This window comes from Macaca fascicularis, chromosome 1 (genome assembly GCF_037993035.2).
Source record: "Macaca fascicularis isolate 582-1 chromosome 1, T2T-MFA8v1.1".
In the NCBI taxonomy this organism is placed as follows: domain Eukaryota; kingdom Metazoa; phylum Chordata; class Mammalia; order Primates; family Cercopithecidae; genus Macaca; species Macaca fascicularis.
The window spans coordinates 150,378,623-150,666,980 of record NC_088375.1 but is presented as its reverse complement, the minus strand read 5'-3'; the positions used below and the strand labels follow the sequence as shown (position 1 = coordinate 150,666,980).

Here is a 288,358-nt window from a genome sequence, read left to right as displayed (position 1 = left end):
AATCTTAATGACAAGAATAAGGAGTTAAAGATAAATATATTTATTTCAATATAAAATTGAAATTTCAGGCCGGGCGCGGTGGCTCAAGCCTGTAATCCCAGCACTTTGGGAGGCCGAGACGGGTGGATCACGAGGTCAGATCGAGACCATCCTGGCTAACATGGTGAAACCCCGTCTCTACTAAAAAATACAAAAAACTAGCCGGGCGAGGTGGCGGGCGCCTGTAGTCCCAGCTACTCCGGAGGCTGAGGCAGGAGACTGGCGGAAACCCGGGAGGCGGAGCTTGCAGTGAGCTGAGATCTGGCCACTGCACTCCAGACCGGGCTACAGAGCAAGACTCCGTCTCAAAAAAAAAAAAAAAAAAAAAATTGAAATTTCAATAAATATAATTTAAATAAATAAATAAATATATATTGATTTGCTTTAATTTCAATGTAAAATTGAAATAAATTCCATGTTCTCAGAATGAGAACATTCTTACTTATCAAAGTGGGAAATAAGAAAAATATACACAAAAATGTAATTTTCTCTTGAATACAGAAATGTCTTCTGAACATAGTAGGTACTCCATAAGTATTTCCTAAATGAGATTAATAGTTTTAAATAATAGTTGCAAAAAACTATTCAATTTTATTTACAGTTATTTTCTCAAACATAGATATTACTAGCAATGTGTCAAGAACGCCATTTGATGATATTTAATGTCAGTATTTTGTGGTTACATTACTTTTCTCAAGTTTACTTTTGAATGCAGGTACACTAGAATAGGCTACTCATAATGGACAACGGTAAGTTTCTCAGTTTACTCTCTCAATTACATTGATTCAAATCAGTGTTACATTATTAAACTTAAAATGTTATTTACAACTAATATCTCATATATCACAAAATTAAATATCACTTTTGTATATATAAATCATCACTTTAAGAAGAACTCACTGACTTTAGTATTATTAAATTACAAAACTGAAAATAAATCACTCAAGTCAAACTCAAAGCAATTTATTAATCTACTTCTTTGAAGGTGGCCTATAATGTTTGTCTCTCTAGACCATCGCTAAAGGGGAACACTCTGGAAAACAACTAGAAAGTATAGCAAAATCTTAAATTATACAAAGTGTTTACGCTCTTGATTTGGTCATTCCACTTAGGAATCAATCCTGATAAAATTGTCTAAAATGTTGAAGCATATTTGTGAAGAAGAATGTATGTCAAGCCATTATTAATAATACCTGTAACTGAAAACAACCTAAATGTATCCAATAATTACATAAATTATGACATAGCCAAACAATGGATAATTAAATGGTCATTAAAATTGAAAATGAAGAGCTTTCACTGATATGGGAAGATGTAATTATTTGAACAAGGATAAGAATGATCCATAATAAATGAAATGATATGTATTTTACTATGAATGAATGAATGATAAAGTTGAAGATTTGCTCTAATTTACTAAGCCTAAACAAATATGCCTAAATTGGGATATTATATTCACTGTCTACCTGCTTCACATGTCACAATTTGTTTTTTGAAAATTCAGGATATTGTAAAGCAATGATGAAAAGAATCAATTATGAATCATACACCATGATAAATTTTATTATACATTTTGTGTATATTTTAGTACTTAGAATATTTGCTAAACTACCTCTGAGGTTAATACTTCTAGAGTATATCAACTAACTGATTCCAGATTCCAGGAATTCAAGCCAAGACTGAGATCATTATGTGAAAATAGCTAGCAGTGAAGTTACAGTACAGGTTATATTTGTATGAGGTGCTATTCACACCCAAATGAGAGAAAATTAGGAACATACAGTACATACTGAATTCATTTAAAATATTTTCCCTTTAGAGATGAACGGAAAGAAAGCCCACAGACAAAATCCTAGAATATTTTTTTCCTAATCAGTGTGGAAGCAGTTGGTTTTTCAAGTTCTGATTTCAATTTGGACATGTCAGGTTTGAGATATCACCAGCATGTCCAAGCAGAAAGTCCAAGAAGTACTTGAAAATCAAAAGATAATTGCTAATTGAGGAAATAAGATGTAGTTTTTCTTCTGTCTACCTTTTAATTGAGGGTGTTATCCAAGAGGTCTGTCTTAGTTTGAGGTCCCCAGAAATAAACCTTGATATGAGTATTCAAATAAAAGTAGTTTATTTTGGGAAGTGCTGGAAATACTGGTAGGGAAGCAGGGAAGCAAAACAGAGTAGGAAAAGCAGCCAATAAAGGGTGTATGATAATGACAGCTTCATGGTGGGTGGCAAGAGCTTAATCCCCTAGGAAAGTCAGGAAACCAGTGTAAAACACACAGCTTCAGAGTTAACCCAACCAGGGTCAACCAGCAGTTGAAGGCTGCTGTGGGTGTCAGGGTGAGTATTAACTTCAAGGCAAATTCCTGCTCTTCTGGAAGGGGGAAGGGAGTGCAGGGAGGAAGCCTGGAAAAGCAAAGACCTGCAGACTCAAGGCTCCCAGAAAAGCCTTCAAGCAAAGAAATGCAGATACTGACATACCATTGGAAATACAGCAAAATGAAGTAATATACAAGGGATATGGACAGGACATTGAAGGCATCTACTCAACACTTATCCCTAAATCATATTATTTGTGCCCAAGACTTCAACTATCATTTACCTGATGATGGACCCATTGAGATGTGGCCTTTAAATTCAACCAACACACCCTGCCACACTCCAACTATTATATAAACACATATTAAGTATTAGCACTGATTCTCAGCAAGGCCTGGGATCTAGTTTCTATGTGGAGGATTTAGGAATTACAACCCGTTTGGTGGATGTAATTAAATGCCTTGATATGGCACAGCAAGTACACTATAGTTGATTATATTGTTCACTTGTTGTACTTGCATAGTAGGTATTCCATATTTACTTAGTTTTTTTGGAGTGATTTTGATAGAGTTGTTGGTGAATGCTCCATACATGGTTCGGATCTCCAGGATGCTGCTCAGTTTCCTATTGCTGGAATCTTTCACTCACTGTTAACTCTACTGCACTTGCTGGAGTTTGCTAGGCTCTTGGTTCTGTACTCTATCATTGATCATTTTTGAACCCAGTAGTTTTGCAGGCCATTCAGACTTACCTTCTAGTTCTTGGCACATAATTCTTGGTTCTCCTTGCTTCTAACGTTTTGATGCCTCTGTTATCCCTAGAAATAAACTCCCCCACTTCAGTCTGCCTGTCCTGTAAAAACAGTCCTAGCCATCTTAATAATAGAATGTCAGATAAAGAAGAATATTGGGAAGAAGGGATTTAGATCATCTCTCTCCAGTTCCTAACTATTTTCAGAGCCTAGGGTCAAATATTTTTCATATTGATTTATTTAAATACTTAATTTTTAAGAGCGGTTTTAAATTCACAGAAAAATTAAGAGGAAGGTACAGAGATTTCCTCTGTACCCTTCCCTGTCACACACACATATACCCTCCCCCATTATCAACATCCACCACTAGAGTGATACATTTTTAACAACTGACAAACCTACACTGATATATCATAATTACTGATATAGTTTACACAGGGTTTACATTAGGGTTCACTCAGTGTTGTACATTCTGTGGGTTTGGACCAATGTATCCATCATTATAATATAACAAAAGATTATTTTCAGTGCCTTAAAAATTCTTTGTGCTCTGTCTGTTCACCCCTCCCAATTCCCTCCCAACCCCTGGCTACCACTGATCTTTTTCCTATCTCCACAGTTTTGTCTTTTCTAGAATGTCATACGGTTGGAATCATACAATATGTAGCCTTATCAGATTGCTTTCTTTCACATAGTAATATGCATTTAAGGTTCCATGTCTTTCTATGACTTAATAGCTCATTTCTTTTCAGTGCTGGATAATATTCCGTTGTCTGGATATATCCATTCATCTGCTGACGTACATCTTGGTTGCTTCCACGTTTTGGCAATTATGAAGAAAGCTGCTATAAACATCCATATGCAGGTTTGGGGTAGACATAAGTTTTCGACTCCTCTGGGTAAATACCAAGGAATGTGATAGCTCGATCACATGGTACAAACTGCTAAACTGTCTTCCAAAGTATCTGTGCCATTTTGCATTCCTGCCAGCACTGAATGAGAGCTCTTCTTTCTCCATATCCTCATCAGTACTTGGTGCTGTGAGTGTTTTGGATTTTGGCCATTCTAAGAGGTACATAGTGGCATCTCATTCTTGTTTTAACTTTCATTTCCCTAATGACATAGATGTGGAGCTCTTTTTATATGCTTATTGCCATTTCTATATATCTTCTTTAGTGAGATGTCTGTTAAGGTCTTTGGCCCATTGTTTGAGTTGTTTGTTTTCTTACTGTTGAGTTTTAAGAGTTCTTTGTACATTCTGGATAATAGTCCTTTGTCAGATGTGTCTTTTGCAAATATTTTCTCCCAGTATATGGCTTGTCTTCTCATTCTCTTGACATTGTTTTTCACAGAATGTAAGCTTTTAATTTTAATGAAGTCCAGCTTATAAATTATTTCTTTCATGGATCATGCTTTGGTGTTATAGTTAAAAAGTTATTGCCATACCCACAATCATCTAAGTTTTCTCCTACATTATTTTCCAGGAGTTTTATCCTTTTGCATTGTACATTTAGCTCTATGGTCTGTTTTGAGTTAATTTTTGTGAAGTATGTAAAGTCTGTGTATAAATTCATCTTTTTGCATGTGATGTCTAGTTGTTCCAGCATGATTTGTTGAAAAGATATGTTTACTCCATTGTATTGCCTTTGCATCACTGTCAAAGATCAGTTCACTATATTTATGTAGTTCTATTTCCAAGCTCTCTGTTTTGTCCTGTTGATCTATTTGTCTATTCTTTTGCCAATACCATACTGTTTTGATTGTTGTAGTTTATAGTAAGTCTTAAAGTTGGGTAGTGTCAGTCCTCCAACTTTGTTCTTCTCCTTCAATATTGTGTTGGCTCTTCTGGATCTCTTGCCTTTCCATAAAAATTTTAGAATCAGTTTGTCAATATCCACAAAATAAATTGCTGAAATTTTGGAAATGCAATGAATCCATAGATCAAGTTGAGAATAATGGAGATCTTGACAACGTTGAGCCTTCCTATAATTGAACTTGGAATATATCTCCATTTATTTAGTTCTTCTTTGATTTTGTTCATCAGAGTTTTTGTAGTTTTCCTCATATAGATCTTGTACATATTCTGCATGACTTCGTTTATATGAGGTTAAAAAGCAGGCAAGACTAAATCTAAAGTTACAGAAGTTCGAATAAAGGTTACCTCTGGACAGGATAAGGGGTAATGATTTGGGAAGAGTCATGAGGAAGCCTCCTGGAAATGTTCTCTATCTTGACCTGGGTTATGCTTATACAAGCGTGTGCCTACGTAAAAATGCATTAGGCTGGATCCTGAAGATTTTTGCAGTTCACTCTACATGTTTTACCTCAAATTTTTGTACTAACCCATTTACATTTAAGAGCGCAGGCATCCTACAAATGTTTTAATAACTGAATAGGTCACAAAAGAAAAAACACAAAAGAAAAAGTAAATCAACAGGCATTTCACCTAAACAAAGCTGATGTAGCAATTTATAAATCCATATCATGGACATGGGAAAAATGTTATTTGAATGTATACTAAGTATTAGAAACACATATATCTATGAAAAAAAATGAATGCTTTTTCATTGCCATTATAGAAGCTGTCATTGAAAACTAGGAAGCAAACCAAAGACTACAACAAAATTAGTAAATTCTTATTTAAGTACAAAGAAAATGAATAGGTTATATATTAAAATAAATCATTCTTTTAAATGTTCTTTTTAAAGTCATTATTATGAAAAAATCATTGGAAAATAATCACAATAAATAAATTTTCTAAGACCAAAATCCAAAAGAATAATTAACAAAAAGTATACCAGCAGACTACTAAAAGTATCTACTTAATACAATGAAAAATATGGATCTTGTTAATAAACATATAAGTTATTGTCTTCATGCCATTAAGCCTAACAGATTTGGGTGTCAAGTGAATTATAATATGGCAGATGCTATTTGTTGGTTAATGTTCACTTTTTGGTACTATATAGAAAACATATTAGACATTATCTACTACATCAATATATCTCTGCTAAAATTAGTACTGTTACATGTTTTTATCTTTGTCAAATAGACCTATTTATCTTTGAAGTATTTATCTTTGTCAAATTGACCTATTATATCTACCCATAACTCATTATCTAAGGTTTAAATTTTCAATCTAAAAATTTTTTTAAGTTTTTCAGTCTCTATTCTGGAAGCCAATTCCATAATTCACTGAAATAATTACATATGTAACTTAGCTCCTGATGATAAAAAAATAACCATTTTCCTCTCTAATGAGCAGCGCTCTCTCTTTTTATCTCAGCCATATGCTAATTCATTACTTGACAGAATAACAAGGTACACATTTTCTACATGATATGAAAAGTACTCTGCACAGTGCCTATTACATAGTGAGCATTATAAAAATGCTAGCTATACATGAGTTGATATTTATTCAAGGGGACAAGACATGTATCAAATATCTACCATGTTACATACATTGCACTATAGGCTTTACAACCAGGCATTTCAATACAGACTGCACAAAAGGAGCTTTAAGAAATACTGATACCTGGCTCCCAGCCCCAGACTTTCTAAGCTAATGGGTCTGGATTTGTTAAAGCTCCTCAAGTGATTTAAATTTGCAGTCAAGTTTGAAACCCACTGTTTAAACAGATGTGTTATTTCATTTAGTCCTCACAGGTTGCTTTATTAGTTCCATTTTACAGATGAGAAAACTGAGACTCAAAGGGGTTCGGTAACTTGTCAAAGACTTAGGCAGGTCTGTTGGATTCTCAAAACCTCTGTAAACAGATGTGTTATTTCATTTAGTCCTCACAGATTGCTTTATTAGTTCCATTTTACATATGAGAAAACTGAGACTCAAAGGGGTTCAGTAACTTGTCAAAGACTCAGGTCTGTTTGATTTTCAAAACCTTTGTGCCATAGCATGTCGCTTTTTGAACAGCAAATATGCCAGTCATCAGTCTGTTTCCAACCATCTTGAAACCCTGCTGAGGAAGAGCCAAATAGTTACTCTGCAAATCTGCATATTTCAAAGGGGACTCCCATATATTATAATGTTCTTTTTACTACAGATGTAGTAAAAATGTAGTATTCAATGTACTTTCTACTACAGATTTTTGTTTGTTTCCGTTTCATTTTTAAATACAGACCATAACCTATAGAAGATCATGAAATCAATTTGGTGAGTCACAATAAGCATTTTATTTGAAATAACAATATAATACATGAATATATTACAGTGCCAGACTGCACAGCATGTAGTAAGAAATGTATTAACTCTAAGTACTGTCCTAAAATTTTGTCTGTGTGTGTGTGTGTGTGTGTGTGTGTGTGTGTGTGTGTGTGTCTGTGTGTGTGTATGCGTACTATGCCAAGAAGTAAACTGTATTTCTTACCATGGATTGCAACCAAAATAAGTCTGAAAGATATTCGAACTAGAGATAAAAATCACAAGATAAAAAGACAATCCAGAAATGTCATTCATTTTCTAACTTACATATACTTACCTGTGTTTTTATCTTATCTTGGAATGTCTTCCTTCTGTAGCCATCATCAACCCAGCCTAGCTGTCCCCTCCCCTCCTTCTCTACAAGGTAGAATTAACTGTCCTTCAGTGTATTACCAATCTTATAAACTCATTAGATCATATATTTTAAAGTGTTTGCTTCAAATTTTTTATTGGAAAGGGTAGTGTCTCTCATTCTGAGCAATACAAACAAAACACAGAGTTTGATACAAAATGGAGTTTAGTTTTTTTCACTAGGTACAGCAGCTCTTCAGTATTCATGAAATGTTTGTGATACGAAATATAAATTATTAATAATGAACTGCATCTTTCCTCTTTTTAAATAATTGCAAATTCCCACTAGAGTTACTTTAAGAGCTGGGTGATCCATGCCTAGTCCCAACAATATTCTTCTCTGCAAAGATGACATCAAAGAAGAAGGACGACAAACTTTGAAAGTAGCTTTACTGGATTAGCCGATGTTGTTTTATACCAGCCTATTCTCTTACCCATTTCAATACTAAACAGACCATCCCATTTCCTGATTCCCTACTTGCTTTTAATTCCACAGACATTATTGAACACTGAAATAAAATACAGTAAATCAGTTGTGGCTTGCTTCCATTTCATGAATGGTAATGGAAAAAAAATTTTACAAAAATGTTAATCAAAAGGAAACAACCACTGATTCTCTCTTAACACTGACATAACTCCATCAAACTCTTTTTATTACCTATGTTCATCTATATAAAGTCATTTTTTGTGTCTTTCCCATTTCTTAACTTTATTGAAACACTGGGACTTTTGATTATTCAAAAAATATTTATTTAAAAATAAACAGTATATATACATATGTATATAGCTTTAATACCTTATATTGCTGATGAGGCAAAAGTTCTGTATTATCAGTGATCTGAATAATTAAGACATTTGATATCATCGACTGCATCTAGTAAATACTAGTTAGTATGTAAACAATACATAAATTTAAATAACACAGAACTAAAATTTACTTAGCATTAGAAGAAAGTAATTTCAAATTAGAGTAGGATAGAAATGAGAACTAAACTTTGGAGAATTCCAGAAAGCATATACACTGCTCCATAAAAATCTACTTTAGGAATCCAGGTGAAACAATTCTGCCAGTCTTTCTGGAAAGCTAACCTTCAAAATTTCTAGTTACAAGTTTATGCAATCTTAAAACGTGGAGGGAAAAAAAAATCACATACCATTTTTTTTGTTTCAAATTTTGGGCCTAAATCAAATGACTTTATGATGTTTTACTTTATGCAGCCTGACTTAACACTATGGGTCCAGTTATTAAGAGTCAAAAGCCAGCCATGAGTTGACTGGCAGACAACATCTCTAATTCATCTCAGGAAGAGATGGCCTGCAGCATCCACAATTCTGATGATGTCCAAAGTAGGTAAAGAATTGGTCATATTCCAAGTATTTCCCCTTGGAACACAAACAGAAGGGCTAGAGGTGGAAAAAACTCGTAGCATGCTACTATTTAAATTTTAATTTAAATTTAGCTCTTTTTGGCCAGAAAAAGGGGTGTAGTGGGGGTAGTATAAAAGCAATAATTTGAAAAGTCATATTGTGACTGCAAGATCAGACAATGTAGGTATGGTTTTAGAATAAACCAGCATTTTCCTTATTTGTTTAATGTTATTAACAAGAGTTATGTGACTATTTCATCTAAATATTTAGTTTGTACTTTAGTATAATTCTCTCTGGGTAGCCTGTAACAAAACAATGAATTTCCTATTTTCCTCATTTTAGTCCATTAGGTTTTTTTAATAAGAATTTCTTTTAATTTTTAATTTTGGTGGGTACAAAGTAGATATACATATTTATGGGATAAAAATTAGGTTTTATGTATCATCTATCTCACCTACCAAATGTAAAACTAAACATCATAGAGTTAAAATAATAATTCATCCATTATGGAACCTGAGGCAGCTGCTTAAGTAGACCATCAGGATAAAACTGATGCAGACACCAGTCAGAAAGGGAGATTGAGTTACAAATGTGCCCCAGGGAATATATGAACTGATGAAGCTTTTCTTTCTCAGCTTCCCATCCTTTTTAGCTAGCTCATCACAAACAGACGAGAAATCACTAATTAGAGGAAACATCCTAACCAAGGGACCCTTAAGCAGAACCCTATCCAAAGCTCCAATGAGACAGATAAATTATAGCCTCTTTAAAAAAGAAAGCATTATTCATTTTAATCATCCTCTAGAATGGCATACTAGAGATTTTACATATTGAAAAGAACGATCTTTGTCAAACATCATAGTCATCTAGTTTTCCTCTGAGAAACTACAAATCTGAACCACAAAAGGATGATTTAAAATAGGTGGCAAAAATTATTAATATGTTAGTATCTTTATAACTGATTTTTATAACTCATTTATTAAAAATTAGTTTAAATCAGAATTATATCAGAAGCTTTTCAATAAAGGAAGAGGTACTTTGGCACATGGAAAAGGAGAAGTAAATGAGAATGACAGCAGAGCATATAGTTAAAACCCTGAAATTCTAGTCTAGCAATGACTAAAATGGAAATGTCTAACATAAAAGACATTTGACTGTTATTATCAAATTAGTCGCTTACAATTTCAAAATGCTTATGGAGCCTACGATAAATAAACTTGACTGAACTGATTCTTAATTCATTAATTCAACACATACTAAAAGTACCTAACGGCCTAAAAGGCTTATGACCATGACTCCTCCCATTGAATTAGTTTGGACAGGAAGGATCTAGGCCCTTCTCTTGTGAGCTCTCACAAGCAGAGAGGAGACCATGCTTAGCTTCAGCAGCCCACAAATGTAATCACCCAACATTACATAACCAGTTCACAAAGACCATGGAATTACAGTAACGAAAGTTTAATTAACAGGAGGCCAGCCACACAGAAGACAGAGCTATCACTCAAATCAGTCTCTCCGAAGCCTCAGAGATAGGGTTTTTCAAGAATAGTTTAGTGGGCAAGGGGCTAGAGAATGGGGAATGTTGATAGGCTGGGGATGAAATCATAGGGGTGTGGAAAATGTTCCTTGTGTGCTGAGTCTGCTTCCGGGTGGAGGCCACAGGACCAGTTGAATCAGGAGTCGAGGGTCCAGGTCACCCAACAGTCAGAAATGCAGAAGTCTGAAACACATCTCAAAAGGCCAATCTTAGGTTCTACAATATGGATTTTAGAGAAATAATTGGGTACGTCACAAATCTTATATCCAGATCAATGGCTGGTTGTTGTTTAACTACACCTACATTATAGCACAATGCAGGCCCCTCTCATAATCCTAACCTTGTGGTATTCATTAGTTTTAAAAAGGCAGTTTAATTTGGGAAAGAACTATTATCATCCTTGCTTTAAGGTTAAACTATAAACTAAATTCCATCCAAAATTAGCTTGGCCTACACCTAGGAATGACCAAAGACAGCTTGGAAGTTAGAAGCAAAACGGAGTCAACTGTGTCAGAGTTCTCTTACTGTCATAATTTTGCAAAGGGGCTTCACAAACACCACAGTGAATCTAAGTACTCTTGGGGTAATCCTGAGAAGGCTTTTAATGGTGTGAAAAATGTATGGGGCTTGCAGGACTTGCTTATGGCAAATTTTCAAGGGATTACCAATGAAAACAAAATCAACTCTAATAAAGACTCAAAAGATTTTTAAAAATCAAATACACATCATGTTCTTCTGATAGCTGACTTTAAAAGACCACTAAGGAATCAAGCCAATCTTCTGGAATGCTTCTGCAATTACTACAAATTAACACTTCTGTTCAACGAAAACATATATGCAGAGGCGAGGGCTTAATTTATCTTTTAATGAGTGAGAATTTACCAAATCCCAACAATTTTGTCTTCTCGTTCCCTTGACAGACTTCACTGATGGTTAAAAGAATATTCTAGAAGAAAAATTTTGGTCTGAAGAAAAAAAAAAATTACACTTCCCTCCAGTAAAAGTGGAGGTGGTAGTCTTGCCTATTATATTTGTGCATAAGACTGCTGGCTGAGATAGGCATTTGGAGCCACATTGAATGTGGCTAGAGCACAGAGGCACAATCATAGCTCACTTCCACCTTGAACTCCTGGGCTCAAGGGATCCTCCCACTTCAACCTCCCAAATAGCTGGGACTACAGGCGCACACCACCACCCCTGGCTAATTTTTAATTTTTTTTCTGTAGAACAGGATCTTGCCATCTTGGCCAGGCTCGTCCCTTTCAAGTGCTGAAAGAAAATAACTGTTAATCCCATTTCCTGTATCTGGCCAAACTATCATTCAGGAAAGAGGAGTGAAAAAAGACATTCTGGACAAAGGAAAACTAAGAAAATTTGATACTAACAGATGTCCCATGAAAGAATGGCTTCAGAAAACTCTCTTAACACAAAGAAAATGATAACAAAAGAAATCTGAGATCTTCAGAAAGGAAAGATAATAATAGAAACGGGAAAAATACAAGTACACATAACAGATTATCACTAACATGCAATTCGTTCATAATATTTTATGGAAAAAGCAACCTTCTGTTCTGGTACTCAAAGTATGTATAGGAAATACTTTAAACAATTATAATTAAAAAGAAGAGAGGGTAAAAGGACTGAAATGGAAGTAAAGTCTTCTATACTTAATTCAAAGTTGAAAAATGTAAGAAGTAGGCTATGATAAACAACATATGCATAAAGCAATACTAAGGGCAACCACTAAGAAAAATAGTAATAATACCTAGGCCAACCACTAAGAAAACTATACAAAGCTATATGTTTTAAAAACTTATAAATACATCAAAATGCCACTCTAAAAAATATTCAAGTAATCCACAGAAAGGCAAGAAAAAGAAATAGAGAAATGAGAAAGAAAGGAAATAAAAAACAAGAGGAAAAAAGCAGACTTGATATATCAATAATTACTTCACACATAAATGTTACAGACACATCAACTAGAAGAGAGATTGGCACTGTAAATTTTAAAATGCAACCCAACTATATGACATCTATAAAAACTTCTTTTCACACATAATGACATGTGTAGACTGAAGGTAAAAATAAGGAAAAAGATGTATCATGCAAGTATTTATTTTTAAAAAGCAGAAGTGGCTATATCAATACCAGATAAAATAAATTTCAAAGCAAAAAAAAATCACTAGAGCCAAGGAGGGCTACTGCAAAATTATAAAAAGCTCAATCCACCAAGAAGATATAACAATAATAAATGTATATTTATTATACAAGAGGGCTTCAAAATACACAAGGCAAAAACTAATAGATCTGAAAAGTTTAAAAATCAACAAAGGTAGCTGGAGATTTCAATACCCCATTCTCAGAAATTAACAGAATTACTAAATTAAAAATCAGCAAGGATACAGGAAAACTGAGCAATACCATCAACTGTAGGCTATGATTGACATTAGACATTCTACTCAACAATTTCTCAAGTGCCCACAGAGCACTCACCAAGATGCACCATCTCACGGTTCATAAAACATGTCTTAGCATATTTAAAAGAATTTAAACCATACAAAGTATGTTATCTGGCTAAATTGAATTAAACTAGAAACCAATAACAGAAACAGCAGCAAAATCTTCAAATGCCTGGAATTAAACAATACATTTCTAAATAGTCCATGAATCATATTTTTTTGAAACCACATAGAACTGAGTAAAAGTAAAAAGAAAACATAACAGAATCTGTCAAATGCAGCTAAAGCCCAGCTGAGAGGGAAATTTGACACCTAAATGCTTATATTAGAAAAGAGAAACACTCTCAAGTTAATAATCTAAGTTCCTATTTCAAGTAATCACATGAGGAAGAAAAAAAATCCATAGTAGACAGAAAAAATATATATAAATATAAGAAATAAATGAAATTGAAAACAGGAAAACAATAGGGGAAATAAATGAAACCAAAAAAACGAGTCTTCAGTAGCATTTCTATACACCAATATTGTTCTAGCTCATAGCCAAATCAGCAACACAATCCCATTTACGACAGCCACACACACAAATAAAATGAAATATGTACAAATATATCTAGCAAACGAACTGAAAGATCGCTAGAGGGAGAACTGTAAAACACTGCTGAAAGAAATCAGAGATAACACAAAAATGGAAAAATATTCCATGCCCATGGGTTGAAAGAATCAGAATCATTTAAATGGCCACACTGCCCAAAGCAACTTATAGATTCAATGCTATTCCTATCAAAATACCAATGTCATTTTTCACAGAAGTAGAAAAAACTATTTGAAAATTCATATAGAACCAAAAAAGAGCCCTGATAGCCCAAACAAACAATCCTAAGCAAAAAGGACAAAGCTGGAGGCATCACATTACCAGACTTCAAACTATACAAGGCTACAGTAAACAAAACAGCATGGTAATGGTAGAAAAACAAATCCTTAGACCAATGGAACAGAATAGATAACATAGAAATAAAGCCGCATAGCGACACCTCTCTGATCTTTGACAAAGTCGACAAAAATAAGCAATAAGGGGCCAGGCATGGTGACTCACACCTGTAATCCCAGCACTTTGGGAGGCCAAGGCCGGTGGATCACCTGAGGTCAGGAGTTCAAGACCAGTCTGGGCAACATGGTGAAACCCCATCTCTACTAAAAATACAAAACGTAACTGGGCATGGTGGCGCACACTGTAATCCCAGCTACTTGAGAGGTTGAGGCATGAGAATCGCTTGAACCCAGGAGGCGGAGGCTGCAGTGAGCCAAGACTGCGCCACTGCACTGCAGCCTGGTGACAGAGCGAGACCCTGTCTCAAAAAAATAAAATAAATAAGCAATAAGAAAAAGACTCCCTATTCAATAAATGACACTGGGATAACTGGCTAGCCACGTGTAGAAGCAAGAAACTGGACAACTACCGCTCACCACAAGCAAAAATTAACTCAAGATGGATTAAAGATTCAAATGCAACCCCTCAAACTACAAAAATCCTAGAAGAAAACCTAGGAAATACACTTCCTAGCAAACACTGGCTTTGACAAAGAAGTTATGGCTAAGCACCCAAATGCAACTGCAACAATAACAAAAATTGCCAAGTGGGAGCTCATCAAACTAAAGAGCTTTTGTACAGCAAAAGAAACTATCAACAGAGTAAACAGACAACCTACAGAATGGGAGAAAATATTTGCAAACCATGTATCTGATAAAGCTATACTATCCAGAATCTGAAAGGAACTTAAATAGCTGAAAAATCAAAAAACAAATAACTTTGTTAAAAAATGGGCAAAAGGCTGCGTGCAGTGGCCCACACCTGTAATCTCAGCAATTTGTAAGGCCGAGGCAGGAGGATAGCTTGAGTCCAGAGTTTGAGACCAGCCAGGGCAATACAGTGAGACTTCATCTCTACAAAACATAAACAAAATTAGCTGAGTGTGGTGGTGTGAACCTTTAGTCCTAGCTACTCAGAAGGCTGAGATGGGAGGACTGCTTCAGCCCAGGAGTCAAGGCTGCAATGAGCCAAGATTGTGCCACTACACTCCACCCTGGGTGATAGAGTGAGACCCTGTCCCCCCCCAAAAAATGGGCAAAAGACATGAACAGACACTTCTCAAAAGAAGATTGACAAGTGGCCAACAAACATGAAAAAATGCTCAACATCACTAATCATCAGAGAAATGCAAATCAAAACCACAATGAGATACCATTTCGCATCAGTCAGAATGGCAACTAACAAAAAGTCAAAAACCAACAGATGCCAGCAAGGTTGCAGAGAAAAGAGAACCCTTATACACTGCTGGTGGGAAGGTAAATTAGTTCAGCCACTGTGGAAGGCAGTTTGGAGATTTCTCAAATAACTTAAAACAGAACTACCATTTGACCCAGCAATCCCATTACCGGATATATATCCAAAAGAAAACAAGTTGTTCTACCAAAAAGATACATGCACTTATAGAGCATGTTCATTGCAGCGCTATTCACAATAGCAAAGACATGAAATCAACATAGGTGCCCATCAATGGTGGATTGCATAAAGAAAATGTGGTACATATACACCATGGAATGCTATGCAGCCATAAAAAGTATGAGATTATATCTTTTGCAGCAACATGGATGCAGCTGGAGGCCATTATCCTAAGCAAATTAATGCAGGAACAGGAAACCAAATACTACATGTTCTCACTTACAAGTGGCAGCTAAACATTGGGTACTCAGGAACATAAAGATGGCAACAATAGACACTGGGGACTACTTGAGAGAGGAGAGAGGGAGGGAGACGTGGGCTGAAAAACTACCGACTGGGTACTATCCTCACTACATGGGTTATGGGACTATCCATATCCCAAACCTCAGCATCATGTAATATACCCAGGTTAACAAACCTGCATATGTACCCCTTGTATTTAAAATAAAATAAAATAAAATAATAAAGTCTTCTAAAAGAATATATAAAATTGATAAACATCTAGCAAAACGGACAAGGATTTTGTACTAGTCAGGGTTCTCCAGAGGAAGAGAACTAGTAGGATATATGACTACATATATAAGGGAGTTTATTGGGGAGAATTGGCTCACAGGATTACAAGGCAAAGTCCCACAAAAGGCCGCCTGCAAGCTGGGGAAGACAGAAGCTGGTAGTGGCTCAGTCTGAGTCTGAAAGCCTCAAACCAGGGAAGCCAACAGTGTAGCCTTCAGTCTGTGGCCAAAGGCCTAAGAACCCCTGGCAATTCTCTGGTGCAAGTCTCAGAATCCAAAGGCCAAAGAATCTGCAGTTTGAGGTCCAAGGGCAGGAGAAGCAGAAGGAAGCATCCAAGGCTGGAGAAAGAAGGCAGCCAGAAGGCTCAGCAAGCAAAGCTTATCCCAGCTTCTTCCGCCTGCTTTGTTCTAGCTACACTGGCATAATGAGGGTGGGTCTTCCTCTACCAGTCCACTGACTCAAATGTCAGTCTCCTCTGGCAGCACCCTCACAGACACACCTAGAAATAATACTTTACCAGTTATCTAGGCATCCTTCAATCCAATCAAGTTGATACCTAATATTAACAATCACAGATTTTTTAGAAGATAAGACTCAAGACACCAATATCAAAAATGAAACAAAGACGAGGGAGGATTGCTTGAGCCCAGGAGTTCGAGACCAACCTGGGCAACACAGCGAGACCTGTCTCTTAAAAAAAAAAAAAAAAAAAAAAAAAAAAAAAAAAAAAAGACTATCTCAACAGAATCTAAAGACAATAAAAGGATAATAAGGGAAAATTATGAATAACTTTACTGTTATGAATTCAATAACTTAGAGGAAACTAATCAATTCCTTAAAAAAATACAAACTACCCAATCTCAGGCAAGATAAAACAGATCACCTAAATAGTTCTATAACTACTAAAGAAATAATTCTGATTTTGTCATTAAATATCATGAAAAAGAAATGTCCAGACAAAGGTGGTTTATTGTGGGATTTTGCCAAACACTCAATGAAGAATTAACACCAACTTTAAACAAACTCTTTCAGAAAATAGAAGAAGAAACACTTTCCAACTCATTTTATGAGACCAATATACTCTGACAACCAAAGCCAAAGAAGCGCCAAGAAAAGAAACTGCAGACCAATAAATCTCATTCACTTAGATGCAAAAATCCTTAAAATTTTGCAAACTGAATCTAACAATATTTGTGGATATACTGTGTGTGTACCTAATATGTGTGTATGTATAATATATGTATAAGTATGTGCTGTCATGACAAAGTGAGATTTGTTTCATGTATGCAAGGCTGATTCAACATTCAAAAGTAAATCAATGTAATTACCATATCAATGAGCTAAGAAAGAAAAATCATACATCCATATCAATTGATACTAAAAAAAATTTGATGTAATTCAACATTCATTCAGGACAAAATGTCTCAGTATACTAAGGACAGAGAGAAACTTTCTTGATCCCATAAAGAACATGTACAAAAAACTGACACAATTAGCATTACATTTAATAGTGAAAGACTGATTTCCTTCTATGATTAAGAAGAAGGCAGCCGTGCACAGTGGCTCACGCCTGTAATCCCAGATCTTTGGGAGGCTGAGGCGGGTGGATCACCTGAAGTCAGGAGTTCAAGACCAGCCTGACCAATATGGTGAAATCCCCTCTCTATTAAAAATACAAAATTAGCCAAGAGTGGCGGCATGCACCTGTGTCCCAGCTACTCAAGAGGCTGAGAGAGCAGAATTGCTTGAATCCAAGAGGCGGAGGTTTCAGTGAGCCGAGATTGTGCCACTGCACTCTAGCCTACGCAACAGAGCAAGACTCCATCTCAAAAAAAAAAAAAAAGAGAGAGCGAAGCAGCAGCAGCCAAGGATGTCCACTCTCACCACTTTTATTTAACATAGTACAGGAAGTTCCAGCCATTACAATAAAGCAAGAAAAATGAAGACATACAGATTGCAAAGAAATCAAACTGTCTCTATTTTCTGATGACATGATTGTCTACATTTTAAAAAAAATCCTCAAAAGGTCTATAATTCTCAGAACCAAAAAATGAAGAACACAAGATCAACACATAAAAATCAACTGCATTTCTACATCTTGACAATGAAGAAATGGAAATGAAAATTTTAAATTCAATATCATTTACAGTTGCTCCAAAGAAAATTTAAAACGTAGGCATAAATCTAAGAAAACGTGCAAGATTTATATAATTAAAATTATAATTGTGCAGGAAGGTTTACATGAAAAAAAAGAAAGAAAAAACAAAAAAAAATTTAAAAATTATAAAATGCTGATGAAAGAAATCAACGATGACCTAAATACTTGGGGACATGCCATGTTCATGGATAGAAAGAAGCAACACAGTGATGATGGCAATTCTCCTTAAATCAATGTATAGGTTTAACACAATTTCTATTACTTTTTTTTAAGTGGCTCTTCCACAGGGACAAATTCCATTGAAATCAATTTTAATTTGTAAAATAATTATGGCATGTATCATCACTACACAGTCTCAAGGATAATACTGTGGACTTCAAATAAGGAGGAAGGGAATTAGTAAACAGCAATTTGAAACAATTCTAAAAATTTTTTTTTAAACTGCTAATAACAACAAATGCTACATAGGCAACAAAAGCAAAAATAAACAAATGGGACTACATCAACCTTAAAACTTTTTCTGCACCAAGGGACACAATCAACAGAGTGAAAAGGCAATGTACAAAATGAGAAAATGTTTGCAAAACATTATCTGACAAGGAGTTGATACCTATAATATATAAAGAACTACAACTCAACAACAAAAAATCAAATAACCCTATTTATTTATTTATTCTATAATTTCAATTTCTATTTTAGATTCAGGGGGTGCATGTGCAGGTTTCTCACCTGAGTATATTGCAGGATGCTGAGGTTTGGGGTATAATTGATTCCATCGCACAGGTAGTGAGCATAGTACCCAATGAGTAGTTTTTCAGCCCACATTCTTCCCCCTCCTACCGCCCTATAGTAATCCCCAGAGTCTATTGTTGCCATCTTTATGTCCATGAGTACCCAGTGTTTAGCTGCCACTTATAAGTGAGAACATGCAGTATTTGGTTTCCTGTTCCTGTGTTAATTTGCTTAGGATAATGGCCTCCAGCTGCATCCATGTTGCTGCAAAAGATATAATCTCATACTTTTTATGGCTGCATAGCATTCCATGGTGTATATGTACCACATTTTCTTTATGCAATCCACCGCTGATGGCACCTCAGTTGATTTCATGTCTTTGCTACTGTGAATAGTGCTGCAATGAACATACTATATAAGTGCATGTATCTTTTTGGTAGAACAGCTTATTTTCTTTTGGATATATATCCAGTAATGGGATTGCTGGGTCAAATGGTAGTTCTGTTTTAAGTTATTTGAGAAATCTCCAAACTGCCTTCCACAGTGGCTGAACTAATTTACCTTCCCACCAGTAGTGTATAAGGGTTCTCTTTTCTCTGCAACCTTGCTGGCATCTGTTGGTTTTTGACTTTTTGTTAGTTGCCATTCTGACTGATGCGAGATGGTATCTCATTGTGGTTTTGATTTGCATTTCTCTGGTGATTAGTGATGTTAAGCACTTTTTCATATTTGTTAGCCAGTTGCCCATCTTCTTTTGAGAAGTGTCTGTTTGTGTTTTTTGCCCACTTTTTTTGTTGTTGTTGTTGTTGAGATGGAGTCTCACTCTGTCTCCAGGCTGGAGTGCAGTGGCACGATCTCAGCTCACTGCAACTTCTGTCTCCCAGATTGATTCAAGCAATCCTCCTGCCTCAGCCTCCCGAGTAGCTGGAACTAGCGGTGTGCGCCCACCACGCCCAGCTAATTTTTGTATTTTTAGTAGAGACAGGGTTTCACCATATTGGCCAGAATGTCTCAATCTCCTGACCTCGTGATCCACCTGGTTCAGCCCTCCAAAGTGCTGGGATTACAGGCATGAGTCACTGCACCTGGCCTTTTGCCCACTTTTTAATGGTGTTACTTGCTTTTGTTTGTTCAACTGTTTATGTTCTTTAGATTCTGGATATTATAGCTTTGTCAGATACATAGTTTGCAGACATTTTCTCCCATTCTGTAGGTTGTCTGTCTACTCTGTTGATAGTTTATTTTGCTGTACAGAAGCTCTTTACTTTGATTAGGTCCCATTTATAAATTTTTTTGCTGTAATTGCTTTTGGGGACTTAGCCATAAATTCTTTATCAAGGCAGTGTTGGGAAGGGTATTTCCTAGGTTTTCTTATAGGATTTTTATAGTGTGAAGCCTTATATTTAAATCCTTAAAAGAGCTAGTTTTTGTACCCAGTGAGGGGTAGGTGTCCAGTTTCATTTTTCTGCATATGGCTAGCCAGTTATCCCAGTATCTTTTATTGAATAGGGAAACAGGAAGTCTTTTCCGTATTAGTTTTGTCAACTTTGTCAAAGATGAGATGGCAGTCACCGTGTGGCTTTATTTCTGGATTCTCTATTCTGTTTCACTGGTCTATGTGTCTGTTTTTGTACCAGTACTATGGCTATTTTGTTTACTACAGTCTTACAGTTTGAAGTCAGGTATTGTGATGCCTCCAGCTTTGCTCTTTTTGCTTAGGATTGCTTTAACTATGCAGGGTCTTTTTTGGTTCCCTATGAATTTTCAAATAGTTTTGTGGTTTTTTGTTTGTTTTCAGTTCTGTGAAAAATGACTTTGGTTATTGATTATTCTAATCCATGAGCATGGAATTTTTTTGTCATTTTTTTGGTATGCAGTCTCTGATTTCTTTCAGCGGTGTCTTGTAGTTGTCCTTGCAGAGATCTTTCACCTCCTTGATTAGATGTATTCTTAGGCTTTGGTTGTTGCTGTTATTATTGTTGTTGGAGATTTTTTTGTGGCTACTGTAAATGGGACTGCATTCTTGATTTGGCTCTTAGATTGAATGTTATTGGTGTACAGAAATGTTACTGGTTTTTGTGCATTGGTCTTTTATCCTGAAACTGTATAAAAGTTGTTTATCCGTTCCAGGGGCCTTTTGGCAGAGTCTTTGGGGTTTTCTAGGTATTGGATCGTATCAATGAGGAGAGATGATTTGATTTCTTATTTGGATGCCTTTTCTTTCTTTCTCTTGCCTGATTGCTCTGGCTAGGACTTCCAATAACCCTATTTAAAAATGGGCTAATGCCCTGAACAGAAAGAGGATATACAAATGACCAACAAGCAAATGAAAAGATGCCCAATGTTACTAATCATAAGAGAAATACAAATCAAATCTGTAATGAATATCACATTGCACCCATTAAGACAGCTACAATCAAAATATCACAAAATAAGTGGCAAGGTTGAAGAGAAATTGCAATACCTGAGCACTGCTGGTGTGATAGTAAAATGGTGCAACTCCTATAGAAAACAATATGGAGGTTCCTCAAAAATTAAAAATAGAACTACCATATGCTCCAGCAATTTCATTTCAGGGTATAATCTGAAAAAAATTAGCAGCACAGTCTTGAAAAGGTATTTGCATACCCATGTTCGTAGAAGCAGTGTTCACAACAGCCAACAGGTGGAAGCAACAAAACTGTCCATGGATAATGAATGGATAAATGTGGTATATACTTATAATGGAATAGTATTCAGCTTTAAAAAGTAAGGAAATTCTGACATATCCTACAACATGGATGAATCTGGAGGACAATTTTATATTAAGTGAAATAAGCCAGTTACAAAAGACAAGTATGTATGATTCCACTGTATGAGGTATCTGAAGTGGTCAAATTCAGAGAAACATAAAGTAGAATGGGGTTACCAGGGGCAGAGGGTGAGGCTAGGGAGAAGTGGGTAAATACGGAGTTGTTTAATGAGTATAGAGTTTGAGGCTTGCAAAATGAAAAAGTTCTGAAGGTCTGTTTCACAACAATGTGAACTGTATACTACTGCACTGTACATTTTAAAATGGTTAAGATATTTTTATCACAGTAAAAAAATTATATAGCCAGGCATGGTGGTTCACACCTGTAATCCCTGCATTTTGGAATGCTAAGGCTGGTGGATCACTTGAGCTCAGGAGTTTGAGACCAGCTTGGGCGATATGGCAAAACGCTGTGTTTATGAAAAAATACAAAAATTAGCTGGGCATGGTGGTATACCTGTAGTCCCAGCTACTCACGGGGCTGAGGTGGGAGGATCGCTTGAGCCCAGGAATTTAAGACTGCAGTGAACCATTATCACACCACTGCACTCCAGTCTAGGTGACAGAGGGAGACCTTGTCTCAAAAAAAGAAAAAATATATATATTAAAAATAATGGTGCAAAATATTTACTGGAAGAAAAATTTGCCTTTGTGGAATGCCTACAATCATCCAAATAATTACATAAATACTAAGATTTTCACACTCTTGAACTATATTATCAGGTAATTTTACTTGGAGATCCAAATCACTCTATTTACAGATATTGCTGAGTGTATTTGCTTAATTTTATTCCCAGTAGAAGCTACACTTGAGGACCTTCACACATCCTATGTTTATATTATTCTAAGTCCTTGTAGGTTCTAAAAACAAAATTCACAGATACACTCTTAAGCACAATACGGAAGTATATGCCCCACTAGAATGAAAAATCATATTCACTTTTAATCCTAAGTCAAGGATGAAAATAGGTCTTGATGCATATTATATACTCAAGATAAATGTTTAAAAAAGAAAATGCTTCTTATTCTGAAATGTCAACCCCGTAACATATGTAGCAGTAAATGTTCTTTCTGCCAAAAATGCTCATTTGGCACTGATTTTTGACAAGTGAAAATGTTTTTTGCACATATATATATAGTTCACTTAATTTTGAGAAGCACTGATCCCTCCCTTTCAAATTTTCCTTACTATTTGTCTATATCCCTATCATTATTGTGGCAAGTTTCAGAAACAACTTGTTTCTATTTTCCAGAAAAATAATGGGTTGAAATGTATATGTACTAAGGGGGAAGCTGATGTAAACTGGAAATAGGCATCACAGATTAGTTTTTTAAAAATTCGGTTAACGTGAGAAGATACTTTTTCCTCAAATACTCTAAAAGAAAAAAAAACAAAGGGACTAATAAACCAGTAAATGTTGTCGTCTTATTTACATATGACAGCAAATACTAGCATCTACTGTCAAAATTAGTATCTAAAATAGGCAGCTATAGACCAATTTCAAATCTCATTATGATTCTGCATGCTAACTCTGTCTTGCTTTTTCTCTCTAGCTCCATTTTTCACATTGTAAAAATGGTGGAAATATTATCTGCTAATCTTTAAAATTCTAGATTTAAAAGATGCTAAAAAAAATTATCATCTTGGATGTGATCAAACCTAAAGATAAATGAAAATGTCCCCATCTGGTTTCATAAATATTAAAACTGGTTATAGAAAGTATTCAGGTTCTTTTTTTTTTGGAAATATTTAGTTTCTAGTTTTTTCTCCATAAAACAACTAGCATGTATTTGTTAGTTAACTGCAGACTGACTGATCTGACTGATTCTAAATATAGACTAAGATGTGTGCTAAAATTACTGTCCTGATTTTCAGCAATCACTATGAATATCACACATGGTCATAGATTTTATTTGTTAAGTACCTTGAAAAAAATAGATTTTTAAATAATAGTAGTGACAAAATACACATAATTTTCCCATCGAATGCAATCATTCAAATTAAACCCAAAGATGCTAACTTTTTCTACCAACATTTTACATTATGACACAGTGTTAGGACCACATCAATTAAAGCAGATTTTACACAATAAAGTTTAAGAGGAGTCATTTCACTTACAAAACAAAAATAGTCCTACCCTGGAGGTATATCTAAGCATCCTGAAAATTCCAATCCAACAAATAGCATTGAAATGATCTTGAAGCTGCTGCCTAGATTACTGCTGAGCCATCTTCCAAATCTAAAAATGCTCAATTTACTTTAAAAAGCCAAATTCACTACATATACACTAATGGAAGAGGGAGGAAAATGTTTATAAAAACAGCTACTGCCATTATATTGAATTAGACATGGTGCCAGCTCACACTCTGCAAAATAGGGGGTAAGAGAGATGAAAATGTTCTAAATAATCCTTTGTCAAATATACTGTTCCATTACACATAACTAAGCAGAAAGACAAAAATAACACAGAAGTTAGAAAGCTCAGGTGCTACAGCACAATTTAGAAAAAGCAAAGGTTGTGAGGTGGGGGGGGAGAGGGATAGCATTAGGAGATATACCTAATGTAAATGACGAGTAACAAACCTGCACGTATAATTAAAAAAAAAAGAAAGAAAAAGCAAACAATGTGAATGGTTCCATATGCCCAGTAGACCAACAATCTCACCAATTTCAAAAGAAAGGATCAGAGACCTTTGGATCAGCCACAGAGAAGACCCAGTGAATGCTGGACTACTTAACTCTAAACCTTAAAAGAAAACATAAACCAACTAGTTGCTTGCAAGTAAAAAGTGAAAGTAAAAAGGGGATATTTTACTTGTCACTCACCTTCCCAGAGCCAAAACAATTCCAATACCTTGGCTCTGTCAACTACCATGTGTACTATGGGCAGAAGTGTGTTAACAGATAATGTCAAATGGAAAATAACAGAAATAAAGATTAGCGGAGAATAGTCAAGCTTTTTTAACTTTTCTACTTTAACTTAACTCCTGGAAAAATGTTTGCTAAGCTCACTTCAACTTTCACAGATAATGCCTGAGAGAAATGGAGACGGATTTACCACCTTCTAAGAGCTTACAAACTTTTTAAAAATAGGTTTCAACTAAACACAGGACAAATTCTGCCTAAAATACTCTGCCTATGTTAATGTCCAGCTTCTATCAGAAGTCCTCTTTCAGGACTTGAAAAGTGGGGTGGGAATCCTCTTTTTGGTTTATAATGTGATGCTTTTGTTTTCATTGTTTCAAGTCTCTCAAGACAGACAGGATAGCATAAGAACCTGCCTCTCGGTTCCCTAGTTGTGCCCTCAGGCACATGCATCTGCCTTGGTTCTGCTTCCACTGGCTCTCATAGACACTTAATGGCCTGCCTACCTCAATGGATTCCCAGCCTTGTGACCTCAATGGATTCCCAGCCTTGAAAGAGAGTAGAGGCAGGACAGTGAGGAAGCTCACGTGAGAACCTAGAGGAGCAAGTCAGGAGCCCAAAGTACCTGTCCAACACTGGGCCCCAGCCCTTCTCATTGCAAGAAAGTAGGGCCCTGTATCCCTAAAATGGATAGAGGAAACTGAAGCGCAGTCCCTCTCCCTCCATGAGGGGAATCTCCTCTGGTGGAAGGATACTGGGAACAAGGGGAGGAGAAGCATCTGAATGATGAAAAGAGATGTTGGGAACTTTATGCATCTGACAATCACTGTGCTCAAAGGTCATCTCTGGCAAATGTACAGGGGAGGCAGGAGAGGTCTTTAATGTCTGTCAAGTGTCCCTCCCTCATACCTTATACCTTGTACCCAGGACTTCTGCTCAGACCTAAGCAGAGTTCCCAAATTCCTGCTCTCACCTTTGTGAATTCCCCAAATTGGAGTGCAAAAGTGAGCTCACAGCTGTGCCTTGCAATATCAGGACCCGAAGCTGGAGACTGGGAATCTGATACAGGAGGATGGAAGAAGCTGAAATTTGAAGGAGATAGATATGTGTGTTGTGGGTGAGGGAATGCAGAGGTTTATAGCTGAAGTCCACAAATACAACACTGGGACCAGAAAGTAGTCTATCACATTATCACATATTCTCCTTCTCTGACTATAAACTCTTACTCACTCCCACCAAGCCTGTTCTCCAACTTAGTATCTTCTCTCCTCAGTAACACCAACTGCCTGCCTTTCTCCCAGTCCCCATGATTTAATCAGTCTTTAGTCTAATCAAAAGAAGTTGCTTGAAAGAGTATAACCTGAGGAGCCACAGACAAGATTGGGTGTTATTAATTATTAATATGCAAATATTCTATAATTGACATATAAGTGTTCCAAAGTGAACATGGGGAATTGATATAGTTTGGATATGGGTCCCCATCCAAATCTCATGTTGAATTTTATTCCCCAGTGTTGGAGGTGGGGCCTGGTGGGAACTATTTGAATCCTGGGGACATATCCATCATGAATGGCTTAGCGCATCCCTTTGGTGATAAGTGAGCACTCACTCTGAGTTCTCACAAGATCTGGTTATTTAAGGTGTGTGGCACCACCCCCTCACTCTCTCTCTTGTTCCTGCTTTCTGTTATGTGACGTGCCTGCTCCCCATTCCCCTTCAACATGGGTGGAAGCTTTCTAAGGCCTCCCCAGAAGCAGATGCTGCTATGCTTCCAGTACAGCCTGCAGAACTGTGAGCCAAATAAACCTCTTTTCTTATAAATTACCTAGTTTCAGCTATTTATTTATAGCAATGCAAGAATGGCCTAATATAAGAACTCAGTAGTTTCAAAACTTGCTTTAAAAAGTGCAACTTCAAGACCTCATAGCCTTTAACCCAGAAATTTTATTTCTGAGACTCGGTGCTAAGGAACTAATATTCAAAACACAACAAAGAGCATATGCACAAAGATGTTCATCATAGTGCTATTATTATCATCAATAATTGTTTATTATGATGTCATCAATAGTGACAATAAGGAACGATTAGGGAATAATACATCTACCAAATGGAAAATTATGTAGGCATTTTTAAGTCTGCTTTTAGGCACTTTAAACCTAGTATTAAGCCCAACTGTAATTAAATGAAAACTAAAGTTATAGAATTTTAAATTTTAAAATAATATAAAAGTAATACAGATACCATAATTAAAACTACACATGAAAAAAGTGGAAAGAAACATGTCAAAAATGAATAGTGAGTGTCTTTAGTTGGTGGGATTATGAGGGTGTTTTTTTCCTTTTTATATTCTTATAGTTTTCAAATTGTTCATAATTCTCTAATGGGGGTCAGAGCTAAAAGGCAAGTTCCTTTGGAAGAGGAAAAATTGTACTTGCACAGAAAACTTTTTCTGAGTTTAGTTGACAATCCTTTTAGTACCCAGGAAACAGACCATTTCCTGGAAGTGGACTCGGGGCAAAGGATATGGAGAATGTAAGAAAGAGAAATGATTAACAGATCAGAAACAGATCTCACTGTCTGACATTCAAGTTTCTTCATGACCTTTCACCATGTATCCAAACAGTAGATGAGCACTTCTTAGCTGAACCTTTATTTGGCATTCTCTTTGCCTATCAGAATCCTCCCAATCTCTGAGACTGATTTAACTCACTTCAACGCATGAAGACTTTCCTGATCCTCTGATCATCCAAAGCTCTACTATTTCTCCTTTCTCTTAAGGTATTGTTACAGCAGTTAGGTCTGCAACATCTTTTTCTGGTATTAAGCCAATTCTAAGTTATTTGTTAATTACTCATACGTAAGTAAAAATTTCCCCTGCCAGACTTTAAGTTCCTTGAAGTGTGGAATTTAGATGGTTTGCAGACTGTAGTCATTGGACAAACAGAGAGAGGAGAGAGAGCAGTTCTAAAGCCAAGTTGGTATTATATTCATACCCTCAGTGATGTCATCTAAGTAAAATGTGCTGCCTCTGTTTTAAAATGTTGCTGCTGACCATCCATCACCAGGACATGCACTTTCCTTTTTTTTTTTTTTTTTAATAGCAGTGGTATTGTATTGTATTTTTGCTTATTCATTCGTACCAGTTCTGCTGTCCCCCTTAGGATTAAACAGACTGGACTGCAAGATTTTCAGGATACAGATTATAGCCATGTAAAGAGCAAAATGAAATGACCTTTTAGGAATCAAACTCAAGACTCTTCACAAGACCCCACTTCTAATACTCTTGTTTGAACAACAAATATAAATTTATGCCTCCATTTTATGTCCTTATTTAGGCAGTGGACTTTATCAATATCCCTATTAACTTGAAAAAGAATTCTCCAATGTAAATGGTTCAATACTTTAGAAATGACAAAGATGACTCTGTTCCTGCCTACCATCAATACTATGTGAGTATTTAGAGATAATGAGCATCTGTACTATAGCAACCTGCCTCCTGAGACATAAACAACAGATGCATTTCTTAAGAGAAACCCATAAGTCACTAATGAAAGCAAGTCAAAGAACCCATCAACAGGCAAAGAAAGACCTAGCATCCATTATTTTTACAGAAGAAGCACAGAAGGTCAATATAATTGTTGACTCTGAAGGGCAGGGTGACAACAAACTAATTCAGTTTCCCACTATATAAGAACTACATTTTACTACAACACTCATATTTCTGAACTAAGAATCAAGGCTTGTCCAAATTCCATGGTTTATTGAGTGGTCTTGAACCTTCTCTGAATTTTGTTCCTTAGTCTGTAAAATGAAGTTATCACCTGTTATGCAAAATCACAGAGTTATAATGAATCAAATAACATTATCTTAGTATGGGTTCACCTGTCACCCTATTGTGGGGTGCAGTTTAGTGGCATACCTCATGAACTAATTGACTATTATAACTGTAAATGTCTCCCTAACATTTAAGAAAGAAAAAGATTTCCATAGTTCTTACTTTTTTTAATCGACATCTCCAACACTTGAGCATCCACCACATATCACTGCCAAAAATTTGCTGAACATCTCCTGTTATGACCTCACTCTCCTATGTAGTGTTGTTCACATATTTTTTGCCATATGCTTTCTAAGAAACTAGATTTTTTCACATGATTCAAACATCTTTCTTTCATATTGAAGGAGCAATAATTGCATATGCAGAAAGTTTACAGGTTGCTGTTGCTGTTGAGAGTACTCCTCAATTAATTCTATGTTTAATATCTAATAGAGCGCATATATATGTATATATGTATATAATAGAGCATACACACACACACACACACACGGACACATTTCATTAATACAGTGGAAAGTCCATGGACTATAGAGTCAGGAAAACCTGTATTCGAATTCCTGTTGTGACCTTGAGAATGCAATTTAACTTCCCTGCTCCTCAGTTTACACATTTGGTTCTGGATTATGATGACTTAATAAAATATGATATATAAAAGTAAGTGCCTAGGTTATGAAGGTACTATTTCCTACCTCTCATAAATCTTTTCTTTCTATGGCAGGTTCAATCAAACCCATCCAGAATACAAGACAACTTTCATAGGGTATCTTTCACATCAGTTGAGGGAACGCTGCGATGTGATAAAAGAGGATGATGGCATGAGTCAGGCATCCAATAGAGCAAGACATGTAAAAAGTGAGAGACATCTACAAGGGCCCTAGACTTCACTCGCATGTTTGAAAAGGGCATTAATCTGACACACTTTCAAGAATGCCCCGCGTACTCGCGGAGGCTTATACCAAAATGTGGGAAAACGACGGAATTACAGAATAAACCAGCAGGGAGCCTCCTCGTTCACCCAACCCGACCCCGCCCGCCCGAGTCTCCCATCTGGAGCCTAAAAACTGAGCTGAGATCACGGCAACTGACCCCGTCCCCTCCGCCCTCTCCCTCCCCCATTCTGCTCAAACCTCTCAGCGCACGAATGGTGCTGAATCATTTGCACGAACGCAGCAGCTCCCGGCTCCGCGGCTCCCAGCGGGGACGGTGTCCCCAGAGCAGTGACAGTCCGGGGATGGGGGCACAGAAAGAGGGGCGCGGTGGAGCCTTTGGGGGCGTGGGGACATGGAAGGTGGTCGGGAGAGGATGGCGGCAGCAGGTACTCACCAGGGTGAGGAAAGCCCAGCCCGGGTCCTCGCGTCCCCGCTGCGGGGGGTCCCCCAGCTGTTCCCGCGTCTCGCGGCTTCCACGCAGGCGGCCGCCCGGACTCGGCAGCCTGCGCTGGTGGTCCGGTGCTCTCCTCCGCCCGCCCACCGCCAGTGGCAGCCACGGCTCGGGACTCCGGTGCTCGACACGGAGCGCCTGGAACAGCTGTCGCTGCCCAAGCGGGTGGCGGCTACCAACGGGCCAGACCATTCGCCTGCTGCGGCCGGGGGTGCACGACGTTCCGAGAGGCGCGGGCGCCTGGGGCCGGCGATGGTTGGGAGGAACCGAGGACTCGGGGAATCCTCTGCCCCCTCGGAGTCAGGAGGTCTTGTATACAGGAGTAATCAACGAAGGGGCCACTGCCTCTTCTGGGAGTTTACTGAAGACACTGTTCGAGCTTTCCCGCGCCACACACCCCCCCTCCCCGTTTGCCTTGGTCCCGCTCGGGGCTCCTTTAGAACGCGGCAAACAGAGGACTTAGCAACGCGAGCGCCTGGGCGGCGCCCCTCCTCAGAGATGCGAGAGGCGTTGGCCTCAGCGCCTCCTCCCACCTCTCGCTACCTCCCGGCCCCGAGGCGCCCAATCCTCCTGCCTGTCTGACCGCAGACATCTTCCCACAAAACGTGGAGCTTCTTGAACCTTTGAAGAGAGTCTTCAGCTCTTTTATCTAAGCATCTTTGTGAAGCAAAGAATAAACGGGTATCTGAGGCCAGCTCGAAAGTTAGGAAATGAAATCAGGTGGGGCCCCATCCCGCAGGTGCTGAGGGACAGCTCGGACCTAGAGTTCCTGCTAAGCAAGTGGTGAACCACGGCAGTTGTAAAAATTGTAGATTTAGAAAGCCATTTCGAGATAAAGATTTACAAAAGATTATTGCAGAAATTAAAGAATATTTGAGGTTCACTGTTCACCATTTTAGAGTTGAGTGTCTTGAAAACGGGAAGGCAATCATGTCTTCTCATAAAATGAATTGTATAGAACTGGAAGGAGTCCCAACACATGAATTCCTTAGACTTTTGTGGTCCCTGCTTCTGTCACACCGGGCTCACACAGGTTCATTTCAGACCATGGTGAAGATCAGGACAAGTGTACAGTTTTCCCTGTAGAAAAAAAGAAAAGATAGAACAGAATTGGCAACTACCTATAAAATGTGATTAAACGTAGAAAAAAAAAAAAGGACCCTCCCAGTGCATCCCAAATAAAATTTCATAATTTAAAGTTTTGTCCTTTATTGAGTAAATCAACATAAATTCAGCACTTTCTATAGACCATGGTACTGAGAATAGTCTCATTTTCATTTCTTCATTTATTCTTCTAAAAAATCCTGTGAGATTGGTAACCTGCAATAGACCTCCATAAAACCTTGCCAGCAATAGGAACTGATCTGCCCAGTGAGGGCATATTCTCATAAAGGACACTGGTGAGAAACTGGGCTCCGGGTTTGTCGTGCTGGGTTAAAGTCTCACGATCATAAGCTGCAGAGCAGACATTGCCACCTGGAGTTTTTGACTTGTTCCTTTCTCCTAGAATGCCTCTGGGAACGGTATACATTAAACCATGTCACATCTGATTGCAACTTGAATGTGAGTCTGTTTATCCTTCCTTTGTGAGAAGGGGTTTTAGAGTGGAGAGGGGGCAGTTAGGTGTCTAGGGTAGGCACCACCCTGAGGCAAAAAGAGTGATCAGAAAGAAGAAGCTGGACTTCACACAGAACTAACCGAACATCAGTATCACAATACACTGTCAGGGTCACATGAGGGTGAAGAGGAATTCTCCACTGCCTTCTTGTTAATCATCTTTACATCATCATTTTCACTATATTACACTTTGCTTTACACTACGCATACACTATTACCGTGTTACATGTTATCACTCTTCCATTCCCGGAAGGGTCAAGAATTTTTCAATGAACCTATTATCATGGATCCTCATATACCTTATCAAAAAAAATGTTTAAGTAACAGAGGTATTAGTAACACTTAACATCACCTCAAGAAAGCTTTTTGAGAAATCAGGAATAAAATTAAATTGTTTCCATATGATATGACATTGTTATTATGTTAATGGTTGTTGTAAAGGTTCACACATCAGCACCAGCACAACAGAAATCCCCAAAGCTCCATGTTGCCAGGGAGCTGGAGCATTGGATCCCCAGTGACCAGACTGGCCTCAGGCTCAGAAATGTGTGATTCGTCTCTCCATGTGCAGTTGTTTCTCTTTCAAAGGCAACAACAGGAACAGAACACAGGTGGATGAGGTGTCTTCTGAATTAGTGCTTTATGTCAGATGTCAGATGTCAGATGATAGGGATATAGAAAGGGATTTAGAACCTTATGATTTGTGGTCCTGATGGGCCTGTGACATCTGCAGCAATCTATTTGTTTAAGTTGACATTCTTAGAACATACGTTTCTGAATGAAGAGAGGGGAATTTTTGTGCTGGCAGCCTTGGGAAATTGTCAAAAGAAGTGGAAGGAATAGTGTGACGCCTGCATTCCCTGCTTTCCTCAAAGTCCTCACATGGTTTTGAGCCTGCTGTGGAAAGAACTTAGGGTCAGAAGCTAAATAATCATCTTCCCCACAAATGACTTTGTGAAATTTAAGTTATAAGAAGTACTACTTTAGGCCTGGTGACAAAGGATAGCGCAGAGCTGGCAAGACAGTCATTCTCTCACCCAACCTGCAATAGACCTCCATACAGCCTTGCCAGCAATAGGAACTGATCTGCCCAGTGAGGCCACACTGGTGGCCAATACAGGGTCAAGGTAACTTAAGTAGGAGCCCAAAGCAGTAAAGCAGGAGTGTTATTACTCCTGAGCACCTGAAAGACACTGCTGAGGATTTCTTGCCCCAAATGATGGAGCCTAGGGAGGCAGTGCAGGGTCAAGGGAATGATTATTAAACTTAAGATGATTGTTAAACCTTATTTAGGCACCGATATTAACATAAACTCATTTGTATTCACAAACTAGTGTGATCTGGGAACATTCCAATATTACTTTGTAAATGATACTAATAAGAAGAGAGCTAGAGAGAAAGATAATACTTAATGCCTTTGATAAAACCTCACTGGAGCCACATAATGTTAAATCTTGATGCAAGATATTCAATTACCTGCTATGTGTTGGTCTCTTACTAAAGCATGTGGTGACATTAACCTCTCAACTTACTCTTGCTGAAGAGAGTGTTTAATCGTGTTGTTTATGTTTGCATTTAGCTAACACTTATTAAACCATTAGTGTTTGAGTGAGTAACTAGTATTATGTGAAGTAAGTCGTATCATCACTCCCATTTTATAAATGAAGAAACTGAGAATTACAAGGGTGTATTAATTTGTGAAAGGTAGCACATCTGGAAAGAGACAAAGCTGGATTTCAAACTCTAACCAACACATGACATGAATATCAGCATACTTTTATTGTCTCCTGCTATGGAGAACAACATGTACATTGCATGTGTCTCTGCAGTAGAAAATCTATTTTTCACTTATTTTTAAAAACCTGTTTTCAACTCTCATTTCTAAGAGGAAATGAGTCATTTCCCACAGAAGATTTAAATGACAGTCTTCCCAATGGAAACACTGGATACCCTTTTCTAGGTTTCTGTGCTCAGAAAAGAGACCCTGAATTTAAGAGTAAGTGAACCCTGTAGCATAAACTTGACCAGTGGTGCCTAAAATTCTTGCTACAAAATTATGATTGCAGGAACTGTTGCATGAGACTCTGGAAACTAGATCCTTAAGAAGTTCTGTAGGTCGTTCTAACATACAGCCAAGCTTGACCAGACCATACTGGACAAAAATAATATGGGGCCTACAAAAAAAAAATTCAGCCTTCTAGACTTAACCCCTTACTCCCATCTTTTATTGAGAAGGAAATGAGAGGCTGGTATTTAAAACCTACTTTATGTAATTTTACATTTATCATATAAAATGCATTTATTAAAGGGCTTAGAATTTTTTCTCAGTGTTGTTTTGATCATTCTCAACAAATCTTCAAAGAGCCCCAAATTTAAAATGATACTCATTCAAAATTACTTTTATGTATAGATATTAGACTTTAGGCCCTTTTTAATTATTATATGGCATTTTATATAAGACAAAAAGCAGTATTGCGTTAGACTTTTTTATTAATTTTTGGAGAATGTACATAACAGCAAGTAATTTCATCCAAGAAGATAAGCTTTTCTAGTTTATATTTTTTCATTTCCCAGTCATATTTTTATAATTTTGCTTATATATGTTCTGTAACTTTCCTACCAAATTTATACCAAATTTTGTACAGCACTTGTATTCTGAATGAAATGTTCTTTCCATTTCCTTTTCTAGGGGCTTTTACCAGAACAGAGAGATGACTCTTTCTGTAATGTATTTTGTATTCATGCAGTGCACCAAATTATCTTATTACTTGTTTTTTCATGAGTCCTTTGGATTTTCTAAGAAAACAGGCATATCAGCAATATCAAGAACTTTGTTTCTGGCTGGGCACAATGGCTTATGCCTTAATCCCAACACTTAGGAAGGCCGACGTGAAAGGGACACTTGACCCCAAGGAATTTGAGACCAGCCTGGGGGACATAAGGAGATCTGTCTCTACAAAAAATAAAAAATTAGCTGGGCATGGTGACACCTGCTTACAGTCCCAGCTACTCAGCAGGCCAATGTGGGAAGATCCCTTAGTCCAGGAGTTCAAGGATGCAGTCAGCCTTGATCACACCACTGTGCTCCACCCCGAGCAACAGAGTGAGACTGGTTATAAAATATATAAAAATACATATATATATATTATAATTTATACCAGTTATTTTATTTATATTTCTTAGAATCACTAATGTAAGTGACTGTGGTGATGCCTGATTCCAGATTTTAAGTGAAAGATTTAAGTTTTGTGATTTAGGATGATGTTAGCTATTGGGCTTTCCTTTATTATATAAGAATTTTTTTCTGATTCTATTTTGCTTAGAGTCACTTGACTTTTATCTGATGCCTTTTCACAACTTGTTGATAATGGTTGGGCTTTTTTCCCTTTAATTTTTAATGTAATCAATATGTAACCAGATTTCCTGATATTGAACCGCCTTTTCATTCCTCTAATAAAGCCTATTTTTTCACGCCATGTTATTCTTGTGATTCATTCCTCTGTTGTATTCTCTGTTATTTAAACATTTGGTGGCTATATTCAGAACTGAAATTAGCCTGTACTTTTAATTGTTGTTTTACTCCTTCTTAGGCTTTGGTACTCAAGTTATTCTGGCTTCATGAAGTTAACTGGAGAACTTTACATTTTTTTTTCTAAGACTTACAATAGTTTAAATAATATTGGAATTATCTGTTCTTTAATAGTTAGATTAAAAATTCAGCTGTGAATTCATCTGCCTGCGGCCTTCTTCAATAGCAGATCATTAATCACTTCTCCAGGCTCTTCTGTAATAATTGGTCTATTCAAGTTTTTCACTTCTGTGTCAGTTGTGATCATGTATATTTTCCTAGGAATGTATTCACTTCTTCTAGGTTTTATTTTTCTAATGTGTTGCTAGAATCATCTTTAGTATTTACTTAGAATTCTTTTACTCTCTTTCCTACTTTCACACAATTGATCATGTCTAATTTTGATCTTATCTTTTCCTTAGCAGGTTCACATGATGTTTATTTTATTGGTCTTTTTAAAGAAGCAATCTTTGAATTTACCATTCTTTTCTACCATTTTATCTATCTTAATAATTTCATTATTGATACCCTCTTCAGAGTTTCTTTTGTTTTGTTTTTGCTATTGTTGTTGTTCTTGCATGGACTCATTACTTACTTAATGCCTTTGTACTCACCTTTCTGCTTCCATAATTAAAGGCAACACATTTTCCTCTGAGTTCAGTTTTTGCTGTACCCCACTGTTTTTAGAGTGTTTGATTTGTCAATGTTTCTTTACATTTACATATTCTTTAATTTCCTCTATCATACAAGATTTGTCTTATTATGTGCTTCTTTATTTCCAATCTATTTTATTGGACTGTGGTGAGAGGACATAACCTGTAAGCTTTCTACTTCTTTGAATTTGGTTTTCCTTTCAGATAAGCACATGATTTGTTTTGTAAAAGTTTTAGGGAAATATGAAATATATTTATATATGTGTCTGTGTGTGGGAGGTGGTGGGTGAGTGGGTGGAGGTGTGTTTATATACTTGTGTGTGTGTGTCTGTGTGTATTCAAGGAATAAATGTTCTATATTAATATGTGCTCATGCCTGTAATCCCAACACTTTGAGATGCCAAGGCAGGAGCAAACCTTGAAGCCAGGAGTTCAAAACCAACCTAAGCAACAAAGTGAGACTCTGTTTCTACAAAAAAATTGGGACACCTGTAGTCCCATTTACTTGGGAGACTGAGGTGGAAGGATCCCTTGAGCCCAGAAGTTCGAAGTTACACTGAACGACGATCGCACCACTGCACTCAGTCTGGGTGACAGAGTGAGACCCTATCTCAAAAAAAAAGTGCCATAGTCTGAAAGTTTATGTACCCCAAAAATTCATATGTTGAAACCTAATTATCAATGTGATTTTGTTAGGAGGTAGGGCCATTGGAAGATGATTAGGTCATGAGGGCAGAGCCCTCATGAATGAAATTAATTCCTTATAAAAGAGGCCCCAGCCAGCTGCCCTGCCCTGCCCATCATGTGAGGACACCAGGGAGAAAGCATCATATATGAACCAGAAAGCAAGCCTTCTGCTGGCACCTTGACCTTGAACTTTCCAGCCCCAGAAAGTGGTATTTTGTTATAGCAGCCTGAATGGACTATGACAACGTTTAACATGTCAAGTTTAGTAATTGTATTACTCACTTACTCTATGTTGTCTCCATAGCTTTTCTTTTTTTGAAACGGAGTCTCGCTCTGTCGCCCAGGCTGGAGTGCAGTGGCCGGATCTCAGCTCACCGCAAGCTCCGCCTCCCGGGTCTATGCCATTCTCCTGCCTCAGCCTCCCAAGTAGCTGGGAATACAGGCGCCCGCTACCACGCCCGGCTAGTTTTTTTTTTTGTATTTTTTAGTGGAGACGGGGTTTCACCGTGTTAGCCAGGATGGTCTCGATCTACTGACCTTGTGATCCACCCGTCTCAGCCTCCCAAAGTGCTGGGATTACAGGCTTGAGCCACTGCGCCCGGCCAGCTTTTCTTTTTTTGTCAAAATTATTTCATTCCTGGGAGAGACACCCTGAAAAATCCAGAACAATTATTTTTATCATGCTCTTTAATTTCCTTTTTTAAATTTAAATAAAATGTCCCCTTGCCATCCTAAAAGTTTGGCTTATTTAGTTTTTTAATTTTGTTTGCTAAAAACAGAACATATAATCCATTTGATAATATCTTTCCTTATATTACTTAGAGCTTTAACCTTCTATTCTGCATTGTTTGCTATTAAAATTGCCTCTGTTCATATTTTTCTGTGCTTCTCCATTGTTTGGTTTGGTTCTTCTTTTATCTTCAGCCTCTTTTATTACTGTATTTTAGGTATGCATTTTTCAAAAAACATGAATCTACTTTTTTAAATAAAAGCCTTTTTTAAAGCCTTTTTTTAATAAGAGAGTATCACATTTTGTGAAATGCCTGATATGTGTAACTTTATTCTTCCCATCTTACTTTGTACTTATCTTGTTTTTCCTTTTACATTTTTTATGGTTGCCAGTCTGATCAAGTTTCATTAATTCCCCTTTCTACTCATTTATCTGCAAGCTTGCTAGGATTTTTTTGTTTCATAAATTGTTATCTTCCCTTCCCTTGCTCTTATAATAAGATAGTATTACCAGACCATCATATGAAAGAAAGATATTATTTTCCTAATAGTTGTATTAGTCCGTTTTTATACTGCTATGCAGTTTTCATACTGCTATAGAGAACTGCCTAAGACTGGGTAATTTATAAAGGAAAGAGTTTTAACTAATGCACAGTTCAGCATGGCTGGGGAGGCCTCAGGAAACTTACAATCATTGCAGGGGGGGATGTCAAAACGTCCTTCTTCGCGTGGCAGCAGCAAAGAAAAGTACCAAGGGAAGGTTGGAGGAAAGCCCCTAATAAAACCGTCAGATCTGGTGAGAAGTCAACCCCTATTATGAGAGCAGCAGGGAGGTAACCACCCTGATATTTCACTTACCTCCCACCAGTTCCCTCCCAATGACTCATGGGGATTATGGGAACTACAAGATGAGATTTGGGTGGGGACACAAAGCCAAACCATATCACGGGTTCTATATTTCCCCTCTTTCCTCCATTTGAAAAGACAAGTCTTGTAGAATATTTTCACTTTCTTCCTTTTTCAACATTCTTTCTCTCCTATCCTTCAGCTCTACTTCTCTCTTCATCATTGTCCATCTCTAAAGATTTCTATTCTGGTCTATTTACTGTTAGTTTAGGCCTTTTTTAATGGATTTTGCTGTGATGAGATACTAAGTAATAAGTTGTTTCTTGTGTATCTATGAATATTTTTATTTTATGTTGAGAGGTGAATGATATCCTGTCCAGGTACTGAATCCTTTGGTTAGGGTCCAATTCTTAAACTATGGATACTAGTTAATTTTTGTTTCTAGCTTCCATTATTACAAATGTGAAATCTGACGCAAGTCTAATACTTTTTCATTGTAGATAATTTGTTCTTATTGCTTGAAACTTGTGAGTTTTTCCCTATATCATTAACATTCAAGAATTCTACCACAAGGGCCAGGTGTGGTAGCTAACACCTGTACACCAACACTTTGGGAGGCCTAGGTGGGAGGATCATTTGAGGCCAGGAGTTCAAGACCAGCCTGGGCAACATAGTGAGACCCTATCTCTAAGCGGGGAGAGAGAGAGAGAGAGAGAGAGAGAAGAATTTTACCACACTTAGGTCTTAAACTAGGAAATTTTCTTCTGGTTATTTTAAATTATTGCCTTTTGAAATTTAAAACATGCTGTCATTTCTTTTTGAGGTTCATGCTCTTTTGCCTTATGCTTTGAAGTATTTATCAGACCTTGATCTTTCAGACCTTTAGTTGAGATTTCTATAGAGACTATCCTGTCCTTAGTTCTTTCTGTGAATTTTTTATTTGGGAAGCCATGTTTTCAGTTTCAGAAAGAATTATTTATGCTACTCTTTAACAGTAATTCAAGTTGTCACTATCCCCTTTAACTCTAACAGTTCTTTGTTTGCTCTGATTACTGCTCTTCTCTGAGCCATTGGATAGGTTATTTTTCTATATCAGTTCATTGGAGCTCAGATGCTTAATGACAGGAATCTCACAGACAGTGAAAGATAAAGCCCTCTCCACCTACAGTTGAAAGCAGAGAAGCCACCAGACCCTGCTCCAGGTCTTGAAGGAAACTTTCCTACTCTCAAGTCTCCTGATACTTTCGGAGCCTGAGAAACAGGAAGATCTAGTCTTCCCGCACAGTTCTTTCTTGGCCTTGTGAAGAAGGTATGGAGATCTGAGCCAACATTGTCTTCTATCCAAAGATCTACAGATCTCTAACCACCCAGCATTCCCTAGGCTCCAGTGCTCTTTGTCCTCACTAAGTCCCTGATATTGCTCTTTGCCGATCCTTTGGGAGACAAAGCATTGGACCAGGTTCCATCTGCTAGAATCCCAACAGATCCTGAGACCTCACTTCTACCCAGTTGCACATGGAAGCCAGCTGCCACTAGACTTCTGAGAGACAGACACCTTAGAGCTGAGGATGAAGGGAGCTGCGTTTGTGTCAACATATGACCCAATCTTCCTTAGGCCTAACTGTGTTTTTCTATAACTCAAATTAACTTTTGTTTGAATCTCCCCTCCACCAGGCCATGAAGATTTAGTCCCAGTCAATTCAAAACCTTCCCATATTTACCCAGAATGGTGGTTCTATGGTTCTTACATGATGGATGCTGAGATGTGGAGGCAGAAGTAAAAAAAATCTAATCTGCATGATCTATTTTGCTACCTACATAGAGCCAGGCTGTCTGTATTAGTTATTATTGCATGTTGCATGTTCTAACACCTATTTTCATCTTATAAAAACGATACATAAAGAACAAGGAAGCTAGCATTTACAGAGCTCTAGGTAGTCCATGCTTTGAAGATAAGTTAGGGCTTGTCTGGAAGACTAATGTCTGCCAAGAATATATCTGAATAAGGGTCTGAGGAGTTTCCCGGTTAAAAAAAAAAAAAAAAAAACAGAACTCATTCTAAGGGATAAAAGGGCAGGCACACAAATTTGTTTCAATAACCATGACTTTGTGCCAGAAGGAAGGGATGATTTGAATAGAGTTGGATATCTATTGCTCACAATGTCCTCCATCCCAGCTCCCAGGTTTAAGTCCTTGGAAGATGTTAGTCCAGCAACACTAAAGAGCCCATTTTATTGGAAACTCAGTAAGACACGGAAAGCACAAAACACCTGGGAACTCCATGACAAAGATGGGTGAGTCTTTTTGTTTAATTTTTGGGTTGTTGCTGTTTATTTGTTCTAATTTCAGTTGTTCCCATTTCTGTGAGCAGTAACTTATCATTGACATTAGGAGCACCAGCAAACTAGGGGAGAAGTGGCACAGGAGGCAGCAGCAGACTCTGATTTCCTGGAATCTCAAGCAGAGGGGAGACTCATGATCCTCCATGGTGAACGAGCATCCTGAGTTGAGCAACTCCCCATCAGCCCCATTCCTCTCCCTGAAATAACTAGAGAACATGCTAAGTGGAACTCAAGATATCTCAGAAGATACAGAAAGAACCAAGGTTAACAACTGGTAGTTACTGTGTCTCCATTTACCCCCAACAGCTGAAGTTTGAGGAAACATAATTTTATAATCAAAATCCAACCATGAAGGAAACTTGGTCCCATAAGAAATCAATAATTGGACCAAGGATTAAACTAATTCATCTAGCTCATAACCCATAATGTGATTTATGGAAGGAAAGACTCAAATTACAAACAAAGCACATGAAAAAGGCAAACCCTTAAATATTTGTTCTACTGATTATGGCTTTATGATATTTATGGTACATTGTGAGGACTACACACTCGTTAGTCCCTCAGGCAAAGAGTGATCTCTGATCTTCTGCATGGCTCCCATACTCAGCTGATATGATCTGAAGAAGGAACATGGCTCTTCTTATCCACTGCAATCTTCACTTCTTCAGTCTTTCAGGGATGTGGCTTAAGGCTTTCTGTTTGTTACTCCCAGCAATGGATACCATCTTTTTATAACTGTAATTTGCAAGTCTGATTATTTTAAGAGTGAGACTAAAATTTCTGGTTGATAATTATAGTAAGTCAATGTGTGTTAATAACAGGACTCAGTGCATCAAATTTTTCTTCATTAAAAAAATGTAAGCAATTAAACCTAAATCACCCACAGAAGCTACAGGCTTGGTAGATTATTATAGTAAAATAGCTAAGAATGATAGTTATTTTTTACTGAGCTTTCAGTAAGCACAATACTCTGTACAAAATACTTCATTTAATTCTCATTAGAAGGTCATGTTACATCCAACTTATAGATAAGGAAAGTGAAATTTTCAATTTATCAAACCACTTCCTCAGGTTACAAAGCAAAGTGAGATTCAAAACTCAATTTGTCTAAATCCATTTCTTTCTGATTTCTGGCTTATCTTCCTCATTAAGGAAGAGAAACCAGTATAGTTCATCACATTTGGGGACTCAAGTATCCCAGACATACAATATTTCATCCTCAGGCCAATTCCTTAGGAAAATCATTCCATTTGCCAAGAGAATAATACAACATTAAACTTGCTAGCATTTTGGTTCACTCTCAGATTCCAAGATAATTTTATTAGAAGCACAAGGAATGAAATCCTGACTCACAATAAATAATCCCATCAAATGTAGTTCTGTACTACCTTTGACCTTACTCTTTTGCCTTAAGTCACTGCCAAGACTAATATAGATCTCATAATATTCTCAGGCATAGAAAACAATCATTGAAATTCATCTAATTATAAGAAGAAAAAGAAGTAATTTTACAATATACAGAGCATTTGTTTTCCAAAATCTAAGCTATCTCTTTTCCTTAAAGTATCATATAATAATCCACATGATGATTTTGCATTTTCAGTGTGTGAAATAGTTACCCTAGTATTATTCGCTACCTTCCCTTATTACTCACTGCCAAAACAAAAGATAAGCATTTTACACATTCATTATTACCTAAATATTCAAGAATAAAACCAAGAAATAAAGCACAAAAAAATAGTAATTTAATTAATATATGTTCTTTATTTGGTGTGTGTTTGTCTGTAATTCCAACAATAACATTGCCTTTCATATAACAAATACCAAATAAATATTTGTTGAGTGAATGAATGAATGAATGAATGAATGAATGGATGAAATCTGGATTACAACTAATTGAAATCTGTAGGCCTACTGCAAAATTATTTTGTCTGACCTACCCAGAATCCATTCACATTACTCCAGTGATATAACAACTATCTTGGTATGTTACCTATTCTCCATTGTGTCTTCCTGAAACCAATGGATAAGCGTGAGGACTAAGCTGGTTATCAGAAATACTCCCAAGACTTTAAATCTGGAGTACCTGGGAGAGCTGGAGTTCATTCCTTTTAGTCGAGGTACCCTAACAAGATAGTTAAAATAATCCTTGTTGACTAGACCGTTGAAAGTATCCTGGTTCTTGTGTAATTTTTAACGTTTTTCTGTTTATTGTTTGTTTCTTTTTTTTTTTTCTTTTTTTTTTTTTTTTTTTTTTTGTGACGGAGTCTCGCTCTGTCGCCCAGGCTGGAGTGCAGTGGCGCGATCTCGACTCACCGCAAACTCTGCCTCCCGGGTTCACGCCATTCTCCTGCCTCAGCCTCCTGAGTAGCTGGGAGTACAGGCGCCCGCCACTACACGCAGCTAATTTTTTTTATTTTTGGTAGAGACGGGGTTTCACCGTGTTAGCCAGGATGGTCTCAATCTCCTGACCTCGTGATCCGCCCGCCTCAGCCTCCCATAGGGCTGGGATTACAGGCATGAGCCACCGCACCCGATCGTTTCTTTCTTTTAAGAGCCAGGGTCTCACTGTATTGCCCAGACTGGAGTGCAGTGGCACGATCACAGTTCACTGTAACCTCAAACCCCTAGGCTCAAGTGATCCTCCCACCTCAGCTTCCCAAGTAGCTAAGACTATAGGCACATGCCACCACATCCAGCTAATTGTTTTTTAATGTTTTCACAGAGATGGGATCTTGCTATGTTGACCAGGCTGTTCTCAAACTCCTGGTCTCAAGGAATCCTCCCATCTCAGCCTCTTATAATGCAGAGATTACAAGTGTGAGCCACAGCCGCTGGCCTGAACCTCTTTCTTTCACTTACCTGTGGGTTTGGTTAGTGCTCCAATATCAATATAAGGGTCTTTTTAGCTTAAGTTATCCAGAACTGATTTCTATTACTTAAAACTGAAGAATGAAAAATTTCAGTTTCCTTTTAAGATATTTGATACAAAGTTAGTGTGGTAAGGATTATCACACTAAGTCTAAAAACACGGAAAAAGCTGATTAATCTATAAAAGCATAACCTGCCCCAAGCACTTCAGAAAACTACAATCACTAGGCAACTGAATTGAGTAACCTGAATTCCAAAGCAAGACAGATTCCTTCAAAAAGAGACGGAGCACATGAACCTTTAGACCTCTGGCAAAGTATGGGAAAAACTGGTGGTCATCATATAAGTGGGTAATCAAAAATGATCTAAAATAAATGTAAAATAAAATTAAGCCATATATAGGACAGCATGTGAGTTTGGGATAATTGAGCATCTCAGAAACAAAGAGACTTCACTCGCACTTGGACTTTTTTTCACAGCCCACCGCAGGGCGCTCACAAAAAGAATGAGGTCTGAAAGGCTCACCTCACTGGCTCAGGTGTGAAGGAAGTGATTGGTGACTGTTAGGGGATGGGCACAAGACCTGACTTGCTTTTGGTTCCTTTTCTTCTATGAAGCAAACACCTTAAATAACTGGGAAAGGAGCAGCAAACCTTCTTTCCTGCAACCAAAGGCCCATTTCACAGGGAAAGAGTAGAACCAAAATGCATCTCCCTCTTGGGGAGAGGCAAGAAACCATCTTAGGCCCTGTGTCTTGTACCCCTACTAATGAGAAGTCTGCTGGCAGTGGAGGAGAGGCAGGATACTCCCGCACAAAACCAATCCCAGAACAAGACAGTTTCACTGCCACTTGGAGGCAATGCAAGAATAGTGAGAAAGTGCCACCCTGAAGGTCAGCTGCACAAGGCCTGACTAAGAATGAAGCTGGAACAGGACAACAGGGAGCTCCTCCCTGGAACAGCATTATACCATTGAAGAAGGGGAAGCAAGAGTATAGAGAGTAATTCTCTCTGCAGCGCAGGTGTGCAAAAATGACTGAAAGCTGAGGGAGGAGCAAAAACAATGAAAGAAAATACTTTTTTCTATCCCAAGGAGTACAAGGTAGTAGTAGCACAACTACTTAAGGAATTTGAAGACTGTGGTGCACTGAAAGCAACAAATGAAAGACAATACCCAAATCCAACTCAACACCTAACTAGATTGACCCAACTCCACACTAATGGCCTGACAGGAGAAGAGGCATGAACATATCCAGAAGTTAATACTGTTTACCTTCCTCAGTAAGGTCGGGAGTTCAAGACCAGCCTCACCAACATGGAGAAACCGCGTCTCTACTAAAAATACAAAATTAGTCGGGTGTGGTGGCGCATGCCTGTAATCCCAGCTACTCAGGAGACTGAGGCAGGAGAATCGCTTGAACCCAGGAGGTGGAGGTTGCGGTGAGCCTGGATTGCACCATTGCATTCCAGCCTGGGCAACAAGAGCGAAACTCCATCTCAAAAATAAAACAAACAAACAAAACAACAACAATAACAACAAACCATTTATAAAACCCAAAAATTTAAGCTGCCTGTAATCTCATCTCACAAGAGATGAGCTAGGGGCAAAAGCTCTCTCTATTCCTTTACCTGAAAAAAAAATCATTAATCTCCCCATTAATGACTTCAGTAAAATGATGTCAGAGGAGCAATTCAATAATATCTCAACCTGCATTAATTGGAGATATATATATATATATAGGAGGGGTAAAAATAAATTGGCTTCTTAGGATTCTCAGAAAATGAATACTAGAAAATACAGTAGAATTGGAGCAAGATCTGAATCATCTCCAAGATGAATTAAAGGAGACCCATCTGCTATCCCTAGACTAGACACACCTGGTTGTAGAGTGGTCGTATAGTCCTGACAGACTGGCAGCTGTCAATGAGTCTTATTTGACTGGTCATCTTAAAAACCTGGAAATATAGACTTTTAAAAATAATGAGCAATCATAATATTGTTTTACTGTACCAGGTTTTTGAGCTAATATTTTTTTGCCAAACTGAAAATTTAATATGAGAATTATGTCATTTTCTGTTAATAGAGTATTTTTAAATGTATATAGTGGTTAGTTTTTTAAATAATTTGCATTGAGCCAAACATACCATTATACAAACTTTTGAATGTAACAAGTAAGATAAAAAGAGTATAAATAACAAGTTTTGCAGTATTTACACTTGTATAGGAACTACTGCCAAATGGTGTTAAAGAAAATAAATTTGCAGTTATAATGAAACTATAACTTCTGCATACTGATGAGGACTTTAATGTTTTTCAAAGTTTTGTATATTTTCAATACAAATTATGACTGCATCTTTTCATAGAGTAATTTATGAAGTATGACATGCTTTCATGTAATAATCATGTTTTCTAGTTTTGTATTTGATGTTTTGACATATGGGGACTTGCTGACCCTAGAAGGGCAGCCCCTCCCAGGGATAGCTAGTTCTTAGATGGCATGCAGCTCATCTGCCTGCACATCTCTCATGTAGGAACCAAACAATCCTCACCTACCTCCTTTAACAGCGTCTTACACCCAGTACCACTATTCACCTGCCCTAGTCAACCTAGATTCAAGTACCAGACAACTAAGGACAATGCTATGCCCCGGAGACTGTGGAAATAATTTAAACTAGCCAATTCTAAACTTACTAACCAACCATGGTACTTCCCCATATAGCCCTGTGTGGTAAGACAGCTGTTCCTCCTATGTCTAGGGACCTGTGAGTGTAAATTCTTCCTTCATGACCATCATTTCTGTGTCTTTGTGTCTTACAATACCTGATTAAAGTAAATCCTGGCTGCCTGATTTCTGTGTCTATGTGTCTTACCATAACTGATTAAAGTAAATCCTGGGTACCTGATTAAAATACTGTGGATGTCACCTCACAGTAGGAGGTTTTACTAGAACAATACCAAATTTTTTAAATGTCCAGCTCAGAAAAGGCAAAAATCCCCCAAGTCAAGTTTTTCTTACTGTCTGTCTGGCTTCTTACTTTAATGAACAAATGATACAGTTGTCTTTGGTTTGCTGCAGGGAGCACTAATTAGGAGAATAAAGCCTTCCATTTTCACCGTGTACCATAACGGAAGGCCTAAAGATATAAGGTTTAAGTACACAGATGTTTTTCCCTTTTTCTCTGAACAATTTTTTTTTAGACAGAGTCTTGCTCTGTTGCCCAGGCTGCAGTGCAGGGGTAGATCTCGGCTCACTGAAGCCTCAGCCTCCCAGATTCAAGCGATTCTCCTGCCTCAGCTTCCCGAGTAGCTGGGACTACAGGCACCGGCCACCACACCTGGCTTATTTTCGTATTTTCAATAGAGACGGGGTTTCACTGCGTTGGCCACGACGGTTTTGATCTCCTGACCTCGTGATCCACCCGCCTCAGTCTCCCAAAGTACTGGGATTACAGGCATGAGCCACCACACCCGGCCTCTGAACAATTTTTTAATTCATCTTGGAGATGATTCAGATCTTGCTCCAGTTCTACCGTATTTTCTAGTATTTCTTTTCTGACAATTCTAAGAAGCCATTTTATTTTTACCCCTCCTATATATATCTCTCAAATTAATGCAAGTTGAGACGTTATTGAATTGCTCCTCTATCATCATTTTACTGAAGTCATTAATGGGGAGATTAATGATATTTTCCTTCAGGGAAAGGAGTAGAGAGAGCTTTTACCCTTAGCTCATCTCTTGTGAGATGAGATTATAGGCAGCTTAAATTTTTGGGTTTTATAAATGGTTTTTTGTTGTTGTTGTTGTTTTGTTTGTTTGTTTTATTTTTGAGATGGAGTTTCGCTCTTGTCGCCCAGGCTGGAGTGCAATGGTGCAATCCAGGTTCACCGCAACCTCCACCTCCTGGGTTCAAGTGATTCTCCTGCCTCAGTCTCCCGATTAGCTAGGATTACAGGCATGCACCACCACACTCAGCTAATTTTGTATTTTTAGTAGAGACGCGGTTTCTCCATGTTGGTGAGGCTGGTCTTGAACTCCCGACCTCAGGTAATCCACCTGCCTCAGTCTCTGAAAGTGCTGGAATTATAGGTGTGAACCACCACACCCAGCTAATAAGTGGTTTTTTTTTTTTTTTTTTTTTTTTTTTTTTTTTTTTTTTTAATGGTAACAGGACATACAGGCAATTCTTTCTTTCATGTGTTTGCATTCTGGCATCACTCACTGGAGCACTTTGCCCCAAGGTTGTCAGAAAAGATACTCTAAATCCCCTCAAAGGACAGAGGACCAGTCTGGTGTATCCTTCCAGGTCTCTGTCCATATCTTTTCCATTTCAGAGTCACTAAAGACATGCAGTACCTTTCCATAGCTGGGGATTTTCCTGAGTGTTTTTGGGATGCCATTCTGTGAGGAGTCAGAATTATGAAACTGTGCTGTTTTTCAGCGTGGTTTTGATTGAGAGCTTTATAAAGTGATAGGTCATAATTAACATTAATCAATATTAATAATAATGTCAATGTACATATCATTTAGAAGTTTAAAAAGAGGTTGACTGAAATTAGCCAAGGAGTGTGTGCTATTATTTACACTGGGCTCTCCTATGAAAGCAGAATAAAATTTATCACATTCATTTTTATTTTATTAAGTTGGTGCAAAAGTAATTGCAATTTTTGCATTACTTTTAATGGCAAAAACTAAGATTACTTTTGCACCAACCTAATATTTTGCTATTATTTTTATAATAAATTCAAATGTATTAATACTTAAAATTTTAAATTGTATGCATTTAATTAAGTGCATTGAAATAAAATGTATCATTTTTAAGAATCCTCTGCCGCATGGTTGAGGTCTTCTGTGGGGAAGAATCCAATGAATCTATCCAATGAATCTTTGGAACATTAAGAAAATGTATATTACAATTACCTACTTCTTTTTCCAATGAAGAGATTGATTTTGTAGAAATGATAACTGTCATCTGTTTCTAACCAGCTCAGATTCGGGACTTGGAACAGTGGTGGTCTCAACAAGTTTGTCATTTTGAATATTAAGACACTAATTATGGAATGGATCATAGCTCCTCCCTCTGCTGTATGAGTATTATTATCATATGATATCATATTATGCTCTATGAACCAATACTGAAAGACAGAAATTTCAGGTGGCTGAATCAGATTAAGAGTAAGCAAGAATAGGTTGTCGAGGAGGCACAAACATCATGAAGAAACGATGGAAGCATGGCTGCAAACACTCCAGACTTACAAACTGGGATATCTGCCTATCGAGGTGTAGAATCAGCTGGGAGAGTAGGCTGAACTGGTTGACTTGGGGGATTAAACCCTTCTTTTCATCTAATTGTTGCTTGGCCCTTGAGGAGTTGTTTTTGTGATTCCTCTATAAGTTTGTTGTCTTTCACCAGCTTATGTTTCTATCACTATCTGAAATTAAACATATTATATTAGTGTAAAGGTTATATCTTGCCTACAAAATCTGTCAATCAAGTTCACATTCCGCTGGAATGGTAACTGGGTGGCCATGGGCCCAAGTGCATTATACTGGGCTCTTGAACACGTGCTGCAGCACCCCAGGAGACGTCACACTCCTTCCACCTTCCCCTTCCTTTCCTGTTTCCCTTCTCCATCTCCCACCTGGTGGAGGGGGCAGGGTGGCACAGAAGCAAGAGCCTAGGGAAGTTTTATGAAGCCCACACAGATAAACTACAGATTTCTTGCTAGTTTGCAAATTTAAAATTTTCTGCTGCAAATCAGGACTTTACTACCAATTGCAGCATTCCTGGGGACAGCTGGGAGACTGGGATCATTGCCTGACTAGGTCCAGAGACACATAACACCACTTAGTAATAGCAATAATAATGATAGTTGGTATTATTATTGCTCTAGGCACAGAGCTATCTCATTCAGTTCTCCTAACAACCTTATGAGGTAAGTACTATTATCCTCCCCATTTTACAGATTTAAAAAACTGGTTTAGAGGGATGACCCAAAATGACACAGTGTGTGGCAGGGCTCAGATCCAAACCAAGGTCTATGTAGCCTCTAGACTCTACTTCTGCACGAGGAAAATGGTCCTGTATTTCCTAAAAGTCATCCTCAAAATTTACCTCTCCCTCTTTATGCCTACACTCTAGCTTATACCAACTATCCTAAGCGTACACTGCCAGAGCCTTCTGTACTTCTCTCTCAAAACACCCATCACACATATAAATTGCTTTTTTGATATTTGCCTCCCCTCAGCTCTAAGGGAGACAGAACCATGTCTGCCTTGCTCCCCATTCTATTTCTCAGGCCTAGTGGTTAGTAGTCACTTAATAGAAGTTTTTTAAAGTATTTTAAAATTCTCATAAATTCAGAATGTCCACTTTAACATACATGAAAACATTTGATGCTTACACCTTCTGTAACAAATTCTGTATTTTAAAAGGTACACTCTTCATGACTTGAATATGAGAAAACAAGAAATTTGACTCCCTATGCATAAAATCCTTCTTATAACACATACATTTGTAGAGTCACAGAATATGACCATTAAGAAGCTATCCAGCTCAATTCTCTCGTTTTATAGATTAGGACCCAAACAATTATGTAACTAAAACAAAGTCACATAGTTAAGTATAACAGAGCTGGAATCAAAAGCCTGACTTCTAGGTTACTGAACTTTTGAAGTCCACCTGTCGTTTAATTAGTTGACAGCTTTCCATTTCTAGAAATGTAAATTCAACATTTTTGTGGTTGTGGAGGAAAAACTCTGAGCAGTAGAGGTTCAGGAAAATTAACATAGTGTGCACATTTAGAGAACTTAGAAGACTAAAAAAATACCAGAATAATATTGGCTGAGTCGTTAGGTGCATCTAATATATTCAACATCAAAGGATAGTGTAGAAAGGACCAGGTGCTTGCTGGGAGTGTTAGGAATAAATCAACAAAGGAAACATGACTTTCTTTGTAAATAGACAATTTCTTTTTCTGCCAGTTGTTTTGCATTTACCTTCCCTGTTGCTTTAGCAGTGTGACCATCCTTCCATTATGTTATATGCATTGAAGTCTTTCATACACAACCAGGACACATGATGTGGGAGCAGACTCCCTGGTTTGTCTGGCAACTAAATAGGAGCCCCATTGGTACTTGTACCAACACAAACACTCCACTGTCTGTGTTCCAAGGGCAGAGAAAGTCACAACACTCACAGAGAGCGTGCATTTTAAAAAATGTATTTGAGAATCCCCCAGCTTCACTCACAATGTATTCCCTTAAAAAGTGAAAAGTGTCTGAATGTATGAAACTCAAACTAGACATGCATGTTATAGAATTGTAATGGTTTCTGTATCCAGATAATTCAAATTTAATTATAATCACATTTTAGAATCTACCTTTAATGATATATTTTATCATTTTTATATCTTTTAAAATTTTGTTATTTACTCTTGCAGTTATTAAAGTATGCTCCAGGCTAACAGACAAAATGGATTCCCTGTGGCTAACTAATTTGCTAAAAGTTAAAATAGAATCAGGGGGCAATGGCTGGGTCAAGGAGTGGTCACAAACTCTATGTTCTGGGAAACACGTTGAAAAAGTGTCACAGGACCTCTTTTTCTATGATTGAGTCAAACCAGTTCTTGTCACTGCCAGGATAAACTGCCACAGGACCTCTCCTGCCCCCAGCAGTTGAAAGAAACATTTGACAGAGACTCTTGGTTTGGGGCTTGCAAACCGTTCAGTCAGGGCTTGGCTATTTCGATTATACAGAATTGAACAAGTTTGAATCCTTTATCTGTGTAAGTGAACCTGATTGAGAATCCAGACAAGAACTTTCCCTATTTAAACCAGACCCTCCCTTTGTTCTTCAGAAAGTACACTTTCACTTGTACAGGAGGCTGTGCCTCCCCAATCTGAAGATTGTTTTTAATGTATAGGAAATAAAGCTCTCCTTTTTTCCTCTGTAGATATCATAGTCTTTTGTTAACACAGTTGATTGGCATTATACCAGGCATTTTTATTTCATGTATTACGCTGATCTGCTATAACGAAGAGACTCAAAACTTCAGTGCATTAAAAAAAAAAAAAAAAAAAAGGAATTTGTGCTCTCTCATGTAACTGTCTGGAGTGTAAACCAAAAAGCATCTGAGACAGGTCTCAATCAATTTAAAAGGTTATTTTGTCAAGGTTAAGCATGTGTCTGGGAGATAGGTCTGTGCCTTTCTCCAAAAATGATTTTGAGGGATTCAATATTCAAAGGGGAAAGGTGGGCTGGAGGGGAAAGAGGAAGGATATGGAAATCCACATATTGCAAGAGAACAGGAGCAGGTAGGGGAGTAGTCAATCATGTATGGATGCAGTGTTCAGTAAATTGGCACTTTACATAAGATGAACATACAAGGTGAACATAAGATAGCTACCTGTGGAGACGTTTAACCTCTTATTTGTAGCTATCTGATTAGGAACAAAAAGAAAGCGTGACTCAGCTTTTAGCTTAATTTTTTCCTTTTGACATAATGAATTAGAGTCCCAAGTTTTATTTTCCTTTCACATTTCTTCCCCCCTGTTCTTTTAAAAATCTTTTGGAGAAAAAATTTTAGAAGAAAATGAGCCTCTGGTCTTGGGTTTTCTCTGATCTCTTGTGGCCAAGACAGTTTATTTCCAGACAGATAAGTCCCACATTGTTAGTAAAGCTCATTTTTAGCAAATTGTGAAGTCTCACATCCCACAAAGAAAAAAAAACAGGAAAGGAAAACAGAAAGAAAACAAACAACAACAACAAAAAGTCTCGGAAAACAGATATAGGTCATATTACTCTAAAGTCCATACATCAGTAGGTAGGTATGAAAATGACTTACATATATGAATAAGTTACTTTTCTTTTCTTCCGAAGTTTAAGTTGTCTAGCTTCTGTGTTTCAGATCAGGAAAAATAGGGGGAAAGGAAAAGAAAGAAAGAAAAAATTGATAACACTATTTTGGAGACTTGTGGCCGGAAAAATTTTAGGATTCAGTCCAAATTGTACAAAATAATAAAAATTTTAAAAATTGGACAAGGTTAGAATCTAACAACAGGTTGTATTAGTCCATTTTCATGCTACCGATAAAGACATACCCGAGACTGGGAAGAAAAAGAGGTTTAATTGAACTTACAGTTCCACATGGCTGGGGAGGCCTCAGAATCATGGTAGGAGGTGAAAGGCACTTCTTACATGGTGGCAGCAGGAGAAAATGATGAAGATGCAAAAGCGGAAACCCCTGATAAAACCATCAGATCTTGTGAGACTTGTTCACTACCACAAGAACAGTATGGGGGAAACTGCCCCCATTCACATGATTCAAATTATCTCCCACCAGGTCCCTCCCATAACACATGGGAATTATGGGAGTACAATTCAGGATGAAATTTGAGTGGGGACACAGAATCAAACCACATCACAGGTGTACTATGGTTCATTTTGAAACATAAATTTTCTCTCTCCGATTCCCCAATTTTATTAATGACAAAATCATAGTAGGACCAATTCATTTGTAAAATAAATTTTAGTCCTATTATACTTGGTTTATTTGCATAAAATGCAGCAAGAACAATCATTTGCCACATAGTCTCTCTCCCTCTCTTTTCAAACTGGCTTTGCTGGAAACTGTTTCATAAGGAACTTTATATGATATCTTTTTAAAAGCCTCAAGCCCAGCCAAGGATTTATCTGTGTCTGCAGATGCTTGTGAATTGGGTGAATTCCCTTCTTTTTGAGGTCCCAAGAAAACCTGGAACTTCTAGGCCTGTCAGAATGTGACATTCTTTACTTAGCATGAATCAGGACCCTGTAAAGAACAAGGTGTGGGGCCAGTTTTTCTAAAGTGTTTTTTATCAGCTCTACAGGTCAGCCTCATTTTCTCAAGACAGTCTGAAAATGTCATTCCAGCCAAAGCTTGGTAAAATAACCAGTGTCTCCAATTTTGCCCTATTTTATATATATATTCTTATATATAAAAAATATATAAGAATTCTTATTGATTTTATGCAAATAAGTATATTGTCATAAATTACAAGTACTCACAAAACAGTTTCCAAATTTGGGAGGAATTAAATTGAGAGGAAAAATTATATTTCTAATTTTTCTCATAAGAGTAGACTTTACTCAATTGTTAAAAGCTGTAAATAGCTTTAAAAAGAGAAAGTTTTCTTGACTATTGAAAACAAAACAAAAACAATTAGCAAATGTTTTCAACCAAAAAATTATAGAATATTATTTCAACCTTCTGTTAGTTCAGTTCATGAAATTATCTCCTGTTTGGTTCTGTGCTGGATCAACAATCCTGGCAAATACATCAGCTCTCCATGAGAGTCCTGTAAGTGTTTGTCTCTATTCCAATGATGCAATCTCTAAAATTATTGGAAACCTATATTTAAGAGTCCTCAGAATTCTGTAGCTGATTATAAACCACTCTATAAAAGGGTCAAAGTAAAATAACAATTGTGGATGACAAAAGTCTTACAACAGCCATGGCTAAAGACACAATTTACAAGGCAATTTGTTATGTCTATGGCATACAACAATGTTACATAATAATTATAATTACTACTAATATTATCTTAAGACATATCAGAATCACAGGAATCTCACACAATTTTGGAACACATGCTAGTAATACAATTATATAAATGTATTATCTCTCATTTTATGTATCCAGTGTGAATGGAAACATATTTTCCAGTTTGACTTTTCCCTTTTGATTTTTGTACAGCTCAGTAAGTCTTAATAGTCTGGCAATACTTCAGTTGGTCATCAATCCATAATAATAATAGCTAATAACAAAAATAATAGCTACCACTTATTCACTGCTTATAGTTATGTGGGCAATTAGTATTAGGGTGTTGTTAATGGAATTTCTTAAGCGTTCTGTGATTCCCAACTAAAGTATCATATCAGAGCTTATAGGCATAGCCAATCCAAAAATTTAAAATTTTACTACCAACTTTCTATGCAATTTTCTTGTCTATTAACAAAACCACTGTTGATGCTTAATCCCAAAATGTGTCATCATTCGTTCCGAGTGGATGTGCAAAATCTAGACTAATTCTGAGTACTTGGGCTGCTGAACCTGGAGTTGGATGAAGGCTCAAACTCAAAGATATCTAGCAAGGAACTAAAGACAGAGTAAGAGCCAGCCAATGTTGCAAACTGGAACTGGCACTGTGACAAGATGAAAGAAAAGATTTTCAACTTTCTTACAGAAGCATTTTTCAGAATATCCATTTTGAAGAAACACTATAGCTATCCATGCTCTCTTCCTCATATGGCCTATCCATCCCAGAAATACAATACTAACAAATTGCAGTGGATGGCATACTGGCCTATCTTAAATATATCCCCAAGTCTCGTAAGGACCTTAGAGGTCTCTAAAATTTGTCCCTGATGACAGTGTGTAACTTCTCCACCAGTTCTATGATGGGAGTATTATCATCAGCTCAACTTTGCAGATGTGGAAATAGAGACTCAATAAGAAAAAATAACTTGTCTGGGGGCACAAATCTAGGAAGTAGCAACCAGGGCTTAAACTTAAGGCTGCATCTCTAAAACACTAAGCTATACTTGCCCAGCTGCATGAAGCCCAAAATTTGGCAATCATCTGAGTATTCGTCATTCAGTCTTCTTTTCCAATCAGGCACCAAGTCCTGTCCCCTCTCCCTCCTTTTTTTTTTTTTTTTTCTTTTTGAGATGAAGTCTCACTCTATCCCACAGGCTGGAGTGCAGTGGCATGATCTCAGCTCACTGCAACCTCCGCCTCCTGGGTTCAAGCGATTCTCCTGCCTCAGCCTCCTGAGTAGCTGGGATTACAGGTGTGTGCCACCACGCCAGCTAATTTTTTGTATTTTTAGTGGATATGGGGTTTCACCATGTTGGTCAGGCTGGTCTTGAACACCTGACTTCGTGATCTGCCTGCCTCGGTGGATATCTTTTTATCTGTATATCCTTTTTATCTTGATAATAGTTTTCCATTTGTTCTCACTTCTGTATTTCTATTGCTCATAAGTTAATTCAAGAGCTTTTCATTTTTTTCCAAGATTACTCTAATTCTAATAATTACCTAATGTTGCCTTAGATTTGGTCCCACTTCTATTCCATCCTCTATATTACTGTCCAAGTGGTTTTGTTTTAATAACACAAATCTGATCTTGCCTCTTTGATGCTTAAAGCCTTCACTAGCTCTCTATGGCCTCTAAATTAAGTTTAGACTCTTTGTTTGATATAAAAGACCCTTGGAAATTTGCTCTTGCTTAGCTCCTAGTCTTATCAATCTCACCACCACTGTACAGCCCCCATATCAAAAAGGGTCACATCTCCCATCACCAAGCAGCTCTGGTCATGGACTTCCAAATAATTCTCTAGCTCTGTGATTAATTATCCAAAAATTTAAAGTACAAAGTCATTATCAACTATATTTAGGTAACCATGAATATTTGTGTTTCTGTAAGTTTTTTCACAGGCAATGATGAAATATATGGAGATGCCTTTTTTCTGTCACTCTGCAAATATACCCTGCTATGAGTGACTGGGAGTTCTATTTTCTCTTTCTGCAGTGAAGTGAGTAGTGGTTTTTTAGATTGCCCTGACTTTTGGTAGGAAGAAGCATTTCCAAAATAAGCGCTATACAAAAAGTTTTTTCTTGCTCCTTAGAAGTCATTTATTTCACTGTGTGGAATTGTCAAATGTCAAACCATGACTGTGTGACTTGATATAATACATTAAAGGTAATCAAAATAGTTGCTGTCCCTCCCTTTTAGGGCCATCCTTTGTGCCCTATTCATAGCAGGCTTAGCTACATGACTTGTTGTGACCAGAAATAGAGTAGAAGTGGTGAAGCCAACTTTCGACAGAAGTTCTATGAGGCCTCATATGATCTCACAATTTCACAGTTGCAGCAATGGCTACATACAGGCTTTCTTTCCAGCCTGACTCCAAGAGAATGAGATGTGATCCAGAATTTTGCTCAATTTGAAGCTAACATGGAATGATAGTAAGAAATAAACCTTTGTTTCTTTCTTGTTAGGCAAGAAAGATTTTGGAATTGTTTTTAACTCCAGTATATCCAGCAAAAACAGACATGGAATTGGGGCTTTGATATTTCCCTGCACCATATTCCACTATTATTTATTCACACATTCTCGTCTATAATCATTTAAGCATCTTTGGTTGGCTTTCATGTGCACCATAATGAAGTCTAAGCACATATCTTCAAAATTCAAAGGGGGAACATTGACTCTCCGAAGTCTCAGGTTTGAAAGGGACCTTAATGTCATTTGCCCAGTTCCCTATATAGCACTTGCACATTCTACATGATTTTCAAGACGAACTTCTGCTTAAACAACTCTGGTAGTGAGAAACTCACTCCTTTCTCAGGAAAAGTCGTATCATTTGAGGCAGCTTGACTTGTTAGAAAACTCATCCTTAGATTTAGCCCAGAGGCGAGCAGACAAAGGGAGAGGGGAGAGAAGCATATGGCCATTGCTGGATATGGATGAGAATACTTGCATGATGCCACAAAATCACTTCAATGGCTTTTGTTAACATTACATAATCATTTCATAATCTCAACCATTCTTAGGACTTCTCACCTTTTACTTCTCTTTCTAAAGAGGGAAATTTGCTTTTCCCTTAACTTCATATAATCAGTTCTAACTCTATGGCCATATGCTTCTCTCTCCTCTCCCTTTGTCCACTTGCCTCTGGGCTAGTCATTTCTGGAGCATTTGAATATTTGTCATACGTCATGATTTAAATTCTTCATCACCATAATGGTTGCTTTCATCCAAAAGCACTTGCAGTTTGAATCGTCGCTCTTAATGTGTGTATTCAGGATCAATCAGAGTAATAGAAGTATGCTTTAATACCTGGTGGAGAGTATAGACAGCCTATCATTTCCCTTTTTCTGAACTCTGTATTTCTGTTAATTCAAACTAAAACCGTATCAACTTCTTTGACAATTACATCACATTATGGGAGAGGGGGTTTTTTCCTAAAGTAATATTTAAATTTTAGAAAGGGAAATAGAAACAGAAAAGAGTTGTAAATATTAATAAGACTATAATACTGGATATGGATGAGAATATTTGCATGATGCCAAATTTCCTAAAGTAAAATTTAAGTTTTAGAAAGGGAAATAGAAACAGAAAAGAGTTGTAAATATTAATAAGACTATAATACTGGATATGGATGAGAATATTTGCATGATGCCAAATTTCCTAAAGTAAAATTTAAGTTTTAGAAAGGGAAATAGAAACAGAAAAGAATTGTAAATATTAATAAGACTATAATACTGGATATGGATGAGAATATTTGCATGATGCCCTAAAACCACTTCAATGGCTTTTGTTAACATTAAATGACCTTTTCATAATCTCAACCATTCTTAGTACTTCTTACCTTTTACTTCTTTTTCTAAATAACCTTTATCGACATATTCTCCTTAGAGAGGTATACACCTCCTTGCATTCTAACTAAAAAACATCTACTTCCTATGGTATTTCCTAATTTCCCTACATCATTACTTTTTTCTTTTTTGTTTTCCTATAGCACTTTTAGATACATCTATTAAAATCACTTACCACACTGCATCATAGTTATTTACTTATATATCTATAAATATCACCATTAAGGATAGTGTCAAATTTAAAATTTTATTCCCTGCACTTTAAAAAAGATATGGCTAACACTAATTGAGTTCTTACCACATGCCACTCTTCTAATCACTGTACATACACCATCTAGTTTAATGCTGATCACAACCTGTGAACTAGGTACCATTAATGTCCTCATTTTTTCTTTTTATGAGACAGGGTCTCACCCTGTCACCCATGCTGGAGTGCAGTGACATGATCATGGCTCACTGCACCCTCAACCTCCCAGGCTTAATTGATTCTCCCACCCTAGCCTGCCGAGTTGCTGGGAGTACAGGCTCACACCACCACGCCTAGCTAATTTTTGTATTTCTTACAGAGACAGGATTTTTCCATGTTGCCCAGGCTGATCTCAAACTCCTGGGCTCTAGCGATCTGCCCACCTTGGCCTCCCAAAGTGCTAGGATTTACAGGTATGAGACACTGCACCCGGCCCCTGTCCTCATTTTATATATGAGCAAATGAGGCTTACAGGGGTTAATAACTTTCCCAAGGTGGCACAGACAATAAGAGGAAGAGCTGGAATTCAAACCTAGGTCTCTCAGCTTCCAGTTTGTGTACCGCACTCAGTAAAGATTTATGATTTAGGTCAAAATATTGATTTCTTAAAACTCTGAAGTAATGAATATAACAAAAATAGCTTGCTCACTAGCATTATCCACTGAAGGATAACATTCTTCAGTGTTTATTGCTCTCAAACAAGCTAAGGCCCTACCCCCAAGTCCTGCGCATCCCTTGTCAGGGTGCTGGTGGTTCCCATCCCCTGATTTTCCACTATTACTGCTACTGCTGCTGCTGCTGCTGCTGCCGCCAGTCTCTGCTCCACCTCCTGGGGGCCTGGATCAGCTGCTTCTGCCTCCAACACTATCATTGTCCTGTTCCCAATTTTGTTGGTTCCTCCTCTTATAGTATAGGCAAGTCGATCTATTCAAAATATTTCTTTTATTTAAGACTCAGTTCTCATATCTGTGATATTTACCTCAAAGTGAATGAGTGAGTGAGTGTGTGTGTGTGTGTGTGCATGTGTGTGTGTGTGTGTGTGTTTAGACAGTGCAGGGAGGATGGGGAGTGTTGGGGATGGGAAAGAAAGGAGGAGTAAGGGCACATAAATTAAAATAAGTAGGACTACCAGTGACTTCCTTATTACTCAGTTTCTGGAGGAAGGTAAAAAGGCTAGACGAGCACCTACCCCTGTTCCCCTAATAGTTTGTTACGGTAACTTCAAAAAAAAATGTGTTTTTAAAATCTATGCTAATGAATTAAATTTTTATTTTATGTCTTTCCACAGAAATATGCCATGTTCTGATAGCAGCTCACAAAATATTAAGTGGAATAAAATAGAACTTACCATTTATTGTTTATTGGGTTAATAGCTTTATATACACTGAAAGGTAGGAAAAGATGGAGAGGAATATTTTGAATGACTTAAATGGTTAGCATAGAAAAGAAGTGGCCATAGCCAAGCAAATTTATTTAGGAACTCCCCAAGGCAAAGGGATTAACCCAAGAGACAATAGAGAAACTGGCAGGGATTAGAACTGTTTCAGAATGAATGTTTGTGTCTCCCGCCAAATTAATATGTTGAAACCCCAATCCTTAGTGTTGTTGTGGGGCCTCTAAGGAAGTAAGTAAGATTAAATGAGGCCACACAGGTAGGGCCCAGATCCGGTAGGATTAGTGTCCATATAAGAGACACCAGAGGTCTTATGTGCTCTCGATAGATAGATAGATAGATAGATAGATAGATAGATAGATAGATATCCTATCTGTGTGCACATACTGGAGGAAAGACCATGTGAGGACATAGTGAGAAAGTGACAAGGGAAACCTTCATGCAAGCCAAGAAGAGAACACTTACTAGAAACCAAATTGGTAGATATCCAAGTTCAAGGCTCTGGCTTGAACTTTTATCTCGGACTTTTAGACTCCAGAAATGTGAGAAAATAAATTGCTGTTGCTTCAGCGATGCAGTCTATGGTATTTTGTTATGGCAGCCCAGCCGACTAATACAAGGACCTAGAGAGTGTCAAGAAGTAGCAGCAAGGACCAAATATGTGCATCCTAAGGCAAGCAATCAGTAACACAAAACTACAGCATCACTGAAAAACTCCAGGGTCAGTAGAGACCACTGGAAAAAAAACAGAAACCTAAAATTTTGGAATAAGACTCCTTATTCCAAAGGAATAGGGAATCAAAGCAATTTACATACAGGGAGTTGGGGCAAAGCAATTTACATACTGGGAGTAGGGGCTTAGGGAGCCAAGGCAATTTACATATAGGGAGTGGGGGCTTAGGGAACCAAAGCAATTTACATACAGGGAGTGGCTTATGGAACCAAGCCTCTTACTCCAAAGGGATAGGGAACCAAAGCAATTTACATACAGGGAGTGGAGGCTTAAGGAACCAAGTCCCCTTATTCTAAAGGGATAGGGAACCAAGCCTCCTTATTCCAAAGGGATAGGGAACCAAACCAATTTACATACAGGGAGTGGGGGCTTAAGGAACCAAAGCAATTTACGTACAGGGAGTGGGGGCTTAACTTAATTGTAAACATTTATAGACTACTTTTTACATGCCAGAGACTTAATGTATAGCAGTGTGAAATTTATAGTCACAATACAGACAAGCAGTAAAGTCGTCATTATTTCTATGTAAGTGAACTTAACTTGCTCATCATCTCCCCATTTATGCTCTGCAGAGAACAGCACATCCAGTATTATAACACATAGGTTCCCTGCCACGTGAAGTGAGGGCTATTACAGTGGGAAAGGCCAGATGGAAGCCACTAGAACTGTCTCTACTAGGGGAAATAGTAAACCAAAAGCAACACCATATCCCTGGAGGGATTGCAGAGATTAGTGCCATGATCAAGCACTTAAAGGATGCAGGGGTGGTGATTCCTTCCAAATATTCATTCAACTAACTTATTTGGCCTGTGCAGAAGATAACTGGAACATGGAGAATGACAGTGAATTGTTGTAAGGCTAAACAGATGATAATTGCAGTTGCAACTGTTGTATTAAGTTGGTGCAAAAGTAGTTGTGGCTTTTGTCATTAAAAGTAATGGCAGTCAGGAGTGGTGGCTCACACCTGCAATCTCAGCACTTTGGGAGGCTGAGGCGGGCAGATCACCTATGGTCAGGGGTTGGAGACCAGCCTGGCCAACATGGTGAAACCCTGTCTCTACTAAAAATATAAAAATTAGGCTGGGTGCGGTGGCTCAAACCTGTAATCCCAGCACTTTGGGAGGCCGAGGTGGGAGGATCACCTGAGATCAGGAGTTCAAGACTAGACTGGCCAACATGGTGAAACCCTGTCTCTACTAAAAATACAAAAATTAGCCGGGCATGGTGGCGGGCACCTGTAATCCCAGCTACCAGGAGGCTGAGGCAGGAGAGTCATTTGAACCTGGGAGGCAGAGGTTGCAGTGAATAGAGAATGTGCACTCAGCCTGGGTGACACAGCAAGGCTCTGTCTCAAAAATAAAATAAAATAAAATAAAAATTAAAAGTAATGGCAAAAACCACAATTAAAAGTAATGGCAAAAACCACAGTTACTTTTGAACCAACTGAATACCAGGTGTGGTTTTACAGCATGAATGAATTAACACATACCCTGGTACCTGGTATGCAGCTATTCATCTAGCAAATGACTTTTTCTCTATTCTTGTCATTAAGACCCACTAGAAGCAGTTTTCTTTCAGCTGGCAAGGCCAGTAACACACCTTCACTGTCCTACCTCAGGGATTTCTCAACTCTCCAGCCCTATGCATAATTTACATTGCAGGGATGTTGATTGCCCTTCCCTTCCACAAGATATCACATTGGTCCATTATATTGGTGGCATTATGTTGATTGGACTTAGTGAGCAAGAAGTAGCAACTCCTCTAGACTTACTGGTAAGATATTTATTTGCTAGCAAGGAGGGATTAATCTGATAAATATTCAGGGACCTTCTAATTGGGGGGCTCCAGTGGTGTGGGGCATGTCAAGACATCTCTTCTAAGATAAAGAATAAGTTCTTGTATCTAGCTCCTCCTACAACCAAAAAAAGGGGCACAATACCTCGTGGGCCTCTTTGGATTTTAGAGACAGCATTGTGATGGTTAATACTGAGTGTCAACGTGATTGGATTGAAGGATACAAAGTATTGGTCCTGTGTGCGTCTGTGAAGGTGTTCCCAAAGGAAATTAACATTTGAGTCAGTGGGCTGGGAAAGGCAGACCCACCCTTAATCTGGGTGGGCACAATCTAATCAGCTGCCAGCACAGTTAGAATATAAGCAGGCAGAAAAATGTGAAAAGAGAGACTCCCAGCCTACATCTTTCTCCTGTGCTGGATGCTTCCTGCCCTCCAACATTGGACTCAAAGTTCTTCAATTTTGGAACTCGGACTGGCTTTCCTTGCTCCTCAGCCTACAGACAGTCTGTTGTGGGACCTTGTGATCATGTGAGTTAATACTTAATAAATTCCCCTTTATATATATGTCTATTCCATTAGTCTGTCCCGCCAGAGAACCCTGACTAATACAAACATGTTCCTCATTTTGGTGTGTTACTCTGGCCCATTTACCATGTGACCTGAAAAGCTGCTCATTTTGAGTGGATCCCAACACAGAAGATCAAAATAGGTCCAGGTCGCTGTGCAAGCCTCAGGGAAACTTAGGCTATAAGATCCAGCAGATCCAATGGTGCTTAAAGTGTCAGATAGTGATGCAGTTTGGAGCCTTCAGTAGATCACTATAGGCAAATTTCAATGCAGACCCTTAGGATTTTGCAAAAAGTCCTGCCATCCTTCACAAATAACTAATTTACTTTTGAGAAACAGCTCTTGGCCTTTTACTAGGCCTTAGTAGAGATGAAATACTTAACTATGGGTCACCAAATTACTGTGCAACCTGAGCTGCCCACCATGAACAGAGTTATCACCAAGCCATAAAGTTGGGCATACACAGTAGTGCTCCATCATCAAATGGAAGTTGTATATATGTGATGAGGCCCAAGATAGCCTTGAAGGCACAAGTAAGTTATATGAAGAAGTATCCTAAATACCCACGGTCTCCACTCCTGCTACACTGCCTTCTCTCTCCCAACCTGCACTATGACCTCACAGGGAGGTCCTTATGACTACATGACACAGAAAAGGTGCAAACCTGGTTTAGAGATGGTTCTTCAGGATATACAGGCACCACCCCAAAGTGGACAGTGACACTACAGCTCCTTTCTGGTACATACCTGAAGGGCAGTGGTGAAAGGAACCCTTCCTGGTGGGCAGAACATCAAGCAGTGTACCTTGTTTTCACTTTGCTTGGAAGGAGAAATGGCCAGACATGTGATTATATATTGATTCATGGGCTTTTGCCAATGGTTTGGTTGAATAGGCAGAAACTTTGAAGAAACATAACTGGAAAGTTATTGACAAGAAAACTTGTAAAAGAGGTATGTGGGTAGACTTCTCTGAATGGGCAAAAAACCATGCAGATATTTGTATTAGTCTTTTCTCATGCTGCTAATAAAGACATACTTGAGACTGGGTAATTTATAAATGAAAGAGGTTTAACTTACAGTTCCACATGACTGGGAAGGCCTCACAATCATGGCAGAAGACTAATGAGGAGCAAAGTCACGTCTTACATGGCAGCAGACAAGAGAGCATGTGCAGGGGAACTCCCCTTTATAAAACCATCAGATCTTGTGAAACATATTCACTATTACGAGAACAGCATGGGAAAAACCCACCTCCATGATTCAACTACCTCCCACCAGGTCCTTCCCACGGCAGTTGGGGATTATTACAATTCAAGGTGAGATTTCTGTCAGGACACAAAGCCAAACCATATCATTTGGCCCTTTCCAAATCTCATATCCATTTCACGTTTCAAAATACAATCATGCCTTCCCAACAGTCCTTCAGAGTCTTAACTCATTTCAATATTAACTCAAAAGTCCGCAGTCCAAAGTCTCATCTAGACAAGGCAAGTCCTTTCCACCTATGAACCTGTAAAATCCAAAGCAAGTTAGTTACTTCCCAGATACAATGGCAATACAGGCATTGGGTAAATATATCTGTTCCAAATGGGAGAAATTGGCCAAAACAAAGGGACTACTGGTCTCATGCAAGTCTATAATCCAATAGGGCAGTCATTAAACCTTGAAGTTCCAAAATTATCTCTTTTGACGCCATGTCTCACATTCAGGTTATGCTGATACAAGAAGTGGGTTCCCATGGCCTTACGCAGCTCTGCCTCTGCAGCTTTGCAAGGTACACCCCCACTTCTGACTGCTTTCACAGACTGGCATTGAGTGCCTGTGGCTTTTCCTGGTGCACAGTGCAAGCTGTCAATGGATGTACCACTCTGGGGTCTGAAGGACAGTGACCCTCTTCTCACAGCTCCACTAGGCCGTACAACCCTACATTTCCCTTCTGCATTGCCCTAGCAGAGGTTCTCCATGAGGGCCCTGCCCCTGCAGCAAACTTCTGCCTAGATGGACATCCAGGTATTTCCATATATCCTCTGAAATCTAGGCAGAGGTTCCCAAACCTCAATTCTTGACTTCTGTATACCCACAGGCTCAACACCAGGTGGAAACCGCCAAGGGTTGGGGCTTGCACCCTCTGAAGCCACGGCCTGAGCTGTATCTTGCCCGCTTTTGGCCACTGCTGTAGCTAAAGCAGCTGGGATGCAGGGTACCATGTCCTGAGGCTGCATAGAACAGGGCAGCCGTGGGCTGAGCCCAAAAAAAACCACATTTCCTTCCTAGGTCTCTGGGCCTGTGATGGGAGGGGCTGCCATGAAGACCTCTGGCATGCCCTGGAGATATCTTCCACATTGACTTGGAAATTAACATGCAAATGTCTGCAGTTGGCTTGAATTTCTCCTCAGAAAATGAGTTTTTCCTTTTCTATTGCATCGTCAGACTGCAAATTTTTCAAACTTTTATGCTCTACTTCCTCTTGAATGTTTTGCCGCTTAGAAATTTCTTCCACTAGATACCCTAAATCACGTCTCTCAAGTTTAAAGTTCCACAGATCTCTAGGAAGATCCAAACTTTTCCACATTTTTCTGTCATCTTCTGAGCCCTCCAAACTTTTCCAACATCTGCTTGTTACTCAGTTCTAAAGTTGCTCCCACATTTTTGGGTATCTTCACAGTAGCACTCTACTTTACCAGTACCAACTTACTGTATTGGTCTGTTCATGTGCTGCTAATAAAGACATACCCAAGACTGGGTAATTTATAAAAGAAAGAGGTTTAATGGGCTCACAGTTCCACAAGGCTGGGGAGGCCTCACAATCATCGTGGAAGGCAAATGAGGAGCAAAGTCACATCTTACATGGCAGCAGGAAAGAGAACATTTGCAGGGGAACTCCCCTTTATAAAACCACGAGATCTTGTGAAACTTACTATCACAAGAACAGCACAGGAAAAACCTGCTCCCATGATTCAATTACCTCCTACTAGGTTCATCCCATGATGAATGGGGATTACTACAATTCAAGGTGGGATTTCGGTGGGGACTAAAAGCCAGATCATATCAATATTTGTGTCCATGTGAATGCTAATCCAAATGTTACTCAGCAGTGGAGAAGATGACATGTCAGCCTCTTTCTCCAGCCACTACTGTCATTGCCCAATGGACTCATGAACAAAATAGCTATTGTGGCACAGATGGAGGTCATGCATGGACTAGGCAACATGGGCTTCCACCCACAAAGACTACTTGGCTGCAGCTACTGCTGAGTGCCCAATATGCCAGCATCAGGTACCAACACTGAGTCTCTGATATGGCACCATTCTCCCATGGTAGTCAGTCAGCTACCTGGTGGCAAGTTGATTCCACTGGACTCCTTTCATTGCAGAAGAGGCAGTAGTTTGTTCTTACTGAAATAGACATGTACCCTGGATACAGATTTGCCTTTCCTGGATGCAATGCTTCTCTCAAGACTACAATCCATCCATTCATTCATCTGTGGACTTATAGAATGACCTATCAACCATCATGGTATTGCACACAGAATTTCTTCTCATCAAAGAACCCTCTTCACAGCAAAAGCAGTACAATAATGGGTCTGTGCTCGTAGAATTCACTGGTCTTAACCATATTCCCCACCATCCTGAACAGCTGGTTTGACAGAACTGTAAGATGGCCTTTTGAAGACTCAGTTATAGCACCAGCTAGGTGGCAATGACTTGCAGGGATGGATCAAGGTTCTCCAGAAGGTTATATATGCTCTGAGTCAGTGTCCAATATATACTGCTGCTTCTCCTGTAGCCAGGATTTAAGGTCCAGGAATCAAGGAATGGAAATGGAAGTAGCACCACTCTCTATTACTCCTAATAACGCACTAGCAGAATTTTAGCTTTCTGTTCTTGTACTCTTATGCTCTGCTAGCCTGGTGGTCTTAATTTCAAAGGCAGAAATGCCTTTACCAAGAGACAAAACAATGATTCCACTGAGATGGAAGGTTAAGACTGCCACCTGGATATTTTGGACTCCTCATGCCTCTGAATCAGCAAGCAAAGAAGGTATTATCTCTGCTATTTGGGATGATTGATTCTAACTACCAAGGGGAAATTGTACTGCTAATCCACAAAGAAGGTAAGGAAGAGTATGTCTGGGACACAGGAGATATCTTAGAGCATCTCTTAGTCTTATTATGTCCTGTGATTCATTTCAATGGAAAATTACCACAGCCAGTTCAGGCAGAACTATGAATGGTCTGGACCCTTCAGGAATGAAGATTTGGATCATTTCAGGTAAAGAACCACAACTGCCTGAGGTGCTGGCAAAGGGAACACAGAATGAGTAGTGGAAGAAGGTAGTTATATATGCCAAAACTATGACCACATATAATTGTCATGAGTATTCCTCATTTTTGTATGAATATGTGTGTGTATCTTTGTTTTCCTCTACCCCTTATTCCTTTCTTATGTAATATAGATGTATTAACTTACTATCTTAATATTTCGGCATTCTTAATTGTACATCATAGTGTTTAAGTTATGGGATACCAAGGAGAAGAGCAAACACCACTCAAGGATTTTACCTCCTCTTCTGGGGAAGGGGTCAGTACATTTTCAGTTGCACTCAGGGTAGTTGCATCATGCTAGGTGGTATTATGACCTTGTTATTGTCTTCATTTGGAGATAAAGTGATAAAGTATGATCTAAGGAGATGTGTATTGGTGCCAAATTGACAAGTGATGGATTGTGGTGGTTAATTTTAAAGTTAACTTGACTTGGACTCAGGGTGCCCAGGTATGTGGTTAAATATTGTTCTGAGTGTGTCTGTGAGGGGATGTTTCTGGGTGAGATTAGTGTTTAAATCAATAGACTGAGTAAAGCAGATTGCCCTCCCCAATTTGGGTGGACCTCATCTAATCCATTGGAGGTCTAAATAGAACAAAAGGAGGAGTAAAGGAGAATTTGCTCTCACTGTCTGCCTGCTTGAGTTGGAACATTGGTCTTCTGCCTTTAGACTTGGACTTATACCATTAGCTCTCCTAGTTCTCAGGCCTTCAGACTAGAGCTATAACTACAGCACTGACTTTCTGGGGTTCCTAACTTGCAAATAGCAGATCATGGGACTTGGCCTCAATAATCACATGAACCCATTACATACACACACACACACACACACACACACACACACACACACACACACACAGAGTTGGTTTTGTTTCTCTGGAGAACTGTGACTAATACAAAAATTGGGGGTAATTTCTCATTCACTTCAGGATATGGATTGACTCATTTTCATGTTCAAACCCCCTCAGTCTCTCCATCCCTCTCAAGGATTTTCTTCTCACTTTTCTCCCTTCAATAGGGTCTGGACACAGCAGGAAAATCCTGAATCTACCAAATTATAGTTACGTGACCCTAAATTTTCTGTACTTCATTGTCTCTTCTTTAAAATAGAGATAATAATACTACCAACTTTACAGGTTGCTAGGAGAATTAAATGACATAAAGCATTTGAATACTTAGATCAGGTTCTGGCAATATAATAAATGCTCAATATATATTAGCCATCATCGTTATAGTAGAAGAGGGGCTTGCAAACTGTAGGTCATGAGACTTCTCAGCCTCCATAAAGGGAGGAGGCCCAGGGGGCCTCTGGCTTTTAAAAGCAATACTGGTCCTTACTTGCTTCTCCTACTGAGGAGAAGCTTGTTCTTTGGTGTCTGGGAGTAAGTGGGACTGGGTGATTACTCCAGGCATCACCTTGGCTCTCATGGGCTTGCTGATTATTTCAGGCTTAGTTGAATCCTCCATCTGGTTTCCTGTTTCAGGTGTTCTACCTGTGACTTTTATTACAGGGCTTCCTTGCCTCCTCCTATAGTGACTCCTTGGTAAATATACTGACTTTTAATTATCATCTATTTTCTATATTATTTTTCCAGAGGAGCTAATATCACCTTCTTATTCTGCCCTATTCAATATTTATCTTTTATACTATCTATGCTCTAAGTCCTAAAGCCTCTGGTTTTAGTGATCCAAACCAAATCTTTTAGAAATTAAAACAACTTTTCTCTCAAGCCCTGGGCTTTGCAAATCAAAAACTCTTTAGTTTCATACTGTATGCCTGCTAGCTAGGATTTCCAGTACTATGTTGAATAGAAGTGGTGAGATTAGGTATACTTGTCTTGTTCCAGTTCTCAGATGGAATGCTTTCAACTTTTCCCCATTCATTATTATGTTGGCTGTATGTTTATCATAGATGGCTTTTATTACATTGAGGTATGTTCCTCGTATGTTGATTTTGCTGAGTGTTTTAATCGTAAAGGGATGCAGAATTTTTTAAAAATGCTATTTCTGCATCATGTGATTTTGTTTTTAATTCTGTTTATGTGGTGTATCACATTTATTGATTTGTGGATGTTACACCATCCTTGCATCCTGGTATGAAATCCACTTGATCATGACGGATCATCTTTTTGTTACACTGTTGGATTCAGTTAGCTATTATTTTGTTGAGGATTTTTGCATCTGTGTTCATCAGAGATATTGGTCGGTAGTTTTCTTTTTTGTTGTTGCTGTTATGTCCTTTCCTGTTTGATATTAGGGTGATACTGCTTTGTAGACTGATTTAGAGGAGGATTGCCTCTTTCTCTGTCATGTGTAATAGTGTCAATAGGATTGGTAGCAATTCTTCTTTGAATGTCTGGTAGAATTCGGCTGTGATTCCATCTGGTCCTGGACTTCTTTTGTTGGTATTATTTTTATTACCATTTTAATTTCGCTGCTTGTTGTTGGTCTGTTCAGGGTTTCTAATTCTTCCTGATTTAAGTTAGGAGGGTTGTACCTTCCCAGGAATTCATCAGTCTCCTCTGGTTTTCTGGTTCGTGCATGTAAAAGTGTTCATAGTAGCCCTGAATGATCTTTTATATTTCTGTGGTGTTAGTTGTAATATCTCCTGTTTTGTTTCTAATTGAGCTTATTTGGATCTTCTTTTCTGGTTAATCTTGCTAATGGTCTATTGATTTTATTTATCTTTTCAAAGAACTAGCATTTTGTTTCATTTATCTTTTCTATTTTTTATTTTAATTTCATTTAGTTCTGCCCTAATCTTATTTCCTTTCTTCTGCTGGGTCTGGGTTTGGTTTGTTCTTGTTTCTCTAGTTGCTTGAGGTGTGACCTTAGATTGTTCATTTGTGCTCTTTCAGACATTTAAGGCTATCAACTTTCTTCTTAGCACTGCCTTTGCCGTATCCCAGAGGTTTTGATAGGTTGTGTCAATACTATCATTCAGTTGAAAGAATTTTTAAATTTCCCTCTTGATTTCATTGTTAAACCAAAGATCATTCAGGATTAGGTTATTTAATTTCCATGTATTTGCATAGTTTTGAAGGTTCCTTTTGAAGATTCCTATGATTTTTGAAAGAAAATAATAGACAACACAAACAAATGGAAACACATCCCATGCTCATGGATGGGTAGAATTAATATTGTGAAAATGACCATGCTGCCAAAAGCAGTCTACAGACTCAATGCAATTCCCATCAAAACACCACTATCATTTTTCACAGAACTAGAAAAAAACTGTACTAAAATTCATATGGAACCAAAAAAGAGCCTGCATAGCCAAAGTAAGACTAAGCAATCCAATTAAATGTATTTCATTTAATCCCCTGGAATAGAAGTGTATTCCCAGTTTTATTCCATGTGGTCTGAGATAGTACTTACTATAATTTCAATGTTCTTAAATTATGTAGACTTGTTTTGTTGCCTACCATATGGTCTATCCTTGCTTTGTCATATTACCAGAATTGTTTTTCTGGTTCCTTCTCATTTGGGTAGACTATGTCAGAAGGAAGATCTGGAGCTCAAGGCTGCTGTTCAGATTCTTTTGTCCCACACAGTGTTCTCCTGATGTAGCACTCTCCCCCTTTTCCTAGGGATGTGCCTTCCTGAGAGCTGAGCTGTAGTGATTGTTATTTCTTTTCTGGATCTAGCTACCCAGCAGGGCTACCAGGCTACAGGCTGGTACTGAGGGTTGTCTGCACCAGTGATGTGATGTGAACTGTCTTCAGGTCTCTCAGCAATGGATACCAGCCCCTGCTCTGGTGGAGGTGGCAGGGGGTTGAAATGGACTGTGTGAGGTTCCTTAGTTTTGGTTGTTTAATGCACTATTTTTGTGCTGTTTGGCCTCCAGCCAGGACGTGGCACTTTCAAGAGAGCATTACCTGTGGCAGTGTAGGAAGGATTAGGTGGTGGGTGGAGCTCTAGAACTTCCAAGAGAATATGCCGTTTGTCTTCAGCTACCACGGTGAGTAGAAAAGGGCCATCAGGTGGCGGCAGGGTTAGGCATGTCTGAGCTCAGACTCTCCTTGGGCAGGGCTCGCTGTGACTGCTGGTAGGGGGATGGGGATGTGGTTTCCAGGCAATGGAGTTATGTTCCCAGGAGGATTATGGCTCCCTCTACTGTGTCATGCAGGTTATCATAGAAGTGGGGGAAAGGTCTAACCCAGCTCCCACACAACCAGAAAGGCCAGTCTCACTCCCACCGTGCCCCTCAGACAGCACTGAGTCTGTTTCCAGGCAGTGAATGAGAACTTGCCCCAGGCTACCAGCCTCCCAGCTGAGAAAGTAAGCAGGGCTTTCCCACTTCCTTGCCTATGGAGTCTGCACACCAGATTCACACCCTCCCTCAAATTCTGGCCAAGAAACTTCACGTTCAGTTGGAATTGTTACAAAGTTCACCTGGAAGTTTCTTTCTCCCTATGGTCTTTTCCCAGTGCCTCTGGCAGCCCTCCCCAAGGACTCCTGTGAAAAAAGTCAGAAACAGCTTTGCTGGGGACCTAGAGAACCCACAGGGCTTTTCCCGCTGCTTCCTCTACCCTTGTGTTCCGCTAGGCTCTCTAAATTGACTTAGCTCCAGGTAAGGTCAAATCCTTCTACCATGATCTAGACCTTCAGGTTTTCCAGTGAGGGTGTATGTTCGGGAGTGGACAATTCCTCTTTTCTCATATTCACAGCTTGGGCACTCAGAGTATTTGGGCTGTCTTCAGGTCCTGCAGGAGCAATCTGCTTCCTTCAGAGGGTCTGTGGATTTTCTTGGTTTTCCTGGTATATTCCTGCAGTAGTTCTGGAGCGAAAGTTCACGATGTGAGTCTCAACACACTGCTCTGTCTGTCTGAGTTGGAGCTGCATTTTAGTCCTGCCTCCATTTTCCCCTCAGGTTTTTTAGCCTAGGCCCAAATCTATTCCTCGGGAACTTAGATTGCCTCTGAATTCTGTAGGGCATTACTATGTTTTATTTCATTGATGACACCAGGCTGACTGGCATAGTAAGCAAGAATTAGAAATTTGTTAAGTAAATGACTGTCAGGTGTTAGGAAATAAATCCATACAAATTCAGAGAGCTGACATTTTAGTGAAATTTCTAATTTTCCAGTAATCTGGGACACGTTAAGCTATTCCTTGCAAGGTTAAGGACAAGTTGTACATGGCCCCTCTCACTACAAAGAAAGAAGCATAAAAATTTGTAGACCTCTTTGGATTTGGGAGGTAATAGACATTCTCATTTGAATGTACTATTGCAGCCCATTTACTGAGTAAATGTAAAAGTTGCCAGTTTTGAGTAGGGTGCAGATGAAATGGAAACCCTAGAAATGACTAGGTTGCCATGCAAACTGCTCTGCCCCTTAGGTCATGTGACCCAGAAGATATGATGGTGTTCATAGTGCATGTAACAGACAGGGATGCTGTTTGGAGCCTTTGATAGGTGCCTATAAGTGAATGAAAATGCAATAATTAAGATTTTGGAGTATAGCTATGCCACTCTCTGCATATAACTATGCTTCTTCCAAAACACAGCTCTGGTTTGCTGCTAGGTCCTAGTATAAAATGAACATTGATTTTGCATCGGCCATAAAGTAACATTCAACCTGAGTGCCCATCAGGAATTGATTGTTTTCTAATCTATAAGTCATAGCACTTGATGTGCACAATATCATCCCATCATAAAACAGAAATGGTATATATGAGACTGGTCTTGAAAAGGTCCTGAAGATATAAGTAAGTTGCAGGAGCAAGTATCCCAGATAACCATGACTCCTATTCTTGCTACAGTTCCTCCTTCCCTTTATGGGGCATTCCCTATAGCCAGTTAACTTAGGAGGAAAAAAGTTTGATTTATATACGGTACTCCATGCTGCACATGCTGCACATCCAGAAAAATATTCATTTTGCCTGGAATAAGAGATGGTCAGAGGTATAAATGTATAGTAAGTCATGAGCAGTGACTAATGGTTTAGCCAGATGGTCAGAGAATTGGTAAGAACACAATTGGAAAACTGGTGACAAAGAGGTCTAGAGAAAATGTATACAGATATCTGTCTCTAAAAGTGAAGATATTTGTGTCCCAGGTGAATAAGGAACAAACTCAGAAGAAAAAGTTCTTCACAATCAAGTGGACATGATGACCAATTATGTGTCTATCAGTTGCCCTTTCTCCCTAGCTAGCCATCTCATCCTTGCTTAATGCAATAATGACAAAATGTCCAAGGCAGCAAGAATGGAGGTTATGTATTTATTTGGCAACACAAACTTCTAATCACAAAAACTAAGTGCCCAAACTACCAAAAGCAAAGGCTAACACTGAGCCCCCAATATGGTACCATTACTCACAGGAGTCAAAGAGACTCCTGGTTGATAATATTGCCTACTTCCATTATGGAAGATGGAGCCCTTTGTTCTCACAATAATAGACACTTATTCTAAATGCAGACTTGCCTTCCCTCCTTGCAGTGGTTCTGCCAAAGCTACTATCTATGAACTTATAAAATGTCCTATTCATCATGATCATTTTCCACACAGCATTGCATCTCACCAAAGAGCTCATTTTGTAGCAAATGAAGTGAAGTAGATAGAGTACAAGGATTCACTAGTGTTACCATGTACTCCATCACCTGAAGTTATCTGGCCTAATAAAATGATGGATTAGCCTTTTGGAGTTAGCCTTAAAGTTCCAGCTAGATGGCAACATCTTGCCAAGTTGGCGTTATATCCTATAGGATGCAGTGTACATTCTAAACACACAAATGAATGTGACCAATAAGTGCTCTTTTTCCCATTTTCAAGAATTTACAGGTCTGGGAATCAATGGATTGAAATGGAAATGTTTATTGTTAATATTACCTCTAATTTGGGCTAGCATTTGGATAAGTGAGGCACTCACTTGGGGTGCAAAATTTAAGAGAGTATGAGAAAACTTAATAATCAAGACAAATTATATTTTAATGGAATAGTTTTAAAAATCAAAACTAACACAAAAATCATGATGGAAATATACAAAAATTTTAAATAATGGCAGGCTGTTGTATGTTTGCTTATGACTCTGTTATTTTGCAAGGGAAAAAGTCATTTCCAATCAGCCAGTTTCTAGGCCTATGCAGCCATCACATCTCACTCTAGGCATTTATGAGAGTTGACAATGCCATGCAAACAGATTAGGTAAACCAGGGCTACATATATAGTCATGCTTTTTCATTGTATAGCTTTTTTTTTTAACATTTTACATTTGTTTCAAAATATGGATAATATTTTGACAAGTATATATACAGGCGCATATTTTTCCTTTTTCTGCAGGCACTGCCCTTTGTGATCCTTTACAAAAATTTTCACTTCCTGTCTCCATCTCCATTACTTAGGGCTCTGCTACTCTAGAGTTTTTAGTTCCCAAGTGTGGTATATTTCCATCAGGGGACACAGCAGTTGTTCCATTAAACTAGAAATTGAAATTGCTGCATGTCTACTTGGGGCTCCCATGCCTGTGAATCAACAAAGAAAATTGTTAATGTATTCTGAGGTATTGATTCTAACTACCAAGGGGACATATTGTTGCTCCTATACAATGGGGTAAGGAGGAGGATGTGTGAAATTCAGGCGATCACTGGAAGCAACTCATAACACTTTCATGTACTGTGATAAAAGTCACAGGAAATCACTATTGTTATGCTACAACTGGCAAGACCCTCAACATTATGCTAATTAAAAGAAGTCAGATGCAAAATATCATATATTGTATAATTTCATTTATATGAAATGTCCAGAGAAGGCAAATCTACAGAGTCAGGAAGTAAATTAATAGCTGCTTAGCTCTAAAGGTAGGAATGGGGATTGTTTCCAAAGGGACATGAAGGAGTCTTTTTTGGGATGATGGAATCTTTCTATAACTGAATTCCAATGATAGTTAAACAATCCTGCACATTTACTAAAAAGTATTGAATTGTACACTTAAAATGAATGAATGTTATGGCATGTGAATTATATCTCAACAAAGCTATTTTAAATAAGCCAATGGAAAACTACAACAACTTAAAGTAAGCAGGGCTGCTACTGTCCAAACTTTGGACAGCAGGATTTTTTTTAAGCTGCCAATTTTGTGTTCTAAAGTTTGAGTGAACCATCAAAGAAGGAACCAGTTGCAGGGTTTGTAGAGGGCAAATGTGTAACAAAAGAAGATAATTATAGATAGCAGCTACAACTATGTGAGCAGTTGTAGAAATGAATACAATAATACTTATGAATATTTCTTCATTATATTGATGTGAATATCTTTGTGTATATATTAACCAATCTTTCCCCTTTCCCATTTCCCTATTGTCTAACATAAGATATATTAATAACAGCTAGGTGGCTATCTCACAATTTAAGTTATAGGATATCAAAAGTGCATATAATTCACCTAGAAGAGAATAAATATGGTCCAAAATGTGTAAAAGGAATTTGTATCTTTTTAGAGAGAGTAGTTGTATGGTTTGGACTATGTAAGGGATGCTTATACCATGCCAGATGGAAGCTTGATTTTGCAGTTTTCTTTACTTGGCCAGTAAGTATTAAGAAGTATATATGGATGCCAAGTTGAAAGGGGATGAGCAGTGGTGGCTTTTCACTGTTTCAGCTTAGCTAAATTGGATCTGTGATTCATATAATTCTTTTTCCTATGTTGTCCCAGGTTATGGTTAGCCAGAAGAGAAATTTGTGCAAAATTTGGACAGCACAATTTTTTTTAAGTTGACATTTTTGTGTTTTAAAGTTTGGTGTAGGGTGCCAGACACTGTGACAGCTCACACTTGTTACTGATCTTCTAGTTGACCTTGGTGTGGAGTGCCACCAGGGTCCACAGCTTTTCCAGCTCACTCCAGATCTCACTGTCCTGGGCCAGGTATATGTAAAGTTCCATGGCAGTGAGAACTAGATTCTCTAGCAGGTTTGTCACACCATTGAGGTTCCAGTTGTCCTCGTAGGTTACACTTTATTTTCATGGATTCCATCACTACAGTTTGAGTTTGCCCTTGTTCTCTCTCAGTTCTCATCCAGCACTCTTCACCTGCCAGCCTAGCTAACCTACAGCAACTTCAGGCTCAACTCCAGGCACAAGGCCACACAGACTTTTTGACTAGCTCCCATACTTGTGTAAGGTCTAATCCCTATATAAACACTTTTTTCTGTAAAACTCTTAGTGACTTTTATTCTCTGAATGAACATTTGATACAGAAGCTAGGCAACAATGCTGGCAAGAGGTAACCAACATTTTAATCTAGTGTTTATTTTACATCTTACACTGTGCTAAGTATTTTGCATGACTAACCCCATTTTAATCTCTGCAGAAATATCACAAGGTTAGCACTATTTTCCCCCATTTTACTGATGAGGGAAATGAGGATTAGAAAGTTTTGAAAAAGAAATGCAGAGCATCTTATCCAGCATGAGGACCGACCCTGAAAGCAGTGTCTGTATCTTTGTCTCCAGCACTCCAGCTCTGTATCTGTGCTTCACCCATCTGCGCATTTCTCTCTTCATTTTCTCCTGTTAGTAGATTCCAACTACGTCTGAAATTTACAACTAGACGCAGTCCATGATTATGTGTTTTAGGAGGCTTTCTTTGTCATAGAATACTTAACCTAGCTAGCCTTTCAGGTACCATTACTAAGCTTCTTTTGGTCATGGCCCATGTGCTACTCCATTGTAATATGTCTGTAAGATGTAGACAAAAATCTAGTCTTAGCAAAATATATTTTTAAGACTATAGGCCAGGACCAGTGGCTCACGCCTATAATCCTGGCACTTTGGGAGGCTGAGGCGGGAGGATCACCTGAGGTCAGGAGTTCGAGCCCAGCCTGATCAACAAGATCAAATTTTGTATTTTTGTCCCTACTGAAAATATAAAATCAGCTGGATATGGTGGCACATGCCTGTAATCCCAGCTACTCGGGAGGCTGAGGCAGGAGAATCGCTGGAACCCAGGAGGCGGAGGTTGCGGTGAACCAAGATCACATCATTGCACTCCAGCCTGGGCAACAGGAGTGAAACTCCGTCTCAAAAAAAAAAAAAAAAAAAAAGAAGAGTATGTATGAACTAAAATCACATGAACCAAACCTAACTATCTTATGTTTTATGCTGTCACTGATTCTATACTGAGAAAATTATGCATAATAATCATGTCCTTATTTAATCAGGTCCCCCAGGAATATCCCCATGCTTTTCCTAAAGGTGCCCTTCCTAAAAACATAACACATCTCTTTTATTGAATTATAACATTTCAGATATGTTGGCATTTCATACTTTTCCTTGCCTTGATATTTCTAGAGAAAAATGATGAATTTTGAATTTATTCAGATCTTCTTATTTGAAGCTCAGGGATTATTTTTCTATTTTTTCCTATTTGGGCCAAATTTTTATTCTCTAAAAATAAAAATTGAATCTCTTGATATCTTTAGAAGAACAAGACAAACTATATATGTTAGTCACTCACTTGCTCTGTCAGTTTATTTTTCTAAAACTAGAAACAAAAATAGAATTAGAAATCAGAAATTAGACCTAGCATTTCAAAGCAATCACAAAATTTCCCTCCCACCAGATTTTTCTTATAAATATTGAATGTTTTTAATTGAAGGAGACTTTTGACCGTGTTAAGTCCAAGGAATGTAGCAATTTTAGTTCCTTTTAGAAACTTTATTTTTCATGATTATATCAACAATTTTGACGGTATTATGAAAATGCAAGTTGTCATAAATTAGCTAATAAATAATGCAAGTTGTCATAAATTAGCTAATGTGATACTGTAGTGAGAATTTCAAATGCATTTGTCCTGGTTGCCTAGTATCTCTCCAGTCTAACTAAAACCAGAAAAATAAAAACTATTTTGACCTTTTAATTATTTTCAAACCTAGTATCGGCCAGGCGCAGTGGCTTACTCCTGTAATCCCAGTACTTTGGGAGGCTGAGGCGGGCGGACCGCGAGGTCAAGAGATTGAGATCATCCTGGCCAACATGGTAAAACCTCGTCTCTACTAGAAATACAAAAATTAGCTGGGCATGGTGGCGGGCAGCTGTAGTCCCAGCTACTCGGGAGGCTGAGGCCGGAGAATGGCTTGAACTTGGGAGGTGGAGGTTGCAGTGAGCCAAGATCTTGCCACTGCACTCCACCCTGGTGACAGAGTGAGACTCCGTCTCAAACAAACAAAACAAACAAACAAACAAAAAAACCTACTATCATACACACATGCACATATACACACATAAGCAGAGTACAGAAATCAATATTCATTCTTATTTTTAAGCTTCAAAGAAAATGTTTAAAAAGGACACAAGGGCATGGATGCAGGAAAGGCATTATAATTATACTGATTCTTCACTATCAAATTCTCTGGATTCCCTTGCTGATACCATATATGAGGCTTCTCATTTCATCAGAACTGCAATATTAATCAAAAGAAATAGACATATGTAATTAAATCAACTACAAACATTTCCTGGTGTTTCTGATTTGTTTTTCCTAATCAGAAGGCTCACAAAGATAGTACAGTCTCTAAACCAACCTAACATACAAATTACAGTATGAATCATATTCCTAAAGGGGCATTTTCATTCTTACTTCCCTTTTTAGATGCCATAAAATTGTCTGCAAATGTCAGCCCGATTCAAATTAAATTCCTAATAAAGCTTTGTAGGCCCTCTAAAACTTAACTTCCTTCTCTACTCTAGCCCATGTTTGTACTTCAGTCTCCGATAGGTTTTCTTGTGAATCTTCATTCAGGTTTTTTCTCCCAACAACCCTCTTTACTCACCTTATCTAATCGTCTCCGAGGCATTTCAGAGCATCTTTTTTTTTTTTTTTTTTTTTTGACAGGGCCTCACTCTGTGTCCCAGTCTGGAATGCAGTGGCACAATCATGGCTCACTGCAGCCTCAACTTCCTGAGCTCAAGCAGTCCTCCTACCTCAGCCTCCCAAGTAGGTGGGAACACAGGCATGTGCCATGATGCTCGGTTATTTAAAAAATATATTTTTTTTGTAGAGACAGAATCTCCCTGTGTTACCCAGGCTGGTCTCAAGCTTAGAGTCTCGGATGATCCTCCTGCCTTGGCCTACCAACGTTCTGGGATTACAAGTATGAACCACCGTGTCCAACCCAGAGTATCATTCTTCAATCTTCTTCCCTATGGGGCACCAAAGGCCAAATTCCTGTACAGCTGAAATGAAGGCTGTGGACTTTGAAATTTATTTTACAATTAGTGAGAAAAAAAACTAATGAAGTAATGAAGCAAAGGAGTGACATAATATGCTTACACATTTTTTTTTATCTTTAAGGAATCTCATACTATTTTCCACATATTTTCCACAGTGTTATACTAATTTATATTCCCACCAGTAGTGTCAAAGTGTTCCCTTTTCACCACATCCATGCCAATATCTATTTTTTTTTTTTTTACTTTTTAATTATAGCCATTCTTGCAGGAGTAAGGTGGTATCTCATTGTGGTTTTAATTTGCATTTCCCTGATGATTAGTGATGTTGAGCAATTTCTCATATGTTTGTTGGCTGTTTGTATGACTTCTTTTGCAAATTGTCTATTCATGTTCTTTGCCCACTTTTTGATGAGATTATTTATTTTTTTCTTGCTGATTATGACAGGTTATTTCTTGATATAATATCTACCAACATTCTGACAGTATTTATCAAAGCAAAGTGAAGTTTTTGTTTGTTTGTTTGTTTGTTTGTTTTTGAGATGGAGTCTCGCTCTGTCGCCCAGGCTGGAGTGCAGTGGCATTATCTCAGCTCACTGCAACCTCCCCTTCCCGGGCTCAAGTGATTCTCTTGCCTCAGCCTCCTGAGTAGCTGGGATTACAGGTGCACACCACCATGCCCGGCTAATTTTTGCATTTTTAGTAGAGACGGGGTTTCACCATGTTGGTCAGGCTGGTTTCGAACTCCTGACCTTGTGATCCACCTGCCTCAGCCTCCCAAAGTGGCAAAGTGAAGTTTTAACAGAATCACAATACAATTAGTGAGAAACGAGTCAGTAGAATACTATAGGCATGATAATTTAATCTTAATTTTACTGGACAAATAATATATATCAGAGGTTAGGTATAGATAGGTCTTTGGTAAGTTTATGGTCTTCTAAAAAATTCCTGTTTACTGTTTCTTGTTTCTGTTCTATTTGTTGGGTGTCATATTAGTTTGGATCCAGTCCCCCCTGAGGAAATATTAGTCAATGGAAAAGACATGACTTCAGTTGTTAGAACTACTGTTGCCTCCTCTTGAGCAATCAGAAAGCAGGGTGAAAACTCTGTATTACCTAAGGAGTGCACCAGATGGGGATGACAGAAAGAGAGAGAGAAAAGGGAGGAAAGGAGGAACAGAGAGAAGGAAGGAGAGAGAGAAGAGAGAGAGAGAAGAGAGAGAGAGAGATGAATGTATGTGTGTGTGAAATAGATAGAAAGAGAGGGGAACTTTAGTCTGGGGACAGAGTTTGAGAGTGAGATATTAATTTGAAGTGGAGCATGTACTGAGATATATCTTCAAATTTTTTCTAGACAAGTGTTTCAGGGAACTTGTGCCAGGATTTTGGGTATAAGGAACAAAGCCCCTAAAAGGGGCTTTACACTACCTGGCCTGTATACTACAGGCAATTATATCTCTAACCTCTCACCTGAGCTCCAGACCCATATATCTAGTTGTCTCCTTGATATCAATACTTGGACCTTTAATAGCCACCTTCAAACTTAATGTGTCCAAAACCAAACTCTTGATTTCCACTCTTCTCAATTCCCACTAAACTTGCTCCCCCATGCATTTCTACCTAAGAAAATGTCAAATTTCCTTCTTTAAGTTGCTCTAGGTAAAAGACTATGTGTTCTTCTATTCTTCTCTTCCTTTCAGATTGCATAACCAATTCATGAGCAAATCCTACAAACTCTATTTTCATAAGTTATCTCAAACTCCACCCTTTTTCACCACTTCCACTCTTACTTCCCTGTTGTAATATACAATTATATCTTCCTGGATGATTACAAAATCTTCTTGATTGTGTTCCGTGCTTCCATTCTTATCTTCCTACAAAATCTTCTACATCTAGTGGCCAGATATATTTTTTAAAAGTATGCAAAAGATCATGTTTATCTTCTGCTAAATCTTATTTCACTGAGAATAAAATTCAAATTCTTGCCATCCTTCACAAGAGTACATAATCTGCACTGTCTCCACACAAATACCTTTCTGATCTCATTCAAACCCTCCCTTACCTACTCTCTTTCACACTGGTATCATTCATTCATTCATTCATTCATTCACTTAGGAATCATCCTTGACTCTTCTGTTACTTTCATCCTTGACTCTTCTGCTGCTTTCCTATCCCACATATGAACCAACAGGAAAATCCTTTCACTTCTACCATCAAATACAGTCATGCATTGCTTAATGGCAAGATATGTTCTGAGAAGTGTGTGTCTTTAGGTGATTTTTCATTGTGCAAACATCATAGAATATACTTACACAAACCTAGATGGTATAGCCTGCTGCACACCTAGGCTATATGGTATACCCTATTGCTCCTAGGCTCCAAACCCATACAGCAAGTTACTGTACTGAATACTGCACACAGTTATAAATACTAGTTAGTATTTGTGTATTTAAACATATGTAAAGGTAGAAAAGCTACAGTTAAAATATATACAGCATGAAAGATTTAAAAAATGGTACACTCATATAAGGTACTTATGAATAGAGCTTACAGGGCTGTAATTTGCCCTGAGTCAGTCAGTGGGTAAGTGGTAAATGAATATGAAGGCCTAGACATTGTACACTACTGCAGATTTTATAAACTCTGTACACAGGCTGAACTAAATTTATTGAAAATATTTCTCTTTCTTCAGTAATATATTAACATTTTAGCTTACTGTAACTATTTTACATTATAACCTTTTTTCTTTATAAACTTTTATTTTTTTTAACTTTTTGACTCTTCTATAGTAAAGCAGCTTAAAACACAGACACATTGTACAGCTGTACAAAATATTTTCTTTATTTCTTTTTCTATAAGCTTTTTGTATTTTAAATGTTTTTTATTTTATTTTTTTACTTTTTAAACACTTTTGTTAATAATTGATACACAACACACACATTACCCTAGACCTACACAGGGTCAGCCTCATCAAGACGTCACTACGTGATAGGAATTTTTTAGCTCCACTATAATCTTATGGGACCACCATCGTATATACAGTCCATCGTTGACCAAAATATCATCATGCAGCATGTAACTGTATGTTCAAAATTTAATGACTCTGAAAAGCAACATTTAAACATGCACTACATTTCCATATAACTTTTTTACTCAATTCCATTGATTTGCTATTTAATTCTTGTTATTTCACTCTGTTATAACAGTTTTGGTTTGAAAATATATTTTAATATCAGATAACACTAATGCTCTTTCATTACTTTTTTCTCTTTTAGAATTTCCCTGGTTATTCTCTCTTATCTATGCTGAATTAGGATTGGGGTGTGGTAAAGGTGACAAGTAAATCACTGAACTATATGATGGCTGTGGCATTTGAAAGATATGGGAACAAGAGTAATTATAAGGATTATAGAGTTGTTGCAGGTTTTTGCATACCCTTAAAGTGGAAAAAGACAAGCTCAAGTCTTTTAACTACTAACTCCATATTTTTGTGACTCAGCAATAGTGTTATTAAATGATTCTTATCTCCTGTAGGTTGTATGAAAATTAGACTCAGAATCTTTTTATAAGAGTTCCCCATGTTATGACAAAGACAGAATTCCCAACGTTTCTAGGTCTCCAGTGTCAGAGAAAGCCCTAGTAGAAAAAAGAAGGAATCCTTAGACCTGTAGGAAAGACTGAAACTAATATCACTAGAATACCCTGAACAGCAGACCAGATCCCTGCCTCTTATTAGAAGAGAGTAGCCTCCCTTTAGCTAAAAATCTTTGCAAGAGGCTGACATGAGGGACATGCTTCAAAGATATTTGTTGTCTTTAAGGTCTACCTTTTCCACCCCAATTACCTTGAATGGGGAAATGTAGTCCCTCCTTTAGGAGGAAATACAACTGCTCTTCATTATTTGTGGACTCTATTTGCAAATCCACCTACTCACTAGAATTTATTGGTACCCCCAAACTCAATATTCACAGAACTTTTGTGGTCATTCAAGGTTATACATAGAGCTGCAAAAAACTCAAATCTCCATCATGCACATTCCCAGCTGAGGCTGAACAAGACTACACTCTGCCTACTTGTTTCAACCCTCGTACTGTAAACATGTGTTTTTTTCTGGTCAATTTCATGCCATATTTTTCTCAGTTTTCTGCCTTTTGTCGGCGATTTTGCTTATTTAATAAAAAATAAAAAAACTTATTTTTTTGCTTTTTAAAATCGCCCCCAAACAAACTGATGAAATGTTGTCTAATGCTCCTAAGCACAAGAAGGATGTGATGTGCCTTATGGAGAAAAGCATCATATGTGTTAGGTAAACTTCTTTCAGCCATATGATATAGTACCATTGGCTGTGAATTCAATGTTAATGCATCCATAATATATATTAAATAAAGTGTCTTTAAAAAAAGATACATAAAACACTGTTATATGTTGATCAGTTGAGAAAAATGTGACCAGAGGCTCACAGAAACCTAACACTGTTATTTACCTTAAGAGCGATGGTCCTAGGGTATTAATAAATACCCTAAATAATAAATAAATGTATTAATTTAATGACTTTATAGAATATAACTACTGCAAATAATAAGTCAAATGCACCTTCTACTTAAAAGGAATTTTAGGAGCTGACTATGAAGTGCTTGTAGGAACTAGGGAACACTTGTGGAAGTAGATTGGTGGCGGTAGTGGGAAGGGGACCAAGAGGGGAAATTTTATTGATGTAGGAACATCCTCCCATACCTTATGATTTAATACTCCAGCATTTAATACTGTCAAAGCCAGTCCTATTATATTTTTAAGATAACATCTTGAAGCTTAGACATGATGATGTCTACATAAATGAGATGGGAATACTAGAAGCGCTTTGGAATAGTATTAAGTGCTTTGGAATAGTATTAAGGACTCAGAAGGCTCTGCCTGCAGAAATTTTGCTAGATTTTTAAGAGAACCCATCACCTGATTCTATTTCCTGGGAGGGCCAGAGGACATTTTCTTTACTAAGGTAATGAGGAATCTATGAGTGAGGGAACTCAATAGTTTACAGTTGATGGTGGAGATGCTGCTATGGAACTAATTTTACTACTTGTTAGTAGAAGAGTTTCTGAATGCCAGAGGCCAGGTGGTGGCACTTATACATCAGAGACAATGTGGATGTAAATAGTGGATAGCAAGGCCAGAATAACAGTAGGGGTGCTCTAACTCATGGGGACCATTTCTAATGGCTAGTAGATTACTGTGTCCCAAGAAGTGAGGCAGATTGATAATAGCCAACTAAAGTTGTTACTTGACTTGGACTATATCCAACAAATATTGGCAGTTAATAATTAGTGGCTGCAATGCAAAATAGTAGTCCTTCAGCTATTTTATATCTATGTCAGTTCACACACCGAGTCCATTGATTGAAGAGAAGCTAAGCCCCCTTAAGGAAATATCCTGCAACAAAACCACAAGTATGTATAATAAACATTCCCTTGATTGTTCCTCACAGAGTCTGGCCATTTATAAAGGCAACTTTGCAATAAGAAAGAGGTAATACTCAGATTTTTTTTAGAACCCTTAGATATGGGATATGAGTTGATTTCTAGTTCAGGGAACCAGAAATTACAGTATAGTCCTCTTTAGAATGGTGGGCTTATAAAAACTAGGTAATAAATGGAGTTCTGGCCCAAGTCTGGCCTAAATTGTGTTTCATTGGGTCAATGACTTTCCTTGTGGTTAGTTCTCTATTCCTCAAGTATATACTGGGATAGATATACTCAATAGGAGGCAGAAGCCTCACATGGGGTCTCTAATTTGTGCAGTAAAAGCTGTTGTAATAGGAAAGACTAGGCAGAAGCCCTTAAAAATGTCTTTCCTTGCATATCCCATTCAAGATATTAAATCAGAGCAACTATATCCCAGGAGAAATTGCAGAGAATAGTACCACCATCAGAGATTTAAAGGATACAGGGCACAGAGGTAGTACTTTTCATTATATTCCCATTCAGTATAATAAAATACCACAGACTGGGAAATTTATAAATAATAGAAATTTAGTTTTTACAATTCCAGAGGGTGGGAAGTCCAAGGTCAAGGTACTGACAGGTTCTGTGGCTGGGGAAAACCACTCTCTGCTTTTAAATGGCACCTTGTTGCTGTGTCCTCACATGATGAAAGGGGGAAGGGCAAAAAAGGACCTAGCTAGTTCCCTCCAGCCCTGTTATAAGGCACTAGATCTCCTCCTGAAGGCCCTATCTCTTAATACTGTTACACTGGGGATTAAATATCAACATGAATTTTTAAGGAAATACAAATATTCAAACCATAGCAACCCAAAACTATGTGAATTTTTTTTATTCTGACAAAATGCAGTTCATTAGGACCTTAACATTTTGACAGTTTTAGAGATCTAGTGATAGTTTCATCCTTTTTTGGATCACGACTAGGCTGGTAAGGTCTTTGCCTAAATTATTGTGTATCTCATTTTGAAGCTACAGGGGTTGGATTTGTTTATATATTCAATTTTTCTTCTTATTTGTTTTTCTATGTTATCTTTATTAATTCATTATTTTTGCTTTCCAACTTTTTATAATACATTGATAGAAATTGGTTATAGGATGCCAAATTGTTCTCCAAGTGAATCATACAAATTAATCCTCTCTTCCATACAATATAAAAATACCTTTTAACACACACATTAACAAGTCTTAGATAAAGTGTTATTGTTCTTTATATCAATTATGAATCAGATATGTAGAGAATCTTATCTGATTATTATTTTATTTTGCATGCATAAATCTGAATTTCTTTTCAAGTATTTTTTGGCTGTTTTGGGGTTGACTGCTAATTTTCTTTACCATTCTTCATCTTACTTGTAAACAAGATTTCTAGGTGTTATTTATATTTAAATAACATTAAATCTTTGACTAATCTTTTGTAATTTTTTTTGCTGGCTTCTCTTTTTTCCTTTCTTTTGTTTTTCTTTTTGCCACATAGGCATATATATGCTTTTTTATTTTATGGTTTCCAGTTTTGTGTTACACTTTTAGAAAATTTGTCTCTACTCCACCATTATAAAAAAATTTGCTTTTTTTTTTTTTTTTTTACAATACTTCTAGGATTTTACTTATTGCATGTATATCTGTAATACTTTTGGAATTAATTTTGGTACAAGAAATGAAACATTCGTCTAGTTTTTTTCTTACTGGTTAGCTAGTATAATATGTATTTCACAGGACTTATGAATATTAGTAATAAGACTAGTTAAATCTAATAGTCTAATCAACAGGGAGACTATAGCTGCTTTTTTATTCTTTTGGCTGTATGGTGAAGCAGACTTGTTTTGGAAACAAGAAGGCTCTCAGAGATGAACCCTTAATCTCAGAAAAACTGATGATTTACTTAAAAATTAAAGAAAAGAATATCACATTTTTTGAGTTAGCCGATCTATTTTCAGTTTTTCCAGTTGAATTTTTTTCTTTCAATTTTATCACATACTTATTTTCTTATTTATAGGAAGAAAAAACAATTGCTTTATATAGGTTGCCAAATTGTTATCCAAATGTATTATACAAATAGAGGGGAAAGGAGCAATAGTACAGTTCACATTTAGGTACCTACTTTGTGTTATAAAACATGTAAGACTCTATGTTGTCCACAAGGAATAGACACTATTGTTAAGGAGACAGGATTGATAAAACAGGATGATGGAAAGAGCAACATGGGGGAAAATATCTAAGGATATCTAATGAAGGGTGATTTTCTAAGAAAGGGTGTGAGATTCTGCGCTATCATCAATGTAGAAATTTGAAATATGGAAGACAAATGTTTACTGTGTATTATTTAGGATTGTGTTCAGCAGCTGAAAATAACATGAAACCTAACCAACAGAAACTTAAAAGGGAATTATGTATTTCAGAGATTCAACAATGTCATCAAAAACTAGGCTTCTCTATCTTTCTGATCTCCTATGTGGAGAAAGTCTCTTTTGTCCTTGTATCCAGGAAGAAAAAAGGTGGAAAGATAGGTAGGAAGGAGAAGTACCTACATCAATTTAAAAATTGAAAACTTTTAAATAAATCCTTAGCTTACATCTTGCTCAAATTGATCACATGCTCACCCTGAGCTGTAAGAAAGCCATGGAAGAAACACTTTTAAAAAACAATATATACCCAAACAAAATTGTGCTTATGTTGGTAAGGAGGAAGAGAAAAAAATGGACTTTGGGAAGGCAACTGGCAGTGTCTTTAGTCTTGAGCTTTTAAAATTCATTGTTTGCCCTGGTACTGAGTTATTTTTAGAACACAAATCACACATTCCTCTGTACAGTCCTTCAATAGCTCCCTTTCACTGTCAGGATAAAATAAAAACACATTAGGATAGTTTACAAGTCCCCTTTAATCCAGTTTTTTTCTACTTCACCATCTATATCTTTTTCCATTTCCCCATAACGATCCTTCCATATTGGAGTATTTACATTTCCCTGATTGATGTGACCACAGTCACATTTCATTGCCTCTGTATAGGCACGTTCTACTTCACATGTTTGTCCCCATCTCTCAAGCCCTCTGGCCAACTTCCACTTCCACTTCAATGCTCAAGTGTAACAATCCTTTCTCTGAGTAGTTTTTCCCAAAGTCATAGTTAAATACCCTCTCTCTCAGTGATTTCACAAAAACCATTGTGTACTTATAACACTGTGCATTAGAAACACACACTGCATTAGATAGAGTTTGCTTATCTGCCTCTTCTCTTAGACTGAACTGATCATACAAGCTCATCATACAAGGCAGATCATACAAGCTCAGGAAATGTTTGCTAAATGAATGAATGAGGTCAAGTCTATCACATGATGCTTCTAATAACATCTTAAAATATGGAAGCAAATATTGGGAAAATTACAAAGAAAAATCAACAAATCCATCATCCTGTAGTGGGAGATTTTATTACCCTCCATCAGTATTTGCTAGATTAAATATCCAAAAATCGGTAAGCTTGTACACACTTGAACATGATTAACCAAGTTAACTTGATAGACATATATGAAACACAATAAAATAACTGCAGAACACACATTCTTTTCATGCTAACTTGTGACAAGTGTAATATTTGACCATTTAACTGGTCATAGAGCATGTCTAAACAAATTCCAAGAATGAGATAACACAGGAAATGTACTCTGACAACAATGCAACAATAGTAAAAATTAATAACAAAATCTAAAAAATATCTTACAGCTTTAGGTTTTCATTTAGGAATATGATACATTTTGAGCTAACTTTTGTATCTTGCATGAGGCATGGATCAAAGTTCTTTTTAAAAGATGGATATCCACTGTTACAGTAGTTTGTTTAAAAGATTTTCCTTTCTTTACTCAAAATGTACCTTTGAACATTTTGCACCTTTGTCAAGAATCAACTGCAAATATATGTATGGGTCTATTTCTGGCTACGTGTCTGTCTTTACACCAAAAGCATACTATTTTAATTAGCGAAGCTTTAGCATAAGTGTTTAAATCAGGCAGTGTATATGTTATAACTTGCGTTTTCTTTTTCAAAGTTGTGTTAGTTATTCTTTCTAAATCCTTTGCATTTCCAGGCAAATTTTAGAATTAGCTTGTCAATGTTAAAAAGAAAAAAAGGTGATGTAATTTTGCTTGGGAATCCATTGAATCTGTAGATAAATTTTAGGAAGAAGTGACATCATAACAAAATTGAGTCTTCTGATGCATCAACATGGCTTATCACTTTATTAACTTAGCTCTTCCTTAACTTCTATTTTTCTCTTTTTTTTTCTTTTTTCTTTTTTCTTTTTTCTTTCTTTCTTTTTTTTTTTTTTTTTTTTTTTTTTGAGATGGAGTCTTACTCTGTCTCCAGGCTGGAGTGCAATGGCGCGATCTCGGGTCACCACAACCTCCCCCTCCAGGGTTCAAGCAATTCTCCTGCCTCAGCCTCCCGAGTAGCTGGGATTACAGGCATGCACCACCATGCTCAACTAATTTTTGTTTTTTTTAGTAGAGATGGGGTTTCCCATGTTGGCCAGGCTGGCCTCGAACTCCTGACCTCAGGTGATCCACCCGCCTTGGCCTCCCAAAGTTCTGGGATTACAGGCGTGAGCCACCACGCCACTGTGTTAACTTCTCACAGCAATATTTTATAGTTTTACATTTATATGTCTTGAACCTCTTTTGTCACATTTATTCCTAAGTATTTAATATACTTGATGCTACTGTAAGTTGTGCTTTAAAAGTTTTAATGCACAGACTAGAACTTTCAGTAAAATGTTAAATAGAAGTGGTGAAAGCAATCATTCTTATCATGTTTCTGATCTCAGAAAGAAAGAATTTGATGTTTCAACACTTGTTAGCCTAAGGGTTTAGGTAGATGTCATACATTTGGATAAAGAAGTTCCCTTCTATTCCTAGATGAAAGTTGTTTTAAAATCAGAAATGAAATTGGATTTTGTGAAATGATTTTCTGCATCTATTGGGATGGTTATGATTTCAATATTTTACTCTGTTAATATGGTAAATTATAATACACTGATTACTTTTCAAATGTTAAGATAATCTTGCATTTCTGATATAAGCCTCACTTGGCAATGATGTATTATCCCTTTTATATGTTATTGGATTTGATGTGTTACCATTTCATTTAGAATTTTTGCATGTATGCTAGTAATTGATACTGGTTTGTAGATTTCTTTTTTTTTTCTTTTTCTTTTTGCGACAGAGTCTCGCTCTTGTCTCCCAGACTGGAGTCCGATGGTGTGATCTTAGCTCACTGCAACCTCCGCCTCCCGGGTTCAAGCAATTCTCTTGCCTCAGCCTCCCGAGTAGTTTGGATTACAGGCACCTGCCACCATGCCTGGCGATTTTGTGTGTGTGTGTGTGTGTGTGTGTGTGTGTGTGTGTGTGTGTTTTAGTAGAGATGGGGTTTCGCCATGTTGGCCAGGCTCATCTTGAACTCCTGACCTCAGGTGATCCACCCAAAGTGCTGGGATTACAGGCGTGAGCCACCATGCCCAGCCTGTAGATTTCTTTCTTGTAACATCTTTGTCTGGTGTTGGTAACAGAGTAATGCTGGTCCCATAGAGTAAGTTAACATGTATATCCCCATCTTTAATTTTCAGGAAGATTTTGTGTAGAATTGGTAGTTTTTTCTCCTTAAATATTTGGTAGAATTCACTAGTGAAGCCATCTGTACTTGGAGTTTGTGCCCCAGTGCTAAGCAAAAAATGTGTTAGATACGACAGCAAAATCATGATCCAAAAAAGAAAAAAAATTGATAAATTGAATATCATTAAAATTAAGAACTTCTGTTCTTTGACACAGTATTAGTAGAATGAAAGACAAACCACAGATTGAACGAATATATTTGCAAATAACATATCTGATAAAAGAACTGTATTCAGAATAAAGAACTCTCAAAATGCAATAATAAAAATATAGAGAACCCAATACAAGTGGGCAAAATGTTTGAACAGATATTTCACCAAAAAAAGATGCATAGATGGCAAGTAGGCACAGAAAAAGATGCTCAATATTACCCGTCATTAGCTAAGTGTAAATTATTACCATGATAGAATACCATTACACATTTGTTAGAATATCTAAAATTAAAAATTAAAAAGATTGATTATATTAAAAGTACTGGTGAGAGTGTGGAACAATTGGAACCCTCATACTGTTTGGGATGTAAAATGTTAGAATATCTTAGGAAAACAGCTTGGCAATTTCTTTAAAAATTAAACATATATATCTCACATGATCCAGTCATTCTACTCCTAGGATTCACCCAAGTTAAATGAAAGCATAAAATCATACAAAGACTTGCATATGAATATTCACAGTAACTTTACTGTAATAGCCAAAATTGGAAATATTGTAAATATTGATCAACAGGTGAATGTATACACATAGCCATACAATGAAATTCTACTCAACAATAAAAACCAGTGAACTCTTGATACGTGAAACAACATGGATTAATCTAAAAATAATTATGCAGAGTGAAAGAAGCCATACCAAATAAGAATACATACTGCTTGTGCCCATCATTTAAATTCAATGAAATGCAAACTAAACTATAGTGACAGAAAGCAGACACATCATTGACTAGGACTTTGTGGGCAAGGAGGGGCATGAGGAAAAGATTACAAAGGAGCAAGAGGAAACTTTTTAAGGTGATGACTATGTTCGTTATTGTAATTGTACTGATGGTTTTCTGTGTACATAAATTTTAAAAATTATTGCATACTTAAATATGTCAATTATCTTTAATAAAGCTGATAAAATATTAAATACATCAGAAATACTAGAAAGGAAATAAAAACTCTAACCATGTATGATGATTAATTTCAGGTGTCAACTGGACTGAATTGAGGGATGCTTCTGGATCTGTGAGGTTGTTTCCAGAAGAGATTAACCTGTGAGTTAGTGGACTGAGAGAAGAAGACCCACTCTCAATGTGGGCAGGCACCATACAATCAGTTGGGGCCTAGGGATGAGAAAAAACAGGGGAAAAAAAGAGGTGATTGGTGATTCTCTCTGTCTCCCTCCCTGTTCTCTCTTTCTCTCGGTCCCTTTCTCCTCCCCCAACACTCCTTTCCTGGAGATCAACAATCCTTTCCAAGGATACTTGTTCTCCTTCTGCCTTTGGATATGAGACTCCAAGTTTTTCAGCTTTTGGACTCAGCAACTTGCACCAGATGTTTCCAGGGCTCCGGTGCCTGACTGAGAAGCTGTACTGTCAGCTTCCCTGGTTCTGAGGTTCCTGAAGCTGACACTGGATTCTCTTCACCTTGGTGATACCATGAGCCAATTTCCCTTAATAAATCTCCTTCCATATATCAGACTGGTTCTGTTTCTCTTAGAGAACACTGATTAATACACCATGAATGGGGAGAAGATAATTGCCACATATATAGGCTAGAAAAAGTTAGGATTTAGCAAATATGCAGAGCCCCTAGGAATCAATACGAAAAATGTTAACAACTCAATAAAAAAGTGGATAAAAGTAATGGAAAGAAATGTCACATAAGTGGCTCTCAAACATATGAAATGTTATACAAATCTTTTTTCAGCATGCAAATTAAAACCACTTTTCAGATTGGTTACATTGGAAAAAGTAAACAAGAAAGTATATGTGAGGATGTAGAACAGTAGGAATTTATTATTAGCCATTACTGGTGTGTATATAAATTGATACAACTACTTTTGAAAATAGTTTGCTATTACCTAGGAAAATTAAACATGCTCAAACTCTACACACTCTCAGTTTCACTATTAGCTGTGTATCTAAATAAATTATTGAGTGTGTAGGCTTATAAGCAAGAATGCTCATGGAAACATTGTTCAAACAAAAAATATTCTAGAAATAGTCTAAATATCCATTAGCAGTCTAATAGATATGCGATTTATGGTGTAGTCATACAATTGTATATTCATCATATGATAGACATGTAAAAATAAATGAACTACAGTACCACACTCAACATGATTATACCTCAAAAACAATGCTGAGTAAAAGAAGCAAATAACCTAATTCTTACAAATTCTTATAAATTTCAAAAATAGACAAACTGAAGAGTATATTTTTTAGAGCTACATGCTTAGGTAGTAAAACAACAACAATGACAAAAACAACCCAAAAAACAAACCCACAGCAACTATAAATTAAAAGGATGATTAATCAAATCAGGGTATTATTTATCTTTGGATGGAGGAAATGAATCAGGGAGCGTCACATATGGTGCATCTGAGGTATGGTAATGTTCTATTTCTGGCCTGGATATGGGTACAAGAATTTTATTATTAAATTTGTGCATTTATATTTATTTATATCTATGTATTCTTTTTTAGATATTCTCCACTTCACAATTTAAGAATATTTCCTACAAAGAATGGGAGAAAGATAGGAACTAGGGGATAGAGACTAATTAGAAGGTTAATGCAATTACTCACACAAAAGAAATCTGAAGACCCAGAGCTATATATTATCTGGAAGTGGGATGGGGGTCAGCATGGATCACTATTTTGGTTTAAATGAGTTAATATCAGTGCTCTGCATGGTATATGACCCAAAGTAAGACTCAATAGTTGTGAGTTTTCCTCCTTCAACCCCTTTCTCACTGAGTCCCATACTGTAAATATATGGGGAAAATATACCAGATAAATTGTCAATACTAATTCAAGAAGTCTAGTACTATCCTAAGTACTCTTAAGTGATGTCTGACCAACCGTGTGTTGGGACTGTTGATCTAGAGCAGTTGAGACTTTGGATGTAAGAGAATAGTGTAGTGGCTCTTAAACTTAAGTGTGCATAAGGATCACACTTAAACACACAAGAATTAAACACACACATACACAGGAACACACTTTGTTAAAAGGCAGATTTTTAATTGATACATAATAATTGTATATGTTTATGGAGCACATGTGATATTTTAATGCATGTTTACAATGTATAATGATCAATTCAGGGTAATTGGAATAACCATCGCCTCAAAAATCTATCATTTCTTTGTGTTGAAAACATTCCAAATCTTATTTTCTAGCTATTTTGAAAAATATTAAATTATTAATAACTATAATAAAAAGGCAGATTATTTTGAGTCCACATGAATTATTTTGATTTAATAGGCTAGGTTAGAGTTAAGGAAATCTGCATTTTTAAAGTTTGTGGCTTGAAACAACACAAAATTATCTTATAGTTCAGAAGCTTGGAAGCCTAACACAGGTCACACTGGGCTAAAATCAAGATGTGAGAAGGGTTGTGTTCCTTTCTGGAGACTAGAGAATTGGTTTCCCTGCTCTTTCTAGCTCCTAGAGGCTGCCCATATTCCACAATTCTTGGCCCCCTTCCTCCATCTTCAAAGCCAGCAATGGCATTGAGTCCTTCTTACATCTCATCACTCTGACCTTCTCTTTAGCCTCTCTCTTCCACTTTTAAGGACCCTTGTGATTACAGTGGGCCCACAGGGATAGTCCAGGGTATTCTCCCTATTTTCACATGAACTAATTAGAAAAAAATTTAATTTTCCTTTTTCATGCAAGGTACCATATACACAAACTGTAGGAATTAGGACATGGACATCTTTGGGAGAGACATTATTTTGCCTACCACATCAGGTTGACAGAATATTTCTAGTATATTTAATCCAAAATGTCTATGACTTTATAATAAAGTTCACCACATTTTTCAAGGGGGAAACGGATACTCCAAACAGCTCTACTGACAAGAAATATTTGTCTTTACTAACACTGTTAAATCCTCTGTAGTAGTGGACATTGTTGTGTGTGTTTTTTTGTTTATGTTTATGTTTTTTTTTTCCTAAGTGTTCAACTTCTATTCCATCTTCTTTGGTAATGGAAAATTTCTGCTCTACCACTGATGAGTCTCATGGGACTGCTAATCATTTGCCTTGCTCTGGGTAAGAAGCAGAAATGTAAACCAAGGTAGGCCAATTGAACTGTTTCCTTAGAAAGTAAATTGTAGGAAAAGAAACGAAACTGAATAGCCTTTGTTTTTGTTTTCATTTCATTGGCTGCATTAGGGGAAAATGTCAGGCAGCAACTGCTATTTCAACTCTTTGGAGCTGCCTGGTTCCTGAGTGTGCCAAGCCTGGTTCTTTAGTTTTGCATTCCCTCCTATATGCAGCTACATATTCTTCCAATAAATTTGTTTTGCTTACATTAGTTAGAGTCCATTTCTAGTGAGCAATCAATCAAATTAATATTCCTCTTTCTTTCTTGACTTTTATGACTGCGTTTCCTTGTTCTCTCCAAACTTGTCTGACCACTACAGGCTCCTGCTATACCAGACTCCATTTCTTCTCTGTTCTGTAGCTATCTTTTGTTAGCTGCCTTTTTTCTCTGTATTTTCTATTTCATTCACAGTTGCGGCTTTGACTCTCATATTTATACTAAATTCACAACTCATATATCTTTTTAATTTTTTTTTTTATTTCAATAGGTTTGCAGGGAGCAGGTGGTATTTGGTTGCATGAATAAGTTCTTGAGTGGTGATTTCCGAGATTTTGATGCATCCATCACCCAAGCAGTGTACACTGTATGAAATGTGTAGGTTTTTTTTGTTTTGTTTTTTGTTTTTGTTTTTTGTTTTTCGTTTTTTTGACATGGAGCCTCACTCGGTTGCCAGGCTGGAATGCTATGGCGTGATCTCGGCTCACTGCAACCTCCAACTCCCTGGTTCAAGCTATTCTCCTGCCTCAGCCTCCTGAGTAGCTGGGATTACAGGCACATGCCACCATGCCCGGCTAATTTTTGTATTTTTAGTAGAGATGGAGTTTCACTATGTTGGCCAGGATGGTCTTGATCTCCTGACCTTGTGATCCGCCCGCCTTGGCCTCTCAAAGTGCTGGGATGACAGGCATGAGCCACTGTTCCCACCCCCCAGTGTGTAGTCTTTTATCCCTCACCCCCTCCCAACCTTTCCCCCTACTCCCCAAACTCCAATGTATCATTCTTATGCATTTGTGTCCTCATGGCTTAGCTCCCACTTATGAGTGAGAACAAATGATGTTTGGTTTTCTATTCCTGAGTTACTTCACTTAGAATAATAGTCTCCAATTCCGTCCAGGTGCTGCAAATGCCATTATTTCATTGCATTTTATGGCTAAGTAGTATTCCATAGTGTATATATCCCACATTTTCTTTATCCACTAGTTTATTGATGGGCATCTGGGCTGATTCCATATTTTTGTAATTGTAAATTGTGCTGCTATAAACATGCATGTGCAAGTATCTTCTTCATATAATGAGTTCTTTTCCTCTGGGTAGATACCTAATAGTGGAATTGCTGGATCAAATAGTATCTACTTTTAGTTCTTGAAGGAATCTCCACACTGTTTTCCATAGTGGTTGCTTTAGTTTACATTCCCACCAATAATGTAAAAGTGTTCCTTTTTCACCGTATCCATGCCAACATCTATTATTTTTTGATTTTTTGATTATGGCCATTCTTACAGGAGGGGTAAGGTGGTATTGCATTGTGGTTTTGATTTGCATTTCCCTGATAATTAGTGATGTTGAGCATTTTTACATATGCTTGTTGGCCATTTGTATATATTCTTTTGAGAATTGTCTATTCACATCCTTAGCCCACTTTTTGATGAGGTTGTTTTTTCTTGCTCATTTGAGTTCTTCATAGATTCTGGGTATTAGTCCTTTGTCAGATGTATAGATTGTGAAGACATTTTCCCACAGTGTGGGTTGTCTGTTTCTTTTGCTGAGCCAACTGAATTATACAACCCCTTTTTAAAAAATCCTTTTTACTAACCTTATTATGACTTACATAGAACACTTAAACATGCTTAGACTTTCTGTTTTGTCCTAAATAATCCCTTTTTCTTGAACAACCCATTTTATTGTAAGACAAAAATTTACCAAACAAGATTCTTTCTTGGATAAAATTACTTTCTGTTTTACTTTTTCTATCAAAAGTACCTCTTTATATTTTTAACATTTTTACATTTCTTATTTTTTTGGTTCCTTTTACTTTGTTTTATACATAACCCTTAAATAAGCTTTCAGTGAGACAAATATATTTACCTTTTAATAAAAACATTAAAATTTTTTTCCTATAATTTTTAATTGGAAATTACCCAGATACTTAATATGTATTAATAACATTAGATCCTAAATTATACAACATGTTTGTTTATAGGCATTTATTCCATTACATTTACCTGATTGATTTATTAAATAATTACCTAGATTATTTACAAAAACTGTGATAGTCATTCTTTATTTCCGTTAACTACTTTTATAGCTGTGAATTGTAGGTGTTTACTTAAGTAAGAAACTTAAGGTTAAATATAAGGGTATTTTTACCAATAACTTGGGATTTTGCTGTTTTCATTAAACGAAGAATATTTCATGTCTTACTTGTCAAAAATTATACAAGCAAAGATAATTTTGTCTTGAGCTGGGTTTTATAGTTTTATAACCCTTATGGCTTATAGTATTCTGCAGAAGTAAGCACAAAACCACTTGGTCAAAAATGTTATAGTTTTATAACCCTTATGGCTTATAGTATTCTGCAGGAGTAAGCACAAAACCAGTTGATCAAAAATGCTAACAATTTTTTAGACATCTCTAATATTATTTTACCAATAATTTTAAAGCCAGATTATTTTATTAAAGATTTTACTTAAATCACATTAACTTCAAAAAGCATTTGACTAGTCTTTTCTTTTGACTATCTGATTTAACTGCTTTTATATTTTAGCCAATTAGCTAGAGCTCTTTTATATATTTTTAGTACTGAAACATTGTGTACACAACACATAAATACATAGACATATTTGTTCATGCCAATAGAAATACATCTTATAGATTCATAAGACCTTTTTTCTGCTTTTTTCCTGTCTTAGACTTTTAAATTCTTGATAACCTGTTTCACTATTCAGGCAGTTGTCAGCTAAGTAGCCTTAAATTTACATATTAGAGAAAACAACTCTTAGGTGAAAATTAGATAGCAAAATTTACATCTCAAGGTACTGAAAGTCTGGTGGGCTAGAGGGAAATTAAAACAGATTTCATTGCCAATTAAACAAAAATGATAGAAATTATAAGGACCTTTTAAATACACACACACATATGTATATATGTATATATACACACACACACACAAAGACCCTATAGCTTTTACTTCAGAACTTTAGCTGTGAGATAAATACAAATTCCCTGGATTGCAAAAACAAACAAACAAACAAACAAAAAAACACCTGTTAGATCCAAACAGTGGTTTTTATATCAGTGGAAAAGTAACAGCAGATTTAAAGTAGAAAAAAAAGAAAATAGAAAAAAAGAGAACTTAGGGACTCTGTCATTTGCAGGTCGACCTTAGGGCTCTTTTTCCTTAATGTAAATGTGCACAAAGACCATATTACTTCCATTTTACACAAACTCTGGCAAGCAGAGGCACCATAAAACCTAGAGTGCTTGAAGAGGGGCGGGGTTCTCCTTGTTTTCTCCTCATTCTTAGATTATTTGTTTCCCACACTTTTTTTTTTTTTTTTTTTTAAGGAGGAATTGAGCTGTGGCCTAGGGCTTTTGTGGAGTGGTTCAAAGTGTTTGCTGCTTGTGGGCAGGACTCCACAGTGTGTCCCCACTGAGTCGTTGCTACTGTCTTATGTGTCTCAGTTTTTCTCTCAGGAAATCTAAGCCCTTCCAGATGGGCTCAAAGTATGGAGAGACCAGCTCCCGTATGCACTTCCTGGACAAGTCTTTTTAAAACTAATTTTGTTGGGGGTTCCCTGTAGGGCTACCGCAGGGACAGACACTCCCATGAGGCCCCTGGCCACCCAAGGGTGCCTTTCAGGTGGGAGGAGCAAATGCCCTTTCTCTTTGGAGCTGAAGAAACACAGTCTCTCATTTACCTATGAAAACAACAGTTCAGTTCCTCACTCAAATGTGCACCAACAAGCCAAATTGAGATTAATTTTGGGAGAAAAGCAATGGAGAAGACCCTTTGAATGCTAGAATTAAATTAGGATCTGAACTAGAATTCAGATTCTTAAATAACAACTTCCTAAGAGAAAAAAAAAACAGCTCAGAATAAATCAAGGACCCTCAACCAAAGGGAGGTGCAGGGCTCAGGAGGACACACGAGTTCTACCAGAGGAGAAGGTCAAAGTCAGGGAGGCTTCAGTGGGCCCCTGCTGGTACCTTAGCATTGAGTTTGGGCAACTCCTGTGGGGTCCTGCATCTTCTCTGAGGCCCAACATGTTTGGGTGCCAAAATATTGTTGACAAAAATAGTCAAACTGTAAAATATTTTGAAGAGATTTATTCTGAGCCAAATATGAGTGACCATGGCCCATGACACAGCCCTCGGGAGGCCCTGAGAACATGTGCCCCACAATTCATGTATTGATCTAACTTTATATTTTCCTGCTGTTCATCATCCCTGTATAGAAGTCCCACTACCAACTCAAACGCAGTATGACCCAAGTTACATGTCTCACTAATTTAAAAACCAGTTTTTCCCCTTTTTTCTTGATCTCATTATCCATTTACTCAGGATAGAAAATTGATTGAGAGCTCTAAGTCTTTATTTTCACTATATTGGGCATCTGTTGTTTTTGTCTACTCCATATGATGGTTTCTTCTAGAAAATTATACTTATCTCATTTCATGTCAACTATGGGGTCCTCTCTTCATAGGAATGTGAATGTTAGCCATACAGAACCAATGTGTATAATATACAGGTTGGATCCCTAATCCAAAAATTAAAAATGCTCCAAAAGCCAAACTTTTTGAGCACCAACATGATGCCATTAGTGGAAAATCCCATACCTGACCTCACGTGACAGGTTGAAGTCAAAATGCAGTACAAACTTTGTTTCATGCACAAAAATTATTTAAAATATTGTATAAAATTACTTTCAGGCTTTGTATAAGGAATATATGAAATGTAAATGAATTTTGTGTTTGCACTTGAATCCCATCCTCAAGATGTCTCATTATGTATATGCAAATAATCCAGAATCCAAAATCTGAAAACGTTTTTGGTCCTAAACATTTTGGATAAGGGATATTCACCTGACTTTACACTATATGGCTGCTGGAAAGAAAAGGTATTATTGTTTAGATTGTTAAGCTGGGAGGATGTAAACTTGTCATGTGGAGAGAGACTGGCAGAATACAGTCAAATATATGAACAGAATAAGGATTAATATGTAGAGATATCCATCCTTGGATCTATCTAATCCTAAAACCATGTCCAACCTAAATTTTCTAGTTCTGTGACCTAGTCAGTTCCACTTATTTCTTCTTATGCTAGTTTGAATTGGGCTTCTATCACTTGTATTATGCTAAAGAGTCTTAACACTTACCAAATTCTATAGATCTTAACATTCAAGTATCTGACATGCATCCTTTCTTTTTTCTCCCACTGCTGATATACTACGGAATGACTTCCTGTCATTGTTCTACTACAGTAGTCATCTTGCTGCCAATCTATTGTTTCTCCAACATATCCATCACATTACTATTAAAATTATCTTATTAATAAAATGTGGGATTATATTACTTTTGTCTTTAAATATCTTCAAGCTCTCTATTGCATAATAAACAAAGCCTATATTTCTTTTCTTTTTTTTTTTTTTTGAGACGGAGTCTCACTCTGCTGCCCAGGCTGGGGTGCAGTGGCCGGATCTCAGCTCACTGCAAGCTCCGCCTCCCGAGTTTACGTCATTCTCCTGCCTCAGCCTCCCGAGTAGCTGGGACTACAGGCGCCTGCCACCTCGCCCGGCTAGTTTTTTGTAATTTTTAGTAGAGACGTGGTTTCACCGTGTTAGCCAGGATGGTCTCGATCTCCTGACCTCGTGATCCGCCCGTCTCGGCCTCCCAAAGTGCTGGGATTATAGGCTTGAGCCACCGCGCCCGGCCAAGCCTATATTTCTTAATTGGCATTTAAGGTTTCCCCAAACAAATACAATCTGATCTGAACCTATTTATTCATTTATTCACTCATTCAGCAAATATTTATTGAGTACTTACTATATATGAGGCATAATGCTGGATATAGTAGATATAGTGATGACAAAATAAAAATTCTTCCACATATAGCTTACATTCCAGTAGGAAAGTTGCAACTCTTACAACATCTTTCCATAACATCTGGTCTAGCATGGCCTGGGGATAATTTCCATGGAAGCCTCTGCTCAAGCTGTCCTTAGTTCTCAATGATCTTCCCCACCTGTTAAATATCAAAATTCAATGCTAAAATATCTATGATTTAATGGCACTTACTTTATGTTTCCTAATTGTTTACATTTATGCTATAGTACAAATTTATCTTGTACAATCACTGATTTATATATTCATCTTGCTTACACAAAAACTTCTTGAGGACAGGAAACTGATTTTGTTCATTTTTGTCCCTTTCATAATACTTTGCATATAGTACAAACTCCTTATTATTCTATTTGTTGTAATCAAATTTGTTGAATGATTGTCGTTGAAACATAAAGATGAGAAAATAGAATGTTATTGAGGATTAAAGAACAGACTTATAATTACTGAGTGCCTATCATATAACGAAAGTTATCCTAGGTGTTTTTCATAGACTATATGATTTAATACATATAACCTCACACTACAGGAAACTAAGTCAAGGGAAATAAAATAATTTAGATATTTTGTAGATATTTTGTCGTAGATAGTGGCCAAACCAGAACATGAACCCAGGTATTTCTGACTAAAATGCTGAAAGCTTTTCTACCTCACTACATAACATTCTATTTTGTCACTATCAATCATATAAATGTATTAATAATTTTAATTTTGTCGACCAGATTCTCCCCTTTTCACCTTGATCACAGATAATCTGATTATAAAAGCTGAGACTCCGTGAAAGCTTTTGTGCCGTGTTTGATTTCAAGCAAATATTTTGTAAATTTGGGTGTTATTTTTGTCTTAAAGGTACATGTCAAAAAATGCAGAACACAACACTGAAATAGCAGAGATTTGGGCATAGTTTTGAGAAATACACTAGTACAATTAGAATATCCCAAACAAACATCAACTTTTCTGAGAGAGATAATTTCATGTTAAGAAAAAAAGTTGGTTTTGTGGCCCCTCACACTCCTATATATATATATATATATATATATATATATATATATGTTTCCTTAAAGCTTTCAGTTTGTATCCCAGTTCCTCTGTGAAAGACAGAAGCTATAATTCCACTTTGGCACTAGGACATATTTTGTTAATATTCTGGTTACTCAACAAGAGTCAATTGTTTTAGTTTTCCTATCTGTAAAGGAATATCCAAAAAGATGAATACTGAAACTCAGATAAAAAAAATTCATCATTGAACAAAAGGATTAGAATTATGCCCAACAAGAAAACTTTGTACTGTATTAGAATGATTTAAAACACTTATCGTACTTGTAATTTATTGGCCATAAAATTACTTCCTCATTTTGGAAATATTACTTTGCCCTTTGCCTGGTATTTCATGTGGTATCTTTTGATTTGGTATATACTATACAATAATAAAATATTAGACAACGTGGATGATTATCATTCAAAAAATTGTAATTCTATAGTGGTTAAATTCTCACTTGCATTTATTTCATGTAAAATATTATATGAAAACAAAATTAGCTTACCCCTGCTCTGGTTTAAGGAAGATTATACTTTAAAAGTATGTTTGCTAAATAGTTTTTAATTAGTTAACATCCACAATCATTTATTTGTAATTACAAACAAGTTGTTTTTCATTATTGGTCACTCTTAAGAAAAACAAGTACTTCCGACATACATTGTGTTTGAGGGTGCTTTACTTTAAAAGAACTTGGAAATCAAGTTGGCAATATAAGTAGAAACTACAAAATAAATTTGAAAAAATATTTACTAATTTTCTCCCCTTTTCTCACTCATGAGTTAAGAGGTGGTCTAGAAAGAAGAGTGCCAAGATTCTTTGTTCATAAACCTTAGTTTTCTCATCTGCAAAATACGGATTTAAAAACCTAATCTTAATGAGGATTAGATTATGTGTTTCAGAGTGACAGCATATAATCTAGAGCTCTGCCTCTTACCACTTGAGTGACCTTGGCCAACTTACTTCACTTCTTTGAGCTCTTGTTCCACTCATTTGTAAAATGGGGCTAAGATAGTTATCTGGCTTATGTAGGTTTGCAAATACCACTGGTATAATTTTCCCTTTTACACAATGCTGTATGTTCTCAGATTAGCAAAAATATTATATGGAAGGGAACTCAAAAGTATTTTCTCTGAATGAGTCCCTTCTTACTGCATCTGCTTTCCTAGGGAAACAAAATTACATAGTTCCATCTCTTTTTGTCTAGGGTACAGCAGTCATTGGTGGCAAAGGATAGAAATTGCCTCATGGAACCTCCAATTATTCACGAATAACTGGACAGTTGAAATTTCTGCCCCTTCCAGAATGTTAGAAAACCAGTTCATAAAACATACTCTTTTAGATGCTACATAAATTACAAATTTCTATAGAAAACTCTTCTAATAATGAAAAACAACTTGTTTGTAATTACAAATAAATGATTATGGATGTTAACTAATTAAAAACTATTTACCAAACTATACTTTTAAAATATAATCTTCCTTAAACCAGAGCAGCAGTAAGCTAATATAAGAAGCAGAAAAAAGTGGTATAAAGAAAAAAGAAAAATAGCAAGAAATTTTAAATTGCTGATCACTTTTTCTCTATCATTAAGAACTTATTTCCTTAACCAATAATAAAGTTAAATTGAGAAAGAAGGGGAGACAATTTGTAAAGCTGAATTTTTTGCTTTACTTATTAATTTTTCAGGTATAGTTATATTGTATCCATTTTTGTAATAGCTCTCAAATGTCTCCTTTGTAAATTAATGATTTACTATGTAAATGGTAGCCCTCTTATTAGAGACCTAGAATTCAAAATTATGTTAAAGTGCCAAATTATGCACACGACCACTCTTTTATCATTAAAGCGGATTTATTTAAAAAGGTTACATTTAAAACTCACCCCAATGACAGTAGTATGAATATTCTATGATACTAGAAAGATTCCCTCTAGAATACAGAATATCAAAAGTTGTCTTTAATTGGTATACATGTGGTTCAGTGCTATTTATTGAACTTTCTATGTATGTGGGGCAAAATAACAGCCACAACACAAAACTAAATGGGATTGGAGATGACATTGTTGTGACACTGTTGTATGCCGACACAAAACCTCACATCATCTAGTCCAAATCCTTGCTTCACTATTTTTATTTTATTTGAATTGAAACCCAGAAAACAATATAATACATTTCCTTGAGACGTATACTCACTATGCATCTATCACTTCAAGTCAATGGGATTTCAAATGGAGAGAAAGCAATTTACCACAACATCCACAAGTTTTTGGTCAACATTAAGAGACAAAGGATCAGATTTTTGGAGCCCAATTGCCTGGGTTCAAATCCTGCTTCCACCAGATAATAGCTGTGTAATCTCGGTAAGTCACTTCTTTGTGCCTTAATTTGCTCGTAACTAAAATGATGACAGTAAAACCACATCTCTCATAGGGTTCTTATGAGGAGCAAATGAGTTACTATTCGTATAGAAGTTGTAATGCAGTATACATTAACAGAATTGGTGATAATAGGAAGTTTACTAATAATCTTATCGCTCCATTTTTTGTCAGTAATGAAAATTTTTTTAAAAGCCTGAGAAATTTCAAGTCAACAGGTATTCGTAAAACACCTACTATGCCTGGTGCCTTGGGAACATAGAATAATTTGGGAAGTTACAGTCTATTTTGACTTTGTAATAAGTGGAAAACACAGAGCAAAGTTCAATGGAACCACAAAAATGCTAGAGTGCCATATAATTTACCTAAGTAAAGCTAACAGCAAAATCAAGTATTCTAAGATTTATATTAATAAAAACGCAACTAACAATTGGGAATGTATTTATTTTCAGATCTACACGGAAGTTGCTAAATACAATGCTGTACATCAACAGAAGTTGTGCAGAAATAGTAAAATTTTCCTTTATCTCCACCTGGGAAGTCTGAAAACATAGGGCTTGTGACTGGAGCCTACTATCCCCGAGGACAACGCGGTGGGCTCAGCGAATACCTCAATGTGCGAGGGAATGAAAGGCTCGAACTACGACCGTGACTAGGGACCAGGCTTTTCCTACTGCCGATGCCGGGCAGATGCAGACCCAGAGACCACCCTTGCGCGCGATCTCCAACCCGAAGGTGCGGCTCTTTTTCGGACCTGGCGCTGTGAGGAAAAGGCAGTCTTTGAGTGAGGAGCCGCCGCGTGGCGGGACACAAGGAAAACCACCCGAGCCGCTGAACGGTATCCCGCGACTCCACTCCAGGGCACTGGGAACGCCAGGCTGAGGAGGGACTCTGCCGTCCGCAAAGCTAGCGGTTCCCACTCCACCTCCCACTATCTCAGCGATGGGCATCCGAGCACTAGACCGGGATACCGCGGCGGAGGAGGCGGTCAGCGGAACCTCAGGCCCCAACCCTGGGCTCGGCCAGCTAAGGGTCCACCGCCCGCCCCCGGGGTCCCGGGCGACGTCACTTCCGGCGCGCGCACCCGCGCGCGAAGACACAGTCGGGCCAGGGCCTAGCCCGGGCGCGCGGCTGCCCGGGGGCGCGCGGGGAGGGCGGGCCGCGCGAAGGGGGAGTGTCTGCCCGCCGCCGCTACTGCTGCCGCCGCCGCCGCCGCCGCCGCAGCAGCCGCAGCTACCGGTGCTGAGGAGTTCGCTGGAACCCTTTCCTCAGACCCGGCCCGGTCTCCCTGCCCGGACTCCGGGCGCCAGCGCTAGGCGCACTCACCGCTTTGACGGGTGCAGAAGCGGGAGTTGCCCCAGACTGTGGAGTGGCGGGCACGGCCCCAGCCCCCCTTCCCCTCCCTGACCCCTTCTTGCCATCGCCCCAGACATGGGCAACGCGGCGACCGCCAAGAAAGGCAGCGAGGTGGAGAGCGGTGAGTTGAAGGCCGGGTCTGGGTATCCGCTGGGCGGGCCGGCGCGGGGCACCGAGGCCCCTCCGGGTCGCAGCTCCTGAGGCCGCGGGCACGGGCCAGGCCTAGTAGCGGCCGCCGGGAGTCGTTCTGGGGGGCCGGGGGACCAGCTGCCTTCCTCCTCCATTCCGACCCCCCAGCTCCGTGTTGAGGGCTGAGTGCGAAGGGCCGGATGTGGGGATCCTGGGAAGAGCGTTCCCTGGGATTCCCTTTTTCACTCTAGCGAGGAGGACTTGCACACATTCTGGAACACTTCCCCAAATATGGTCCGAGGAAAGAAGTCCCCAGTGCCATCCCACCCCTGCTTTCCCCTCTCGCCGACTCTTTGGGAGCTACAGGTAGTGGTGCTGTGGGTAAGGTTGGCTCTTCTCCCTCCATCACTTGGGTCCAACCCAACCTTATCACAAGGCGGGGGCTGCTAGTCTGGCTCTACGCAAGTGAGGCTAATCCTGAGTGAACAACTCTGCCTTAGAGATCCTTCATCTCTTCAGATTAGGAATGGAAAACATAATGAGACCAAACAGCAACTTTATCCATTAGAGAAAAAAGCCAGGCAGGTTTGCCTTTTCTCTAGACATTCTAGGATCTGCTGCAATGCCTGTAAAACTTAAAGGTCATTCGGAGTGGAAGTGCTTCCAGAACACGGTTAATTTCTTCTGAGAGCTGAAGGTGCGGGTACTCCACACTTTACATCAAAAAGTAAAATATCATGAAAATGGAATTTCTGTATGGCTGTGAGGTGTGTGTGTGTGTCTGTGTGTTTGTGTATGCATGTATACACATGCATATATATGTGTGTATATATGTGTCAGTCAGAATGGTCGTGAAATAAAACTTGGGTTTGCCTTTGTAAAGTTTATATATTTTTATAATTCAGAATGGCCGAATAACAGATGATATTTGTTACATCACCAGTAGTGAATGACATGTTAGCACTTAAAGTGGGCCTGATAATTTTAGTTTGTGTAAATATTACTTGTAATGTTTTCATGGTTGTAACATAAGAATTAGGCTAATTTTATAATTTAGCATGAAGGAAATAGCTTTTTTTTCTGTATTAGTAAAGTAGAATTCATTTAGAAGGATTTAGTCATTCATTTGGTTTAACATAAATAGATCAGATTATATGGTTTATGTTTCATCAGTAAGGTTTTGGTATCAATTTTTGGGAGCTCCAGAAAAGTTTGATGAGCTATTATATAAACTATTTAAGAACACACAGTATGTCATACAGAGATCTAAAGAAACCATTGTAGAGGTAGAATGTATGTTATTTTATTTATTTATTTTTGAGATGGAGTTTCGTTCTTGTTGCCCAGGCTGGAGTGCAATAGTGCAATCTTGGCTCACTGCAACCTCCGCTTCCTGGGTTCAAGCGATTCTCCTGCCTCAGCCTCCCGAGTAGCTGGGATTACAGGCGTCCACCACCACACCCGGCTAATTTTTGTATTTTTAGTAGAGACGGAGTTTCACCATGTTGGCCAGGCTGGTCTCGAACTCCTGACCTCAGGTAATCCACCCACCTCGGCCTCCCAAAGTGCTGGGATTACAGGCGTGAGCCAACGTGCCCGGCCTTTGTTATCTTTTTAAAATTGCGGAAATATAGTAACTAACTGTACAGGAAGTATAAAAAATGCAAAAAGCGTAAAGAATTATTTGTACCTTATATGTTGTCATTTTTCGTGTTAATTTAAAACTGTATAAACTTAAAACGTGCTAATTGTGTTACAAAAGAGTGTTTGGAGAATGATCCTATTAGTAGTTTTCATTAGCAAGTGCTGACCTGTATAATGTTTATATTTTGGATAATGATAGTAGACTCTCCTGTGACCTGTATATTTTTTATTAAGTTATCAAAACAATTCTCCCTTAGACAGTATTAATTTGCAACTCATAGCTGTGAAATAACCTCAGAATATTTACTGAAAACAGAATGGAAACTTCAAATGTTTATCTGAACATATTTAAATTATTTCCATGAATAAATTCTTTCCTATGTTTTAAGTGTTAATGACAGTCTAGTACTTATTAGTCAGCTTTTTGTGTAACTTTGTTTATGGAAACAAGGTCATTATAATAGTTTAAAAAGCTGTTGTGAAGTGACCAAAAAAAAAAAATAGCGTGTTATGTGTCATAGGGAAAATTATTTGAAATGTCATGTGTTGATTAATGTTTGTAATTTCATTTGGAGCAATGTTATCAGGTATATGTTGCTGTTCTGTAGTAAACAAAGAAATTGTATTTTAAACTTAATGAAAGAACTCTTATCATTACATACCTAACTGTTCTGTGTATTTTTTTAAAGAATTATTCTTGAAAATTTGTTTTTCAAAACTTTTAGAAATATATGATGTTACAGATCAGCCTGTACAATCATTCCTTTTCAAAGATCCTGATCTCTGAAGAAGCTGGAGTTGAGATCATACTGTTAGTAATAACCGAGTAAGGAATAGAGTCTGATGCCTGCACTCCATTCAGCATCACTGAATAATCAGTTAATACATTTATTTTCAAAATATTCACCAAATGTTTTAGTTTCAATTAGAGACTATAAGTAAAAGCTAAAACATGTTACTGTCTAATGGGTAACTCATATATATAAGAGTTACCTGAAAGGCAAAAATACAAGTGCTAACATTATGGAAAGTGGAATTAGAACTCTGAAAATTGCTGTATGAAAATGTTTGATTTGAAAAGTTGATTAAAAATATCAAGTCAGTTAAGATTTCAGGTTCAGTTAGCACCAAGCTTCAGAAAGGCAGGTGATTCCAGAGCTTAGTTCTAAAAATATTCCAGAAGAATGAAGTTGAAGTTAGGCATAAAGATAATTTAGAAGGGTCTTGGTTAACTTTGACTATCTGGTGCCTGTATTATACTCTACTGAAACTGGTCCCTCTATTAGAATTAACATTTTCTGGGGTAAGACCTAAAGGCTAAGTGAGATTCCATCTTCATCTCCACAGGTTTTGGAGATAACATTAACTTAGGTACCTGTTGTTCTGCTGTAGTGAATTAGGAAATTGTATTGATGTATCTCAAAACTTAATGAAAGAATAACTGGCGCTATTATATACATAATAGTATATGATAGTGTGTGTTTTTAAAATTACTCTTGAAGATATATCCCTTTTAAAATTTGGATGTAGTTATTTAAACATCAGCTAATACAGAGAAACATAAATTTTAGAAATATGATAAAATTCTCAGAGAAGGTTTAAACTCTTGTCAGTTAAGTTTGTTTTACTTATCCAGTCTTTTACCTTTTACACCAGCCCCAGTCACCAACACACCAAAAAAGCACACTACTTCTTTTAACCTGGGAGGGGTTTTTATTTATTTCATTTAAAAAAAATACTATACCTCCAGGTTGCCTATTGGGCTTTGTGTTATACATTCATTGCAAAAATGTTGAGGCCCATGAGTGAAAAGTGTTGGTAGAGATTTGAATGTAGATTCTTTCATGACTGCAAGTCATTAAGTTACCATATGACCTAGTGTTCACATATGATCTTTGAATGTTTTCCAGAGTATTTCTCTGTCCTATGGATTTGAAAGTCAATAGGAATTAATCATAGAAAGCCACCAGTAGACTAGGTTCAACAAAAATTTTTTGAGGACTAATATGTGCCGGGTTATCTAATGCTTTCCATGTATAAACTTTTACTTAATCTTTTTAACTATAAAGTACTTGAGTTATTCCTTCATTTATGGATGAAGAAACAAAGGCTCCGAGAGCCTAAGTGACTTGCTTAAGGTTGCATAGCTAGTAAGTCAAGAAGCAACATTTAAATTGAGGCAACTGTAAGCCCAGAACCTGAAATTCTAACCACTTTGCTGAACAGCCTCTCTATCCAGTAGAATAGCCAATGCTAAGACACACAGAATAGCTTAGACAATTATAGCATGTTTCACTTTTCAAACATGACTTTTATTTGGTATATTAAAATCTTAAGTGAAAAAGATTATTTTTTTCTTGTACCATTCTCTGGATTCAGTTTTATCATCATCTTTTCGGATTCAATATAGTAGAATTTCAAATTAAACCACATAAAACTAATTTTATTTACTTAAAGGCTTCATTACCGCAGTACTTGTATTTATTTATTTTCCCATTTGTAAATGTATACTTTTCCCTTCTTGCCGAATAGTCAATCAAAAAATTATTATTTGAACTTGTATTATCATTTTAAAAGTATTGGCAAATTCTCATTTCAGAGTAGCACTGTCCAGTCAAACATTCTGTGATAATGGAAGTGATCTCCACCTATGCTGTCCACCATAGTAGCTACTAGCCACATGTCTATTGAGCACTGGAAATGTGAATAGTACCACTGAGAAACTGAATCTTTAACTTACATGTGGCTAATTAGTGTTTGGTAAATTGGACAGCACAGGTTTAGAACATAGCTGTTTTTTGCATTTAATAAAAATGCCAACCCATCTTTCTGTCATCTTGGTTATTTGTGGATCCTTACAAGTGTGTGTAGATTAATGGAATGCTGAATTTATTTTTTCTCATTTAAGAATTAACTTATTTCCTCAGCATTTCCTCAGAATAAGTATTTATAAACTTAGTGAACAAATTATTATAGTTCAATAATTTGTGTGTAATTTATTAACTACAAAGTTAAATTCTTTTTGGGGCTGTATTAGAATTAAAATTTTGTGATTTTTAATACTCAATGTCAGTGAATATTCTTTTATTGAAAAATTTTTGTAGATTTAAATGTTGATGAGCAATGTAGTGATTTCTTATATCTTACTTAGGTCTTTGCACCTTTCAATTATCAAAGGAAAATCAGTAGCAGATATTTGTTCCAATTCAGTAGAATGCAGAGGTACCTGGGAAATCTTTCTTGGGTGTAAGATGAAAAAAGTCAAAACAATCAGTTATGCAGTTTTGATGATAAATACATATGATCTCATCCAGTTCCATGATTTTGTGAATCTGTTTGTGCGGATTGTCTACTGTATCAAATTATCTCATGTTCAGGAACCATTTTTCCTATTCTCCTCCTCAGTGTCCTTCACTTAGACTGTAGACAGATTGTTGCTTTTTCATTGCCAGCAGTAGGATAATTAGAGGCATGAAAGCCAGCTTAGAAAAGTAAGCCATGGCTGAGTGACAGAAGCAGCACGTGAGAAGGTGCTAGGTAAGCCAGGATAGCTATTAAGATCCTGTCAGATAATTAGTAGTTGACCATAATTCATTTTGACATTCCATTAAATTAATTTTTAAAACTTAGTACAACTTATGAAGTTATATATCTTGGTGATAAATGTTTGTATACATGGGTGATCAAATTTCCTCAGATTAATAAATCCTAAATTTTTAGTGAAAAACATTGTGTTAAATAGAAAAGTGTGAAATTTATAAAAGGTAAATGTACTTAGGTCAGTATCATTATTTTGAGTATTTAATCTTACTTTTAAATGTATTCCTTCAAGAATGTCCTATATAGTTCTTTGTTCATTGCTTCATTCATTCCTTTATTCAGTACACATAATCAAGCTCCTAAAATGTGACAGACTCTACACAAGACTATGGGAATGAAGATTGAATAGGCCGCAGTACCTGCTTAGGGTGCCTATATTCCAAAGGGGGAAAGATAGACATGTCAACAAATACATGAAACCTGTCACAAATCCTTTCATTAAAGTTCAGCTGGGAACCGAGGGAAAGAAAGGTCATTTCCACTGGGATGGGGAGGAAGAGGTTCAAAAAGGACTTCAAAGAGGACTTGAGCCCTGAGTTGAGCATTGAAAATGATAAATGTTCATCACATGGATTATAGGAGGAAGGGTGTTGTGAGTAGACAGAGCATTGATAAGTGAAGATGCAGAGAAGTAAAGCCATGTAACGTATTCAGGAGAAGGAAGTAAGTTGCCCATTATGATTAGATGATGGAATGTGAGGTCGGTGACAGGAAAAGGGGACATTGTATAATGATAGATGAAACTGAAGAAATGGACAGAGGACCACATAATGGAGAGAGTTTGAATTTTATCTTTCAGACAACAGGGAGCCGTTGTGCACTTGGAAATAAGAGAGAAACATGATACAATTTGGGTTTAAAAGAGGTTACTTTGGTGGTGATGTGAAGATAAATCATTATGGAGCAAGTGGAATAGAGGCAAGATCAGTTATAAGACTCCTATGATAATTTGGGTGAGGGCTATTGAGGGTCTGAACCAAGGTGGTAAAGGTAGGGATGGAGAAAAGGATCTGAAATGGGAGAAATCTGAAAAATTGAGCAGAATGTATTTTACTGATTGCATGTGGGAAATGAGGAAAAGGAGAATTGGGGATGAAACGTTACATTTTTAGCTTCAGTGTCGTGGTAGATGGGTTGTAACGCCGGTAATAGAGTCAGGAAAGGAATACAGAGGGCAGGAGTACGTTGGGGGTTGGGGTTGGGACATACTGAATTTGGGATACCCATGTCATTTCTGATAAATGATAGCTGATTGGTTATTCTATGTGTGAATTGTCTTTTATCTCCCAGCCATGGGGGAAAATGACCTTGGATGGTCAAGGGACCTTTTCCACATTTTATCCTCATTTTACTCTTTTCAAAGACAACTGTTTAGAAACTATAGAAACTGGCCGGGCGCGGTGGCTCAAGCCTGTAATCCCAGCACTTTGGGAGGCCGAGATGGGCGGATCACGAGGTCAGGAGATCGAGAGACGATCCCGGCTAACACGGTGAAACCCCGTCTCTACTAAAAAATACAAAAAAATAGCCGGGCGAGGTGGCGGGCGCCTGTAGTCCCAGCTACTCGGGAGGCTGAGGCAGGAGAACGGCGTAAACCCGGGAGGCGGAGCTTGCAGTGAGCTGAGATCCGGCCACTGCACTCCAGCCTGGGTGACAGAGCAAGACTCCGTCTCAAAAAAAAAAAAAAAAAAAAAAAAAAGAAACTATAGAAACTATAACATCTGGCATAACTTACATAAATTAAGAATTTTATATACTAAAAGTTTAACCTTTTTGTTTTAAAAAGAGGAAAGCCAAAGTGCTGATGAGAACAGTGTAACTTTTAAAGAAACAAAGTAATTTAAAATCATAAAATATTACTTTTATAATTTAAGTGTGCGTCCTCTAAGCTATTCAGTTTTGTAGTTATACAGGGTAGTGGAAAGAACATGTAAAATATAGCACCAACATCTATTATGTACTAAGTAAATGTCGGTTTTATTCCCCTAGAGTCCTTTAACATAGATGTTTAAAAGTTCAGATGTAATTGAATAGTAAAATCATAAACTTGAGAGTAAGAAAAATCTAATTTTTTTTCCTAATACATTCTAATATCTCACTTTGGACATATGTTTTAATATCTCCAAGTTATGGTATAAAATTGAGAGGGATGGCCTAATGACACTGTGATCTCTTCTTCCAGCTTTATAATCCAATGCTTCTATTATATTTATTTAAAGGAAAAAATATACACTTAGGAAGCAACAAGATTAGGCAATAAATCATAAAAAGTGCTCACAAAATGTGTAGGCAGAGAAGTGGCAAATGATCCTCAATTGAGCAAATAAATATATGGTAATGTATTTGCGAAAACTTTTGATTTACATTTAAGGAATGATAGTAATGGACAGGAGTGCCCTTGACAGGCAGGGAGGGCTGGGCTGTGTATCCCTCTGCTCGCACTGCAGGGAAATGTCTCAGTGACTTTTCCTGAGGAGGTTCCTGGTCTCAGTCGTCTCCAGGAAGCCCTCTCAGGATCGGTGGCCACCTCTCATGGAGTCCTGCAGACCCCACAATGCAGTCCTGGTGGCCTGGCTGTAACACCCAACTCAGATCGGATAATATACACCACCAGGATCTCCTCGATGACCGTTAATATCCAGGATGGACGTGACTTTCAAGACCAGCTGGTCAACAGTGAGACGCCCATGGTTGTGGATTTCCACACACAGTGGTGTGGACACTGCAAGATACTGGGGCCAAGGTTAGAGAAGATGGTGGCCAAGCAGCATAGGAAAGTACTTATGGCCAAGGTGGATATTGATGACCACACAGACCTCACCACTGAGTATGAGGTGTTGGCGGTGCCCACTGTGCTGGCCATGAAGAATGGGGATGTGGTGGACAAGTTTGTGGGCATCAAAGATGAGGATCAGCTGGAGGCCTGCCTGAAGAAGCTGATGGGCTGACAAGCAAGGACTGGTTCCCTTGTCCCGTGTAACACCAATAGAACTCTTCCTGCCACCTCTCTCCTGTCTGGCCTCTGGGGTCCATGCTTAGAGCCCAGGCTCCAGCAGTGAGTGCTTCCGAGCTGGTGGACTGCCCAAGATGGTGGCAGACAGCATCAGAGGATGGTGCTGCTGCTGATCCAGGGACTGCCTTCTTCCCTCCCACATGCCTTTCGTCCCCTCCCACTAGGGCCTATGGCAGTTCTCTCAGGATGCATAGAGAGAGCCCAGGCCAGCCCACAGCACTCCTGTTCAGGCAGCCACACCTTGGTCCTCATCTCTGGTCCCTTCCGATCTGAAGCCTCGTGCCTGGCTCATCTGCCACCTGCATTTCTCTTTCCTGCTGCTGTTTTGTAAAAAGAAAAAGAAAAAAGAAGCCCAAACTAGTGAGAAAAATACGTAATTCTCTCATTTTTTTTGTAGGTCTGTAATAAAGAACTTAGTCATCCCTTCCACCTCCTACTGTGAAGAGCAGACCCTGGGTCCCACAATGAAATCCTGTGTAGTCGCCCATCCCCATTCCCCAGGGAACCCCCTCCCAGCTAGCCTCCCAGGCAGGGGGCCAGAAAATGAGTGATGGACTGGGGAACCCTGTAGAGCCTTGATTCTGGAAGGCTCGAGGCACCTCCTTCGCTCCTTAGCTGGGCTGTTGGTCCTCTGAGCAGGGGGCTTAACTGTGAACAATATCAGACCAATAAAGCAAGGGTCTGTACCTAAAAAGACAAATTTATGAATCACTGTACTATCTTTGAAGATATTTTCATGTCCTACTACAAGTAAAGGAACCATCAAAATGTTCACCATCAGGGCAGAGTCTTGGAAATAAAACATGAAACATTCTATTCCTTATGTGAAATCATTAGCGTACTATGTATAGATGTGGTGGTCTGTGTATAGCAGAACCAGAGAAACTTTAGATCAGGGGCAGCTAACAGGAGTAAGAGCATGGAAAGTCTATTGTGTGTGAATAAACTATATATATATATATTTCATTTAATCTAGAAAAATTAAGGTTACATGATTAAAGTGTGTAAAATCAAGTAGCATAGACAGAAAATCTGGGATTGCTCACCTAAACTTGAAACCCTAGAACCCGTGGACTATTCTTCCAAACTTATAAAAGCTAGTTGTAGAACAAGTAAAATGAATTGTCGTAAAACCTTGATATAAACTGGGCTTAGACAATAAATGTATTTAACTGATTAGTCATTTATGTTTAAAGGTGAAACATATGTGTTTACAAATTTAGGTAGTATTTTTAGCAATTTCAAAAGCAAGAAAATTTTAATGCTTTTTTACTCTTTAAAACATTTTTAAATTTTTATTTATTTTGAAACAGAGTTTTACTGTGTTGCCCAGGCTGGACTCAAACTCCTGGGCTCAGGCAGTCCTCCTGCGTAGCTGGGACTGCAGGTGTGTACCACCGAGGCTTGTTTTTTTACTCTCTATAGGTTTTATAATCTCTCCAGCCCCCCGGCACTTTCCAAAAGAATCATCAGTATTTATAACATAAGTCTCTTTCTTGCTAATACTAAGGTTTACTACTATTATGCAGATAAATTTTTTTCCCCTGATATGGTGGTATAACTTAAAATGCTTTTAGTGGATTTCTTTATTTTAATCTGCTATAATTAATGTATTCATTTAGTTTATTTTTATTCCCTAACCAGTGAAATAGGGAGTAAAGAGTTGTCTTCATGTAGCTAGCTCATAGTCTAGTAAAAGATTTAGACAAGTAAAAGCACAATTATGAGAATGTTGTAGGAAGTGGATTATAGGACGTGTTTTTTGTAATGTGAATTAGATTCAGTAATGCTATGTATCTATGCAGAAAATTTTCCGAATCAAATTTGATATTCTTATAAGAGAGAAATGCACCAGTTAAATTGATACACTAGCATAATTGAAATTAGTTCTGCCTTAGAAAATCCAATGTAGATGCCATATTTTTTTATCTGGCCTGGTGTAACAAGGTATAAAGTCCCAGGCTCTCTGACCACAGTTTAATGTTATATTCACTGTTGTCTTCTATTCATAGGTTAATTTTTCAGGGACATCTTAAACTTGTTTTGTTGTAAGACAGCTGTGCAATCCAAACCATTAGGTCTGTGACAAGCCTGTTTTCTCAATCTGGACTTGTCCTTAGAAAATTAAAGAGACTGTACTTGTGATCTTATTAGTTTAGGGTCCTGTTTAGTAAAATGAATATTCCATTTCTATACTGTATTCTTCTTAAGTAGATGACCATATAGCATCAGCAGGCCATTGTTGTATGTGAGCCACAAACTTCAGAGAGCATGTTGGTATAGGTATTAATTACTTCTTTTACAGGGGCTAGCTGTACTGGTAACTTAGCTCTTTCAATCTTAGCTCAACTCCCTCTGAGTAGGAGCCATGACAGGTTAAACTGTGGAAGAATATGAGCCTCACTTTAGGCTGTAGTCTTGAGGTCATGAATAAGCCATAGTTCAATTCATAGAATGGCAGGCAAAACATTCCCTTGTTTGTCTTTCATTCATTCTTAATCAGTACTTACTGAGCACCTACTTCAAACCAGGCATTATACTAGTCTGTAGATGCAAATAAAAATAAGACTTGGTTCCTGTCCTTAAACTGGTAGGCAGATACAGATATTTATAGTAAGGCATACAGTGATACATAGGTACCTGAGATTAATACTAGTGTGAAAATGCAGCATAGGAATTTATATAGGAGTGGTATACAATTTCTGAGATCATCTTGGGAAATAGACTGAAACTAACTGAAATGGGAACTTGCTTTGAGTCCATTTTGGAGATATTTACATCTGTAATTGTAGCACTTGTACTACATTGCTTTTTCAACTCCTATCCCCACTACAGTGTGATCTGGCAAAGCAGTGTCTATGTCGTTTAGTTTTTTAATCTCTGGAATGTGGTACAGTTCTTGGCTTATGTCATGGTGGGAGCTAAAATCATGGATAGTTAAGTGGATCAAAAATTCAAACCTCTTGTAGAAGCGTACATCCTCCTCCCTTTCCTTCATTGGCAGGAACTGTGTCAGTAATGTATTGACTGTTTGGGGATAATAGTTGATTAATGTGATAAGAGGGTACCTCTTTCCCTGCCTTTTTTTATTATGTAGTAGCTTCTTTGACATTTATATATCAAAATTATATCACAGTTGGTATGGGGAGATTGGTCTCAGGCAGGTAGGAAGAAGACACTGGACTAGGGAAAACTAGAGTATTATGCTCCCAACCTTTTGAAAAATTTGTTATTCAAGGCATATATCATTCAACTGTGCCAATGTGTTTCTCATCCTTGTTGCTGTCATTTACCAGTCTCTTGCTTACTTCTTATTCATCAAATACTTTGGCATCTGGCTCACAATGTTCCTCTACACTCTCAGCTCTGCATTCATTCTGGATGGTTTTGAATTCTATGTTAACGACTCATTTAACATCACTGCACCTCTGTTCTTTGACCATGTTATCTCCTATTCCCTTTTTGTTCATTTCAGATGTCTAGTTTCGCCAAGGACCATGTCATATTCATTAACTGCTCAAGAATCACCAATGTAGGTGTGTGATTCTTTGATCACAATTTCCTCTCCTTTTTGCTTGCTTTTTAAATATTCCCATTATGATCATTCTTCATCAGAACTTCTCATCCATTTATCCATCAGTCCTCTCATTTTCATTTTTTCTTCTTAACCATTTTAGATTACTTGGTCCCAAAATTCCTTTGCACATCTGCCTCTTTATCAAATCTCTCTAACAAAAAAGTAACTCATGATAAACTCAGCTATGTGCTTTCTCAGTGCTTTCAGCCAAGAGCCAAGCACTGCTAGAGAAAGCCACACAGAAGAACACTAGAAATTTACTATCATCAACCTCAAATGGGCTGTCAACATGACTTGACAGTTTTATCACATTTCTCTTATCAACTCTGTCTCTCATTCTTCACAAGTTCTATTTCATTTCTCTCTTTATACCTCTGACTTCTCCATTATCTGTTTCTAAGTCATGATATTACATCATATTTTACCAGGAAAAGAAAAGCTATCAGACAGGAACCCCTTTAACTTCTTCCTATTATTCACACCTACTGTATTTTAACTTGACCGTCTTGTTCTATTATAATAGAGGAGTTGTCTGTTATATCTATCTATTGTTACATCACACAGGACTCCTAAATTTAGCAACTTAAAGAGTGACAACATTTATTTTACTTCTGAAAGTAAGTAATTTGGGCGGAGCTCAGCTATGCGCTCTATATGACATCAGCTATCTTAGCTCAAAAGCTGGGGACTAGAAACACATAAAGCCTTGCTCATTTACATATTTCCCTGTTGATGCTGGCCGTACAGGTAATTTGTACCTTACTTAGGACTGTCAGCTGGAGCACCTACACATGACCTCTATATGTGGCTTGGGCCTTCATATCATGTGGCTAAGTTCCAAGAAGGAGGGAGAGAGCCAGGTATAAGCTGTATCACCTTTTATGACCTAGCCTCCAAAGTCAAGCAGTGTCACTTCAGCTGTATTCTGTTCATTAAGTGAGTCACTTTAATGAGTCTGTATCAAGGGAAGTTGAATTAGATTCCGCCCTTTGATGGAAGGAGTTAGAAAAATGTTGGTACATGTTGTAGATATCACATTGTACATCTTTCTCTGCAAGGCCAATCCCTCCACTATTACTTTGGATCCCAATCCATCCTGCTTTCCCAGGAGTCTTTGTATTCTTATCTTTTACATGTATAATAATATGTCTTCTCATTTATTTAAAAAATGTGTACCCCTTTTCCCTTCACTTTCAGTTTTCTCTTTGACCCTACTTTCTCTTTCCCTTTCTCATCGCTCACCTACTAAAGTGAACTGGCCTGTGATTTACAGTATGTGTGGTCAAATCAGTTGACTTTGGTGCCCAGGCAGGTAATTTTAATGTGTCTTGGGTAAAACCTGAGATGAGAAGAAAGAAAAAGGAGAAAATGTTCTTTTTCTGTTCTTACTGTGTTATAGTTACTTACAGTCAAGATACAGAGAACTTAAATTTAATGTAGTTCAGCTTTTAGAATACAACATGTTTGAATGTTGTGGTCTGCATATTAATATTTAAGTATTAACATGAAGTTATATGAAGTATGTAACAACATAAAAAATGTCAAACTGGGTTACATGCACAACCCGGTTTAATATATAAGAACCTATTCTTTAAATACCTTTAGAATCTTTGACCCAACAATTTCTTGGTTCTTTATAATTAGATTTAACTTTCTTGTTTTTTGGTTTTTGTTGTTGTTATTGTTTTGAGACAGGGTCTCGCTCTGTTGCCCAGGCTGGAGTGCAGTGGTGCGATCATGACTCCCTGCAACTTCTGCCTCCTGGACTCAGGCGATCCTCCCAACTTAGCCTCCTGAGTAGCTGGGACTACAGGTGTGTGCCGCCCTGCCTGGCTAATTTTCATATTTTTGGTAGAGACGGGTTTTTGCCATGTTGCCCGGGCTGGTCTTGAACTCCTGGGTTCAAGCAATCCACCCACCTCAGCCTTCCAAAGTTCTGGAATTACAGGTATAAGCCACCATAACCTTCTTGTTCTGTTACTCACACAAGTTTAGCATGAGAAATAAACATGTTAGTGACTTATCTTTAATCTTTATTGTACTCAAAGGCATCAGTGACCCAAAAATCTTCAAATGTTTTTTCCCAGTGATTTCTGTGACAATAACAGTGAGAGCCATAGTGGAGGTAGAGTTGGCAGAAGGAAACTTTTTTGGTTTTGGTTATGATTGTTTTTTGTTGTAATTTACTTTATAATATTCTGTATAGTAGAATTGAGAAACTATGTTACAGTAGTACTATTTTCAAGAAAAAATTTAATTGAAGTATACCATACATTTCAAAAGTATTCAAATCCTAATTTATAGGCCAATGAATTTGATAAAGTGAACACTCATGTGAATTTTCACCCATACCAAGAAATAGAATATTATTGAAACCCCAGAAGCTTCCCTCCTCCCTGTACCCAATCATTACTAGATTTAAAATGTGGAATACTACATCATGTTTTCCTTTGTGACTGCCTTCTTTCACTTACGTATTTGTGACACTTATCCATGTTTTTGTCATAGCAGTGATTTATTAATTTTCACAATATATATCATTGTATAAGTATAGCAAAACATTTTTTCTATGGTTGATGTAAATTTGGGTTGTTTCCAGTTTGGAGCTCTTATGAATAATGCTTTGAACACACTTGTACATGACTTTTGGTAAATATATGTATGTTTTGGTGAATATGTATTTGATGAATATGTGTTATGGATACACTCATATACATACATGCATATATACATGCATGTGTGTCTTTGTGTGTGCGTGAGAGAGAATGCTGTTGAATTAATTGCTGGATTTCTGGGTCACAGATCATGTGGTTCTGGAAAATACCACCAAATAAATTTTCAGATTGGTTGAACCTGTTTCTAACCAGCAGTGCTTAGGGTTTTATTCACTCCACATCCTTCCCAAACTTGATGTTTTTCATATTTCTAATTATACCTATTCTGGTAAACATTTCCTGGTAATAATTTGTACATCCCTTATGACTGATAGTGTTGATTACTTTTTCATGTTGGTATTGGTCATTTGGATATCCTCTTTTTATAAAACATTTTTTTTCAGGTATTTCCCCATCCCTTTTTTGCAGCATTCTGTTGTCTTTTTCAAAAAAATTGATTTGTAGAGTTATTTAACATGGGTACAGGTTCTTCCCCCCCAGACATATGTACTTCAAATATCTTCTTCTGTTTCATAGCTTGCCTTTTCACTTTCTTAACAATGTCTCCTTCATACTGTTTAATAATTTTCAAACTTACAAATAATTTACAAATCATTTCCTGTATGATTTGTGTTTTGTTTGGCCTTCTTTGGTTTTAAGAAGTTCTCACTACCCTAGGGTCATAGATATTTTCCTATGTTTGGTTTAGAAGCTTTCTTTTACCTTTCATATTTAGAAATACAGTCTATCTTGAATCAAGTGTATGCATCTCTCTCTCTGTTTCTCCCTGTCTCTCTGTCCTCTCTCTCTCTATGTGTGCGCTTGTGTGTGTGTGTGGTGAGGTAGGAGTCATTTTTTAATATCAGTATTTATTTGACACATCACCATTTAAAAGGAAAAAGAAATCGTCCCTTCCCCAAAGCACTGTAATGATATCTTTGTTATCAAAGGCTGAATATATTTGATTTACTTCTTTTCTGTTCCATTGGTTTTGTCTATTTTAGTATCAGTACAAAACTGCATGAATTCATATAACTTTATAATAGAAGTTATCATAATCAGTAGTATAAATGCTAAAACTTCATCCTTCACAATAATTTTGAATATTCTTTCTTTTTAATTTTCCTTTAAAAATTTTAAATCAGCTTGTCAGTTTTCACATACATAATTATATACATGAATCTTTTAGGAATCTTAATTGCGATTGCATTGAATATATAGTAGTTTGAGAAGAATTTTCATCTTTATGATATTGAATTTTTAAGTCCATGAAAAGTATTTCTCCATTTATTTAGATCTACTTTAACTTCTTTTAGTATCTTTGTAATATTCTGTATCTTCTTTCAGTAGTGCTTTGTAATATGCTGTTTAAATTTTAAATGTAATTTAAAAATTACATTTATTCTTAGTTTTACATGCTTTTTAATGTTACTATAAAGGGTATCAGTGTCAAAGTTTTATCTTCTAATTTTTCATTATGAGTATATAAGCATAGGGTTAGCAATTCTATGCTGACCTATCTAATGATCTTGCTAATTTTATTAACTGTAAGTTATTTATAGATACATTTAGATTTTATATATACACAAATCACGTTTTTGCTTAATTTTGACAGTGTAAACTTTTTCCTTTTAGTCCTTATACTTTTTTTCTTGCCTTATTGCACTGATTAGGACTTGCAATACAATAGTATATAGAAATCATGATAACAGCCACCCTTGTCATATTCCTGGTGTCACTGAAAAGCTTTTAATATTTTGGAACCAGGCAGAAAAATTTTAAGATAACCTGTTATCTTAAGTTTAAGGACGGTTTCTTCTATTGCTGGTTTGCTAATTATTTTTCCTTTGAGAATGGGTATTTAATTTTATGAGATGTTATTTCTGCATCTATGAGTTTTGAATGTTAAATTAATATTGCATACCTGGAATAAACCCAGTCTGGTTGCAATATATTATCCCATTCATATCCTTTTTTAATGTAATAGTGAATTTGGTTTGCTAAAATGTCTCCGAATGTTTTCTTTTATCATTATTCCATTGCTTTTCCTTTGACTAATGGTTACATTGATTAGTTTTCAAATATTTGGGGATTTTTGGGCTTAGTTTCACTGTGTTCAGAGAACATGTTTGGAATGATTTCAGTTCTTTGAAGTTTGTTGATACTTGCTTTATGGGTCACCATATAGCCATATACAGTAGTCATTTGTAAATGTTCCAATGACTTTTGAAGAGACTGTCTATTCTGCTTTTGTTGCCTACATGTACTCTCTCTCTCTCTCTCTCACACACACACACACACACACACACACACACACACACACACAAAGACAAGTTTAATTCACACTGAATTCAAGGTATTCTGTTTCATGTTATATTTCTTTAGAGAGGACTTATTTTACTTCTGATGTGATTCAGTATTATTTTTACTAATTACAGTCATGTGGTACATAACAACATTCAGTCAAAAACATACTAAATATACAATCATGGTTCTAAAAATTATACTACTTTATTTTAATGTACTTTTTATATGTTTAGATATACAAATACTATTGTATTACAACTGCCTACAGAATTCAGTACAGTAACATGCTGTATAGGGTTGTAGCCTAGGAGCAATAGGCTATCCATATAGCTTAGATATGTAGTAAGCTATACCATCTAGGTTTGTGTAAGTACACTCTTTGATGTTTGTACAATGACGAGATTGCCTAATGACACGTTTCTCAGAATGTATCCCTAGCATTAAGTGACACATGACTGTTTTTAACACTCCATCATGCATTGTTATTATTGTTCCGGGCCCTCAATATTTATATTTATCCCATCTTTTTTTTTTTTCTTTTGCACTTATTCCTTCATGCATTCTCTGGTCTAAGTTACTTGTGCCATAAGTAAGTCTTATGTAAAGGTGTCCTAGTGATGAATTATGTCAGTTTTTATTTATCTGGATTTGTGTATTTTTTACCTTTTTTAAGGATATGTTTTATAAGTATAGATAATTTTAAGTTGAGAATTACCTTCTTTGAACACTTTGAAGATGTTTCATCATGTTTTGTTTTCCATTGTTTTGTTGAGAAATCAGCTGTTAGTCTCAGTGTTGCTTTTCAAAGGTAGTATATCTTTTTTTTTCTTTGGTTGCTTTGAGATTTTCCTTTTGCCTTTGGTTTTCAGCAGTTTCACAATATGCCTAGGTGATTTTATTTTCCCTACTTTGTGTTTGCAACTTTTTAGAATCATGGCTCAAAATGTTTCATTTATTTAAGACCGTTTTCAATAAGCATATCTTAATATATTGCCTCTATCACATCTTTTCTTTCCTCTTGTTCTGGGATACCAATTACATGTATATGTAAAATTTCTGATATATAATTTCAATTATTATATTTTTAATCTCTAGACTTTCCAGTTGATTTTTCAGTTTCTACTTATAAAATTGTCTACTCATTTATATTCTTGTACAAATTAATCATACATATATTAAAGTTCATGTCTGAATTTATGGTTTTTATTACCAATGTGTTTTTCTATAGTATGTTTGTTCTCTTATTTTTGGTTATTTGGTCTTATCTTTTGGCATGCCTGGGAATCTTTAATTGAATGTTAGCAATGTGGAGAATTCAAGGAATTTTGTATCATGTTATATTTCTTAAGAGAGGACTTATTTTGGCTTATGGTTAGAGTTGGGTCAGATTGTGTTGATCCAGTCAACAATTGAGATGACTTATTGGCTGTTCTCGGTCTTTGTGAGGCTTGGTCTATTTCCTATTTATCCTTACTCCTATCGATGGAGCCTTTCAGTGGTTTTGACTGAAAGCCTGGCAGTGTTTATCAAGACCCTACTTCATGCTAGCCCTGAACTTCAATTTTTGTTTCCTCATTGTGAGATTACTGAAATATTTGCTTAGTTTTCTAATCTCCTAAAAAGGTGTTTCTCGGTATCTGTTCTTTAGTGTCATGCCTTAGGTATCTTAAACATCTGAATGCTTCAAGAAGAAAAAGTAGTACAGAATGTTGGGATTTTTATTTCTGGTTTCTTGGCCCCTAAAGTCTCTGAATTCCATTTTTTTCCCCTTGTCAGCCAAGTGTAATGTTGAATATCTGAGCCTTAGCTTTTTGCATGTCCTTTCTACCAACTGGGAAAATGCCCTGAGGGCAAAAGCAGTATAGATCTCTCTTTAATCATTTTCAGGACCTTGGTGTTCCTCAAAACCTGCTACCTCCTTTGCTACTACTTTCAAACAACTCTTAACCCCATTCCTGCCAGTATTTATGTTATTTTTAGCAAGAGCTTTTTTTTATATGTCACTTTATTGAAGCAGAAATCCCTTGATAGTATTTTTCTCCTTTTGTAAATCTGTGTAATGAATCATAGTATAAAGTGTGCACATTTTTAAGCTTATGGATTGAAGAGGTTTTACAAATGAATTCCTCATAATCGTGACTAGATCAATATATGCAAATTAACAGCATTCTAGAAGCTTCCTTTGTCCCTCCACAGTCAATAAGCATCCTTCCCTCAAACATAACCACTATTTTCATTTATGTCACCATAGATTAGTTTCGCCTGTTTTTCAGCTTTACATAAGTAGAATAACAATTATACTGTTTTGTATCTGGGATTTTGATTACAACATTGTTTGTAAAATTTAGTCCTGTTGCTGAATGTAAGGTTCTTTACTTTTTGTTAATGTATAGTGTTCCATGGTATGAATACACAATTTATTTTTTCTTTCTACATTTGATGGTACTTGGGTTGTTTTCCAGTTTGGGACTATTATGAACAGAACTTCTGTGAACATCGTTGACCATTTTTGTGCCTTTTCATACACATCTATACTCATTTCTGTTAGGTATATACCTATAAATGGAATACTGTCATAAAGCATATGTATCTGTTTTAGTAGATATTATCAAACTGTTTTCCAAAGAGGTTGTACCAATTTGCACTCACAGCAGCAGAGTAGGAGAGTTTCCATTGCCCCACATCTTCACCATCCTTGGTATTGACAGGTATTGTTTTGTTTTAGCCATTTTGGTTTGTATATTATTAAGGGTTCTCCAGAGAAACAGAACCAATAGGAGGTGTGTGTGGGGGGGGGAGGGGAAGATTATTTCTATAATAAATCTCCTCTTACATACATATATACTTATTATGGAAATTGACTCATGATTATGGAGGCTGATAAGTCATATGATCAAGTTGGGGAACCAGGAAACCTGGTGCTATAACTTAGTCTAAGTCCAAAGACCTGAGGAAAGGGAAGAGGAAATGGTGTAAGTCCTAGGCTGAGTCTGAAGACCCAAGAACTAGGAGCACTGATGTCCAATAGCAGGAGAAGGTAGATATTCCAGTCTTAAAAGAAAAGAAAACAAAAGAAAAAAAAGAGCGAATTTGCCCTTTCTCCACCTTTTTGTTCTATTCAAGCCCTCAGCACATTAGATAATGCTCATCCACATTAGTAAGGTTGATCTTCTTTATTCAGCCCACCGATTCAAATGCTGATCTCTTACGGAAACATCCTCACAAACACACCCAGAAATAATGTTTACCAGCTATCTGGGCATCTCTTAGTCTAGTCAAGTTGACACATAAAATTAACCACCATAGTGGGTGTATATCAGGATATAATTATGCTTTTTATTTTTGTTTCCCTGATGATTAATCATGTTGAACACCTTTTTGTGTGCTTATTGGGTTATTCAGATATCCTTTTTTAGATGTAATGCCTATTACATTAAATTAAATCTTTTGCCTATTTTTCTACTGGGAAAATAAAATAGGAGTTATTATTTTGCAGAAACGTTATACATTCATATAGCTTGTGAATATAAATAAAAATATTTTCTCCAAGTCTATGGGTTGTATTTTATTCTCTTAATTATATGCCTTGAACACAGCTTTTAATCTCAATATACTGAGAGTACTAACTTTTTGCTTAGCCCATTTTGTTTCCCTTTTAACAAATCTTTGCCTACTCCAAGTTAATGAAAATAGTTTCTTTTGTTCTACTAAAAGACTTATTATCTTTGTCACATTTAGGTCTGCTTGCATGTCTCAGAGCAGTAGAAAGCAATATTATCAGTTGTGAGGAAGAATTATGTGAAAAGTGTTGGAGGTTTGGTAAAGAGGAAAAGGTATAAAAGTCATCTAGAAGAGTGGGAGATTGGATGGCCTAGGGAAGTACAATATGATTGCCAGACACCAGTAAATATACTCTTGAGGTTTCTGGTTCTGAACTTCAAATCATAAAACGTTAGAGTAGTTTGTTTTTCTCCAGCCTTACCCAGCTGCAGAAGTGCAGGCACAGTGTAGGTATAGAGATTTCACCAGGGTTATGGTTTTGCCAAGCAAGTATAGACAAAATGAGAGAGGGGCAAGTGGCTGAAAATGTATGCAGGAAGTGATTATTTATGCTTGGCTTCGGAATTTGTGCTTTTTAAGGAGGAAAAAAGATAATATTGGGGTATCAAGGATCCTGAAAAGGATTAGAGATCCTGGTAAGGTTTAAAGATTGTTGAAGTTGAGATCTTAAAAGGGAGTGAGCTAAAAAGATAGAACATCGTTAGAGAGAAAGAGTAGAATGAAATGGGCTAAGGGTATGATCTTTGAAGTCAATGGCTAAGATAGGGTAGGGTGGGAATGTACACATTTTTTTTTTTATTATACTTTAAGTTCTAGGGTACATGTGCACAACGTGCAGGTTTGTTACATATGTATACTTGTGCCATGTTGGTGTGCTGCACCCATCAACTTGTCAGCACCCATCAACGCGTCATTTACATCAGGTATAACTCCCAATGCCATCCCTCCCCCCTCCCCTGTCCCCATAATAGGCCCCGTTGTGTGATGTTCCCCTTCCCAAGTCCAAGTGATCTCATTGTTCAATTCCCACCTATGAGTGAGAACATGTGATGTTTAGTTTTCTGTTCTTGCAATAGTTTGCTGAGAATGATGGTTTCCAGCTGCATCCATGTCCCTACAAAGGACACAAACTCATCCTTTTTTATGGCTGCCTAGTATTCCATGGTGTATATGTGCCACATTTTCTAAATCCACTCTGTCACTGATGGACATTTGGGTTGATTCCAAGTCTTCGCTATTGTGAATAGTGCTGCAATAAACATACGTGTGCATGTGTCTTTATAGCAGCATGATTTACAATCCTTTGGGTATATACCCAGTAATGGGATGGCTGGGTCAAATGGTATTTCTAGTTCTAGATCCTTGAGGAATCGCCATACTCTTTTCCACAATGGTTGAACTAGTTTACAGTCCCACCAACAGTGTAAAAGTGTTCCTATTTCTCCACATCCTCTCCAGCACCTGTTGTTTCCTGGCTTTTTAATGATTGCCATTCTAACTGGTGTGAGATGGTATCTCATTGTGGTTTTGATTTGCATTTCTCTGATGGCCAGTGATGATGAGCATTTTTTCATGTGTCTGTTGGCTGTATGCATGTCTTCTTTTGAGAAATGTCTGTTCATATCCTTTGCCCACTTTTTGATGGGGTTGTTTGTTTTTTTGTTGTAAATTTGTTTGAGTTCTTTGTAGGTTCTGAATATTAGCCCTTTGTCAGATGAGTAGATTGCAAAAATTTTCTCCCATTCTGTAGGTTGCTTGTTCACTCTGATGGTAGTTTCTTTTGCTGTGCAGGAGCTCTTTAGTTTAATTAGATCCCATTTGTCAATTTTGGCTTTTGTTGCCATTGCTTTATGCCTATGTCCTGGATAGTATTACCTAGATTTTCTTCTAGGGTTTTTATGGTATTAGGTCTAACATTTAAGTCTCTAATCCATCTTGAATTAATTTTCGTATAAGGTGTAAGGAAGGGATCCAGTTTCAGCTTTCTACTTATGGCTAGCCAATTTTCCCAGCACCATTTATTAAACAGGAATCCTTTCCCCATTTCTTGTTTTTGTCAGGTTTGTCAAAGATCAGATGACTGTAGATGTGTGGTATTATTTCTGAGGACTCTGTTCTGTTCCATTGGTCTATATCTCTGTTTTGGTACCAGTACCATGCTGTTTTGGTTACTGTAGCCTTGTAGTATAGTTTGAAGTCAGGTAGGGTGATCCCTCCAGCTTTGTTCTTTTTTTTTTTTTTTGAGACAGAGTCTTGCTCTGTCGCCCAGGCTGGAGCGCAGTGGCCGGATCTCGGCTCACTGCAAGCTCCACCTCCCGGGTTTATGCCATTCTCCTGCCTCAGCCTCCCGAGTAGCTGGGACTACAGGCGCCCGCCACCTCGCCCGGCTAGTTTTTTTTTTTTTGTATTTTTTAGTAGAGACGGGGTTTCACTGTGTTAGCCAGGATGGTCTCGATCTCCTGACCTCGTGATCCGCCCGTCTCGGCCTCCCAAAGTGCTGGGATTACAGGCTTGAGCCACCGCGCCTGGCCAGCTTTGTTCTTTTGACTTGGGATTGTCTTGGCAATGCGGGCTCTTTTTTGGTTCCATATGAACTTTAAAACAGTTTTTTCCAATTCTGTGAAGAAAGTCATTGATAGCTTGATGGGGATGGCATTGAATCTATAAATTACCTTGGGCAGTATGGCCATTTTCACAATATTGATTCTTCCTATCCATGAGCATGGTATATTCTTCCATTTGTTTGTGTCCTCTTTTATTTCACTGAGCAGTGGTTTGTAGTTCTCTTTGAAGAGGTCCTTTACATCCCTTGTAAGTTGGATTCCTAGGTATTTTATTCTCTTTGAAGCAATTGTGAATGGAAGTTCATTCATGATTTGGCTCTCTGTTTGTCTGTTACTGGTGTATAAGAATGCTTGTGATTTTTGCACATTAATTTTGTATCCTGAGACTTTGCTGAAGTTGCTTATCAGCTTAAGGAGATTTTGGGCTGAGATGATGGGGTTTTCTAAATATACAATCATGTCATCTGCAAACAGGGACAATTTGACTTCTTCTTTTCCTAACTGAATACCCTTTATGTCTTTCTCTTGCCCGATTGCCCTAGCCAGAACTTCCAACACTATGTTGAATAGGAGTGGTGAGAGAGGGCATCCCTGTCTTGTGCGAGTTTTCAAAGGGAATGTTTCCAGTTTTTGCCCATTCAGTATGATATTGGCTGTGGGTTTGTCATAAATAGCTCTTATGATTTTGAAATATGTTCCATCAATACCGAATTTATTGAGAGTTTTTAGCATGAAGGGCTGTTGAATTTTGTCAAAGGCCTTTTCTGCATCTATTGAGATAAAAATGAATTTAGATATTATATTAGAAAGGTTAGAGGATATACATATTCAATGAATATATGTATCTTGAATTAACTACAAATAGTCCAATTTTATTTGTAGTGTTATGTATAGTAAGAAATATAGGTACAATACCTGTTAAAAAATTCTACAAAATGTTTTAGCAAAGTTCTTTTTAAAAATTTAATTTTTAACTTAATGTAATTTTCAGGTAAAAGGATAATATATTCAGTGCATTTTAATGGCATGAGTTTTTAATTAATGTTGTATAGTCAAAGACATAGTAGTATGTTAGTTTATATATTTTCTAGAATAACATTTCAGTTTTAATATGTATCTATTTTTGAATTTAAAATATTCATGCTTGAATAGTTAAATGAGAATGTATCCTTATTTCTGTGGAAATATAGTTTTTATTAACAGCAAGTATAAATGTATCTAATTGAAGAAGTAATTGAATTGTTCTCCACTCCCCGCTTTTTTAATTAAATGAATATCCTTTGAGAATTTAGGAGCTAGCTACTTAGGGGATCAGAGGCTACTTACTTGGGCACTTAATATTATTAACCTGGTATATGGATCACATTGACATCCAGAAAGTAAAAAGTATTCTCAAAGAAACAATAATAGACATCACAGAGGATTTGTATCATAATTCACGCAGTTACTTTCAGATTTTTCTCTTTTGCAAAATAGAAATAGTTTGTAGTTGTGAGGTTTAGAAATCCTATGTAATGTGTTACTCTTGGTACCCAGAAGATGCTCAATAAATAGAAGCTATTGTTTTTAACGGAAATTCTTAAGCATGGTCTACATAGATTAGGCTCATTTTAACAAGTTATTTGAATTGTCAGTCTGTGGACAACTAGAAACAACAAATTCATCCACTGCGAGTAATTTTATATTAGATTGTAGATAACTTTGTATTTGTCCATTTTCACACTGCTATAAAGATACGAGACTGGGTAAATAATAAGGAAAGAGGTTTAATTGACTCACAGTTCCACATGGCCAGAGAGGCCTCAGGAAACTTACATTCGTAGTGGAAGGGAAAGCAGGCATCTTCTTCACAAGGTGGTAGGAGAGATTGTGAGCACATGAACGAAGAACTGTCAAACACTTACAAAACTGTCGGATCTTGTGAGAACTCAGTCACTGTTATGAGAACAGCATGGGGGAACCTCTCCCATGATCCAGTCACTTCCCATGGGTCCCTCCCTCAACACGTGGGGATTATGGGAATACAATTCAAGACAAGATTTGAGTGGGGACACAGCCAAGCCATATCAAATATATTTATATTCATATCCTCAGGATCATCAAGAATAAAAAGATATAAAAGTGAATGGGAACATTTTAGAAAGTTATTCACCAAAACTTTAATAATTACAAAAAGTGACTTATATATCAGAATAACCCTATGTAGTAAGAATACTGAGGCTTAGAGAAGATGAGATCACACATTTAATGGCAGAATTTTGAATGATGCAGACTCCATCAGTCTGATTCCAGGCCCTCTGCTCATAAGCACCATATTATACCATTTCCCTAACACAATGATGACAATTTTCTTTTAAAAATTATGCACTTAAAACTCATCATATCTGAAGGACCTTAGAAGATCTTTCTACCTACCTATCAAGTTTTTAGAGTATTACATAGCTTTTTCTATGCGTCAGGCACTGTTATCAACCCTGTAACAACTAATTTGATCTTTACAACTCTTTGAAGTGGGAACCATGATTGTTCTTATTTTATACAAGAGGTAATTGGGGCATACATTAAGTAACTTGTCCAAAGCCACACAGTTAAAAAGTAGGCAAGCTAGGACTTGAACCCAAACAGTCTGACTCTAGAGTGTTATTAACTCCCATGCCATATTGACTGCCTTTCTAAAAATTCGTAAAGTTTTTACTTCATTTAGTTTTCTCCTTATTATAATCTTTTCAATGATAAGAAACTCATTACTCTGTAAGGCTGTGTGCCAGTCAGAGTTACACCAGAAAAACAGAACCAGTAGGATATATCTGAAGAGATATATTGCAAGAAACTGACTTATTGATTGTGGTGGCTAGCTAGGTAAGTCTAAAATCTATAGAGCAATCTGCAACAAAGGGCAAGCTGGACCTCTCAATGACAGGCTGAAGCTGTACTTTACAGGCTGAGTTTCTTCTTCTGGGAAACTTCAGTTCTGCTCTTAAGGGCTTTCAACTGATTGAATCAGACCCACCCAAATTATCTATGATAATCTTCTTTACTTGAAGTAAACTGATTGTGGACTTCAGTCACATCTACAGAATACCTTCACAGCAACACCTAGATCAGTGTTGAATAACTTATGACTATACCCTAGCCAGTTGACACATAAAAATGTCCTGTAGGCATATTTTTTCCTTAAACCCTGACAGGTTCGGGTTTAAGGAAAACTCGGGGTTGGTGTTTCATTTTCCCAAGCCAGAAATGGAACTTTCTACTTTCTTTGTAACTTATATTATTCATTCTTGTCACCTCCTCACCTCCCATTACCATAGCCAAAAAAGATTTCAGGTGTTTTTCAATAGAAGGCACATATAACCTTTAAAGCAAAATTATAAATACAAGAGCCTTGAAATCAAAGGCAAGAAGATGATTGAACCAACAAACCTATGTTGAAGCTAGTTACTGTATTTGAGCATAAAATTTAGCACTTTTTACATGGAGAGGGTACAGTATAAAGCCACTTTCCTAGTGCCAAATTGTAACAGGAATTTAATCTATCTAAATACAGGCAGCAGTGATTTACATAATAAATGAGATAATTACTATTTAATAAAGATTTGGAGAACTCTCTAGATTTCTGTGTTCAAGAAGGAGGACCTCAAAGCTGCCTGCAGTTATATTTTTATGGTAATTATTTATTAATATCTCATGACTTAAGAATTCTCTTTTTTTTTTTCTTTTTAGACAGAGTCTCGCTCTGTCGCCCAGGCTGGAGTGCAGTGGCGGGATCTCAGCTCACTGCAAGCTCCGCCTCCCGGGTTTACGCCGTTCTCCTGCCTCAGCCTCCCGAGTAGCTGGGACAACAGGCTCCCGCCACCTCGCCCGGCTAGTTTTTTTATTTATTTTTTATTTTTTAGTAGAGACGGGGTTTCACCATATTAGCCAGGATGGTCTCGATCTCCTGACCTCCGTGATCCGCCTGTCTCGGCCTCCCAAAGTGCTGGGATTACAGGCTTGAGCCACTGCGCCCGGCCAAAAATTCTCTTAAATAAAATAACTACCGTTTAAAAAATACTGAAAGACCCCCCCCCAAAAAAAAAACGAAAAAAAGAAAAAGAAAAAGTGATACTAATTTATCAGTAACAATGTAATTCAGAAATTAATCTAATGAAGAAAATATTATATCAAAAAGTTAAAATTGTAAGTGAGGTTTAAAACACTGACAAGATTTAATTATGGCTTTTTATTTACTAAATATTCATTGATTGTACGATATCATAAAGTATTTAAACTTTTCAACTCATAACAAGTGGTTCAATTAAAGATTCTGGCCTTCCTTTTTTTTAGAGACTATTTTTAGAGCAGTTTTTTCTTCACAGCAGAATGGAGATTTCCCATGTATCTCCAACCTCTACAGAAGCATAGCCTCCCCATTATCAACATCTGTCACCAGAAGGTACATTTGTTACAATCGATGAGCCCAAATTGACACTTCATAATTACCCAAAGTCTATAATTTACCTTAGGGTTCACTCTCAATGTTGTACATTCTATGGGTCTGAACAAATGTATAATGACATGTATTCCTCATTGTTGTATTTTACAGAGTACATTTTAAATATCCTCTGCACTTGAGCTATTCATTCTCTATACCCCAGTCCCTGGTAACCACTTATCTTTTTACTGTTTCCATAGTTTTGCCTTTTCCAGAATGTTACATAGTTGGAACCATAATGTATATAACCTTTTTAGATTGGTTTTATTCACTTAATAATGTGCATTTAAGATTCTCTTATGTCTTTTAATGGCTTGATAACTCATTTCTTTTAATGATAGATAATATTTCATTTCCCTGATGTATACCTTATTTTATCCGTTCACCTAATGAAAGACATCTTGATTGCTTTTAAGTTTTGGCAATTATGAATAAAGCTGCTGTAATCAAAAAAAAAAAAAAATACTGAAAGACCCTTTGCTATTACCTCAGATAATTTAAAGTGATGTCTCGCAGACCTTCTTAGACTGAAAGGCTTATAAAAATCTTGTGTGTGCCCGTAATCCCAGCACTTCGGAAGGCCGAGGTGGGCGGATCACAAGGTCAGGAGTTCGAGACCAGCCTGGCCAATGTGGTGAAATCCCGTCTCTACTGAAAAAAAAAAAAAATTAGCCAGGCCTGGTGACGGGCATCTGTAGTCCCAGCTACTTGGGAGGCTAAGGCAGGAGAATCGCTTGAACCTGGGAGGTGGAGGTTGCAGTGAGTCTAGATGGTGCCACTGCGCTCCAACCTAGGCAACAGAGAAAGACTCCATCTCAAAAAAAAAAAAGAAAAAAAAAGAGAGAATCTTGTGTGTGGCTCACATAACTCTCAATTAGACAGTTGGGGTTTTTAGAAATCTTAAGGACTTGTCCCATAGCAGTCTTATGTGAGGCCCAAGGTAGAGAAGGGTCTCTCCAAAGGAAATGTGGATGTGGCTTTTATCTATTGGAATATATTAGAATTTGATAACATGAGAAACCCACAGAGTTTTAAAAGAAATTGTATTAATGTTGATTGAGAGGGTCAGAGATAATAAGGAAAAAAGTGTACGGGCCCTCACCTACTATGGAAAGGAAGCAGGCTGAAAAGCTACTCACCTCTTCACATAGGCCATTTCATGTGGAAGAATGATTCAGAGAAGGCAGCTAAGAAGCCAGAGAGTTCAGCTAAGAGACCAGGAGAACCACTCTCAGGACTAATCAAGGAATTAGTGACATGTGTCCAACTGGACTTTAGAATTGCTATTGATGAGGGAGTGTTTATACCTGTTGTTTTCCGTCTTTTTGAGTGGGAGTATCCATTACAATTTCTATTCCTATCTCACCATCGTATATTGGGTGTGTATTGGGCAGATAACTTGTCTCTTTAGTTCACAAGTCTTCAGATTAAGATGAGGAGTATGAGGAGTATGAGGAGCTGCACTCAGGAAACTGGATCTGAGGGGCCTCATCTATACCTGCATTTGATTTAGATTACATCCTGGTCCTTAGGATAAGGCTTCTGGGGGTCTTGGAAGGAGTTAAGTATATTTTGAAAATGGAGGAATATTCTGTGACAAAGTGAAGATGACTGCAAATTCTTAACCACCCTTTTCATCTAGAAGCATAGCTGTTCAAAGCCCAACTAGCCACTTGGAGAGAAAGAGACAGAGAGATGGGGTGTGGGGGTTGGGGATAGAGAAAGAGAGAGAGAGATTGGTAGCACTAGATAAGGTGAATTATTTCGTGGGCCTTTTAGTCAGCCCAGCCTTTAGCTGAAGACAGATGAGAGAGTGACTCAGCAAACTGTGTGAAATCAGCTAGCAGACCTATGACCTCACTTGGGCTATTCCAGCTTCTCACAGCTGTTGAGCCACCCAGCTTAGACCCCAGACATTGTGATGTAGAGATGAACAATTTCTACCGTGTGTTGCCCAAATTCTTGACCCAGAAAATTGTGAGCAAAATATGGTGATTGTTTTAAAACTAAGTTTGTTACATAACACAGACAACTGAAACACAAATGGGAGAACTTAAATATAGAAAAATTTTATCACCTGCCCAACCTCACAGAGCCAGTAAGAACAAGTGCTCTCCCCTTCCCTTTTATTTTTAGTTGACACATAATAATTGTATATATTTATGGGATACAGAGTGATATTTTGATACCTATATAATGTGTAATGATCAAATCAGGGTAATTAGTATATCCTTACTATGAACATTTATCATTTCTTTGCATTAGGAACATTCAAATGCTCTCTTGTGGCTGAAAATGTACAGTAAATTATTGTAAATTATAGTCACCATCCAGTGCTATAGAACACTAGACCTTACTTTTCCTATCTATGTGATTTTTTATCAGTTAACCTCTCTCTAATCTGTAGTAACCCACAATTGTCTAATTCTCCCTTCCCAACTTTTAATAACCACAATTCTCCTGTCTACTTGTATGACCTCACCTTTTAAAAGCTCCCTCATATGGGTGAGAGCATATGGTATTTATCTTTCTATACCTGACTTATTTCACTTAACATAACGTCCTCTAGGCTCACCCATGTTGCCACAAATGACAGGATTTCATTCTTTGTTATGTCTAAATAGTAGGTCATTGTTTATATATACACACTTTCTTTTTCTATTAATCTGTTGATAGACATTTAGGTTGATTCCATATCTTGATTATTGTGAATAGTGCTGCAATAAACATGGGGTGCAGATATCTCTTCAATATACTGATTTCCTTCCCTTTGCATTAATACCCAGCATTGGGATTGCTGGATGATATGTTCTATTTTTAGTTTTTTGAGGAAACTTCCATACTCTTCCATAATGGCTGTACTAATTTACATGCCCACCAAAAGTATATGAGAATTCCCTTTCTCTGCATCCAAAAAGACTATTGTCTTTTTAACAATAGTCATTCAAACTGAGGTGAGATGATATTGTGGCTTACATTTACATTTCCCTCATGATTAGTGATGTTGAGCATTTTTTCACATACTTGTTGGCCATATGTATGTAGAACTAATGCTTTTAATCACATGTCAAACTGCCTATGTCCCAGTCATTTCCAGAGAGCCCTCTGGAACCCTTTTTCCATTGTAGATAAATGTATTTACACCTACAGGTTTTCCATGGAATGGAAGTTTATTCCTTAGTACCTTGCATCTGCTAGTTGAGCAGTTACGGTGAGCATATCTTTTTGACTTAATTCTAGAGTAATGATACCTGAGATACAGCTGGGAACCATTCTTTAGTTAAAAAGTCTCAAGTGGGACTCTCCTTGGTGTGTTCTTCAAAAAAAAAAAAATCGTTCTCTTAAAGGCATTTAGTTAGCAGAGTACAGCTGACTGAAAATTTCTTAAATAAAATTCAGGATAGTTTGTATAAATACCAAAAGGTAAATAAACAATGTAGTCCTCATGAGACATTAAAGTTTTTTTTCAATTGTCCCTCTGACTGCACTATTAACTGGAAGTCTTCTTTCTTGATCATTCTCTAGAACAGAATACAACTGCGGTCACTCCTGTCTTCTGGATGTTTCTTTCTGGATCATCCAATTCATTTCCACCCCCTTATGCAGAGAAACTTTCCTCTTTCATGGAAAAGTCATTCTAACATCAAGGCAGCATGACTTGCTTTTAACCTAGAGTAAGCGTATCAAACTATTTTTCTCAACAAAATAATTTTCAGAAAAAAATATTAAGAAGGTGAAAATTTCCATTCATCATTATGTACATGTAGGAAAAAAAAAAAAAAAAAAAAAAACCAGAAGAAAAATCTCTACCAGAATCCAGCATTTACAGATAACCACTGTTAGCATTTTATTTATTTATTTATTTATTTATTTATTTATTTATTTATTCAATTTATTTATTGATTTATTGAGACAGGGTCTCCCTCTGTCGCCCAGGCTGGAGTGCAGTGGCACAATCACTGCAACCTCCACCTCCCAGGTTCAAGTGATTCTCCTGCCTCGGCCTCCTGAGAAGCTGGGATTACAGGTGCAAGCCACCACAGCCCAGCTAATTTTTGTTATTTTTAGTAGAGACAGGATTTTGACATATTGGTCAGGCTGGTCTCGAACTCCTGACCTCAGGAGATCTGCTTGCCTCAGCCTCCCAGAGTGCTGGGATTACAGGCGTAAGCCACCACACCCAGCCTGTTAGCATTTTTTGAATACTGTTGACTTTCTATATCTACAGATTCAAACAATTAAGGATTCAGCCAGCCATGAATCAAAAATATTGAAACAATAAAACAATAATAAAACAATACAAAGTAGTAGAAATAATAACAATAACTATTTACATTACAGTATAATTGGTATTATAAGTAAGCTAGAGATTATTTAAAGTATACAGGAAGATGTGCATAGGCTATATGCAAATACTATGCCATTTGACATAAGGGACTTGAGCATTCATGTATTTTGATATCCACAGGGCCCCTGGAACAAATCTCCCATGGATACCAAGGGATGATTGTATATCCTGTTTAAAAGTATATGGGTGAGTTTCCTCCTAGTCAACATAGTATTGGAAGTCCTGGCCAGAACAATCAGGCAAGAGAAAGAAATAAAAGGCATTCAAATAGGAAGAGAGGAAGTCACATTATCCCTGTTTGCAGATAACATGATTCTATATCTAGAAAACTCCATAATCTGCCCAGAAGCTCCCTGATCTGACATATAACTTCAACGAAGTTTCAGGATATAAATAAATATACAAAAGTCAGTAGCATTGCTTTACACTAACAGCACCCAAGCTGAGAGCCAAATCGGAATAGAATCTCATTCCCAATTCCTACAAAAAGGATAAAATAGCTAGGAATACAGCTAACCAAGGTGAAAGATCTCTACAATGAAAATTACAAAACACTGCTCAAAGAAATCAGAGATGACAGACAAATGGAAGAGCACTTCATGCTCTTTGATAGGAAGAATCAACATGGTTAAAATGGCCATATTGCCCAAAGCAATTTACAACAGATTCAATGCTATTTCTATCAAACTACCAATTACATTCTTCACAGAACTGGAAAAAAACTATTCTAACGTTCATATGGAACCAAAAAAGAGCCCGAATAGCCAAGGGAATCCTAAGCAAAGAGAACAAAGCTGGAGGACTCACATTGCCTGACTTCAAACTGTACTCTAAGGCTACGGTAACCAAAACAGCATGGTACTGGTACAAAAACAGACACATAGACTGATGGAACAGACTAGAGAGTCCAGAAATAAAGCCACACACCCAGGAGGAGGGAGAGATTCAGAAGAGAAAGAAAAAAAGGAAACGACAACAAACCTATTGAGTAGTATGCTTAGTACCTGGGTGACAAAATAATCCGTACACCAGACTCCCAAGTCACAAGTTTACATATAAAACAAACATACACATATGCCCCTGAACCTAAAATAAAAGTTAAAATATATTTTAAAACATATATAAAATGGTTATATGTGTCAGTTTTAACAAACTGATATTTAACCAAGCTGATTAGACAAGCAATGGGGGAAGGACTCCGTATTCAATAAATGATTCTGGGATAATTGACTAGCTATATGCAGAAGACTGAAACGGGACCCCTTCCTTATACCATATACAAAAATCAACTCAAAATGGATTAAAGACCTAAATGTAAAACCTAAAACTATAAAACCCCTAGAAGATAACCTAGGAAATACCATTTTGGACATAAGAATGGGCAAAAATTTCATAATGAAAACGGCACAAGCAATTTCAACAATAGCAAAAGTTGACAAATGGGACCTATTTAAAGAGCTTTCGCACAGCAAAAGAAACTATTAACAGAATAAACAAGCAACCTACAAAAATATTTGCAAACTATGCATCTGACTAATGTATAATTAGTCTGGGTCTAATATCCAGAATCTACAGGGAACTTAAACAAATGTGCAAACAAAAAGCAAACAACCCTATTAAAATGTGGACAGTGGACATGAACAGACGCTTTTCAAAAGAAGACATACATGTGGTCAACAAACATGAAAAAATGCTCAATATCACTAATCATTAGAGAAATGCAAATCAAAACCACAAGATGCCATCTCATACTAGTCAGAACAGCTATTATTAAAAAGTAAAAAACATGCTGACAAGCTTGGAGAGAAAAGGGAACACTTACACAGCTGGTGGAGTGTAAATTAGTTCAACCAGTGTGGAAAGCAGCATGAAAATTCCTCAGAGATCTAAAATCAGACCTACCATTGGACCCAGCAATCCCACCAAGTATATATCCTGAGGAATAGAAATCATTCTACCATAAAGACATATGCACTTGTTTATTCATTGCAGCACTATTCACAATAGCACAGACATAGTGTCAACCTAAATGTCCATCAGTGGTAGACTGGGTAAAGAAAATGTACATATACACCATGGAATACTATGCAGTCATGAAAAAGAAGGAGTTCCTGTCCTTTGTGGGAACATGGGTGGAACTGGAGGCCATTATCTTTAGTAAACTAACAAAGGTGCAGAAAACCAAATATCACATGTTCTCACTTATAAGTGGGAGCTAAATAATGAGAACACATGGACAGAAAGATGGGAGCAATAGACACTAGGATATACTTGAGGGTGGAAGACGGGAGGAGGGACAGGTTTAGAAGAAAAAGAAGAAAAGAAAAAGAAAAACTATTGGCTATACCTGGATAATGAAAAAATCTGTATGCCAAGCCCCTGAGTTACATGTTTCCCTATATAACAAACTTGCACAGGTACCCCTGAACCTAAAATTAAAATACCAAAAAAAATGAGTTTTAACAAGTTCAGATTATAATGATAATAATACAGTGCTTATTATATACCAGACACCATTATAAGTGCTTAAATCTGTTTATTTAATCCACCTGAAGACCCTCCCATAAAGAGTGTACTTTTATTAAACCTCATTTGCAGATGAGAAACTGATGCCTACAGTTGTTAAGTAATGTGCCCAAGATCACATAACTGGGATTCACATCCAGATAGTCTTGATTTAAGAACCTGCCCTAGTAACCATTATTCTAACCTGCCATCCCTATTATATATTCTGACAAAATTTGCTTTTTTTCATTTTCGATTATTTCTTTGCATTTGGATAATCTGCAAGGAATCTGTTGTATAGTCAGTATGTTAAATGTATTAAAAAATAAGTGTATGGAACTAATTTTTTATCCCCCCAATTCAAGGGTAACCATTCTCTCTACTTTGACAGGATTGATTACATTTGCCTCTTTTATAAAGGTAATCACACAGCATGTACTCAGTATATACTCTTTTGTCCCTGGTTTCTTTCTGCCTGACAATTTGTTTGTGGGATTCATTCTTCTTGTTAGGTATAGTTGGAGATTGTTCATTTTCTTTGCTGTATAATGTTCTATTTTGTGAATATGTCACAGTTTAAATGTTCTACTATTGATGGGATGTGATGTTTCCTTTTGGGGCCTACTATAAATGGTGCTACTATAAACATTCTAGTATATGTATTTTGGCAAACACGTATGCATTTCTATTGAGTTTATATATCTAGGAATGGGCATTCAGCTTTAGTGGATACTGTCAAATATGTTTCTAAAATGGTTGTATGAATTTGCACTACTACTAGCATTGCATGAGGGTTCTCATTGTTTCACATTCTCATCGACTTTTGGTTTCTCCTTTCATTTTTGCTTTAGCCATTCTGATAGATGTTACAGTAGCATTTTTGTGATATAGTGTTCTATTGTATGGATAAGTACTTTCTTTTATAGACAGGAGTCCCTATTGTTGTGCATTTAGATTGTTTCCAATCTTTCTTTGAAAAAATACAAACAGTACTTACACTAATACTTTTGTAGACATACTTTAAGTCTTGTGATACATGTTTCTCATACACATGATTGAAAAATAACAAGGGTGTTTCCCTGAAACATTATGAAAATGAGTTATAATTTTTACAACTTAATTCAGTTACTAAGTACAAGATAGCCTCTCATATTTTTAATTTAAATTTCTTTTTATTTCCAGAGAAAACTAAACATTATATTTATTGCTAATTTTTATATTGGTAATTTATATATACTTAATAAATCACCTAGTCTCATCTTTCTTATGCTCATATTTCTATTGAAGTATATGTGAATATCTTAAGCCCTTTTATTAACACTTTTCTGGTTATATATGTTATAAACTTTTCCGATTTGTCTTTCACATTTTATAATAAGTTAACTTTTTATATAGTCAAGTGTATGTTTTACGGCTTTTGCCTTTGGTATCATGCTTTAAAAGTCCTACTCATACTTTCAGCTTTTTCATTCTGCTCTGTTCTTCCCCAGAGTGCATGTGTGTGTGTACATATATACATGTATGTCTATTCAAATTTTCCCACAAAAACATGATACAGATAGCCCTCCATATCCTTGGATTCAACCAACCAAGATAATTCAACCAGCCATGTATCAAAAATACTGAAACAACAAAACAGTGAAAGATAACAATACAACAGTACAAAATAATACAAATAAAAAACAATACTGTATAACAGCTATTTACATAGCATTTACAGTGTATTAGGTACTATAAATAATCTAGAGGTGATTTGAAGTATATGGGAAGATGTGCATAGGCTATATGTGTGAGAGTATATATATGTACACACACACACACACACACACAGATATACACACACTTGAGTTTTTCCCATAATGCTCATTTTCCTCTGGAAAGAAAATGTAAACTTGCTACCTCTATGCTGTATCATCATCTTATTTTCAAATTCCCTTCAAAACCAAACTTTTTAAGTAGGGTAATACACTGGTTCCATTTTCTTACTTTTTTTTTAGTAGGGTAATACACTAGTTCCATTTTCTTACTTTCTGTTTACACCTCAAATCCTCTGAGGTTGATATCATTCCTTCTTGCCATGGCAAATATCAATAATTTGTTGTGAGTTTTTTCCCTTACTCGATAGTTGAGTTTCCCTAATCTATAGTGTTTCCCCCAAGTGACTTATTCACTAATTACTTCGTGTTCTACCACTTCTAATTACTTTCTATCTTTGTGACAACATATATCTCTTCTGTGCTCTGAGTGTGTCTGATTTTTGCTGGATGTGAACCCTGCAAAGTCAAGTTGGGGAAATTATCTTTCCCTGAATCGATACTTCCTATTTTGACGAAAATGATGCACCTCTTTAGTCATATAAGCCAGAATTTTGGGTGTCATCTTAGATTCTTTAATTTTCCTTGTCCTCTACCTCTCCTTGGTGACTGAGTCTTAGAGATTTGTCCCTTTATTTCTAATTTCACTGATTCTAGCTTAGTTCAGTCTTTATCAACCCTTTTGAAGATATCTACAACAGTTTCTTAGCCATTCTCCCGCCTTCAATTTTCCTAGTCGATCTTCCAAATCTAATCTAACTCCCTGCTTAAAATTATCTTTATGGTGTTCCATTGCATATAAGATAAAATCTATTCTTAGCCTGACATATAAGAACTGTCATGATTTGGCCCCTTTATCTTGTTTGATTTTTTCCCCTATCACTTCTTAAAGTACTTTTCAGGCACAATAAGACTTTGTTATTACTATGATAGCACCGGCATTACTACTGACTTTAACACCCAAAATGTATGCAGAAATGTGCCCCAAACACAAAATGAGCCTTTCTGTACTGCTAGCTAATGTTTACTAAGATCTTACAAATTACTTCTTTTATTAGTTTGGAAAAAATACGGGGTTAGTTCAATGCTAAATCAAAATTGTTTTGTCTGTTTTCTGCTTAAGATAATCTATAGTAATATCTTACATTAGTATTGATTATTAAAGATTTACTGTACATAATCCTTCCATTATTTGATTTTATAGAAACATCTCAAAGGAATTAACCCAAGGGTAAAATAGAACCCATATATAATTTCCAACATTTTGATCAGATTCTACTAGGTAAGTATATATATTTTTTTAAACTATAATTTCTATAATCTGTGCAATAAACCCCCATGACACAAGTTTACGTATATTACAAACCTGCACATGTACCCCTGAACTTAAAAGTTAAAAAAAAAGCGTATGTCCATGCCATAGAAGACAAAGAAACGCTGTAGAAATTTTATAGATTAAAGGCAGAGTCAAAGACATAACAACTAAATGCAAGGCCTGATCCTCAAGTGGTTCCTATACTCAAAGGGAAGAAATACTATATAGTATATTATTGACAAATTGGAATGTGAGTGATTTAAAAAAATACAAATAGGCCGGGCGCTATGACTCACGTCTGTAATCCCAGCACTTTGGGAGGCCGAGGCGGGCGGATCACGAGGTCAGGAGAAGGAGACCATCCTGGCTAACACGGTGAAACCTCGTGTCTACTAAAAATACAAAAAATTAGCCGGGTGTGGTGGCGGGCGCCTGTAGTCCCAGCTACTTGGGAGACTGAAGCAGGAGAATGGCGTGAACCCGGGAGGTGGAGCTTGCAGTAAGCAGAGACTGCACCACTGCACTCCAGCGTGGCGACAGAGTGAGATTCCGTCTCCAAAACAAAAAAAAAAAAAAAAATTAAAAAAAATGTGAGTGATAGGCTAGATAAAAGTATTGTGCCAACATTAAATTTACCAGTTTATAATTGCACTGTGGTTGTATGAGAAAATATCTTTACTCTTCGAAAAAAAATACAAAAATATTTTTAAGAGATCTAGAGCCATGATGTATGTAACTTACCTCAGTGGCTGAAAAATTGGGGAAAGGGATGACAGAGAAAGAGGGAGGGCAGGAGAGCGAGCAGGCAACTGAAGGATAAAGCACATGGGGTCAAATGTTGATAACAGGTGAATATGGACAAAGGAAAAATGGCATTCTTCATATTATTTTTGCTTTTGTAACTTTTTCTGCAGGTTTGAAATAACTTTCATATAAAAAGTAAAATTTTAAAACTTCAAAATAAAACTATCATTTCCGAAATTTACCCCCGTACTTAGCTTTCATAAGGCCTTGACCCATAGTCTTTCCTTCCTGGAAGACCCTTTACCTCCTTCCTCTTTGCCAGATTAACTCTTCTTCCCATTCTTCACATTTTATTTCAATCATTATGCCTTCTGGAAGGCCTTTTTTGATCTTACCACACTACAGTAGGGTCTCATATTATATGTTTTCATACACTTATACACTTATATTACTTTTTTCACAGTTCATTCTCTTCACTGATCTATGTCTGTTTTTGCTCATCACAGAAATCTAGCATACAGTATGCTGCCTGGTACATAGTAGACACTCAACAAGTACTTGATGAATAAATGAATACAATTACTTGGAAGGTAAAAGCATAGATCTGAGATATTTTTCAGAGTGATTTGTGTCTTTAATATAGTCATAACAACTTACATACACATATCTAAAAACGACTGCAAAAATATCTCTACTGACCCCAGAGAATGATGTGGCAACTATTGCTTACAATTTTTATTTAGTATTTATTTCTAATATAAGATTGGGAAAATAGCATCAAAATACAGCTGCTTAGTAGTCAAGAAGACTAATTATGTCCCTGGAAATAATTACAACTCCGTACTTCACCTTCAGGCCAGAGTTTACTTGTTACATTAATAAGAAACCAATATTGCAAGTGAGTCTTGTGAGCCTAACTCAAAGACAAAAGATTAAATGATGAGTTTTAAAGAGTGAGGATATAGTGATGCAGTAATGTATATTCATTGGTGACATTGCCATCAGCATTGGAGGCAGGTGTCCATTTCACAATAGATAGTGTCCTAAGTTGGACTGCTTTTTTTTTTTTCTTTCTTTTTTTGAGACGGAATCTCACTCTGTCTCTCAGGCCAGAGTGCAGTGGTGCTGACTGCATCCTCTACCTCTCGGGTTCAAGCGATTCTCCTGCCTCAGCCTCCCAAGTAGCTAGGATTATAGGCATGCGCCACAACGCCTGGCTAATTTTTGTAATTTTTAAAGTAGAGATGGGATTTCACCATGTTGGCCAAGCTGGTCTCGAATCCTGACCACAAGTGATCCACCTGCCTCGGCCTCCCAAAGTGCTAGGATTACAGGCATGAGCCAACATGCCTGGCCGTACTTTTTAACTATGTCTTGCCTCATTTGGTTACTGGCTAAATCTGGTTTTTTAGTCTTCTCATCCATTCCATATGTACTCAATCTAATAAATTCATTTTCTGCTTAAATTGACTAGCGTCAGTTTTTATTTTACATTTTTGCAACTAACGATCCAGACTAGTACAGGTCTTAAAGGGGAGTCTAATTCACATGTCCTACCAAGAAAGGCAGGTAGCAAGGTATCTTATTTGTATGTGCCTGATAGGGCTCCCAAGAAACCAGTGGAAGGTACTCTTAGGATTGACAAAGTCTTAGGCACAGGAATCAAGAAACCTAAGTGACTGAGTGACAACGGAGGAATGTTTTTCCATGGGAGAACTCTGAGATGCAGTGTTCGAAATTCCTTAAGGAGGTTAGTAGGAAATATTTTCCAAGAGTAAAACTGACAGAGGATTAATACCCAGAATAAAGAACATTTTATAAGTCAACATAAAGAGACTAAAAATGAAATAGAAAAACATAGCAAAGGATATAAATGGATAAATTACTAACTATGAAATTTAGATGATCAATTAACATATGAAAATATTTTATTTCACTAGTGATCAGTGAAATATGATTTAAAATGAGGTACCTTTTTTTATTCACCAGATTAGCAAAGATGAACAAGTCACATAGTATCACATATGACAAGTATGTCAAATGTAAATTAGGATAGCCATTCCTGAGACAATTTGGTTATATCAGTTAAAATGAAAATGGATATAAACTGTGACCCATGAATTCTACTGTTAGGTATCTTCTGAGTAGAAACACTTACACATGTTCAAAATGAAGTATGTATCCAAAAAAGACATATTGGTGAGGATGGAAAGAGATGGGAACCCTCAGACATTGCTGGTGGAAACATGAAATGATACAGCTGCTTTGGAAACAGTTTTGCAGTTTCTTAAAATGTTAAGCATCAGATTGCCATACCCAGCAATGTGCACTTCTAGAAAAATAACCAAGAGAACTAAAAACACTCCTCCACACAATAATTTGTACTTGAATATTCATAGCATCATTATTCTTAGTTACCATACAGTGGCAACAATTGGTGAATAAGGAGAATATGGCTTATCCGTGCAATTCAATACTGTTCAACAATAAAAAGGAACAAGGAATCAATACATGCTGCAACATGATAAACCTCAAAAACATGCTAATGAAAAAGGTGAGACACAAAATGCCACACATTATGTGATTTCATTTATATGAAAAGAAAAGCCAAATCTGTAGATACAGAAAGTAGACTGGTGCTTGCTCAGGGCTAGGGGTGAGAATGGAAAATTACCACAAATGGGAATGAGGCTCCTTTTCTGGGATGATGAGAAAAATGATGCAGTATTAAATTATGGCAACCATTTCACAACTTATTAAAAATCACCGAATTTTACATTTAAAACTGGTGAAATCTGTGGTACATAAGTTATCTCAATAAAACTGTTAAAATGATTAATAGCTAGGGACTTTGTAAGCATTACTGTAACCTGGGATGGTAGACCAACACTTGTAGGAAGGATAGCTGGAAGAAATCAGGCTACAGATATATCATGTTAGGAGAAACAAAATGGAAACAGAAAAAAACAGACATGAACATGATGTCCATTATTTAATTATTTGTGATACTGGAAACTAGAAATAATCTAAAAGCCTATCAATAAAGAAGCAGGTAAAATATAGTACATTTGAAAAAAGTAGTTTGCAAAATATGTAGAGCATGATACCATCCAGGCAAATTAGAAAAGTAAAGCAGTATATGTTTTACATGTAAACATGTATATAAAAGTATAAAAAAGACATTTGAAAGTTATAAGCAAATTCAGAATAGTGGCTGTTGCTAAGGGCAGAGGAGGAGAATTAAGATGTGGATAGTAATCAGGAGGGTCTTTAGCGTTATTTGTAGTGTTCTTTTTTTTTTTTTTTGCTTTTATTTATGGAGTAATGTGAATTTTGTTACATGTATGTAATTTATAGTTATTAAGTCAGGGTATTTAGAGTGTCAATCACCCAAGTACAATATATTTTTGCTTACTTACCCTACTCTGCTATCAAACAATGAATATATTCCTTCTATCTTACTGTACGGTTGTACCCTTTAATTCACTTATCTTCAGCCTCACTGCTCCCCTCCCCTCTCTGTCCTAGTCACCCTTCCCAGTCTCTGCTATTTCTTTCCATTCTCTTTCTCCATGTGATCAAATATTTTAGTTCCCACATGTAAGTGAGAACATATGATATATGTCTTTTTGTGCCTGGCTTATTTCACTTTAAATAATGACCTCCAGTTCCAGCCATATTGCTACAAATGACAAGATTTCATTTTTTTATGGCCAAGTAATATTGCATTCTGCATATATACCACATATTCTTTATCCATTTAGACATTGGTGAACATTTAGGTTGATTCCATAGCTTTGCTATTGTGAATAGTGCTGCAATAAACACACAAGTGATACACTGTCTTCTTTTCCTTTGGGTAGATACCCAGTAGTGGGATTACTGGATCATATGATAGTTCTGATTTTAGGCTTTTGAGAAATCTCCATACCATTTTCCATAGTGGCAGTACTAATTTACATTCTTACAAAAATGTGTAAGAATTCCCTTTTCTCCACATCCTTCCAATAGCTGCTACTTTTTTTTTTTTTTTTTAATAATAGCCATTCTGACTGGAGTAAGGTGATATCTAGTTAAGGTTTCAATATGAATGTCTCTGATGATTAGTGATGTTGAGTATTTTTCATAAACCTGTTGGCTGTTTGTCTTCTTTTGCGAAATGTCTACTCATGTCATTTACCTGCTTTTTAATGAGATTATGTTTTTCCTATTAAGTTATTTGAGTTTCACTTATATTCTGGATATTGGTCCCCTGTTGCATATGAGTAGCATGCAGGTATTTTCTCCCATTCAACAGGTTGTCTCTTCACCCTGTTGATTTTTTTTTTTTTCTGTGCAGAAGCTTTTTAGTTTAATTAAGTTTCATTTGTCTGTTGGTGTTTTTGTTGCCTGTATTTTTGAGGTTTTAGTTGTAAATTCTTTGCCTAGGCTGGGCGCGGTGGCTCACACCTATAATCTCAGCACTTTGGGAGGCCGAGGCGGGCAGATCACCTGAGGTTGGGAAGTCAAGACCAGCCTGACCAACATGGAGAAACCCTGTCTCTACTAAAAATACAAAATTAGCTGGGCGTGGTGGTGCATGTCTGTAATCCCAGCTACTTGGGAAGCTGAGGCAGGACAATCGCTTGAACCCAGGAGGTGGAGGTTGCAGTTAGCCGAGATTATGCCATTACTCCAGCCTGAGCAACAAGAGAGAAACTCCATCTCAAAAATAAAAAAAATTAAAAAAAAAAAATTCTTTGCCTAGAGCAATGTCCAGGAGAGTTTCTCCTAGGTTTTCTTCTAGTATTTTTATAATTCGGTTTTATGTAGTCTGTAATCCATTTTGAGTTGATGTTTCTATGTGGGGAGAAATAGGGTTCTAGTTTGATTCTTCTGCATGTGGCTATTCAGTTTTCCCAGGGCCATTTGTTAAAGAGAGTGTCTTTTCCCCAGTGGAAGCTCTTGTCAGGTTTGTCAAAGATCAATTGACTGTAAACATGTGGCTTTATTTCTGGGTTCTTTAGTTCCATTATGTGTCTTTTTTTATACCAATACTGTGCTGTTTGGGTTACTGTAGCCTTCTAATATACTTTGAAATCAGGTAATGTGATGCCTCCAGCTTCGTTCTTTTTGCTCAGAGTTGCTTTAGCTATTTTGGCTCCTCTTAGGTTGCATACGAATTTTAGAATGATTTTTTCTAATTCTATGAAGAATGATGTTGGTATTTTGGTATGGATTACCTTGAGTCTGTAGATTGCTTTGGGAAGTATGGTCATTTTTAACAGTACTAATTCTTCTAATTCATGAGCATGGATGTTTTTTCATCTTCAATTTCTTTTATTTGTGTTTTACAGTTTTAAATGTAGAGTTCTTTCACCTTCTTGGATAAATTTATTTCTAGGAATTCTTTTTGTAGCTATTGTAAATAGGATTGGTTTTATTTCTTTCTCAGCTAAATCATTATTGGTGTATAGAAATGCTATTGATTTCTGAATGTTGATTTTGTCTCCTGCAGCTCTATTGAATTCATCCATCAAATCAGGGAGTTTTTGGTGAAGTCTCTGGTTTTTCTAGGTATAAAATCATATCATCAGTGAAGAGGGACAATTTGACTTCCTGTTCTCCAATTTGGATGCCTTTTTATTTCTTACTCTTGCCTGTTCCCTCTGGCTAGGACTTCCTGCAGTATGTCAAATAATAGTAGTTAAAGTGGGCATCCTGCTCTTGATCTAGTTCTTAGAGGAAGGATTTTCAGCTTTTCCCTGTTTATTATGATGTTGGCTGTGGGTTTGGCATGTATGGCCTTTATTATTTTGAGATATGTTCCTTCTATGCCTAGTTTGTTGAGTTTTATTATGAAGGGATGTTGAGGGTTTTTTTTCAGATGTCTTTTCTGCATCCATTGAGATAATATGATTTTTTCTGATGATGTGGTGCATCCCATTTATTGATTTGCATATGTTGAACCATTCTTGCATTCCCAGAATGAATCCCACTTGATTGTAGTGTATTATCTTTTTGATGTGCTATTAGATTTGGTTTAATAGTATTTTGTTGAGGATTTTTGTATCTGTTCAGCAGAGATATTGACCTGTAGTTTTCTTTTTTTGTTCTTTGTCAGGTTTTGGTATCAGATTGGTGCTGACCTTGTAGAATGAGTTAGGGAGAGTTTCTTCCTCTTCAATCTTTAGGAATAGCTTCAGGAAGATTGGTATTAGTTATCCTTTGTACATTTGGTAGAATTCAGCTGTAAATCCATCCTGTCTTTGTCTTTTCTTTATTGAGATACTTTTTATTACTGATTGAATCTCTCTCCTTGTTATTGAACTATTCAGATTTTCTATTTCTTCCTGATTTCATGTTAGTAAGTTGTATGTTTCCAGGAATTTATCCATTTTCTCTAGGTTTTCCAGTTTGTCAGCATTTAGTTGTTCATAATAATCTCTGATGATCTTTAGTATTTTTGTGATATCAGTTGTAATGTCTGCTTTTTCATTTCTGATTTTGTTTGTTTGTATCTTTTCTTGGTTACTGTGGCTAGCAGTTTATCAATTTTGTTTACCTTTTCAAAGAACTAAACTTTTGTTGATCCTTTATGTTGTTTTTAAAGCCTCTATTTCATTTACTTCTGCTCTTTGTTTCTTTTCCTCAGCTAATTTGGGGTTTAATTTGTTCTTGCTTTTCTATTTTCTTGAGGTATATTGTTATATGTTAATTTGTAATCTTTCTACTTTTTTGATAATAGACATTTGTTGCGGCAAAACTTCTCGTGATGGCTGTGCTCTCAAAATGGCACCTTGCTGCAGCTGTTCATCCCTAGGTGGGTGTGAATGAGCCAGCATGAATTCCTTGTCTGTTGTAATGCCTTCACGTAATCTCCAATTCACCAACCATGCTAGTTTCAGCGTTCCTGTTGGTAGAGGAGTTCTACTGAGGTTTACTTCACAGCAGTCCGTGGCAGAGATGTGAACTGCTAAAGTTCTGTCACTTACGCTGTCCCTGTAATATGGAGCCCTTCTAGGCTCCCAGCCAATCTTGACCAACTTGGCTACTTGCTTCCTTTTCCTTCTGTGCCTCAAATGTTCCCTGTGTGTTCTCCATTGTACTCTAGCATTCTTTCCTAGATGTTCTATTCATGGTATGATTATCTATTCATAATTGCGGTTCTTCTTTCTGGAGAGAGCAGGTGTCTCACATCTCTACTCAGCCATCTTGTACCCAAATCCCATTATTTGTAATTTTCTAACTTTCAAATAGATAATATATTCAAAATATATACATTTTAATATTACAGACAGAAATATGGACTTGAAGCAAATATTCCAAAATATCAATAATAGTATTTATGGGTGCTGGGAATAAGAGTAACAAAAGAAAAAAATCTAAGAAACAAATAGAAAACAGCCATCATTCTCTTTGGTTACCTGATATAAAGCTTAAAGTGAAGAAGAAAGCCTGGGAATGGCATTGCAAACCTGAGCACAGCAGAAAGAGTGAAACAACAGCTCCCCACCAAGGACACTGACCTTTGAAACACAGCATCAGTGACTGTGGTAGGAAAACCTAGGACTCTGCTTGTTAACAGAGGGAACTTAAGGATCACTTATAATAATATTTACTTCTTCAGTTGAGGAAGGTGGGAAGTCACTTCTGTTGTTACCTAGCAGCTCTTAGAGGTGAGTTTATATACCAAAAGTATATAAAGTTGACATATATATCAAAAGTAGGATAATCTAAGAAATATTCTTATTTTTGGAATATGTATTTAATGAGTTTCTTTCAGTTGCAAGAAGCAGAGACCCTATTCAAACTGATTGAAACAGAAAGGAACATATATAGCATAGCAAGGTGGCATTTATGGGTAGCTGCTATAGTCCTTGTTCTGTTCTGAAGTTGCTGTAAATTTCCCACTTACCAGCATGTAAGTGTAGAAGGGGTTCTTTTTCAGGGTAGTAGTTTAGACCATCATTCTTGAATAATTGAGACCTTGGTAGTTTTTCCTATATTGGAATACTGAAGTCTTCTCTGTTTTTATACTCAATATGCAAATTACAAGAAGGTTCTCTGCCTCTGTCTATAACACAACTTTATGTCTCAGTAATAACCAGGATTAATCACCCAAACAGAAATAACTTTCCTTTCTGGCCTGTATTTTTCAGTGAAATGTGACCAGAATACCCAGCTGGCACTCTGAACTTCTGGTTCAAGGGATTAATTGTTACAGGTACTTCTACTTCCCATACTTGAAGAGTACTTCTAAATTCATATTTCTTGAAGAGTACTTCTAAGGGTATTAAAATTTCTCAACTGTTAGAGTCCAAAGTTACAGAGACAAGAAGTAGAAAATTTTCAAATGGTTAACTTATGATACTATAGTTCATTACTTTTAACATACATACTTTTGTCTCACATTTTCGTGTATTCGAAATTAGGATACTTCCTAAAATGATGGCATCAGTCAGGCAATTCTTGTGATGTGCTCGTTATTGTCTATGCATGCACAAACATGAAAATGAGTATCAGCAGGTTGGAAGAAAATATAGGAGATGGTAGTAGAGTACCTCAAGAAATACTGTACCAATATTTTTGATATCATAAAGAACGATAATTGTGTAAAAACACACAATAATGACTGTGCATCAAAAAATAGCCTGGAAGAGTCAGACTATGAATGTGAAAGCATTTTAGGCATTTCTTAACAAATTAAATTTTTTTTTCACTTTGTATGTGTGTAAGAGTGATATTAAAAAGTTATATCTAAATAAATCAAAAATAGTTCTCTCAATAGGGAAAATTTATGACTGACAAAGTATCTCATAGTTTAATTACTGTAGTTTTTTCTTTTTTTATTAGTGGTACATGATATAATGATGATTTTTATAATTGATAGTCATAGATTCAGTGAAATAGGGTGGTGATATCTACCACTCCCACATCCACCTTCTGGTTCCCAGATACTTGTTTTTTATGGTTGAAGAAACACCATGTAATGGTTCCTGAGAAGTTTCTTTTGTATATGAGCTACAAGATTTCAGGACTTTTCAAATCTTGATCTTAGGTAATTTTTGAAGTAACAATATTCACTAATAGTTTATCTTTAATGTTCTTGTACTAGCTATCACGAATTTTATGTATCTTTGTTATTGTTACTATTTTGTGTCAATTGCCAAGAGACTTAAACATCTTTTCTAACATGCTCATAATATCTTCATTAATTACATTATGAAACAACATGCCTATTTGTTATTTCTATTTGTAATTTTTCCTTTTTTCATAATTTAGTGTATTGGTTATACAAAATAACTTGAATTCACTTTACTATATAGGAACATTTTTATTGATTTTATGTCTCATCTTTATAATCTGTTTCATATTTCATTATGTTTCTTCTAAATTTATCTTGGTTTTTTAATACATAAATTTGAAGATGAAAAAGGAGGTACTCATATACATTCATATATTATACATATATATTCATATACATTATATATGTAACACATTCAAATCATGAGTCTGTCATTTTTTACTTTTTAATTGAAAAATCCCCAAGCTTCTTGCCAGTTGTAGCTAAAACTGTACATTACCACCTCAACTTTCCCTTATCCAGATCTGTAAAATGCCTGGCTCCACTCCATTAGCACCTGACATAATGGAAAGTATGAAGAAGGGGAAGTTGGAGAGAAAAGAGAAAGCAATCTCAACCAATTGCTATTAAAATATCTTACTTTTGCAAATCTTACAAAAGCATGTGTTCTTGCAAACACAATGCTAGGATCTCTCCCAGGGTATTAGAAGGGTCGCCTGCACTTGAGAGGTCCTGAAATTTAATCTCTGTTAGCTTCAAAGTAAACCTGCTGTGGCCCTCAGATTTCAGTTCCCTTTGTGAGAGAAGGCCTCTCCTCTGGCTGGCCACTTATGATTCCCTTGCCCACACTCTCTTTTCTGCGGTCTATAGGACATAAATGTATTTTCCCTGCTACTACAAGTTGAGCCCCCAGACAACACAACTCTTTTCACTCTGCCACTGTGCAGAGGTGGTTTTTATCTACCATTTAGTACCTTTACATTTTGTACATTTGGTGAGTCCCCCAAAACAGCCCCTAACTCTTATAAACCCTAGTGGATAGGGTACATGTTAAGTCTCTGAGTAGTTCCCTTGAAGCCCCTCAACTGATTTGAGGTAAGGGTGACCTCCTTCCCTAAATGTGTTGCATACCTCATAACAATTCTCCAAAACAGTTCTGTCCAGCACTCTTCAACCTCTCCCTCTGATGTAAATAGGCTAATGTTGGCAGATCTGGCTTTAAAAATCTCATTTCTGTAGGTGGTTTTGTTTTTCATTTGGGAAGGCTGGTCACTTGATGGAAAAATAAAAATAACCATGTTAATACAGATTGGTGTTTTAGCTGTCTGCTTAATTGCTTTCGGCCTTCAGTTTTCTCTTTGAAATCTTATACTCAATTGAGCAAGTGTTTCTCAATTGAGGGTTTATGTGTTCTAAGTCCTGTGATAGGTACCAGGAATGCAGAGATAAACAGATCCATTGTAAGCAGTCAAATGTAATAGAAGAATAATATGGCTAATATGCCATATATTAAGTCATAGTGTGTAAACTCCATTAAATCCAATATAAGAACAATTGTTTTCTTAAAAGTTATATGAGATTTTATAAAAGATTTTACCTTGCCATTATATAATTATGATTGAACTTACCAAATTAAATATAATGTAATATAATAGTTACTACTATTTTTCCATTAAATTGTTAGTGAATTGAAAGGACGTTTTGGAATTATATGGGGGAACTTTGGAAGACTTAGTTTTTTCATGGGTTGTATAAATAGATTTATGAGAGAGGGAAAATGGGTATTAGTTTCTGATATGGCAGTTTATGTGAGAATTTTATAGTTTGATTTATATAAATAAAATATTGCATATTTCTAATACATTACACTTTTATTTGTATAAGAACCTAAAATTGTGTTTATCTTATATTGCCAAAATTTAAGGTAATGACAATAAAAGATTTTTCTGGTATGTATGTGAAGCCTAAATGGCCCCATTCTGCCACCTTCTGGCTGACTTCATAGCTTGTAATACTGTGAGGTAAGTGTCATGTAACTGTTCTGCCATGGTTGGCAGCAGACCATACATTTGGGGCCTGGGTGATTTCAAACAGTGTCAGTTTAAGCTATAATGTAGTTCTAGTGCCTCAGGCTCACATTTATTTTGTAGTTCTAAAATGTGTTAGAATTTATTGGAATAGGATACCACATAGTGATGTATGAGATTGTTTCTCCCAGAGTATGGAGTTGTAGTTAATTTTGACTTTTCTGCAATATTAAAGTTTCTTCAGATATTACTTGATATTAAAACTATATCAACTTTGTTAGCTATTTATCAGAATCACCATAAGAAAGTTACTTGAAGAGTGATATAGAAATGAAAGTTACTGAAATCAGCACCAGTTCCTTATAGAGAAGCTAATGTTGGGTTCAGTAATCACTTACCAGAGTTCTAAAACAAAAGAGAAACCATATGTACAACAGCAGAGTACTAACAAAATCTTAGTAATTTTAAACCTCTAGTTTCGTGACACTTCTATATATTGCCATTTATTTAAAAAAATTGGGAAGGCTTAAAACTTTTGGAAATGTAATTCATTTAAAATTGGTTTCATAAACTTCTTGGAGAGGGATAGAGAAAATAAAGTAGAACTCTATAGAATGTTGCAATTTGTGACCTTTTGCAACACACTTAACCTCTTTGTCCCTCTGGAAAATGGGATAATAATATCCAATGTAAAGGTAGATTGTTGTGAGGAATAAATGCCTTATTTACTTCATGTAAAACACTTAGAATGATACCTGACATATAATAAGTTAGCATTGTTATAGTCAATCTTACAACATTTAGAATATATTACATAGTCTAATATAAATGAATTCCAAAATATTCTAGGCAGTAAGCTTTGTATTTTCTTAACATTTTTACACTCAATAATATTAAATCAAAAGAGAGAAATTGAAGACTGGAAATGCATAGCTCCCGAAAGTAGTGTAGAAATACATGTGATATAGTGGGTCCTAATGAAGGGCCTCTATTTCTGTCTGTGACTCATCTTTTAGATACCTAAAGCTGTCTCATAAAAGAGCTATGGTATCTTGAAGAAATTAATCAATTCAAAAACATGTATTGAATGCATACTGTGTGATCATCATTGTGTTAGATTCTGGTAAGAAATGATTTGAGAAGCTCACAGAGTTAGAAGTATAAACATGTAATTACTACAATGTGGTCAGTACAATAATGTGGGTGTTAATATATTTTAGGAACTAGAAGAGAAGAAATAACATTGAACTAAGCTTTGATTAACAAGTAGGAGTTAGCTAGGAGAAAGTCATCTTGCGTAAATGGAACTTCTATGCATGATTTTTGACTACTGGTTTACCTGAAGTTTTTTACATTTTGTATTAGTACAACTTTACAGTCTTTCGTATCCAGAATGCTTTTTTACACATTACCTGAAAAGTGAGGTTGTCAGGTTATTATTTGAATGGTGAAAATTGGGTTTCTATCGTAGTAATTATGGGTGAAGGGGAAATATGTGTTTTTTAAAACTGAACATTTGTAATGTTGCTGTCTATAGCCCCTACCTTCCCCTCCTTATGCTGTGCAGTCAGGGCAACTACACTGGCAGTCAAGTAAATGTCTGAGGTTCGAAGTTTGCCCTTATCAATGCTCTTGAGGTTCTCATGCGAGTGAAAGGAGTGACTATCCCATGACCTGCACCATTTCTGTGGTGGTAGTGGTGGTTGAGGGGAGAAGTTTCATCTTCACATTTCAGGTATTTAGAAAGCCCATCTGTGGAGATTTAGTTATGGGACTGCCTGGCCATAGTCTTGGTTAGGGCGTTAATAGATCAATGAAATTTTCTCATCAACACGAAAGGCCCTAAGTATTAAAGGGAGACAGTGCCCGCATCAACCATGACTAGGAGTTTCACATGTCCATATTTCATACATTTTAGGACTCTGGAAATACAATCCACTTTCCTCATGCCCATCACCTTATTACATTTAAGTCTTATGTTAATTTTCTATTATTGCTATGATAAAATACTGTAAATGTAGTGGCTTAAAATAACACCCATTTATTATCTCACTGTTCTGTAGGTCAGAATTCTGGCAGGCTCTTATCTGGAGTTTCTGAGGAAGAATTTACTTCCGAGCTGATCCATATTTCTGGCAGAATCCAGTACCTTATGGTTATAGGACTAAGGTCTCTGTTTCTTTGTTGACTGTCATCTAGGGGGCTCCCTTAGCTCTTAGAGCCCTCTCTCTGGTGCTTCTACTTTATCTCAGAGCCAGTAATGGTGTGTTGATCCTTTTCACACGTGGCATCTCGTGACATCTTGCCATGGCTCTCTTCTGCTCCTAGCTGGACAAGGTTCTCTGCTTTCAAGAGCAAATGTTTTTAGATTGGGCCCACCTAAGTAATCCAGGAGAATCTATTTAGTCACTAATTAGTAGCCTTAATTACATTCACAAAGTCCAGTTAGGCATATATTGAAACATATCCACAGTTTCTAGGTAGTAGATGGAATTAATAGGGGGAGCATTCTGCTTATCAGAAATCCACTGAGAGTTTAGAAAGAAGAGGAAGGACAGACAGCCTATGACCTTTGGTATGCATTTCAAGACTCAGTCACAATTAAGAGGAGGATCTACTTAATAGTTAAAGAAAATTTAAACCATCTTTCTTCCCTAATACAACCAGAAATATAAACTAGTTGTTAACAGATATGCATATGATTAAAATAAAATTTAGAAGGCAGTGATGTGTTTCAGGCTCATATTCAGCTATCTTTTTGAAATCTCCATTTGAATGTCTAGTAAGCATCTCAAATTTAATATGTCCAATAGAATGTTTTATTACAACACCCCTCCAGCCCCTTCCTTCCAAATGGGATAGTTCCCTTGACCCCTTCACGGGACTCACAAAGGGATTGATTTGTTTACTCAGCTTGCAGCTCTCAACCTCTCATGGGAAGGGGAGCATGCAGGTGAGTGGGTGCAGGGACTGAGACAAGTTCTTCTGGGCATCCACAGGAGTAGAATCCTGTGCAGTCCCCTAGCAGCTTCCCAGGGGGTGGTGGGAAGCAGGGAGGGGCGGGGAACCTGTGACCTCCAGAGTCCTAGAGGGCATGTGTTACAATGTACTCATTTAGCTTTGCCACCCGCAGACAACTTAAGTGTTTTAACAGATCAATGGAGGATCAGGGTGACAGCCTTTTGCACCCGCCCTCTTGGTACCCGAGTACTTGTCTGGCATCCAGAAAGAATAAGGTCACATGAATGAATTGAAGGGTGGTGAATGTGGAGGATTTTATTGAGCAGTAGAAGTGGCTCTCAGCAGGATGGGGAGCTGGAAAGGGAATGGAGTGGGAAGGTGATCTTCCCCTGGAGTTCTGGCATCCCCTGACGAGCTCTTCTGTGAAGTCCCACTGTCAAGCTGTTCCTCTGAAGTCAAGCTGCTTCTCTTTTATGTCCTTTTGCTGCTTCTCTTCTCTTCTCTGCCACTCTACCACTCTGCTGGTGGAGCTTGTGGTTTTTATGGGCACAGGATGAGGAGGTGGGGCCAGCCAACGTGGTTTTGGAAAAGGCAAATTTGGGCAGGAAAACAGGAATACATGTTCTTTCTTTGGACTGCAGGTCCAGGCTTGAGAATGTGGCCCTCTTTGGGGTCTGCCCTCTTCTACCCAGTATTTCCCTGCCTCCTGTCTATATCACTTCCTCACCCTTCCCCAACTTAATAATAACTGGCATCACTACTTACCCACATGCTCAAGCCAAAAAAATACAGGAATTATCTTTGATTACTTTTATTTTTAGCTTCAATGAATTATCAAATCTCCCTGTTTTTCAAAAATATGTATGAAATCTGTCTATTTTTCTTTCCTACCACAACCTCAGTTCAGGTGTCCATCATCTCTTGCCTGGGCTTTTACAGTAGTCCTTAACTATTTTTTTGTGTTTCCATTCTTACCTTCCACCTACACAGAAAATTCCTGAATCCATTCTCTTTCTAGTAGTCATACTGTTTTTGCCTTATTCCTATATCTGGGTCTTTAATTCCCAGCTTCATCTGCTTGGTATACTCTTCTTCCATCTTTCTATAAGTTCCTATTTTCTTTATACTTCAGGTCTTGACAGCTGTGTATGTTACCTGAAATACATTATAGAAAATGTACATTTGTACATAAGATGAAGATAAATAGGGAGGAAGACCAAAGAGTAGAATTATCTGCTAAATTGAACAATCATAAGATAGTAATCTATCAAATAAAATCTTAAAATAGCTGTATGTGATTTAAGCTTATCATTAATAAGCATCCTAATTTTCCCCTGCTCCTTAAAATTACCTGTACGACATTGAGCTAAAGCATTTCTTTGTTGGAAAGAAGAACAAAAATTGAAAACAAAAATACTTGTGTATTCAGCTCTGCAGGAGGGTTTCTCAACTGTGTCAATATTAAATATCTATCTTTCCAGAAAAGAAGTATAAAGTTAATTTACCTGCTGGTATTACTAATAGTTTAATTAGATAAACAGCATGAGTTCAAAACAATTAATCATCTGCCATAAAAGTCTAATTATTCCTGGCACATTACTGAGCTATTTTACTGTGTCTGTGAGATAAATATGAATTTTGTTTGTTTTTTCTTTTTCTTATATTTGATAGCTATAGACAATACATATAGTTCTTATTTTCTGTTGGACTCTGACTTTTGAAAAGTTATTTTGCTAACACATTCAATTGACTATATTTACTGTTTTCCTAACTTGATATTTACTACTTTATTTTCTAAGTACTTCCAGTGAATGTATTTTGTGTTTTGAAGAAACTATAATATTTCCTATATTTAAATCATAAAATTATTTTAAGGATTAATATGTACTTAGTGGGAATTTTTTATTTAAAGAAAGCCAATTATAGACACAGTTACATATGGAAATACTTATAGATAAGGGAATATGCAAATGTTAGTATACACATATATTTCCTTGCTCTCAGAAAAGAGGGCCTAGAAGCAGTAACACCCCAGTGGATGAATGTACCCACTTCCCAGATCTTGATTTCTAAGACCATTCTCCAATAAAAGGAACTAAGGCTCCTTGGAGAAATGCCTGATTCTAGGGCTGGGGCAGGAAATACACAAAGTGAGCATGGGGCATCTTGTAGTGCTAGAAAGTAAGGAAGTGCTCAAACACATACACATGTATGTATGCATGCACACATACACAATGATGGAGGCATATCAAAGGGACATAGGAGAAAATTGATGGAAATTCCCATGGTCAAAGTGGAATAATTTGACCAACAAAATAAATAATGTAATGTTGTATAAATGCCACAGGCATTAAAAGAGTACTAAGGGGATATTAGAAACAACTTTATTCACACAAAGTTGACAACTTAGACCATTTCTTGAAATTGACCATTTGAAATGACCATTTCTTGAAAGTTGAAATAGACTATTTCTTGAAAGACACAAACTACCAATATTCGTTCGAGATGAAATTGATAACTCAATAATACTATGTCTATTGAAGACATTGTATTAGTATTTGTAATCTTCAAAAAAAAAATAAAAAAGAAAGAAAAACACTGTCCCAGATAGTTCTGGGAAAACTACAAAACATTTAAGGAAGAAATACCACTTCTCACAGTTTCTTCTGGAAAAATATAAGACAGGATACTTCTCAACTTATTTTATGAAGCCAATCTTAACCTGCTACCAAAATCATGCAAAGATGGCACATGAAAATAAAACTACCAAACAATATATCTTTATGAACACAAACAGAAAAATCCTCAATAAAATATTAGTAAGTTGAATCCAGCAATATATACAAGGAATATTACACCAAGACCAAAAGGTGTTCATTCTGATAATTCAAGGTTGGTTCAATATTTGAAAATTAATCTGTGCAACCCACCACATTAGTAGACTAAAAAGGTAAAACCACATGGTTTTATCAACAAATGCTGAAAACGCGTTAAGTAAAATTCAGCGTCCTTCTAAGATAACTCTCCGCTAACCCAGGAATAAAAAGAAAAATCTCAATAAGGGGCATCTACACAACAGTGTCTACAGCTAACATTGTAGTAGTTAATGATGAAAAACTGAATGCTTTCTTCCTAAGACTTGGAATAAGGCAAGGATGTTCACTCTTACCACTCTTGTTCAACACTGCACTGTAATTCTTGACCAACGCAATAAGACAAGACAAATAAATAAAAGGCATACAGATTAGAAATAAATAGTTTCTGTTGAAAGATGACATGACTGCCTACATAGAAAATGCCAAGAAATCTACAAAAAGAAAGTCTCCTAAAACTGAGTTTAGCAAAAGTAATATATAAAAATAATATATAGTAGCAATGCACAATATATTAGGTTGGTACAAAAGTAATAGAGGTTTTTGCCATTGAAAGTAATGGTGAAAACCACAATTACTTGTGTGCCAATCTAATAAAACATTGTTTAGTGTAATATTGTTTTTTAATAAAATAATTTTGTAAAAGAGTCCATCAAGATATTGTATAGAAAATGTACACTCGGGTAATATATATACATTTCATAAAAATAGAATACATCTTGGCAATTTCTTAGTCTATTACCACCATGTACAGTGGATTGACATTTAACATTTATGTTAATTTGAACATACGAGATTTTTAATAAAACAAACGTCCCACTGGTATCTTTAAAAATTGTTTTAATTGACAGGAAAATTAAAAAAAAATTCTGGAATGTAAAAGTTATGAACATAACTGGATGAAAGTTTATATTAAAATGTTAAAGTTCCATGCCATGAACAACTGTCATGAGGGCAAAGCGATTTTTTAAAATTTTTATCGTAAGTAGTTCAGCTGATCTCACAAAATCACTGATCAAACAAGACTTCTAGTAGCTGTACTATATTTTTAAAAATGAGTGGTGTTTTTCTCCTTAAAATGAAAATAGGTAACTCCTATTAAAATGTATCAATACTTACAAAAATCTCCGTAAGTTATTTTATAAACTTTGATCAAAATACTTAGTAACTAATTTTATGATTCTGAAAATAGTCAAATGCTCAAAAATTCTATTTGACTTTGAATCAGTTGTTTTTGTTTTTTGTTGTTTGGTTTGGCTTTCAGAAAAATGATCTTAGGTACTACACAACTAAAAACCTGATATGTCCTGTTAGATGTTCAGAATAATCTTTGGGAAATAACTGCTCCAATGTAATAAATAAAATAATAAGGGACTTTTCCAGACCATACTTCAAGATATGACCATGGTGGGACCATGAAAACACCTCAGAAGTACCAAGGAAGGCACACAAAACAGAGTGTAGCACCATTTTCAAGTTGCCAAGATTGCAACTGTTCAAGAGACGGTAATCTGAAAGGGTGCTTGATTGCCATGATTAATGTGGTTTAAATATGTGGAATAGGCTTTGGAGAGTTCCTTAGTATGGATAGGCAGACACAGCTGTATAAACTATGAATGTGGTCTGATACTCAGTGGTCCCATTGGCACTGTAGGATGAGGCTCAGACCCTCATGTGGTAGGTCTCTGCTTCTCATAGTGGTTGTGTTGTATACACCACTCCTTTTCATCCCTCAAGGCAAAAGGGACAGTCTGTTCCTCATCTACCATGAGAAAAGTTGTCCTGGGATGCATCACTCTATCCTGCGTGTATGCAACCAGCCAGATTAAAACTTGATTGGTGGCTATTCCACATGGGAGGGAGATGAGTTTGTATTCCAAAGCATATGGACTCAAGGCACATTCCAAATCATTGGGTGGACAGTTCTTGAGGCAGAACCCTGAATCAGGATCATGTTGGTAGTTGGGTGGACAGAGTGTACTGATGCACTGGTAACTTCCTCTCATGTTGAAGCACATGCGATTGGGCCCACAGTGTACATTCTGCTCCAGGCACTCATCGTTATCTTGGCATGTCTTTCCACTGAGTGTGAGTTAATAGCCAGGTGGGCAGATGCACTGATAACTTCCAAAGGTATTCTTACACTCATGCTGGCAGGCATCTGTATTTTCACATTTATCAGTATCCATGCAGGGGCTTCCAACTCCTTGAGACCGATAACCTCTTGGGCATACACAACAATAGCTGCCTCTTGTATTCTCACATATCTGGTTATATCTGCACTGATGGGTCCCATCTTTACATTCATCAATATCAAGACAGGTTTCATTTTCTGCCTTGGTCATTCCATTTGGACAAAGATCAATGCACTTAAAGCCACCATGGGTGTTCTTACAGTGTTGATCTGGTCTGCATACATTCTGTCTGCACTCGTTCATGTCTATGCATTTTCTGCCTTTGAGCTGATACCCAGGTTCACATCCACAGTGGAAACTTCCTATGGCATTGAAACAGAGCTGGAGACAGGGGCTGGATTCTTGACATTCATTAGTATCTTGACAACTCAGCCCATCAGAGGTTCTTCAAAAGCCAGTTCCACAATGGGACACGCAGCGATAGGATCCAATCATATTGTCACAGTCCTGACCAGCGTGGCAGGTGTGCCTACCCAAAGCACACTCATCAGTATCTTGACAAGTTCTTCCATCTACAGCCATGGTGGGGCCTTTAGGGCAGGGGCAGTAGTAGGTCCCCATGGCATTGAGGCAAGTATGGGAGCAGGGATTCCCTGCTGCACATTCATCCTCATCAGCACAAAAAGGTCCAACTGAGTCTAAGGTAAACCCAGAGGGGCACTGATTACTGCGATCTCCTTTGGATATTGAAGCATGAATTTTAAAACCCAGTGTCTCTTCTAACTGGTTATAGTCAGATTCCACAGAGGATGCATGAAGTGTTTCAACCAAGAAAGGCATTTTTCCCCGTGCCTGATCATAGAAAACGGTGTGGTTCCATGTGTATGGGATGCTGATGCAATCAATGGTGAACAGCTGGGTTGAGTAGGCATATAGCTGTCCAGGACCTGTTTGAATGTAGTCCTCTGTGTAATCCATGAGTGAGAACATGAGGTGTTTTGTTTTCTGTCCTTGCGATAGTTTGCTCAGAATGATGGTTTCCAGCTTCATCCATGTCCCTACAAAGGACATGAACTCAGCCTTTTTTATGGCTGCATAGTATTCCATGGTGTATATGTGCCACATTTTCTTAATCCAGTCTATCACTGATGGACATTTGGGTTGGTTCCAAGTCTTTGCTATTGTGAATAGTGCTGCAATAAACATACGTGTGCATGTGTCTTTATAGCAGCATGATTTATAATCCTTTGGGTATATACCCAGTAATGGGATGGCTGGGTCAAATGGTATTTCTAGTTCTAGATCCTTGAGGAATCGCCACACTGTCTTCCACAATGGTCAAACTAGTTTACAGTCCCACCAACAGTGTAAAAGTGTTTCTATTTCTACACATCCTCTCCAGCACCTGTTGTTTCCTGGCTTTTTAATGATTGCCATTCTAACTGGTGTGAGATGGTATCTCATTGTGGTTTTGATTGGCATTTCTCTGATGACCAGTGATGATGAGCATTTTTTCATGTGTCTATTGGCTGCATAAATGTCTTCTTTTGAGAAGTGCCTGTTCATATCCTTTGCCCACTTTTTGATGGGGTTGTTTGTTTTTTTCTTGTAAATATGTTTGAGTTCTTTGTAGATTCTGGATATTAGCCCTTTGTCAGATGAGTGGATTGCAAAAATTTTCTCCCATTCTGTAGGTTGCCTATTCACTCTGATGGTAGTTTCTTTTGCTGTGCAGAAGCTCTTTAGTTTAATTAGATCCCATTTGTCAATTTTGGCTTTTGTTTCCATTGCTTTTGGTGTTTTAGACATGAAGTCCTTGCCCATGCCTATGCCCTGAATGATATTGTCTAGGTTTTCTTCTAGGGATTTTATGATTTTATGTCTAACATTTAAGTGTTTAATCCATCTTAAGTTAATTTTTGTATAAGGTGTAAGGAAGGGATCCAGTTTCAGCTTTCTACATATGGCTAGCCAGTTTTCCCATCACCATATTTAAATAGGGAATCCTTTCCCCATTTCTCATTTTTGTCAGATTTGTCAAAGATCAGATGGTTGTAGATGTGTGGTATTATTTCTGAAGACTCTGTTCTGTTCCATTGGTCTATATCTCTGTTTTGGTACCAGTACCATGCTGTTTTGATTACTGTACTCTTGTAGTATAGTTTGAAGTCTGGTAGTGTGATGCCTCCAGCTTTGTTCTTTTGGCTTAGGATTGTCTTCGCAATGCAGGCTCTTTTTTGGTTCCATATGAACTTTAAAGTAGTTTTTTTCCAATTCTGTGAAGAAAGGCATTGGTAGCTTAATGGGGATGGCATTGAATCTATAAATTACCTTGGGCAGTATGGCCATTTTCATGATATTGATTCTTCCAATCTATGAGCATGGAATGTTTTTCCATTTGTTTGTGTCCTCTTATTTTGTTTAGCACTGGTTTGTAGTTCTCCTTGAAGACATCCTTCACATCCCTTGTAAGTAGGATTCCTAGGTATTTTATTCTCTTTGAAGCAATTGTGAATGGGAGTTCACTCATGATTTGGCTCTCTCTTTGTCTGTTATTGGTGTATAAGAATGCTTGTGATTTTTGCACACTGATTTTGTATCCCAAGACTTTGCTGAAGTTGCTTATCAGCTTAAGGAGATTCTGGGCTGAGACGATGGGGTTTTCTAAATATACAATCATGTCATCTGCAAACAGGGACAATTTGACTTACTCTTTTCCTAATTGAATACCCTTTATTTCTTTCTCCCACTTGATTGCCCTGGCCAGAACTTCCAACACTGTGTTGAATAGGAGTGGTGATAGAGGGCGTCCCTGTCTTGTGCGAGTTTTCAAAGGGAATGCTTCCAGTTTTTGCCCATTCAGTATGATATTGACTGTGGGTTTGTCATAAATAGCTCTTATTATTTTGAGATACATCCCATCAATACCGAATTTAATTGAGAGTTTTTAGCATGAAGGGCTGTTGAATTTTGTCAAAGGCCTTTTCTGCATCTTTTGAGATAATCGTGTGGTTTTTGTCTTTGGTTGTTTATGTGCTGGATTACGTTTATTGATCTGCGTGTGTTGAACCAGCCTTGCATCCCAGGGATGAAGCCCACTTGTTCATGGTGGATAAGCTTTTTGATGTGCTACTGGATTTGGTTTGCCAGTATTTTATTGAGGATTTTTGCATCGATATTCATCAGGGATATTGGGCTAAAATTCTTCTTTTTTGTTGTGTCTCTGCCAGGCTTTGGTATCAGGGTGATGTTGGCCTCATAAAATGAGTTAGAGAGGATTCCCTCTTTTTCTATTGATTGGAATAGTTTCAGAAGGAATGATACCAGCTCCTCCTTGTACCTCAGGTAGAATTTGGCTGTGAATTCTTTTTTGGTTGGTAGGCTATTAATTATTGCCTCAATTTCAGAGCCTGTTATTGGTCTATTCAGGGATTCAACTTCTTCCTGGTTTAGTCTTGAGAGAGTGTAAGTGTCCAGAAAATTATCCATTTCTTCTAGGTTTTCTAGTTTATTTGCATAGAGGTGTTTATAGTATTCTCTAGTGGTAGTTTGTATTTCCGTGGGGTTGGTGGTGATATCCCCTTTATCATTTTTTATTGCATCTATTTGATTCTTCTCTCTTTTCTTCTTTATTAGTCTTGCTAGTGGTCTGTCAATTTTGTTGATCTTTTCAAAAAATCAGCTCCTGGATTCACTGATTTTTTTGAAGGGTTTTTTATGTCTGTATCTTCTTCAGTTCTCCTCTGATCTTAGTTATTTCTTGCCTTCTGCTAGCTTTTGAATGTGTTTGCTTTTGCTTCTCTAGTTCTTTTAATTGTGATGTTAGGGTGTCAATTTTAGATCTTTCCTGCTTTTTCTTGTGGGCATTTAGTGCTATAAATTTCCCTCTACACATTGCTTTAAATGTGTCCCAGAGATTCTGGTATGTTGTATCTTTGTTCTCATTGGTTTCAAATAACATCTTTACTTCTGCCTTCATTTCATTAGGTACCCAGTAGTCATTCAGGAGCAGGTTGTTCTGTTTCCATGTAGTTGAGCAGTTTTGATTGAGTTTCTTAGTCCTGAGTTCTAGTTTGATTGCCCTGTGGTCTGAGAGACAGTTTGTTATAATTTCTGTTCTTGTACATTTGCTGAAGAGTGTTTTACTTCCAGTTATGTCGTCAGTTTTGGAATAAGTGCGATGTGGTGCTGAGAAGAATGTATATTCTGTTGAGTTGGGGTGGAGAGTTCTGTAGATGTCTATTAGGTCCGCTTGGTGCAGAGATGAGTTCAATTCCTGGATATCCTTGTTAACTTTCTGTCCCGTTGATCTGTCTAAAGCTGTCAGACAGGGACATTTAAATCTGCAGAGGTTTCAGCTGCCTTTTGTTTGGCTATGCCCTGCCCCCAGAGGTGGAGTCTACAGAGGTAGGCAGGCCTCTTTGAGCTGCAGTGGGCTCCACCCCGTTTGAGCTTCCTGGTGCTTTGTTTACCTCAAAACATTTTTAAAGAACTGTTTACAATAGCTCCAATTTTTAAAATACTTAGGTATAAATCTAACAAAATTATGTGCAAGATCTGTATGTTGAAAACTATAAAACACTGATTAAAGAAATCAGAAGACCCAAGTAAATGAAGAGACATGCTATGATTATGGATTGAAAAACTCAATATAGTTAAGATGTCATTTCTTCCAATAAACAGAATCCACATAAATTCCCTATGTCTATTTGTAGACATAGGTAAACTGATTTTAAAATTTATATGGAAAGGTGAAGAAACAGTAATAGCCAAAACAACTTAGAAAAAAAGGAAAAAGGGCCCGGCACTGTGGCTCACGCCTGTAATCCCAACACTTTGGGAGGCCGAGGCGGGCGGATCATGAGGTCAGGAGATCGAGACCATCCTGGCTAACACGGTGAAACCTTGTCTCTACTAAAAATACAAAAAATTAGTTGGGCGTAGTGACAGGCGCCGTAGTAGTCCCAGCTGCTCAGGAGGCTGAGGCAGGAGAATGGTGTGAACCCAGGAGGCGGAGGTTGCAGTGAGCCGAGATGACACCACTGCACTCCAGCCTGGGCGACAGAGTGAGACTCAGTCTCAAAACAAAAAGAAAAAAAAATAGAAGATTTACACTATCAGATTTCGGACTTACTAGAAAGCTATGGTAATCAAGACAGTGTAGTATTGGTGAAAGAATTGACACATATATAGACCAGTGAAAGAGAATAGAGAGTCCAGCAATAGACCCACAAAAATATGGTCAATTGATTTTTGACAAAGGTGCAAATGCAATTCAACAGTAAATGGATATATAAATTGTGGTAATTCCATACAGTAGAATTCAGCCATATAAATGAGTGAACTATTAAGATACACAACATAGATAAATCACAATTGCCATAATTTCTATAAACTTCTATACTAAATGAAAGAAGCCAATCTGAAAAGGTTACATAGTCTATAAATCCACTTATATATAACATTCTGGAAAAAGCAACACTATTACCCTGAAACCTTTATTTGAATAGCAGGAGTTATAGTCATGTCACTTGTCCTCTACATGGAGCAAATACATCATTTACATACTAAATATGTTTTCATGTTTTTCTTTTATTTAACCTTTAAACTCTAAAGTACATAGTTCTGCTTGGCTCCAAGATGATTGTAAGAAACATGGACAATGAAATTGAATGACTATAGGTGACCATCTTAATGAAAACCTTCTCATAGCAGATGTTCAGACCTGGGGCAATATATCCAAGAACCAATCTTACCCACCACTATTCTTTCAGCCCCACTTCTTCAACCTTATTTGGAAAATAACTGCATTTTAAAAAAGTGTTTACTTCTTGTGGTAATCAGTGTCTTGCAGTACAAGGAACCCTGATCTAGGAGTCTGAAGACCTAGGTGACTTTGGGCAAGTCACTTAACGTTTATAAGTTTATTTTTTGTATCTTAAAATAAGGATAATAATACCTGTGCTGCTTACTTTATTTGTAAGGATCTCATGTGCCTTACAATAATTTCACAATGGTTTTACAGAGCAAATCACTTTATATGTTGTGAAGTGCTTGGTAAATGTGTCATCACTATTATTAAATAGAAGAAACCAGTATTTTGTGGCATTTTATGGCAGTTGAAGCCGGTTCAACTCTGAAATTTTCTATAATTTTAAAAATTAATGCAGAATGAATGAGGAATAAAATCAACCTCATGAAGTTGATTACTCTCTAGTTTTAAAATCTTATTTAACTGCAAGATAAGCTATTCTGGTAAATTCTGTGTGCATGGTGAGATATTTAGTGCAAGTTAAAGTTGTGGAAACACCACCAGGAAAAATAACAAGCAATATACTTCTTAAAATTAATTTCAGTTATGAAGGAATTCATAGTTTTAGTTAAAACTGCAGTTGTTTCTTTCTAGCAGTAGATGCCAGTAGAGTTCTTCTTTTTTTTTTTTTTTTGAGTCAAAAATCAAATATCCGAAGCACTTCCATAGCAGTAGCTTCCTGGTCACATTACCGTATATAGAAACACTGCTTTAAACATTAAATATTCTATTTTCTGGAAGGACTTCATAACAAATTGAAACAATTTTATTTTTAAAACAGTGCAGATTTAAAATATAGTGTTTTCAAGATACTCATCTAGTGAAGTTTACTCTTTTTGCTTTAGTAATTTTGTTTTAAAACTTATGCATTGTTTTAAATAAAGTGATCTTAGTGTTCTAGTTAGGAATCTGCAATTTCTGTACTTGAGCAACATTGAATATAAATAAAAAATCTGGCTAGATATGTGTTAAAAATGAATATGGTTGAGCTGAAATGTTAGGATTAGTTTGTGTATTTGGCAATGGAATACCATGAATGTAATATTTGGGGGAGGTTAATATGTCAGAGAGGTGAATGATTAAAGAGGGTGATTGGAAGCAGGGAAAACAAGTTATTTTAAGAAGTCTACATTGGCACTGAGTAAAAATGTAATTCAAAGAATGAATAAAATTTAGTAACAGTGTAGAGAAAAAAGGAGAAGTTCAATGATAACAGTTCTACTACTGTTGTCTCTATATATGAGCAACTTGGTGCTTGTTGGATTATCTATAAATATGGTTCCATCATAAAATAAAATTCAAACATTTTCAAGTATTCAGTGATTCTACTTAGACCTTTAAATTGTTAAAAATGAGTGAATACTTTTTTCTTTTAACATATGTTTATTGAGTATGTAATACATGCATTTATGAATTTAAGTAACTCACAATTTAGAGTCATATAAATTCATAAACAGTACCTTTTAACATAATGTTATGAGATCAGTGAAAACAAAGCAGCAAAGTTTATTTTCCTAGGAAGTATGTGGCAGACTTCACTGAAGAGGTGACATTTGAACTGAGCCTTGAAGATGATTAGAATTTCCTTCAGTAGAGCAAATCAATGGAATTCAGTAATTTTATCCACTTCTTCCCTTACAGAATCAGTCCATGCTCTGTAGATATTTATTGAAGACTACAGACATTTAATCAGTGTCTGTTTTGTGTAAGGCACTACCAGATGTTAAGAAACAAATTATTGTTATGCATACATAATATTTATACATAAAGCTACAAATTTAAGAAGTTTGTCATAGAGATGCTATTGCATATTTGTTTAGATTGATATAAATTTTATTACACTAAACTAAGTATACACAAATGAGCTATTACATGGCAAAATTCATTGGTCAGTGTTTTGTTAACTGTTATTCACACATAATATTTATACATAAAGCTACAAATTGAAGTTTATCTTATAGATACTGTTACATACTTGTTTAGATTGGTATAAATTCCATTACACAAAACAAAGTATACACAAAGGAGCTGTTACATGGCAAAATTCATTAGTCAGTGTTTTCTTATTGGCCTTGTATGTAGTCCTAATTTGATTACATTATTGTGCCTATTTATTTTACTTGTCACTATTGTTTCTATTTTTTATGTTTGTCAAACAGTTGGCAGTAAATCTGAAGTAAAAATTTTTTAGATAGATTGTTTTGATCTTTTTATTTCTTTTCTTTCCTTCCCTTCCCTCCCCTCCCCTCTGCTTCCAAAGAGAACCACAGAAATTTCTTATCCTTTAGGGTCAAAAAACAAGTACTCAAAATTTTTGTTAAATGCCACAGGTTACTTTCTTTCCTGAAAATCGACAAGGCAAATTTTATTTAATTTTAATCAAAAGAGATGTTTTGGCCAGGCCAGGTGGCTCATGCTTGTAATCACAGCACTTTGAGAGGCCAAGGCTGGCCAACATGGAGAAACCCCATCTCTACTGAAAACACAAAAATTAGCTGGGCATGGTGGCGCGCACCTATAATCCCAGCTACTCGGGTGGCTGAGGGGTGAGAATTGCTTGAACCCAGGAGCGGAGGTCGCAGTGAGCGGAGGTCGCACCACTGCACTCCAATCTGGGGGACAGAATGAAACTCCGTTAAAAAAAAATAGATGTTTCTAAGTGAGATCACTAAATCAGGGGTTTAGGTAAGTAGTAGTCTTCAGTGGTAAGATTTTAAAATTAACATGTCTCAGCCAACTAGAAGAAACTTTTTTATCTCAATTGAAATTTCTTGCTATGGTGGATTTTATATAATTTAAATCTTGTATTTTGTTCTTTCTTTTCAAATTTTAGAATGTTTTAAAATACACCCCTGGTAATAGACATATGTCATCAGATTATAAGTTTGATAACCAGTACTGACATACTAAGTGTCTGTAGTTCCTGTATGTATTAGGCCTAAATCAATGAATTAGAAACATTCCATTTTTTTAAAGTGCTATTTCAGATTGTTTTATTTATATGTGTGATAAATTTGTTTTGCAAGAGTTTTGTCATACCCGTATCATACTAGTTTTTTTAATGAAAAGTTAGCTGCTTATAAGGATTCATAAAATCTGTATATTAGTTGATTTCCTAGAAAAAATACAACCTGTCTTTAGCATTTTGTATTTGGAGGACGGCTTGGCCTTCAATTGTTTGCGTAGACTTGTCATACATGTTTAACTAGTTTTCTTTTATTTAAAAAATGTTCAGCCTACTATATTTATAAAGCTTTATATTTAATGTTCTCATTAGCCTATATATTAATATTAAAACACCAAACATAAAGCCTTTAGGCAGATATTGCAAGTTTTTAAAATCCTCATCTCTAGCTGAAAAGTGTTGCTAAGAAAAGCTCAGTAATGTGCTGTTTTATATTAACAGGAAACAGAACAGCAGTAGTGGTTTGAATACCCTGCAAACAGGAAGTTTGACACATGCATAGCTCTTAGCTTCTGTGTAAGAAGTTGTGAGCTCCTTCTGGAAACATTTGCAGTTACATTAAGTAAAGTGCACATGAATGGCAGCTTATAGAGAACCACCTTGTAACCAGTATACAGGTACAACTACAGCTCTTCAGAAATTGGAAGGTTTTGCTAGCCGGTTATTTCATAGACACTCTAAAGGTACTGCACATGATCAGAAAACAGCTCTGGAAAATGACAGCCTTCATTTCTCTGAACATACTGCCTTATGGGACAGATCAAGTAAGTTTTGTTTTTTAAATAATACATTATAACTAGCAACTAAAATGGTAATTGGAGTTTTACAATCAAATGTAAAGAACCCTCTTTTGTTTGTCGTTTTCTGATTTTCACAAGGACATTTTGCAAGAAGAAGTTGAAAGAGTTCCATAAAAACTTGATTAAAAGTTGAGCTGAATCATTCAGCTTTCATCATTATGTGGTTTTATTTTTGACTATTTAAGTTCAGTATCAGTGACAAAGTTTTCTGTAAAATTCTTACATCATTTCTAATGTACTTTTTTTGTTGTTCTTACATTAAAATGAAATAAGTTTTAGAAACAACCATCTGTTTACTTCTTAAAATGTCTTGTATTTATAAGCTTTAAACTTTGAAAGGGGCAACAAGACTCTTGAATTTATAATTACATTTCTATTGTGTTTGCCGTGTTTTTATTTTTAAATGCATGTGTGAAAGTTATTTCAGTTTTACAAACAGGAATTTCTAAAATAAAACCATAATTATTCTATCTAAATTCTTACACTTATAACATTTATGGATATCAAAAACTTTATAATTACATTTTATGCTATTTATACATATGACTCAAATGCAGGGAAAACTTGGTTATGCATGAATCACATTCTTTCTAGGCATGTTAAAATGTTTGGACTTACAACTTTGCTAAAATGGTGCTGTGGAACCATTTTTGGTGCCATACACTCTAAAAGATAAATTGCACATATAAACAATACTAGTGCCACCATTCTACATCTCACCTTGGACCCTCCTCAAGGTATTTCTGTGACTCCAATTAGAGGAACAATAGAATTACCCTTGAAACTTTTGCCCTCTTTTGTGTGTTTGTTTGATCATCAAATAGCACTAGGGTTTGACTCTTTCTGTTTATGTATTTGGTAGCAGTTAAGGAAGAAAACTCAGTTTAACAACAACAGCAAAATCGAGAATGGCTTACAGAATTTACTCCTAGGTTTATACAGCACCTTGACAGTGTTATAGAAGCTTATTTGAATTAATTTTTTACTGAATCAGAAATTTTTTTACATTCTTCAAACTATTTTTGGGAGATTGAGGAAACATATATTTCTGCCTTTTTTCCACTTAAAAGGTTTTGGGTTATTTATAGTCTTTACTGTATAGCAAGTTGATAGATGAGGAATATGAATATATATCTTCAAGTTAATGAACTGTTGAATATTGAAATAGTGGTATATTATTAAACTTTACCATGTAACAAAAGCTTGTTAATTGTTGTCCTTTCCCTATTCTTTTAAATTGCAGTCTCCTAAATCCTTTTGGAAATTATTTTTATGTATTTCAAATATCTTTTAATTTAAAGTTAAATGAGGAATGAAGACAGAATTTAATTAATTTCAGTTTCATTAATACCTGCTCCTCATATACTGGGTGTTTAGTAAAAGTGTCTCAAATAAATAAATGTTAGGGGGTTTTAATAATTAAAAGTTATGTTTGAACTAGACTTTCACCACTTTTTAAATGTATGGGGCCTGTGATGCTTTCTAAAACATATTTTAAAATCTAGTAATGAAAAATAGTATCATGAGCCATGATTTCTATTGGATAAACTTCTGTTTTTTTGTTTTTTTGTGTGAAGTCAAAACAAATAGGATCATTGTACACAAATAAAATTAGGAACAAACCACGTAGTGCTGCAAATAATATGCATGATGTAAGAAACCACGTAGTGCTGCAAGTAATATGCATGATTCAGTTTAAAGAGTAACTGAATGTTCATTAATTAAGTATTCCTCTACTTGACTTTCCTTTTTATATCCCCAAATACCATAATAGAGATAATAATTTTATATGTAAGGATGAGTATGGTAGCATAAAGCAATTATTTCCTATTATGAAATGTGTTGTAGAGGAGAAAACACTGATAGAGCTGAAATAGAGGAATCCGATCATTTCAGAATTCCAAGGTTTATTTTGGTGGTGAAAACACAATTTTTATTTATTTGATGAATGAGTTATAGAAGGAGTTCTGACTGTACAAAGTTACATATGAACCACATTCTTCAAAGCTACTTAAAGCAGTTTACTTGCATGACTTGTTTGACAAGGGAATGTAATATCTCCTGATGATAAACACTGAATATGTTTGTTCCTAAAGTGTTTTTATAATGAAGTAAACTAAGCATAGAAACTACATCAATTTACAAAAAAATTGATAAACCATTGTATAAAGATCAGTTACCAGTTTAGGAGACATGAAATGCAACAAGCTTTAATCCAAGTTTCTTTCTTGTCCAGTGACATTATATATAGGAAGAAACACAGAACAAAAGTCACATAGTGGTCTCCAGGTGTTTCAGCTTTTGCTATTAAACTAAGTAACAGAAATTCCTGTTTGATTAAATAAATATATAAGAGCTAATTGCATGCACACATAAATACATGAAGTTCAAAGAAAAGCATGGAAGAATTCTGCTTTTTGTTCCAACTCAGAATGAATGAAAGCATTGACATGAATTAAGTTGTCTTTCTAACAAATTTATTATGGTTAGCTTTTTAATCTTCCTTTGATCATAAATGTGTAGAGTTATACAATGCTGGCTTAATGAAGGTCTAACTGCAGTATTATAAGAAGCAAATAGGTCAATACCATCAAATACTTTTTCTTTCTCTTTTCCTATGTGAATTGACAGGCTATTTCTCTTGTAAATACAAATCCATATGAGTAAATCTTAGATTTAAATATGATATTAAACACAGGAGCAATTTTGATTATGGATGTCCTCAAGCAAAATTATAAAGTGATTACAGTAGACCACTTTAGTCAGTTTTACCTTTGCAAATTTTATACAATCTCTCAGTTTACCTCCTATTTGTTAGCCCATTGAATCTGTATCATTTTAACTTCTCAGCTAAAAGACTTTCCACCTTGTCTTTTTATCAGCTTTTTCCACTTGAAACTATTCCATAAGCTTCTTGATAATAGTCAATTTCTACTCATTTGGTAAAACTCTTATGAGTATTTACTATATCATAGTAAGTAAGCAAGATTCTAGGAAGAATAAGATCTAGTTCTTACCCTCATAAAGAAGAGTAGGAAAAGCAAACATAATATAATATTCAAGGCATAATGAAATAGTTGCTTTAAAATGTCTAAGCTTACTGTGGAAGCTAAGTGTAAGAAAAAAGTTACTAAAGAGAAAATGGGGGCCTTCAAAAATATTAAAGAATTAATAGAATTTTGAGACCTAGAGAAGAAGGTTATTTTAAGAAAATAACACACAAATATGTGAAAATATGAACATTTAGAACTTACTTAAAAGGTTTAGTAAGATATAGTCTAGAAAATTAGTTTCTGGATTTAATCTTTAAAAGTTTTCTATTAGACATCCAGAATGTTGTACTACACGATATTAGTGGGCAGCCAATGCAGTTTTTTAAAGCTGAAAATAATATAATGCAACATTTGTTAAAAGAGCCTAAAGATTTTAACTAGCATGATACAGGATAAGTTAACTTACTTTACTACAGGGAAATGTGTATACTACTGTACATCTTCCGTTTTTGCTGGGCATTTACTTAGAACTAACGCTTTTAACATGACAGTCAACATGGCAATGAATAGTCAGATAATGGATTCCTTTTGCAACTGTGCTTGTTCAAGATGCTGCTTCTGTCTGGAATTCTCTTTCTTCACGTCTACCAGTGATGAGATTTGCCCATACTTTAGGCGTCCTCTCAGGTATCATCTCTGTAACAAAACCACCAATGCATCCTATTCATCTCTCCCTCATCCTTATTAGAGTCTATACTCTTCCTTATGTTCTTATATCATCTTATACTTAACTTTTTTGTAGTTTATTTATAGTATTTAAAATGTATTCCTATTAATCCTTATGTATCTATCTCTTATATTTGATTTTTAACTCCTTGAAGGCAAATAACTTGTCAGTTTATTTCAGTATTATTAGCATAATTTTCAATAAATCTTGAGTTATTTGTTAAATTAACATTAAACATCACTGCAGTATTACACAAATGAGCTTCTTACTAATTTGTTCTATTGTGATCTTTGCAATTTATTTTAAAAGCCTGTGGCCATTAACCAAAAGCAGTGAAGTGCTGACCTGGCTCTAGTAAATACCAATTTTCAGTGTTACCTGTGTATTTTTATCATGATTTTTAATAAAAATTTAAATAACAAGCAGACTTTATAGTAAAACTAAAGTAGTTGGAATATTAAATGATGTTGAAATCGGGAAATGATTCCATGGGCCATATAGCAATGCAAGTACTATATCAACTGTACTAACATAACGAGAAGCTTTTACTTGCCCGTGCTTTGCAAAAATAGCCACATGACAGAGTTAGAAGAGAGCTTGCTACTCAAAGTGTGGTCCCTGTCCAGCATTTATTAGCATCTCCTGGTAGCTTGTTAGGAGGAAGAATCCCAGGTCCCACCTATAGACCTACTTAGTCAGAATCAGCATTTTAAAAAGATTTCCGGCTGATTTATATGCGCATTAAGGTGTGAGAAGCACTTTTTCCCTAATAACATTTTAATATGATTTCCAAATGTATATTTTCACTGGAGAAAATTTTGAAACTATAGGAAAAAAACAAAGAAAAAGGTAAAAAAATAAAATAAAATAAACAATTCTGCCAAAAGTAATAATGACTGTTACCATTTTTGTATATATACTCTATAATAGTGTATAGACACACAAATTTCTACCAGCTCCAATTTTTTTTTTTTTTTTAAACAGAGTCTTACTGTGTCACCCAGGCTGGAGTGCAATGGTGGGATCTCGACTCACTGCAGCCTCTGCCTCCAGGCTCAAGTGATCCTCCCACCTCAGTCTCTCCAGTAGCTGGGACTACAGGCACATGCCACCATACCTGGCTAACTTTTTGTATATTTGGTAGAGATGGGGTTTCACCATATTGCCCAGGCTGATCTTGAACTCCTGAGCTCAAGTGATCTGCCTGCCTTGGCCTCCCAAAGTGCTGGGAATACAGGCCTGAGCCACTGCACCCAGCCCAGCTCCAAACTTTGGCTCTTTCAATACATAGTGTTTAGTAACATTTTTCATTTTTCTTTACAAAGAGTTGTTCTACAATACTATTTTATATTAAATCGTAAGTTTATACCATAATTTATTTAACCAATCATTAGCCATCTAGGCTCTTTTTAATGTTTTGCGATTACATTAAAAAATGCCATGATAAACATCTGTATAACTAAATCTTTGTACATATTTAAGATTATTTTTATATTTTATAGGATTAATTTGAAGAAGTTATGACCATTTTAAGGCTTTTGCATTAAATTAATCCAATTCCAGATAAACCTACATATCCTTTTTATTTAATTAGTATAGTAATTATAGATTACTATAGTAATTATAATTCATAGATTATAGCACTTGAGAATATGTGAAAAAATTGTATAGCTACTATCCTTAATGATATTTTTAAAAACAAATTTAAGGCCGGATGTGGTGGCTCATGCCTGTAATCCCAGCATTTTGGGAGGCTGAGGTGGGCAGATCACTTGAGGTCAGGAGATCAGCAACAGCTTGGCCAACATGGTGGAACCCTGTCTCTACTAAAAATGCAAAAATTAGCCAGGGGTGGTGGTGCACACCTGTAATCCCAGCTACTTAGGAGACTGAGGCAGGAGAATCACTAGAACCCAGGAAGCAGAGGTTGCAGTGGGGCAAGATCGCACCACTGCACTCCAGCCTGGGTGACAGAGTGAGACTCCATCTCAAAAATAAAATAAAATAAAATAAAATAAAAAAATGAAAACACATTTAACACTGTAAAATTTATTCTCAAAAACAATGTATTGATATTTTAAAAAATTAAAAATATAATGGCCCATTATACTTCCTTCTGTTACAACTACCAGGGTCATGGTAAGAACATTATGTGTTTGTCCCCTCCAAATCTCATGTTGAAATGTGATCCCCAGTAATGGAGGCGGGGCCTAATGGGAGGTGTTTGGGTCATGCGGGAGGATCCCTCATGAATGGCTTGGTGTCCTCCCAATGGATAATGAGTTGATTCTTGCTTTATTAATTCATGCAATAACTGGTTGTTTTTTAAAACAAACATGGCACCTCCCCCTCTGTCTTGCTCCCTCTCTTGGCCTGTGACACGCCTGCTCCCTCTTTGCCTTCTGCCATCATTGAAAGCTTCCTGAGGTCCTCATCAGAAGCAGATGTTGGCAGTCTGCTTCTTCTACAGTCTGCAGAACGATGAGCCAAAATAAATCTCTATAAATTATTCTGCCTCAGGTATTTCTTTATAGTAATGCCAAAATAGACCAGTCCATAACAAAAATCTGAATGTGGAAAATATGAATTTCAGAATTTAGCTCCATTCTTTGTAAGTTGACATTGGAAAGTTTTATTTCTTCCTCCCTCCCCCTCAGCTTTATTAAGGTATACTTGACAAAATTGCTTATATTTATAATGTGCAACATGATGGTTCAGTATAAGTATACATCGTGAAACGACTAAAACAAATTAATATCCACCTCACATAGTTACTTTTTCATGGCAAAAAATTCAAGATTGAATCTCTTAGCAATTTTCATGTATAGTCATACCTCAGAGATACTGCAGGTCCAATTCCAGACCACCACAATACAGGTAAAGTCACAGTAAAGCAAGTCACACACATTTTTTGGTTTCCCAGTGCATTTAAATTATGTTTATAGTCTCTTCAGTGTGCAATAACATTATATCTTTTTAAAAGTACATATCTTAATTTAAAATTACTTTATTGCTGAAAAAATGCTAAAGATCATCTCAGCTTTCAGCGATTCCTAATTTTTTTGCTGGCAGAGGGTCTTGCCTTGATGTTTGACTGCTGATTGATCAAGGTATTGGTTGCTGAAGGTTGGGGTGGCAGTGGCAGTTTCTTAAAATAAGACAACAACGAAGTGACACACTTGACTGACTCTTCTTTTCATAAAAGATTTCTATGTAGCATGTGATGTTTTTGGTAGCATTTTACCCACAGTAGAACTTCTTTTAAAATTGGGGTCAGTTCTCTCAAACTATGTTACTGCTTTACCAATGAAGTTGATATAATATTCTAAATTCTCAGGTGTCATTTCAATAATCTTCACAGCATCTTTACCAGAAATAGATTCCATTTCAAGAAACTACTTTCTTTGCTCATCTGCAAGAAGCAACTCCTCACCTGTTACAGTTTTATCATGAGATTGCAGCATTGCAGTCACATCTCCAGGCTCCACTTTTAATTCCAGTTATCTTATAATTGTTACCACATCTGCAGTGACTTTCTCCACTGAAATTTTAAACCACTCAAACTCATCTATGAAAGTTGGAAACAACTTCTTCCAAACTCCTGTTAATGTTGATATTCTCACCTCCTCCCATAAATCATAATGTTCTTAATGGCATCTGGAATGGTGACTCCTTTTCAGGTTTTCAATTTACTTTGCCCAGATCCATCAGAGGAATCACTATCTGTAACACCTATAGTCTTATAAAATATATTTCTTAAATAGTAAGACCTGAAAGTCACAATTACTTCTTGATCCATGGCTGCAGAATGGTTGTTGTGTTATCAGGCATGAAAACAACTTTCATCTCCTTGTACATCTCCATCAGAGCTCTTGGGTGATCAGGTGCATTGTCAGTTAGCACTAATATTTTAAAAGGAATCTTTTTCGGAGTGGTTCCCAATGGTGGGCTTAAAATAGTAAACCATGCTGCAAACAGATATGCTGTCATCTAGCCTTTCACATTCCATTTATAGACTACAGGTATAGTAGATTTAGCATAGTTCTTGAGGGCACTAGGAGTTTCTGAATGGTAAATGAATATTGGCTTCAATTTGAAGTCACCAGATGTATTAGCCCCTAGCGAGTGATAGCCTGTCCTTTGAAGCTTTGATGCCAGGCATTGCCTTCTCTCTAGATAGGAAAGTTCTAGATGGCATCTTCTTCCAATAGAACACTGTTAAGTCTGCATTGAAAATCTGTTGTTTAGTCTAGCCACCTTTATCAATTATTTTAACTAGATCTTCTGGATAACCTGGTGTAGCATCTCCATTAGCACTTGCTGCTTCACCTTGTATTTTATGTTATAGAAAAGGGTTTCTTTCCTTTAAACCTCATGAAGCAACTTCTGCTAGCTTCAGACTTCTGCAACTTTCTCACCACTCTTAGCCTTTATATTATAGAATTGAAGAGCGTCAAGACCTTGTTCTTAATTAGGCTTTGGCTTAAGGAAATACTTACTGGTTTGATCTTTCCAGACCACACAGCTTTCTCTAAATCAACAATAAGGCCGTTTTGCCTTCTTATCATTAGTGTGTTCACTGGAGCAGCACTTTTAGTTTCCTTCAAGAACTTTTTTCTTTTGCATTCTTAGCTTGGCTGTTTGGTGCAAGAGGCCTAGCCTTTGGCCTGTCTCACCTTTCAACATACCATCCTTACTAAGCTTAATCATTTCTAGCTTTTGATTTGAAGTGAGAGATGTGCAAGAGGCCATTGTAAGGTTATTAATTGGCATAATTTCAGTATTGCTCTGTCTCAGGGAATAGGAGGGCCCAAGGAGAGGGAGAGAAATGGGGGACCAGCTGGTGAGTGGAGCAGTCAGAGCACACACAACCCTTTTCAATTAAGTTCACCATTTTATATGGGTGCAGTTTGTGGTGCCCTAAAACAGTTAAAATAGTAACATCTGAACACAGATTACCATAACAGATATAATAATAATGAAAAAGGAAATATTGTGAGAATTATTAAAATGTGACACAGAGACATGAAGTGAGAACATGCTGTAAGAAAAGTGGCACCAATAGATTTGCTTGACACAAGGTTGCCCCAATCCTCAATTTGTAAAAAGTGCAATATCTGCTGAGTGCAATAAAGCAACACGCAATAAAATGAGGGGTGTGCCTGTATTAATGCATTATTATTAACCGCAGTTACCATGCTATATGATGAATCTCCAGGACTTATTCATTATGTCCAACTGAAATTTTGTAGCCTTTAGCCAACATCTCCTAAATCTTCCTTCCCTGAACCTTCCCATCCTTCAGCCCCTGACAACCAGCTTTCTCTTCTCCACTTCTGTGATTTTGATGTTTTTAGATTCCACATGTGTGAGATTACGCAGTATTTGTCTTTCTGTGTCTGCCTTACTTCACTTAATATAATGTCCTCCAGGTTCATTCGTGTTACCACAAATGAAAGAATTTCCTTCTTGAGGTTGATAGTGTATTCCATTGCGTAGAATACCATACATGGATGCCATATCTTGTGAATAATGCTGTAATGAACATGGGAGTACAGATATCTCTTAGACATGCTGATTTCTTCCTTTTGATAACATACTTAGAAGATTGCTGGATATATGATAGTTCATTTTTAATTTTTTGAGGATCATTCATATCATTTTCTATAATGGCTGTACTAATGTATATTGTCACCCACAATGTGCAAGGGTTCTCTTTTCTCCACGTCTTAACCAATGCTTATTATCTTTTGTCTTTTTTATAATAGCCATTCTAACAGATGTGAGGTAATAGCTCATTGTGGTTTTAATTTTCATTACCCTCATGATTAGTGATGTTGAGTATTTTTCATATACCCATTGACCATTTTTATGTCTGCTTTTGAGAAGTGCCTATTCAAGTCACCTGCCCATTTTTTAAATTGGGTATTTGTTTTCTTGCTATTGAATTGTTTAAGTTGCTTACATATTTTGAATATTAACTCCTTATTAGATGTGTGGTTTGCAAGTATTTTCTCTCGTTGTATAGGTTGTCTCTTCACTCTGTTGATTGTTTTCTTTTTGCACAAAAGCTTTTAGTTTGATGCAATGAACAAACCAATAAGGAATATGAAGACTTTGAATCAGTAATCCAAAAAACCCCCCAACAAAATAAAACCTAGTAGTACTTCATTTCTTCACTGGTGAATTTCTATCATTTAAGAAAGAATTAATGTCAGTCCTTCTGAAACTCTCCCAAAATAACTGAAGAAGGGGGAATACTTCCAAGCTCATTTACCAGGGCAGCATTGCTCTGATACCAAAGCCAGACAAGGACACTGCAAAAGAAAATTATAGGCCAATATCCCTGATGAACATAGATGCAAAAATTCTCAACAAAATACTAGCAAATTAAATTCAACAACACATTAAAGGATGACACACCACAATCGAGGATGGTTCAACATATGCAAATCAACATGTGATACACTATTAACAGAATGAAGGGTAAAAGTTATATATAATCATCTCAGTAGAGTCAGAGAAAGCATTTGAGAAACTTTAACATTCTTTTATGATTGGAAACTTTTTAGTTAAGGAAATTCTGTACTTCTACATAATAAAGGCTACATAGGATAAGCCCACAGCTAACATCTTAATAGTGGTGAAAAGATGAAAGCTTTTCCTGTAAGATCATGAACAAGGGAAAAGATGCCCACTGTTATAACTTCTACTCAATATAATACTGGAGGTCCTATGCAGAGCATTTCAGCAATAAATAAATAGCATCTAAATTGGAAAGGAAGAAGTAAAATATTTTACATGTGCACATGATATTATCTTATATATTAAAGACCCTGAAGACTATACCAAAAAAACTGCTAAAACTAACAAATTCAATAAAGATGCAGGATACAAAATTAAAATACATAAATCAATAGTGTTTCTGCATACTAACAATGAACTTTGGAAAAAAGAAATCAAGAAAGCAGTTCTTTTTACAGTATCACAAAAAATGCGTAGGAATAAATTTAACCAAAGAAGTGAAAGATTTGTACACTAAAAACTGTAAAACATTTATGAAAAAGTGAAGAAAACACAGTGAATGGAGATATCTAATGTTCGTGGATCTGAAGAATTAATATTGTTAAAATGCTCCTAGTACCCAAAGCGATCTACAGATTAACTGCCATCTCTTCCAAAGTTTCAATGACAAGTTTCATAAAAATAGGAAAAACCATCCTAAAACTTGTGTAGAAACACAAAAGACCCTAATAGCCTAAGCAATCTTGAACAAAAACTTTTTCCACTTTTAAAAATTGGTCACTGAGTAGTAGCAGATGATCTGAGAGACAAAGAACTTTGAAAATAAAATGTCATTCAGAAAGAAGTAATAAGTTGAACAGGAAGAATGATATATGTCTGAGAGGTTGAATATTACTTTCATGTCCTGAAACCATGGTTGCTTTCAGCTCTGGTGTTTCATTATTGTTATTTAACAAGTATGGCTCAGTTGAGAGACAAATAAGTTGTCATCTTTTAAATATTCAGTTTAATCACCAACACAAGGAGGTCCTTTCTTAGAGTCTTCATTCAGCTGCTTCAAGTATTGCTATCCACCTAGGAGTTTACTCATTCCAAGGAGACTAATTTGCTGTCCAAAAGTTAGTTGAAGAAAGTGATGGGGATTTTTATTTTTATTATTTGGAGACAGGGTCTTGCTGTGTTGCCCAGGCTGGAGAGTAGTGGTGCGATCATGGCTCACTGCAGCTTTGTTCTCCTGGGCTCAAGCTATTCTCCCACCTCAGCCTCCCAATTAGCTGGGAATATAGATGCATGCCACTGTGCTAGGCTAATTTTTTTTAAAGTTTATTTTTTGTAGAGATGAGATCTTGCTGTGTTGTTCGGGCTGTTCTTTTCTCCTGGGGTCAAGCAGTCTCCCATGTTGGCCTCCTAAAGTGCTGGGATTACAAGCATGAACATATAAGCTAGTGATAGCATTTTTAGCAGCTGTTGATTTTACCACTGCTACGTTGTTTCATAATTTAAAAGTGGCCCCAACAAATTTTATGTACCTTGTCTTGTTGATGTGATGCCACTGGTCCTTGCCGAGACCTCAATGGTTCTTAATGACAGGATGATTCATTCTTCAGTATTATGTTCATTCAAAGGTTATGTCAAAGAATTTCATTTCCTTAATTTATACTCATATGCTTAGTCATCTTGACTTCCTTGCCAAATTGGATGTGTGAGAAGGTACTTTCAGCCCATCTCCACACTGTACCAAAATTAGCCTTTCTTTCTTGAAATCTAGTCCAGGGATAGCAAACCAGTGGTCTGTGAGCCAGATGCAATTTGCAGATATGTTTTGTTTAGTTCTCATGATATTTTTAAAAATAGTTGAATTTTATATCATTATATAAAATATACCATAATTTCAAATCAAGAGACTCATATAAATATCTGGACTTTCATATGCTTGAACCATTGGAGAAACTGATTTCAGTGGCCTCTTATTCTCTCATGAGAAAAAATGAATTGCACTGAGTAATTGTCCTGTTTAATCAGATAGACTGTATCTGATTTGCTCCAGCATTCACTATTTCTGTTGCTTTACCTGTCTGGCCTCTGTAGCCACTTGGATTTAGCCTACAATGTCTCTACTTTTCAGCCTGAATCACCAACCCAGATTATCCTTTCCTCTTTGATAAAGCCTCCTTAAGCGTATATTCCTACTCGTGAGCCACAGACCTATCACTAAAATCTATGAAAGAGATTTTTGTAATTCTGAACCTCAGAGAGGATGGAGTCTAGGAGTTAATCCCTTTCAGAATTCGTGTTTCGTTTTTTAATGCAGATCTATTTACCTTCTTTCCTTTAATTATCTCTGTTTACCACAGAGTATTGAGAAGGCATGGCCCTTAGGAAGCCTCAAAAGATTTTGTTAAATCATTCCCCCAAGGTAATGGATGCCTACCAGCCTTACATTTGCATAATTAAATTGTCCACTGAAATGATTCTTCCCACAGCAAAGATCTGTTTCAAGCCAATTGTTTTTTCCCTGGTAGAGAAGCATTTGACAGCTTTTTTTTTTTTTTAAATTGAGGTATGTTTTCATAACCATACAAATCCCTCATTAGGTGTATAATTCCGCATTAATTAGTAAATTTAAGGATTTGCACAACTATCAGCACAAATCAGTTTTAGAACATTTACATCACCCACAAAGTTCTTTTGTTACCCATATCCAGTCAATCCCCACTCTCACCTCAAGCTCAGATAAACACTGATCTGCTTTCTATCTCTATAGATTTTCACTTCTGGATGTTTTATATAAATGGAATTATATAATATGTAATCTTTTGCTTTGGGCTTCTTTCACTAGAATAATATTTTTGAGGTTCATCCATGTTATAGAATATATTAATAGTTGGTTCCAATTTATTGTTGATTTATAATATGTTATATGGATATAATACATTTTGTTTATCCATTCTGCAATTGATGCACATCAGAATTAGTTTGTTTTTGGCTATTTGGATAATGTTGCTATAAATATTTGAAAACAAGTCTGTGTGAACATATTTTTATTGCTCTTGGGTAGATATCTAGAAGTAGAATTTCTAGGTCATATGGTAAATTTATGTTTTAAAGAAATTGCCAAATTGTTTCTCAAAGTGGTGGTACCATTTTGTGTTTTCACCAGTAATGTAAGAGGGTTCCAGTTTTTTCACATGCTCATCAACACTTGGTATCATCAGTCTTTCTTTCTTTCTTTTTTTTTTTTTTTTTTTTTTTAACTGAAACAAAGTCTCACTCTGTCACCCAGGCTGGAGTGCAGTGGCGATTCTCCTGTCTTAGTCTCCTGAGTAGCTGGCATTACGGGCGTGTGTTTTTGGTAGAGATGGGGTTTTACTATGTTGGTCAGGCTGGGCTTGAGCTCCTGACCTCAAGTGATCTGCCCGCCTCAGCTTCCCAAGTGCTGAGATTACAGGCATGAGCCACTGTACCCAGCTCATCAATCATTTTGCTTATGGCCATTACGTGGGTGTGAATCCATTGTTCACAATTGTTTCACTTTGTATTTCCCTAATAACTTTATGATGTTGAGCATATTTTCAAGTTTTTATAACCCATTTGTGTATGTACCTTGGAGAAATGTATTTTCAAATCTTCCCACTTTCAAAATTGAGTTGTTTTTCTTCTTATTATGAAGGCTCAAGAATTCTTTGTATATTCTGAACTAAGTTCTTTTCCATAAATATAAATTTCAAATATTTCCTTCTAGTCCATCTTATGTTGTCATTTTAAAAAATAATGTATTTGAAGAGCAAAATTTGTAATTTTAGTGAAGTCAAATTTATCATTTTTTCCTTTTGGGATTGTACCTTTGGTACCAGACCTTAAGAAATTTGTATCTAACCCAAAGTAATGAAGATTTTCAATCTGTACTTCCTTCTAAAAGTCTGTTTTTTAAGTTAATTTTTATATATGGTGTGAAGTATGAATTGAAGTTCTTTTTTTCAGTATGTATATCCATTTTTACTGCACTACTTGTTAAAAAGAATTTCCTTTCTCTATTTAATTATCTTGGCATCTTTCTCAAAAATCAGTTGACCATAAATGAAAGGGTTCATTCTGAATTCTCAATTCTGTCCCAGTGAACTACATGTCTGTCCTTACTCCTATACTACACTGTCTTGATTACTGTAACTTTAAGGTAAGTTTTGAAATCAAGTAATGTAAGTCCTCCAACTTTGTTCTTCTTTTATCAAAATTCTTTTGTCTATTTTGGGGTCCTTTGCATTTTCATGTAAATTTTTGGATCAATTTGTCAGTTTCTAAAGAAAAGCTTTATCAGATTTTCATAGAGATTATATATTTAGTCCATGGATTAACTTGTAGAGAATTGTTATTTTAACAACATTGAATCTTGGAATCCATGAACTTGAAATGTCTGTCCATTTATTTACATATTCTTTAATTTCTTTAGTGTTCAAGTCTTGTAAAAATGATTTCTAAGTATTTTATTTCTGTTGATATGTGAATGGAGCCATGTCTTAATTTCACATTTGGATTGTTTGTTGCTAGTATATACAAATGTTATTGATTTTTATATTGATCTTATATGGTCCTATGATGTTGCTAAACTCAATTTTTGGTTCTAGTAGTTTCTTTATAGATTTCTTATAATTTTCTACATATAGAATAATTTCATCTGCAAATAAAAACAGTTTTATTTCTTCTTTATCCTTTAATATCTATTTTCTTGCCTCATTGCACTGGCTAAATTTCCCAGTAAAAAGATGCATGGAAGTGGTGAATGCCTTTATGCCCTATCTTAAGGGGAAAGCATTCCATCTTTCATCATTAAATATGACATAAGTATAGAGTTTCGCCTGCCCCACATGTCCTTTATCAGTTTGAGGAAGTTCCTTTCTCGTCCTAGTTATTGAGAGGTTTTCTCATGGCTGTTGGATTTTGTAGAGTGCTTCTTCTGCATATATTGAGATGATTATTTGGTTTTATACTTTATTAATATAATATAGTTCATTAATTGATTTTCAATGTTGAACCAACCTTACCTTTCATGGAATAAATCCCACATGATCATTGTGTATGATCCACTGTATATGCTGCTAGATTAAGTTTGCTAGCATTTTGACAAAGGTTTTTGCATCAATGTTTGCAATGTATATTGGTCTGTGGTTTTCTTTTGATCTTTGCCTAACTTTGATATTAGGCCCCTTAGAATGAGTTGGGAAGTGTTCCCGCCACTTCTGAATTCTGAAAGAGTTTGTGTAGAGTTGGTATTATCTTTGAAGGTTTCATATAATTAACCAGTGAAGCCATCTCAACTTGAGCTTTTCTTTGTGGAAAAAAATTTAGTTACTAATTCAGTATTTGTGTTACAGGTTTATTTACATTTTCTATTTCTTCTTTAGTTAGTGTTGGTAATTTGTGCCTAACAGTTTTTCCATTTCACCTGTTGTTTTATATGATTGGGATAAAGTTGTTTGTAGTATTCCTTTATAATCCTTTTAATTTATCTAGCATCAGTGGTGATTTCATAGTTTCATTACTGATTTATATAATTAATAACTTCTCTGTTTCCTTTTTATTTATTTTGTTTTGATATTTGGTCAGTCTAGTGAAAGTTTTGTCAATAAGACTTTTGGTTTCATTCATTTTTATCTACTGTTTTTCTATATATTTTGCTGAATATATTGTATATAATATGATACTACTATAATATATAGTAATCTCTCTATATATGAAGCTTAAGTTACTGATTTGGAACTTTTATTCTTTTTTACTCTAAATGGTTAAAGCTATGAATTTTTTTCTGAACCCTGCTTTATCTACATCCAATAAATGTAGATATGCTGTAGTTTATTTTCATTTACCTCAAAATATTTTCTAATTTCTCTTGGAATGTCTTTGTGATTTAATATCTAAATATTTGGAGATTTCTAAAATTTCTCTCTGTTTTTATTTCTAACTTAATTCTGTTGTGATTATAGAATATATTTTGAAAGATTTAGCAAACCCTTCAAATTAATTGAGACACTATATTTTCTAGCATTTGCTTAATGTGTAGAATATCCATGTGTGCTTGAAAAGAATGTGTATTCTGCTGATGTTAAATGCTGTATTTTATAAATGTCTAGATTTTTTTGATGGTGTTATTTAAGTTGGTTGTCTCTTTTCCAATTTCCTGTCTAGTTTTTCCATCAGTTATTGAGAGAGAAGTATGGAAATCCCCAACTATTAGTATTAAATTTTTTTCTCCATCAATTCTGTCCATTTTTATTTTAGTACTATGGGGGCTCTTCTGTTCAATGCATATTCATTTCTAATTGCCACATTTTTCAGATGTATTGACCTTTTATCATTATGACTGTCCTTTTTGTCTCACAATTTTTCTTGACTTAAAGTCTATTTTGTCTAATATTGATATAGGCATTCCAACTGTCTCGTGGTTACTGTTTGCATGATGAATCTTGTTTTTCTCCTTTTACTTTAGCCTATTTATATCTATGAATCTAAAATGTGTCTCTTATAGATGTTATATAGTTTGACCTTGATTTTTATCCAATCTGATTTCTACCTTTTGATTTGTGTTTCTTCCATTCATAGTTAATGTAATTATTGATATGGTTGGATTTGTATCTTCCATTTTACTGTTTTCTGTCTCATAGTTTTTGTTGTTCCTCTTTTCCCTTTCTACCACCTTCTTTTCTATTATATATATGTAGTGTGACATTTTATTGTTCTGTTTTGATTTTTAAAAATAAAATTTGAAAACATTTTCTTAATATCTGCTGTAGGGATTATAATACACATTTTATCTTGTCATAGTCTACTTCAGGATAGTACTGACTTAATTCTAGTGGAATAGAACTACTTTGATCCAATATAGCTTCATTTGTTTTCCAAATTTGTGGTTTTACACATATATTTAGATATTTTATAAACACAGCAATGTAATGTTGTAATTATTGCCTCATACAACTTTAAGTCTCTTAAAGAAATTAAGAGATAACAGAAAAATTTTGTATTTATATAGCCTTTTATTTACATATTTACCATTTTTGGTGCTCTTCATTTGTTTCTGTCAATTTGAGCTACTGTCTAGTGTTATTTTCTCTCAGCTTTAAGGACTTCATTAGGTATTTCTGCTTACAACAAATATCCTCAGTTTTTTGTCTGGGAATGTTTCATTTTACCTTTATTTTTGGAGATAATTTTCCTGGATAGAGAAATGTTGGTGGACGGGTTTGCTTTCTTGTTTCTTTTAGCGCTTCATTTGTCTGCCTTCTGGACCTTCTTATTTCTAATGAGAAGTCATTAATCATATTCTTTTTCCCCTGGACATGATTTGTCATTTTTCTCTTGCTGCTTTCATGACTTTTCTCCTTATCTTTCAACAATTTGACTATGATGTGTCTAAGTGTGGATCTTTTGGGTTTTATTCTAGTTGGCATTGGCTGAGCTTCTTGGATCCATAAGTTACTGTTTTCCATCAAATTGGGACATTTTCGGCCATTATTCCTTCAAATGTTTTCTCATCACCCTTTGTCTCTCTCCTTTTTTTCTAATTCCCATGAGAAGTATGTTGGTTCCCTTGACATCCCATAAATTTCTCAGGCTCTGTCCACTTTCCTCCTGTCTTTTTCTCTCTGTGTCCTTCCAACTGGATGATTTCTATTGATCTATCTTCCAGTTCACTGATTTGATCTTTTGCTCTTTTAAATCTACTGTTGTGCTTACTATACTGAGTTTTAAAATTTCAGTTAATTATACTTTTCAAATCTGCACTTTTTATTTTTAAGTAGTTTTTCTTTCTGTATTGAAAGTTTCTATATGTTGTTCATTACTGTCATGTTTTCCTTTAGGTATTTAACATAGTTTTCTTTTAATTATTTTCATATATTTATAATAGCTATTTTAAAGTCTTTAAAGCCTTTGTCTGCTAAATTCTACACCTGGGCCCATTCAGGGACATTTTTTATTGACTGCTTTTTTTCCTCATTGTGGATCACACAAGTTTTTGTCAAAAATGTGTTTTTTAAAATAACATGTGATAGTAGCTCTGAATTTTGACTATTTTTTTCCCTGAGGGTTGGTTTTGTTTATTTTTTTATTAATAACTTCCTTTGTCTTAATCTATGGAATCTATATCCCTCATGATATGTGACTGCTGATTTCTCTGCTTAGTTTTTTTTCTTATTCTAATTTTTATTTTGTAACCTGGTTTCCTAGAGATTGTCCTGTGTCTCTGTAGCTTAATTGTTATTTAATGATTGATCAGAGGTTGCACTCAAACACTGGGCCCAGCCAGTGCTTATGGAACTGTGTGGGAATTGAGGAGCACGTGCAATATTTAGGCAGTTTGGAAGTCTGTACCAGCTTTAACTTTCCACTGGGCCCTCTTTCATCTCCTTTGTGCGCGTCATTACCTCCCAGTCAGATTGTATACAGTAAGGTGGGCAGACTGGGTAGCCTGGTGAATGTACATAGCCTCTGTCTGCCTGTCTTATCTTAATTTACCCTGTTATGTTTCTTGCTCTACCACCAATGTGCTGCTTAGCCCTACCAGGGCCATAGCCTTAGACTTGTAGAGCTGGGCACTTTCCTTATTAATTTCTTTCAGTTTGCGTTCTTCGTTGACAGTATCACTAATGGGTTTTTTGGCCTCCACTCCAAATCAAATCAGCCCCTTCTCATGTCAGCCCCTTCCAGAAGTGAAGCTGCTAGTTTTCATGACCAGCCCTACCCTGGTAGAAGTACTGTCCTGACTGAGCTCTAAAGGAGTGGAAGCAGCCCCAGGCAAGAACATCTCTGACTCCCACTGTTTTTAGGCAGAGTTCAGTGGTTCCTCACAAATAAATGTTTCTCAATTTGTTGTTTATGACTGCTCAATTTCCAGAGCCATGAAATCATTGTTTTTGATAATTCTGTTCAGCTTCATAGTTGTTTCTTGGGGAGATTTCCTGACTTACTTCCACATCACCAAGTCCTGCTTCACATGGCAACTGTTAAAATGGCAAGTTCACATGCTGAAGTTCTACTTATCAAGGAACCATTCTATAGATTCTTTGTACCATTTTGGTACAAATTTTGGATCTCTGGTAATCAGAACAATCTGTTTGCCATGCTACCCAGTCAGCCCACCTTGCTATACAATCTGTCATCTGAGTCCTATTTGATATGAGGAATTTTACATTTCTGCAATAATTGCCAGTAACTTTTTTGTGTAGTATTTTCTTTTGAATACCACATGGATGGCATCTGACACTGTTTGTAATGCTGAATTTAATGGAAGTTTACAAATAAGTTATTCTATGATTCTCCTTTAAAAATGCAGATATACATATATGTATATAGTATTATATCCTGTCTCTTCCGTAACACAGAATGTTTAAATGGTTAACATTTGTGCTGCAGTATAGCTTTCTGGCTCATGAAAAATGAAAGCTATCAGCGATCTGGGCAATAAGATTCATCGCCAATAGTCACTAGCAACAGCACACAGCATTTTAATATCAGCGAGGTCCACAGCTAGCAGTAAGAGCTGGTGTAATTGAAAGACGTTTAGGTGCAATCATTCTGCTGTTTGCTCCTTGCCAGGTTCAACATGGGATTGTGTGAGTATTTGAAGAAAACAGTCATTTTTTCATATCTTTGAAAGATGTAAAAAGCGTAGATTAGTGCTTAAATTTAAGGAATATGGTAATTTAAAATCATGTGGCTCTAAAATAAAAAGGTATTTTATTTGTCTGGTTGATTAAAGCTTTAGAAAAGCTACGCCTTGGATACAAGTGAACTGATAATTCTGGTCTAATGTTGCCGTGGTAACAACTCATGCTGATATAATTGAGAACATCTTATACATCCTGGTTCGAACATTTTCTCCCTGCCATTTTGAGTTGTTCTAGTGGTATATGAAGGAGGCTGGGATAACTAGCTTGAAAGAAATTCAATCTAGTTATAGACATCTTTGGCATTAATCTGATGTTTACTAGTGATATCTCATGCTAGGCAGTTATGCTTTGTTTCTAGGGGCTTCTCTTTTTAAAACAAAAGAAAGCTCTTTTCGTTTTCTGTGTGCTGCGTGCTCCAGTGTGTGTGTTTACACCATCGGTTCTTCTCCCTCTAGAGATTAGCATAACTCCCTTTGCTGTTGGATTGTTGTTTTGAGCAATATGTTTTGGAAAGGTTGCTTTTCATCATGAGTGGTAAGTATGCTCTCTGAGACTCTGCAGCTGTTTATTTTAAAAAATATATTTATAAGAGGAAAAAATATTTTTGAAGGGACAGCTATGAAGCCAGAGCTACTGTGAATTACATTTTGCGGTGATGCTTTTGTACTTAGGCATTTTATTAAATTGCCTTCAAAAACCAGTAAGAACTATAAACAATGTCACTATTAATAATCAATACCAATAACCAGTTTCTGATTTTCTTTATGGTTCGATTTATTGTATTTGTTGGGCACTGTTATTAATTGTGTTATAAATTAGTAAATAGACTAACCATAAGAGAGGATTTTCTTTTAGTATCTGATCCTGAAGATAATTAGTTTAACTCTCCTTTGATTAGCTTTGTCATCCTAATGCTAGTTTTTGTTAGATTGTTTTTATTAGATTTTTAAAATAGTAATCTTGAAAATAAGATGCTGCCAAAATTTTGTTGATGTCTTGGTTGTTTTTACCTAAAATTTATTGAGAAATAAGGATTTAATGATGAAATAATTAGAGTATTTGGTTTTGTAGGTTTTGTTAAAATGTTTAATAAACAGTTTTTTGGGGAAATAGTTTTTTAGAATAAGTAGACTTGTAACAACTAGTCTCTTTTTTATTGTAATGTGATTTATTTTTTCTAAATATTTCAAAAACTGTTTTTTTGAGAAAATATACTACAGTATGTACTGCAGTTTATCACAGGGTAAAAGCTGTCACTTCAAGCCAAACCTGCAGCTAAAAATAGATATCCTGTTGTTAGAGTGAAAAATATTTGCTTAGAGCATAATTCATTAGCATCTTTTGCTTAACTAAAGAATAAGATGCTTGGAAGTTAACATTTGATTCAGATATTTTTAGGAGAAGTAGAATATGGTTTCTCTGATAATATAACAGTCTTATAATTTGCATTTAAAAGATTTGGAATTGGAATTTAGAAACTGAAAGGTGGATTTTTGCTGTATAATGATAGAATTCAAAATTGATGAACCTTTTCTTTCATAACTGGAGATCACCTCATTAGAACCAATAATCATTCTTTATCCTGCTGCAGTACAATATTCTTAAACATTGTTATATATTTGTTTATAGAATAATACTAGGTATTAAAGGGACATTTTAACATGCAAAATATTAAGAATTAACTGGATTGTTGTTTTCCTGTTACTGAAATAGATCTTTCTGATCTGCTTTTCTAAATTTGAACTAATATTACAAAATCAACATAGCATTCCTTAGGATTTCTATGGATATCAAACTGAATATACCTGGTTATCATACGTATTTTTATTTGAATCAGGCCAATGTATCAATGTATATTTTCTCTTTGAAAATTTGGCATATAATCTAGAATCTTTAGGTAACCACTGTGGTATTCTGGTGGTTTTACAACAGGATGGATTGGATTTAGCTGAAGAAAAATGTTGATGCTTCACTATTGCTTTATTTTTCTTTAAAAAGCTATGCATTATAGATAGTATTTGATATATTTGATTATATTGGCCTTCTCTTCTAGCCATTTTATACCACAGTAATCATAGTAATCACAGCTAGGCATTCTGACTTTGTCGAGATTGCCCAATTTCAACTGATTTTAATCATGTCATAAATGGTTAAATGCCCTAGCCATTTCAAAATGTGGAAAATTAAAAGTGAAGTGTGGTTTTATTTGTAAAAATAAGCAAGTGCTAGGCCTTTTAATCTAAGTCTATAACTACACATGTGGTATTTTTGTGTACGTGGTACTTTTCTCGTTATAAGGCTATTCCTTTTATCCTTTGCCAATTAAATGTTGGTTTTCTCTGAGAATCCATCTTTGGCCTTCTTTTGATGCTACATTCTCTCCAAAAAATCTCATCCATACCTACGTTTCAATCATTACCTGAACATTCAGTTCAAAAGTGGATTTTCTTTTATCATCCCTAAATCTGTTCCATTTTCATTGACTCTGATATCTGTTAATGATCTCACTGCCCATGCAGGAAGTGAAAACAGAAACCTTGGTCATTTCTAGCTTGTTTCTTACCCTCAGACATGAACTCAGTCATTAAGTTCTATTGATTCTACATCAGAAATCACTCAATATTCTCCAGTCTTACTGACTCTGGGAAGGCTTCTAGATCTCTTCTCAATCTTATTACAATAACTGCATCACTGGTCTCCCAGCTTCCAGTTTTATATCTTCCAGGCCGTTTTCCACACTGAAAATTTTAAAATGCAAATATGCCCATTTTTTAACCTAACGTGAAAACTTTCAATTATTCCCTATTGCCTTTAAAATAAAAGTTAAACTCCTTATTAGGTCATATGCAATCAATGACTTACCTTTCTGGTTTTATTTGCAAAATCTCTTTCACAAGTTTTGATCTAGCCATACTACATTACATATAATTCCTTGCTACCTTTCCATATTTATAGTATCATAAAAATTCATAAAATTTTTATCATAAAAATTCAGAGAACCGGTTAGTATCTCCGACACTGACCCTGTAGAATTAGGTGATTTCTCTGTACTCCCAAAGCACACTTACAAACTATAACAATTATTGTATTATATTGAAATTATAAATTTGTGTGTCACTTTCTAATCTCTAAATGTTGAACTCAAATCAACGATAGTGCCTTATTCATTGTATGTTTCTAGTAGTCACCCCAGTACCCCAAACACAGCAAGGAACCCAATAAATACTTATAGAATTAATGATAAACTAAATATAATTCATTTTTACATACTTGAACACTTTCCTTACATTGCCAATGAAAAATATCAGTGTGGGTTTTGATTTTTTTGGTTCAAAAAATACAGTAGCCATAGTATTTACTTGTTCCTTCATCAGCTTTGTAGGATGAAGTCATATAAAATGCTTAAGAAACCAAGTTGTACCAGTCAGTACCTTTATCTTTCTAGTATTTAAAAAAATTGGTCATAAGTGTGAAAAGAGCCTTCACTTTCTAAATGTTTTTCTTAGACCCTTTTTGTGAAGTTTTTGCTCTTGTTAAGCAAACAAGGTCTATAAAGAAATACTAAAGGAACCTCTCTAGAAATCAAACTATTGTAAGGCCCTTTTGTTTAGAGGATGTAGCAACTTACTCAAATAAGCTTAAGCAGAAGAAGGTACTGGTATTGGGATGCAGAGTATGTCATGGAGCTCAAAGGCAAAAGTAGAGTTGAGCTGTCCCAAAGAGGAGAATTGATTTGGAAAGCTGATTAGAATCATAATAGTACCTTTCTCAGTTTTTCTCTCTGAGATCACATGATGTCTTTACTTTTTTCCTTCTATTTGCTTTATTATCCTCACTGTGTAGTGAATAGGTTTCTCTGATGCTTGTGCAAAGTGGAGCTTAGTCATCTGAAAGTTTCAAAGTTTACATGCTTTCCTAGTTTATGTGCTTATTGATATAACTAGCATCATTATATCAAAATCCTGGGTGAGAACCCTAGCCCAGCTGTAGTTGAGGGCAAATCTCTGAAAAAGAAGGCATGAATCTGCTATGAATTACAACACCATACAGACTTGAATACCAACACTTCATTAATTTCCCTTTCTGGATTCTGACTGAAAATCCTATAAGAAAAAGAAAAGTGGGAAAGCAGTACATCATTTCTGAAATTAAAGATGGTTATTTGCCCAAATATGTACAAGATTTTGATGATCAGACTCCAAAGTCTAATTAACAGTTTTAATTTGAGTAGCTTTTCTTCATGGAAAAGAAATAAACAATAGTTTCACCCTCACTAACTTGGAGGGATGAGGAAAATAAGTGAAAGATCCAATACTGCTCATTACTTTCATTCTAAAACAGCTATAGTGGGACAACCAAGAATGTATTAGGCCATTTCAAGTTGAAAAGTGGACTCTCTTTAAATACAGAAGGCTCTTTCCTAACGTAGAAGGCATCACTACCAGCAAGGAATCCTATAGTCCTGGCCACATTCCCATTTATGAAGGTCACTGGATTACTTAACTGATAATGTAAATATGTGTACACTAAATGACGTGAAGAGTTTAGTCTAACAGCACCTAAATAGGAAGTGAGAAGGGCCAAAGAAAAAACACTTACCTTATTTGGGGCATTTGTAAAGTTGTGAAAAGCTTGTAATTGTTCATGAATGAATAAACAAGAAAAGCAACAATGCAGAACCTATAAAAGAGGTTATACACCATAAAACGATAAAGTCACAGTCTTCAAGAGGTAGAGAATGAACTTATATTTAGAAAATATTTGTGCAGGAGAGTATAACACAAAAAGTTATAGATTCCATCTGTGTTAATTCTTAAAATTTTAAGTGAGTATGGAGTTAGTGAACTAAGACATGAAACAAAGATAAAACAAGAACCTAGAATGAAAAGATTACTGGCTGAGAGGCAGGAATGGAAAAGAAGCATAATGATGTGATAGGGAGAAGTTATAAGAAAATAAACCTGGCATTTTCAGAATATAAAGCTGCATTAGAGGCAGTAAAAAGCAGAATAATCACTGCAGAAAAGTAAATTAATAATGTGAAGATCTATCCAGATAGACCCTAATAGAATGTAGAGGAAATGGACAAGATAAAAATTATAAGATGAAAAGTATGTTAAATAAAAGTAGGACAAAAAATTTAAAAAGAAAATAAAAAGACATTTTACAAATTGAATGGATAGCATTCCAACAGAACAGAACAGATATGATTTATAGAACAGAAGCAATAATAAAAAATATGATTCAGGAAAACTTGTTAGTTGAAGAAAAACCTCAATCTGTAAATTGAAAGACCTCATTTTGCTTTGACAAGATTAACAAAGATGCCAGTACCTAAATATATCCTGGTGAGTATTTGGAATTTCCAGCATAAAAAAAATGAAATCCATAAACATTCTGGTGTCTTTTTATCTTACAATCTTAACATGAAGCTTGTCCTATAAAGAAAAAAATCCAAAATTGGAGACTAGATAACTTAAAAATCTTTTCAGGAAGAAATTATTGAAGATCAACAGCACCTTGAAATGCTGAATAAACTATAACAAGTGCCCTTTTAAATGAATACCTGAATTTACTCTTTAAGTGAATTCTAATTTAATTAGAATTAAAATAAATTCCCAAAGTGCAAAAATTGAAGTGGTAGATGAAAACCGGAGCTGTAAGGGGGAGCATACTTCAACTGCCCTGAGGACATTTTTAGACTTGGTGGGGCTTTCGTTTAAAATGGCCTCACAGAGGTGGAAGACGGGTTGTTTAATGTATGCAGTTTAGGATTTCTTAGCACCCTTTATAAAGCTGGGATCCTGCAAGGATCATAACCTCAGTGAAAGCTTAGATTAGAAAGTAAAACCTCTCCACTGACAAAAGGAGAAAATAAGGAAGCTTGTGTTTCTTGGCTTGGGTTCCTGGGAGCAGGGGAGGGATGTGTGTGCATGTGTAGGATGCCTCTCCTGAGAATTTTTAATCAACTGCCTCCTCTCAAGCACGTTTCAGTTTTTAATCTGTATTAATTGTGTGGTCTAGGAACCACCAATAAAATACATTACCAGAAGAGTTGCAGGCTTGTAACATATACTCTGTACCAGGCAGAAGCTAATACAAAACCCTTTACTGGGACACATCCTCAGACCAAGACCTGCAGGTTTCTCGCAGATAAAGCCCCACTGAACTTTGTGTTCACAATCCAGAAACAAAAATAGACACACACACACACACTTACACACATACTGCAAATGATATTTAGATACAACAGGATTAGAACCTGCTAATAATGTCAGTAGACATAGTAAAATTATCACATATCTCTACTATATTAAATTAGTGACATAAAAATAAATATGAGGGAAAAAATGTATATAATTCTAACAGAGCCTTAAAATTTACAAAACAAAATTGATCTATGTAGGAGAAATTTTATAGATATAGATAGAGAATTCTTACCCAGTAATTCAAGAATACACAGGAATATGTAGAACACTTACAAAATTAATCATATGACTAAACGTATTCAACAAGTTTCAAATAATTGATATACAGGCTACAGTATATCAATTCTGTAATAAAATCAGTAATAAAAAACTTAAAAAAAATCACACAAATATATACATTTGGAGATTTAAAAATTTTAAATAACTTACCAAAGAATTAACTGGTAAATTTAAGGTGTAACTATGTATCAGAACTTGTGGGGTGCAGCCAAAGTGGATATAGAATTAAATTTTAAGTGCTTAAATTAGGAAAAAGAAAGACATTCATGATATAAGAAAACAAGTTTAAAAAGCCACATGGTTAATCAAAACAAGAAAGAAACTAATAAAGGCATGAGAAAAGATCAGTGGGTAGAATAGAAAATAAAGATACATGAGAATCAAAGATTAGTTTATGGAAAAAATATTTTAAAGGACTAATTAGAACTATACCTATTTTAAAAATTGAATCACAGAAACTTTATTCAGAACTTAACAAAATTAGGACTGGAGAGTTTTACATACAAGTTTTAGGAAACATTCAAAGAACAAAAATTTCAATCTTGTATGAAATTTTCCAGTGCATTGAAAAAGAGAAAACACTCTTAAATTCGTTTATGGATTCTAGGATAGTTTTACAAGTCAAGTATAGGGAAAGAAAATTAGATACATTTTCTCTGAAGTTGGGAATAGGAAAAGGATGCCCACTGCCATTTTTTCTGTACATCATTGCACTGTTAGTCATAACCCCAGCAGTAAAACAAGAAAAACATGGACAGAGCCAAATTGTCATTATTCACAAATGATTTGTGATTGGTTACATAGAAGACTCCAGTAAATCTACCAATGTGATATCAGAATTGATAAGAGTCTGGCAAGATTGCCAGACATAAAAAACAAAATCAATATATAAACATCAGCTATGTTCTATACATCAGCAACAAACAAAAAAGGTAATTTTTAAAAATCTACCTTTTACAATAGCAACCAAAGTGCTAAATAACCTAGGTATAAATCTAATAAAAGTGTAATAAGACCTTTAAGGGAAAAAGTATAGAATTCTACCAAGGGATATTTACCTAATCTTTAACAATAAGATATGATTTTTTATACTCATTAGATTAGCAAAAAATGGAAAGTCCAACATTAACAAATTTTGTTGTGGATATAGGGCATCAAGGATACGGTGGAACAATAAATTGATGCTACCATTTATTGAGCCATTTGTTACTGCCAAAGTTGATACTGTGCATTCCTTATCATCTAGGAATCCATTCTTAACTCTATATTGTCGGGTAACAAGACAAAATATTTGAATTCAGGCCTTTCTGGAAAATCCTTGACATATGATTGTAGTAGATATAATACTCCTACAGGAAAAAGCTTTATTGAACAATTAAGGAAGTAAAATATACTTCAAGGAGCATTTCAGAGGTTGCCTGGGTCATTAGTTTTATGACTATAAATTTACTTTGAGTTTTCATTACAAAATTATATAGGAAACATCACTAGTCAAACATGGCATGGATGACCTACAAAATCCACAACATCCCCAGATGGAGAGCTGTTGGGAGAGAAAGCATGTACATATGATTAGTTGTGAATGAATACATTGTGTGAATTCATAGTGTATCCATCTATCCATGTAGATGTGAGTCAAATAAGTTAATGTATTTCTATTAGAATGATTATTTAAATATATGTCTCATTAAAAGTTAATATTTTTCCATATAAAACTATAATAAAAATTTTTATTTTTCACAGTTTAGTGAGTCAGTCAATTATGCTGTTCCCTTGTACTAAGACTTGATGAAAAATTAACAAGTAATAAAACACAGAGAGGAAAGAAGAGTAAAATAAATATTGTAATAGGAAGTGTAACTTTCATTGCCTATTAAACTTGCAAATAATCATATATATGTGACTTTAGTCTTTATAGAAAGGCTAATTAATCATCTTAGAAATCAAAAGTAGGCATAGTCCAATCCAATAAACTGTACAATTACAACTGAAGTATTAAAGTTGTTTTTTATACCCACTATCATTTTTAAGGTTATAGTGAATTTAGTTTGAATCAGTATGTTTAATATGATGAGGCAAGTGCCCCTTCAGCAAAGTGAACACAATTATTCTTCAGTTTCAAAGGATAGAAGATGATAATGTATTAGCACATCTCCAGAGAAAAGTTTTGGTTGGTTTTAAAAAAAGGATATCCAAAGAATTTCTTGTAATCCTTATATAAAACATTTGGTATGTATATTCAATTGTTATATCATTCTATTTCTATGTGCAGTACAGTAGCAAACATGTATAGATGGGTAATTTCTTGTAGGTATGTTATTTTATATGTTATTTAATCTCTGTTTATTCTTTTTGATCAAGCACGCAAATCATCAGATGCATCTGGTAGGAAAACCTTTTTTTACAGAATAATTCTGTTACTTTGATTATTATAAGCTAAATTTTTATGAGATATTTTGTGGCAATTAGAATATTTTGTGTGAGTTTTTATAGTTCTGTTTACTGAAAATATTTTTAGTGTGTATGTATGTGGGGAGGGGGAGAGTATTTTTAGAAATACCAAATAGAGCTCTAAAGAGGTAGATGTTTGAATAGGGGTGGAAGAAGACAGACTAATGCGTTCCCCTAGATTTACACTTTCCAGAGATTTTGGCAAGATTTTGGAAGAAATTGTTCTCTTCTGTTATTTAATGATAGAACTTGGTATTTGCATAGGTAACTTACCTTAGTTTCCATCCTGTTTTGTTCTTTCTGGCATACACTAAATAATTATTAAATAGAATAATGCTTTTATTACGGTAAAGGAGAGAGATGAAAATAATGACAAAGACAGTAGAAGGAACATGAATTATTATCTTCTCAGTAACAAATTTTTAAACTGTTTTTACAAAAATGACACTATTAAAAACACATTATTGTTTGTGGTTCCTAATATTTTATCTTTCTCTAATAGAAAATTTTCAATAGCCCTGTTCCTTATTCCCTACAAAAATAGCCATCAAGGTCTAACATACTGAGACCTCTAATTCTCATCATCCCTCATTATTTTATCTGATTCCCCTCTTCCTTAGCAAAAGATCTTGCCTTCTATTTCCAGGGAGAAATAGAATCTAGCAACTGTGAACTAACTCGGTTTACTCCTGTTTTTACCCATGCATTGAAAAGCACATCACTATGCCAAAAAATATCTCCCTGATTCGGCACCTGCTTGCCTGTGCACTTCATCTCCCACTGATGTTTTACATGTACCCAATGCTACAATTATTACAAGTCAGTTGCTGTTTCCTGGATAAACCATGCTCTTCTTCCATGCCATTTATATAAGATCACCTCAGCCTAGGAGGTCTTTTTCCCCAACTTTATCTGCCAGAGGAGTTCATCTTTCAAGATTCAGCACAAATGCTGTGTCATCTATTATGCCTTACCTTACTGTCCAAGAATTTCCCCCTCCCAGCTCTCACAGCACCTTATAATTGCCTTTGTTGTAGTCTTTGTCCCATTCCATTATGATGATTCATGTAAGCTTCTCATTTCCTTAACAGTGGAAATATGTTTATTCTTTGTAGTATTCAGAGTCTAGCTCAGAATCTGACACCACTAAATGGTGCTCAATAAATATTGTTGAAAGGATTGTTAAACCAGCACTGAGGAAGTGGAATGACTGAAAAATACTAAAGTCTTTCAAAAGGAAGAAACCAGGTGTTATAATGCATAATGTCTTTCCTACAGTATATTTTGACTGAATAACAGAACTCCAGAGATGGTATTGCAATAGTTACAGGATATGTATGTCAATACTTGCTTTTTAATATTGTTGTTATGAGGACTATTGTTGTGAGAACTTAAAGTTTTTGTTAGTTGTTTTAAGGAAAATAAGAAGGTTATTGATTTTGGCACTAAACAGTAGTTACTGATTTTTATTTCTTTACTCTTTAATTTTAAGATAACTTATTTGAATACAGATAATCAAATAATTGTATTTCTACATTAACATTTTATTTCTGTATATGGTATTCTGAAAAAAAGCGTATTGGTGACTTCATGCTAATATGTTATTCATATAATTTAATCATTGTCTAATTTATTTTTTGGACACAAGCTTGCTCCTCTTCAGAAATATCTGGTAGGCAATTACTTTTTAATAAAACAAATATTACCTTTAAAATTTTTTATTTATTGTTTGCAAGTTTTTATTTTCCTTATAAAGTATACATTTTAAGTATATCAAGTTAATAAAATATTTTCATTGATGAAGGAAATAGTTTGTTTAGTTTTGTTGGGTTTTATCTATATAAATGATTTATATTGCAATTTCTTGTGTGATTATTTTAGAAAGAATAATTATAGCACCATGAAACAGTAAAAGATGTACAAGGTAGTAGAAGAAAGATTAATAAAGAGTAATAAAGTAAAAGAAAGATAAATAATAGAAGAAAGATTTATAAACTCTTAATACAAAATATGAATGATACTCAAGAATTGGATAATGGTATACTATGACTAATAACATACTCTTTTTATCATATGCAGTAACCTAGTTTATCTTACACAGCAGCCAAAAAAACTAATAAATACTTTTGTTAAATGTTAATACTGAAACATTCTTATAGTAGAATTATCTGAATTATATGGGATGAAGTTATGCTGTGCGTGAATTTTCAGTCAGTTTTCCTAATGTTTAAAATAAACTTTAAAATCTGATTTTTAAACTGTATTCTATGTCTAAATACATTCACAAATTTGAGGGGGGATAAGAACTAAGTTGTGTTTTTATGAATTTGTGAAAATGCATAAATATTGTCTCTCTTTTTTTTTCATCTCTTGAATGTGGGTGAATGTTCCTGCAAACAAATCTTGGGTGAACATATAGATTCCTTTGGTATGCTCATTTCCTTTAGAATGCAATGTGATAGACTCTTTAAATCATACAAACAGAAAAGATATATAATTGAAAATGTATACTTTTGGGAATAAATTTTTTGTGTGTCCTCTTTTTTGTAACATCTAGTTTGTTCAATTATTTACCAATAGAGAATAAAATGTATTTCAGAAAAATCATTCTTCAAAGTATTTTTTTCTGAAGAAGAGTTACTAATCACTGTTAGATGCTTTGGAGATAGGTACCTATGATCACACAGTTAGGAAGTATTAGAGTGAATATTCTAACTCAGATGTGCCAAGCTCCAAAACCATCATAATAGTTTAAATGGTTAAATGTAGATATGGCTTATATATTAGAACATAATAAGTAAACTAAAAAATTGAGAACTTCAAACTATATACTTGATAGGGAATTCTGGGTTGAATGTAGAGCAGTATTTGAATCTGGCTGTCTCTCTCACATCTTATTTTATTAATTAGCTGCCAACACTTTATTTCAGTGGATAGAAATTATTTAAATTACCAGAGAAAAGAAAAGCATTTAGAAGCTACATCCACCAATATCTAAACGTAATAAAATTCAAAGCAAATACATGTGGTTTTAGATTGCTTATTGTTTTAGGGTTACACATAATCCAATATATTGTGAAATATTTTATTTTTGGTAGATTTGTTATTAAAAGATGTGTATTTTTATTAACTTATATTTTTACAAAGATTAACTTTGTTAATCTTTGCACCTACATAGTACACATAAAAACTAGAGATTTCATATGTGTAAATATTGTTATATGAGAAAAAATGTTTCAGGAACAGGTTTTCCTCATGGAACTATTTAAGAACATCATACTTAGTGCCCATCCTTTAATGTACTCAAAAAGACAATCCCTTTATATGTTGAAGTAATTCACAAAATGTAATATATTTGATTAATGCTCATTTCTGATAATTTTCACATAAGACCTTTATAAAAACGTTTACTTACTCTCTACAGTATTATTTGACAGTAAACTCAGGAACATTGATGAATACAGAGAATATTTTAAAGAATTTCTTGCATATTCTATTAGTCAATAAAACTAAATAATACCTGAAATTTTTCTTTTAGCTTACCACCAGGCAGGGAAAAGAAATTTTTTTCAACTTACCATCTTTGACAAATACTGTCAGTCCTTCCTTTGATCAGTTACTTTTTTCTTAACTCCAGATCCACTTAGCATAAAGTGACAGGAGAAACTGAAACAGGATGTTAAGTTTGTTTTTTTTTTACCTTCCTTGACTCTTTTCTTTGTTTCTAAATTATTTATACTCATGTAGGCATCTGGAGAGTTTATATTGCAACTTGATGTGCAAGTTCTATAAATAAAAGATAACTAAAAATATTTTTCAGAAGAAACAAGAGGTATATTTTGGGAATCACAAATTGTTTTTTCTTAAATGCCACAGTGCATGTTGCAATAAATTATGTTTTTAATTTAATTTATAGCCATCATGTCCAAGTGAATGCCATGTGCAGATATGTCTGCTCCATGTGAAAAAAAGAAAATCTTACCTATAAAACTACTCTTTTTCTTTTGTAACTAGCACTTTAATTTTTAGAAGCAAGGATGACTTGAACCATCCTAAATTCCAAGAAAAAAATAACAATTTGGCCGGGCACAGTGACTTACACCTGTAATCCTAGCACTTTGGGAGGCTGAGCCAGAAAGTTCACTTGAGCTCAAAAGTTCAGTACAAGCCTGAGCAGCACAGTGAGACCCTCGTCTCTACAAAAAATAAGAAAATTAGCCAGGCATGGTGATGCACATCTGTAGTCCCAGCTACTCAGGAGGCTGAGGTAGAAGGATTGCTTGAGCCTAGTAGTCTAGGCTCTAGTGGACTGTGATCATGCCACTGTACTCCAGCCTGAGTGACAGAGCAAGATCCAGTCTTAAAAAAAGTAATAAAAAGAAAAGAGAAAAATTTGCCACCCTTAATCCACCCCTCAGGAAGAATTACATTATATTTGGATGATTAGGTGAAATTCTTTGATTCATTGTTTAAGTGCATGAGATTTTCCTACAATGGGAAAGTTCTAGTTTAAAAATTATTTTTCTCAGTTTTTCTAAAATAGGCATTCTGAGAGTATTTTACAGTAAAATACAAAGGATACTTTATAGAAAGTACTAAAATAATGTCTTCAGAGATTCATACTCTAATGTTACTTAAAAACTAATGTCTGCTCTTGGAGCCTGTCATCATCATTTTGAAATCTCAAAACATTTAAAATGCCAGAAGCCTTTTTGGTTAGTAACGGTGTTTTCCCAAAGGTATGACATTGGTATGACATTTATAAAGGAGGAAAAATAAAGTATGTTTTAAAATAGGTACCTGTCTCACTTCAATACTACTGTATCATTGGGAATCTTAAAGAATCTGTGAGCCCCTCACTAGTATAGTCAGATTTTATTCTTATACCTAAAGATATGAACAACAATACATTTTGTTAATGCTATTTTATCTCTTTGGAATATTTTTCCTATTTGTTTTTAAACATCTGAAGTTGTTTTCTAAGATAGCTTTTGAAAATGGGGAAACTTTTAACTGGTTCATCATTTAATTTACAAATTTAAAACTTCAAACCATAGCTCTGTAAAATCATGTGGCTATTTTATACATACATTATTAATCAATATATAAACATTTGGTTTTGAATTGCTTTACTTTAGTTTACATTTTAAATTGAGTATTCAGACATTTAGTTTATGCTGCAAATTTAGAATAAGATTGTTAAACTGGATTTTTTGTTGTTGATGTTTTGTTCTGTTTTTAAGTCTTTGTTGGTGTCCTTTATGTGCTAGTCTGTGCTTTTATTTTTTCCCTTTGCCATTAGTAAAGAGAATACAAATCTAATACATAACATAAATCCTTACACCTGAAAACAACTCTTTATCAAAATCAACTATTTTTGAAATTCCACAAATCAGTAGGTTAATGTTCTCCAGATGTTTTAAATTCTTGTATCTAAAGGCTCTATTAATATCACTGATGGCGTTTTTACATCACTATTTTGTCCTAAATTAATTTCTGACTTTCTTACATTACTTTCTGCTATGTTTTCAGGAACAGAATTTTTGTTATGACATTTGAAATTATCAAAGTGGTTTCCTTATAGAACAATATTAGAGTATCTTAGAGATTTGAGAAGGTTCCTAGAGATACTAAATAGCTCTTTAATGTATCATCGTGATAAATATACATTTTATCACAATAGATGACATGTCTTTTTTAAGCAAGAAAATATATGCAATATAAATATTCTTATACATATTGTAAATATTCTTACAAGATAAATTTGTTTTTATATGTATATTTTCAGTGAAAGAGTTTCTAGCCAAAGCCAAAGAAGACTTTTTGAAAAAATGGGAGAATCCAACTCAGGTAAGGAATATTTAGATTTTTCTACAATTAAAAACCTTGTGTTAATAAAATCATGATTCTTGCCTAAGAAATGTATTACTTCAGAAATTTTAATTTTCATGTGGTATTAGTAAACAGAAGCTTAAAATGGGAATTTTGCCATAGTTATACTTTGATGTATTAATTAATAATCTTAATGTATACCTAAATTACAGAAGGAACTAATTTCCAGTATAATACCTAATTATAAATTTGATACTGATTCCAAGTTGCTATAAAATCTTAATATTTTCAAATATATTAATTTTGAATCATGCCTTTGATAGCATACTTACAATTTTTATTAATTACAAAAATAAGAGTCCTTATGTACAGTTTAAAATTCTCAATCATAGAGAGTTTGGCTATCAACAACATCCCTGGTAGATGGGCATCTTTTTTATCATCATTTTGATGGGATATGTTCTATATTGTTTAAGTATTTTAGATCTTAACTAGGATCTAAAAACTGTATGTAAAAAGCCATCTATACTTTATAAAAATAATATTTTTGGAGTTATAAATAATGAATGAATTTTAATAGTAAATTAAATTTTGTTATACTTCAAGTTCTGGGATGCATATGCAGAACATGCAGGTTTGTTACATAGGTATAAATGTGCCATGGTGGTTGCTGCATCCTTCAACCCATCATCTACATTAGGTATTTCTCCTAGTGCTATCCCTCCCCTAACCCCCCACCCCGCAACAGGCCCCAGTGTGTGATGTTCCCCTCCATATCCATGTGTTCTCATTGTTCAACTCCCACTTATGAGTAAGAACATAAAGGTCAAAAAAAAAAAAGAAGTCATTATTTGAAAAAGATATTTGCACACGCATGCTTATAGTAGCACAATTCACAATTGCAAAATTGTGGAACCAACCCAAATGCCCATCAGTCAACGAATGGATAAAGAAACTATGATAGAATACTATGCAGCCATAAAAAAGAATGAATTAACACATTTGCAGTGACCTAGATGAGATGAGATTGGAGACTATTATTCTAAGTGAAGTAACTCAGGAATGGAAAACCAAACATCATATGTTCTCACTGTTACGTGGGAGCTAAGCCATGAGGACACAAAGGCATAAGAATGATATAATGGACTTTTGGCACTTGGTTCGGGGAGAATGGGAGGGAGGTAAGGGATAAAACACTACAAATATGGTGCAATATATAATGCTCAAGTGATGGATGCACCAAAATTTCACAAATCATCATTAAAGAACTTACTCATGTAACCAAATACCACCTGTACCCCAATAACTTATGGAAAAACAAAAAATATTATAACCAAAAAAATTAAATTTTGAAGGTCTTTTCTTTCTAGCTCAAAAGTTTTTATTTCAAGTATTTTCTCACTGAAGAATTCTAAGTAAATGTTTCTTAAAGATGCCATTACTACCAAGATTTAGAGTATGACCTATAAGTTAAAACATAGCCACAAAGATTAAACATTGTGATTACAAAGTATTAGACATTGTATAACATGAAACAATAAGAGAGGTAAGGAAGATAACGTATTTTTATAATACAAATAAAAGCAATGAAAAAAGCATAAAGAGCAGAAACACATATTCTGTTGTCTGTTAATAAAATTTGTTTTCATTATTTGGTTGGGACTATGGTGAACATTTTAATCCACCTATGTTGATAAAACCTAAACTTAAATATTAATTCAGTCAGAATTAGAAGGGCTTTTTGTGTTGATAAAAAAATCTTATAACTACTTGAAATTATTTTAAATTTTAAGCTGCAAAATCAAAATATGATGAAAACAAGTTATAAGTGAAACAGAATTGCCTGCTCTCTGTAATGATCCAACAGGAAGCTAAAATGGGTCTCAAAAGGCAAGGTTTGATTTGAAATACAGATAAAATCCAACTACAGTGAACTGTAATACCTATACAGATTCCTCACTGGATAAAGAATCATATTGCATCACATTTTTCTCAAGCTAAACACTATATACTGGGCCTTCAGAATATTTTTCTGATATTTTCATGGAGTTCTTTGCAATGAAACCTATTAAACAAAAGGGTTAGCAATTACTACTTGTTGCTATTTAACACATAATTTGTTCCTAATAATTTTCATTTTGTTGTGGCAGGAACAAATTTAATAGATTGATGCCTCCAATTATTTGCTTCTGCTCTGTAGTCAAAGCCAAACAAAGATGTTTCCTTATAACAAAACATCTATTCAAGAAAAAAAGAGTCTGATTATTGTTCTGGGATGCTGGCTTTTGGTTCTTTGTAGAATGAGGAATTCTTCTTTCCTTATTGTTATTGTTTTAGATAATGCTGTGGTTTTATAACATAAAGAGAGAAAGCCACTAGGCTCTCTCATGCTGCTATTATCTTGTTCTATAAGCTTATATAAAGACAGAAATGAAGCAAGACTGATTTCTTCACAGGTAACTTTAGTGAAAGAGCTCTGATCCCTCAGTTTATCTATTCATTACAGTTATTTGCAAGTGCATTAAGTCTGTATGGCTTCTATGACTCTTTGTCAGTATGCCTCTGGTCAGTTTGTAATTATTAAAATATGAAACTCATTTATCGGAAGTTCAGTACTAAGATTAAAGTCCAATACTAGAAATGCATATTGGAATATAATCCTTAATATTTCAGCTGAGGCTCTTATTTCCTCCTATTACTATTATGCTCTGTTTTCCAATACATTCTGTCCTCAGATATTAAATCCCTTCTTGTTCAAAGGGAAAAATAGAATCGATAAACTGGAATCTCAATAGCCTTTTTGTATTGCTTTTAAATGGATAGTTATAAATGGGATTATCCATTATGATTATGTATTATTAAAGCATTTATAATTCCCATAGTGTTTTTATGAGAATTTTAAGTTTTATTTATGTATTTACATATAGAATAATGCCGGACTTGAAGATTTTGAAAGGAAAAAAACCCTTGGAACAGGTTCATTTGGAAGAGTCATGTTGGTAAAACACAAAGCTACTGAACAGTATTATGCCATGAAGATCTTAGATAAGCAGAAGGTGAGTGTATTTGTTGTTATTTACTTTCAGGGTAAACTTTAGTTTTATCAGCCAGACTATTAAACAGATTCAGTATAATGACTTACCATTGACACCTTCAAATAATTATATTATTAAATTTAATTTTTATTCCTATTTTTTGTAACTATATGATGCATAGTTAATATACATTCAGCCTTTCCATATCCATGGGTTCCACATCCATGGATTTAACCAATCACAGATTGAAGATATTTGGGAAAAAAATTACATCTATACCTAACATGTACAGACTTTTGTTTCTTGTTATTTTTCCGTAAACAATACAGTGTAACAACCCTTTACATAGAATTTAAAATATATCAGGTATTATAAGTAATCTAGAGATGATTTAAAGTATCTGGAGAGTGTGTATAGGTTTTATGCAAAGCCTCTGTCATTTTATATAAGGGATTTGAGCACCTGGGCATTTTGGTTTCTGCTGTAGGTCCTGGAACCAACCCCCAGGGATACTGATGGACAACTGTAATTTATTGTGACAATTATGGACTAATTTGTTTTCTAACTATTACAGAAGTTAAAATGTGTACAGTAGTGACCAAACCACTTCATGTTACAGATTTTGAAAACCTGAAGCCCAAAGATTTGAAAGCATCTCCAGAGTCAGAAAGTTAGTTAAATAGAAGGCCTAGATTAAAACACAGATTGACTCCTACTCAATTTTTTTGCTCAGTATTATCAGTATACTCCTAATTTTATATATTAATACCTGGCTGCTATCTTTAATTACTTTTCTTATTTATGTTTAACTTCTTGACATCTGTGACTGTCCTCACATTGACCATTAGACTCTGGCAAGAAAGTATGCCACCTTCTAATGATTTACACATATAAAAGAAAATTATTTATATGTCTTGCTAAGGTCACCACTTTTAAAATTCAAAATAGAATCACATATGGAATAGAATTACAATCTTCGTGAAGTCAAGATAAATTACTTTCCCCTTCTATTGAATAGAAAATCTAGAGGAAGCCTAAGTCTGAATGACCTAGGATACAAAGATAGTTTTTGTTAAAAAGGTAGTTTTTTCCCCAATATTTTGTGCATCCTCTTCTATAGCGATATAAAATAAACTTTTAGAATTTATACCTATATTTATTTAGATATTATAAAATGAAAATTGTTCATTTTTACTCACTATTTTTCAATTATGGGCTTTCTCTTCATTCTTAATTTTCTTATTCATCTTCTGAAGTATTTAAAGTCAGTATCTAGTTATTGCAGAGATTTGAGCCAGCTTTTACAGAGGACTTTGAGTGATTAGGACGTTAGTATTTTCACATTAATTTTTAAATTACTTTAAGTAATTATATAGATATATGTTTATTTAAGTATAATTGACATAACTAATTTTTAAAGTAATTTCTTATGGGTTTGTTTCTTATTCCTACTTAGCTCTCACTTCTTAATTGAAACTGTAGTTGATCTTCCTAAGACCAAGTTTTAAATCCTCTCTTAGGTTTTTATTTGAATCCTGTTATTAAAAGTAATGGCAAAAACCACAATTACTTAAGCACCAACCTAATAGTTGGTAATTGTTATTCTCTTCCTTATCCAATTCTAACAATTTTCCTTATCCAAGTTTATTACATTTTTTAAGTGATAACTTTTTGATTTTGCTTAAATACATAAAAGAAATATTTATCTCTCAATTACAGGTTGTTAAACTGAAGCAAATAGAGCATACTTTGAATGAGAAAAGAATATTACAGGCAGTGAATTTTCCTTTCCTTGTTCGACTGGAGTATGCTTTTAAGGTAAATTTTAGTAATATCTAAATAAGATACTTTCAACCTAATATGCTTTTTTTAAGATGAAACTATAAATAGGATTCTAAACCAGATGATAAACCTAAAAAATATAAATAAACAAAACAAATACCTCTCGAGTTTGTGTAATTAAATCCTATTGTGCTTATAACTTAGGTAACATTTGAAAAGGTTTTGATTCTCCCTGGAGAAATTGTTCAAAGGTGATACATGCAATTCTTCATGAGATGGTATTACAAAAAGAATTACTCCAATTTATCAAAAACCATAGGGATATCTTATTAAACAATTCTTATGCAAATTCATATACCCAACACATTTTCTACTTTTATTAAGCCCTTTTTGCCAGTATCTCATCTTCTTTTACTTAGTAATTTGAGTTCTAGTCTTTTTACTTATACAAAGCTGAATAATTTTTGTTCCATTATTTAAGTGTCTGAAAAATTGTATAAGAGTTATTATTTAAATTGGCCACTTTTCAGCTCTTCGGAATGATACTGGCATCTTTCTGCAATATTTAATCATATGAAACATTTTAATCTTTTTTCTCCTTTATTCTTTAAATTAAATTAAGACCTATGTATTTAAAATATTAAAACCATTAATCTTTTATACATAAAGTGTAAATATTCTTACTTTTTCAAATTGTTTTTTAACTTTGTTATTCTTTTGCATATATTATAGCATTATTTCTTTGCCTGAGTGTTTAATTGTTCAAGAACTAGATGTTCTCTGCAAGAAAAGGAAGAGCAAAAGTCCCAGACTAATTTGTGGCAAAAATAACTAGGAGGGGAAAAATATGAGTGTCTCTGTATAGAAAAACTAGAGCATGTTCCATTTATTCTTTATTTCTCAAAGTTATTAATCTGTCAGAAAGATGTTAAATTTTTCTAATTCAACATGGTATAATATTGAAATAATTTTGACCTAAGTTGAATAATTGTATTTCCTTTTTATTTGTTCATAGGATAATTCTAATTTATACATGGTTATGGAATATGTGCCTGGGGGTGAAATGTTTTCACATCTAAGAAGAATTGGAAGGTTCAGGTAACTAATGCTTTTGTCTTCTTCAAATCTTTATAGGCTTGTGTTGTTTAACCAGATTTTTAAGTTGATGCCAATATCAAAAACTTATTTTGTTTGATTAATATTTTGGCCATTTGAAGCATTAGGTGGAAACAAAGAGGCCACATCATACACAAGTTTTAAAATTCAAATAAAAGGACTTCGAAGCCAATTTAAATGTTATACTATTGGTAGATATTGTGAGGGTCCACTACTTGAATAGTTTTCAGAAAATGCAAAAATTAATTGAATTTTAAAATATCAACATTTATTAAACAAATATTAATACAACTCTAGGACAGAGGATTGTTTTAAGGATGAAGATGGAAAATAAATATATAGAGAAATAATAATAATGGTATTATGGTAATAAGATTATAAAAGTTTGTTTTTCACAAATTTAATTCTCCTTAAAGTTCTTGCAAAGTTTAGTTTTTAAAATACATACATAATTTAACAGGAGTTTGTACCTCATCAGGTTATGACTAATAAGATCTCACAGTTATTAAAATAGGTTATAGAATCTGATAGTTTTGCCTGTACGTAATAGTTTGTAAGCTTCTACTATTCATTAATAATCACTAATAGAATAAAGCTAAAATAAAAAACAGATACAACTTCATTCAGTATAGTATGTTGAAGTCAAAAATGTAGAGACAAATCTCTAAATTCAACATTTTATTGAGGAAGCAAGAATTGCAGTTTGAGGCATATACACAGACTAGGTGGTCTTCAATGTGTCTACAAAACAAAGAAAAGGTTGGAGGTTTTATAAAAATAAATTTTATATTTATTTGTTTGGAAACAAAGTTTACTAGCACTAGTTAAGTTTTGGGGAGCTGGCAAGCTCTGATTGGTGAGTGACGGTGGGGGGTCAAACTCGGCTAAGAATTGCAGTAGATTGTCTCAGTAGCTGTTAGAGAAAACTGGTTTCAGGTTACAATGGGCAGTTTCAGCAGCTAGGCTTGTGGAAAATTTAATTCTTTTTTTTTTTTTTTTTCTGAGACAGTCTCCCTCTGTTGCCCAGGCTGGAGTACAGTGGTGCCATTTTGACTTACTGCAACCTTTGCCTCCTGGGTTCCAGTGATTCTCTTACCACAGTCACCCGAGTAGCTGGAACTAGAGGTGCCCGCCACCACATCCGGCTAATTTTCATATTTTTGATAGAGACAGGGTTTCACCATGTTGGCCAGGCTGGTCTTGAACTCCTGATCTCAAGTGATCCACCCTCCTTGGCCTCCCAAAGTGCTGGGATTACAGGTGTGAGCTACCACACCTGGCCTTAATTCTTGGAGCAGGTGTTGTGTGCCCTGAGTGCTTTATTCCCCTGGCCCCTCAACTCTGATTTATTTGGGTATGATGAGAATGACTAATTTGTGTAATCAGCTTTCACATTTTTCCCTTTTGATCAAGATCTTTCTCTGAAAGCATTGCTTATCAACCATCTTGAAGTTAGGCTTAATTATTCCTTGGTTCTGGGATGGACTTGTTCTAGTTGTCTCTGTCACACATATGAGAGAAGGTATTGTGGGGTTCTATGTAGGGACCTGGGCCACATTCAAGTAACCAAGAGTCCAGAAGGAAAATTTTTCTCAAAGTAGATTTTTGTCTGGAGTCCAGCATCGAATTCCTTCTTTTCACTTCCATAGGTATTAGCAATCATCTTTAAGTGTTGGGTTAATGTTATTCTGTTGGGACGGCTGCCTTTACAAAGATTAGATAGGCACTAAGAACAAAGCTTACAAATGATAGTACAAAAAAATTAACAGTATAGTAAAATTTATTTGTGCAGTGCTTTGGAACTAAAGCCCGGGCCTAAGGGCAAAACACTAAACAAATCAAAGGACCAGGGGGAAACTGGTAAGACCTACTATAGCCATTGACTAACATTTTATGACTGGGTTGAACTAAAGCAGAGAATGCCAGACTTTGCAAGAGGAACCACCAGCAAAATTAAACAAAAAATTGTGTTAAGGATATTGTCAATGTTGTGGACTAGATGAACTGAAACAATTTCTTAAGTCAGGTTTTGTCAATGGCTATAGCAGGTCTCACCAGTACCTATAACAATTACTGATTGTGAATTTTAAATTACAATATTATTTGGTTAAGTGAAAAAGACAGGCATTGAGAGGGGTAAGAGTTTCACTACAATATGGAGTCCTGTTCCAATGTCTTGAGAAAAGCTGTTCACACCATGGAAAACATCAATTTTTTTGGCCTTGTTTACAGTTTAAACGTCTCTGGCTATGACTTTGGGCAGTTTGATGAACTTACTTTGTGGCCCATACATCAGGCATGAGACTTGTTTCTTAAAATTTACATAGTTTCAGCTTACAGGGCTTCAGGAACAGAGCGGTTCTCATTTTAACAACTTTATGGAAGAAAGTTCGATTGGAGTAACCTAGAAGAATTGAGGACCTTGTCTAGTCCATAAGTAGATAACAAGACTCAAAAGTAATATACAGACTTAAAGTCTAATAACAGGTATATTAAGTTATTCTTTAGAAACAACTTTTTTCTCTACATTGATTACATAGGAATCTTGGATTTAAAAACCTCTTGAGGCAAGGAAGCCGAACCAAGGCAGTCTTAGATTTTACTTACAGTGTTAAGGTTCCTGGTCCTGCCAGGAAGTAACAGTTTTTATTTCCTTATTGTAATGCTGAGAAATCCTTGAAGTCAGGCCTTTTATGCACTTTTAAAATATGACAGTTCAGTTAGAGCCTTAGTAATATAATCAGTGTTTTCCATTGTATTCTGCTATAAAGAGAGAGCAGATTTTTATGGACTTATACAAATAGTCATATTCCCATAAAAGTACTTACAACTAATTTTTGAATTAATAAGGAGAAAAAAAAAACAAATGCTTTTATCTTTATTTTTAAAAAAATATACTTTACCAAATTGGTATAAATTATAAATAGCTTAAGAGATAAAATTTTTTAAACCTGGAAACCAAAATATTTAAGAACTAACAATATTTTAAATGAAAGTTATGAAAATATTATTTTTTCATCAATTATTTAAGTTCATGTAATTTTTGTTCTGCTTGATCTTTATTAGTATTTTCATGTACTCATCTTTTTTTATTAGGGTTCTAGAAATTTTTATTTAGTCTGGTGATCTTAAAGCTATTAAAAGCCTGTATTTAAGAGTACTTGTTGGGGTCTTTTCTATGAATCTAATTGTAAATAATTTTGAGAATTCAAAATAATAACTCTGGATGACAACAATCTAGAATAGCCAGATTGGGTTAGAATGGGTAAAAATCTGATGAAAGTTTACAGTTAACAAGTAAACTTAGTTATTTCTATTATATGTAGCATTTTAAGGCAATAACCAGAATTGTGAATAACATTAATTTCTATGAATTTATATAATTTTTGAAACATTCATATGAACAACATAGCCATAAATGCAACTAAAAGAGCTAGTATCACATCATTTATACAATGTCTCTTATATAATTTAAAAATAAATCTAATTCTTTAATATGTCTGCAAGATGATCTCTATGTCTTCGAATGTTTTCCAAGGGCCCAGCTGGAAAATCCCAAAGCTAATTCTAGATTAAGAACACTTAATTTAGGGTTTGATTTTTGGGAAGTTTGTTAAACATCTTTAAAGACTCAAAACACTTGGTCAAAACAGAGTAACAGGTCACTGTAAAATAATAGTCATTTATTTAACCAGAGTGATAATCAAAAGACATCAGATATAATACAGAAAGTTATATGAATGTAAAAACTTTTATTATTTTAAAGCTCAGTTTTTCTGAGTAATGAAGAACCTGATAAAGACAATATAGGATATTATCTTGATAAAATATAAAATCTAGTTTTTTAGACAAATTACCAAAATGGTAAAGAAAAATCTTCTGCAGTATGCTCATTTTTTCATATTTCTTTTTCCCATTTAGAGCTTTCCATTAAAGAAATTATCAATCACCTGAAAGTTGACTGAGTACTTGAATTTAATCAGACACAGGAAGAATGTGTCCAGGGTTAAGAGTGTACATTGTATTATAGAAAAATATGAACAAGAAGAAGACTATCTTGAGCAGGGAAATACATGGTTGTCAGTAACAGCATGAGAAACTTCCTGGTTACATGAAATAATACAAACATATCAAGAAGAGCCAAGAATATAGATTCAAATTATACTGGAAGAAAACATTGCTTTTCTAGGCCTTTCAGATAAACATGTCAGCATCAGGCCATAACAGAGTTCAAACTGGGAAAAAAAAAAAAAAGTTCTAGGAGTTGAGGAAAAAGGTTGAAGGAGAGAGTTACCACCCCAGCCAAGCAAAAAGATACACCTTTTCAAGGAAAAGAAGGGGGTGTATGACCTTCAAATCATGTGTAGTGTGATACAGCAAAAGTCGAACTTCTGAAATATAAATTTCAAAAGGAAAACTTTACCTCAAGAAATGGAATTACTATTTTCAATGAAGAGGACAGCATTTCAAACCTAAAACTAGGGAAATTAATTAGATCTCAGGAAGAAATGTGGCAGAAATAGAAACTGCACTTGGGAAGATGGCTGTCAAAGAAACAGATTTTATAATTGAAAATCACAACCTTTTGCAGTATTATTGAGAGTAGATGAATACTTCAAGAAAGCTTTGTTGTTTTAAATATAGAGAGCCAGACTCTGGTCCTTGACACCAATCATTAATTTTTAGAAAAACATGTAAACAATTTTCCTTTCCAATTTCTTTCCCTAACGATTTACACATAAAACTTCTTTCATATGGCCCATCCTTTCATTTTTCCAAACCCCCAGTTTTAATCTTATAATTTTCCTTTTCTTCTTCCTCTGTTTTTGGAACAGACAATCATTTTACTTTAGGAAAAATATTTACCACCTAATATACTTTTCATACAACATAATTTTTTCTTACATTCATATTTTGCCTACTATACCTCAATATACTTAAACTTTTTATAAAATTTAAAAACCCAACAAGGGATTTGTATTTATTTAGTAATTTGTTTTAGTTTTTAATCTTATTTTGATATGGCCCAGACATCTAATAAGTATCTTATTATTTAGTTTAATATAACATAACTGTAAGACTTTAAATTTACATGAATAGTTTATTTATAAATGTTTATTTAATTTACATTCACCTAATTTATTCATTTTTATTAATTATGCCTGGATTACCTATGAAAATTGAGATATTAGGCAGAGTCATTATTTTAAGTTATTTTTATTAGCCAATTTTATAGCCTGTTAATATCAAATGTTTACCTAAATAAGAATTTAAAGTTAGATACATGACTTTTCTATCAATAACTCAGAAGATACAGATGTTTATTAAATCAATAATATTAAATTAATCTTATTTATTATACAAAGATCCTTTTGTTTTAGTCTGGGTTTATAGCTTCAGGACCTTAAGAAATTTATCAGAGGCAAATATAAAACTCTCTGACCAGGAAATCTAGGCAAAAATCTATGTTGACAATTTTGAAGACATTTCTAATTGTATTTTATTAATAATTTTTTAGTATAGTTAAGTCTTATTGAATTGAACCCTTGATCTTTATGTAATGCCCTTCTTTGTCTTTCCTGATCATTTAAGTTCCATTTTATTGTATGTAAGAATAGACTCCTGTTCTTTTTTGTTTTCCGTTTCCATGGTAGTTCTTTCCCCATCCCTTTACTTTGAGCTTGTGAGTGTCTACAGGTGTGATGGGCCTCTTAAAGAGAGCAGACAGTTGGGACTTTTCTTTTTATCCAGCTTGCCTCTCTCTGCCTTTTAAGTGGATCATTTAGACCATTTACATTCAGTGTTAGTAGTGATATGTGAGATTTTGATCCTGTCATTATATTACCAGCTGACTGCTTTGCAGACTTGATTGTGTAGTTGCTTTTTATTATCTGTGGGCTATGAGCTTAAGTGTGTTTTTGTGGTAGCAGGTATTCATCTTTCATTTCCATGTTTAGGACTCCCTTAAGGACCACTTGTAAGGCTGATCTGGTGGTAATGAATTCCCTTAGTGTTTGCTTGTCTGAGAAAGATTTTATTTCTCCTTCACTTATGCAGCTTAATTTAGTGGGATATTCAATTCTTAGATGAAATTTTTTTTCTTTGAGGATGCTGAAAATAGGCCCCAATCTCTTTCAGATTGTAAGGTATAAGCTGAGAGGTCCATCAGATACACGTGATGGAATTCCCTCTGTAAGTGACCTGACATTTCTCTGCAGCTGCCTTCAAGTTAAATGTGGTATATATACACCATGGAATAGTATGCATCCATAAAAAGAATGAAATCATGTCCTTTGCAGCAACATAGAAGCTGCTGGAGGTCATTATCCTAAGTGAATTAACACAAGAATAAAAATCCAAATACTTCATGTTTTTACTTTTAAGTGGGAGCTAAACATTGAGTGTATATGTACCTAAAGATGGAAACAATAGACACTGGGGACTACTAGAGGGGAGATGGAGAGAGGAGAACATGGGCTGAAAAATTACGCATGGGTGTTATGCTCACTACCCAGATGATAGAAACATTCATACCCCAAACCTCAGGATCATCCAATATGCCCATGTAACAAACCTGCACATGTACCCTCTGAATCTAAAATATAAACTTTAAAAAATAATTTAAAAACCAATTAATTTATCAAAGATAGTACTTAAGTCATGTGAACTAAAATATTGTATATAAGCACCCATTTATCCAAATAGAATTCCTTAAGGGATTTCTAGACAACTATGTCAGATTTTATTATATAGACACAGCATACAATATATGTACATATGCATAAAAACATCTAAACACCTATACAAATGTATAAATAAAAATATTACAGCTTTTATTTTAGAACTTTAGTCATGAGATAGTAAAACAATAAACCCATCAGTTTATAAAAAGAGAATTAGATCCAAATTATTTTTCTAACAAAATGGGATGAGGCTTAACATTAAACTTTTTTTAAATAGGTAATATTATGAAGTCTGTGAACTAAATTATAGGTAGAGTAGTTTGAGTCAATTGACAATATGCGGGATTAGACAAAGAATTGTTAACTGAGAAAATGTGAATGAATTATGTGAGGACACCCAAATGATAGTTATTCGAACTAGGTCTGTACAATATTTTCTTGTCTCAATTCTTTGACCCTGAAGATAAGATTGTTGCCATTTCTTTTAGTATAGAGACAGTGTCCTTTACATTGGAATTTTATCTTAAAACCAAAACAGCATGAAAATCAAGATGATTATCTTTTTTATCTGATGATTTTCAAGTGTTTTTACTTAAATAATATGCCAAAATAGCTGAGGAGTTTTGAGAAAAGAGAATTTAGTCGATATTAGGATGAAGAAGAGGAACTGTAAAAGTGGAGGGAAAAGCTCCAGAAAGGAACTTGTCTCCACTAGCTTTGAGATGGTATTTTGTAGCAAGGCAATGTCTGAGTCCTGAAATTTTTATTAGCCTTAGGATATCGGTTGTGATATGAGTCTTATTTGGAGTATATGATTTTATCACCATGGTCTTTTAGTTTTGTTGTGAGAACAACAGACTGTTTGAATGATTCCTATAATGTTTGAACATGTTACCAGCTCGAGTCTCAGAAAATACCTGGGCATGCCTTTAAACTTTGAGAGCCTATTTTTAACTAAATGTATTTAGGTGATTCGGTTTAATGCCAAATACATAAGAGCCAATTAAACACAAGTGCTGAATACATAAGTCCAAATAAACACAAGCACCAACAGAAAATAAAGTATGTCCTTACCAGGAAGAACAATAAGCCTTCTCCAAATGAAGGGGAAAGTACCCTCATCCAAACCTCAAAACTGAGGTCTAATCCTTACCGCTGAAGTCAACAGGGGGAAAATAACCCTCCCCAAGAGGACATCAGTCAACCAGGAGGCAAAAGACCCCTCTCAAACAGGAGGGGGAAAGAGAAAGACCCCTTCCCAGCCAAATCCCAAATAAAACAGAACTCAACCACAATTAAGAGTTTAGTCCAAAAGAGACTCACTAAGGGGAAAAGAGGGGACTCCCCAGAAGCAGCAGGACTGAAAGGGCTCCAGTGGGGGTACTTCATGCTATAGTTCCCAGGGCCAGTGATTCTCCCTGAAGTAAGTCAGCTTTAGGATCCCACTTCTGACACCAAGTATATCAAAGTCAAAATTAAAATATAGAGGCAAATCTGTAGATTTGATATTTTATTTGGGAAGCAAGAATTGCAATGCAAGGCATCACACAGACCAGGTGGTCTTTGGTGTGACTGAAGAACAATAAGAAGGTTAGAAGTTTTATAAAAAGGAGAGATAATACGTTTTGGAACAAAGTTCATTGGCACTAGCAAAGTTTTGGGGAGCTGGCAAGCTGTGATTGGTAAGTGATGGTGGTGGATTCAAACTAGTCTTAGAGTCACAACAGGTTGTTTCAGTAGCTATTAAATAAAACTGGCTTCAGTTTACAACAGGAAGCTTTAGCAGCTAGGCATATGGAAAATTTAATTCTTGGAGTAGGTGCTGTGTGCTCTGAGTGCTTTATTGCCCCAGCCCCTCAACTCTGATTTAGTTAGGTATGACAAAAATGACCCAACTTATACAATTAACTTTCGTAATTAAATATTGGCATAACTGAAACACAAGTATGAACTGAAACAGGACTGATGATGGTAATTTGATTCATAAAATGATGGTGGCAGACTCAGAATATCACAAGATGATATCAAGTAATGAGCAAACATTGGAGTCATTTTAATTACCTGAGGCCTAAGCCAAGATTCATTTATTGACTTAATATGTACAGGGCAACTAATATAATTAATATAGTGTCAGGCACTGTGCAAAGTAGCTTCTGCTTATCTTTGAGAATTTTCTTTCCTCTCCTATCGTCCTCTCTCTCCTACTGCCTCTTGTTCAAGCAGAATCCTCACATTGCCTTATGGTTATTTAAAGTTTTACACTAAAGTACCACACCTGAACCTGTTCTCAAAAAAGTTTGTGTTAACTTTATATAATTGGTAACTTCTTTTCTTTGCAACTCCTCACTGTCTTAGTACTCTTTGATATTGAGTCTTTAATACTTGACTTGGTACTAAAAGAACAGCAAGTTGGTTGAAGGAATTCACACTGAGACACTTGTCTTTTCTCATCTTTCACAAGTACTACATATACACTTGAACGATTGCAATGTCCATCTTAGAAGTTTTGAGGCAGTAGGAATATAAGTTATTGTTTAGCATGGCTTTAATCAGAATCAAATGAGTCATTTGAATTCTCTACTTAAAGCTGTCTGGACTTAAAACTGCTACAGCATTAGCCCTTACCATTGTCTTCCTACATTCAATATTAAGTAGAAATACCCAATAACACTTTGCACTTGGAATATTTTACTTTCACCTTTCAAGAATGTGATTAGAGGCTGAGCACAGTGGCTCATGTAAGCCTGTAATCGCAGCACTTTGGGAGGCTCAGGCAGATGGATCACTTGAGCTCAGGAGTTCAAAACCAGCCTGGGCAACATGACAAACCACCCCATGCGCACACACACGCACACACACACACACAAAATTAGCTGAGTATGGCGGTGTGCAACTGTAGTCCCAGCTACTTGGTAGACTGAGGTGGGGAGATTGCATGAGCCCAGGAGTTTGAGGCTGCAGTGATCATGCTACAGCACTCCAGCCTGGCAACAGAGCAAGAAAAAAAAGAATTTTATTATAGATCTATGTAATGTATGTATTCCTCCAATTAAACACCAGCATATGGAAATTAATATTTTATGAGTAAAAAGTAATAATAATGACATTTTATGTTTACAGGTGCATGGAGAAAATAAGAGGGGACCTCCCAGGTCAAATGTTTCCCAGTTTAAGCATAAATGTTGCAATGACCAGAATGATTATTTTAATCTCTGCTTACAATGTTCTCCTCATTCCTTGTCATTTGGCATACAATGCAGATTGACAGTGTTGGGATGAAGCAGAAACTGGAAGGGTATTATAGAATTTTGCTCCCCAAAAGCATTTTTCTTTACATATGCATTATTTCAACAAATATTTACTGAGCACTTGGGAAATGCAGTGACAAGCAAAAAAGGCAGCACATATAATCTTTTGTTGGAATTTGTATTTCTGTTACTACCAGATCAAATTCATACCAACCATCTTGAGGGAAATTCTATTCATAGTTAAGGTTGTTCACTGAGGAAACAAATCTGAAAGGCATTGCAATTTATCAGGCAGATTAGTAGAATTCAAGTAATGCATTAGAAGATAAATTAGAAACTCAGAAAATTGGTATATCCTTTTGAATTTTTCAGATTGTGACATCAAAATTACACTGATCTATTAATCTAATATATACATTAAAGAACTGTACATATTTACACTAACATAGAGATTATTCTTTTGTCTATCTATGTAAACAAGCATAGTAGAAGATTTGGAAATCCTGATGCCAAGGTCGTTTCTATGGTTTCTGAATGGGATTATGAGTATTCATCCTTCTTCATCGATATTTTATTATATTTTTCCATAATGAACACATGTCATTTTGTAACAGGAACTATTACAAAATGGGTAAAATGGCATTAATCTGCAGATAAATGCAGCTAAAGAACTTCTATGTAGGGAAATTCTATGAACTCTTGAAATTTGTGAGAAAAGTAGATGGAGCCACTATAGCAGTGGCCCCGATAGACACTTCAATTGGCACATTTGCTTTCCAGTCATTCTCAAGATCAGACATAATTAGAAAGACATCAATATATTCAAATATAGGCTATAATGATTCACAGTGAGATAACTATTTTAGGTTTATATTTTTCCTCAATGTGTGCTTCCCCATAAATTTATCAGAATGTTATTTGAACACAATATAGAGATTTAATAAATATTTGAAAAGTAACAAGATTCTTTACATACATTTTTTTTAAAATACTTTTTGTTCCCAAAGTACCTCTACTTCGTATTGGTTTTTATGTATAATCTACTAATTAGAATGTATTAACTCATTTTTACAGAAAATCAATGTTTTTATTTCTTTGCAGTGAACCCCATGCCCGGTTCTATGCAGCTCAGATAGTGCTAACATTCGAGTACCTCCATTCACTAGACCTCATCTACAGAGATCTAAAACCTGAAAATCTCTTAATTGACCATCAAGGCTATATCCAGGTATGACTTTAACACATTCTGTATAATGTATTTGAGAAAATACTAGGCAAGACATTGTATGTATGTAAGCCCAACCTGGATTTTTTTTTGAAGAAGACAATTATTCCTAACAGTTTAAGTAGAGCTCAGAGTTTCGCTGCTATTACAGAGAAGCAAAAATCCTATTATGAAAGGAACCTGTTTGTATCTCCCTTAATCTATAGCTGTGAACTGAGTATAGCCTCTTGCATAAGGAGATATTAATAGCTAAATCTGTGAGCAGTTATTACTGCCAGGCATATTCCAAGTGTTTTACATGTATTATTTCTTTAATCCTGATAAACCTATGAAGTAGAAATACCACTGTTATCTTCATTTTAAGATTAACAAAACTAAGGCATGGCAAGGTCATTTAGCCAGTAAATGGTAGTCAGAATTTGAACCTAGGCAGTCTGATCCCAGAGTCCATGCCCTTTATGACTACAATATAACTGCCAAAGGATCCCTGACTACCAATACTGAACTCGTAGAAACATTTTCTTTTCACTTCTACTACTAATAAAGTGGGAGCATTTCTTTTTACACAATTATCAATAGATTCTCCCATTGACATTTTTACACTTCTGATGGTGCAATTAATGGCAGAGGACATATTGGGGTAAGGCAGACATTTAGCATTGTTTCATTTTTATTAATGCTATTTATTTTTACCTTTTATTTTCACTTTTTTATTCCTTGGGTCTAGGATCTTATAATAATGACTGAAAAGGGTTTTGTTGTTATTAATTTGTTCCTTTTCTTTGTGTTGAGGAAGGATTTCCAACTTGGAGTGTTTAAACCTTCATTCACTAACTATTCATTAATGAATTTCAATTACATGGACTTAATTATTTTTTCAGTTTCTTTCATAGTTTCAATTTGAATTTTAAACTTTCAATTTAGGTTCAATAAACACATTTATTGTGAGGTAATACATTTTCACTAATATTTTTTTTTTCTTTTATAGGTCACAGACTTTGGGTTTGCCAAAAGAGTTAAAGGCAGAACTTGGACATTATGTGGAACTCCAGAGTATTTGGCTCCAGAAATAATTCTCAGCAAGGTATATTCATAATATCAATACGTAAGAGGTAGAAATATGAGTCATACATCCCTATGGACTTTTGTAAAAAGTTTATTGATCTAATTTTACAGTTTTAATTTGATCTGAGTTATGAATTTAAATCTATTTGTGCATGATTACTAAAGAATTACTATTTAGCATCTACCACTAATCCTAAACCTCTGTCAATTTTAACTCTGGGTCTTAGAGAAATAATATGAATAAATATGACCTCTAGATCCATGTTTTGCAACCAAAAACATAGTCTTTTCTTAATTATTCCTAGTAACAGGAGGGTAGAGAAGACTTGCTCTGGATTATACCAAGAGGTAAATCTAGAGATGATATGTACTAGTTGTCCATTCTTTCTTTTTCAAATTTACCAGTTGAATAAAAGGAATGTATGAGAAGTGTTTTTAAATTTTAAATAGGACTATTAACAGCAATTGAATAGTTTTAGTTGTATTGAAGGCAGCTCTACTTTTCTAAATAGTGAAATGTGGTGAGAGAAACTGTACCTATATCTAAAAGAATGGTTAACTTTTCCTCTGCCATCTCTTGGTGGAGAAATCTAGAAAGGAGAACCTAACAATAACCAGGCACAAATAAGCGAGAGGAAAAGGAAGGGAATAAGACACATGCTTCAGTGGTTCCCAAATGGGATCATTGAAATATGGCTAACCTATAGAAGGGTTAAAATAAAAGATTTCTTTCAAGTTTTCTCTCATTATCTTTTGTAATTTAAATAATGTATAACTTCTTGATATTTTATAATCTAAATATCATTGCAGTTAACACATTTCTTTAAATACAGTTAACAAATAATGTGACAACAAAATGAGCACTAAAACTTTTACAAATGTGTATATATTGTAAAAGTAATACTCATTATACAAAATTTAGAAAATACAGAAAAACATAAAGAAACAACCAAAAAAACCTATATGTAATCCCACCAACCTAGAGGCAGCCTTTTTAAAAACATTCATATATATATGTACATTTTAGCTTTTATTTTAGGTTTGGAGTTACATGTGAAGGTTTGTTACATAGGTAAACTCATGTCATGGGGGTTTGTTGTACAGATTATTTCATCACTCAGGAATTAAGCCCAATACCCATAGTTATCTTTCTTATCCTCTCCCTCCTCCCTACCTCCACTCTCAAGTAGAATCCAACGTCTGTTTTTTCCTTCGTTGTCTTCATAAATTCTCATCATTTAGCTCCCACTTATAAGTGAAAACATGTGGTATTTAGTTTTCTGTTCCTGCATTAGTTTGCTGAGGATGATAGCCTCCAGCTCCATCCATGTTCATGCAAAAGACATGATCTCATTCCTTTTTATAGCTTTATAGTATTCCATAGTATATATGTACCACATTTTCTTTATCTAGTCTACAATTGATGGACATGTAGGTTGATTCCATGTCTTTGCTATTGTGAATAGTTCCACAATGAATAAACAAATGCATGTGTCTTTATGATGGAATGATTTATAATCCTCTGAGTATATACCCAGTAGTGGGATTGCTGGGTCGAATGGTAGTTCTGCTTTTAACTCTTTGAGGAATCTCCATACTGCTTTCCACAATGGTTGAACTAATTTACACTCCTACCAGCAGATTCTAAGGGTTCACTTTTCTCTGCAACCTTGCCAGCATCTGTTATTTTTTGACTATTTATTTATTTTGAAGATGGAGTCTCGCTCTGTCACCCAGGCTATAGTGCAGTGTCATGATCTCGGCTCACTGCAACCTCTGCCTCCTGAGTTCAAGCGATTCTCCTGCCTCAGGCTCCCAAGTAGGTGGGACTACAGGCATGCACCACCACATCCAGCTAATTTTTGTATTTTTTGGTAGACACGGGGTTTCACCATATTGGCCAGGCTGGTCTTGAACTCCCGACCTCGAGTGATCCACCCTCCTCGGCCTCCCATAGTTCTGGGATTACAGGTGTGAGCCACTGCGCCCTACCATTTTTTGACTTTTTAATAATAGCCATTCTGACTGGTGTGGAATGGTATCTCATTATGGTTTTGACTTGCTTGCATTTCTCTAATGATAAGTGATATTGAGCATTTTTTCATATCTTTGTTGGCCACGTGTATGTCTTCTTTTGGAAAGTGTCAGTTCATGTCCTTTGCCCACCTTTTCATGGGGTTGTTTGTTTCTTGTAAATTTGTTTAAGATCCGCATAGATGCTGGATATTAGACTTTTGGCAGGTGCATAGTTTGCAAATATTTTCTCCCATTCTGTAGGTTCTCTGTTTACCATTGATAGTTTCTTTTGCTGTGCAGAATCTCTTCAGTTTAATTAGATCCCACTTGACAGTGTTTGCTGTTGTTGGAATTGCTTTTGGTATCTTTGTCATGAAACCTTTGTCCATTCCTATGTCCAGAATGGCATTGCCTAGGTTATCTTCCAAGGTTTTTATACTTTGGGGTTTTGCATTTAAGTCTTTAATCAATCTTGAGCTGATTTTTGTATATGGTATAAGGAAGGGGTCTATCGTCAGTCTTCTGCATATGACTAGCCACTTATTCCAGCACCATTTATTGAATAGGGAATCTTTTCCCCATTGCTTGGTTTTGTCAGCTTTGTCAAAGATCAGGTGGTCGTAGGTGTGTGGCCTTATTTCAGGGTTGTCATAGTTGAAATCATAGTAAATGTATATAGTCTTGTCTCTGACTTTTATTATAACAAGCACACAAACATCATTCTAATGGCTTGTTTGCAAATGTACCATAGAGTATTTAGCCACTCTTCTATTGTTGAGTGTTCAGGTTTTATTTTTGGTTTTTGTTTTTTATTATTATAAATAACTTTGATAAACATCCTTATACATAAAGCTTTTTCTATATTTTACATTATTTCCTTAGCATATATTCCCAGAAGTAGAATTACAGGGTCAAGGAGTAGGAACATTTTTAAGGCTTTTGATACATATTGCCGAATTGCTTTCCAAAGTTATTATGCCATTTTACACTTCTACCATTAGTGTATTATAGTGCCTATTTCATAACACTATCACTGGGTATACTCATTTTTAAAATATTTACTAATTTAATAGGTAATAAATTGTATCTCATTGTTTTAATTCTCATGTTTTTGATTTATTTTTCAAATGGTTAATAGCCATTTGGTATTTCTTTGTGTGTCTGTAAATTAATAGTTCATTTCCTTTGCCCATTTGTCTGTTGTACTTTAACATTTTTCTTATTGATGTGTTTTGATTTCTATACCTTGGGTATTAACTTGTGTCTGACACATTTACTATAAACATTAGCACACAATTTAAACATATAAATCAAAAAGTTAAAGAGAGTTAATGCCTATTTCTACTAGAAAACAAAGTGCTATTCCTATTATACCACTCCTTCCCTTAAAAAGATATATACAGTATCAGGAAAGAAAAAAGAGATAAAGAAAATCTCTATAGCATTATAGTATTATATTTTTGCTAGAATTTTGAAAACTAAGTAGTTTGTAAAGCTAAAATTTTGACAAAAGGGTGGAATGTGGAGAGTCATGATGGTAGAGGGTACCTCTGAGGGCGGAACAATAGATCTGGGTAGAATTCAGCTTATTTCTCTTCATGACCAGGTTGTTGGGGTTGTTAAAAAATGTCTTGTGCCAGTTGATACTGATCATAGTTAAAAAACTATATTAGCCTGTTATTCTTATTTTCTTATAAATACTTCCAGATTTTAATTTTAGTAAGCTTAATATGAAAAAAAAAAAAAAACATAACCTTAGATTTTTACATTTGGTTTACAAAGCACTTTTTATACACATTACTGCCTTTCATTTGATACAGTCCTCACAAAACATACCTTTTAGAGATAGGAAGCAAAACAGTAGATAGCAGAAGTAAAGTATACTTAAATATTTACATTAATTGAATTCTACATTAAACTTTTTGCTTTCACAAAATCCTATGAAGCAGATGGGATTATCCCTAGCACATTCACCCTCCTAACTCCAAAAATATAGAATATTTTGAAGTCAACTTCACTATTTACTATGTAGTCCAGTTTCCATTATTTTCTTTGAAAACTTTCGATCTTTCTAGGCATGCTGTGGAAAATCTGATTCATAAGATTATGGGCCTAGAATGGGCCTTAAGAAGTGATGTGATCTAACTGCCTTCCTGTTACTGAGCAAGAACTAACTTATACCAGTGAAATAAAGAAAATTTCATTGTCTATAATATTCTTAATCATTTTAGGAAGAAGATTTAATAATCTTTCCTAATATCCAATTTCAATATCTGGAAATCCTCTCCTTTGTTTAATTTAAATCTGACCTGATACATTTGGTGCATTTTTAAATTCTGTCCTGAATAGCTGCTCAGCAATTGCTTTAAAAAATTTTTTATATGCTTCCAGATCATTTTGAAATTGTCTTTGATTTCATTCTCTTCTGAGTAACTTAAATAACAGTTGACATTGGTTGATTTATCTCAGGGCTACAATAAGGCAGTGGATTGGTGGGCATTAGGAGTGCTAATCTATGAAATGGCAGCTGGCTATCCCCCATTCTTTGCAGACCAACCAATTCAGATTTATGAAAAGATTGTTTCTGGAAAGGTAAGTAAAATATTTTATTATTCCTCTCTTATTACTGTACATGAATTTTAAGCTTCATGTATTGAAACTATATTGTGTCATAATTATTATTCTACATTGAGAAAAATATAGAAAAATCTACAGTTGCTGCTCTTAATAGCATAAGAAATGAATCATTTCAGTTTCTTAAGAAAAAAAAGGCAGTTTTATAAAGAAATTAACAAAACAGTAAAGCAATTTCTATATTTAGTATTTTTACCACAAAGAACAGGATCATAGCCATAATTCTCAATATTCCTTCAAATAAATAAAAATAGTTTATTATTTCATACGTCTATCTTCATGGAGAAAAGTTTTTGGGGCTGTTTTATATGCCCTTCCATTTTCAGGAGAGACTTCTTGTTTTAATTATGTCCAATACTATAAAATTGGAAGTAAAAGTAAATACAAAATGAATGAGGCTTTTTAAGATGGAAATTTATAGAACTGACTTTAACAGAATTGTTCATATAGATTGTGATTATAATTGTCATTGGTTTTTAGCAAACACGGAAATAACATTAATTTTTCTTGAACATGAGTAGACTTACTATGTTGTAGTATTTTACGTTTTGTAAATTTCTTTCTAAACCTTCCTTCTTTTGCACTTATAACCTCTAATTTTGCTTTCAAGAGTATTTTGTTTAGGGTCAATCATTTGTGCTTGCCTTAACTCAGACCTCAGATCTTTTTTAAAAAAGACCATATTCAATTCAATAGAAATGAGCTTGAATTTCCTGTCATGCAGCAAAAGAATAGGCTTTTAAACATTCCCAGAAGGAGACCTTCTATACATTAACGACAAAATATATGGGAAGGGGTATTTTGCTTATTTTCCCTTCTTTCTATTTCTACATGTCGTACTACTTTGTCTTTTCTTTCCCACATAGTCCTGTTTAGAATATGATCAGGAAATGGAGCATCAATCTTGATACCACGTTAGCCTGAGATGTTATATAGTTGAGGTTTTTTTGTTTTATTTTTTGTTTGTTTGTTTTGTATTTTGTGACCTTCTTAGGCAGAGATAAGCCTAATCAATCTGAAGAATCTTATAGGAGATAGTGGGAAAGTCTTTATTTCTTTGTATCTCAGCCATATTCAAGCTCTACATTTAGTGTGAAAGCTTACCCTTGACATCTATCAACTTACAGTTTCCATTGTTAACTATTCTCAAGGTACCCTGAATGTCGATAATGTGGTAATTTATCTTTTTTGCCAACACTCAAATTTACATCATAGATGCTGCATAGCTGGGCTGTAGGAACAAGACACTTGCCAATAGAATTAGTCTATCCAATCGCCTAGAATATACATTTCAGCACAGTATTGTTCCCTATCTCAGAGTACATATGCAGTCTGCCTGGATCACAAGATTTTCCCTTGTATTTTGCCACATTTTATGTAGAAAGTTTTATGTATTACCAGTATTCACAAATTAGGTGACTGATTGAAGAATTTATACCCCAACTATGTCAAAGGTAAAAAAATAAATACCTCTTACAGATAAATAAACCAAGCTAGATGTTGAACACTGCACTGATAAAGGCAATACAGAAAAGCAGAATGCAGTACTTATTTAAACAAGTATTAATATCACTGCTGTTCTTGTTACATTTGTAGATCTCTGGCTTCAGATTTCTTATCTTTGTAATTGTTTTCCCCCAGCAGAACTTTTGATATGAACAAAACAAAGCTTTGAGAAAAGTTAACAGACAAGGCAGTGATTTATTTTTGAAGAATTTGAGAAGTGTAGACTCTCAAGAGGACTAAAGGTCATATGAAGAATGATGAGAGAACCAAAATACATTAAAATCACAAATGGAAGAAGAATATTTTACTAATACAAAAACTAAGAATGTAAATATAATAATTGTTTCAAATAATTTAATTGACAGTAATTATAAAGTTCTTGAATCTTTAGTATATTGCTTTTATTTATGCTTAACTTCATATAAGAAATGCAGTTTTCTAACAAGGATACTGCCATAACTAAATTTACATTTATTAAGAAAAACTGCTTTAGTTAAAATTAATGTATCTTCATCTTTATGCATTGGCCTCAATTTGCCGATCATTCTCTATTGGTTAAAATTTATATTCAGCTGTTTATGAATATATATATTCATTTTATATCAAACTTTAAAATTTTGTATCTAATAATCTGCATATATTCTAAAATCATAACAGTCTAAATTGTAGGCACCTTATAAGAATAACAACATAAAACTTTATTATATCACAATATTCTGTTTTCCCCTTCATTTATTTAGAAATGTGACAGGATATTTGGTGTACTTTTGTTTTTTAGCTAAAAGTACCAGATTATCTTTCCCCATATGGGACATAAAATTATCCCTATCTCTTACTCCCTTTACTCATCTAAAGTAGGAGTCATGAAAGCGGAATTTTTGCCATTAAAAGGCGCTGTATTATGTGAAGTTAGATTGTATTAACCATTTCCCAATAAATCATCTGTTTAAACACTCAGATTCAAACTAGAATGTGTCTCTATTCACATTGCAAAAATATTATTGTCTCTCTGGTTAGTAGCTAAAGCCAAATTGGAAACTAACTAGTTTTTTAAATTTTGCAAATTATTAAAAATCCAATTTGGTCTTATATTTGTGGATCCCCATATTTATATTTGCATTTGAACTTTTAATGGTTTTAATGATATATCATTTAAGAATGTGCTTTTCATTCAGAATTGTTTTTGTTGATTTTAGAAGCATATTATTTTATGCAACCACATCTTATATTGATTATATCCTCCATTCTGAAGTCATGTTATAAAGGTTATAGGTATCAGTGACTTATCAAAGTTAAAGTTAAATTTATTAATTAAGTGATAAATTCACTGAAGTACGTATATATGAACATTAGATTGTAAAATACTTTCTCTATTACAATATTTTAACTCAAGCTGGTATTTTTAAATGCACACAAAGATGATCAATCAACTTGTTAGATTCTCTCCTACACATATTTTGCCTTTAAAAAAACAGAGGAGGTGGTATTTAAATGTCAAATTATTCATGCAATGTTAGGGTTTGAGTCTACAAATTCATAGTTGAAAGAAAAGACTTATGATTCCTGCATTAACTATGCCTCATCCTAGCAATACATATGCTGAGTTTCTGTATGTAGTCTTTAAATTTCATGCCTCAGTGTCATGTACTCCATGACAAGAATCAGTTATGGTCTCTATAGCACCTCTATCTGGCTGCATTACCCATGTAAATATAGAAAGTTTATATTGCAGTCAAAAATTATACTTGCATGTAAGGTACTCAAGTAACAGCTACTATGGAAACCATAACTTTAGAGCCCTTGGCTTATGTAATTAAAAAAAAATTCTTAGCTTCAACATACCTAATGTGAATATTGTTCCATGCTTAATGAGTAACAATATGTAAGGAGACATTATGCAAAATATAGAAGCATAAACATAAGCATATACTGAATGATCAAAGAGTTGGTTAATTTTTCCTGAAGGGAAATTCAATATTTACATGAAGAGTAATTGATTATCAGCCCAATTGCTATTCCTTTCTGTCTCAGGGGTCCCTAAGACTATCTCCAGGTTTGGTGATTCACCAGGAGGACTCAACAAGATTCAGCATACAGTGGTACTTGAGGCTAAGATTTATTTCAACAAAGGTGTACAAAGTGAAGATAGCAAAAGTCCAGAAGACACCAGGCACAAGCTTTCAAGAGTCCTCTCCCAGGGCAGTCACAAGGGGTGCACATAATTCCTTCAGCAACAAACTCTGACAAGCGTGAAATTTTATCTACCAGCAATACTCATTAAATACTCAATGCCCAAGGTTTTCTTTGGGGGTTGGTCACATATGCACCCTCTGCCTACCGCATGCCAAAATCCCAGGCTCCCAGAACAAAAGTAGATGTTCAGAATAAACTATGTTGTTTGTACCAACAGTCTAGGCACAGTGAGCCACTCTAATCCTTTAGGGAAGGTTTCATATTGGTATAAAGACACTGGTACTATTCAAATTGCCAGACATCTCCCAAGGGCCAAACTTGTAAGCAGTTCTTTCTAAGGGTAGCAATCTCAGGCCTGCTATGTTAACTATTTTCTACACACATTCTGTTTCCTAAATAACATACACATATGCAGATATTCCACTATACTTTTTCTAAGATACTATTTTTAATGCTTTTGGGGAAATTACAATATCATTTACTACTTTGCTATGGCCATAGTTAAAGAGACTTAGAAGTACTCGGAAATCATTTTCATAAAACACAAAAGCAGTTTTACTCTTTTTGTAAAACCCAGGGCCAGTTTTAAACACTTCACTGTGGTTATTTAAAATTCTTATTAATACCTTCTTTGGTGACAGCTCTTGTGGTCCTATGAGCAAATAATTGCAAAACTGGCTTCTTATGTGAGAGCAGGGGGAGGGAGAATGGGGCAGATCATAATCCTCTGCAACCTTGTAGACTCATATCTACCACTGTTTCTGCATAGGTAAGGGAACAGAATAGAGAGCCCATAGATGCAGTACCAATATTTATAAATATTTTTAATGTCTTAGCTCTTTCTTTTCACATGTAGAATCCAGGCTGATTAAAGATGCCCAGGTCTTATGAGGTACTGTGGAACTCGGCACCATATCTACAACATGCCTAGTATATGAAAAGTTATTATGCCTGTTGAAAAATTGTCTAATGTATATGTTCATCTTTGATCAATGAATTCTTTACTGGGATTGCAGATATTTTGAGAACTTATTGTACCTAATTTAGAAATAATTTGTTAAAATTTATCTCAACATGCTCATAGCCAGTAGTTAATAGATTATTGCTTCTTGGCTGTGTACAAACTCTTTTGAGTCATGTAAGCCTATAGTAAATTTTATCCCAATTCATAAAAGATAATGTTACTAGTTAAATGATCCTTTCTCCTGCCAATAACTGCAGAATAGCACTAAGATTTTTCCCTTCTTTCGAAGAACAACTTTGTAATTTCTGTGATTAAGCTTAGTGTAAACCAATTTGATTTGGCCTCATTTTATTTCTTTTTCTTCTTATTATTTTTATTTTTTACTTTTTTGAAATGGAATCTTGCTGTGTTGCCCAGGCTGAAGTGTAGTGGCACAGTCTTGGCCCCCTGCAGCCTCTGCCTCCCGTGTTCAAGTGATTCTCCTGCCTCAACCTCCTGAGTAGCTGGGACTACAGGCGTGTGCCACCACACCTGGCTAATTTTTGTGTTTTTTGTAGGGACAGGATTTCACTATGTTGGCCAGGCTGGTTTTGAAATCCTGACCTCAAGTGATCCACCTGTCTTGGCCTCTCAATTTACTTAATCAAATTACTGGGATTACAGGCATGAGCCATAGCACCCAGTCGGCCTTATTTTATTTCTAAAAGAAAAAAAAGTCAGTAAACCAGATAGTGATTTTAAATCACTCAGTATGGATACCATGAACAACATGAATGGATTTACTTTTTGGTTGTAACTTCCTCTTGAATTTTTAGAAAATAATAGTTATTCCTAAAACTCAAATGTGCAAGACTTTATAATCAGTGCTGAAAGCAGAAAAAATATTCTGTTGAGTTTGCTCAATTCAGAGTGAGTTTTATAGTTCGTTTAACGTATTATATAATGTAATTTGATGGTAGTTTAGGATATCAGCCATATTGACAATGGTGTCTTTATAAAACAAAGTTATAGTAAGACATTTTCTCCCTCACTTTATCAAACTTAGGACCTTAAGAAAAGATGAAAGTGTTTGTTCTATAAATTAACAGGTGGAGCCTGAGACAAGAAGAAAGGAGGAACTTCCTATACTTTCCCAATGACTTTTCTAGCACAGACTGTCCTTGGCGCGTCCGTAAAAATAATGATAGATATGGCTGTCTTCCAAGTTCTTTCTTTAATTCAAAAATTCAGTTTCAGATCATTAAAATAGTATTCTAATGGGAAGGCTTAAAAAATGAAAACTGTGTTGAATTAATGTCTGCAGAATACTAGGCATAATACAAGGCAGTTTCATGTAAGTTACATAATTTCTTTTCATAACTGCTAGATGAGATATACTCTCATTGTTTTATAAATGAGGAAACTGAGACTCAGAAAGTTAAGAGTTTTCCCTAGATTGCAGAGCATGTATGTAGTGGAGTTGGGATTGGAACCCAGGAATTCCTTCTACTAAAGAAATAGCTTGGTAGAATTTTTAGGTGGCAAGGATGTTCACTTTTATTTCGTTTAACTCTCTAGTCCTGTATGTAGGTAAATCAAAAATCAGAATTACCCAAAGACAAAAGGTAGTTTGTGGCAAAGCAAGAAATAGAAGAATCTAGTTCAGTGATTCATTTGTTATTCCTTCACTTGGCTTCAGTGACTTTGTATCACTAATCATTCCCTCTCAATCTCCTTGGCTTGATCCTCTTCTCTTCTTTCTCTGCACTTCCTCAATGGGTGGTTTCATCCAGTCTCATGACTTAAATGCTCAGGACAATTCTCAAACTCATTTTTCCAGTCCATACATGTTTCTGAAATTCCATACTCTTGTATCTAGTTTCTAACTTGAAATCTTCACTTGGATATCTAACATATACCTCAAATTCAACCTGTCTAAAACTGACAAGTTTTTGTCCTCTTTCCTACACTCCACCCACCCCGCTTCACGAAGCCTTCCCCGTCTAAACTGATGGCAACTCCACCCTTTCAGTTGGTCAGGCCAAGACACATTGGAGTCCTCACTTCATATCTAATGCACAGGGAAACCATTTTTACTTTGTCTTTAGAATTTACAGAATTCAGCCACTTCTTACCACATCCACTGCTGTTGCTCTTAAGTGAGTCACTAGAGTGGTTCCTTAAAAATGTTAAATCATATCCTATTATTCTTTTTAAAACCTTGCAAGGATTCCCCATTTTCTTCAGAGTAAAAGTCAAACACCTTACAATGCAAAGTTTTATGAAGAAGATAGGATAACATTGTTAAAGGATCCCTCGGTTGCTAAGTTTTAATTGTCTTCTTCACTAGAATGTAAACTCCATGAAGTCAGAAATCTTCATCTTATTTTGTTTACTTATATAATCCAAGCACAAATTCCTGAGATATATTAGTAAGTACATAGTACTTGCTTAGTACAAGCATAACACATAGTAGAGGTTCAATGAATATTTGTCAAATTTAAATTCATGCATTCATTAAATACTTATGAAGCTCACAGTATGTGCCAGACCAGTTCTGCATGCTGGATACAGCAAGTCAGTTGTGGTCTCTGCCTTCATGAAGCTTTGATGAAGTGTGCTCTATCTTTGGTGTCTTTCCTGAGAGTTACTGACTCAAGAGGTCTTCTGTGGATTCAAAACTTTTTTTTAAGTATCACAAGTGATTTTGATAAACACCATGTGTTGAGAGCTTGTTTTGTGTATCTGTACCTCACTGGGGAATTAGATTTATTCTCCAGAAAATTTAATTAGAAAAATCAGAAGTAATATAGTCTCTAATGGTTGGAAAATATTCCTAAACAATAAATAATATTGAAGAAAAAAATATTGAAGAAAACATCTTGGGAGGTGTACATATCACAAACACCTATTTTATGTTATACAAACACTTCTTCCATGTTAAATGATGCCAGTTTCCCATAACCTTATCTCTCAGACCTAATGGCTAAATGATTTTAGACTGTCTTTCTCTTTTCAACATCTGGCTCTTTACATTTACTTTCACATTATTTGCCCTATCTTGGACTGGCAAAAAGCTCATAGGTATATGACAGGAAGATTAAGTTATTTTCCCAATAATTCTACTAACTGAGTTGGTAGTCTCACTGGAGCTCAGATTCCTTATCTTTAAAATGAGAGTTTAGACTCAAACTAAGCACCCTCTAGCTCCAATATTAGAAGATTTTGATTTCACTTTCTATAGTAGTTATAATTGATAATAATGATAAAAGTAATACCCTTTTGATATAGTTTTAAAGGAAAAATTAGATAGTCACTCTTCCCATCATAGAAATCTTTAGTGTCTCGAGGTTGATGTATTACAAATAAAAGTTGTGCATTTAAAACAATTTTGTTGAAGTTATTTTCTGTTTTTCACTAATTCCGGTTTGATAAATCAACATGGCTCTTTGGAAAGTTCAGTCAACAAGGAAATTACATTTCAAGTTAAATTCAGAATAATCATGGGAAAAAATACTTTCACAATGACTTTCATTATTTCTCCCCCAAAATACTTTAAATACGTGACAGATTCCCATTATTAACATGGACTACTATGAGAGTGTGGGCTACCTGTGAGAATCTCTGGAGAAGAGGGTGTGATATGGAGGTGAGGAGGATATGTCCATAATTTGAAAAGGTTCCCAAATCATTCTGATATCTGCGGTCATGACCTCCCATCACTCCCCATTTGAGAATCACTGTTCTGAAGATTAAAGACACACACACACACACACACACACACACACACACAGAGTCAAGGCCATCACTTTATTTGCATTCCAAAATAAAGAACTACATTATTTAGATGCTTTTATTTTTCATGCATTCTATTGCATATTACCTGAATTCCAAAGATAATTTATATGTAGTATATTACTGTCTGCTGTGTGAACATAATGAAAGAGATAACTGGTACATTACTATTGAACAGTTCACACAAATTTAATCCTAAACAAATATAGATGTACTTCAAATAAATTATTTCTTTGGAATCTAAATAAAGTTTAGATTTATCACTGGAAAAATCTGAGCTAACATACCCACTGGAAAAATGTCATGTTATCTTTAAAGTAGACAGTGTGCCTTTTGAATACCCCTTATTCTCTAGTTCTTACTTCATCTAGGTAAATGAGGAAATGTGCAGCAAAATATTTTTAAGATGAAAATTTCAGTCTTTTAGAAGGTTCCTGATAATGACTATTTTTAAGTTATTGAATCATGGAAGGAGAATAAATAATTAAAAATATATACCCTGCAGTCAGTGTACCTAGTTTGGAATTACACCTTTACTATTTATTAGCTCTGTAATCTTAGGCAAAATAATTTCTGTAGGTCTCAATTGCTTCACCCCTACCTATAACATTTGTATTATTATCCAAATGGTATAGGATTTTATGAGCCAGTACACAAAGTGTTTAGCATAATGCCTAGCTTCTAGTAAACCATTGTGTCAAGAATAAAACTAGAGAAGGTAGAAGTTCACATACCTTACTGTTTTAGAACATAAAACTGCTCATAATCTAGGATAATAAAGGGCCTTGCAAAAATGAGATTTTGAGTTGCTAATTTGTATGAGTTGAGCCCCAATCCTGGTCATTTATTGACTATTAACCCTTTAAATAGTCTTTGGTTGCTTGATACAATATTAGTTTTCCTCTGGTATGATAATGGTTTCAATTTACTGTATTGTTATTATTTACATTTAAAATGCTATGATATTTTACTAGCATAGAAAATAAAACCTCTGCATAAAGTAGTGAACAGAGTTGAGAATAGTGCTTTTCAAGCTTTTATGTACATATGAATCCCTTGGCGATAAAAGCTCAGATTTTCAGGCCCAATACCCCCATCATCTGAGGCAAGCCACAGGAATCCACATTTTTATCCTTTTGTCTCCCAGTTTATTCTGATGTGCATGGGTCCTAGGACCAGATTTTGAGAGAATTTACTTATAGAATAGCACAAAAGTGGCAGTCAAAAGCTATGGTTTTGAATTTAACTGTACTATAAAACCTATCTTTGCATGCTGATGATTTAACTTCTACTTTGAGAACATGAGAATGTCTGTCAAGTATGTTGAGCTTTTAGAAAGTCAGAATATAAATTAAGGAGTCTATATATTTGAAGACAGTGTAATAAAGAGCAAAATTCATGAAGATACAAATCATGACTAGATTTCTAGTCCCAATTGTGCCACTTTATGGCCTGATGACTGAGGAAGCTGTACCCAGTAACATTGCTGAATCTTAGTTTCTCCATCTTTAAAATGGAGTTAATACCATATTCACTGAATTTGTCCTATCCAACTAGAATGTAAGTTCCATGAAATCAGAGACTTGCCTGGTTTTGCTCACTGCTCTATATCCAGCACCTAGAATAGTGCCTGGCATATAGTAGGTACTCAATAAATAATTGTAAAATGGATGAACTACAGTATTTGAAATAGTCTAATAAATACTGAGAATAAAAATGGCACAGTACCTTCCCTCAGAAGCTCAGAGCCTGGGGGAGGCAGAAATATGCACAAATACTACAGCATAGTTGAATAAGTAAATGTATTATAAAGAGCAACTGAGGTAATGTAATGATGCACTATGTAAATTATGTAGTGGTAGCACTTGTAGAGAAACAAAATAAGAATGCAGAGAGTTCGGGAATGGGTCTCTTAACCCTTTAAAGTATTTTCTACAAAGGTGCTATGATCAATTTGTAGTTGAGGCTGTAATAATCCAGATATGTATACACATACATGTGTGCATACATATGTGTGTATGACAGGGAAAAGGGTGGTGGAAGGGATTTAACACAAGTTGGAAAGGATAGTGGGGAGGTGGGAGTGATGACAAAAAAGAATAAGGAGGCATAGATGCAGCTATTCTCTCATCCTTTGGTGGTACCCATTTTAATTTTTTTAGTACCCATATCAATGAAAGAGTAAGAACCAGAAGTTAGGTTGGTATAGAAGAGAAGAATGTGTTTAAACAAAACAAAATGAAAAATAGACTTAGGTTTCCTATAAATGTTACTTTAACCTTATCGATTGCCAAAAATCTTCACTTATTTGGGGGTTTCCAGTTGTTTTTAAGGCTGGAGGCCAGTCTAGTATTTTTGTAAAGTCTTCACAGGTTAGTTGGTAGAAAAATGCTTTTAAACCAGTCTAAATCATTTTTAAACTGTTGCATAATAGGAGAATTATTTTTAAAAGCCAACCTCTGATAAATGAAAAATTTTTCCTATGCTGTGAAAGGCAGTGTGGGTTTTTACAACCATTTTTAGACTTCCTTTTTGATAGATCTCTTTTCAAAATGTACATACTGATTTCCTTCATATGCTGGTTCTTCTATTTATATTACAAAGTTAAATTTGTATATCTTTGAGACACAGATTTGTAATGTACGATCCAAAGAGATTGCTCTTAAAGATAGGTGAACCTTCTGATATTTTGCAAAAGTTCTGTAGGTATGCACATTTTTCTGGAGACTGCTCCATGTTCTTAAAGACATCATGACCAAAGCAAGGCCCTAAAAGAACAGGTTTAGTTCATTCACCCAAGTAATTCTCTCCTTTATGACTACTGTGGGGACTGTAACATGTAGTTAAAAGTATGTCAAGGTCATCGCTCCATATTTTTGTTCATATAATGGCTTGTTGCCTTAAAAAAAAAGACTTTATGAAATCAAAACAGAAATATCATGAGTCTTAGAATGTGTGTTTTACCAAATGGTGTGTTTGTGTAGGTCCGATTCCCATCCCACTTCAGTTCAGATCTCAAGGACCTTCTACGGAACCTGCTGCAGGTGGATTTGACCAAGAGATATGGAAATCTAAAGAATGGTGTCAGTGATATAAAAACTCACAAGTGGTTTGCCACGACAGATTGGATTGCTATTTACCAGAGGAAGGTGAGACTTTCTTTTTTAATTTAAAAGCTTTTTTAAAGTCGGTGTTTAAATTATATGTGGTGGAGATATTTTCAACTTAACACATAGTTTTAATTTTTTTACCTTTTGAATTAATCTTGTGCAGGATCTAAAGTACTTTACAGCCCATAACTTAAAAATGAGTTTCCTCCTAGAATTTTTTTTTTTTTTTTTTTTGAGGTGGAGTCTCACTCTGTAGTCTACGCTGGAGTGCAGTGGCACAATCTCGGCTCACTGCAACCTCCGCCTCCTGGGTTCAAGTGATTCTCCTGCTTCAGCCTCTCGAGTAGCTGGGACTACGGGTGCATGCCATCATACCTGGCTAATTTTTTTGTATTTTTAGTAGAGACAGGGTTTCACTATGTTGGCCAGGCTGGTCTTGAACTCCTGACCTCAAGTGATCTGCCCGCCTCGGCCTCCCAAAGAGCTGGGATTACAGGCATAAGCCACCACGCCTGGCCCTACCTAGCTTTAAAAGAAAGCATATATGCTATTTTGACCATCAACCTGAAATGTTTCCTTTGTTAAATTTTTCCTATCTATGCCTGTTACACTTCACAAAACTGTGGAAATTATATATTAGACAGTGTTCTAAGGGTTTTCAAAACTGATGTGAAGCCACATTAGGAAGATATATAAATAAATGTAGTTGCCCATCCAGAATTGGCATGTGCCAGATATATAACAACATTTAATTGCTAGTTTCATCACTTTTTAGTCTTCATTTTGACCTCCCTGTGGCATTTATCAGGATTACACATTGTTTTTATCTAGTGTTTCCCAAACAGACCAAGCTTTTTTACACTTGTGCCTGTGTAAATTTTTTTTTCCTTTACTCAGAATGACTTTTCCCATATGTGCATCTGCCATACTCTTATTTATCTTTTAAGATTTAGTTTAAATATCACCTCTGATATTTTTCTCTGATGGGTATTCTTTATTAATATTTTACATGGTCACTGTTGTTTTAAAACATTTCATTGAGAACAGGTACCATATCTTACTTTTTTTTCATATTGCTATCATCTGGAAAGAGCTTTATGCTTGGTATATGCTCACTAAATGTTTGCTCATTGACTTAAATGAACATTGGTCTCCCTTTAGGGATGCAACTTTCTTTTATCCATTTGAAAGCTAATTTGAACATAATTCATACAAATAGGGGTTTTAATTCATGCTTTTTTGGAAGGTGAAAACAAATTATCCAAAGTTACTACTTTTTTCCTTTTAACAATTATTTATTCACATAAGATTTTTTCCAAATAGTTATCAGGTCCCTGCTTGTGTGTTAGGTATTCTGCAAGGTGCTGAGAATACAATGATGAGTAAAACCAACCTTTATTCCTGCCTATATGAAGCTTATCCTTCCAGGGGACAGGGAGATTAGTCAGATGGTCATATAAATAAATGTAGAGGTACTATACTTTGAGAAATGTGGAAATTCAGAATAACTTTGCACCTGAGTTTTTTGAGATTTGTTTTGTTTGGTCTTTTGTTTGACTCTTTGCTTGCTAAAGGGATTCTTAGTGTTAGAAATTCAGGCAACTTGAAGGCTTGAATATAAGTATAGATCAAGTTAATCGCTGACATTATTATACCATCATAATAAAATAGAGAACAAACCCCAGCTAAACAGTAGTATATTTAAAAGAAAGTAGTATTGTTTTTTGTTTTGTTTTGCTACACAAGTTACCAGTATAACAGTTGTGGTAACAGTAATATATTAATTGATAGTAGTTATCATTTCACTATGGTAATAATTTGAGACATTTTAGAAAAGATTTTGCTGCACTGAATTACCTTTATCTCTCATTTTGCTTCTTAAATAATTAAAGATAATTTGCATGAATAAAGTGTTTTCATTTTGAATTATTTATTTTTCTTTTTTTCATAAAACCAAAACTTCTAATGTTTTAGAGACTTGTCATCTTTAATAATGCTGTGCAACTACATGATTGAGTTTCCTTAAGGAGAAAAAAAATTAATGCTCTAATTAAGTATTAAAAGCACAGTTTTTCTAATGTATATATTTTACAAACGATTATAGTAACAAGCTGGGTACCCTGGCTCACACCTGAAATCCTAACACTTTGGGAGGCCAAGGTGGGTGGATTGGTTGAGTCTCACTCAAGAGTTTGAGACCAGCCTGGGCAACATGGCAAAACCCCGTCTCCACAAAAAATACAAAAACTAGCTGGGTGTGATGGCTCATCCCTGTAGTCCCAGCTACTTGGGAGACTGAGGCAGGAGGATTGCTTGAGCCTGGGAGATTGGGGCTACGGTGAGCTGTGATTATGCTACTGCACTCCAGCCTGGGCGACAGACCAAGACCCTGTCTCAAATAAATAAATAAATAAATAAATATTACAAAAACAAAACAATTAAAGAATTTTAAAATGCAGCAAAAAGAAAATATAGCCAGACCAAAACAATGTGAATGCAATACAGCCTGTCTCACAGGAGGGATCCAGAAACTCTCTGTTAAGTTCATGAATCATGGCTGTTAGCATTATTATCGCAAATAGATGTGTTACATAGTCAATAATAAGATTCATAGCACTTTAAAATAGATTTAGATTTCATAAAAGCTGTTTGTTTTTTATATTTTTTCTAAATTTGCTAGCATCAATGCAATACTGTATAATTAATAAAAGCAACTCCCTATAACTTCTGCTTTCAGTCTTCAAAATAATCCTGTGAAATAAGTGATACCGTTTCCCCATTTTACTGACGTGGAAATCAGCTCAGAGAGGTTAATTAATTTAAACATAATCATGCAGCTGCTAAGTAATACCTATATTTGATCCCAGGTTCTTCAGATTCTCAATTCCAGGTCACATTATCCCTTGAAAGTCCTTTTGGTATGATTCTTAAAATGAAACTCCAAACCACTAAACAATAAATTGTTTCACAAGATTTTCATGAATTTTACATGTATCATCTTCTTAACTTTTATGCTTTGAGCATTTTGGGAGTAGGAAGACTGTCTCAGAAGGCAGCAAAAAAAGAGAAGGAACTGTGGGGTTAGGTAGACGTTGATCTGAATCCCTGATCAACCAATCATTAGCAGTATGATCATGAACAAATGATTTAACCTCTCTAAAGCATCAGTTTTAGCACCCTTAAATTTTGAATTTGGATAGAGAATACAAAAGGAAGAGTAGTTTGGTGAGAAAGATTAGATAGATTGGCCCAGCCTCCATTTTCCTTTCTGGTTGAGATATGTTTCATATACTTATAACCAGGTAATTTATTAAGCAAATGAATTTGAAATTATCGTAATTCCACCATCCAAATAGAACCTAGTATTTGGCATATGTCTTTTTACTTTTTTTTTTCCTATGCTCTTCATCACTGCAGTCCAGTCCTATGAGCTCAGTAGCCAATTAAGATCTACCTCCTCCAACCCTGCACTTGACCCTTTCCTTCAGTCTCTTATATCACAGTTGCTACATACTACATAATTACATCTGAGTGACTTACTGCCATATTTTACAATCGTTTTAAAACAGGCCAGGTGCAGTGGCTCACACCTGTAATCCCATCAGTTTAGGAAGCCACAGCGGGAGGATCACTTGAGCCAGGAGTTCAAGACCAGGTGGGCAACATAGTGAGACATCATCTCTTCAGAAAATAAAAAAGAATTAGCCAGGTGTGGTGGCACACACTTGGTCCCAGCTACTCTGGAGGCTGAGGCAGGAGGATCACTTAAGCCCAAGAGGTCAAGGCTGCAGTGAGCCATGATCATGCCACTGCACTCCAGCCTGGGCTACAGAGCTGAGACCCTGTCTCTAAAAGAAGAAAAAATATCCTACTCCACAATAAGTGTGTCTATTGAACTTGTATTTTCTTTCAGTGCTTTCTGAACGCTAACTTATTTTTTGTTCTTGTATAATAATTAACCAGTTTTGCCCTCCATATTTATTGAATAATTCTTATTTGGCCTCTTATCTGAAATTCTACCTTTACTAATGTTAAATTAATATATACATCTGTCTATTTCTGAACTTTTTTATTTTTATTGATGCATACTATTTTTATATATTCATGAAGTACATGTTATATTTTAATAGATGCATAGTATGTGTAGTGACCAATGCTGGGTATTAGAATATCCAGTACCTTGATCGTTTATTATTTCTTTTTGTTGGGAACATTTCAAATTTTCTGTTCCAGTTACTTTGAAATATACAACATATTGTTGTGAAATATACAATATAACCACCCTGCTGTGCTATCAAATGCTAGAACTTATTCCTTCTGTCTAACTGTATGTTTGTTCTCAGTACCTTAGTCCTCTTCATCCCTTCCCCCAACACACATCCTTCCCAGCCTCTGGTAGCTGTCTTTCTATACTTTGCTTCTAAGAGATCAACTTTTTTAGGCTCCACATATAAGTAAGAGCATGTGACATTGTCTTTCCGTGCCTGACTGATTTCACTTTACAGAATGATCTGTTTCCATCCATGTTGCTACAAATGACAAGATTTCATTCTTTTTTTACAGCCAAATAGTATTCCTATATATATTACATTTTCTTTACCCATTCATCTGTTGAAGGACACTTAGGTTGATTCCATATCTTTGCTGTTATGCATAGTGCTGCAATAAACATGAGGATTCAGGTATTGCTTTGATATACTGATTTCCTTTGGATTAGTGGAATTGCTGAATTGTATGATAGTTTTATTTTTAGATGTTTGAAAAATCTCTATGCTGTTTTCCATAGTGGCTGTACTAACTTACCTTTCTACCAACAGTGTGTAAGAATTCCCTTTTCTCTACATCCCTTCCAGCACTTGGTATTTTTTGTCTTTTTGATAATAGCCATTCCTCCTGGTACGATGATATCTCACTGTGGTTTTGATTTGCATTTCCCTGATGATTAATGGTGTTAAGCGTTTTTTCATGTAGTGGTTGGCCATTGTAAGTCTGGTTTTGAGAAATGTGTATACATATCCTTTACCCATTTTAATTAGATTATTTATTTTTGGCTATTGAATTATTGGAGTTCCTTGTATATTCTGGATATTAGTCCCTTCTTGGATGAATAGTTTGCAAATAGTTTCTCCCATTCAACAGGTTGTCTCTTTACTCTTTTGATTGTCTCCTTTGCTCTGCAAAAACTTTAAATGTAATATAGCCCCATGTGCCTATTTTTGTTTTTATTGCTTGTGCTTTTCAGGACTTAGCCATAAACTCTTTTTTGTTCGTTAGGTTTTTTTGTTTATTTATTTATTTATTTATGAGTTGGAGTTTCGCTCTTGTTGCCCAGGCTAGAGTGCAATGGCACGATCTCAGCTCACTGCACCCTCCACCTCCTGGGTTCAAGTGATTCTCCTGCCTCAGCCTCCCGAGTAGCTGGGATTACAGGTGCCCACAACCATGTCCAGCTAATTTTTGTATTTTTAGTAGAGACAAGGTTTCACCATGTTGGTCAGGCTGGTCTCAAACTCCTGACCTGCCTCAGCCTCCCAAAGTGCTGGGATTACAGGCGTGAGCCACCGTGCCCCACCCATAAAATCTTTAACTAGACCAATGTTCTAGAGCATTTCCCCTGTGTTTTCTTCTAGTATTGTTATGGTTTGGGGCTTTATTTTTAAGTACTTAATTCATTTTGAGTTGACTTGGGGATATGGTGAGAGAGAGGGGTCTAGTTTCAGTCTTCTGCATATGGATATCCAGTTTTTCCAGCACCATGTATTGAAGAGAGTGTCCTTTCCCCACTGTGTAACACGTTCTTGATGCCTTTGTCAAAAATCAGTTAATTGTAATACGTGGGTTTATTTCTGGGTTCTCTATTCTGTTCCATGGGTCTCTGTGTCTGTTTTTATATCACTACCATGCTGTTTTAGTTACTATAGCTTTGTAGTATATTTTGAAGTCAGGTAGTGTGAGGCCTCCAGCGTTGCTCTTTTTGCTGTGGATTCCTTTGGCTATTCAGGCTCTTGTGTGGTTCCATACAAATTTTAGGATTTTTTTTCTATTTCTGTGAAGACTATCATTGGTATTTTGATAGGAATTGCATTGAATCTGTAAATTGCTTTGCATAGTAGATCATTTTAATATATTTATTTTTCTGATTCCTGACCATGGAATGTCTTTCCATTTGTTTCTGTCCTTTTTAATTTCTTTCATCAGTGTTTTGTAGTTTTTCTTATAGAGGTCTTTCAACTTCTTGGTTAAATTTATTCCTATCTATTTTATTTTATTTTGTTTTGTTTTTTTGTAGCTATTATAAATGGAATTATATTCCTGATTTCTTTCTTAGCTGGATTATTATTGGTGTATAGAAATGTCACTGATTTTGTATGTTCATTTTGTATTCTGCACCTTTTAATTTGTTGATCAGTCCTAAGAATATTCTGGTGGAGTCTTTAGGTTTTTCTGTATGTAAGATTGTCATCTGAAAGGAGGGGCAGTTTGGCTTTTTCATTTTCTATTTAGATGCCTTGTATTTCTTTCTCTTCCCTGATTGATCTGGCTAGGACTTCCATTACTATGTTGATTAGGAGTGGTGAAAGTGGACTTCGTTGTCTTGGTCCCATTCTTAGAGGAAAGTCTTTCAACTTTTCCTCATTCAATATGTTAGCTGTGACTTTGTCACATATGATCTTTATTATGTTGAGGAATGCCTCTTCTATGCCTAATTTGTTGACAGTTTTTGTCAGGAGGGGATGTTGGCTTTCATCTAATGCTTTTTTCTGTATCTATTAAGGTAATCATATGATTTTTGTTGTTCATTCTACTAAAGTGATGTATCATGTTAATTGATTTGCATATATTGATCCATCCTTGCATCCCTGAGATAAATCCCACTTGATCATGTTATATTATATATTTGTTGTGTTATTGGATTTTTGTTAGCTAGTATTTTGTTAAAAATTTTTGTGTCTATATTTGTCAGAGGTGTTGGTCTGTAGTGTTCTTTTTTTGTTGTTCGCTTGTCTGGTTTTGTATCAGAGTACTGCTGGCCTCGTAGAATAAGTTAAGAAGAATTCTCTCTTCTTTAATTTTTTGGAATAATTTGAGATGAATTGATGCTAATTCTTCTTTATAAAGTTGATAAAATTGAACAGTAAAGCCATGCAGCCCTGGGCTTTTCTTTAATGTTTGATGGGAATCTTTTTATTACATATTCAATCTGTTCCTCATTATTGGTCTGTTCAGATTTTCTATTTCTTTCTGGTTCAGTCTATTTCTATTTCTTGTAGGTTGTATGTGTCCAAGAATGTCTCTATTTCCTCTAGGTTTTCCAGTCAGTTAGCATATAGTTGCTCATGATAGTCTCCACTGATCTCCTGTATTTCTGTGGTGTCAGTTGTAACATTTTTCGTTTCTGATTTTGTTAACTTGGATCTTCTCTCTTTTTTTCTTGGTTAGTCTAGCTAGCAGTTTATCAATTTTGGTTATTTTTTCAAAAAAAACCCCTTTCATTTTTATGATCCTTTGTATGTTTTTTCTATATTTCATTTAGTTGTGCTCTGATCTTTATTATTTCTTTCCTTCTACTAATTTTGTTTGGTTTGTTCTTGCTTTTCTAGTTCCTTGAGATACATTATTAGGTTGCTTATTTGAAATCTTTATACTTTTTGGTGTTTGTTGCTATAAACCTCCCCTTAGCACTGCTTTTGTTATATTCCATAGGTTTTGGTATATTGTGTTTTCATTTGTCTTTGCTTTAAGATTTTTTTTTATTTCTTTCTTAATTTCTTCATTAGCCCAATAGTCATTCAGAAGTGTATTGTTTCATTTCCATCAATTTGTAGTTTCCAAAGTGCTTCTTGTTACTGATTTCTAGTTTTTTCCATCAGGATCTGAGAAAATAGTTGATATGATTTCAAGTTTTTAAAATTTGTTGAGACTTGTTTTGTGTCCTAACATAAATGGTCTATCCTGGGGAATGTTCCATATGATTATTAGAAGAATGTGTATTCTGCAACTATTGGATAAAATGTTGTGTAAATGTCTCCTAGGTACAAGGAGCGCAGTTTATGTCCATTTTTTTTAGTTGATTCTGTGTCTCGATAATCTGTACAATGCTGAGAATGGAGTGTTGAAGTCCTCAACTATTATTGCATTGGAGTCTGTCTCTCTCTTTAGATCTAATAATATTTGCTTTATATATCTGTGTGCTCTAGTATTGGATGCATGTATATTTGAAATTGTTATATCCTTTTGCTGAATTGATCCCTTTATCATTATGTAATGACCTTCTTTGTCTCGTTTTACTGTTTTGACTTAAAGTTTCCTTTATCTGATATAAATTTAGATACTCCTGCTCGTTTTTGTTTTCCCATTGTATAAAATCTTTTTCCATCTCTTCACTTTCAATCTATCTGTGTGTTTACAGGTGAAGTGAGTTTTTTTGTAAGCAACATATAGTTAGATCATGTTATGTTTATATATTCAGACAGTCCATATCTTTTAAGTGGATATTCTGATTTATTTACATTTATAGTTATTATTTATAGGTGAGGACTTATTCCTGTCATTTAAAAAATTGTTTTCTGGTTGCTTTGTATATCTGTCATTCCTTTCTTTCCCTCTTATTGTTTATCATTATAGTTTGGTGATTTTCTGTAATGGTAATATTTGAGTCCTTTCTCTTTCTCATTTATGTGTCTGCCCTACCAGTGACTTTTATACTTTCTTGTTTTCATGATGGTAAATATTATTGTTTCACTTTCAGATGTAGGACTACCTTAAGCATTTCCTGTAGAGCTGGTATAGTAGGGATGATTCCCTCAGTTTTTGCTTATCTTGGAAAGACTTTTTTTCTCCTTCATTTTTCAAGAAAGGTTTCTTGGTTAGTCTAGCAGTTTATCTTTGGTGGCAGGGTTTGTTTTTTCTTTTAGCACTTTGAATATATCATCCCTTTCTCTCCTGGCCTGCAGGGTTTCCCCTGAGAAATCCACATTAGTCTGATGGAGGTTCCCTTATATGTGACTTGATGTTTTCCTCTTGCTGTTTTTAGATTTCTGTCTTGTCTTTGACTTTTGACAATTTCAGTACAGCGTGTCTTGGAAAAGACCTTGTTGGATTCTGTCTATTTGATCTTTGAGCTTCCTGTATCTGGCTTTCTAAATCTCTTAAAAGAACTGGGAAGTTTTCAGCTATTATTAAATTAAATGAGTTTTTCTGTCTTTACCCATCACTTTACCTTCTGGAAAACCCCAAATTTGAATATTTCATTGCTTTAAGGTGTCCCCTATATCATGTATGCTTTGTTCATTCATTTTTATTTTTTATTCTTTTTTGGCGGGTATGTCTGAATTATTTCAAAAGACCTGTCCTCAGTTCTTCTTCTTGATCTAGTTGTCAAAGATCTGTTGTCAAAGCTCTCAGTTGTATTTTTTATTTCATTCATTGAATTCTTCAGTTCTGGGATGGATCTGTTTGGTTCTTTTTTATTTTTTTATTTTTTTGAAATGGAGTCTCGCTCTGTCACCCAGGCTGGAGTGCAGTGGCATGATCTCGACTTACTGCAAGCTCCGCCTCCCGAGTTCACACCATTCTCCTGCCTCAGTCTCCCAAGTAGCTGGGACTACAGGTACCCGCCACCATGCCTGGCTAATTTTTTGTATTTTTAGTAGAGACGGGGTTTCACCGTGTTAGCCAGGATGGTCTCCATCTCCTGACCTCGTGATCCTCCCGCTTCGGCCTCCCAAAGTGCTGGGATTACAAGCGTGAGCCACTGCGCCTGGCCTGTTTGGTTCTTTTTTATGCTATCTATCTCTTTGTTGAATTTCTCACTCATATCCTGAATTGTTTTCCTGATTTCTTTGTATTGTTTGTCTGTGTTCTCTTATATCTCACTGAGCTTCTTTAATACCATTATTTTGAATTCTTTTTCAGACATTTCATCATTTTTTGTTTAATTGGAATCTGTTGCTGGAGAATTATGTTCTTTTGGAGGTGTCATATTTCTTGCTTTTTCATGTTCCTTGTATACTTACATTGACATCTCCACATCTGGTGTAACAGTCATTTCCTCCAGTTTTTAGGATTGGCTTTGGTAGGGTAAGACTTTTTTCTGTAGATGTATCATCATGTTGGTTTGTTGGGCAGTTTAGCTTTTATTCTGGGTGCATGCAGTAGTGTAGTCTCTATGATTTCTTCAGCTGTAATTAGCATCAGTGGGTGTCTGTGATTTCCTCAGTGGCTTAGGCAGCATTGTTAGTGGAGCCTGTGGTGAGGCTTTGCTGGGGACAGGGACACCAGGCATCCTGATCCTCAGGCCCCAGTGGTGGTAGCAGCAGGCCAAGCATACCCGCCTTTTGTCCCCTCGTGGCCATAGACTGGCATCAATTTTAGCAGGTCCACGAGGGCCAATTCTTAGGCCTCCATGTGGCTTGCTCAGGTACCAGTAGCGGCAGTGGTAGACTGGGCAGATGGATGAGACCTTAGTCTCCCGGGCAGCATGTGTGGCATAAGCAATCGTAGCAGTGATGACAGGCCAACCCTCAGGCTCCCAGGCAGTCCACACTGCTGCTAGTGATGGTAGCAACAGACTGGACAAGCCAGGCCCTAAACCCTCAGGTGGCATATGTGGGTAAGTGCCAGCAGTGGTAGTGGTGGCAGACTGGGCAGGCCCAGCCTCAGGCCAGTAGTGGGTGGGGCAGGGCAATCCCCAGGCCCTCAGATGGCATACTTGAGCATTGGGGTTGCAGTGCCAGGCAGTGCAGGCATATACTCAGGACCCTCAATGGTGCACATGGGCACAGGCTGTGTTGGACCAAGTGAGGCAATCCCCAGACCCTCAAACAATGTGTTTGAGTGCAGGCAGTTGGTGGTTTGGTTCTGTTGTTAGACCCCCTGATGGTGCGTGTGCATGCCGGAAGCAGCAAGCAGAATGGATGGATCCCCAAGCCTCCAGACAGTGCACTCAGTCACTGTGGGAGGTGCCACCAGGCAGGGAAGGCCTGTCCCCAGGCTCCTCTGTTGTACCTGTGGGTGCAGGCTGTGGTGAACAGGTCTGTCTTTGGGCCACTGGACAGCAGTTTTGATGCCAGTGGCTGATGACCTGAGTCTTTTGTCATGCTTCCTGATCATATGTATGTGTACCCAGAGTGATAGACAGAGGGGACCACTTCCCAAGCCCCTCAGGTGGTGTGCTGGGGCACTGAGAGGGGTGGCACTTAAAGGGACAGGCCTGTCCTCAGACTCCCATTGGTGTACACAGATACAGACTCTGGTAGGCAGGGAAGGACTATTCCTAGGCCCCTGGATAAAATACTTGAGAGGTGGTAGGCAGAGTGAGTCTGTCCTCATGCCCCAAAATAGAATCCAGATGGGCCAGTTCCCAGGTCCACTGAAGGTGCTGCAAGTACATGGCAGCCCTGTTATGGGGGCTGGGCATTGCTATCAGTGGCAGTGGCCCCAGGCGGGTGGCTCTCAGGCTCTGGGGAGTGTATGCTTTGGCCTCCTTTGCCCCAGAAACAGCCTTCCCTAGTGTGCTGCCCTGCCTGTTCTTTGGAGTATAGGACACTGTGTGGGCTAGAGTGCTGGGGACCCAGCCGCACCATTGGGTCCAGCCAGCACTGTACTACTGGAACCCCCGTGGTGGACATGGGGCGCTGTCAGTTGGGCTCCAGGTTGTATAGAGATGCATACCATCTAATGGTAATTGGCTTCTCAAAGTGGCACTGTGCTTCAGCTTCTTGGGTCCTGGGAATGGGTGTGGGACCTGGAACAAACTCCCTCTCTGGAACAAGGCTGTTGTGTGAACTCCAGGCAGGTCCCTATACTTGTCTCAGAATTCACAAGGGTTGTGGGGATCTTACATGGCTAGGATTGCAAGTCTGTGGTGGAAACGTGGACCACTGGGGATCTCTCAGTTACCCTTTCCCCGCACTGGAGAACCTCTTCTGGCTCCCAGCTGGTCCCAGCCAGGCCAGCGGCTTCACTTCCTTTTGCTTCCCTGCTCCAGATATTCCCTGTCACTTCCCTGCTAAATTTCAGTGTTCTCTCTTAGAGGCTTTATTCAACATGTAATTACTCACTGTCCTTCTTTGTGGAGGAGAGTTCTGGGTCAGCCATCTTGAAGCCCTGATCTTTATTTTTTAGTTCTTTTTGTCTGTTTTTGTACTGTATATGTCTCTGCTTTATGTAGCTTTAAAATATTTTAATATTAGGTGGGTCCAGTTTCTTCACCTTTGTTTACCCTTTCCAAATGTTCTGTTCTCTTGCCCCATATGCATTATTTTAGAGTCAAGTTAGGTAATTTATATTTCCTAGAAAATCATCCTTATCTCCTGTATGTTTTCTCTTTCTTTTTTTATTAGAGTTGTCAATGGTTTATGGGGTTTGTTTGTTTGTTTGGTCTCTCTAAAGATTGATTGAATTTGGGAATTAACAATAAAGTTGCATATTAATTAGGAGAGAACCTGAATCTTGAGAAGTTGCCATTATGAACATGTTGCTTCTGCATTTACTCAAACATCTTTTGTCATTCAGTAAAGTTTTAGAGACCCCCCCGCTTCCTCCATATAGGAAGGAATTTATGTCTTAAAGTTATTGCTTAAATTTTTATTTTGGTTGCTATTATTAATGTGTTTGCTTTCCCATTATAGTAGGATATGGGCAAAACATATTGTTTCTATGTTTATATTATAATTGACCATGTTACTAAATTCTGTTATTGATTTCCACATTTTTCAGTGATTCCTTTGGATTTTTATTGACAATCACAGGAGATTGGCATATCATTTTGTCTGTTCCTTTTCAGTATTTACATCTCATTTCCATTTTTGTTTTATTATATATATTAGAATGTCTAAAACAATATTTTAATGCAGTAGGGCTCTTGAGCTTTCTTGTCTTGTTCCTGCTTTGAATGGAAATGCCCAAGAATATATTTTCAGGGATCATTTCTATAGTTTGTTGCCTTTCATGTTTTGCCACCAAATATAAAGTTGGCCATTTGGCTGAGATAGGTATTCTTTATCAGATTAACAAAATATTGTTGATTTCTAATACACTGTATTTTGTCTTTTTTGACATTTTAGTGTGATGAATTATATCAGGGAGACATCCTCACTTTCCTGGAATGAATACCATTTAATCATGGGGTATTAACATTTGAATATTTGCCTGAAATATATTTGCCAAAATCTTATTAAGTGTTTTTACTTCCATAGTCATAAGTTTTATTAATCTATAGTTTATGTTTTTCTGAAGTTGGGATTATATGGGATTCGTAAAATGAGTTTAGAAAGTTTCCATCCTTTTATTCTGCAGAAAATTTAGGAACATAGAGTTATCTTATATCTATTCCTTATAAATTTTAACAAACTAATTCTTGGATATTGGTCTTTTTGAGTTTTTACTTTTTGAGTCAATTTAAGAAATTTATATTTCCAATAAAATCATCCATTTCCCTTTCTAATTATCATTGCTTATATTATCTTTATTGTTGTATTTATTGTTAATTAATGCTATTTCGAGGTATATTTTTTAGATTGCCTTGAGGCTTGTCAGCTTTATTAGTATCCTAAAGATTTATGATGTATTTGCATCTTTTCATATTTATATTTACAAATAAAATCTTCTGCCAAATGGCAATCATTTACTAATCTATTCATGTTATGTATTTAATTTTTAATAATTATTCCCAAAATGGAGTAGAACTGGACTGCCACTACTCATTTAGAGTTTATGTGCTTTTCAAAGGGCTTGACTTTTCCCAGGTAATAAACAGCTAACCTACCAACAAGTGGCACACTGTAACGTACAGGTTGTAGTAATGGACAAATTGATTGACAGCCAAATCTTGATTATCGTTGAAACAGATGTAAGGATCCCTGGATAATTTACAAATAAGAATAATAGAGTACTTTAACCATTTGTTTTCTTATCTTCTCAACTATTATAACTATGCACAGCGGTGCAAAAATCATAGTAAATATGAATAGTTTTCATTGTCTTCTTTATTCTCTGATACATCTGCAAATGCATCAGGGAAGAAAAAAGGCCGAAGAAAGAAGTGGCCTGAACAACTCAAACTGTACAATCATTTTCTACATGTGATTGCCCCAATAGGTTTGTTATTCTAAATTGCTGGCTGGCTAGACATGAAGCAACTGTCTGCTTATCTCATTCTTCTGGACAGTGCAAAACAGCAGTCCCCAAAGCAGGGCATGCAAGGCAACCAGCTCTCAAACAAAAAGATAATATTAGAAGTCCCATTCCTGCTTATTTTTACCTTGTTCTTTTTCAATACCTTATTTGTGTGTATATATCTTAGTATAGTCATGCATCTAAATAATTTGTAAGTAAATAACCATATATATTGATTATGTATACTAGAAAATGTTTTACTGAAAGAGATATAAATTAAAAACCCTTGGAGAGCTCTGGGCCAGAAGTGGAGAATCATGAATTTGAAAGCTGCTTTAGCCGCTTATCCATCATGTGAATTTGGTCGACTCTTTTATAATCTGTAAAATGGGAGTAAGAACACCTGTCCTTCCTTCCTCACAGTGTTGTATTGAGAACAAAATAAAGCGACTGTAATTGTTTGTAAATTCTCTAAAGGCTGTGCAGATTATGATTTTTTTTTAACTTTTAAAATCTTTTCCTCAAACGTATTCAGTACCCACATTTAATCTTTATGGAAGACCATATTCAAAGTAGTGGGAAGACATTTTACTTTTAGGATCAAAGGAGAAAAATATTTAAGGTTTAACAATTCTCTAATTCTAAAAGAGATATGTTTCTTTCCAACCTCTCAGAAAGTTTTGATGGCCAGATATTTTAAACAAAACAAACTTGGGAATTAAAAAAGGAAAGCAATTAAAAGTAAGTCTGAGATTTATCTGTAACTTCAGGAGAAAAGAATTTTTACAAAAGGAATAGGAAAAGATAAGGTCTTAAAAACAAGGAACTAAACATTAACACTTAAGTTTTGTAACCTTAGGAGCCAGGATTTTGATGCCAACAGTTAATTATCCCAGAAATTTCTTAAGTATTTTGTTGACCTGCATACTTCCTTGAATCAAAATGTTGAGGTTAATAGCTAACCTACTGTTTGCTGCTGCTTCTAGCCCTGTTACATTTTAGGAACCTAATGGCATCTAAGGATTCCACCATGTAATAACAGTGGGAATTTATTTTTCTTGGTGTTTGAAAACTCTCAGGAATTTTTTTTTCTTTTTTCTTATTTTTCTTTCTCGGTCAATTATAGGTTGAAGCTCCATTCATACCAAAGTTTAGAGGCTCTGGAGATACCAGCAACTTTGATGACTATGAAGAAGAAGATATCCGTGTCTCTATAACAGAAAAATGTGCAAAAGAATTTGGTGAATTTTAAAGAGGAACAAGATGACATCCGAGCTCACACTCAGTGTTTGCGCTCTGTTGAGAGATAAGGTAGAGCTGAGACCGTCCTTGTTGAAGCAGTTACCTAGTTCCTTCATTCCAACGACTGAGTGAGGTCTTTATTGCCATCATCCCGTGTGTGCACTCTGCATCCACCTATGTAACAAGGCACCGCTAAGCAAGCATTGTCTGTGCCATAACACAGTACTAGACCACTTTCTTACTTATCTTTGGGTTGTCTTTCTCCTCTCCTACATCCATTTCTTCCTTTTCCAGTTTCATTGGTTTTCTCTAAACAGTGCTCCATTTTATTTTGTTGGTGTTTCAGATGGGCAGTGTTATGGCTACGTGATATTTGAAGGGAAGGATAAGTGTTGCTTTTAGTAGTTCTTGCCAATATTGTTGTTGGTCAATGGCTTGAAGATAAACTTTCTAATAATTATTTTTACTTTGAGTAGCTCAGACTCGGTTTTGCCAAAACTCTTGGTAATTTTTGAAGATAGACTGTCTTATCACCAAGGAAATTTATACAAATTAAAACTAACTTTCTTGGAATTCACTATTCCGGCAGTAAATTTTGGTAGACTAATACAGTACAGCTAGACCCAGAAATTTGGATGGCTGTAGATCAGAGGTTCTAGTTGCCTTTCCCTCCTTTTATATCCTCCTCCCCTTGAGTAATGAAGTGACCAGCCTGTGTAGTGTGACAAATGTGTCACTTTCAGCAGGAAAAACTAATGATATGGATCATCACCCAGATTCTCTCACTTGGTACCAGCATTTCTGTAGGTATTAGAGAAGAGTTCTAAGTTTTCTAAACCTTAACTGTTCCTTAAGGATTTTAGCCAGTATTTTAATAGAACATGGTTAATGAAAGTGACAAATTTTACAGTTTCTCTAATAGTCCTCATCATAAACTTTTTAAATGAAAATAAGCAAACTAAAAAGAACATTGGTTTGGATAAATACTTACACTTTGCAAAGTCAAAAAATGGCTTGGTTATTGAAAACATTATAGAGGTATTCATATTTAAATGAGGGTTTACGTTTGTTTTGTTCTGTAACCCTTAAAAAGAAGTTGTTTCCAGCTAATTATTCTGGTATACTATATTTGTGAGCCTAGGGTAGGGGCACTGCTGCAACTTCTGCTTTCATCCCATGCCTCATCAATGAGGAAAGGGAACAAAGTGTGTAAAACTGCCACAATTGTATTTTAATTTTGAGGTATGATATTTTCAGATATTTCATAATTTCTAACCTCTTTTCTGTCAGTAAACAGAATGTCTGATCGATCATGCAGATACAATTTTGGTATTTGAGAGGTTAGTTTTTTTTCTACACTTTTTTTTGCCAACTGACTTAACAACATTGCTGTCAGGTGGAAATTTCAAGCACTTTTGCACATTTAGTTCAGTGTTTGTTGAGAATCCATGGCTTAACCCAGTTGTTTTTCTGGTTTTTTCTTTACTTTTAATTTTCCCCATCTGATTTTATCTCTGCGTTTCAGTGACCTACCTTAAAACAACACACAAGAAGGGTTAAACTGGGTTCATTTTAATGATCAATTTACATGCATATAAAATTTGTTGTTTTTAATCAAGCTGATCTTAATGTATATAATCATTCCATTTGCTTTATTATCGGTGCAGGTAGGTCACTCACACCACTTCTTTTCATCTGTACCACACCCTTGTAAAACCTTTGAAGACATAAAAAAATCCTGTCTGAGATGTTCTTTCTACCAATCTATATGTCTTTCGGTTATCAAGTGTTTCTGCATGGTAATGTCACGTAAATGCTGATATTGATTTCACTGGTCCATCTATATTTAAAACGTGCAAGAAAAAAATTAAAATACTCTGCTCTAGCAAGTTTTATGTAACAAAGACATATCGTCATGTTAATAAATTTAAAACATCATTTGTATAAAATATTTTAATTTTCTTGTATTTCATTTAGACCCAAGAACATGCTGACCAATATATTCTATATGTAAACTATAAATTCTATGGTAGCTTTGTTGTATATTATTGTAAAATTATTTTAATAAGTCATGGGGATGACAATTTGATTATTACAATTTAGTTTTCAGTAATCAAAAAGATTTCTATGAATTCTAAAAAAAATATTTTTTTCTATGAAATTACTAGTGCCCAGCTGTAGAATCTACCTTAGGTAGATGACCCCTAGACATACATTGGTTTTGAGGGCTAGTCAGCCATTCCATTTTACTCTCTATTTAAAGGCCGTGAGCAAGCTTATCATGAGCGAATACGTCAAGGGAGTCGATTTCTGACCAATCAAGTACTCTAAATTAGAATATTTTTAAGGTATGTAGAATTCCCAGTTTCAGCCACAATTTAGCCAAGAACAAGATATAAACTTGAATAAGAAGTAAGTAGCATAAATCAGTATTTAACCTCAAATTACATTATTTGAAACAGAAGATACTATGTTATGCTCAGTAAATAATTAAGAGATGGCATTGTATGAGAAGGAGCCCTAGACTGAAAGTCAAGACATCTGAATTTCAGGCTGGAAAACTATCAGTATGATCTCAGCCTCAGTTCTCTTGTCTGTAAAATAGAAGAACTGGATTAGGCAGTTTGTAAAATTCCTCCTAACTTTCACAGTTGATGACAAGATTGTCTTTTCATCTGAAATTTTGAAGGGTATGTTGCTTTGAAGTAAGTCTTAGTAAGGCAATATATTTTAGGGCATCTTTCTTCTTATCTCTGACAGTGTTCTTAAAATTATTTGAATATCATAAGAACTTGGTGTCTGTCCTAATTCCTTTCTCACTCACTGATGCTGAACACCCAGTTGAATCAAACTGTCAACCTACCAAAAAAGATACTGTGGCTTATGGGTATTGCTGTCTCATTCTTGGTATATTCTTGTGTTAACTGCCCATTGGCCTGAAAATACTCATTGTAAGCCTGAAAAAAAAAATTTCTTTCCCACTGTTTTTTCTGCTTGTTGTAAGAATCAAATGAAATAATGTATGTGAAAGCACCTTGTAAACTGTAACCTATCAATGTAAAATGTTAAGGTGTGTTGTTATTTCATTAATTACTTCTTTGTTTAGAATGGAATTTCCTATGCACTACTGTAGCTAGGAAATGCTGACAACAACTGTGTTTTTTAATTAATCAATAACTGCAAAATTAAAGTACCTTCAATGGATAAGACAATTGATTGAGTCTTGAATTCCACTTGGTGCCCTCATCTCCTGATTTATTTTCTGCTGATACAAGAGATGCTTATAGATTCCTAGTTTTTATGTGTTTGGGTTGGTTTCTGGGTGGTGGGAGCAGAGCAAATTGGGGAGGAATATATCCACCAGTCTACTCACACTGGATGTTTACTAAGAAACTGCTAGATTCATTTAATAGTTTCTCAAAAGTGTTTCTACTTCCTTCTCATTTCTCATATTGGTTCAGATTATCCCTAACATAATGCTCTAAATATTCATATTTAAAGGATTTGATACTTCAAGAGTGCTCATCCTTCTATTGTAACAATGAACTATTAATTTCTAAATTTTTCTTCAGGAGTGTTTTTGAGCTTCACATTACCTCTTTTCATTTTAGACAGGTTAATTAGTGCGTATTTCCATAGTTGTCTTTTACTTCAAGAAATAATCATTTCTTTAGATAATTATTTTAATGGCTTGCCATTTTGTATGATTGTTCTTGCAAACATTTCTATTTATGCATTTTATAACATGGAGCTTACTATTTTTATGCCAGTGCTTGCTTCATTTTATCATTATCGGGGCTTAATATAAATGCAGTTTTCTCATTTCCTTGTAAAACTAATTACAGAAATCTAGGTATGTCTTTACTGAAGAACTCCCATCATTTGAAATCTATTTAGCTGTAAATTTTCTCTTGTGCACAAATACTGGATATGAAGTTAAGTACTTATTTTCATTTAAGCTTTTCTGAAGATTTTCCGTATGCTTATTTAACAGCCTTTATGCCTGGTGTAATGGCCTGGATTGTGAACTGTGAACAAAATTCGTATTGAAATTCTAACCACTAGTACCTCAGCATATGATTGTTTTAGGAGGTAAGGCCTTTAAAGAGGTAATTAAAGTAAAATGAGGTCATTCATATGGGTGGGACTTCATCCGAGATGATTGATGTCCTCATAAGAAGCACACAGACAAAGGGAGGACCACATAAAGACATAGGAAGAAGATGACCATCTATAGGACAAGGACAGAGGCCTCAGAAGCTGACTCTGCCAACATCTTGACTTGGGGTTTCTAAATTCCAGAATTGTGAAAAATAAATTTCTTTTTTTTTTTTTTTTTTTTTTTTTTTGACACGGAGTCTCGCTCTGTCACCCAGGCTGGAGTGCGGTGGCCGGATCTCCGCTCACTGCAAGCTCCGCCTCCCGGGTTTATGCCATTCTCCTGGCTCAGCCTCCCGAGTAGCTGGGACTACAGGCGCTCGCCACCTCGCCCGGCTAGTTTTTTGTACTTTTTAGTAGAGACGGGGTTTCACCGTGTTAGCCAGGATGGTCTCAATCTCCTGACCTCGAGATCCGCCCGTCTCAGCCTCCCAAAGTGCTGGGATTACAGGCTTGAGCCACCGCGCTCGGCCGAAAAATAAATTTCAGTTGTTTAAGCTGCCCAGTCTGTGATACTTCATCATGGCAGCCATAACAAACTGTTAATAATACACCCGCTGAGCTAAGTATTTTCGTGATGAAAGACTTGCATTGATTTCCCTTTGTATGCCTAACACGTGGGCAAAACTGAATTTACCACAGGCAAAAAACAAAAACAAAAAAAAGTCAGTGTGGTCACAAACCTCTGCACCTGCTGTCTTATTTCTCTTCTTCCTGGAATATAAGCAGGAAATAGGAAACAGTAGCCACTGAGATACTGAGAGTAAGGGAAAGCATCAGTAACTCAAACCACTACTAACTCCTGGTCAGACTTACCCATGGAAGGATAGCCTTCCTCTTGAAGCCGTGCTAATGTAACATAAAATTAAGCACACCAGATTCATTGAGTTTACAGTCTCTGCTCATCTTTTAGTGGTGATACTAACAAAGAAATGACCAAAAGGAAAGTGGGAGTGCAAATAAATTGTTAATGAGAATACCCCAGCTGGTTCTTCCTCTCCTAATTATTCAGGGGTTAGTAATGCTCACAGCAAATGATGACCTTAATGTATTAGTTTTCTACTGCTGCTCTAAGAAGTCTCCACAAACTTAGTAGCTTAAAACAACATAAATTTCTTTTCTTACAGTTCAGGAGGTCTGACAACCAAAATGAGCCACACTGGGTTAAAATCAGGGTGTTGGTAAGCATGCATTTCTTTCTGGAGGCTCCAGGGAAGAAGCCATTTCCACGTCTCTTCCACCTTTTAGAGGCCACCTGCTTTCCTTGACTCATGATGCCATTCCTCCATCTTCAAAGCCAGAAATATTGAGCCAATTCCTTCTCATGCCTCATCACTATCACTTTCTCTTCTGCCTCCCTGTTTCACTTTAAAGACCCTTGTGATTATATTAGGCCCACCTCAGTAATCCAAGTTAATCTCCCTATTTTATTTATTTATTATTTTTTAAAATTTATTTTTATTTCAATAGGTTTTTGGAGAACAGGTGGTGTTTGGTAACATGAATAAGTTCTTCAGTGGTGATTTCTGAGATTTTGGTGCCCCCATCACCCAAGCAGTGTACACTGTACCCAGTGTGTAATCTTTCATCCCTCACCCCCTTCCCACCTTTTCCCCTGATTCCCCAAAATCTATTGTATCACTTTTATGCCTTTGTGTCCTCATTGCTTAGCTCCCAATTATGAATGAGAACATATGATGTTTGGTTTTCTATTCCTGAGTTACTTCACTTAGAATAATAGTCTCCAATTCCATCCAGGTTGCTGGGAATGCCATAATTCATTCTTTTTTATGGCTGAGCAGTATTCCATGGTATATATAAACCACATTTTCTTTACTAATTCATCGGTGGGCCTTTGGACTGGTTCTATATTTTTGCGAATTGTGCTGCTATAAACGTGCACATGCAAGCATCTTTTTCATATGACTTCTTTTCCTCTGGTAGATACCCAGGAATGGGATTGCTGGATCAAATGGTAGATCTACTTTCAGTTCTTTAAGGAATCGCCACACTGTTTTTCATAGTGGTTGTACTAGTTTACATTCCCACTAAGAGTGTAAAAGTGTTCCCCTTTCACCACATCCACGCTAATGTCTGTTTTCATTTTTGGTTTTTTGTGTTTTTTTGATTATGACCATTCTTGCAGGAGTGAGGTGGTATTGCATTGTGGTTTTCATTTGATTTCCCTGAAAATTAATGATGTTGAGAATTTTTCCATATGCTTGTTGGCCATTTGTACATATTCTTTTGAGAATTGCCTATTCTTGCCCTTAGTCTACTTTTTGGTGGGATTTTGTTTTGTTTTGTTTTGTTTTGTCTTGAGACAGAGTCTTGCTCTGTCTCCCAGGCTAGAATGCAGTGGCATGATCTCGCCTCACTGCAACCTCCACCTTCTAGGTTCAAGTGATTTTTCTGCCTCAGCCTCCCAAGTAGCTGGGATTACAGGCACGCACAAGCATGCCTGGCTAATTTTTGGTAATTTTAGTAGAGACGGGGTTTCACCATATTGGCCAAGCTGGTCTTGAACTCCTGACCTCAAGTGATCCACCCGCCTCAGCCTCCCAGTGCTAGGATTACAGGTGTGAGCCACCATGCCTGGCTGGGATTGTTTGTTTTTCACTTGCTGATTTGAGTTCTTTGTAGATTCTGGATATTAGTCCTTTGTCGGATGTATAGATTGTGAAGATTTTCTCTCACTCTGTGGGTTGCCTGTTAACTCTGCTGATTGTTTCCTTTGCTGCGCAGAAGCTTTTTAGTTTAATTAAGTCCCATCTAATTATCTTCATTTTTGTTACATTTACCTTTGGGTTCTTGGTCATGAAGTCTTTGCCTAAGCCAATGTCTGGAAGAGTTTTACCAATGTAATCTTCTGGAGTCTTTATAGTTTCAAGTCTCAGATTTAAGTCTTTATTCCATCTTGAGTTGATTTTTGTGTAAAGTGAGAGATGAGGATCCAGTTTCTTCTACACGTGGCTTGCCAATTATCCCAGCACCATTTGTTAAATAGGGTGTCCTTTCTTTCACTTTGTTTTTCTTTGCTTTGTCAAAGATCAGTTGGGTGCAAATGCTTGGCTTTATCTCTGGGTTCTCTATTCTCTTCCATTGGTCTATGTGCTTATTTTTATACCATTACCATGTTGGTACTGGTTTTATAAACTTCTTAATAATAATATGACTGGTACTTATTTTTTTATCTGAAGCATATTTGTTTGGCTCTCTATTCATCATTACCTCTGTAACAAAGCTATTCTATTAATACATTTTCTCAGTTGAAATACCAAGAATGGTTTTTATTTTCCTGACTGGACAACGAATTGTCATTTCCATTTTTACCACTCCCTTCTACATTGTACTGAATAATCCTAGGCATCACTCTATGAGAAGGAACAACAATGGTAAAATGAAGACCATTCCAAATAAAAGAGAACATTTTCTACCAATAGATTCTCATTAAGGAATTCCAAAATTCTACTTTAGGAAAACGGAAAATGGTCCTGCAAAGAAGAAACAGCCTCAGGGAAATCTGAAGGAAAGAAATAAAAAGAGAGAAAACCCCCAAATAAACATTATTAGGAATAAGAAGTTAGCTACAGAATAGCTTGTAAAACTTAGAATTCTGGTCAGGTTAAAACTTTAAAGACACAAACCCATCCTTTCCTCCCTCCACTGTCCTTCCCCAAACACGCTAATACAATGACAGAGCAAGTTTTAAAATGTCTTTAATGACATACGTTGCACTCAGAACAAGATAAACCTCTCCAGACACCAGACACAGAATGGAAATGGTGTTAAGTGGTGGCAGAAGTCACAGACACTAATATACAGAAAAGGCTTTTATTATAGTAAGATAATCATAGCAAATGCAAAAGAAAAAGAGATTAAAGAAAATTCAGAGATGGTAATGGATATTGAGAACAAAGATGATCCACAGTTAGTATAAGAAGCTAATAAATAAAATAGAAAAATTATTCCAATATACAGAAAGTTTATCTCCAAAATGAGGGAAGAACTAAACTTACATGCTGAAAGAACACCTGTTTTTCAGAAAAAATTGAAATACAGCTTTCAACACCAAGCCATGTTCTGGTGAAGGTTTTGAATTTTAACAATTAAAATATTATGCATAAAAATCAAGCAACCCCCAAGGCTGGGGGTGGGGTGGGAAGGGAACCAGGCTGGCCTCAGAAGTCTCCACAATAATATTCCATGCCAAAAGATGATTACAAAATGGCTATAAAGTTCTAGGGAAAAGAAAGTATGAGCCAAGTGTATTATACCCAGCCAAGTTGCATTTAATTTAAAGGCGCAAAGCAGGCACCTTTAAATATCAAAAAGAAAAATAATAGAAAACCAAATGAAGAACCTAGTAATATAGAAGTAGTGATGTAAAGCTCATGGTAAACACTGAATCTGTCTTAATGTAGTTCTAATTATAAGCAAATATGATGATTACAATCATAGAACTGAATGTTTTAAACCTTGGCAAACTTAGAATAATATAACTAACAAAGTTGGAAGGTAGAGAAAGAAAAAAGTGAGAGAAGATAGGAAACTTCTAACTTCCATACATTTTATAGCAGGATGTCAATTAATGGAATCTAAAATTAGTACATGAAGTTGGTTAAACAAGATAATGATTCTAACCTCTCAATTTTTTCTTTATGGTTTTGTAAATTTTTTGTGAGGAAGGAACATATATAAGCAGTTTTCATTTTCCCTTCAATTTCTTTTTCTTGTGTGAAACGTAATTACATTTATTTTCGTTTCAGTTTCTTCTAGTGAATTAGATTTTGTAATATAGGCAAAATTAAACTGAATACTTTATATTAAAAAGTGTAGGTCAGGCGCCAGTGGCTCACGCCCGTAATCCTAGCACTTTGGGAGGCTGAGGCGGGTGGATCACAAGGCCAAGAAATCGAGACCATCCTGGTCAACACTGTGAAACCCGTCTCTACTAAAAATACAAAAATTAGCTGGGCATGGTGGTGTGCACCTGTAGTCCCAGCTACCCAGGAGGCTGAGGCAGGAGAATCACTTGAACCTGGGAGGCAGAGGTTGCAGTGAGCTGAGATCACACCACTGCACTCCAGCTGGGGTGACAGTGTGAGACTCTGTCTCAAAAAAAAAAAAAAAGTATAATACAATTTTATAAAATTAGTGCTATCTAGTTATGTACCTCTCTATCTCTCTACCCTTCTGTCTCAATATGTGCACAGAGAATAGTGTAATAATGTTATCAATGGTATGAGATTTGAGGTTATTTCCTAATTTTTCCCTTATACTTCATTGAATTGTTTGCATTCTTTGTAATGATAAAGTAACTAATCAAAGATAAAAATAAACATGCCCAATACAGAGCATTGATTTCTTTATTCATTTTTTTAAAATCATCAATCTTGCAAGAGTCCTACTCTTAACAATTAAGCCATTTTCACCAGAGTTCAGTCTTAAGAAACCTTGATTCTTTAATTTGTTTGTTGTTGTTATTTTTGAGACAGAGTCTCGCTCTGTCACCCAGGCTGGAGTGCAGTGGTACAATCTCAGCTCGCTGCAACGTCGTCCTCCTGGGATCAAGTGATTCTCCTGCCTCAGCCTCCCAAGTAGCTGGGATGACAGGCACATGCCACCACACCTGGTTAATTTTTTTTTTGTATTTTTAATAGAGATGGGGTTTCACCATGTTGGCCAGGCTGACTTCAAACTCCTGACCTCAGGTGATCCATCCTCCTCAGCCTCCCTAAATGCTAAGATTGCAAGCGTGAGCCACCACACCCAGCGTGATCCTTTAATTTCAGGATGGAAAATGTGATACTATATCATCAATACGCTTTTGTGCAAGCCATCAGATGTCACTAAAATGGCTTCTCTAGCATTATTATTGCCATGAAGAAAGCTTTCCTCTTACTCTTCATATCTCAAACTCATGAGAACCCTTTCTTTTAACAGCCAGACCACTGTCATGTGAGGGGGAAAAAAACCCTCTTATCTTCACTGCCAATTTCTTCACTGCAATATGCTAAAAACACATAATCAACACAACCAACTTGTTATTAAAGTTTTTTGTTTTGTTTTGTTTTGTTTTTTGAGACGGAGTCTCGCTGTGTCTCCCAGGCTGGAGTGCAGTGGCGTGATCTCGGCTCACTGCAAGCTCCGCCTCCTGGGTTCACGTGTTATTAAAGTTTTTACTATTTTTTAAATAGTGAGTCAAAGTCAGGAAGCACATGGCTGAGTTGGACTGTTTGCTGTCAATAAATCATGTGGTTAATTGAACATCCAAAAAAAAAGCCTCTTTTATTCAAGTAGCAATGTCCTTCTTTGTCACTTACTTATCTGTTGATAACCTTATTCCTGTTTATACTGTGGTTCAGAAAATAATCACTAACCAAACAGAAGTTTTCTTCCATGTGATAAAGAAAAAGCTGCTGAGTGTTTTTCCTTCATGTATCACCAACTCCTAAAATCCAATTCAGAATCTACTCATCAGCCATCTTACCCAGGTTTAAGGTAAAAATACATTGCTCTAGATCATATGCCACTGATAAGTTTTTTCTAATTTTGCTTTCCCTCCGTAGATATCACTTGTCAGTTATTTGAGACTGGTTTTGCAGATTTCCTAATAATAGTGTGTCTAGTACTAATTTTTGCTAAGGAGATCGACTTTGAATCTTGCATTTGTACTTCCGGAATTGATAGTGATCAACACCCTCTCCCTAGCAAGTGGCAGACCACACAATGAAAAGTCATTTTTGCAAAAACAGAACAGCAGCTGACTCTCATAACCAGGAAGGCTGAGGGTGGACTTCTGTCCAATAAGATCTAAAAGATCAGAAGATAATAATCAGAACTCTGCCTTTCTCTTTCCACCTCTGGGCCATGCTTTCCTCAGAATTGACTTCATCCTCAATAAGCACTCTCCATGGGGCAGAAAATGAAACCACCAGCCAGCCACTCCAGACTCACACTTTCAGAAGAGTTTTGGTCCCAGTTAAAGGAGAAGGCAAGTCTCCTGCACAGTATCAAGCCCCAAAAGGGACTCTGATTGTCCAGCCCGGGTCGGAGCCTGCTTCTGTGGCTGGAGAAGGAGAAATACATGATTGACAGCCTCATCAGAATTATGTGCACTGGGAGAGGGGTAGTCCTGCAAAGAAAGATGTGCTGGTCAGACAAGAAAATAGCCGATGTTCACTAAAATCTCTTCTTCATCTTTAAAAATAAAACCCAACAATTTTGTATAGAAAATAATTACTTTAAGATAAAATAATTATTTCCTGTTGTTTTGGGAAAACTTTATGGGTTGATAAGAGTGATAGATGTAACATTTCACTGATACCATACCACTTGTTAGAAAATTATCCTAATAAATAACATCATGGATAAGAAGCAAATGATTGCCCAGTCCTACAAAATCTTGCCCTCAAAGATTTGTAGTTTTTTCCTCCTCCTCCCACTTTTATTTTTCTGCCACTTGTGAGAAATCATGAAACTCAATTTGTTTCTCCTAATACATAAATGCAAAATTAATATTCTCAATAGAATCAGCTTCACAATTTAGGATTTTAAAATTATTATGAGTTAAAGTATTAATTTTGTTATATTCATCACCACTTTTATCTTTGAATAAAAATTTTGAAGACTTTTTAACAATAAGATATTTAACAATAACATGTAATTAATGTGAAATGTTATTCAAAACAAACTATACTTTGTTAAGTGAATGTTGTTTTAGGGAAAAATGACTAAACACTTGTGGGACATTATGGCAGTTCTAAACTTGTTTGCAGATTCTTTGACATACCTCCTATTGAGAAGTGGGGACATTCCTCCTATTTTCCCTCCCTTTGAATGTGTGCTTACCTTGTTGACTTACTTCTAACCCATATAGTGCAGGAGAAGCAATAGTGTGTGACTTCTAAAGCTGTGTCATAAAAGAACAATACAGCTTCAACCTTGTTTACTGAGATACTCTAATTCGGAGATCTGAGTCACCATATAAGAAGTTCAACTATCGTGCTTACGTCAGCAGCACATATACTAAAACTGGAAGAAGTTCAACTATTATGAAGTACAATGCTGTGAGAAAGCCCAGGCCAAACACAAAAGCTGTACATAGTATTCACAGCAGTATCTTCATGTGAAATCTGAACCAATAGCCAGCATATGTAAAGATTCCTCTATATGATACCAGCCCCATCCATTGAGTCACCCCCAGTGGTCAGTGATCCCAGCTGAGGCCTCAGGCATCCTGGGGCAGAGATAAGCCATTTCTGTTGTTACATGTTTAAATGTGTGATCCATTACATTTCTAAACATCAAAAACTGATTGTTTTAAGAGGCCAAATTTTGGAGTAATTTGCTAGGCAGCAATAGATAAATGGAACAGATATACCCAACTGTTAGGCATGTAATGGGTAAAATGACAGTAAAATTCTGTTGTGTACACATCAGCTGGGCAAAAACTGAACAGCTTAATGATATAACTATAGCAAAGATGTGGAGCAATCAAAAAAAGCTCTCATACGCTGCATTGGAAATGTAAATTGGGCAACCATTTTAAAAGGAAAACTTGGCAAAATCTAGTATTAATAACATTGCCTAAGCACATGACGACAGGTTTCACTCATAGGAATATAGCCTAGGAAAACTTATTTGTCTACTAGGAGATATGTATTTAAAATGTTCTTTGCAAAATTATTTGTAGTAGCAAACAATTGGAAGCAATCTAAGTAGCCATGAAAATGAAAATGAATAAATAACTAGAGGTAAATTTACATGATTGCATTCTATACAGGTTAGAAAACAAATGAATTAGACCTACAAATATCAACATGGATAAACCTCAGAAGTATAATGCTGAGTGGAAAAAAGATAATTGCAGAAAATTTTCTAAATATTATAGTTTGCATAAAGCTTAATTTCTTATAAAATAAGACTATTATTACTTACTATAATATTTAAGGATAAACATTTATGTAGCAGCATAGTGGTTAATTAATTGCAAAGATTATGAAGCCAAACTAACTGGGTTCAAATTGTACACAAACACCAACTGTGTGTCTGTGGAAGAGCTACTTAATCTCTATGGACTCTTCTCACCAGGAAAATGGACCAGCCTGACCAACATGGTGAAACTCCATCTCTACTAAAACTACAAAAATTAGCTGGGGCGGATGCCTGTAATCCCAGCTACTCAGGAGGCTGAGACAGGATAATCAGTTGAACCTGGGAGGCGGAGGTTGCAGTAAGCTGAGATCGTGCCATTGCACTCCAGCCTGGGAGATGAGAGTGAACTCCATCTCAAAAAAAAAAGGAATAATAATAATACCTATCTCATAGAAGATATGAGAATTTAGCATTTTTAAAACCCTTACAAGAGTGCCTGGAACATTAAAGTGCTCCTTTGGCTAATATTGTAAATTGAAAAATTAAAAGAAGTGCATGGAAATGGTAAACACCCAATGCAGGGTAGTGGTTACCTATAGGGTGGAGAAAAGAAATGGAGATGAAACTCAGGAGCTGGGGGCACAAGAATTACCCTGTGTATTATTCTATCTTATTGTATTATTAGTGTTTCCTTTCTTAACCCAGATGACATCTATATGGATGTTAATTGTATTTGTGTACATTTTCTGTGTGTCTCAAATGTTTCATAATAATTAGCGAAAATAAGGACTATGAGATTTCTGGGAAAATCTTAACCAAATGTACGTATTAAATCTAAAAAATGACACTTCTGGACTGAGACAATGTGGAAATGCTTCTACCAATAACCAAACACACAGAAATGCTGGGCAAAACAGAACAATAGCTCAAATGCTCAGAAATTTTCAAAAGAAAATAAAGAAAATTCCCTGGTGCTGTAAGTGAAAAGGGTGCTCAAAGCCATGGTGCAAGCCAAAGCTGATCCTCTTGTGGTTCATGGAAAGAGTGGGCTAGCTAGAAGCTCTAGGAACTGGCCACTGGAGTTTTATTGCCCACTAGGGTCAAAAGATGTTGCATTAGGCACACACAAAAAGAGTAACGGTAATGAATACTTGTGCATTAAACTTGCAGTCTAAAAACTGAGTATCACTGAAAAGGGTACTAGAAATATCCAACCTGTATCCTCGGCCAATGGCAGGAAAGAAGTTTGTCATTTGGTGGTAAAGGTAGGGAAAAAAAAAAAAGTTTGAGAAATCACATCTCCAAGTCTGGAACTTACACAAATATATGTATTTAATCGCAGAAATTTTTCTAAATATTATACAGTTTATATAAAGTTTAATTTCTTATAAAATAACACTATTATTACTATAATATTTAAGGATATGCATTAATGTATATCCATTTCTTTTCTCCACCTATAGGTAACCGTTACCCTGCATTTGGTGTTTATCATTTCCACGCACTTCTTTTAATCAAATGTACAATGTGAGACTTCAAGCAGAGCAATTGATATAGACACCTGTCTGGCTAGTTAAACCCCTTTGTCAGATACAAATGCAAATTCTTACGATGGTCGTGCTTTGACAACCCAGTGAAAAATAAACCTAAAAACTGATGTTAAAAAAATTGCAAATCACATAAAGAAATCAACTCTCATAAAGGAAAGTTGGCAAAAATAACAAAACAGGAAATCAGCACTCCAACAATTTGAGGTAATAAAAAAAAAGTAATTTATCTTACTAAATTTTTAAAGGATGGAAAGACTGGGAAAAGAACCAAATGGAAATTCTAGAGACAAAACATATAACTGTTTATGTTATATGTTTGGGAGGTAAAACAGAGGACTTGCATAGCTACCTATACACATAAAGACAGATCTTGGAAACTGGAAAGAAATGAATAAACAACTCAAATGCAGCATAGAGAGATTAAAAATGTGTAAAATATAATAGTTTAAGAGACTTGTAGGATAAAATACTTTCTAGGCCTGCTGTTATGTTTTCACCTGAATTTCTTGTCCTCAAACTCCTGGTTCAAACCCACTATTTCTTGCATTCTACATCTTTCACATATTTATATTGGTTGTTTTCCTCCAATCTCCAAGAAACTGTGTGAAAAATTACCTCTCTCATTTTTTTACATTGTTTCACCTTCTATTCACTCACCTTTCCTTGATTCAGGTTCCTAATAAGATTTTATTTGCCATTTACATTTTTTCTACTAATGGTTGATGTTCTTTGTTCTAATTTGTGTTTGGGTCATCTTTTGCAAGAGCTATTTTATGTATACTGGAGATTAACTCTTTTAGTACATATTGCAACATTTTTTCCAGAATATTATTTGTTTTTAAAATTTGTTGGTGGAGCATTTTGCTTCATAAATTATAAATTTATGGTTTAAGGCAGGTCTAGTGGTGATGAATTCTTTTAGCTTTTATCTGCAAAAGCCTTTATTTTTCCCTCATTTCTGAAGAACAGTTTGTCAGGTAAAGAATTCTTGGTTGGCAGGGTTTTTACCTCAACATTTTGAATATATCATCTTATTCTCTCCTGGCCTGCAAGATTTCTGCTGAAGAATCCTATGACAGTTGTACTAGGGATCCCTTGTATGTAATATGTTTCTTTTCTCTTGCTGCATTCAGAATTCTTTCTTTGTCTTTGAATTTTGACAGTTTGATTATAACATGTCTTACTGAACTCTTCCTTGAGTTAAATTGATGATATATAAGAAGGATAATTCATTTTTTTCTCAACACTAGAAACATTTTGTTTTGTATTATAAGCAGAATAATGGTTCCTCAAATATGCCCATGTCCTAAATCCTTGAAATCTGTGAATACATTACTTTACATGGCAAAAAGGAATTTGCATATGTGATTAAAGTTAGGAATTTTATTTTATAATTTCAACTTTTATTTTGGATTAGGGAATATGTATGTAGGTTTTTCACATGGCTATATTGTGTAATGTTGAGGTTTAGGGGTGTGAATGATCCCATCACTCAGGTAGTGAGCACAGTACCCAACAGGTAGTTTTTCATCCCTTGCTCTTCTCTTCCTTCTAGTAGTCCCCAGTGTCTATTGTTCCCATATTTATGTCATGTTGACCCAGTGCTTAGCTCCCACTTATAAGTGTGAACATGCCATATTTGGTTTCCTTCTCCTGTCTTAATTCACTTAGGATAATAGCCTGATTATGAAATTTTAGATGGAGAGATTATCCTGGATTTTCCAGGTAGGCCCAATTGAATCCTATGAGTTCTTAATAACAGAGAACCTTTCCAGGCTATGGTCAGAGAGAGATATGATGCTGGAAGAGGATATAGAGAAGTTCGGTGTTTGTTGGTTTTCAAGAAGGAGGAAGGGGACCATAAAACAAAGAGTGCAGGTGGCCTTTAATAGCTTGAAAGGGCAAATAAACGAATTCCTCCCTAGAGCCTCCAAAAAGAACCAGTCCTACTGACACCTTGCTTTTAGCCCAATGAGACCCATAAGGAGACCCATGGCAGATTTATGACTTTAAAAACTATAGTAGATCTGTGTTGTTTTAGGCCACTAAGTCTGTAGTAGATCTTATAGTAGCAGCTGTGTACTAGCTGAAGTCTGAGAGAAGCAGGAGTCATGATATTGACGTGTAGCCCTGCTGTGAAAAAATATCTGTACAAATTGCATAAATTTATTTTTGGTTCTCAACCTTTTAGACTCAACCTACATGTAATGTAGAATAAGACTAAAATATGGTTACAGAACATAAGATAAACATTAATGATCCAAATGACAGAAATTAGAAGGTGGAAGGGGTAGCAGATGGAAGAGTGCCTCTGTCTTACAAAATGAGAGCTCAGCGACATCACTGAACATTAATAGAACAAGAAAGAGATATTTAAGTAGGTATGAAGTTACATAAAGGTATCCACAAAAGATATAAACATATAGGTGTTAACTATTAAAAATAATTAGGATGAAGAAGGAGAGGGGGACATGGGGATATAAGATAATATCTAGAATTTAAAAATCAGCAAATAGCAATATAAATGTAATTGAGTCACAAAGTTTATTTCACATTTCACTCAGGGCAGAGAAAATGTAGCTCCTTTACTTTATCCCTTATCAGTCTGGCTTTTCTCCCAAGCCCCCACCATCTGGCTAAGAGAGGAAATAATTAGTGTTTATACTATTCATTTTCAAGCATAATCCAGTCTGATAAATCAAGCATTTCCTTAGAAAATAGTCTCTCAGAGAGCACCTCTTCCACCTGACTCTTCAACTGAGATGACATGCTTGCAGGTAGGGAGAGGGCAGGGTTTATCTGTGTATTCTCATTGCACTGGGAAAAGGGGGCCTTGCCTTGTGCTGGACTTTGGGAATGACTGGCCAGCATCTGCAGCTCTTTGGCATGAGGCCCATGTATGCCCTGCATTTTTCAGTCCCTTTGTTAAGCTCCTCCACACACCAGGCACTATGCTGGGCACTGGTCTAAGTCATCACTCTTTCCCATAAGTTATCCCAGTCTGCTTCAGGTCCCTTGAGTTCCCCTTCCTCTCAGCTTACAGCATGTTTTGTCCACACTAGACATTTGGCTGACCCCTGCGGTGATTCTCAGGCACAATGGCTCTGAACACATGAATGTACTGTCATCTATTGTGAGATAGCAGTTGGTATTTGGTTACTAATAACCAAAACACCAAAGATCCTCATTGATTTATTGTGATTTAACATTAGAACAGATTTAAGTAATCACTTTACCAGCATTTTCCTAGTTACTTGCATTCTATTATAACACACTTTCCTGCATGGGCAAAAAAAAGAGTGATAGCTATGGCCCCACAAATACCCAGGGGAGCACATCACACATGAGATCATCATCATTGTGTGCATGATGGTAGATATGTGTGGAATTGCTGACGTGCTTCTTTAAGACACTCCTGTATTATCACACTGCCTTTTCCTTACTGTCTGCATCACACCAGGTAGTGTGAACCTGGCAGGCAGGGGCTGGGTCTTAGGCCTCTTTGGATCAACCTGCAGTTTCTTCACATAATATATGTTGACTGATTGCCCAAATGTTGCCTAAGAATACTCTGAACCCATCGGCCCAATAAGATTATAAGTGAGTGGGTAATATAAGCTGTTGATTCTGGTACACAAACCCCAAAATTTGGTTTTTACAACTATATCAGCTGTGGCTAAAATGGAACAAGCATGGACTTTAAGATAGCATCTCCCTAGAACCATATCTTGGCCCTATCATTTACTGGTTGTGTAAAATTGAGCTAGTGACTTAGCCTCTCTGATCCCCATTCTCCTTATTTGTAAAACGGAGATGAAAAATGCTGATACAATTAAAATACATTTAGAAAGGAAAATCATCTAAAACACGTCTTGGTTCATAGTAGGTATCCAATGGACGTTCATTCTTTTCTGTTTCCCTCAAGGAAGACAGGTAGATAATATGCTCAGGGACACAGGGAAAATAAAACTTCAAACATCAAAAAGGTGGCATCTAGTAACTATGTACATCCAGGAGCTGGTTTTTCTTTTCTGCACCTGGCATCTGCGCTACAGTTAGACAGACTGAGTGACTAGGGGAGCACCCTTGAGGCTGATCTTCAGCCCAGTTCTTCTAGTCAGTCTACAGGCTTTGCTGGCTGGGCTCCCTGTGAAGACAAGTGCCCCTTTGTGCCTGTTCCTTCCATTTTTAGACAGATGACTAATCCTTTCTCTGTCTGAGAGAGTAATGCTGTGTAAATTGTGGTCCTTGCCCGGATCTATGACTGTATTGCAGAATCCTGCAAGGTTCACAGGGTGCTGGCACTTCCTGAGATGGCATCACCATGGGATTAAAACCCTGACCTGGAGTGGCCTTCCCCTGTGCACTCTAAACAGGAGGCTTCATACCTGGACAGGAACACCTGGGAACACTGAGGAAACATGGGGGGAAAAAGCAAAGCCAAATTCCATTCCTGTTAACCCTTTTATCCTTTCTGAAAAATCCCCTTATATGAAACATTAGCCAAGGTTGTTATTTTGTCTGGGTTATGGGGAAAATCATGTTATTCTAGAAAGGAAATGAAGTGGCATTTCTTGGCAGCCAATTTTGAATTCTGCATCTGAAATCATTCAAAGCACTTCTGCAGCTGGTGGAAGATAGCAGCTTGTTCAAAGAGAGGAACGAGAAACTCATCAAAGAATTACACCTCCTTGGGGGTAATTTTGATCATAAACAGGACAGATGCCATCTGTCTAGTATACTTCATTCATTCACTTGTTCATTCAGAAACATTACTAGGCATGTCCATTGTGAGGGCCTTGTGCTAAGTACTCATAATACAAAGATGGGAGACACAAAGATTGGAGACATGCATGTGAACAAAAAATTAAAGTCACATGAGATAAGTGCAATAAAACTGCATAATCAAAACACAATGATAGCCTGAAGAAAGGGCTGTGGAAGTTGTGTCAAGGAAAGAGACGGGGAACAGTTCACAAAGTAAGACCTGGCCTTTGATTTAAGGATGAGTAGGTCTCCATGTGTATCGATGGGGAAGGGCATACCAGTCAGAGAGAACAACAAGTGTTCTCTTATACACTTGAATGGATAGGGAGCTGCAACTAATGTTCTGTAATACTGGAACACCAGATAGCAATGAGAAATAAGAAATTAGGTTGGAGGGTAATGCAGAGTCATATGATAAGAGGCGTGGAATGCCATACTAAGGACTTTGAACTTCATCCTACACGTTGTTGGAAACCACTGAAGGATGTTAAGTAGAGGAGAGGCATGATGTGATCTGAGCTGCCTTTTAGAGATTAGGCTGTGCTGTGAACTGAATTTCTCCCCAGAAATTCATATGTTGAAATTGAATCCCCAAAGTGATGGTATTTGGAGGTGGGTCCTTTGGGAGGTGATCAGGTCATGAGAGTAGAGCCCTCATAAATGGGATCATTGCCCTTATAATAAGGGGCCTGACAGCTAACTGGCTTTCCTTCTGCCATGTGAGAATAGTCATGTCTTCAAGTCTGTAACCTGGAAGAGACCCCTCACCAGAATCTGACAGTGAGGACACTCTGATCTCAGACTTCCAGCCTCTAGAACTGTGAGAAATAAATGTCTTGTTTATAAGCCACCCAGTCTACAGTGTCTTATTATAGCAACTGAAGCTGACTGGCTAAGGCAGGCTGGAATCAGAAAGAAGAATGGATCCTAATAGATGAATCAAAAGAGAGTTTTATAACCCAGTAAAGGGGTAATCAAGGCCCTAGGTAAAGTGCAAAGGAGGGAATGGATTGCAGGACTTGGAGACCATTGGATTAGCAAGCAAGAGACTCCCAGGTTTTAGGCTTGAGCAGCAGGTTTGTACAGGGAGATAATAAGTCAGTGTGGCTGTCCAGCATGTAGTTGGAGATGTTGTTCTCAGCTTATCATAGAGGTCTGGCTAGTTGGATAGGCTTACAAGTCATTGTACAGACAACATAATCCTTAGACATAATGTGATCATTTCCAAGGGAAGCATAAAGAGCAGAGGTTACAAATGGACAACCCAAGGCCAAATACAAAGCAGCAGACATGTTTGGTTTGGCTTGCATAATGCCTTGAAATATTTAAATTAATTGCCAACCTTTAAAAGTTGGGGGACATGTTTAAGAGAATCTAAAGTTTTAGCTTTTCCAAAAAAAATCAGATCCGGCAATGCTGGGCCCACATTCTCACATAGCAAAAATGAGCATCCAGTTCAACGCTTGTGTTTCCCTATCCAGCTTCACTTACTTAACACTGCCTATTGGCCCCTGTAGGTCTGAATTTGCAAAGAGAGGGCTAGAGAACAACAATAATAAAGAGGCTTTAGTAATAGAAGGCCCCCCCCACAAAAATGTCCACGGCCAAATCCTCAGAATCTGTGATCTGGCAAAGGGAAGAAGGCAGCAGATGAGACTGAGGCTACTCATCAGCTGACCTGAAAACAGGGAGAGTATTCTGGCTTCCCCAGGTAGGCCCAATATCATCACAAAAATCTTTAAGGAGGACCTGGCGCCAATGTTGATGGCTTTGAAGATGGAACAATAGAAGAACCTTAAAGATGAAAGAAGGAGGAAGAAGAGCAGGTAGAGAAAGAGATGTGAGTACGGAGGCACAGTCAGAGCAGTGCGATGCAAGAAAGACTCAGTCAGCCATTATGGGTTTTGAAGATGGAAAGACTCGGCATTACCATGAGCCGAGGACTGTGGGTAGCCTCTAGAAGCCAGAAAAGGGAAGGAAACATTCTCCCCCAGATGTTCTAGAAGGAATGCAGCCCAGTCAACACCTGGATTTTAGCCCAGTCTGCCCTGGGTGAAACTTCTAACCTACCAAATTATAAGATAGCAACTTTGTGTTACTTCAAACCACTAAGTTTGAGGTAGTTTAGCAACCGAATGCATGACTGGTGGGAAAGGAGAAGCCAGGGAAAGAGATTGACAAAAAACCAGAGAGAGAGGAGACAACCAGGAATGCAGTCAGAGAATCAAGACATGGCCCATTTTCAAGAATGAGATATTTCAAATGACACTGAGATGTCAAGTCCAGTTATGAAGGCAAATGATGAACTGTATCAAGATCAAACCTAAGGGCCATCAGAATCACCCAAGGACATTGTCAGAAAGACCAATTCCCAGGTTCCCTGCAGGCTACTGCTCTAGACTCTGATATACAGCCAGTGAGATGGGCTGGTGTTTTATTAGCTAAATGAGCACTTCGTACTGTTGACTTAATGCCCAATGTTAAGGCTCCCTGTGGCCTTTTAACAGAAGAAAACCCATTTAAAATTTAATAGCACATTCTATTAAAGCCATTTATCTGAATTTTTTTTTGTCCTTATGTAGATAATAAATTCCTTGCAGGTTGTAGATGCTTGTTAAATATTTGTTGAATAGATAAATCAATGTAACCATTCGAGAACTCTATTGTTTTCTAAAGCTAGCAGAATGACCAGAGATCATTTCTCTCGTAAGCTCCTATAAATTAAATAATTCAAGTTATTTAATGCACCTTCACTAGTTATATGGGTGAGGTTCTAATTTTCTACTTAAAGACTGCAATCCTCTGCTCCTTACCAGCTCATCACAACCAGCCAGGATTAATTCCCAGAGGAGCTCTTGGACCAGATGACAGAGTACCTCCTTTCACAGTCCCACTGCTGAAATGCTCTTTAATAATAATATGCTAGCCCATACAAAATGAAATCCATCTCTAGCCTAATCCTGGATGTTGCAGAGCATATTCCCAGTTCAACACTTAAAGAGCTAACCTTAGAGACTGGCCTCTGATACTTGCTGAGCTAAAAGAAGCAGTCTTGTGGTCCAGGGGAGAAGGCTGAGGCACAATAGCCATCCTCCTTGGAGGCGTGGCATACTTATAAAGGTTAAAACATGGCATCATTCGGGCCCCGGACATGCTGGATGATGAAAGCCTGATCTACTTTGCCACATGGGACAAGTCGCCAAGGCTAAGGAGAATCTGTGCTGTGCTGCCACAGTCCCGCTGCAAGAGAAGAATTCCAAATAGTCTGTGAATAGAAGGCTAGAATTCCAAGCCACACGTTTACCAAAAGGAAGCCCCATGAACTGAGATCCAGAGAGTACAGTCTGGGAGAATGAGGGACATCCTGCCTTCTATGAGGAAGGGAGTCTCAACGACTGTGTGGATTGAATGAGTGGTGAAAGGGAGAGCTATGTGCTTTCATTTCAGTGATGTCAGAGAAAACCGTAACAACGGTGAAAGAGTCGGGACAGAAACCAGGTGGCAGTGAGTTAAGAATATGCTTCAGAAAGTCTCAGACAAGATGGTAAAGTAGGTCAGCATGCTAGGAAGAAATGCCATAATGAAGGAAGATCTCTGTTTGTTTGGTTGGTTGAATACTCAGTTTTATTTTTAGGATTAGAGACTTGAGCAAATATATTATCTGAGGAAGGGAGAGTCTTAAAACATAGGAAATAAAACGAAAGCAACAAAGATGAAGGTAAGGTGACGAGATGGGATCAAAACGAGTAACAGATGGGATTAGTCAATAACTAGTTATTGAGCACTTATCGTGTGCCAGACACAGTCCTAAGTCTGGGAATAAACAACACAGACAGACATAGTCCTTTCCTAGTGACATTTACAGTCCAGATAAAGTATATTTCCAGTCCTCTTTAGTTGCAAGTAAAAGAAACTCTACCAACTTAAGAGAAAAAGAGAACTGACCAACCATGTAACTGAAAAAAATTCAGGAAGCGCTGCCTCTGAAGACTCAGCAAAATGTCTTCAGGACGATCTCTCTCCCTCTGTCTCCCTGTCCCTCTCTCTCTTCTCTACATCCTCTCCCTCCTCTTCCTGCTTCTTTCCTCTCTCGCGGCTTCACTTTCCTCTCTACTGACTTTATTCTCAGGCAGTCTGCATCCATGTGGTAGAAGAATGGTGCTATGTCCATCATTATAAGGTCCTTAGGGCCCACTGTTTCAGTAAAATAAGTAGCCTGCCTTTCAATGGCTCTGTCAAGACTGGGTGGACTCTGGTTGACCTGGGCTTATGTATGCATCTCTTCTGATCCAAAAACTCTGCCCAGGGCTAAAGAGTATCTTGATTAGCCCTGAATGGTCACACGTCCACCTCTGGGGCAGGAGGAGGAGTGGGGCTTATGCCAACTCAACCACATGAGCTGAGAACAGAAGAGGGTGGTTCCAAATGGCAGTTTGGGCTTCTTGGCCAGACAAGGGACACCAGGGAGGCAGAAAGAATATGAGTCTACTACAGAAGGATTGCTCTTGAACTGAAAGAAGTGCCTCTTATCTCCTCAGGCTGGAGGGGAGAAGGGAAGGGCTGGTGCCGGAGTAGACAGCTTTGAAGATGCAGGCATGACAATGAGCCCTAGCACGCTGGGTTTCCCCACAGAAGTGGAGGCCGGTGCATGTGCAGAGAGGGTGGGAGTGGAGGCCAGTTGGGAGACTGGTGGGAAAGGGTTAAGGTTTAGAAAAGCCACAGAGGGAATAGGAGAAGGAGCTGATAGTGACAAAAAGATTGTTAAGAGTTAACTGATTTTGAAAACCATGAATTTGTCATAGCTCTAATCTGCACAATTGTACAATTTTCTCCACAGGCTCAGTCCTGAATGATGATAGCTATGGCCATTTGTGTAGAAAGGGCACAGCGAGGAGCCCAATCTTCCTACCCATTCTGGAGCAATTAGGCTATCAGGCAGATCCCCAGGAGTTGTATTTGTATAAGGGCTCTCAAGCCTCCCAAGAGAAAGGATGAAGAGAAACAGCGGGTGAGCTCTGTGACACAGAGTTGAGGTGACATGACCCACCACATCTCAGGAAACTCCCCACTACAGACAGGAAACTCACTGAGTGTCCTCACAGTGCCCAGTGCTGGGACTATTCTGGTCCCTGGCACATTAGAGATGACGATTGTGCAAGCTGCACCTTTGGCTGGCGACTGGCAAATGCTTCAAGGCCCTGTCCCTTGTGCTTTTCTCCCTGCTGTCAACTGTCTTTTGTGATGCTCCTGCTGAATATAGAGCACATTAAATTTGACGTCTCATTTAGCCCTCTCATCACATTGATAAGATGGGTCTTATTAGCCTAATTTTGCAGAAGAGGACATTGAAGCCCACAATGTTGATAAACTTGCCCAAGGTGACACAGCTAGCAAGGAGAGGGGCTGAGGTGTGTGTAAAGACAGGCCTTTGTCTATCACTTGCCCTCCTGTTTCCCATCACTGGAATATCCTAGAACAGTGTTCTAGGACGAACAGCATTCCCTAAATTGGGATCCAAATATTCCTGGAGGTCCTCAAAAACATCTTCAAGGTTTGTAAGAATAAGAGCCTGCAGTTGAGTTTCAGAGACCTTAGCCTGGAGGACAGTGTTCGCCTGTGGGGAGATGCCCACGCTCAGCCCTGAGCAGGTATGCACAGGAGTTTCAGGCCTGAGTACTGAGCTTGCTGTGGTGTGGATCACAAAGGACAGGGGCCACCTTGGCTAATGGCAGCATCACCTTTGCCGGGGCGGGCTGGGGAGCCAGGAGAAGCACGCAGACTGCCAAGTGGAGAATGTCAAGGAGAATCATGGTTACGGCAGAAAAAAAAAAAAAACCATCATTGGCCCTCAAAAGGCAAGATTGAGAGGTCTTAGAATTTCAGTATAACACTCAAGAGGCTCAGACCAAATACCATTACAAGCATTACCCACTCCTCTGCTTGTCCCCAGGACTACGACTACCTGGAAAAATGAGAATTAACCAGGGTTGAGAAAAATATTATGTTGAAAAACAACTTATACTTTTAAAAAATCTCATTTTCTCTTAGCAAAAGCCCCTCTAGAAAGGTATTATTAAGCCTATTTTATGGGGGCAGAAACGGAGCTCAGAGCAGTAAGTTTCCACAGCAATATAGTAGCAGGCACAGAAATCAATCTTAGGACCTCCCCGTTCAGGACGTTATCACTGAGCCCACTCAAAGCACATTTCCCAGCAGAACTGAAGAGATCAGTGTGGCAGTCAGTTGCTGTCTCCTTGAGTTATCTAGTGAATATACTTCCATATCAACGTGCCATTTTCCCCCTCTGTAAACAGAGTGAGTCAACAGATGCCTTACGAAGGAATATCTGCTGGTGAAAAATTGTCGAGTGGGGCAAATGGCTCAATGTCTCTCATTCAGATGATGGGAAATTTTCTCTGACCACCCACCACCAGGTGAGGCCCTCCCTTAAGTAAGGCCAAATATGTCATTTGCTTTCATTGCTGAGGTAAACACAGGTCAGGCATATGGACTTTGGCTTTTGTAACAAAGAAGGGAAAATGGGACTTTGGAAAGCACTAAATGTGTTCAGCAGAAGGCCCACAATGCAGGTGCCCATCATTCAGTCCTTCCCACCACGCTTTGTTTTCTGGACAACACTCCTCAGTGCCTCTCTGAGAAAGAGGTGGTGAACCAGCAGCCCTTAGGCCAGAGTCATCCGGCTGATATGATTTGTTTGATCTCCGTTGTTGTTGTTGTTGTTGTTGTTCCAACATTTAACACTTGGAAATCTTAATGTCAATATTTAACATCTGGGAAAGATCATTAAAAAATCAGATTTTCTACCCAACATAACAACAAAACAACAACCTGATTTAAAAAATGGGCAAAGAACATGAATAGACATTTCTCCAAAGAAGATATGCCGACAAGCACATAAAAAGATGCTCAACATCACTAATCATTAGGGAAATATTAATCAAAACCACAATGAGATACCACTTTACACCCATGAAAATGGCTACTATATAAAATAAACAAACCAAACAGAAAATAACAAGTATTGCTGAGGACCTGGAGAAACTAGAACCCTTGTACATTGCTGGTGAGAATGTAAAATGGTACAGCCCTTGTGAAAAACAGCATGATATTTCCATCAAAACAATTAAAAATATAATTATATATGAAACAACAATTTCACTTCTGAGTATATACTCAAAATAATTGAAAGCAGAAAATGAAGCAGGTATTTATACACACAGGCTCATAGCAGCATTATTCATAATAGCCAAAAGATGTAAGCAACACAAGTGTCCATTGACGGATAAATGGATAGACAAAATGTGATATAAGCATCCAATGGAATATTATGCAGCCTTAAAAAAGAAGAAAATTCTGATACATGTTACAACATGGATGAACCTTAAAGACATTATACCAAGTGAAATGAGCCAATTATAAGAGGCAAATCTTATGTGATTCGACTTATATGAAGGGAAAATCATGGAGACAGAAAGTGGAATGGTGTTTGCCGTGGGGTAGGAGGGGAGAATGAAGAGTTATTGTTTAGTAGGCATGGAGTTTCAGTTTGGGAAGATGAAAAAGTTCTGGAGGTGGATGGTGGTGATGGTTGCACAATAATGTGAAATGTACACTTAAAAATGGTGAAAATGGTAAATTTTATGTGACATATATTTTATTATAATAAATAAATAATTGAATTTCCTTTTTTTTCTTGAAAAAGATAGAATAGGACTATGCAGTGACATTGGGTTTGACAATGTTGTGCCCATGAAAACGAAAGAGGCATCTGAACAAGGGCTCACATGAGCCCACATCTAAGTAGTAGATTACTGTGTTACCCAAGAATAGATTACAATTCCGTCCACAAGCAGTCAAATCCCAGAAGGATTAAAAGGACCTGTGCAGGCCAGGGACAGTGGCTCATGCCTTTAAAATCCCAGCACTTTGGGAGGCTGAGGTGGGTGGATCACCTGAGCTTAGGAGTTCAACATGGAGAACCCCGTCTCTACTAAAATACAAAAATTAGCTGGGTGTGGTGGCACACGCCTATAATCCCAGCTACTCCGGAGGCTGAGGCAGGAGAATCGCTTGAACCTGGGAGGCGGAGGTTGCCGTAAGCTGAGATCATGCCATTGCACTCCGGCCTGGGTGACAGAGTGAGACTCTGCCAAAAGAAAGAGAGAGAGAGAGAGAGAGAGAGAGGGAGGGAGGGAGAGAGGGAGGGAGGGAGGGGGGGGAGAGAGAGAGAGAGAGAGGGAGAGAGAGAGAGACAGAAAAGAAAAGAAAAGAAAAGAAAAAAGAAAGGACCTGTGCAGTAAAGAGGGATACACATGACAAAGCTTGAGACTTCAGTGTTATTTCTGGGGATGTGAGCTCCCCACCAAGGCTCAGAGGACTAGTGACTGGCCAGGTGCACATCTGGACCACACCGTATATCCTTGCATCCATGTGGTACATCATAACATCTGGATCACAGGTATAGCACATAGATACAGACAGGTGAGACCTCATATTTTTTGAGCAGGGAACACCCTCCTCCATGGGGGTGCTTTGCTTGGGCCTTGCTGCTCAGGTGGAACTCCACTTATCATACATGTTATGTCTCACTTGGGACCCAGGTCACCTGGAGAGCCAGAAATTCCTCCAACCAGAGCAAGAAACCCAGGAACTGGCTGAGATCTCCCTGAAACACAGGGGTGGGCCGCAGAGCAACAGGGCCAGGAGCCCACCCACCGCAGCAGTGCTCCCCGGGGCATATTGCAGGAGTGGACTTGGACTAAGTAGGACACGTCAGTTACCAAGAACGGTGTCTGAAAGAAGCATCAGATAAAAAAAATAGGAGACAAACAGGCAGGGGATATGGAAGAAGGTAAAAGGATAAGGAAGAAGGAGGAAGTCTACTAGTTGGAATAGAGTTACTAAATGGGAAGAGCTAATGAAATGATACATTGGAGGGAGAAGATAAGAGTTAACCTAGAGGAAGTAGAGTCCGAATGAGGTGCTGGGGTTCCTATGGCTGTTTCTATGTGGACCTCAGAGTCACAGAGCACCAGCCTGAGTATCCTGCCATCTGTGGGTGTGGGGTGCTTCCTCTCCCTGGGCCAGAGATGTCCCTAAGAAGGGGGAGAATTCCAGACGCATCACAGATTCCACTCTGAAATACACTTAGGAAATTCAGTTATCCGAAAACCTCTCAGACAATATCCATTTCACTAATATCATAAAATGATTTCTTCACAAGCAAAGTTAAAATTAGTAGAATTAAAAAGACAATTATAGCAAAGTTGGACAAGTTGCGCAAGTAGAAAATTATTCCGAAGGTCTCGTCAAACCGCTATTTGCTAAGGAGCTAATCCTAATGTTCAGTAGGTGAACCTGAAAGGTTTCAGTGATCATGGCAGTGGAAGAATTTGTGAATGTGGCCATTCAGAACCTGAAAGGTTTCAGTGATTATGGCAGTGGAAGAATTTCAAACTGAAGGCTGAATTTGTCCATGAACTGACTTCCTTCTACCCCTGAGCTGATTTCCTCTGGCTGACTAGTAATTAATAGAATATGTGGTAATAATGTGCTAGCATGTCACATAAATCTGCATATATTCAGCATTTGACTTTATTATTGTGGGCCTCCTGGGAGGAAGATTAATTTCCAGTTAGAGAGTTTTTCCACAGTCTTTGCTATCCTTAGCCCATTTGCAGGAAGTTGTATAATATGTTTTTGTGATGTTACTACCAACAAGTATATTGATAGGCACCTAAGCATCTTATTAATTGTGAGCCTAGACTACAGAAGTTTCATAATTTTCTTTCTTTCATTTAATATGCATTTCACTGAGTGGAAAAGTGAAAGAAATAAAAAACATTATGTGTTAAAATTAGCTGAGAAAGAAAACTCAGTTGATGCATTTTTTTAAGTTAACTTTAATGAAGTGCTAATGCCTTGAAACCCAAAGCCAGAACCAGAAATTCTGTTATGGCCCAAAGCCTACATGCAATAGGAAGAGTTGTGTCCGAACAGTTGAATAATGCCTCATCCCAAACTTAGGACTCCCCCCAGTACTGAGCTGCTTCATTTACCTAACCAGTAAATATCTAAGGAAACATTAGATGGTTCCCGGATAAATCAATATAGAAGATATGATTGTATCAGTGAAAGCCAGAAAATGAGTAGTGATTAGGCCAGGTGCGGTGGCTCACACCTATAAAGCAGTTTGGGAGACTGAGGTGGGTGGATCACTCGAGGTCAGGTGTTCGAGACCAGCCTGGCCAACATGGTGAAACCCTGCCTCTACTAAAAATACAAAAATAGTTGGGCATGGTGGTGCGTGCTTGTAATCCCAGCTACCCAGGAGGAGAACCGCTTGAACCTGGATTCAAGTGAGCCGAGGTCACGCCACTGCACTCCAGCCTGGGCGACAGAGTGAGACTCTGTCTAAAAAAAATAAAAGAAAGGAAGAAAATGAGTACTGATTAGACAGCTAATATGTGCAGGGATTCCCAAGGCTCTGAGGATAGTGGGGTGGGGATGAGGAGGAAGGATGGTGGGCAGGAGGAGTGAGTCAGGGTTGGAGCTGACTCCACAATGGACAGAGATGAAGCAAGCAGTTCTCTTGTGTCCAAAGTTATCTGGTGCAGCTAGTGGCTGAGCCTACTGTGCTCGTCACTCACGTCCCCACTTCTCTAGTTTTAGGAAGCTCTGTTGCTTGGAAACGCACATAAAATGTGAAGTGGGAGTCTTGCAAACCAACCCACTATGCCCTGTTTTTATTACCTTTACAGCTTTTCAAGGTGAAAGTCTACATTTAGCCTCATCTTTTGCTTTCTCTGGGAAAATCTAGACAACTGCAGAGAAGCTGTGAAGCTGCTCTTGCCTCAGTAGGACCCTGTGCTTTCATACTCTGACCTACAGGAAGTCTGCAGTCCAGAGCCTGCATCTTCTTTAGGACAGTGAATAATCTGGGAGCCATTCATGAAGCGTGCATGACTATTATTCCCTTTATCGCCTCTTAAATTCCACAGTATAACCTCGGATATGGAAACTTTTTTAAGAAATAGAGGGGTGTATATAGAGATATATATATATAAAGTAATGACGGGTAGCTATTTCTAGACCAGTCTATCTGCTGTTGTGGGAACCTTCCCTAAAAAAAAAAGACAGGATCTGTCTGACATCTTTCATCTCTCCCCTCCCTTTTCTCCCTTCTAATGAAAAATGCTGCTGTGGTAAAACTCCATTTGCATCCATCTTAAGCTTCAAAAGCCATCTTGCTAATGCAAGATGCTGGCATTTTTCTGTGACAAGAAAATGAACAATTTGCTATTTTTTTAAGTGAATGAAAGCATTTCCTCACATTTTTTCAGAAATAGCAAAAACAAGAAGAGAGTTTTAGGAAAAAGATTGAAAACATTGCCAATATGTAGACATCTATATTTACCAGGAAGAGGGCATTTGACTCTTTTTTCACACCACTGCATATGTGGATTCATGACCTTGTTCCTGCTTTCTATTTGCTATCTCTCACACATCAGATCATAAACCATCACTCCACCCAAACCATGCTGGAAAGTTTCTCTAATTCTATAAAGCATATGATAGATGTCTGTTCAATTAAAGGAGTAGGGTCTAGGCAGGGGTGTCCAGTCTTTTGACTTCCTTGGGCCACAGTGGAAGAATTGTCTTGGGCCACACATAGAATACACTAACACTAATGATAGCTGATGAACTAAGAAAACAAATTGCAAAAAATATCTCATAACATTTTAAGAAAGTTTGCGAATGTGTGTTGGGCCACATTCAAAGCTGTCCTGGGTTGCCTGTGACCCACAGGCTGCAGGTCGGACAAGCTTGGTCTAGAGTAGGAAGATCTAGACCTGAGAGCTGCATACTGATTCCCTGTATAGCCCTGAGCAATGTTATTGACATGAAGTAAGTCTGCTTCCTCATCTGTAAAATGGGGCTAGCAGTAGAACCTTCTTCAGTTTCTTCCCCCGTAAAAAAGAAATAACATTACATGACTCACTGGGTTAGTGGGAAGATGAAATGAAATGAAAGGGCATGCAAGGTGTGAAGCACAGAGTGCGCTATGCAGCAGACAATCAATGGTAGTTACAAGGATGATGAAAACATAAAGATGGTGTCTAGAAAATGCTGTTCAGCTTAGGCTCGGACATCACACTAACACAGTGAGAAGAACTCTTCTCTGGCCCAAGTGCACAGAATCTCTTGACAAATGCTAAGAAGCTCTTGCTGTAGTTAGTCTAAACTAAATTTATTCCACTCAAACTACTCATTAGTTATCTCTACACCTGAATGCCCCATAGGCACAATGTATTCATATGAGGCATCTTAACTTTTGTTCACCTCATGTGGACCTTGCCCTTCTTTCTATATTCATGTAATGTTACCAATCCCTCCTGCAAACGAGCAACTTAAGAGCGGCCCTATGGCTTCCCTAACTCTCCCTCCCGAACCATGAACCATTCCACCTCCTGAATGTGCCCTGAACCCATCATCCTCACCACTCCTTGACCACTACTGCCTTATATCAGGCCTCTTCCTCTCTCTCCTGTGCTATTGCAATAGCTTCTTAGCAGTTCTTTCTCTCTAATCT

At 36.2% G+C, this 288,358-nt stretch overlaps 1 protein-coding gene and 2 pseudogenes across 25 annotated transcripts; 2 read left to right on the top strand and 1 right to left on the bottom strand.

Moving 5' to 3' along the window:
• The first annotated feature begins 104,899 nt into the window (after positions 1-104,899).
• On the top strand, positions 104,900-259,602 carry PRKACB (protein kinase cAMP-activated catalytic subunit beta). 25 transcript variants are annotated; one of them, XM_074003119.1, is made up of 13 exons: positions 104,900-105,233; positions 142,507-142,584; positions 200,758-200,781; positions 202,496-202,519; positions 206,636-206,697; positions 209,607-209,735; positions 211,434-211,532; positions 212,512-212,594; positions 223,645-223,771; positions 224,757-224,852; positions 229,319-229,441; positions 240,905-241,069; positions 256,275-259,602. In XM_074003119.1, the coding sequence occupies exons 6-13, from the start codon at positions 209,673-209,675 to the stop codon at positions 256,398-256,400; spliced, it is 882 nt and encodes a 293-aa protein (XP_073859220.1). In that variant the 5' UTR covers positions 104,900-105,233; positions 142,507-142,584; positions 200,758-200,781; positions 202,496-202,519; positions 206,636-206,697; positions 209,607-209,672; the 3' UTR covers positions 256,401-259,602. The 25 variants fall into 25 exon arrangements, with proteins under 25 accessions (XP_073859220.1, XP_045224195.1, XP_045224181.1 ...); XM_045368260.2 differs by lacking the exon at positions 142,507-142,584; XM_045368246.2 differs by lacking the exons at positions 200,758-200,781; positions 202,496-202,519 and adding an exon at positions 171,643-171,965.
• Positions 112,713-113,848, top strand: LOC141407756 (thioredoxin, mitochondrial pseudogene; annotated as a pseudogene).
• LOC135968855 (hemicentin-1 pseudogene) lies at positions 161,868-163,474 on the bottom strand (annotated as a pseudogene).
• Positions 259,603-288,358: the final 28,756 nt, after the last annotated feature.

What these genes read in the sequence shown, in the direction of transcription:
- PRKACB (XM_045368251.2), top strand. Translation starts at nt 171,779, where the DNA reads ATGGCAGCTTATAGAGAACCACCTTGTAACCAGTATACAGGTACAACT. An exon ending in TGCCTTATGGGACAGATCAA is followed by an intron (nt 171,966 to 206,635) that starts GTAAGTTTTGTT and finishes GTATATTTTCAG; the next exon opens with TGAAAGAGTTTCTAGCCAAA. An exon ending in AGAAGAATTGGAAGGTTCAG is followed by an intron (nt 212,595 to 223,644) that starts GTAACTAATGCT and finishes ATTTCTTTGCAG; the next exon opens with TGAACCCCATGCCCGGTTCT.